This window comes from Hypanus sabinus, chromosome 23 (assembly GCF_030144855.1).
Source record: "Hypanus sabinus isolate sHypSab1 chromosome 23, sHypSab1.hap1, whole genome shotgun sequence".
NCBI classification, from domain to species: domain Eukaryota; kingdom Metazoa; phylum Chordata; class Chondrichthyes; order Myliobatiformes; family Dasyatidae; genus Hypanus; species Hypanus sabinus.
In genome coordinates this window covers 5,214,204-5,445,207 of record NC_082728.1, presented here as the reverse complement: position 1 = coordinate 5,445,207, position 231,004 = coordinate 5,214,204, and the positions used below count along the sequence as shown (strand labels likewise).

The 231,004-nt window shown below is 43.5% G+C and overlaps 2 protein-coding genes across 8 annotated transcripts; one reads left to right on the top strand and one right to left on the bottom strand.

The window, feature by feature from the left end:
• The first annotated feature begins 10,912 nt into the window (after positions 1-10,912).
• exoc7 (exocyst complex component 7) lies at positions 10,913-66,736 on the top strand. 7 transcript variants are annotated; one of them, XM_059948211.1, is made up of 21 exons: positions 10,913-11,063; positions 16,587-16,652; positions 17,496-17,680; positions 24,942-25,047; positions 25,564-25,786; positions 36,445-36,612; positions 36,854-36,865; positions 38,703-38,795; positions 40,657-40,725; positions 50,360-50,505; positions 54,472-54,624; positions 55,636-55,734; positions 56,767-56,829; positions 58,901-58,967; positions 62,202-62,267; positions 62,546-62,666; positions 63,127-63,222; positions 63,966-64,029; positions 64,404-64,445; positions 65,834-65,967; positions 66,550-66,736. In XM_059948211.1, the coding sequence occupies exons 1-21, from the start codon at positions 11,004-11,006 to the stop codon at positions 66,650-66,652; spliced, it is 2,136 nt and encodes a 711-aa protein (XP_059804194.1). In that variant the 5' UTR covers positions 10,913-11,003; the 3' UTR covers positions 66,653-66,736. The 7 variants fall into 7 exon arrangements, with proteins under 7 accessions (XP_059804194.1, XP_059804193.1, XP_059804190.1 ...); XM_059948210.1 differs by lacking the exon at positions 36,854-36,865; XM_059948207.1 differs by lacking the exon at positions 38,703-38,795.
• Positions 66,737-67,830: 1,094 nt separating this feature from the next.
• wu:fj29h11 (uncharacterized) lies at positions 67,831-225,225 on the bottom strand. Its single transcript, XM_059949087.1, has 53 exons — positions 225,194-225,225; positions 221,222-221,488; positions 220,895-221,164; positions 220,651-220,837; positions 215,871-216,168; positions 205,971-206,336; positions 205,244-205,609; positions 187,924-188,157; positions 170,889-171,233; positions 168,075-168,697; positions 167,031-167,159; positions 166,313-166,510; positions 163,931-164,071; positions 162,054-162,314; positions 160,359-160,533; positions 157,412-157,578; positions 154,328-154,456; positions 151,669-151,850; positions 150,165-150,373; positions 148,955-149,188; positions 144,467-144,573; positions 142,596-142,796; positions 139,348-139,474; positions 135,864-136,077; positions 134,435-134,582; positions 130,676-130,856; positions 129,656-129,833; positions 126,163-126,289; positions 118,927-119,046; positions 116,892-117,042; positions 115,947-116,059; positions 114,570-114,723; positions 113,337-113,585; positions 111,293-111,502; positions 107,686-107,864; positions 106,581-106,770; positions 104,935-105,077; positions 102,382-102,563; positions 100,616-100,890; positions 98,779-98,995; positions 94,188-94,359; positions 93,142-93,268; positions 90,395-90,469; positions 87,325-87,504; positions 85,373-85,614; positions 83,593-83,738; positions 81,236-81,323; positions 78,968-79,085; positions 77,625-77,768; positions 75,777-75,911; positions 75,127-75,225; positions 70,695-70,821; positions 67,831-68,823 (listed from the first exon to the last, which is right to left on the bottom strand). Exons 1-53 carry the CDS (start codon positions 225,223-225,225, stop codon positions 68,232-68,234), a joined length of 10,524 nt encoding a protein of 3,507 aa, XP_059805070.1. The 3' UTR covers positions 67,831-68,231.
• Between the last annotated feature and the right edge of the window lie 5,779 nt (positions 225,226-231,004).

Genomic DNA, 231,004 nt, shown 5'->3' with positions numbered 1-231,004 from the left:
TACAACCTGAAATTCTTACTCTTCACAGACATCTACAAAACAAATATAACCCCAAATAATTAACGGCAGAAAACATTAGAAACCCAAAGTCCAGTCCCCTTTGATGGAGAAAGAGAGATATTGCTCCTGCAACAACGAGAGGGGAGGCCAACTTGAGGGCCAATAGGCTCTCACTTACCATCGAGAGAGAGAGAGAGAGAGAGAAATTGCTCGTGCAGGAGCCTTCTTTCGGAATCCGCATACGTCACCTGCTGTCTCAATGCTTCAATCTACCACAACACTTCAGTCAGCGATATCAGCGAGGAACCAGGACGCACCTGGAGATATTGAAACACCAGCCGCACATTGAGTCTGAAAATCAGAACTCACCGCCTGTGAGGAACCGTAGTTTGAGCTGCCGCTGTAAATCAGAGACTCCAACAGGACCCCAGCCAACTTGAGAAATAAACTATTTGGACTCCTTTTGTGTGTGCCTGTATTTTACATGTGCCTTGTGCTGTGTGTGACTGTTGGTACTGAGCTTTGTAGCTTGGCCCCAGAGTAACATTGTTTTGTTCAGCTGCATTCATGAATATTCATGTATGGTGGAATGATAATTAAACTTGAATTTGAACTTGAAATATAATGGTGTGGGGGAAGCAAACTGTTCTTAAAACTTAAGTCTTCTGTACCTCCTCCCTGATGGTAGTAATGAGAAGTCAAGTCAAGTCACTTTTATTGTCATTTCGACCGTAACTGCTGGTACAATACATAGTAAAAATGAGACAATGGTTTTCAGGACTATGGTGTTACATGACACAGTTCAAAAACTAGACTGAACTACACAGAGAAAGCTAAACTAGACTACAGACCTACACAGGACTACATAAAGTGCACAAAAACAGTGCAGGTATTACAATAAATAATAAACAGGACAATAGGGCAGTAAGGTGTCAGTCCAGGCTTCAGGTATTGAGGAGTCTGATAGCTTAGGGGAAGAAACTGTTACATAGTCTGGCCGTGAGAGCCTGAATGCTTCAGAGCCTTTTCCCAGATGGCAGGAGGGAGAAGAGATTGTACGAGGGGAAAATGAGGTCCTTCATAATGCTGTTTCCTTTGCGGATGCAGTGTGTAGTGTAAATGTCCATGATGGCAGGAAGAGAGACCCTGATGATCTTCTCAGCTGAACTCACTATCCGCTGCAGAGGGTATATCAGGAATGCTGAGCATCTTTAATGATGGAATCTGCCTTCCTCCTGAGCACAGGTTTTCTCCAGCCACTCTGGTTTCCTTCCCTAGTCCAAAGACATACCAGTTAGTGGGTTAATTGGTCATTGTAAATTCTCCCATGATCAGGCTAGGGTTAAATCAGGGGATTGCTGTGTGATGTGGCTTGTAGGGCCAGAAGAGTCTGTTCTGTGCTGTATCTCAATAAATAAAAATATCAATAAAATATGAGCAACACACACAAAATGCTAGAGGATCTCAGCAGGCCAGGCAGCATCTATGACGATCCACAGATGCTGCCTGACCTGCTGAGTTCCTCCAGCATTTTGTTGGTGTTGCTCGGATTTCCAGCGTCTGCAGATTTTCTCTTGTTTGTCAATAAAATACGTCCTCAGTGATGTAGAGGGTTGCACCTGTGGTGGAACTGACTGTGCCGCTTGTGACCCTGTGCTTTGGAACCTCCATACCAGACAGTGATGTGACCTGTCAGAATGCTCTCCACTTTACATCTATAGAAATTTACTAGTCTTCGGTAACATGCCAAATCTCCTCAAACACCTAGTGAAGTACAGAAGCTGGCGTGCCTTCTTCATGCCTCTATCAATTTGTTGGGTCCAGGATGGATTTTCTAAGATAATATTACAAATAACGACTTGTATGTATAAGAATACAGGCTATATTTTATAATATCATCTCAGAAGGCATGGTGGGGTGGAGATACATCTCCTTCCTTTTGCTAGCCTGCAGGACCCCCTTGGGCTTAAGGTCACGGGAAGCCATGGGAGCAGGTGGTGGATGGTCGTATGAGCATATCATACCTTATCACAAGAACTGGTTATGTGACCACTGACACCAGGCAGACAATCTCTGAAGAGTATTGATAATGGCTGGGGTCAACCCATCTTGTAAAGACACTGCCCAGAAGAAGGCAATGGCAAACTATTTCTGTGGAAGAATTTGTCAAGGACAAGCATGGCAGTGGAAAGACCACGATCGCCCGTATCATATATGTTTGACCAGTTTGACCAGTCAAGATTTTTAGCCCTGAGTTGAACACCTGGAGGATTGGTGGACCACTCTTAGTCAGGCAAGAGCCAGAACACAAGGCCTTGACTCCAGCCAACATAGCTCTCCAGGTCATTGAGGCACCGCAAGCCTTCAAACCCTACGGCAAGATTGTGGTCTTCTTGGAGATATTAAAACATTTTTTTAAAATTGCACTCCAGATTATTAATTTGATTTAATTTCCATTGCGATGCTTGAATGGAGGTCTCTTGCATTCCTTGGCTACAAGACCAACAACTTGACCACACTGTCACACGGCAAGCTTCTGCATGTATCAATGGTAGTTAATTTCTTTTATAAATATTGATTGGGAGACAAATATCAAACATGAACTCAGTGACAATCTTATACACTTCACAATAGCCTTATGTTCAAATAGCTTGATTTATCACATGTACATTGAAACATACAGTGAAAGGCATCATTTGTGTTAAGACCAACAGAATGCAAGGATGTGCTGGGGGCAGCCCACAAGTGCCTCCGTGCTTCCAGCAGCCATACAGCATGCCCACAACCTGTTCATTTTGGAATGTGGGAGGAATCTGGGCCTTCAGGAACCCCATGTGATCTTGGGGAAAATGTACAAACTGCTTGCAGGCAGGTGGGTGGAATGGAATCTCTAACCAATGTCACTAACACGCCTCCTTAGACATAAAGAGCTGCCCTTTTTTTAAGTCATTCATCCAGATAATTATTTTAAGTAACTTTCTGGACCTTCTCAGAGCGACGCAGTAGCATTGTATCTAGTGCAATTGCTCTGCAGCCCCAGTGATTACCAATCCTGGTTCAATTCCTGCAAAAGACACATTTCGCTGTGTTTTCCCATGTACATGTGAAAGCTGATCTTTAATTGTTAAAAAGCATTGCCATTGGCTCAAAATTGATTAGAATTGAGGTGAGATTGTGAAAGGTATTGTGAAAATGCCTATCCATTAATTTGCTTATCTTTGCATTAATTTTCCATTTTGCAAATCCATTCTGTTTGCAAGTTGCAACCTCTTGAAAATTAACTGCTCTTGAACAGATATGAATCACTTACATGTTCCCATGGTCTGTAATGTTCTTTCTTTATTCATGGAATTGTGTGAGCATAATTTTACAAATATCACAACTCGTTCTTTGCACAACTTATTTGCACAGTTTGTTTCATTTGCACGTTGGTTGTTTGTCAGTCTTTCTCCATGTATAGTTTTTTATATTTCAGGCTCTTGAACCAAAGGGGATAACTTCACTCAACTTCACTTGCCCCATCATTGAAATGCTCCCATAAACTATGGATTCACTTTCAACAACTCTTCATCTCATGTTCTTGATATCTATTGCTTATCTATCTATCTATCTGTCTATCTATATATCTATCTATTTATTTATTATTTCTTTTCACAGTTTGTTTCTTTTGGACTGGTTGAATGCTTAAGATGGTGTGGTCTTTCATTGGTTATTATTCTGAAATGGATTTATTGAGTGTGCCTGCAAGAAAATGAATTTCAGGTGTGTATATGGTGACATATATGTACTTTGATTTAAAAAAAGACTTTGAACTTCTATAGATTTTAATTTTTTTATTCCGAGATACAGCACAGTAACAGGCCCTTCTAGCCCAATGAGCAACTAACCTACTAACCTGTGCACCTTTGGGATGTGGGAGGAAACTGGAACACCCATGGGGAAACCTAAGAAATCACGGGGAGAACATAAAGACATCTGAACGGATAGTGGCAGGAACTGAACCTGGGTCACAGTAGAGCGTTGCACTAAACATTATGGTCTTAACTCTGAGTAGAGTCATCTAGACACCCTCATGATAGTGTTTTTTTTTTGCAGGCTTTCTTGTTTTTATGCTCTATGCTCAATGCTCAAACCAGCATGAATGAAAAGTGTGCAAGGGAGCCAGCTGGATTCGAACTCAGGAGCCTTCACTCCAAAGTCGCTGATACCACTATGCCACCAGCCAGCCCATGTAACTCTCTATTTTCAGGTAAATATCTGCAAGAAAATGAACTTCAAGCAAAGTATATGGCGACATATATAGTACAGTATGTACTTTAGTAATAAATTTACTTTGATGTATTAGAACTTATTATAAGTTCTAGCAGTAGTTCTGTACTTGGATACATTCTGTGTTGTGAAACTAGGCCAGATGGGACAAGGAAGGAAGTGGTTAATAATATTTACATTTGTATAGTGCCATTAACAGATGGAGTTTTGACACAGAAGAGACTGAGCAGAGTAGTCCTATATCCTCTAGAGCACAGACAAATGAGAGTTGACCTGATTGAAACATACCAAATTCTTGGAGGGTTCAGCAGTTTAGATATGGGGAGGATACATATTCCCAACCAAGGAATCTGGAACTACTATAGTCTCAAAATAACTGGACTGAAATGAGGAAAATTTTCATCTCTCAGAGGATAGAGTATCTTCAGAATTTTTAGTGCCGGAGAACTGCGAAGATCCTGTAATTGAACAAAGACTTATGGATATTCAGTAAATTGAGTGACGAGTGACATAGACAGATGACAGGAAAGCAAGAGTGTCCACTTGATGTGACTTTAAGTATATGCTCTGCCTCTCTGCTGGAAGTCAATGAACTCATGGTTTCAGTTCAAAGAAAGCAAAGGAGTCTCCTGCAAACTATCTTTACTCATTCAGTTTTACAAAAACATATTCACTTGTTGTTATTGTATACTGTATGTGCTATTTCTAATAGACCCTCTGTGAAAAGATCCTTAACTTTCATGAAGGAGTCTTGTCTTCACTCATTGTACTAATCTTAATTTGGGCCTCAATTGAATAGCAAAGAATTAATTCTCCTCAGTAGCAGGAGAATTAATTGGCACAAATGAGAAATCATATGGGTTCTTCCCTCTAACTTTTGTTATACCACAATTTCCAATGGAGATGCCAATCATAAGACCTTAAGATACAGGAGCAGAATTAGGCCATTTGGCCCATCGAGGGTGTTCGGCATTTCATCATGACTCATCCGTTTCCCTCTCAGCCCCAATCACTTGCCTTCTCCCTGTGACCCTTTATGCTTTGACTAATTGAGAAACTATCAACCTCTCCCTTAAAGATACCCAATGGCCTGGCTGCCACAAACATTCTAAATGGAAGTCACTCAATTCTGGGGCTGTGTCCTCTGGTCCTAGACTTCCCCTCAATAGGAAACATCCTTTCCACATCCCTCTATTGAGGCTTTTCAACGTTCAATAGATTTCAATGAGATCCCTCCTCTTTCTTCTGAGTTCCAGTGAGTACAGGCCCAGAGCCACCTGCGTTTCAAATGATAACCCTTTCATTACCGGAATCATTTTTGTGAACCTCCTTTGAACCCTGTCCAATTTCAGCACAGCCTTTTGTAGATAAGGGCCAAAAACTGCTCACAATTCTCCAAGTGAGGCCTCACCAGTGTTTTATAAAGCCTCAACATTACATCCTTGTTTTCGGATGCTTGCTTTCCTAACACATTGATGCAGAATCAGTAGCAGGTTTATTATCACTGACATACATCATTTTGTTTTACATCAGTAGTACAGTCCAATACATAAGCAATTACTATGTTACTATAAGAAATATATATAAAATAAATAAATAGTTCAAACAGAGTGCAAAATAGTGAGGTAGTGTTCAAGGTTTCATGGACCATTCAGAAATCTGATGGCAGAAGGGAAGAAACTGTTCCTAAAATGTTGAGTGAGGGTCTTCAGGGTCCTGTGCCTCCTCCCTGTGGGTAGCAATGAGAAGAGGATATGTCCTGGATAGTGCGGGCCCTGAATGATGCATACCATCTTCCTGAGGCATCACCTCTTGAAGATGTCCTCAATGGTGAGGAGGGGTGTCTCCGTGATGGAACTGGCCAAATCTATAAGTCTCTGCAACTTATTGCAATCAATCCCTATGCAATGGTGCCTCCATACCTGACAGATGCATCCTGACAGAATGCTTATCCTTTCTACTACTGACGAATCAGGAGGAAGGCATGCCTGGAGCTGGACTTCATTAAGGATTTGAGATATTCTGGAAAATTTCTACAATGAGAATAGGGCACGTTCTGGATGGTGGAATCCTTCATGATGGATGCTGCCTTGATGAGCCATTGCCTGTTGAAGATGAAGATATCCTCAGTGGTGGGGAGGGTTGTCCCCACAATGAAAATGGCTGAGTCTACAACCCTCTACAGCTTCTTGTGATCCTGTGCATTGGAGCAGCCAGTCGGAATGCTCTCCACAGTATGTCTATAGAAACTTGTAGACTAGATAGATAAGTTACCTCAGACAGCCTAACAGGAGGGGGTCATCGCTTCCCCCCTGGCTATAGGTGGACTCATTATAGAGCCTAATGGCCGAGGGTAAAAATGACCTCACATGGCATTCCTAGGAGCAGCGTAGTTGTCTTAGTCTATTACTAAAAGTGCTCCTCTGTTCAGCCAAGGTGGCATGCAGAAGATGGGAAACATTGTCCAGAATTGCCAGGATTTTCTGTAGGGTCCTTTGTTCTACCACAGTCTCCAGCGTGTCCCATTTGACTCCTATATCAGAGCCAGCCTTTCTAATCAGTTTATTGAACCTGTTGGCATCACCTGTGTTGATGCCATTGCCTCAGCACACCACTGCATAGAAGATTGTTCTGGTGATAACAGACTGGTAGAACATGAGAAGGAGAGGCCTGCATACTCCAAAGGACTCAATCTCCTCAGAAAGTAGAGGTGACTCTGGCCCTTCTTGTCCACAGCCTCTGTATTGGTGCTCCACTCAAGTCTGTCATCCAGGTGCACCCCCAGGTACTTGAAGGTCCTCACCACATCTATGTTCTCACCATCTATAGAATCAAAGAGCAGTGCAGGCTTAGTCTTCCTAAAGACTGTTACCATCTCCTTTTATTTCTGATGTTGGGCTGCAGATGATTCTGCTTGCACCATTTGACAAATGTAAATATACCTCAATCTCCTAATGAGGAATAGCCAGTGGTATGACTTCTTCATGATTCGTCAGAAGTGGGAGGGTCAGCAGCTTCAAGTTCCTGGGCATCAACATCTCAAAGCATTTATCCTAAGCCCAACATATCGATGCATTTGTGAAGGAAGTACACTAACAACTCTGCTTCGTTAGGAGTTCGAGGAGATTTGAGGAACTTGAAGCTCATTAGAGGGAACACGTGTTACATTTTCAATTTTGCTGATGGCACAAAACTAAGTGGGAACTTGAGAAACTTCAAGGGAATATAAGAAGGCAAAGAGGGTGAGCAACAAGATGATGATGGAGCACAACATGGATAAAATGTCAGGTTATCCATTATGGTAGATAAAAAAGCAGAAACAGCGAGTAGTTTTCAAATGGGTAGACATCAAGTAAGTTGATCTTCAGAGGGAGCTGGGTGTCCCTCTGAGTAATATACAGACAATTGGGAAGGAAAACTGTGCGTCGGTTGAATTGCAAGAGCACTTCAGTACAAGGAGAGATGTTTTCACACTGCAATGATATGGGCCCTGGTGAGATTATAGCTCTGACATGGTGTACAATTGTCATAAGGAAGGATATAGGAACTTTTTATATAGGAATATATGAAGAAGCTGTTCCTGAATCATTGAGTGTATGTCTCCAGGCTCCTCTGCCTCCTTCATGATGGTAGCACCGAGGAGAGGGCTTGGTCTGGGTGATGGGGGTCCTCAATAATGAATACTACAACTTTGAGGCATCTCTTTATGAAGGTGTCCTGGATGCTGGGGAGGCTAATGCCCCATGATGGCTGAGTTTACAACTTTCTGCTGACTTGTGTATGTCCCCTCAACTTCCCCTTCCTGAAGTCCACAATCAATTCCTTCATGCAGAGTGTAATACCACTGACACAGCCGATCTGTCTTATGTGCCTTTATTGAAGCAACACACACAACACCGGAGGAACTCAGCAGGCCACGGCAGCATCTTTGGAAAGTATAAATGGTCGACATTTCAGACTGAGACCCTTTCCTGGGACTGAAAAGGAAGGGGGGAAGAATAAAAAGGTGGGTGGGGGAAGGAGGATAGCTGGAAGGTGATAGGTGAAGCCAGATGGGTAGGAAAGGTAAAGGGCTGAAGAGGAACAAATCTGATAGGAGAGGAGAGTGGACCATAGGAGAAAGGGAAGGAGGAGGGGACCTGGGGGGGGGGCGTGATAGGCAGGTGAGAAGAGGCCAGAGTGGGGGATAGAAGAGGGGAGGGGGAGGGAATTTTTTTTCACTGGAAGGAGAAATCAATATCCATGCCGTCTGGTTGGAGGCTACTCAGATGGAGTATGAGGTGTTGCTCCTCCACCCTGTGGGTAGCTTCATCTTGGCACAAGAGGAGACCATTGTCCAACATTTCATAACAGGAATAGGAACCAGAACCAAAATGTCTGGCAACCAGGAAGATCTGCTTTTGGTGGATGGAGATATCTTTTTACACTGGTGAGACTATAGCTGTGATATTGTGTATGATTTTCATAACCATATAACAATTACAGCATGGAAACAGGCCATCTTGGCCCTCTAGTCCATGCCAAATGCTTACTCTCACCTAGTCCCACCGACCTGCACTCAGCCCATAACCCTCTATTCCTTTCCTGTCCATATACTTATCCAATTTTACTTTAAATGACAATATCGAACCTGCCTCTACCACTTCCACTGGAAGCTCATTCCACACAGCTACCACTCTCTGAGTAAAGAATTTCCCCCTCGTGTTACCCCTAAACTTTTGCCCCTTAACTCTCAACTCATGTCCTCTTGTTTGAATCTCCCCTACTCTCAATGGAAAAAGCCTATCCATGTCAACTCTATCTATCCCCCTTATAATTTTAAATACCTCTATCAAGTTCCCCCTCAACCTTCTATGCTCCAAAGAATAAAGACTTAACTTGTTCAACCTTCCTCTGTAACTTAGGTGCTGAAACCCAGGTAATATTCTAGTAAATCTCCTCTGTACTCTCTCTATTTTGTTGACATCTTTCCTATAATTCAGTGACCAGTACTGTACACAATACTCCAAATTTGACGTCACCAATGCCTTGTACAATTTTGGCATTACATCCCAACTCCTATACTCAATGCTCTGATTTATAAAGGCCAGCATACCGAAAGCTTTCTTCACCACCCTATCACATGAGATTTCACCTTCAGGGAACTATGCACCATTATTCCTAGATCACCCTGTTCTACTGCATTCCTCAATGCCCTACCATTTACCATGTATGTCCTATTTTGATTAGTCCTACCAAAATGTAGCATCTCACACTTATCAGCATTAGACTCCATCTGTCATCGCTTAGCCCATTCTTCTAACTGGCCTAAATCTCTCTGCAAGCTTTGAAAACCTACTTCATCATCCACAACGCCAGCTATCTTAGTATCATAAGGAAGGATATACTTTCTTACTCTGTATGGGAAGACTGCATGTCCTTCCTTAGGTGTTGTGCGGTAACATGACGGTTAGCGCATCGCTTTACAGTGCCAGCAATCATTGGTTGGGGTTCAATTTCCACTGCTGCCTGTAAGGAGTCTCTGTATGATCTCCCCGAGACCGTGGGGTTTCTTCCACGTGCTCCAGTATCCTCCCATGTTCCAAAGACGAATAGGTCATGGCTAGTAAGTTGTGGACACGCTATATTGGTGCTGGAAGAGCGGCAAAAGTTGCAGCCTGCCCCTAGAACATCCTCAGACTGTGTTGGTTGTTTACACAAACACCACATTTCACAGAATGTTTTGATGATCCAATGTACTTTGACAAATAAGGGTCATCTTAATCTACCTTCGCCCAGCAGAGATCTTCAGAGACGTTGACACTTAGGAACTTGAAAATGCTCACCCTTTCCGCAGCTGATCCCGCAATGAAGAATCAGATTTAGTATCACTGAAATATATCATGAAATTTGTTGTTTTGCAGAAGTGGTACATTGCAGTACGTAAGCATGTAAACTATAAATTACAATAGTATATAAAAATTAAATTGAATAGTAATGCAAAAAGAGAGGGAAAAGTACTGAGGCAGAGTTCATGGGTTCATTGTCCATTCAGCAATTTGATGGTGGAGGGGAAGATGTTGTTCCTGAAATGTTAAGTATGTGACTTCAGGCGTCTGTACCTTCTTAGTGGCAATGAGAAGGGAGCATGTCCTGGGTAATGGGGGTCCTTAATGATGGATACCACCTTTTTGAGGCATCACTCCATGCATGAAAATGTCCTGGATGCTGTGGAGGCAATTGCCCATGATGGAGCTGACTGAGTTCATACTTTCTGCACCTTTATTAGGGTACAGGCATGCAGGAAAGGTTCTACACAGATGCAGATTATTAGCTAGTGACATGGGTAGTTATTAGGCAGCTATTGAATCCACAACCAGTCAAAAAGTGACTAGCACTTGAGATAAAGCTGAGTTACCAGGGTAAGAGGGAAGTGGGGAAGGGATTATGCTGTTATTTCCAAATAGGTCATAATTTCTCTCCTTAAAGTCGATGGCTGGCAGTTTAATTTCCTCAGATATATGTTCCCCGTGTCAAAAAATGAACGTGCAAAATAAACCCTGAATGTATAAACACTAGGAAATAAAAGCGAAACTCCACAGCGCAGGGTGCTCCGTTGCCTTGGAAACAGGCCCGGCCTCTCGTGAACCGTGACGTAGCGGATGTGACCGGGCGGAAGTGGATGACAACAAGGGGACCCGGGCAGGGTGTCCGGCGGGGCTAGTACTGCGAGAGGGGGAGGAAGGGCCGCCACCATGATCCCCACCGAGGACTCGTCGGCCCGGAAACGGGATATCGAGGAGAAGCTGCGGCAGGTGGGGCGGAGGCCGGGTCGGGAGGGGGAGTTTGGGCGGAGGGGGAAGGGGCCCTTGGGTTGGGGTCTAATGCCTAAGGAAGGTTGCTATACGCTCTCCTTAGGGGGTAGTGTCTTACATGGTGCAGGTTGGGTTTGGGTGTTGGTGCTGCTGCTTGTGTCCCTTGTCCACCCTTCGCGTGCTCTATTCCACACCCCCACTCCACCGTCCGTACATTTAACTCACTGAGGTAAGATGTTACTTGATAACCACTCAGGCTGAGATATATAATTTTTACACATATTTTGTAATTTCACTGCACTCTCTCTGTTACTCGTCCCCACCCCCCTTCCTCCCTGTGGCTTCTCAAGTTTTTGTGATTTAACTATACTGTATACCATCAACTGAAACGACGTTTCTCTGAACCAGGATGTAAAGCCCAGCAGTAACACGTAACACACAGTAATTCAGGAAATTAAGGATAAAATCTACAGATGAATTGTGCATAAATGACCAGCTAAAGTGCATAAATTAAATATTGTCAGGTACAGAAAGTGGCACTTCAAATGCGATGTGGCAGGGAGTTCAGAAGCCTGTTGGCCTGAGGGAAGAAACTGCTTCCCAACCTGACTGTTCTTGTCTTCGTGTATCGGAGCCTCTGGCCTTATGGTAGACTGTCAAAGAGGATGCCCCAATCCCTCCCCATCCTTTGTTGCCTGTTCCTTTCTCCTCCCTTGGTCCAATTGACACGCTGAGGTAGGGTTTTCTTAATAGTCATGTAGCTGAGATGCACCATTTTGTTGCACTATTTATTTTGTAATTTATAGAAATTTTTCTACTTTACATTGTACTGCTGCTGCAAAAAAGAAATTTCATGTCACCTATGTAATAATAAACCTGATCCTGATAGTGCAATTAACACAACACCAGCCTCACAATTAGCTTCTATCCCACTGTTATTGAACTCTGAAATAGATGCCTTATACTGTTTATCTCCCAATCTACCCTGTGTCCCATGTAATTTAGTTGTCTGTCTGCAATGCGCTTACTCTGTATCTCCTCCCCATCCCTTGTTCCCCTGTCCACCTCTCCCCAACCCTAGTCCCGTTCATCTTCTCCTTACCTGGGAATAAACTAATTTTTGTGTTGTTCATATACAGTGTGCTAGGAAGTTTGTGAACTCTGTGGAATTTTCTCTATTTCTGCATAAAAATGACCTAAAATGTGATCAAATCGTCATGTCTTAAAACTAGATAAAGAGGACCCAATTAAATAAATAACACAAAAAACAATTATACTTTATTTATTGAGAAAAATGATCCAATGTTACTCATATTTGTTGGAAAAAATGTGAACCTTTGCTTTCGGTAACTGGTGTGACCCCCTTGTACAGCTTTAACTTCAACCAACCATTTCCGGTAACTGTTGATCAGACTTGCACATTAGCAAAGAGAAATTTTAGACCATTCCTCCATACAAAACAGTTTCAGTTAATCAATATTTCTAGGATACCTGTCATGAACAGCCCTCTTCAGGTCATGCTACAGCATCTCAGTTGGGTTAAGATCTGGACTCTGACTTAGCCATTTCAAAACATGAATTTTCTTCTTTTTAAATCATTCTGTTGTTGATTTACTGTTGTGTATCAGATCATAGTCTTGTTGCATCATCCAACTTCTATTAAGCTTCTACTGCTACCCTGATATTCTCCAGTAAAATGTCTTGGTACAATTTTGAATTCTTTTTTCCATCAATGATAATAATTGCAAGCTGTCCAGGCCCTGAGGCAGCAAAGCAGCCCCAAACCATGATGCCCTTCCATCACACTTCACAGTTGGGATGAGGTTTTGGTGTTGGTGTGCAGTGCCCCTTTTCCTCCAAACATCGCAATGTGCATTTCTGTCAAAAAGTTTGACTTTTGTCTCACCTGCCCATAGAATATTGTCTCAGGAACATTGTGGAATATTCAGGTAGTCTTTGCAAACTTGAGATGTGCAGCAATGTGTTTATTTTTTGGAGAGCAATGGTTTCCTCTGTGGTGTCCTTCCGTGAACACCATTTTTGTTCACTGCTTTTCTTATAGAGGACACATGAACAGAGACTTTAGCAAGTTCCAGAGATTTCTGCAGGTCTCTTGCTGTTACCCTTGGGCTCTTTTTCACCTCCTTCAGCATTGTACGTGTGCTTTTGGTGTGATTTTTACAGGACTCGCACTCCTAGGGAGAGTAGCAACAGTACTGAGTTTCCTCCATTTGGAGATTCTTTTACAGTGGACTGATGAACACTTGGGACTTTAGAAATGCTTTTGTAGCCTTTTCCAGCTTCAGTGCATCTCTGCAAATCTTCTAAGGTCCTCTGAAATTTATTTTGATTGAGGCATGGTGCACATAAAGAGATCTTTCTTGAGAAGAGCAGGGTCTGTCAGCAACCTGACTTTGTGTGTCTTTTCCAAAGAGCAGGACGCCTCTACAACCCTCACCTCCAGTCTCATCTCATTGACTGGAACACATGACTCCAAATAGCTTTTGTAGAAGGCATTACCCCAGAGGTTCACATACTTCTTTGAATTTAGACTGTGATTGTTTAAATGGTGCACTCAGTAATGACAAGAAGTACAATTGTTTGTGTTATTAGTTTAGACAGATTGTGTTTATTATTCTGACTTGGGTGAAGATCAGACCACATTAATGCAGAAAACTAGGTAATTTCAAAGGGTTCACAAACATTTTCTTTTAATTTATAGTACATTTGCATTTCACTGCAACCATGAAAAACCTCACGTCAACTTGATTCTGATACTGCAATTAACGCGTTACCGAGCTAGAGGACTACTTCTGTCTCACTGATAGCAGACTCATGAATGGCTGTAATACGATAACAATGAATTCTTGTTCTCCCAGGCTAGCTCCTGTTGGCCCCAGCACTTTAGCTGTCCACTTTCTCTGTAACTGCAACACTACAGACTGTGTTTTGTTTTCCTCGATGTGCTTGTGTATGGAAAATCTCCATTGAATGCCATGTTCAGGTTCAGTTTATTGTCATTCAAACGTAGAAATGCGTAGCGGTTAGCGCAATATTATTACTGCTCAGGCCTTTCTGGAGTTCAGAGTTCAAATCCGGTACCATTCTGTAAGGATGCTCTGTACGTCCTCCCTGTGGAGTGCATGGGTTTTCCCTGGTGCTCTGGCTCCTCCCACTGGGTAGGTTCATTGTTCATTGTAAATTAACCTTTAGGGTTATTCAGTGTGTTGGGGATTGACGGGTGACTTAGTTCAAAGGGCTGAAAAGGCCTATTCTGTGTGGTATTGCTTAAAAAACATAAATGTATACCACCAAATGAAACGTTCCTCCAGACCAAGGTGCATAACATAGTACATGCAACTCACACATATAACTTACTAGTGGTAATAAGGTGCATTTATGACAAGTTTGAAAATTAAGCAGTATAGTGCTGTTGGCGTGTCATAGCACGTTCAGTAGTCTTCTGGGCTGGGGCAAGAAGCTGTTTCCTATTCTGTCGATTCTTGTCCTAATGCTACGGTAGCTGATGGTAGGGAGGGGTCAAAGAGATTATTGGAAGGGTGGGAGGAATCGTTGACAATGCTAAGGCACTGCATACGCAGTGCTCCTGATAATTACCTCATGGACGGAAGAGAGATCCCGATAATCCACTCTATCTTGGGCAACACAGATGACGCAGGACCTTGGTGGGTTAGGCAGCATCTCCGGAAGGAAATGGACATGCAATATTTTTGGTTGAGGCCTTTACTTGTGGCAATAATAAATCAGAATCGGGTTTAACATTACCGACACACATCATGAAATGTGTTGTTTTTGCAGCAGTAATACAATGCAGTGCATAGTAATGAAGAATACAACCTGTGAATTAGTTTTTATATGTAGATAGTAAATAGTTAAATTGCTAAAATAAAAATTAAAAAAGTAGTGAAGTAGTGTTCCTGGGTTCAATGTCCATTCAGAAATCGATGGCAGAGAGGAAGAAGCTGTTCCTGAATTGTTGAGTGTGTGTCTTCAGGTTTCTGTATCTCCTTCCTGTCCTGTGCTGTCCTATCCATACTGCACCAACCCCCGCCACTGGGCTATAAACGTGCAGGAGCAGTGTGTGGTTAAGTGCCTTGCTCAAGGCTAGGAGGTACAGGAACCATCAGGTCCCACACCACCAGGTTCAAGAATAGTTATCACCCCTCAACCGTCAGGTCCCACACCACCAGGTTCAGGAACAGTTATCACCCCTCGACCATCAGGTCCCACACCACCAGGTTCAGGAATAGTTATCACCCCTCAACCATCAGGCTCCGGAACCAGTGTGGATAACTTCAGTCACCTCAACACTGAACCCATTCCACTATCAGTGGATTTGCTTTCAACTTGTGTATTATTGTTATTTGTTGTTTTTGTATGTATTTGCAAAGTTCATTTTCTTGTGTAAATTGGTTGTTTGTCCGTCTATATAGTTTTTCAATGATTCTATGGCATTTCTTTGTATCTACTGTGAATGCCTGCAAGAAAATGTATCTCAGAGTAGTATATGGTAACATACAGTACGGTGCAATAATCTTAGGCACATATATTGTTAGGGTGCCTAAGACTTTTGCACAGTACTCTATATGTATTTTAGTAATAAGTATACATAGAATTTTGATTTGGGCCAATTTTATCCAGTTCTTTCTCGCAGGTTAATAACAGTCAATCATTGAGTGGGGTATTGAAGCTGATTGATTGCCCGGAACTTCCCCATGAACACTACCTTGCCTGATCGAAGGGTTTTGGACCAAAATGTTGACTGTTTATTCCTCTCCATAGTTGCTGCCTGATCTGCTAAGTTCTTCCCACCATTTTGTGTGTGTGTTGCTCCACCATGTTCTGTAGTCTTTTCTATTTGTTTCCAATAGATTTCAAGTGAGAGGAAAGAGTTTGAAAAGGGATTTGATAGGAAAGTTTTTTTTAAAAACACTAGTTGATTTCTGAAACTCTCTGCCATAGGAGCAAATTCAGCCAGCACAGAACGATACTGACTTAATGCAGGCAAATGGGATTAGTGTAGATGGCCAATACATTTAAAGATTAAAAGCTTAGCTTTATTTGTCACATGTACATTGAAACATACGGTGAAATGTGGTATTTGGGTCAGATCAGTGAGGATTGTGCTGGCAGCTGTCAAGTGTCGCCACACTTCTGGCACCTCACAACTCACTAACCCAAATCTGTCCTGCTTTGAACGTGGGAGGAAGCTGGAGAACCCAGAGCAGCGAGAACGTACAATCTCCTTCCAGACAGCAGCGGGAATTGAACCCCAATCATTGGTCACTGGTGCTGTAAAGCAATGTGCTAACCACTACACTGCCACACCGCCACAGTTCAGTGAAGCTGTGTTTAGTTAGGCTGAAATGTGGTTCTGTGTTATCTCCTAAATCAGGGACTCACTGTTGTTACTGAAAACTGGTGGCATTGCAGTTTTTTTCTGAACACCAAGCATTGAAGTGTCTTGGTCATTAAACCCATGTTTCCAACTTTGTTTATTAGGAACAAGAAACTTTGTCATTTATAAGAGAGAGCTTGGAAAAAAGTGACCAACTGACAAAAAACATGGTAAGGAACGTATTTGACTTGGGTTTGCAGTGAATATTTTGACCATTTAGGTTGGGCATTGTGGATGTTTGAGCACCAAGCCATGGAGAGAAAGGATGTGAAAACTGAAGTGGACACGACTGCGTCATTGCATGAAGGGCGCTGAGTTCAAAAGAGTTGTGGATCTTGATTGAAACGTTACAATATCCTGAGGGGTTTTGACAGGGTGAATGTGGAGCAGATGTCCCTCCATTATTGGGGATTATAGAACATGGAGAAGTGTTTAAAAATAATACCTGATTTAAAATAAAGTGGAACTTTTTTGTCCTTGATGATCATGAGTCTTTGGAACTTTCTTCTCCAGGGGTGAGGAAGGTGGGGGGGAGGGGTTGTGTGTGTGTGTGTGTGTGTGTGTGTGTGTGTGTGTGTGTGTGTGTGTTTTGTTGTTTTTGTTGCTGTTTTTGCTTGTTGTGTTACACAGAACGTTATGAACATGCTGTGTTGGTGCAGGAACGTGTGGGAACACTTGTGGGTTGCTCCAGCGCATCTTTGGGTTGTGTTGGTTGTTAACGTAAATGGTGCATTTCTCTGTGTGTTTTAATATATGTGATAAATAGATCACAATCTGAGACTTCAGAGAGACCTTAGTGTCAGAGGAGGTTAGTGTTTACCATCGACCCGTGACGAGAAAACACGCCTCGGAATCTGTCTGTCCTCTGTCCTCTGACTGCCACTCTGCTCAAAGGGAGGGTTACTAAATCTGGAAATTGTAGTAAACATCATGGAGTGGTTGTGGGCTTTCAGACAGGAACGGGAGAACCACGGCATTACATCAACACCTGATTGCTGAATCTATTGTCCTAGGTAGCCATCCTTTCATCCTTTGAAAGTCGACTGATGCAACTGGAGAATTCCATCATTCCGGTCCACAAGCAGACGGAAAATCTGCAGCGCCTGCAGGATAATGTGGACAAAACGCTGTCTTGCCTGGATCATGTGATTAGCTATTATCATGTAGCGAAGGATACTGAAAAGATCATCAAAGAAGGGTGAGAGAGTGTTCATTCTGTGCTAGTAGAAAGTGGAGGCTGTTCATCATGGTATGCTGTGTCAGTGGAGGTGTAGGCGCTCTTTCCTTCCGCTTGCAGGTCACACTTGGGCAAGGAGTAGCAGCTGCTTAGCCCCCTGATCAGGTCGCGTGAAGCCATGGGAGCAGCTGGTGGATGGTCGTATGAGCAGCCGGTGCATATCACAAGCCCAGGCTGTGACCACTGACACCAGGCAGAAAAGCTCTGAAGAGTATCAATAATGGCTGGGGTCACCCATTTTGTAAAGACACTGTCCAGAAGAAGGCAATGGCAAACCACTTCTGTAGCAAAATTTGCCAAGAACAATCCATTAATAGGCATCCGTTAGTCTCGCGAGACCATGAATTTGCACCTTGGAAAGTTTCCAGGGTGCAGGCCTGGGCAGGGTTGTATCGGAGACCGGCAGTTGCCCAAGCTGCAAGTCTCCCCTCTCCACGCCACCCATGTTGTCCAAGGGAAGGGCTTGGCACCGGTGTCATCGCAGAGCAGTGTGTGGTTAAGTGCCTTGCTCAAGGACACAACTCTGTGCCTCAGCTGAGGCTCGAACTCGCGACCTTCAGATCGCCAAACTAATGCCTTAATCACTTGGCCATGCGTCAACACCTTTAATTTAACCAAGTATATCAAGACACATCACAGATGTGCATTTCATTCTGAACTAAAGGAGGAACAGTTAAGATAGTCAGATAAAAGCTTGGCCAACAAGGTAAATTTTGAGAATTGTGAGAAATTTTGAGAATTGAGAAGCAGAAAGGCAAGGATGCTTGGGAAGGAAACGTACAGGAGAGAGCGCATAGAAAATTAAAGATATGAACTTGAGATCTGCAGAAGCTGGCTTGCCCTTCATTTTATTATTTTTGAAATCTGTGTCCCATGCCCAATGACAATATGAGCACTTAGAGTTGACTTCAATTATTTCATGTTTATTCCTCCCAGTCTGCTCCACCATTTGTGGCAATGAATTCCACTGACACTCTGTGGCTAAAGAAATTCCTCTTTATCTAAAGGGATGTCCATGAGGCTGCCCAGAGCCATCAAGCATCTCTTACACATAAATCCCTTCATTCCTGGGATTCCTCTGGATCCTCTGCAATGCCAGCACTTTCTTTCTGAGCTAAGTGTTCCCAAAATGGGTCACCATATTCCACGTGCAGCATGACCAATACCTTTTAAACCCTCTGCATTGCATCCTTGCTTTTATATTCTAATCCTCTTGAAAGGGATGCTAACATTGCGTTTGCCTTCCTTACTACTAACTCAATTTGCAGTGTTATCCTTGACAGAATCCTGCACGAGAACTCACTCCCAAGTCCCTTTGCACCTCTGATTTACGAATATTTTCTACCATTTGGAAAATAGTCTAAGCATCTGTTCCTTCTATCAAAGACCATACACTTCCCTACACTATTTGATCTGCCACTTTTTTGTCCATTCTCCTGATCTGATGGAATATCGTGTTGGGAGGTGTATGGTCATGCATTTATTTGGTCAAAGGTATAAAGGTATAGAGTATTTTCTAAATGGAGAAAATTCAAAAAATCAGGGATGTGAAGGTTAACTTGCGGGTTCAGTCAGTGGTAAGGAAGGCAAAACAATGTTGGCATTCATTTTGAGAGGAATGAAAGGGTTAATGTACATGTTTCAGTAGGTACATTTAATGTCAGAGAAATGTATACAATATACATTCTGAAATGCTGTTTCTTCACCACCATCCACAAAAACGGGAGTACCCACAAAGACTGAATGACGGTAAAATGTTAGAATCCCAAACTCCACCCCAACTCTCCCCCCCCATGCATAAGCAGCAGCAAAGCAATGATTCCCTCTTCCCCACCAGCAAAAAAAGCATCAGTGCCCCCCACCAAGCACTCAAAAATGTTAGAACCCCAAAATCTACCCCAGCTCCCCCTCCCATGCATAAGCAGCAGCACAGCAACAACCTTCTCTCCCCCACCAGCATAAAAAAGCATCTGCACCCTCCACCGAGCACTCAAGCATGCAGCAAAGCATTGGCAAAGACGCAGACTTGCAGTGCCCCAAAGACTACTCGTTCACCCTGTAGTAGACGTACCATAGGCTCCCTAATAAGGGAGAAAGGTATGTCTCTGTTTCCCAGCGAGAGGGGAGACATAAAAAAACAACTCGCTGATTTATGATGTTAAAAGTCCATTGCAGCACTTTTTCGGAGCTCTGTGCCCAAAGATCTCGGGTCTCTGGGCAGACAGCCAGAGAGCTTGTGTCTCCCACGACACACCGATTTCCTGCTGGAACACTGACCTTCGGTCAGCCAGTCTCCAGATCTGCAAGAGCTTGGAACTCCAAAGGAGAGCTAATCTCTTTGACCCAGCCAGTTGTGAAACCCCGAGAGTGGGTCCCATTCTCACAAAGAACTGAAGTCAGCGTGTAACTCCGGGTCAGGGTCTTCAAAGGAACCCTGAAGGAGAAAAATGGAGATACTGTGGCGACCCATTTCCTGGCACATCCGAACCGGCTCACAATTAGATAGCCTACGGGGGTTTGCGAACATAGAGCTTTGGAGCCTCTGCGCCACGGGGGGCAGGTCGAGAGAGGCTTAAAAGTGAGGCTGAGGATTTCGAATAAAGTTTTTTCTTCGACTGCAGTTTCCGACTCCGTGTCGTAATTTTAGGGCTGCGTGTAGCACACCGCTACAATTGGTGACCCCGACGGTCCAAACGATTTTTGGACCAGAAATGACCGCCGCCGCCTCTGTTCCTGCGGTTTCGTTGAAACTGCTGGGTTTCTGGACACAGCGCCCAAACCTATGGTTCCAGCAAGCCGAAGCCCAATTCCACGTTCGCCAGATCACCTCAGAAGACACCCGCTACTACTACGTGGTGAGCTCCCTCGACCAGGACACAGCAGCCCAGGTCGCGGAGTTCGTACAGTCGCCCCCGGCAGACGGCAAGTACATGGAATTCAAAGCCCCGCTCCTCAGGACTTTCGGACTCTCACGGCGCGAGCGGGCTGCCCGTTTACTGCACCTGGATGGCTTGGGCGACAGACCTCCATCAGCTTTAATGAATGAGATGTTGTCTCTCGCCGACGGACACACACCCTGCCTCATGTTTGAGCAGGCATTCCTGGAGCAGCTGCCCGAGGACATACGCCTGCTGCTGTCCGACGTGGATTTCAGTGACCCCCGGAAGGTGGCAGCCCGGGCGGACTTGCTGTGGAACGCCAAAAAGGTGAGTGGGGCGTCCATCGCACAGATCTCCCAGCCACGCTCCCAGCAGCAAACCAGTCCAGGCCCGGCCGCAGAGCCCGCCAACCCCCGGCCCAATGAACACTGGTGCTTCTACCACCAGCGGTGGGGCGCGGAAGCCACCTGTTGTCGCCTGCCCTGCAAGTTCCCGGGAAACGCCAGGGCCAGCCACCGCTGATGGCTATGGCGGCTGGCCATCGGGATAGCCTCCTGTATGTGTGGGATAGAAGGTCGGGACGCCGGTTTTTGGTTGATACTGGGGCTGAGATCAGCGTTTTACCTCCGACGAGTTACGACACCCGCAGTAGGGCACCGGGTCCCCCCCTGAGGGCCGTGAATGGCAGCACAGTAAGGACCTATGGCACCCGTCAGGTGCAGCTACAGTTCGGCTCCAGCCAGTTCACGTGGGATTTCACACTGGCCGCCGTAGCCCAATCGCTTCTGGGTGCGGATTTTTTGCGGGCTCACAGCCTACTGGTCGACCTGCCCAGGAAGAGACTGGTACACGCCGAGACCTTTCAGACGTTCTCCCTGGGTGCAGCCCAGTTGCCAGCCCCTCACCTCGGCTCCATCACGCTGTACGACAACGGCTTCACCAGGGTCCTGGCGGATTTCCCATCGGTTCTGGCACCGCAGTTCACAGCGGCCATGCCCAGGCACGGCGTACAGCACCACATCCCGACCCAGGGATCTCCCCTCCACGCCTGCGCTCGGCGGTTTCCCCCGGACAAGCTCCGACTGGCGAAGGAGGAGTTCCAGAGGCTGGAGGAATTGGGGATCATCCGGCGGTCCGACAGCCCATGGGCCTCCCCCCTGCACATGGTGCCCAAAGCGACGGGAGGCTGGAGACCGTGCGGCGACTACAGCAGGCTGAACGAGGCTACCACACCGGACCGCTACCCTGTGCCGCACATTCAGGACTTTGCAGCAAACCTGCACGGCGCACGGATCTTCTCCAAGGTAGACCTCGTCCGAGGGTACCATCAAATCCCGATGCATCCTGACGACGTCCCCAAAATGGCTCTCATCACCCCGTTTGGCCTCTTCGAGTTCCTCCGCATGCCGTTCGGCCTGAAGAATGCCGCACAGACGTTCCAGCGGTTAATGGGCGCGGTGGGACGGGACCTGGACTTCGCGTTCATCTATTTGGATGACATCCTCATAGCCAGCAGCAGTCGTCAGGAGCATCTGTCCCACCTCCGTCAACTCTGCGCCCGACTGAGTGAGTACGGTCTTACAATCAACCCCGCCAAATGTCAGTTCGGACTCGATACCATTGACTTCCTGGGCCACAGGATTACTAAAGACGGGGCAACCCCTCTGCCCGCTAAGGTAGATGCGTTCCGCCACTTTCCCCGACCCACCACGATCAAAGGCCTTCAGGAATTCGTAGGTATGGTCAATTTCTACCGCCGCTTCCTCCCTTCAGCTCCCCGGATCATGCGCCCCCTGTTTGCCCTGATGTCGGATCCGAGCAAGGACATTACCTGGGATGAGGAGTCCGCCGCCGCTTTCGTTCAAACGAAGGAAGCTTTGGCGAACGCTGCGATGCTAGTACATCCCAGAATGGACGCCCCTACCGCCCTCACAGTGGACGCATCTAACACGGCAGTCGGTGGGGTGCTGGAGCAACTCATCACAGGTCACTGGCAACCCCTGGCGTTTTTCAGCAAACACCTGCGGCCACCTGAGCTCAAGTACAGTGCTTTCGACCGGGAACTGTTGGCGCTCTACCTGGCAATCCGGCATTTCAGGTACTTCCTAGAAGGTCGGCCCTTCACCGCGTTCACGGACCACAAACCGCTTACCTTTGCGTTTACGAAAGCGTCCGACCCCTGGTCGTCCCGCCAGCAACGCCACCTGTCCTACATCTCTGAATACACGACGGATGTCTGGCACGTCTCGGGTAAGGACAATGTCATGGCGGATGCACTCTCTCGCCCTACCGTTCATGCCCTTTCCCAAGGAGTAGACTTTGAGGCACTGGCAGAGGGGCAGCAGGCGGATGAGGAGATTCCGAGTTACAGAACCGCAGTCTCCGGTTTGCAGCTCCAGGACCTCCCCGTGGGCCCCGGTGAGAGGACCCTACTCTGTGATGTCGCCACCGGCCAGCCCCATCCCGTCGTCCCGGCAGCCTGGCGGCGCCGTGTTTTCGACTCCATTCGTAACTTGGCGCATCCCTCCATCCGGACAACTGTCCGGATGGTTTCCAGCAGGTTCGTTTGGCACGGACTCTGCAAACAGGTCAGTGAATGGGCCAAAACGTGCATGCACTGCCAGACGGCCAAGGTTCAGCGGCACACCAAAGCCCCACCGCAGCAGTTCCATCCCGCCCACCGGCGTTTCGACCACATTCATGTGGATATTGTGGGCCCCCTGCCAGTGTCGCGCGGAGCGCGGCACCTCCTGACTATCGTGGACCGGTTCACGAGATGGCCGGAGGCGGTCCCGCTCACCGACACCACCTCCGAATCTTGCGCCCGAGCCCTGATCACCACCTGGATATCTCACTTCGGTGTACTGGCCCACATTACCTCCGACAGATGCGCCCAGTTCACCTTCAGCCTGTGGTCAGCTATGGCCAGCCTTTTGGGGACTCAGCTGCACCACACCACTGCCTACCACCCACAGTTGAACGGGCTAGTGGAGCGTTTCCACCGTCACCTGAAGTCGGCCCTCATGGCCCACCTGCGAGGAGCCAACTGGGCGGACGAGCTTCCCTGGGTCCTACTCGGCATCCGCACAGCGCCCAAGGATGACCTGCATGCCTCGTCGGCCGAGTTGGTATACGGCGCGCCCCTGGTCGTCCCCGGGGAGTTCCTACCAGCCCCACGGGGGCAAGAGGAAGATCCCGCAGCAGTCTTGGGCAGACTACGCGAGAAGCTCGGTAACCTGGCCCCCATACCCACTTCACAGCACGGGCGGCACCCGACCTGCGTACCCAAAGACCTACAGAACTGTAAGTTTGTGTTTGTACGAAGGGGCGGGCATCGGCCACCGCTGCAGCGGCCATACGAGGGGCCGTTTATGGTGCTCTGGAACAACGGGTCCACGTTCGTGCTGGACGTTGGGGGGAAAGAGGAGGTTTTCACGGTGGACCGCCTCAAACCGGCCTATGTGGACCTGGCGCAACCGGCTGAGTTTCCGGCACCTCGGCGTAGAGGCCGACCTCCTAAGCAGGTTCTGGCCCAGACTGTGGACATTGGGGGGTGTATCGCCGGTTCTGGGGGGGGGTTATGTGGCGACCCATTTCCTGGCACATCCGAACCGGCTCACAATTAGATAGCCTAAGGGGGTTTGCGCCACGGGGGGGGGGGGCTTAAAAGTGAGGCTGAGGATTTCGAATAAAGTTTTTCCTTCGACTGCAGTTACCGACTCCGTGTCGTAATTTTAGTGCTGCGTGTAGCACACCGCTACAATACTAAGGATAGAAGTAGAGCTGTTCCCGAAGTTGCAAGCAAAGGAGTCACTGTTAGGCGCCCTCATTCCTCCTAAGTGTTTAATGTATGTAAGTATTTGATGGCTCTGGGCCTGTACTTGCTGGGGTTCAGAAGAATGGTGAGAGGGTGATGGAGTCTTATTGAAACCTATTGAATATTTAAAGGCCTAGATGGAGTGGATGTGGAGAGGATGTTTCCTAGGCCCAGAGGAAACCTCAGAATAAAGGGATGTCCCGTTATAACAGAGATGAAGAGGAATTTCTTTAGCCACAGAGTAATGAATCTGTGGAATTCATTGCTACATACAGCTGTTGAGGCCAAGTCATTGAGTATATTTAAAGCGGAGGTTGATGAGCCAGGGCATCAAAGGTTACGAGAAGAAGGCAGGAGAATGGAATTGAGGGGGATAATGAATCAGCCACGATGGAATGGCGGAATGAGCTGATGGGCTGAATGGCCTAATTCTGCTCCTATGTGTTATGGCCTTGTGATCTTCTGAAGCGGGCAATTTCTGTGTTCGAGTTATTGATGTGTGGTATCCTCTCCTGCTGTCTGACAGTCCTGCTGGAAGGCTGGAAGAGTACCTGAATTGCATGGCGAAGATTCAAAAAGCCGTGGAGTTCTTCCAGGACAACAACCCAGACAGCCCGGAGCTCAATCGGGTGGTAAGTGTAAGAAGCCATCAGCTGCAAAACCTGATTTATTTTTCTGACTTCTTGTGATCAGAGGGCCAGAGATCTGCCAGTTCAACCTTTCATTCACCAATGACCTTTGCATTTACCCTATCTATACTCATAATATTATATCCAATCCCCCCTCATTCTCCTATGCACCAGGGAGTAAGGTTCTAGCCTATTCAACCTTCCCCTATAACTCAAGTCCTTGTAAATTTTCTCTGTACTCTTTCAATCTTATTTATGTCTTTCCTGTAGGTAGGTGACCAGAATTTCACATGTTACTCCTAATTCGGCTTCAGCAACTTCGACGTAACATCCCAACTCCTGTGTGCAATTAAGTAACGGGAGTCAGTGGGAATGGGATAGAGCATGCAGAGAGCTAGTAGGGATCTGATGGATCCAATAGTCTCAATCCCTCGGAAATATTCCCTTTGGCCCATGAGCTCTGTGCCAAAACTGCTTTGTTTCTTCAAAGAATAATAACTCTGGATTGTTTTGTCACAGAAATTCCTCTTTGAAAAAGGCAAGGAGTCTTTGGAATCGGAGTTCAGAAACCTCCTAACTCGCAACAGCAAGCCAGTGCCACCCGTTGTCATCCTGGACCTGATCGCTGCCGATGAAGAAATTGAGACAACAGATGAAGTGCCCCTGGAGCATCTCCCCGAGAACATTTTGCAGGATTTGATCTGTGTTTCAGTGTGGTTGGTGGATTGTGGGAGGAGCCTGGGTAAGCTTGTCCTCTGGTACAGTCCTTTAAAATGATTCGCTTGATTTGTCACACGTACAGCAGAACATACAGTGAAATGTGTTGTTTGTGTCAAAGAGCAACACGGTTTGAGAATGTTCCGGGGGCAGCCCACAACTGTCGCCGTGCTTTCAGCGACAACATAGTAAGGCACAATTAGTAGCAACTTACTAACCTGAACCTGTACCTCTTTGGAATGCAGGAGAAAGAATAGGGAAACTCCTTACAGAAAGCAGTGGGAATTGAACCTGGATTATTTTTTTTTCATTTACTGGCACTTTAAAGCATTATATTAACTGCTACACTGCCATGCAATTGAGTGAACATCAGCACTGCCTAATTGTTTGCTTTGCTTTTACTTTTAACTTGGTTATTGTCAAACATTCAAATGGTGTGAAATTCTTGTGATTAAAATTCTATTTGGAATCCAGAGACCTGAACTAATGATCTGCAGATACAAATTCATATCTCAAAAAATTTAATTCAACTATATTCTGAATAAAAAGTTTAGTGGTGGAAACCCAATGACAAGAGAGAGTGCGGATGCTGAAAATCTGGAAAAACACATAAAATGGTGTAGGAACACAGCGGGTCATACAGCATCTACTGACGCAAATGAACAGTCAACATTTTTGGGTGTGTAAGTTGTGGCAAGGCAAGGGTTAAGGTAATGTCCAGCCAGGGATAGTTTACAGACAGTGTGCAGTTAACCCAGATGCACAGCAGTGGACCAGAGCCATTTGGCATACAGAGTCAAGATAAGGATGCAATTGAAGCATTCTATGGTGATACTAACTACTGGACAATTACTTTTAACCCTTGATGTATCATAGGCTCTTAGCTTGTATAATCTTTTGCCTATTAATGCCTCTGTAAGGAGTTTGTACATCCTCCCTGTGTGTGGAATGTGTGGGTTTTCTCCCACAGTCCGTAAACCTATGGGTTAGTAGGTTATTGGTCATTGTAAATTGGCCCATGGTTAGCCTAGGGTTAAATCGGGTTGCTGGGAGGTGTGGCTCAAAGGTCTGGAAGGGCCTGTTCTGTACTGTATCCCCTTTCTAAAAAAAACTTCTGGAACACCAGTGTTTTATAGTTGACGATGTACAGTACTTTTGCATGCTGAAGTTTGATGCTGTAGTGTCCTTGCAGAGCCATGGGTACAAATATTCTTTTGTACTTGTTGAAATACTTGTTTTCACATGTCAGATTCCTGCTCTGTTGGGGAATCTTTCTCATTAGTGCTTTTCCTGCTATGCCGTTTTTTTCTCTCTCTTTACCATTTCCCTTCCTATTCCCTCTCCCTCAAAGCAAGTCCATTGGTTGTGTGGATATTCGAGGCAGAGCTTCTTTTAATTATATCGGTGATGTAGATAGCAACACAATAGCCCGGCGGTAAGATTGGGGCTTGATTCCCATTGCCGTCCGTAAGGTTTGTATGTTCTCCCCCGACTGCATTGGTTTCCACTGGGTGCTGTGGTGTCCTCCCACATTCAAAAGGTATACAGTCAGGTTGGTGAGTTGTGGGCTGCCCAGCTTAATCCTCATTGATTTGATTTGACACAAATGCTGTATTTCATTATGTATTTCGATGTATGTGTTAGAAATAAAGCTAATAGTTCTTTCTATGATAGCTATATAAAATGATGAGGTATAGATAACCATATAACAATCACAGCATGGAAACAGGCCATCTCGGCCCTCCTAGTCCGTGCCGAACTCTTAATCTCACCTAGTCCCACCTACCCGCACTCAGCCCATAACCCTCCACTCCTTTCCTGTCCATATACCTATCCAATTTTACCTTAAATGACACAACTGAACTGGCCTCTACTACTTCTACAGGAAGCTCATTCCACTCTCTGAGTAAAGAAATACCCCCTCGTGTTTCTCTTAAACTTCTGCCCCCTAACTCTCAAATCATGTCCTCTCGTTTGAATCTCCCCTACTCTCAGTGGAAACAGCCTATTCACGTCAACTCTATCTATCCCTCTCAAAATTTTAAATACCTCGATCAAATCCCCCCTCAACCTTCTACGCTCCAATGAATAGAGACCTAACTTGTTCAACCTTTCTCTGTAACTTAAGTGCTGAAACCCAGGTAACATCCTAGTAAATCATCTCTGCACTCTCTCTAATTTATTGATATCTTTCCTATAATTCGGTGACCAGAACTGCACACAATATTCCAAATTTGGCCTTACCAAAGCCTTGTACAATTTTAACATTACATCCTAACTTCTGTACTCAATGTTTTGATTTATAAAGGCCAGCGTTCCAAAAGCCTTCTTCACCACCCTATCTACATGAGACTCCATCTTCAGGGAACTATGCACTGTTATTCCTAGATCTCTCTGTTCCTCTGCATTCCTTAATGCCCTACCATTTACCCTGTATGTTCTATTTGGATTATTCCTGCCACTCTTCTCTTCTCAGCATTAAACTCCATCTGCCAACGTTCAGCCCATTCTTCTAACCGGCATAAATCTCCCTGGAAGCTTTGAAAACCCACCTCATTATCCACAAAACCTCCTACCTTAGTATCATCGGCATACTTACTAATCCAATTTACCACCCCATCATCCAGATCATTTATGTATATTACAAACAACATTGGGCCCAAAACAGATCCCTGAGGCACCCCGCTAGTCACCGGCCTCGATAAACAATTATCCACCACTATTCTCTGGCATTTCCCATCTAGCCACTGTTGAATCCATTTTATTACTCCAGCATTAATATCTAACGACTGAACCTTCTTAACTAACCTTCCATGTGGAACTTTGTCAAAGACTTTGCTGAAGTCCATATAGACTACATCCACTGCCTTACCCTCGTCAACATTCCTCGTAACTTCCTCAAAAAATTCAATAAGGTTTGTCAAACATGACCTTCCACGCACAAATCCATGCTGGCTACTCCTAATCAGATCCTGTCTATCCAGATAATTATTAATACTATCTCTAAGAATACTTTCCATTAATTTACCCACCACTAATGTCAAACTGACAGGCCTATAATTGCTAGGCTTACTTCTAGAACCCTTTTTAAACAATGGAACCACATGAGCAATACGCCAATCCTCCGGCACAATCCCCGTTTCTAATGACATCTTAAAGATCTCCGTCAGAGCTCCTGCTATTTCTACACAAACTTCCCTCAAGGTCCTGGGGAATATCCCGTCAGGACCCGGAGATTTATCCACTTTTAAATTTCTTAAAAGCGCCAGTACTTCCACCTCTTTAATTGTCATAGGTTCCATAACTTCCTTACTTGTTTCCCACACCTTACTCAATTCAATATCCTTCTCCTTAGTGAATACCGAAGAGAAGAAATTGTTCAAAATCTCTCCCATCTCCCTTGGCTCCACACATAGCTGACCACTCTGATTCTCTAAGGGACCAATTTTATCCCTCACTATCCTCTTGCTTTTAATATAACTGTAGAAACCTTTCGGATTTACTTTCACCTTATTTGCCAAACCAACCTCGTATCTTCTTTTAGCTTTTCTAATCTCTTTCTTAAGATTCCTTTTACATTCTTTATATTCCTCGAGCAATTCCTTTACTCCATGCTGCCTATATCTATTGTAGACATCCCTCTTTTTCCGAACCAAATTTCTAATATCCCTTTTTCTTTTCTTTCTAAATCTTTTTATTAATATTAGTAATATGGACAGAATACAAATGATATATTGATAAAGAAATTACCAACATATAAATTCCATTACATATAAAAAAACATACATAATAGTTACAATATAAATGAGTTTACCAAGACATAAGCCATAAAATATATGTATGAACATAGTAAGTCTAAGTATTTCATAATATATGATATAAAGAAAACAGAAAAAAGAAAGAAAAAAAAACAAAAAATATATATATAATGCAAAACTAGCTAATCTAATCTAATAACTAATATAGAAGAAAAAAGAAGCAAAAAAAAGAGAAAAAATAAAGGGGGCTGTTTATAATATCTCACAAAAATAAGTATTCATCAATGCCGTCACTTCCGGTCCTCTCAAAATACATAAGCTAAAAGCTGGGAAATCAAATGTACTTGGCAAAGGGTCATATTACATCATATGAAAATGTTGAATAAATGGTCTCCATAACTTTTCAAATTTAATAGAAGTCTCAAAAGTACCACTTCTAATTTTTTCTAAATTTAAACATAACATAGTTTGAGAGAACCAATTAAATACAGTGGGAGGATTAATTTCTTTCCAATTCAACAATATAGATCTTCTAGCCATCAGAGTTAGAAATGCAATCATTCGACGGGCAGAAGAAGATAAATGCAGTGAGTCTAACATTGGTAAACCAAAAATTGCGGTAATAGGATGAGGTTGTAAATCAATATTCAAAACCGCAGAAATAATATCAAAAATATCTTTCCAATATTTCTCCAAAAATGAACAAGACCAAAACATATGAGTTAAAGACACAATTTCAGATTGACATCTATCACAAATAGGACTAATATGAGAGTAAAAATGAGCTAATTTATCCTTGGACATATGGGCCCTATGTACGACCTTAAATTGTATTAATGAATGTTTGGCATATAACGATGATGTATTAACTAATTGAAGAATTCTATCCCAATTCTCACTAGAAATATTAAGACTAAGCTCTCTTTCCCAATCCTTTTTAGTCTTATAAAGAGGCTCTGAACGTATCTTCATAATTATATTATTTTTGAAAAGGGTCTAATTCAAATAAACTCTCCAAAATATCTGAAGGCAAAAGATTTGGAAACGTACAGAGTACAGAACTTAAAAAATGTCTAATCTGTAAATATCTAAAAAAATGAAATCTAAGCAAGTTATATTTGTTGGATAATTGCTCAAAAGACATGAAACAATTGTCTAAAAATAAATCAGAAAATCTTAGTAATCCCTTAGTTTTCCAAGCCGAATAAGCTTGATCTATAATGGAAGGGTGAAAAAAACAATTAGATACAATAGGACTATTTAAAACGAATTGAGTCAACCCAAAAAATCTCTGAAATTGAAACCATATACGCAAAGTATGTTTAACTATCGGGTTGTCAATTCGTTTCGGCAATTTAGAAAGAGCAAAAGGGAGAGAAGTCCCTAAAATAGAACCCAGAGCATAAGCTGATACTGATTTAGTTTCTAAACTCACCCAACAAGGGCCAAAAGATCCACCCCCATCTTTCAACCAACATAACAAATATCTAATATTAACTGCCCAATAGTAAAATCTGAAATTAGGTAATGCTAACCCGCCTTCCTTTTTTGTCTTCTGTAAATATGTTTTACCTAACCTGGGATTTTTATTCTGCCATATATATGAAGTCAGCTGGAGACGCTCATGGAGTGATTACTGTTTTGGATTCGCTCCATAACCTTTACTTTTTTTAACCTTTGATCACCCTTATTCAGCTTATTTTTACCTATACCGAAAGTTTCTTTGTTAATTTTTTTTGGATTTACTGCCAAGAGTTTGTTGTGAACTTTTGAAGATATGCAAACAGAAATGTCTCTCAGGTCTAAGGGACGGGATCCCGGGCGCAATCCGAACGGTAACGGAAAAAAGCGGGCTCCGCCACAACAAACTCAATTAACTTTTGAATTGTTTATGGAGGTTTTGGATAAAAAATTTGCTGAACTACAACAATTTTTTAAAGAAGGTATAAAGGCTTTTCAAGAGTACATGGTTAAGACGGATTCAGTAATTAAACAGCAACAAGCTCTTATTGCGTCTCTGCAAGAAGATGCTCGGAAGCGAGATTTGACTATTGAAAAACTGCAACAGGATTTAATTTCGACCATTAAGCTGATGGAAGCCCTTAAAGCCAAGAGTGACGATTTTGAGAATCGGTCCAGAAGACAGAACTTACGTATACTTGGTCTTCCAGAAGGCATAGAAAAAGATGACCCTTCGAAATATTTTGCTCAACTTTTAAAAGAAGCATTTCCGACGATTTTCCCGAATAACCCCCCTTTATTGGATCTGGCACATAGAATTCGGCGTCAATCACCGAGTGCTACAGACAAACCTTCGGTGGTAATTGTCCGGTTCCATTATGTACATGACAAAGAACAACTTATACGAGCAGCTCGTCGGGCAGGAATGATTAAATTCAAAGAATTTTGCTTCCGCCTGGTCGAAGACTTTAGTCCTGACCTTTTAAAAAGAAGGCTTCTTTTTAAACCGTTGATGGCTGAATATTATGAGAAAAATCTGAAACCTGCGCTTCTATACCCTGCGAAGCTTTGAATATCTCCGTCGAATGCTCCACGACAGGTTTTCATTTCAACTTCAGAAGCGTGAAAATATCTGGAGGAGAACTTCCCTACTGCTACAGACACCAGTCTCTAATAAATGAACGATTCTGATCGTGTAAGATGGTTCTCGATCTCTTAAACCAGAATTAAAATCTGGTTATCGGTGTAGGTTCATCCTATAATTTAAAGTGTGTTTTCGTCATATTAATTGTTTTGCCTTATACACTTTAATCATTTAACTACATACTTGTCCATTAACTTTGTTCCTTCGAAGGTATATTTTTAATTCTTTGAAGATGAATTTTTCTTTGATTAAGATGGTGGTTTTTTGAAAAAGATTTTTGGTTTTGCTTAAGATGGCGTTATATTTTTATTTTTTTTGCTTTTTTCCTACAATGCATCGCTTATCTTAGCTTAAATATTTTTTGTTTTGTCTGGGCTAGAGCCCGATTTATAATTTTTTTTAGTGATTATATTTTTATTCTTTTTACAACTAACTATACTTAGAAATATGGTTTTTATTATAGCGATTTTATTTTTAAAGTCGGGGTGATTTTATATATATCCTTTATATGTGGAGTGTTCTTCAGCTGACATGGGGGTAGGATTAGTCTTACTTTTTCCCTTTTTAAGTCATATTTTGGCTTTTTCTCTTTTTCTTGGGGGGTGGGGGGGATGGTCTGTTTTCTAATTCTATTTTTTTTGTACCAGTTTGTGTTAGTTTTTTTATTTGGGCTGTTTTTGAACTTCAAATATGTCTGTGTTGTCGTCACTTCCGGGTCTTCTCATTACTTTTGTTCCTCTTCCGGGTGCATGAGTTTATAAGTTGGTTAACCCTTTCTATACCAAAGGGTTGATTTTAGAATTATGGCTCAGACCATTAATCTTGTGTCTTGGAATACTAATGGTTTAAATCATCCAATTAAACGAAAGAAGATTTTCAAAGTATTTCAAAGACTTAATGCTCATATTATTTTTGTACAAGAAACTCATGTGAGGAAGGAGGACAAATTTCGTTTTTTTAGATTTTGGCGGGGTCAACAGTATCACGCAAATTCGAATGCTAAAGTAAAAGGAGTTTCAATTTTTATTGACTCCTCTATTTCATTTGTTCAACATGATATTTTTTCGGATCCGAATGGCAGATTTCTGTTAATAATGGGTTTACTTTGTAATAAAAAGGTTGCTTTGGTTCAAATGGTTCATGCTCCAAATGTGGATTGTCCTGACTTTTTTAAGTCTTTATTTACCTCTTAACCCAATCTAAACGAATATGTTAATAATGGGTGGTGACTTTAATTGTTGTTTAAACCCTCTGATGGATAAATCTTTATCTCTTCAGACTTTACCTAATAAGTCGGCCACTTGTATTAACTCTTTTTTGACTGACAATGGAGTTTTTGATATTTGGAGATTCCGGCATCCTAATGACAAAGAGTTTTCTTTTTTCTCACATGTTTATCACTCTTACTCGAGAATTGATTATTTTTTTGTAGACTCTTGTTTTATTCCACTAGTAATCGGTTGTAACTATGATATTATAGCTATCTCTGATCATGCTCCATTATTATTTTCTATGAAATTTACGGATACAGCTTTTAATGCTAGACAATGGCGATTTGACTCTACCTTGTTGCAAGACTCTGACTTTATAAAATTTATGGAGGAGCAGATTGACTTCTTCTTTTCAACTAATTCTACAGATGATATTTCCTGCGGAACACTTTGGGACACTTTTAAAGCGTATATACGTGGACAGATTATTTCTTATTCTGTTGGTTTGAGGAAACGTACTAAGATGGAAACTCTTTTATTGGTTGATAAAATTAAAGAGATTGATAAGAAATATTCCATTCCTCCTAGTAAGGAGCTTTACAAACAAAGGGTTGAACTTCAAATGGAACATAATTTATTACTTACATCCTCGATTGAAAATCAATTAATGAAAACTAAATCTGATTTTTATATACATAGTGATAAATCTGGTAAACTGTTAGCTAGTCAATTGAAGAATGCTTTGGTTAAACGTCAAATCACTAAGATTGGTCAGCAGAATGGGAATCTGACAGTTAATCATGATGAGATAAATAAGGCATTTCAAGACTTCTATACCTCCCTGTATCAATCTGAATTTCCTCAAGATCATAATACCATGTCTGATTTTCTTGGGAAATTAAATTTTCCAAGATTATCATCTGATGATCTTTTGATATTGGATACTCCTATTACGGATGTAGAAATTAAAGGGGCTATTTCCTCAATGAATTCTGGGAACGCACCGGGTCCAGATGGTTAAACAGTTGAATTTTTAAAATTTTTTTCCGCTACTCTTTCCCCTTGGTTAGGTAAGGTTTTTGAAGAAGCCATTAGATTGGGGAATTTGCCACATTCTTTTTATAGAGCTTCCATTTCTCTAATATTGAAGAAAGATAAAGACCCTACTAACTGTGCTTCCTATAGACCTATATCTTTATTGAATGTAGACTCCAAGATTTTTTCCAAGTTACTGGCATCTAGATTGGAGAAGGTATTACCCAAAATTATTTCAGATGATCAAACTGGTTTTATTAAAAATCGATATTCTTTTTTTAACATTAGGAGATTGTTGAATATTGTTTATACTCCCTCACATGACACTTCAGAATGCGTGATTTCATTAGATGCAGAGAAAGCATTTGATAGAGTTGAATGGCCTTACTTATTTAATGTGTTGGAGAAGTTTAATTTTAGTCCGATATTTATATCATGGATTAAATTGATTTATCATACTCCAGTAGCCTCAGTGTTTACCAATAATCAAAGATCTCCCTTTTTTCGCCTATTTCGGGGCACTAGACAAGGATATCCTCTTAGTCCATTACTATTTAACATTGCCTTAGAACCTTTGGCAATTGCCCTCAGACAATCACAGGATATTTTGGGTGTTAATCGTGGGACAGATATTCATAAGTTATCTTTGTATGCAGATGATTTATTACTATTCATTTCTAACCCGGAGAAATCCATTCCAGCAGTTTTATCATTATTGGCTCAATTTAGTGAGTTTTCTGGGTATAAGTTAAATCTTAATAAAAGTGAATTGTTTCCTTTGAATAAACGGGTCCCAATTTATGGAAATTTACCTTTTAAATTAGTTAATGACTCTTTTACTTATTTAGGGATCAAAATCACAAAAAACCATAAAGATTTATTTAGATTTAATTTTTTACCCTTAATTGATCAGATTAAAGGTTTGTTTACTGAGTGGTCACCTTTATCTTTATCCCTAATAGGTAGGATTAATGCTATTAAGATGGTTATTTTACCTAAGTTTTTATATATTTTTCAAGCGATACCAATTTTTATCCCGAAATCTTTTTTTACTAATGTTGACTCTAAAATATCCCTTGAAAACCATGGTGCTTTCAAACCTTTAACCTTTCCTTTCAACCTAACAGGAACATAAAGATTCTGTACCCTCAGAGTACAATCAGAGTCATTCATGGGAAAATGACAATCAGAGTCATTTTCCCATGGTGGAAATGGCTGAAACAAGAGGACATAATTTTAAGGCAATTAAATTGGAGGAGAGTATAGAGGGGAGTCAGAGCTAGGTTTTCATACAGAAAGCGTAAGAACAGTGGGTGCATGGAATGGCCTGCCAGGGTTGGTGTTACAGGCAGATATTCTGGTGCTGCAGTTCCCTTGCACAGTCCAAAGACCTACCAGTTGGTAGTTTAATTGGTAAATTATTCGTGAATAGGCTAGATTAAATTGGAGGATTGCTGGACAGCAGAGCCCGAAGTGTTGGAAGGGCTATTTTGTGCTGTATCTCAGTAAATAAATATCCCTAATGCATTTTATTTAAGAAATTCCTAGATTTCCACATGGATGACAGAAAAATGGAGGGATATGTGGGAGGGAAAGGTTAAATTGATTTTGGGGGTTAAAGGGTTGGCATGCCAAAGGGTCTGTATTGTGCTGTACATGAACACTTCAGGAAGGGATGCACACGCAATCTCCCTTGTATTGTTCTATGTTCTAATTTTTGTAAACCCTTGGGAGGATGCCGCAGTCTGCTGTGGAAATGAGAGAAGAGTCTGGTGTTAATTAGATGCCATCTGAGGCAGTGTTGGGTGCCTCACTTTATGAGAATCAGACAGTGATCTAATATAGTAGAAATCTAAAGTTCAGTTTTAAATAATTTGTTGTGCATTTGTAATTCTAACGAGGAAGGTAATCGTCAGTTGCATATGAATTTTATTTTTCAGAAACAGGTTTTCCTGTTTCAATATAAATTGATGCAGGAGATCCTAACTGCAATTCTCAGCTTTTCCTTCAGGAAAAGGAAACAAATAATGACCTGTGGATTTCAGTTTGCTGACTTGTACCCTCTTCCTTGCAGATTTTATGAATGTATATTACCAAATCCGTTCCAACCAGCTGGATCGTTCGATCAAAGGCCTGAAGGAACATTTCCGCAAGAACAGCTCATCCTCTGGTATCCTGTACTCTCCTGCCATGCAGAACAAAAGGAAGGATACCCCTAGTAAAAAGGCCATCAAGAGACCAGGTTTGTACCTTGCTGTTGTTTTAATTATTCCTGGTTTTCTGTTTCCATTACCCGTCACCTTCCTTTCACTTCAGCCAAGTCAGCTTTGGGACGCTTTTAAGCAATTCTTTCCAAAGGTCAAAAACATTAATTACTGAGGATTTTTTTGGGAGGGCATGCTTTGGAGGATATTAAAAAATATTCTTTTTGATCACTACTAACTTTATTTTTTCTCAATTTTCTTCATGTTGATGAATTGCAGTCTTCATCCCAGGTAAACCACGCTTGTATGTGCCCTTTAAGCCTTGCCAGTCTTTGCCTGTGGCACATGTTAAACTCTACTGCAGGAGAAAAGTATTTCTGTTTGTCTCACTGGAAGCTTTTGCCTAATGCAAAGTTTTGCTGCATAATCTCTAGTGTTTGTGCTGACTAATCTTGGGTGATTTGGTGTCAATAAAACTAAAGATGTCTGAAAACTTTGGAGAAATTAAAAATTTTTGCAGTTTGGGATTATTTTGGCCACGTTTTACCACAGATAGGTGGGCGAGATTGCAGTGGGCAGTTTGTGATATTAATAGGTTGCTTTAGAGATGGTTTAAAAAAAATTGCTTTGTCTCATTTTTGTATGTTAGATCCTCATCCAAGTCCAAGGGAGAGGCATACAAGTGGCCAGATGGCCCTGGGATCTGAGTGACATACACCTCACGCATCATTTTAACCCTGGTCAATCACTGTGGGGACTTTCATATTTTAACTTGATTTATCGCCACTTGTCAGTGGAGTTTTACAGATTTGGAATTTCCTGTCATCTGAAGGATTGTTAATATCTGGTGGTGGTGTCGAAGGTGGTGGAAGTGCCCGCACTAGATACTTTATTGATCCCTAGAGAAATTACGGTATCAGAGTAGCATTACAAGTGCACAGATATACTATATTAGAAGAGAAGTAAAACAAATAAATAGAAACTATGTTATCTTAAACAGTCTAACAAGAGAGGTCATCATTTCTTCCGCTATAGGTTGACTCATTATAGAGCCTAATAGCCGAGGGTAAGAATGACCTCGTATCGCGCTCTTTGGAGCAACGCAGTTATCTTAGTCTAATACTAGAAGTGCTCCTCTATTCAGCCAAGGTGGCATGCAGAGGGTGAGAAACATTGTCCAGACTTGCCAATGGACCATAGGGTCCATTGTTCTATCACAGCCTTCAGTGTGTCCAGTTTGTCTCCTATAACAGAGCCAGCCTTCCTAATCTGTTTATTGGGCCTGTTGGCATCACCTATGTTAATACCATTTTCCAGTACACCACCGCAGAGATGACAACAGACTGGTAGGACATGAAAGATAACAGGAATAGACGACCTACTCCATCCTGCTGAGTGTAATGAATAATGCAAACAGTCAGGCTGGTGGCGGCAGTGTGAAAGTTAAATTTTTAACTCTCCAAACTGGACAGATGTGGCACTGACTAGAGCTATTTAGACAGATCAGCTCTCCATCCAAAGTCAGTCTTCATCTGCAGATGCTGATTGGATTCTGTTAGTACCTTGTCTTAATTCTCCGACTAATAATTTAAATTAGTGCTGTATTAAATTTGAGTGTACAGTTTTAGAATATAGAACATTTTTTTGTGACGTTAAAGGGAACTTCTGGCATTTGTAAAGACAAGTTTGTAAGTCATGCTGCTGGATGTTGAAGATCTGGAAGATGTATGCAATGTTTTTGATGTTTCTCCAAAGTTTTCTTGTAATTGGACAAAAAGTCTGCGTGAGGAGGAATTGGCGGGTTCCGAACATGCAGCCAACAAGTGATTAGAAATACTATTTAGTTGTAGTCAAAGGTTTATGAATTGTATTGGTAGAAATCTATTTTAAATGGAATGTTACATTTTAAGATTGTTAAACACTGATCTAATTTTTTAATGATTTACTCTGTTCTTAAGTTTTCGTAATGTCTGTTTTAAGTAGCTTTTTTTGTTTTGCTTTAACATCTGTCTTGGTGTCAGAGTTTACTAGCAATTGCTCTGGTCGTAGTGTGGTGTTGGTGGCAGGGATCTGGTCTTTCTCACTGATTTGCCAAGGTCTTGTCTTTTCTGCATCACCGTGGTAACAGGCACAATTCGTAAGGCTCAGAACCTTCTGAAACAATATTCTCAGCATGGGCTGGATGGCAAAAAGGGTGTTTCTAATCTCACTCCCAGTGAAGGTAATCATTTCCTTGACCCTGGACATGCTTCTTTCTGCCTTGCTCTTCATTAACAAAACTGCTGCTTCCTAGCGATTCTAACTTGAGCACTTTCCACACACTGTATCCAATCTCTGCCTCTGGAACTTTGGATCGGAGTTTCAATCTTGCAAGCATCTACTGAGAATAATTTCGGACAGTTCCTGGCTTGGTCTAAGCCCAGTGGTTGCTTGTAGAGTTGGTGTGGACTGAGAAAGGAAGGAGGTGGAAGCAGCAGAGGAGATCTACCAGGATGCTACCTGGATTGGAGAACATGTCTGATGAGGTCAGGTTGAGTGAGTTAGGGCTTTTCTCTTTGGAGTGAAGGAGGATGAGAGGTGACTTGATCGAGGTGTACAAAATGATAAAAGGCATAAAGTGGACAGATAGAGATTTTTTCCCCCAGGGTGGAAATGGCTAATATGAAGGGACATAATTTTCTGGGAAGTATTAGTGATGAGTGAGGCAGCTTTTTTTTCATGGGGAGTGGTACGTGCGTGGAACGTCCTGCCATGAGTGGTTGTAGAGGCAGATACATTGGGACATCTAAGAAACTCTTCGATAGGCACATAGATGAAAGAAAAATGGAGGGCTATGAGAGACGGAGGGTTAGATTAGTGTTCGAGTAAGTTAGAATGCCAGTGTCACATCATGGGTTGAAGAACCTGTACTGTTCTGTACTGTTTCATGTTCTAAAGAGGAGAGGGTATGAGATGATTAGTTAACAAGCTTGTTGTGAATGAGAAAGAATATATCAAATGGAAAGGATTCTTGACCACAGTTAGCAGATGGGATTCAAAGCCTGGGCCAGATATGTCAGTGGCAGTGATGAGAGTGTGTTCTAGAATGATAGAGTAGGTTCCAGGGCAGAACTGGTAAATTGTATGTAACTAGTAACAGAATTCTAGATCCACGGGAGGATTTGTAACACATGGCACAGAGGATTGTACAGCTAATTATTTCTGAATGCATTTATTTTTGTAATAATAATAACTACTTTATTTATAGAACACTTTTCATACAGATGATGTAGCTCAAAGTGCTTTACTTTGGGATAAAAGTGTAAATATGAAAAATAAAATAAAAAAAACATGCAAATAAAAGAGAAAGATGTTAGTTAAAAGCAAGGTTACGTAAGTGGTTTTTGAGCTGGTGTTTAAAATTGTCGACTGAGCTTGCATCCTTTATAGTTTGAGGTATTGAATTTCACAGTTTAGGAGCATAGTTCTAAGAAGCTGACCTGCCAATTATCTTTTGAATATGTTAGACTAAAATATCTAGTACACTTCTAGCAACTTTGTAAGTTTGCATTTGTAGGGGTTTGATATATTAACAAATCTTGCATCTCTTCAAATGGACGCCTTGTATCCATGGTAGGCAGCTGTTCTCAGTGAGATGAGTTTATGTGGTGAATTTCCAATGATCATTCATAATGGGAATTTGTTAAAGTGGCTGATAAGTTGTGTCTCTTGGTCCACTTACTGTTGCTCCCTGATCCACATCACCTTGGTAACTTGGGGTAATGAGGAAGATGTAAGTTATAAAAGGGTTGCAAAAAGATTTGGATATCTTTCAGCTGCCTGCCTGATCTGAATTTGGGATCTCGGACCAAGCCTTGTACAAATTACATTCTGAATTTTCCTTAAAAAGAAAGTCCAAAATAAAATGCTACATAAAATTTGAATTAAAAGATTAATCAGTATCTTGTTGGATTGCACTCCTTCCTAAAGCCTGACGACTGATGGGAGGGTTTTCTTCGAGAATTTCCATATGTGCCCATAGTCCGTCCTTTCAGCAGCTCTGGATCAACTCCTTCTATTTCTGCTAATTAACGTCTGAGCAGGTCATGATCACGAGTTGCGAGTTAAACACCTCTCAGAGCCGCTGAATGAGAAGCATGGCACTCCCATGGGTAAGTTGCCTATTACTTTCAGAACAAAAAAAGCAAAGCTCCTTCGACTTTTTTTGTTTAACAATGTTTTAGATTTAGCATGAAAATAACGTTCAAGTTTTGAATTGCTGAATAATTTACCTGGCATCCTCTTTTCTCTCATGACAAGCCTTTGACCTCTTTTCATCTCCATATCATTTCCTGGCTGATCATCGCCTCCATTTCCTGTTCCCTCTCCTCCAGCTCTCACTGAGTGGTGATTGAAGGGGTAGTAGAGTCTGCAGCGGCTCACAGGGTCCATTTCTTCCAGGGAAGGATGGTGAGGCTGCTATTCTGTTGTTCATTGGCTCATCATTGCTGAACCTTTACGATGCGTGTTGGGCACCACTTCCATCTGAAAACGGATGAATAGTGTCTACTATATAGGTGCTAGGTAATAGTTCCCAAACTGTACAGCGGTTCTTTAACAACATTGTCTCCTGTCTTTTGTTTTTGGCTTGTCACAGGAGTTGAGATGCAGGTCAGAAGCAGGTTTTTTATCACTAACATGTGTCATGAAATTTGTTTTGTGCAGTGTAATACATAAAAGTAAGTCATTCAAAAAGAGTGGTAGTGACCTTGGGTTCACGGTCTGTTCAGAAATCTGATGTATGGTGTTAGCTTTAAACTGTTTCCTTGCATTGAAGTTTACAAGTAAGATGATCACTTGGATTTAACGAAAGCTAGATCCTGTTCAATGTCATTTAACAGAAAGTAATGGTGGCAAAGCACTATTCATGTTGTACGACAACTTTCCAGGTACAGTCTGCAGTGTACTGATTTCTATAATGCTGTGTGGGAACCAGCTTCTCGTTGCAGGGCAGGAGACTGGCAGCTGCACTTCATGCTGCTAGTGTTCATTGAGCGTGGGGAGCACCATCACTTGCACAGTTGTAACATGGGTGTTCTGGTATTCTGCCACTTCATCAGCTGCAGCTCCATGGCATCCTTGTACTAGTCTGGAAATCGGGCTTGTCCTGCTCCAGGTGTGTGCTGACACAGTGCTGTAGTACTAAGGGAGTTTTGGAAGTGTAATGTTAAGGCAAAGGCCCATGTTAAAGACCCAATTAAAAAAAGCATTTCTCTGGTCATTATCTCTTTTTGAGTGGGGAATAGCTATGCAAGTATTTGCTGCTGCATTTCATACTCTTTCATGTAAAATGTGACCATGTTTCATATTTGCTCTTGTGTTACTCTTTCAGCTATCATGAGTTAGTGAAGTTCAATTACTTGGGGAGCACAACAACATGTGATGGTAGGGCTGACGTTGAAATTAGGAAGATTGGAATTGCTAACAGCATGTTCGAGCATTTTTGAACAAGATACTAAAGAATAATTTAATTTCTGTGGATAAGAAACTCGGTCTTGTTCATTCCACACTGACAAATGGAAACACGTATTGGACAATGTCAAAGCTAAGTGAGGGAAGACTTGAAACTGCAGATCAGTAGGTTTTGAGAATGATGAAGATGTCGTGGAAGGACAGATGAGGAAGTATTGTGAAAAGCTGGAATAGGAAGAGATCTGATATCATCAATCAGAAACGGCAGCTGGAATTTCTGGGACATACTGAGGAAAGAAAAGCTCAAAAATCTTACAGTGATGGGAAAAATTGATGGAAGAAAAAATCACTGTCATTGGCACATGACATTCATGAGTTACATCAAACATAGAAACATAGAAAATAGGTGCAGGAGTAGGCCCTTCGGCCCTTTGAGCCTGCACCGTCATTCAGTATGATCATGGCTGATCATCCAATTCAGAACCCTGTACCTGCTTTCTCTCCATACCCCCTGATCCCTTTAGCCACAAGTGCCATATCTAATTTCCTCTTAAATATAGCCAATGAACCGGCCTCAACTGTTTCCTGTGGCAGAGAATTCCACAGATTCACCACTCTCTGTGTGAAGAAGTTTTTCCTCATCTCGGTCCTAAAAGGCTTCCCCTTTATCCTTAAACTGTGACCCCTCGTTCTGGACTTCCCCAACATCGGAAACAATCTTCCTGCATCTATCCTGTCCAATCCCTTTAGAATTTTATACGTTTCAATAAGGTCCCCCCCCTCAATCTTCTAAATTCCAGTGAGTATAAGCCTAGTCGATCCAGTCTTTCTTCATATGAAAGTCCTGCCATCCCAGGAATCAATCTGGTGAACCTTTTCTGTACTCCCTCTATGGCAAGAATGTCTTTCCTCAGATTAGGGGACCAAAACTGCACACAATACTCTAGGTGCGGTCTCACCAAGGCCTTGTACAACTGCAGTAGAACCTCCCTGCTCCTGTACTCAAATCCTTTTGCTATGAATATCAACATATCATTTGCCTTTTTCACCGCCTGCTGTACCTGCATGCCCACCTTCAATGACTGGTGTACAATGACACCCAGGTCTTGTTGCATCTCCCCTTTTCCTGATCGACCACCATTCAGATAATAATCTGTTTCCCTGTTCTTGCAACCAAAATAGGTAACCTCACATTTATCCACATTAAATTGCATCTGCCATGAATTTGCCCACTCACCTAACCTATCCAAGTCACCCTTCATCCTCTTAGCATCCTCCTCACAGCTAACACCACCGCCCAGCTTTGTGTCACCTGCAAACTTGGAGATGCTGCATTTAATTCCTTCGTCTAAATCATTAATATATATCATAAACAACTGGCGTCCCAGCACTGAGCCTTGTGGTACCTCACTAGTCACTGCTTGCCATTCTGAATAGGTCCCATTTACTCCCACTCTTTGCTTCCCGTCTGCCAACCAATTCTCTATCCACATCAATACCGTACCCCCAATACCATGTGCTTTAAGTTTGCACACTAATCTCCTGTGTGGGACCCTGTCAAAAGCCTTTTGAAAATCTAAATATACCACATCCACTGGCTCTCCTCTATCCACTCTACTAGTTACATCTTCAAAAAATTCTATAAGATTCGTCAGACATGATTTTCCTTTCACAAATCCATGCCGACTTTGTCCGATGATTTCACCTCTTTCCAAATGTGCTGTTATCACATCTTTGTTAACCGACTCTAGCATTTTCCCCACCACTGATGTCAGACTAACCGGTCTATAATTCCCCAGATTCTCTCTCCCTCCTTTTTTAAAAAGTGGGGTTACATTAGCCACCCTCCAATCCTCAGGAACTAATCCAGAATCTAAGGAGTTTTAAAAAATTATCACTAGTGCATCCACTATTTCTTGGGCTACTTCCTTAAGCACTCTGGGATGCAGACCATCTGGCCCTGGGGATTTATCTGCCTTTAATCCCTTCAATTTACCTAACACCACTTCCCTACTAACATGTATTTCCCTCAGTTCCTCCATCTCACTAGACCCTCGGTCCCTTACTATTTCTTGAAGATTATTTATGTCCTCCTTAGTGAAGACAGAACCAAAGTAGTTATTCAATTGGTCTGCCATGTCTTTGTTCCCTATGATCAATTCACCTGTTTCTGACTGTAAAGGACCTACATTTGTCTTGACCAATCTTTTTCTTTTCATGTATCTATAAAAGCTTTTATAGTCAGTTTTTATGTTCCCTGCCAGCTTTCTCTCATAATCTTTTTTCCGTTTCCTAATTAAGCCCTTTGTCCTCCTCTGCTGGTCTCTGAATTTCTCCCAGTCCTCAGGTGTGCCGCTTTTTTTTTTGCAAATTTATATGTTTCTTCTTTGGACTTGATACTATCCCTAATTTCCCTTGTCAGCCACGGGTGCACTACCTTCCCTGGTTTATTCTTTTGCCAAACTGGGATGAACAATTGTTGTAGTTCATCCATGTGATCTTTAAATGCTTGCCATTGCATATCCACTGTCAACCCTTTAAGTATCATTTGCCAGTCTATCTTAGCTAATTCACATCTTATACCTTCAAAGTTACCCTTCTTTAAGTTCAGAATCTTTGTTTCTGAATTAACTATGTCACTCTCCATCTTAATGAAGAATTCCACCATATTAAGGTCACTCTTACCCAAGTTAGCATGACAAGATTGCTAACTGACCCTTCCTCAATGCTCAATACCCAATCTAGAATGGCCTGCCCTCTGGTTGGTTCCTCGACATGTTGGTTCAGAAAACCATCCCGCATACATTTCAAGAAATCCTCTTCCTCAGCACCCTTACCAATTTGGTTCACCCAATCTATATGTAGATTGAAGTCACCCATTATAACTACTGTTCTTTTATTGCACCCATTTCTAATTTCCTGTTTAATGCCATCCCCAACCTCACTACTACTGTTAGGTGGCCTGTACACAACTCCCACCAGCGTTTTCTGCCCTTTAGTGTTATGCAGCTCTACCCATATCGATTCCACATCCTCCAGGCTAATGTCCTTCCTTTCTATTGCGTTAATCTCCTCTCTAACCAGCAATGCTACCCCACCTCCTTTTCTTTCCTGTCTATCCCTCCTGAATATTGAATATCCCTGGATGTTGAGCTCCCATCCTTGGTCACCCTGGAGCCATGTCTCTGTGATCCCAACTACATCATATTCATTAATAACTATCTGCACATGCAATTCATCCGCCTTGTTACAAATGCTCCTCGCATTGACACACAAAGCCTTCAGGCTTGTTTTTACAACACTCTTAGCCCTTATACAATTATGTTGAAAAGTGGCTGTTTTTGCTTTTTGCCCTGGATTTGCCTGCCTGCCACTTTTACTTTTCACCTTACTACTTTTTGCTTCTACCCTCATTTTACACCCCTCTGTCTCTCTGCACTTGTTCCCATCCCCCTGCCACATTAGTTTAAAGCCTCCTGAACAGCAATAGCAAACGCTCCCCCTAGAACATTGGTTCCAGTCCAGCCCAGGTGCAGACCGTCCTGTTTGTACTGGTCCCACCTCCCCCAGAACTGGTTCCAATGCCCCAGAAATTTTAATCCCTCCCCCTTGCACCATTTTTCAAGCCACGTATTCATCTGAAATATCCTCCTATTTCTACTCTGACTAGCAAGTGGCACTGGTAGTAATCCAGAGATTATTACCTTTGTGGTCCTACTTTTTAGTTTATCTCCTAACTCCCTAAGTTCACCTTGTAGGACCTCATCCCATTTTTTACCTATATCGCTGGTACCTATGTGCACCACGACCACTGGCTGTTCACCCTCCCATTCCAGAATGTCCTGCAGCCGCTCAGAGACATCCTTGACCCTTGCACCAGGGAGGCAACATACCATCCTGGAGTCTCGTTCGCGGCCGCAGAAATGCCTATCTATTCCCCTTACAATCGAATCCCCTATCACTATAGCTCTCCCACTCCTTTTCCTTCCCTCCTGTGCCGCAGAGCCACCCATGGTGCCATGAACTCAGCTGCTGCTGCCTTCCCCTGATGAGACATCTCCCCCGAACAGTATCCAAAACAGTATATCTGTTTAGGAGGGAGATGATCTTAGGGGACTCCTGCACTACCTGCCTACCGCTATGCTGTCTAGTGGCCACCCCTTCCCTTTCTGCCTGTGTAGCCTTTACCTGCGGTGTGGCCAACTCACTGAATGTGCTATTGACGACTTTCTCAGCATCGCGGATGCTCCAGTATGAATCCAATCGCAGCTCCAGACGCTCAATGCAGTCTGCCAGAAGCTGCAGTTGGACACACCTCCTGCACACATAGTCGTCAGGGACACTGGAAGTATCCCTGATTTCCCACATGCTGCAGGATGAACAAACCACGGGGCCGATCTCAGCTGCCATGACCTACCCAATACTTGCCTCAACTTTTGAAACTTTCTCTTTTGAAAGGAACTTACCCAGCCTTACCTCACTTGGAGTGAAGCTCGTCCTCAGCCTCTTCTCGTCGAAGCCTCTCGAGTCAAAGCCTCAAATCTCCACTCCTTCACTGGTCCACTTACTCACTGTCCATCAAGTGATGGACAGGTAAAAATTTTGAAGAGTTTGTGAGAACTTCTCAGATTAAAGACTGATGGAAGACCACGATCGCCCACGTCATACGATACGGCACACGATGATGATCGTGACAGTGGGTGCATGGCCAGGGGTGGTGGTAGAGGCAGATACATTAGGAATCTCTTGAATGGGCACATGGATGATAGAAAAATAGAGGGCTACATAGGAGGGAAGGGTTAGATTGAACTTTGAGTAGGTTAAAGGTTTAGCACAACATCATGGGCTGAAAGGCCTGTACTGTGCTCTAGTGTTCTATTTTCTATGAGTATTGTTACGAACCCTGTAACTGGGTCACTTACCAGCAAAGATAGAGAGGTCTGTTGAAGTCTGATGGTACTATTTTTAACAGTATTTATTGATAAAAATACACAAAATAATATCAATGCAAACATACAGATAGTATACGTCGTCAATACTAAATCTAAAAGAACAGGTATAATAATAATCAATAAGAAATAGCTCTATCGTTGTCTAGGGGTTAATGTATTGTCCGATGGAAATATAAAAGTCACTTTTAGTTCGTTCAAGCTGCAGCGTTTTGGTTTGAGAGAAAGATGGGTTAAAACTTGCCCAGTCCTTTTATGATGTCAATCCTTTGAGAGTCATTGGGAGTTGGTTTCCCTGTTGTTAGCTAAAAGCCGTTTTTCCGTGGTAAAAGCCACCGGTTCCGGGGCAAATGGAACTGAATGCACGTGGCCTCCCCACCGGCTTCCGCTATTACGGGATCGCTAGCGTTTCTTCTGGTGCGTCTGAGGGGCTGTTCCCACAGACCCTCTTTTATCCTGACTCACAGGGTCTCAGATGTCAATCAGGTTGGGGTGATGCAATCCCTCCCTCAACCAGCCCACTTTGTCTGAGGGCTGAGGGCTTCCACGTAGCACAGTATTGTAATACACAAGTCCGTCTCCGAGAGACAATGGCCGTTTCCCGTAGCTTTATATCGCCTGGGGGGGGGGGGGGGTCAAGACATTCCGAATGTCTCTCATTTCCTGGGTCTCCTGACCCAAATCAATAGCGATCCTGCGGTTCTCAAAAAGGAGGGGGCTGCAGGCGTAACAGTATTAACCAAACCCTAACAACCAGTACACAGAAAATGAAAACAGTTCAGCGTGTTTTGCTGTTGGATACACAAGATTGTTAATTTCATTACAATTATATTTGTAATTTGGAAAGCGCCTACTCCCCAATCTCCGTCTAAATCTGATGTGAAAGGGGAGTAATGAGTGAGAAGCTGTGCCTTGTGGTTGTACCACCTCATCATGATGTTAATGGACAATTACCACTTCCCCCTCTCTTGGTAAAGTGTTTGTAGCGCGCAGGCCGCACAAGTGAATTCAGAAGTCAGAGAGGCGTCACCAAAAAGTAGATCTGTTGGATATCATCTCCTTCACCAGTGACTGGTTACGTGAGGAAATCTGGGGTGATGTAATTTTGTTGATGAGATGAGGTGAACTGCGTAGGGAGTGAGTGAGCTAGTTTCACACATCCTGAATTATGTACTGTGACAGAAACGTGCAAGCAGATGCCTCGGGCACATGTGTGTAGAAGCTGGGTCAGAATTGGCTTTATTATCACTGACATTCATAAAGTCTGTTGTTTTACAGTGGCAGGACACTGCAATACATAAACATTACAATCAGCAGATGCATAAATAAAGTGCAAAAAGAGAGCAAAATGGTGAGGTAGTGTGCTTGGGTTCATAGGTCGTTCAGAAGTCTGATGGTGGAGCAGAAGAAGCTGTTCCTAAAATGTTGAGTGTATGTCTTCAGGCTCCTGTACCTCCTCCCTGATGGTAATAATGAGAAGAGGGGATGTCCTGATTGGTGAGTCCTTCATGATGGATGCTGCCTTTTTGAGTCCCCTTTATTTTCGGATGTCCCTGATGCTGGCGAGGCTAGTGTCCATGGTGGCATCTCCATACCAGATGATGATGCAACCAGTCCGAATGTTCTCCACAGTATCGCTGTAGAAATTTGTTAGTCTTTGGTTACGTACCAAGTCTCCTCAAATTCCTAATGAGGTATATCCACTGGCGTTCTATTACTCTCACCTCTTTTTTTTTAATCTGCATCTTTTTATTCAAATAACTCAACCACAATTAATCTGCTTTCACTACAACTTGTTCTTTCAGTCTGCCTTGGTCTCCTGGTCTCCTGCCTAGTGTGGGCATTCCAATTTGCTTTCTTCACCCTCTTTAGCTTAAATCTTGTTTTTGCTCTTTCCTAGTGAAAGGTCTCCAGCAAGAAGTACTGTTTTGATGTAGGGTCTCCATTGATTCCTTTTCTTCCACAGATGCTGTTTGACCCCTGCGTTTCTTACTGTTTTTTATTCATGGACCGTGATCGCTCTTGGAAACGCACATGCGGCATGCTTGGCATCCATGGAGGGGAATAAACAGTCGACATTTCATCATGAAGGGTCTCCGCCTGAGACATCAACTGTTTATTCCCCTCTGTAGATGCTGTCTGACCTGCTGAATTCCTGCTATAGCTAGGGTGCCCAAGACTATTCCACAGTACTGTACTTGTCAATGAGGAGCAGAGAGCAAGTTGGTAAATCTGGCGGAAGCAAAGGATTTGGGGATGGCAAGCGTAGAGTGCCATGGGAGGGGTGTGGAACAAGTAGCAGAAAAGGAGTGCTGGGGCTGTGGTGGCACATGTGCAGACTCACCCAGCCCTGAGACTCCAGGCAAGGTCAATTGATTTATTGATGATTACAGAATGTCTCTCTGGTGCTTCCTGCTCCCTGCCCGCTCCCTGCCCCCTTCTCACTCTCAGTCCACAGAGGAGACCCATATCAGAATCGGGTTTACCATCATCCACTTAAGTCATAAAATTTGTATTTCCCTGTGGTAGCAGTACAGTACAATGCATGAAATTACTGCAGCACTGTGCAAAAGTCTTGGGCACCCTCGCAATATATATGAGCCTATATTGTGTTAAATGGCATTTCTAAAATTAATATGAACTTGGAGATCATTTCATCTTTTTGCATGGGCAAAAAGTTGCTCAGTTAAAGTCAATGGATTCTCTGTGTTTTAACAGCCTGGATCAGACACAGTGATTAAGCCTTCAGAATGTTTCCTGCCCTTGTTCTGTACTCTCTCCTTCCCTCCCCTGCCCTCTGATTCAGATTTATTTATTTATCACAAAAGCTTTAGAACATGCAGTGAAATGTGTTGTTTGCATTAAGAATCAGAGTACCTGAAGGATATTCTGGGAACAGCCCACGAATGTCACCGACGTTACCTGCCCAGAGTCAGGGGTAGCCTCCTGGCTACCCATTCCCAACACCATCACAGTCCCCCTCCCGAGTATCGGTAGGTGTTGTCTGTTGGCATCCACCAGCCAGTGGGGATAATGTGATGTGTCACTGAAAGCTCGGGCGGGATGAGTCAGAATCACTGACGTGTTGTGAAGTTTGTTTTGCAGCAGTGATGTGGTGTAACACATGAAAGAATGTTGCAATAAGAAATATAAAAAATAAGTTGTGCAAAAAGAGCAGGATAGTGAGGTAGTGTACATGGACCATTCAGAAGTCCTCCGGCAGAGGGGAAGAAGCTGTTCCTAAAATGTTGAGTGTATATTTTCAGGCTCCTGTAGCTCCCCCGGATGATAGCAATGAGAAGACCGTGTGAATGCTAAACTTGTGTTGGGAATGTCTCTGCTTTTTGTTTTCCCTGGATTCTTTATATTTTCCGGTTTATCTCAGGGAAGGACGACATAATGGACAGTGAAATTGACTCTTACATTCACTGTATCAGCGCGTTTGTAAAGCTGGCCCAGAGTGAGTACCAGTTACTGACGGAGATTATCCCCGAGCACCACCAGAAGAGATCTTTCGACTCCTTGATACAGGTGGGATCTCACTGCTCCTCACTTTACTGCTTTCTCCATTAAATTGAAGTTACTGTGCAAGTTGATAGTGTGGCTAAGATGATGTATAGCATGTTGCCCTTCATGTGTCAGGGGATTGAGTTTAAGAAACATCAGGTAATGTTGCAGCTCTGTAAAGCTCCGGTTAGAGCACACCGAGAATATCGTTCAGTTTTTGTTGCCTTTTTGTAGGAAGGATGTGAAGACTTTAGAGAGGGTACGGAGGAGATTTGCCAGGATGATGCCTGGATTAGAGAGAGAAGGATAAAGATTAGCTTCATTTGCCACATGTACACTGAACATACAGTGAATTGTTTGTGTCAAATCTGCAAGTTTTGTGCTGAGTAGTCTGTGAGTGTCACTATGCTTCTGTTGACAACAAAGCACTCCGACAACTCACTAACCCTAACTGTACATCCTTGCAATGCACGAGGGACCAGAGCACCCAGAGGAAAGTCTCGTGGTCACGGGAAGAACAGACAGCAATAGGAATTGAGCCCTGTTAGTGATAACTGGTGCTGTAAAGTGATTACGCTAACCACTATGCTGCCGTTTTACGCAGAGGTTGGACTGGATAGGACTTTATTTCTTAAGAGTGTAGGGCATTGAGAGGTGATTTTACAGAGGTTTATAAAATCACTCGGGGCATAGAGAGAGTGAATTTGCTTAGTTTCTTTCCCAGGGCTGGTGAATCAAGAACTAGATGTCACGGGTTTAGGGTGAGAGGGGAGAGATTTAATAGGGATTTGAGTGGTAACTTTTTTTTACACAAAGGGTGGTGTCTACGCCAGAGGATGGTGCATCTTTGGAATTCATTGCCACAGACAGCCGTTGAATCCAATTCATTGGAGAGATTTAAACCGGAGTTTCACATGTTCGGATTAGTAAGGATGTTGAAGGTTACAGGGAGAAGGTTGAGTGGGATAATAAATTGGCCGTGATTGAATTTGGAGTAGACCGAACATCCTCAATACCCACACCACCGGGTTCAGGAACAGTTAATACCTCACAGTCTGAATACCCACACCACCGGGTTCAGGAACAGTTAATACCCCACAGTCTGAATACCCACACCACCGGGTTCAGGAACAGTTAATACCCTGCAGTCTGAATACCCACACCACCGGGTTCAGGAACAGTTACCACCCCGCAGTCTGAATACCCACACCACTGGGTTCAGGAACAGTTAATACCCCATAGTCTGAATACCCACACCATCCAGTTCAGGAACAGCTAATACCCCACAGTCTGAATACCCACACCACTGGGTTCAGGAACAGTTAATACCTCGCAGTCTGAATACCCACACCACTGGGTTCAGGAACAGTTAATACCTCACAGTCTGAATACCCACACCACCGGGTTCAGGAACAGTTAATACCCTGCAGTCTGAATACCCACACCACTGGGTTCAGGAACAGTTAATATCCTGCAGTCTGAATACCCACACCACTGGGTTCAGGAACAGTTAATACCTCACAGTCTGAATACCCACACCACCGGGTTCAGGAACAGTTAATACCCCGCAGTCTGAATACCCACACCACTGGGTTCAGGAACAGTTAATACCCCGCAGTCTGAATACCCACACCACTGGGTTCAGGAACAGTTAATACCTCACAGTCTGAATAACCACACCACCGGGTTCAGGAACAGTTAATACCTCACAGTCTGAATACCCACACCACTGGGTTCAGGAACAGTTAATACCCCGCAGTCTGAATACCCACACCACCGGGTTCAGGAACAGTTAATACCCCGCAGTCTGAATACCCACACCACCGGGTTCAGAAACAGTTAATACCTCGCAGTCTGAATACCCACACCACTGGGTTCAGGAACAGTTAATACCCCACAGTCTGAATACCCACACCACTGGGTTCAGGAACAGTTACTACCCCGCAGTCTGAATACCCACACCACTGGGTTCAGGAACAGTTAGTACCCCGCAGTCTGAATACCCACACCACCGTGTTCAGGAACAGTCAATACCCCGCAGTCTGAGTACCCACACCACTGGGTTCAGGAACAGTTAATACCCCACAGCCTGAATACCCACACCACTGGGTTCAGGAACAGTTACTACCCCGCAGTCTGAATACCCACACCACTGGGTTCAGGAACAGTTAATACCCCACAGCCTGAATACCCACACCATCCGGTTCAGGAACAGTTAATACCCCACAGTCTGAATACCCACACCACTGGGTTCAGGAACAGTTAATACCCCACAGCCTGAATACCCACACCATCCGGTTCAGGAACAGTTAATACCCCAGTCTGAATACCCACACCACTGGGTTCAGAAACAGGTAATACCTCGCAGTCTGAATACCCACACCACCGGGTTCAGGAACAGTTAATACCCCGCAGTCTGAATACCCACACCACTGGGTTCAGGAACAGTTAATACCCCACAGCCTGAATACCCACACCATCCGGTTCAGGAACAGTTAATACCCCAGTCTGAATACCCACACCACTGGGTTCAGGAACAGTTAATACCCCACAGTCTGAATACCCACACCACCAGGTTCAGGAACAGTTAGTACCCCGCAGTCTGAATACCCACACCACCAGGTTCAGGAACAGTTAGTACCCCGCAGTCTGAATACCCACACCACCGGGTTCAGAAACAGTTAGTACCCCGCAGTCTGAATACCCACACCACCGGGTTCAGAAACAGTTAATACCTCGCAGCCTGAATACCCACACCACCGGGTTCAGGAACAGTTAATACCCCGCAGTCTGAATACCCACACCACCGGGTTCAGGAACAGTTAATACCCCGCAGTCTGAATACCCACACCACTGGGTTCAGGAACAGTTAATACCCCGCAGTCTGAATACCCACACCACTGGGTTCAGGAACAGTTAATACCTCACAGTCTGAATACCCACACCACTGGGTTCAGGAACAGTTAATACCCCGCAGTCTGAATACCCACACCACTGGGTTCAGGAACAGTTACTACCCCACAACTATCAGGCCTTGAACCAGTGGGGATAATTTCAATTACCTTCACTTACTGCATCACTGAACAGCTCACTCAACCTATGCACTCACCTTCATCTCGTGTTTTCGATGTTTATTGTTTTATTTTTTTGTATCTTTCTCGTTTGTATTTGCACAGCTTGTTGTCTTGTGCTCACTGGTTGTTTGACTGACATCTTGGGTGCCTTCTTTCACTGATTCTGTTACGGCTGTTGGATTTACAATGTATTCCTGCAAGAAAATTAATTGTGGGGTTGTATATAGTAATGTGTGTATGTATATAGATGTGTGTGTGTGTGTATAACGCCCTTCCCTTGGACAACATCGGTGGCATGGAGAGGGGAGACTTGCAGCTTGGCAGCTGCCGGTCTTCCATTTAAAAAAAAACCCTTCCCAGGCTTGCGCCCTGGGAACTTCCCAAGGCGCAAGTCCTTGGTCTCGAGACTAATGGAGGCTTATACTACACTACGTGTGTGTGTGTAAAATAAAAAAAATGTGCGTGTGTATTTGTGATTTAATTCCCCCCCCCCCACCTTTTAAATCTACTCCTCAGCCTTTTTTTTCAGTCCTGCTGAAGGCTTTTGGCCCAAAACGGCGACTGTACTTTTTTGATAGATGCTGCCTGACCTGTTGGGTTCCTCTAGCTTTTTGTGTGTATTGCTCAGATTTACAGCATCTGCAGGTTGTCTCTTGTTTTTGGAAAGGTTTAGAGAGTTCTGGGCCAAACACTGGCCAATGGACTGATTTGGATGGGCATCTTGGTTGCTAGGGAGCAGTTGGGCCAAAGAGCCTGTCTCTGTGTTATGTAACTCTGACTCTAGGTGATGGTGTATGAAATTGTTAACAGTGCTGGCTGTCGTCTTGTCAATAGAATTCGGGTGAACCTGTTGGTGTTTAAGGGAAGGGTGGAGATCTTCCTGCCTTTGACTGAATTGAGTTCATTCCTATTACAGGAGGCTCTGGACTCCCTTATGGTAGAAGGAGACAACATCGTGTCCACGGCACGCCGAGCTATCATGCGGCATGATTACTCTGCGGTCCTAAACATATTCCCCATCCTTAAGCACCTCAAGCTGATGAAACAGGAGTTTGATCAGGTTCTTCAGGTGAGTGCAGCAATGGCATCTAACATTCTGCTTGTGGTGGGGTAGAGCCTGGAAGCACTATCTCCCTGTACATGTACGATGCAATTGAGAGGCCAAGTGGCCACCTTGCCCTGGCTGAGGGTTAGTGCACAGCAGGAAGAGGTGTGTGTAACCAGCAACAGACAACTGTGCACCTAAGCAAAGTGAGAAGAGGGCATGTCCTGGATGGTAAGGTCTTACATGATGGATGGCACCTTCTTGAAGCATTCCCTATTGAAGATGTCCTCTATGGTGAGGAGGTTAGTGTCCATGATGGAGCTGGCTGTCTTTACAGCTTTTTCCGATCCTGTACTGTGGCCCCTCTACACCAGACGGTATTGCAACCAGTCAGAATGTTCTCCACAGTACATCTGTAGAAATTTGTAAAATTAGTCATCTTTGACATGAGTACTAACTGCTGTAGTATCCAAGACATCTTCAAGAAGCGGTTCCTTCAGAAGGCAGCGTCCATATTTAAGAATCACCACCACCCAGGACATGACTTGTTCTCACTGTTACCCTCAGACAGGAGGTACAGAGCCTGAAGGCACACACTCAGTGATTCAGAAACAGCTTCTTCCCCTCTGCCATTCGATTTATAAATGGACATTGAAACCAATGAATATTACCTCAGCTTTTTTAATTTCTATTTTATTGCACTATTAATTTTAACTTAACTATTAATAGATGCTTGCTATAATTCATTTTTTTTCTCTATATTTATCATGTATTTTATGCTGTAAAGTTAACAATTTCATGACATGCCGGTGATACTAAAACCTGATTCTGATTTGCACGAGTCTTTGGTGACCTACCACATCTCCTTAAAGTCCTAATGAAGTAGGCCAGCTGCTTGTTCCTCCTTTGTAACTGCATCAATATGTCGGGCTAGGATTGATCTTCAGAGATACTGACAGTTTCTCCAGTGCCGATCCCTCGATGAGGAATGGTGTGTGTTCTGCTAATCATCTCTGTCATGCTTGCCTTGTGTAGGGCACAGCTGCCAGCACAAAGAATAAATTGCCAGTGCTGATCACTTCCATGGAGACCACAGGTGCCAAAGCGCTGGAAGAGTTTGCAGACAGCATTAAGGTAATGTATGGGTCTGTAACAACTTACTGAATACTGAAAGGCCTAACTACTGGATGTGGAGAGCATATTTCTTATAGTGGGGGAGTATAAGGCCAGTGGGCACGGCCTCAGAGTAGAAGGATATCCCTTTAGAACAGAGATGAAGAGGAATTTCTTTAGCCAGACAGTGATGAATCTGTAGAATTCATTGCCACAGATGGCTGTGGAGGCCAAGTCGTTGGGTATATTTAAAGTGGAGTTTAATAGATTCTTGATTATTAAGGGTGTCAAAGGATCCTGGAAGAAGACAGGGGAATGAGTTTGAGAGGGATAATAAATCTGCCATGATGGAATGGTGGAGCAGACTTGAGGGCCCAAATGGCCCAATTCTGCTCCTATGTCTTATGGTCTTTCCCTTGAGTTTGAAGTAGTCTATTTTTAGCTGTATGTAGTAAACAGTATCCCTTAAAACAATATCCCTGAGCTAAAGATTATATAGTTCAGCTTTGAAGTGCCCATGGCCTTGTGCTGATCTTTTAACCTATGCCAAAATCATTCTAACTTTTCCCTCCCACACACAGCCTTCTATTTTTCTGTCATCCATGTGCCTGTGTGAAAGTCCCTTAATATCCCTACTGTATCTGCCTCTAACACCACCCGTGTGTTTTTTAAAAAAAAATAACCACCTCTGATATTTTCTCTCCTCCATTCACCTTAAAGTTATGCCCCCATGTTTTAGCTGTTTCCACTCTGAGGAAATGTTTGAGGCTGCCCCCTCGATTTATGTCTCTTATCGTGATACCTCTATCAAGTCTCCACTCATCCAAGAGAAAAGCCCGAGCTCACTCAACCTATCCTCGTAAGACCAGCAACATCCCGGTAAATCCTTTCTGCACCCTCTCTTAAAACTACCACATTGTTCCAATAATGAGACAAGCAGCATTGAACATAATACTCAAGGCTGACTTCTAAATAATAGATCTCTGTCCTTTGAGGGAATGTTTCTGTTGCAAGTGGACGTTTGTTTTGATTATTGTTTCTTTTTTTCCGCAGAATGACCCAGACAAGGAGTACAACATGCCCAAAGATGGAACTGTCCATGAACTGACCAGTAATGTACGTTGGTATGGCGCCAGCACCCTTATTTAGTCCTGTAGCATTTTGTGTGTTTTGAGTTAATCTCTACTGCATAGTAAACAACTTGGCTCTGAGTAGGGAGTAGTGAAAGGAATATCGTGTACAGGTGCCTTCCTTGCCCAACTGAGAAATACATTGTATAATGGCGATACACCTTTACCACAGGCACTCCTTCCCTCCGCTAGCCTGCAGGAAGGTGTAGCTCCTGCTTATCCCCCCAATCGGGGTCACGTGAAGCCATGGGAGCGGGTGGTGGTCATTTGAGCAGCCGGTACATATCACAAGTCCTGGTTATGCACCACCAATGCCAGGCAGACAGTCTCTGAAGAGTATTGATAATGGCTGGGCCTACCTGTCTTTCCATGACCGTGATTGTTCTTGGCAAATTTTACAGAAGTGGTTTGCCATTGTCTTCTGCTGGGCAGTGACTTTACACGTCCTACGACATGGCACATGGTGAAGATGATGGGCCAGTCTTAGGCCGGCTTCATGGCGGCATTGGGAACACTACCAATGTATCCTGGGGATGAAGGGGAGGGAAACATCTGATCTTACCAACAACCAGTGCCTGCCACACAGCGTCCGTCGATTGACTTTAGAGCACCACACTGCTCAGGCCCTTCAGCCCACGATGTTGTACCTGTATCAGTGCCCAAATATCCTTTTCCTGTTTATCATCTGTAATCCTTCGTTCTCTCATTCATGTGTCTATCTGAAAAGCCTCTTAAGCTCCACAGAACTGCCTGGTTCCAACACTGCCCTTGGTAAGCCATCCCTCTGCATAGACAAACAATTACTTACCTCCCTTTTTTCCATTCCCCATTCTGGCTCCCTTCTCTTATCAACTATCAGATTGGCTCTTTATCCCTTCCACCTAAGGCCACCCAGTTTCTTACTTCATCCCCCCTCCGCTCCCTCATCTATCACCTGCCATCTTGTAGTCCTTCCCCCATTTCGTGCAGTCCTGATGTAGGGTCTCAGCCTGAACCATTCAGTTTATTCCCTTCCGTAGCTGCTGCCTGACTGACCAAATTCCTCCACCATTTTGTGTGTGATGTGCTCGTCACAGCGTCTTTAAACCTGAGCCCCTCCCTAACCTTAAAGGCTTTGTCCTCTGGTATTGATATTTCTATCCTGATAACTTGCTCATCCTCAGACGTGTGTGGAGAGGGGTCATTGGCTGATGACCTGTAGCTAAACCTGGACCTTTGGTTGGGTTATTGTGTGGGGAACGGTTAAGGCAGGGGTCGGCAACGTTTACCACTGAAAGAGCCAATATGGACCCATTTCCCACAGAAAAGAAAACACTGGGAGCCACAAAATGAAATAACACTGCATACAACGGGTTTTTTTTTGCCTTTATGCTATGTATAAACAAACTATAATGTGTTGCATTTATGAAATTGATGAACTCCTGCAGAGAAAACGAAATTACATTTCTGCATGCAACAAAAACATTTTGAACTCCAAAAAAAAGACGTTGGGTTGAAGGTTACTCCGTAGGTAGCCTACCTTGGATCGAAGAATTAAAAGAATGCGCGCACTGGTGGGTGTCAGGCATTGGCAGTTGTGATGTATATTAATAGCGATAAAAAACAAGTTGTAGCGGTGTACACGCAGCGCTAAAATAAAGACTGCAGTCAAAGGTAACTTTATTCGAACTAAACAGCCTTGCTTTAAAGCCTCCCTCAACCCGTCCCCGTGGGCGCGGATGCTCCAAAAGACACGTACTCACAAACCCCCGTAGGCTATCTCCCTTAGTCGGAACGGTGGCTAATTGTGAGCCGGTTTGGATGTGCCAGGAAACGGTGTCTCCGCAAAGTTTTCATATTGTACAAGATCACCATAATCTTCAAATTTCGAATTACATTTCAAAAGCTAACAAACCACGGGGAGCCGCATCACAGAGATCAAAGAGCCGCATGTGGCTCTGGAGCCGCAGGTTGCCGACCTCTGGGTTAAGGGAAATCACTGGGATGGAAGGGAGTTTTAAAAAAAATGTTTGCTACATGAAACTGCAAAATTACTGAATTTTTTTTTAAATCTTCAGGCCATATTGTTCCTTCAGCAACTGTTGTACTTCCAGGAGACCGCCAGCGCCATGTTAGCATCTCAGGGTAAATATGCTTACAGGCATACAGAGGCAAGCCTATCCAGGGGTTGGAGGACAGTGGGAGGGAGGGAGTGTATGTTTCGCTGTTGTTGCTTCGTTGTGTTCTGTGTTAATCTGCCGAGCTTTGTGGAGGTGCTGTGTTGACATCAGAATGTGTGGTGATCCCTGTGGGCTGCCCCTAGTATATACTTGGACTGTGTTGGTTGTTCATGCAATTTCACGTGTGTTTTGATGTATACATAGTAAATAAATCACAATCTGGATTTAGTTATGCCCTGTGCTTGATGTGAATTGTTTAACACTTCCGTCAAAACATGCTCCAATGTGACTACTGGAGTTCACTGGCAACCCAATGTGATTGAGGCTAGTTAACCACACCGTTTCAAAGTTGACTTTATTGTCATGTATTTAAGATTATGAGAGGCACAGATAGAGTAGACAGCCGGTATCTTTTTCCTCCGGATTGAAGTCTAATACCAGGGGGCATGCATTTAACATAGAGAGTAGGTAACCTCAAACGAGATGTGAGGGGTAAGTTTCCTCTGCAGTGCTGAGCGCCTGGGGTGATAGAAGCAGAAACATTAGATAGGCTGATGAACGTGAGGACGATGCAAGGATATGGACGTTATGTTGGCAGGTGAGATTAATTTAGTTAGCCATTTGAATACTGATTTAATTGGTTTGGTATGATGTTGTGGACCGAGAGGTCTGATCCTGTGCTGGACTGTTCTGTGTTCTCAGTATGTGTGTACGCAGGTGCAATGAGAAGCATCACAGGCACGGCATTCCCAAGAAGAATGTAAATTAAACATTATCACAAGTTTTGTAAGAGGGAATATTATTAGAACAGAAACTAGTCCATGTGATCATTGTTACTAATAGATAGTGATCAGGGTTATGCTGGTTAGTTCAGGAACCAAGTGGTTGAAGGGAAGCAGAGCTAGATAAAGATTGAGCTTTATTTGTCATCTGTACATCAAAACATACAGTGAAATGCATCGTTCGTGTCAATGACCAGCATAATCCATGGATGTGTTGGGGCATCACGCAAATGTTAGCACGTCTCAGGCACACAACTAACCCTGACCCATACGTCTTTGGGTTGTGGGAGGGAACCCACACAGCCACAGGGAGAATGTACAAACTCCTTCCAGACAGTGGTAAGAATTGAACCCCAAATCACTGGTGCTGTAAAGTGTTACAATAACCGCTGCACTAGCATGCTATTGTTGAACCTGGTGGTGTGGGACTTCAGGCTTCTGTACCTCCTGCCAGATGGTAGCTGAGAGAAGATGGCAAAGCCTGAATGATGGGTGTCATTGATGTTAGACATTGCCTTCTGGAGGCAGTGTGGCCATGGGATTGCTAAAGGAGGTCAATAATTCTCCTATACTTGAAAATTTACCTGTCTATTAATAGAGAGATTTCTGTCAATGTACTTGTGTAAAAATATGTAGTGTGGAGATCATTTAAAAATGAAGGCCTTTCAAAACAGCTCATACAGAGCCAAAGAATTCAACTGTTATTAATTCCTGTCTTGATGGAGTCTTTATTATAGAAACATTTTGTCACATTGCCTTTCATGAATGTTTTATCTTTCTGTGATGTTGCATCTGTTCCCTGATGCTCCTGACCCTCTGTGTCCATCGCATTAACCACCCACTGCCTTGTGCCCCGACAGCCCCCACCCCCCAGCTGTTACCTGTCTAGTGTGGTGCTTTTAACTCTTGTCTCTGTTGACGTATTCCATGCTAAGCTCCTCCTCTGTTGCTACCAAACCCCTTTGTCCACTCCTTGACTCCCCCCCCCCCCCCCCCCCATTTCTGTCCGCCTGGTGTTGCAGCCACTGCCTAAGCTGATTCTCTGGTGTCGTCGTTCTCATCGTCCAGTTTTTATTTAACTATTCCACATTAATGATCTGCTAACTCTCACTTTTGCACTTTTTTGCTCTGCTCTTACCGATAGTTCTGGGGGACACTTACCATATCCCTTTAGACCCCAGAGGTGAGTCGATGTATCTGTAAGTCCCATCATCTCTGGCATCTGTCTGTCGGTTGATGTTATATCCTTGGAACCCATGTATCCATTAGTCCGTGTTGCCAACAGTTCATTTGTTCAAGTGAATTCCCTGTAGGGCTTGGAGATCAGTTGGAGGAAAACTACAAGCTACCGACTAGGATGTTATATTGGACCACTATTGTTCTGTAAATAGGCTAAATTATTTCAGTGTGTGTTCTGAAGGGCAGGTTGCTAGCTACCTCTGTGTAGAGTGCCAAAAAGCAAATTGCTAGCCATTCTCCACCAACCAAAGGTGATCCAAGTTCCAGACACGAGATTCTGCAGGAAATCCAGAGCAACGCACACTCAAAATGCCGCTGGAGAGACTCAGCAGGTCAGGCAGCATCTATGGAGGGGAATAAACAGGATCATCTGGGTCTTGACTTGAAATGTCAACTGCTTATTCCTCTCCGTAGATGCTGCCTGGCCTACTGAGTTCAGCCAAGTTCCAGATACTGATTTTGTCACCTACCCCTTCTCTGAGCTATTGTGCAACAGCTTATAATTTGCTTGGAATCCAAAAATCTGTCTAAACGAACATCTGCACCCATTCAGAGTGAAGACATTTCTCTTTACCTGTCTCTATGTAGCTGGTCCTGGCTGTTATAAACTGAGGCATAGATAGTACCAATTTTAAGGTAATTGGAGGAAAGTATAGAGGAATGTCAGAGGCAAGTTATTTTAACTAGAGTGATGGGTGTATGGAACGCATTGCCAGGGCTGTGGAAGAGGCAGATATATTAGGGGCATTGAAAAGATTCTTGCACAGGCACATAGATGATAGTTAAATGGGGAGTTATGTGGGAGGGAAGGGTTAGTTTGATCTTGAAGTAGGTTAAAAGGCTGGCACAACACTGGGCCAAAGGGCCTGTACTATGCTGTACTGTTGAAAGTTCTAAGTTTCCTTGATCCTTGTTCAGTGGATGGCCCAAACAGACAAGTTGTTATACTGGAACAAATGTCAGCCCTGTCCCCTTGTACCCTTCTCCCTTCCCTGCAGTACAGCTCGCTGGTATCCCAGTGGGGCTGAACTTTGGGGTGAGGCGGTGTGGAGGAAACACTGTGGATCTGTTATTTAAAATGTTGTGCATCTTATCCCAATATCCCACTCCCTGAAGCTAAGTTTATTGAATGGCTGCATTTGGTTTTCTGACTGAGACGGGAAATTGTTGACTTGCAGAGGTTGGAACTTCATCCAGCTCCTTCAACTCTGAGTTCAACCGGCGGCTTCTCAGCAACTACATCTGTGAGTATTGAGACGGGGAGAGGGATCTGGTCTACCACAGCATTTCAATGATCAGCGCACTGTACTGTTCAAAGCACACGTGTCACCACCTACAACCCTGAGATTCATTTTCTTGTGGCATTCACAGTAAATACAAAAAATTACAATAGAATCAATGAAAACTGCACATAAGCAAAGATGGACAAACAACCAATATGCAAAAGACAACAAATTAACCAAATGCAAAAAAATGTAAAAGAGTGTTTTACACTTTAAAGCAATTTCCTTTCTTACTGTAGGCAAAATACTTGGCAATCTACAACTGAACTTGCATAGCAAGGCCAAGGTGTATGAGGATGCAGCCCTGGGTGCTGTCTTCCTTCTCAATAACTTCAACTACATCCTCAAATCTCTGGAGAAGTAAGTTTGTGATAATCAAGCTCTTATGTTCTCAGGATGACAAATGTAAAAATTGTTCTAATAAAATCAAAGAATAGATTCAAGTTTTGTCCTTTTGCTGTTCTCCCGGCTGAGAATTAATCCTTCTCTCTCCTGATTTAAGTTTATAGTTACTTATGGTTCTGGGTCTGGGCTTTCTCGGTCCCTCGAGCTGCCGTGTGCCCCACAGATGTCACAGTTTGGACAGGGGAGATGGGATGAACTGAGAAGCTGGGAGGTGATAGGTGGAAGAGCTAAAGGGACTAAAGGAGGAATCTGATCGGAGAGGAGAGGTGACCATGAGAGAAAGGGGAACAGAGGGAAGTGATGGGGGTGGGCTGCTCTTTATCTTCTACAATTACAGTTAAAGTTCTGTGGCCAGGGACAGTTACTTATTCGGAAGCTGAATTAGTTTCCTAATCGTCATTCTGCTGTTCTGTAGGTCAGAACTAATCCAGCTTGTGGCCGTATCTCAGAAGCACCCAGACAAGACGTATAAGGGGCACATTGAAGAGCAACTTCAGATTTACCAGCGCAGGTAACTCTTACCATCTGGTCAGGCATCTGTGGTGACAGTCTTTGGCCTCTGCCATTTCTGTTTGTCTTAAGCTGCTGATTTCCTAGGATTTTCACGCACAACAGTCTCTGGAGTTCAGAGAATGGTGCGAGAAACAGAAGTCATCCCGTGATAATCAGTTCTGTTGTTGAAAATGTCTTATTGGTGAGAAGTGAGAGGAGAAAGGCCAGACCAATTTAAGCTGACAAGAGGGCAACAGTAACTCATATATCCACGTGTTACAACAGTGGTGTGCAGAAGAGCATCTCTGAACACACAGCTCATGGGTGGGCTACAGCAGCAGAAGACAACAAATGCATTCAATGGCCATTTTATTAGGTATAGGAGGCCACTGAGTTTGTTTTTAAGTGAACAGCACCTTCCCTGTTTCTCATCTTTTTATGACATGCTGCCAAGACTTTTTTCCACATTTCCTACTTCTTTCTTGGGAGTCTATACTGTCTCGGATCATTCACATTCACACATGTAACTCGCTAAAGATATGATTTAAGTGTAAACTGTTGATTCTCCTTTCCGGGGCTTTGGCCGCCAACTGTTCAGGCTTGCTCTTGGCACACCAGTTGGGGAAGGAGATAACCCTGGCTGTTGAGACTGCCGGTATTGGTAGTGTCGTTATTGCTGGAGTTAGTGGGAGGAAGGGGCCACAGTCTTCTATGTCAAAGTATTTTTCAGCAGCATTTCTTATTTAACTTGTGTCTTCACAGCTGGCTGAAGGTCACAACACCCCTTACTGAGGGTAATCTACCTGCCTTCCAGCCCGGGACCAAAGTAAGTAGCACAGAATCCCTTTCCATTCACAGTGTGTACAGTGTCTCATCAATACCACACTGAACCACTTCAGTCCACCCTCAGCAACATGGCAGGACAGGAGTCATTGATTCCTTCCCTGCAGGGATGGTAATTATCCAGCTGGGTACTTAACAGTCTCACAGCAACTTTGACATAAGACCCAGGAGCAGAATTCAGCCCATTGAGTCAGATTTATTACCCCCTCAGCCCTATTCTCCTGCCTTCCCCCTGTAACCTTTGACGTGTTGACTACAATCACCCGTGCCTGGATCGAATTCTGACTGGTGTTTGACTGCAGACCATACACTTTTACCAGCAATCTGTACTGATCGTTTCCATTTTATACTTTGCAGTTAAAAGATAAGGAAAGGCAAGCAATCAAAGATCGTTTTAAGGTAAGATGGAAGCATTATAAAAATGGTTGTGTTGTGCTGAACCAGCTAGAAGGCAAATCAAACACTAATCCCTCCTACCCACAAAGTCTCCACAGCCCTCCAGCTTTCTTACATTTTTTACCAATCCAAACATCTCATTAAAGTGTCGAATGTTTTTGCCTCTACCACAATACCAGGCAGCACATTTAAGGCATGCACCAACTTTTTTTAAAAGTTTAAAAAAAAACTTCCCCTCACATCCCCCTTGAACCTTACCCCCTCTCACCTTCAGTGTGCCCTCTGGTATAGACTAATTTTCTCTCTAGCTCCTTCCATCTTTCTGTACCTACAATCTTGCAACCTAACTGTCCCTTTCTGGAGGTACTATGATTGTTTCATGATGTCTAAGATTTGGATTATTGTATGCATTTCTGATCACCTAACTGAAACGTTATCACATTCCAAAGATGTTTAAATTTCAACATTACATCCTTGCTCTTGCTAACTTTGTATTTGCCTTCCTCACCACAGACTCAACCTGCAAATTAACCTTTAGGGAATCCTGCTCGAGGACTCCCAAGTCCCTTTTGTGCCTCAGATTTTTATATTTTCTCTCCATTTATAAAAATAGTCAACCCTTTCATTTCTTCTACCAAAGTGCATGTCCATACACTTCCCAACACTGTATTGCATGTCACTTTGCCCATTCTCCTAATATTAAGTTCTTCTACAGCCTCTCTACTTCCTCAAAACTACCTGCCCCTCCACCTATCTTCAAATAATTTGCAAACTTTACAACAAAGCCATCAATTCCATCATCCAAACCATTAACATATAATGTAAAAAGAATCAGTCCCAACACTGACCTCTGTGCAACTGGCAGCCAACCAGAAAAGGCTCCCTTTATTCCCAATCTTCACCTTCTGCTAGTCGGCCACTGCTTTATCCATGGTAGAATCTTCCCTTTAATAGCTTGGGCTCGTGGCTGAAGGGCCTGTACTGAACTATGCCCTATTGTGGACATGCTACATTGGCGCCAGAATTGTGGCCACACTTGTGGGTTGCCCCCCCCCCCCCCCCACACACACATCCTTGGGTGTGTTGTTAAAGCAAACGACATTTCACTGTATATTTTGTTGTGATAAATAAATCTGAAGAGTTTCCACCTGCTGAAGGACAGAGGCTCGGTCACTTTAGCTTCCAAGGCCAGCTGCAGACTGTCAAAGAGCAACGCAAGAACCTGAATACCGACGGGTTGGTGTGCCCAATCACACTCACCCTATAGTCAAAGCCAACAGGCCAGTAATGATTTGGATTGGGAGATGCACCAGCTGGTTTCAGAGTTTGCACTAGAGGTGTCTTCCCTTGTGTGGATGAGTTCCTTTAGTGCAGCATGTTCTGTTTCACAGGCGTTCAACGATGGACTGGAAGAACTCTGCAAAATCCAGAAATCTTGGGCGATCCCTGATAAGGAACAGAGGGATAAGATCAGGCGGGCACAGAAAGAGAATGTGACTGGAGCTTATCAGGTCTTCTGGCAGAGGTAAGAAGCAGGAGTGAATGTATCCGTCCTCGTGTCTGGTTGTCTGGGCCAGGGCGTGGAGTGTATCTGACCTGCTTTGTTCAACTTGATGGCCTAAGCTCCAGGAACAATACATCTTGCACCTGGGCCTTTGATACTGATTTTAGCAAGTTTGGATGACCAGTTCTATTTTTCTGTCCCCTTCACAAATGTGGCCGAACCTTTGTTTCAATTAGTTTTTCTCTTTCATTTCTAAGATGCCCTGGCTCCTTTCTCTTCCCACCACCCAGCATCTTCATCTTCCCCTTCCTGCAACTTAAAATTCCTGAAGAAGGATCTCACCCAGAAACATCGACTGTTCATTCATTTCCATTGATGCTGCCTGACCTGCTGAGTTCCTCCAGCACTTTGTGAGTGTTGCTCTGGATTTCCAGCATCTGCAGAATCTTGTTAATTCTAAACAAGTTTTCTCACTTTTCCCTTTTCTAATGAAGAGATGCCAACGTACTGGTCCTTTCAGTATCTTCAGATTTCCAGCAGCCTTTCACTTTGGCTTTCGTACCTTCCAGTACTTACTTGTTAATTCTTCTTTAATTGCTGCAGGTATTCAAATGTTCCCTTTACCAAGAATGTTGAAAAATACATAAAATACAGAGTGGAGCAGGTTGAAGAAATGATTGAGAAGCTCTTTGATACTTCAGCATGACGATCCAGTATTACTGTGCCAGAAACAACTGCCAATCATTTATTGAAATATTGTGTAAATAAACTATTACTTGAATGAAACTTACTGGTTATAGTTGTTTTCAGTTGTGTTCCTTTGAGCTGTAACAGTACTCAGAAAAATCCCAATGATACCAATACCCACTTCACTCAATTTCAAGCTGGTTGACAACAGAGAAATAGGTTGATTAAAAGACCTTAAGTGCAGAAGCAGGCCATCGAGTCTGTCCTGCCATTCCATCATGGCTGATTCATTTCCCTCTCAACACTGTTCTCCTGCCTTCTCCCTGTAACTTTTCATGCCCTGACTAATTAAGAATCTATCAACCTCTGCCTTAACTGCACCCAATGACCACAGTCAATTCCACAGATTCATCACCCTCTGGCCAAACAAATCCCTTATCTCTGTTCTAAATGGACGTCCCTCTATTTCTGAGGCTGTGCCCTCTGCCTCTAGACTTTAACTTCTCCCCTCCCCCCACCACCACTATAGGAAATACCCTCTCCACATTCACTCTATTAAGGCCTTTCAACGTTCGGTAACATTCTTTCTTGCACAAAGGATCCAAAACTGCTCACAATACTCCAAGTGAGGCCTCACCAGTGCCTTTTAAAAAGTCCCTTTGCATCTCATAATTTTGAACTTTGTTTAGAAAATAGTCTCCACTTTTATTCCTCCTTCCCAAGTGCATGATCATACACTCTTCCTAACACTGCATTATCTGCCAATTATTTGTCCGTTCTCTTAATCTGTCTAAGTCATTCTGCTGACTCCCTCTCTACCCACCTTCGTTATCATCCAAGCGAATGACATACAACATAAAAAGAATCAGTCCCAACACAGACCCCTGTGGAACTCCACTACTCTCTGACAGCCAGTCAGAAAAGGCTGATTTATTCCCAATCGGCAATGCTCTATCCCTGCTTGTACCTTTTCTGTAAAAGCACAGGCTCCTGCTAAGCAGCCTCATCTGTGGCACCTTGTCATTAACTGAACGGAGAATGTAGACCATTGATGCCATTTGACCTCTCAAGGGAGCGCAAGGTGGTCTATTAACACAGACATTGCCAATACTACCCAGAGAGGGAATAAACTGGAACACTGACTTGGGCTCTTGTCTGAAAGGGATTTGTCCCTACGACCGTGTGCGTTTCCTTGCACATTCCAAAGATGTACGAGTTGTTGGCACACTATGTTGGCATCGGAAGCCTGGCAACACTTGTGGGCTGCTTCCAGCACATCCTCGGACTGTGCTGGTCAGCATACACGTGACAAAGATAATCAGTGAAATTTATGATAATTTATTCCAAACATTACTTACTTTATCACAGCTGCATGATATAATAAAAGGTTTGAAAAGCTAAAATTGTACAGTAATTCTCCACAAACATTTTAAAACATCTTTTCTCCTCTGGAAATAAAAGCTCAAAAAATATACTAACAATCTCATTTCAGTGATATTTTTCTTAATCCTCTGTCACTATCTGCTTACTTACTTAAAAAAATAATTAAAAGCATTTTGAGTGGGACAAACATTTCCCTGGAATCAGTGCAAGGTAACTTAGATGTAGAGGAACAATTCAAGCTGCTTTGTATGCAGGCACTGTGCCAGGTTTTTAATATGGCACAGCTTTACGTTCAGAGAGTCTCCTGCATTATAAACACGGTACAGGTGGTAATGATCTTTGAATTTTAGGGCCAGATCTACTTCTTGGGCTGAGAGCTGTATGTAGTTCTTGTCGGCTTTGCTGGTGGACTTAACTTCTATGAAGGTGTCCACCTGTCCCTGGCTCGCGGACGTAAACACCACCCTGAAATCATAGGGCATCCCACTCTCGCCATTCTCATTCACCCAATTCACAGCAATCGGCTTCAGCTCGCTGTCGCTCTCCTTCCAGTCCATCAAGAATCTGTGAACCAGGCGCTCCCCCCATTCTCCGATGGCTCGTTTATCTATCTTGTCCTCGCTGAAGATGGCCGACTGCGGCCGTTCCACCGTACTGTGTATCACCAGCTCCTCCAGCGCCTCCTCATGGGGCTGCTCCTTCTGCCACACCGGAGCATCGAGGGGAATGGCCATCCGGAAAGCATTGGCAGCAGCTCCATTGAATTGGCTCCGGCTGGTTCCTGGTTTGGACACTGATGTTTGCTGGCTGCATGGCACAGACATGAAATAATGGTGTGAAACATCAAGATTAACCAGCCCAGCCTCCCACCCTGCACACAATTCTAACACAGCTGTTTTCTGATCGCAGAGGAATACTCTGGTAGAGAAAAGATGCACAATGCCATAATTCCTCCCAGCAAATCACAGAACACAGAATACAGGCCCTTTAGCCCATGATACTGAGCTAACCCTTTAACCTACTCCAAGTTCAACCTAGCCCTTCCCTCCCGCATAGCCCTCCATTTTTCTTTCATCTACGTGATCATTCTTGTAAACCTTGCCAACATATTCTTTCATAGAAATGGGGCCCAAGACTGCTCATGGGGACCTGGAATGAGATCAGTTGCCTGCCTTGGTCAAGGTGGCAGAGACAACTGGTGAGGAGAGTTCTGAAGCTACTCCTAACTCGGGATGTGGTAAGCCAGGTGCTCAGATCTATAATGGTGGACCAAAGGGCAGGAGAGGGGAGAACCTTGGAGAATCAGGCTGTGATTTGTAACAGACTGATTGCTAAAAGGTGGAAGGAGGAAATTTCAAAGACAAAATCAAGGTAAATTTATTATCAAAGCTTGTATACGTTACCATATACTACCTTGAGATGTATTTCTTTGTAAGCTATCCTGACAGGAAAATAACAAAATACAATAGAATTTATGAAAACTATAGATAAAGAGTGATAAATGCAAGGATGTAATGTTGAGGCTTTATAAGCACTGGTGAGGCCTCAGGTGGAATACAGTGAGCAGTTTTGGGCCCCTCTATCTAAGAAAGGAGGGTTATGAAAATGATTCCAGTATTGAACTGCTTGTCATATGAAGAGCGTTTGATGGCTCTGAGTCACTAGAATTCAGAAGAATGAGGGGTGATCTAATTGAAATCTATCAGATGTTGAAAGTCTTCGATAGAGTAGATGTGGAGAGGACGTTCCGGCGGTGGGGACTACCTCTAGGACTGGAGGACTCAGCCTCAGAATAGAGGGACATCCATTTAGAATGGAGATGAGGAAGAATTTCTTTACAGGATGGTGAATCTGTGGAGGCCAACTCATTGGGTATTAATAAATTTTTGATTAGTCACGGCATGAAGGGATACGGGGGTGGGGGGGAATGAGGAAGGAGACTGGCGCTGAGAGGAAAATGGATCAGCCATGATGAACTGGCAGAGGAGACTCGATGAGCCAGAATGGCCCAATTCTGCTCCCAAGTCTTGTGGTCTTATTAGCACCCAACGTGCAAAAGAAAACAAATTAAAAAATAAATAATACTGAGAAATTGAGTTATATAGTCCATAGAAGTGAAAGGAATTTAATGAATACTGAGAGTAAGTTTCAACAGGACTGAGAGGAAAGAGTGGAAAATTCACTACAACCTCCCAGGTCACTTAATGCTGGCTGCGACATTGAGGGTGTAAAACTGACCTTCATAAGAGTATGATTAGTGGAAGTGCTTCCTGCTGGGACACGGGACACTCTGATCTGAAAAATTCACTCTTGGTTTGATTTTGCTGCACTGTGGAACACGCTCAACACGAAGATCAGACCTTCCCTGAAAGGCCAGACGATGGCACAAATCAGGCCTGCCTGTGCTTGTGGGTGGGTGGGAGGAAGGATGGGAAAGGGGCTTATGTTGTCATTTTCTGGTTTTGTCCTGTCACTTCTGCTTGTGTGGTTCTGTTGAATGTTGTGGACGTGCTATGTTGGCATTGGAATGTGTGGCAACAATGGAGCTGCCCCTAGAACATGCTGGTAGTTAAAGCAAACAAGGCATTTCACTGTACGTGATAAATAAATCAGAATTTGAGATCAGACTCTCCCACAGCGTGGCATGCATAATGACTGAACCAGTTGCCATGTCCTACCCGGAGTGTTTGTCATCATCGGCAGGCAGACCATCTCTCATCTTGTTGTCTGTGGGCTGCAGGTGAGCTGGTTTGGTCTGGACGGAATCCACCTTTGGTTCCGGGGTTGCTGGTGGATCAGCATGGGCTGTAGAAAGTAAACGAAGCCTGTGAATATATTTCCAAACACCTGAACAAAGATACAGCTCTACAGACAAACAGGAGAGACAGCTGATGAATGGCCTTTCCTCTGTTGACATAAACTGGGCCACAAGTAACTCATGGTCACTGACCAAGCCAGCACCATCCATTCCAGTCTCCCCAAGAAGGTGGTGGTGAGTAGGATCAGTGTTATGGTTAAGGCACTTTTACAATGGTGTGGGGAGAGCTGTGTATTTGGATGCAGTGTTAGAACATAGAACAGTACAGGGTCTTCAGCCCATGATGTTGTGCTGACCTTTAAACATACTCTAAAGATCAATTTAACCCTTCACTCCCACATATTTGTCTTTCATCCATGCGCCCGTCTAAGAGATTCTTAAATGTTCCCAACACATCTGTCTCTACCATCACCCCTGACTGTGCATTCCACTCACCCACACTCCCTCTGACATCCACCTCTACGCTTTCCTCCAATCGTCTTAAAATGCCACTCCACTCTTTAAGAAGAGAGGAGGCTGAAGAAAGGAAACTATAGGCCAGTTAGCCTGACCTCAGTGGTTGGGAAGTTGTTGGAGTCAATTGTTAAGGATGTGGTTTTCAGGTACTTGGAAAAGGTCAGAGTTAGCATGATTTTCTAAAGGGGACGTCTTGCCTGACACATCTGTTGTAAACCTTTGAGGAAATAAGAGGCAGGGCAGACAAAGGAGAGTCAGTGGATGTTGTTTATTTGGACGTTCAGAAGGCCTTTGACAAGGTGCTACACAAGAGGCTTTTTAACAAGTACAAGAAATATACTAGCATGGATAGAAGATTGGCTGACTGGAAGGAGGGAAAGAGTGATAATAAAGGGGGTCTTTCCTGACTAGTGGAGTTCCACTGGGGTCTGTGTTGGAACTACTACTTCTTATGCTATATGTCAATGATTTGGATGGAAGAATTGATGGCTTTCTGGCCAAGTTTGCCAACAATATGAAGATAGGTGGGGGGCAGGCAGTGCTGAGGAAGCAGGGAGTCTGCAGAAGGACAGAGACAGATTGGGAGAATGGGAAAAGAAGCGGCAGATGGAGTATAGTGCAGAGAAGCATATCGTCATGGACTTCGGCAGAAGGAAAAATAGTGTGGACTATTTTTTAAATGGGGAGGAAATTCAAAAATCAGAGGTACAAAGGGCCTTGGGAGTTGTTGTGCAGGATTCCCTAATGGTTAACTAATAGGTTGAATTGGTGGTGAGGAAGGCAAATGCAATGTTGGCATTCATTTTGTGAGGACTCGAATATAAAGGCAAATATGTAATGTTGAGGCTTTATAAGGCATTGGTCAGACTTCACTTGGAGTAATGTGAGCAGTTTTGGGCGCCTTATCTAAGAACAGATGTGCAGGCATTGGAGAGGATTCAGAGGGTTAGGGTTAATGGGAATGATCCCAAGAATGAAAGGGTTAACATATTGACTCAGGGTCTGTCGGTGCTGGAGTTTAGGGGGGAATCTCATTGAAACCTATCAGATATTGAAAGACCTGGTGCAGAAAATGTTTTCTATAGTGGAAGAGTCTGGGACCAGAGGGCACAGCCTCAAAGCTGAGGGATGTCCATGGGTAGCAATCCGTGGAATTTGTTGCCACAGAGGCTGAGCAAGCCAAGTTATTGGGCGTATTTAAAGCAAATGTTGATGGGTCCTTGATTTTTCAGGGAGTCAAAAGTTATGGGGAGAAGCCAGGAGAATGGGGCTGAGAAGAATAATAAATTAGTCGTGGTGAAATGGTGGACCAGACTTGACAGTCCACATGGACTAATTCTGCTCCTATGACTTACGGTCTAAAGAAAGGCAAGTGAAACCAGTGATCATGTCAGGCAGTGTCTGTGGAGGAAAGGACAGCATTGATGGTCCATAACTATCAGCAGAAATGAAAACTGTTTTATAGTTACGGGGATGGGGGGAACAAAACAGCGAATACAAAGGGCACTTCTGTAATGGGCTGGAGGTCAAGAGAGGCTGTAGTTCCAGTGGGGGTGCTGACACTGGGAAAAACAAGCTGGGCACATCATTGTGGGCCAAATAGCCTGTTTCTATGCTGTGCTTTACTATATTCTAAAACAGAGCAATACAGCAGAGAGAAACCCAACTGTTCCATGCTGACACAGCATCCTCCCTGCTAGTCTCATTTATCTGTACTTGGCCCATAAACCCCCAAGCATCACCTTTCCAAATGCTGCCATTACACCTTTCTCAACCACTTCTTCTGGCAGCTCACTTCAGGTGCTCACTTCTCTCTGTGCAATGACATTACCTCTTCGGTCTCTTTTAAAATCCTCTCTTTTAAAATTACCTCTTCGGTCTCTTTTAAAATCCTCATCTTATATCTACACCCTCCACTTCTGGACCCCCGACCCTGAGGAAAAGACTGTGACGTTCCACCTCATCCATACCCCTCATAACGTTCAGATACATCCCAAAGTTCAATGTTCAAAATGCATATATGTCACCATATACAACCCTGAGATTCATTTTCTTGTGGGCATTCACAGTAAATCCATAACACAATAATAACCATTATAGAATCAATCAGCTTGGCCAATCATCCAAAGTGCAGAAGACAACAAACTGTGTAAATACAAAAATTAAGAAATAATAATACACAAATAAGCAATAAATATTGATAACATGAGGTGAAGGTTCCTTGAAAGTGAGTCCATAGATTGTGGGAACATTTCAGTGAAAGGGTAAGTGAAGTTATACCCTTTGGTTCAAGAGCCTGATGAAATTGTTCCTGAACCTGGTGGTGTGGGTCCTGATGGCAGCATGACCCGGGTGGTGGGAGTCCGAGATGATGGATGATGCTTTCCAACAACACTCTGTATAGATGTGCTCAATCCTCAGGTAGGCCTTACTCATGATGGACTGGGCTGTATCTACTACATTCTGTAGAATTTTCCGTTCAAGGGCATTAGTGTTTCCATACCAGGCCGGTGATGCAGCCAGTCAATATACTCTCCACTACACATCTGTAGAAGTTTGTCGAAGTTTTAGATGTCATGCCGAACCTTTGCAAACTCCTGAGGAAGTTGAGGTGCTGCCGTGCTTTCTTTGTAATTGTACTTGCATGCTGAGCCCAGGACAGGTCCTCTGAAATGATAACACTGAGGAATTTAAAGTTGCTGACCCTCTCCACCTCTGGTCCCCAATGAGGACTGGTGTGAAACTCTGGTTTCCTTCTCCTGAAGTCAGTAAGTAGCTCACATGATTTATTTATCACATGTACATAGAAACACACGGTGAAATACAGCATTTGCATTAACAACCAACGAGATGCAGGGGACACAGCCCTGAGGTGACCCCTCATTCTCCTGCGGTCCAGGGACCAAAGATCCAGCCTGGCCAAACTTTCCCTCCAGCTCCCCAAGACAGCATATTTCTTTTTGGATGAAGGATCTCGGCTCGAAACGTTGACTCTTAATTTATTTCCATAGATGGTGCCTGACCACCAGCATTTTGTGTGTGGTGCTCAAGATTTCAAGCATCTGCAGAATCTCTTGTGTTTATTCTAAACAAGTTTTCCCATTTTTTCAGTGAAGGGTCTTCATCGCAACGTACAGATTGTTTCTCCCTTTGGGTGTACAAGTCCTCTCAGATCTTCAGATTTCCAGCAGCTTTTCACTTTGGATGTCTGATTTCGGGCTTTCATAACCTACCAGTACTTACTATGTTAATTAATTCTTCATTAATTCCTGCAGGAATTCAAATGTTCCCTTTACCAAGAGTGTTGAAAAAAGTTCAAAACACAGAGTGGAGCAGGTTGAAGAAATGATTGAGAATCTGGAATGCAAACAAGAGCTCCCCCCGCCCCGTCACACCCACCACCTGCCATTTTATACACCTCCCATTCCCCCCGACCTTCATATTTGGGCTTCTTCCCCCTTCCTTTCCTGAACAAGGGTCTCGGCCCCAAACAGCAACTGTTCATTCCCCTCCACAGATGCTGCCCGACCTGATGAGTTCTTCTAGCGTTTGGTGAGTGTTGCTTTGGATTTCCAGCATCTGCTCAATCTCGTGTTTATGTTTGAATTCTGAATTCTCCAGTTCTGATGAAGTTTATTGCCCAAAAAAAAATCATGAGTATTTTCCTCTCCCTGTATGCAGCCCAAATTGCTGAGAAGTTTTTATTTCAGATCCTGGCATTTACAGTTTTTTGATGGAAATGCAAGACTTTCTCTCTTCACTACTTGAAGAAAGGAATACAGTACCTCTGACTCCCAAAGGGGAGTGTCGCAGGACAGCGGAGAGCGACGGTTTACCTGTGTGTGAGGGCTGGTTCTGGCTGTTCTGTAGCTCCAGTGGCTGGGTTTGATCTGCACTGGGCTTCGGGCTTGTGGCTCCAACGTTACTTTGGCCAGCTGGATGAGAAAGAAACATTCGTTACTGACCAGAACCTTCAGCTCTTGGACAGTAACTCACAAGTCAGACCTCAGCCCTCAGACCATAACTTGGACAGAACCATCAACAGGGAGGAGGGAAGAGTGAGTGAGAGAGAGAGAGAGACAGACAGACACAGATGGAGCGCATGTAGGTGCATACGTGCATGTGCGTATGCAAAGGAGGAAAGAAGTTTGGGCAGGAAATTCCAGAGCTGGAGCCCTGCTGACTGACAGCGAGAGGTCAGAGGTGTAAGGGGCCAGGACCGACGGAACATGATATTGAGTTATCACAGAGGTAGCAGAGATCATTTGTTGAAGGGAGTGAGGCCTTCAAAGAGGTGCTGCCTGGCTGAGGACCACAAAAGGTCAGTTGCACAGGAGTGGGAACAGAAGTTAAGGTGTCCCGCCTGAGAGGGACGGAACTTGTAAACCAAACAATAAAAAATTGCGAAGGAAGGTGAAGCTCGTGCACAGATTATTTCTGGATGTCTGTAGCAGTGGGTATGATCTTTCCTGTGTTATCGACTCACCTGTGCGTGGAGGAGGCGGCTGGTGACCAGGAGGGTGCTGGTGGCTACCAGAAGGCACCTTATCAGCTTTATCGACAGAATCAGATGGGGGTGCAGGAGGTGGCCACATCCTCATCACGGCGTCGACTGCTTTGTCTGAAGACGACAAATAGAGGTCTAATAACTACCCTGCAGCACGCAAGCTCAGCCCAAAGTAACAGTCCGTAACTCGCTTTACTGAGCAGCACTCAGTGTGACTAGGCTGAGTAACAGCTTGGCATGGGACAGTTATTACCTCTCAACCATCAGGTTCTTCAACCAAAGGAAATAACTTCACTTTCACCCATCACTGAAATGTTCCTCCCACAACCTATAGACCCACTTTCAAGGACTCTTCATCCCATGGTTTTGATATTTATTTATTTATTGCTTATTTATTTCTTCTTATTATTTCTTTCTTTTATTTCACAGTTGGTTGTCTTTTGCACACTGGTTGAACAGCCAGTTGGTGGGGTCTTTCATTGATTTTGTTACAATTGTTATTCAATTATGGAATTATTGAGTATGCCCACAAGAAAATGAATCTCAGGGTTGTATATGGTGACCTACTTGTACCTTTATAATAAATTTACTTTGACTAGACGGGCCAGAGGGCCTGTATCTGTGCTGGAGTGCTCTTTGACCTTATACCAAGGCACAGATGAAGGAACTGAAGGAAACTTTATAACAGAGGGACCAGATATACAAATTCCCCAGTGGCTTTTTGTTCAGAGACCTGCCAGTCTCACTGGTAGAGGGATTGTTTTATCCAGCGTTGGAGAATAGGGTTAAGGTTAGAGGAACGGTTTAATAGGAACCTGAGAAGAAGTTTTTTTAATTACACACAGTGGGTGATTGCTATATGAAACCAGCTGCCTTAGTTAGCTATGTTTAAGATGAACTATGTGGATAAGATGCGTTTAGAGGGATATTGGCCAAGTGCAATCGATTGACTGGAATATTTCCACCTGCTCTCTCTTGACTCTGAATACAGCTACAGAGAAGCCTCACCAGAAGCAGATGTACCTGAGAGGCTGAAACACAGACCACACTGACAGAAATATTCACAGTATTTTGTTCATTAGACAGAATTAGTCATTACCACAATGGTGAAATACTAGACATCCCCACTATAAGAAGTATCCTCTCCACATCGACTCCAAGCCTTTCAATATTCAGCAGGTTTCAATTAGATTACTCTTAGATCTTCTGAAATCCAGCGAGTACCGGCTTAGCACACTCTAACGCCAGGAAGGCAAACGTAACGTTGGCATTCATTTCAAGTGGACTAGCATATAAAATCAAGGATATAACCTGAGGCAGTGTTCAGGCTGTTGTGAGCTGTGCTGGCATCGGAGAGGGTCCAGTCACAAGACTGATCCCAGGAATGAAAGGGTTAATGTACGAAGAGCGTTTGATGGCTCTCAGCGTATACGTGCCAGAGTTTAAAAGAATGAGGGAGATTTCACTGACACCTATCGAATACTGAAAGCCCTAGAGAGAGTGGATGTGGAAAGAATGTTTCCTATAGTGGGGTGTCTAGGACCAGGGGGCAGCCTCAGTCAGAACTGAGGCACATACAAATTCCTTACAGACAGTGCTGTAATCACATTCTGCTAACTACTGTACTACCAAGCTGCCCCTTCTGCATTTAAAAAAAGTCTCACCCCCAGTGTTGAGTTAAGCGATCACCCGATTTCAATCTTACCACTCAACTAACAAGAGCTGTATAATGATATCACAACTCATTAGCATCACTTGTAAAAAGGAAGGTGAATACAGGTCCTGATCTCTCCTCCCCGTAACTGTTCGAGTAGAAATCTCTCTTACTTGGTACTGCGTCAGGGTAAGCGTGAAGGGATGACTTGGGAGGCCAGCTGGCCAGCGTCTGCTCTCCACCAGCACTGTTGTCTTTGTTCTTGTGGTTTTCGGTACCGACTGGAGTCTGCACTTGCATGTGAGTGGCTGTTTTCTCTGATAAAGGAAATTGAGAACATTACTTGCAGCTTTCCCATGTCGGACCCCGCACCTACCTAAACCGACTAGCCATTCATTCATTCATTCCCCTTCACCGTGCACAGACTTGCACCAAGTACAATGGGACATCACTTGGAGGAAAGTACAGCAGTGATGTCAGCGGTAGCTTGTTTCTTTTTAAACATAAGAGTGGTGGGAGGGAGAGGCAGATGCATTAGGGACACATGGGAGGGAAGGGTTAGACTGACACAGAGAAAATGCCGGAGGAGCTCAGCAGGTCAGGCTGCATCTATGCAAATGAATAGACAGTTGGCATTTTGGGCTGAGGCTCTTCTTCAGGACTGGAAAGGAAGGGGGAAGACGTCAGAATAGGTGGTGGGGGTGGGGCAAGAGAGAGGGGAAGGCGGATAGCTAGAAGGTGATAGGTGAAGTCAAGTGGGTGGGAAAGGTAAAGGGCTGGAGGAGAAAGAACCTGATAGGAGAAGAGTAAACCATGGGAGAAAGGGAAGGAGGAGGGGACCGAGGTGAGTGGGAAAGGTGAAGGGCTGGAGAGGAAGGAATCTGATAGGAGAGGAGAGCAGTCCATATTGAAAAAGAAACCCAACACTTGCCAAACCACATCCAGCTGGCCTTGCCTATAGAAAATGAACTGGGTTTTCTGTCATTCAGAAAACTTCAGTCGCAATTAAAATCAAACAAGGTTAAAAAAAATCACTTAAAATTTGAAGCAAACAAAACATAAAACTATAATAAATGATTTGTACATGCTCGTAGCTGACCATTAAACTCAACAGAAAAGGTGTCACTGTTCAACAGGACCTGATGCAGGTTGTAGGTTAAAGGTTAAGGGTGAAAGGTGAAAGATTTAAGGGCAACCGAAGGAGGAACAACTTCACTCAGAGGGGGTTGAGAGTGTGGAACGAGCTGCCAGCGGAAGTGGTGGATGTGGGTTTGATTTCAACATTTATGGGAAGTTTGGATAAGTACGTGGATGGGAGGGGTATGCAGGTGGATGGGGGTAGGCAGAATTAACAGTTTGGCACTGAAGGACCTGCTGCTGTGCTGTAATGCTCTGTGTCCCTGATAGAAAAACAATTAGGAAGTCCTCTGATCCAGAGATACTGCATTGTGACATAGACACAGACACCACGGATGATTAGCAAGTTGGAAGATTTCTGATCTGCTCCCTCCCTCACCTGTATATCGTGGCTCTGCTTTTATCTCGGCTGCCAGAGGTATTTCCCACTCCTCTTCGCCTTTGGGCAACTCAGCAACATCTTCCTTCTTCAACAGCTTCTGCAGTGCTTTTGAATCCTGGGTGTGAAAGAGATTACAAACTAAATCCAAGCAAAATGATCCAACAAGCAACCAGGTCCTCAGATTGCTGTGTAACCTTAGCACCCGAGAAATTCTGGCACAAAGGCCTCCGTTTAGTCTTTACAACATTTTATTTAGAGATACACGGTAACAGGCCCTTCCAGCTTAACAAGCATTCGCCACCCATGTGACCAATTAACTTACCAATCCGTACACCTTTGGAATGTGGGAGGAAACCAGAGCACCAGGAGGAAACCACTCAGTCATGGGAAGAACGCACAAACTCCTTACAGACAGCTTGCAGTGTAATAACATTACACTAACCACTACAATGTATCATCTAAATCTCATCTACTGTATTGCTCCTGACATCTGACCTGGACCGAGTTGTTCCACATGGGCCCCAGATTGCCACACAACTACCTCCCATTCCTGAGCACACAGTAACCAGCCTCCCCTCCACACTCTGTTCAATTTCTCCCTGCCTCAGTAAAAGCAGCCAGCATAATCAAAGACCCCACCCACCCCAGACATTCTCTCCTCTCCCCTCTCGCATCGGCCAAAGATACAAAAGCCTGAAAGGGTGTACCAGCAGGCTGAAGGACACCTTCAATCTTACTCAGACACAGACACTGCTGGAGAAACTCAGCAGGCCAGCCAGCATCTGTGGGAAAAGAGTAAACAGTTGACACTGTGGGCCAAGACCCTTCATCAGAAATGTCCGATGAAGGGTCTCAACCCAAAACTTCCACAATTATGCTGCCTGGCCTGTTGAGTTCCTCCAGTATTTTGCGTCGCTATTCCTGCTGAATATTTCTGACAAAACCTATCCACCTGAAATATCAACGGCGTCTCTCTCCACACATCACGTGCTCTGTTGTACTGTATCACAGTGCAGCAAGAGTTCCTCTGGGCCGGCTCAGTCGCTTGTGCCAGAAATCACCGATCTGGGTTCACTTCCCACCGCTGAATGTAGGGAATTTGCATCTTCTCCCCGTGTCCACCTGAGGCTTCTCCGGGTGCTCCAGTGACGTACGGGTTAGGGTGAGGGGGCTGTGCGCATGCTGTGTTGGTGCCAAAAGCTTGGTGACACATTTCACTGTACAGTATGTCTCGATGTACATGTGAGAAATAAAACTAATCTCTTTCCTTTAATCTCATTTGATCCAGTTCTATGATTCCTAGAAATGGAAAGGAAAGGTACTTCTCTTAAAACACATTGGGTAAATACCCAGGCTTTCCGGAGCACCGAATTAAAACAAGCCATCTCTAAGGTTTCCAACCATGATTCCCTCTCCCTGCTCCTTCCCACTCTCAGTCCAGAATAGAGACCCATACCATCACTCAAATATGTCATGAAATTTGTTTTTTTTTTGCAGAAACAAATTTCATGACATATGTGAGTGATGATAAACCTGATTCTGATCTGGGTCTCTAATGTGGACTGAGTGTGGGAAGGGGGACAGGGAGAGGGGAATCATGGTTGGGAAAAGGGGAAGGGAGAGAGCAGGGAGTGAGAAGCACCAGAGAGACAATCTGTAATGAAGAATAAACCAATTGTTTGGTTTCAAATGAAACTTGCCTGGTGCCTCAGGGCTGGGTGTGTCTGCACCCGTGACCCCCTATCCCCTGACATTCCTTCTCTGCCACCCGTCCCCCATCCCTCCAGCGGCACTCCACCCTCACCATTCCCAACATCCTTTACTCCCATCGGTTTTGTTAAACTCAATCTCTGCTCCATGTTGACAAACATTCTACTATGCAGAAGTAGCTATACCCTAGCTATATATACGTGCTTAGGGCTACAAGGTGGCATAGTGGTTGGCACAACATTTCTCACTACAGGCAATCTGGGTTCACTTTCCGTCACTGCCTGCAAGGAGTTTATATGTTCTCCTGGGTTTCCACCGGGTGCTCTGGTTTCCTCCCACAGTTCAAAGATGTACCGGTTGGTAGATTAATTGGTCATTGTAAATTGCTCCCTGATTAGGTGAGGATTAAATCAGGGGATTGCCGGGCGGTGTGGCTCGTAGGGCCAGAAGGGCCTATTCCTCACTGTATCTCAATAAATAAGACATTTGCACAGTAAATAAGTCGTAATTTTCATTGAAGCCTGTCCTCTTTTCACATGAACATAGAAAAATTACCTCAAAGCAAGAGATGAGACTTTGTAGGAAGCGTTCCAGATCCTTTTCAACTTCCTTATTGTCAAGACTAAACAATGTTACAATCTCTCTAGAAAAATAATGGAATAACAATTACATTAAAGGTAAGAGCAAAGCTTCAAACCCCACTTCACAGTTGCTTATTTTTATTTTATGAATTTTCCAGGAGGTGGGATTTTTTTTTAAACATTTAGTCTCACCCTATCTTCTCTCTGGGGAGGAGCTACCATAAGCAGCCTCAAGATCCACACAACAGTTTAGGAACAACTTCTTCACCATCAGTTTTAAGAATAGTCCACAAATCCATGTATACTACTTCCTCATTCCATTTTTGTTGCCTTAGTTCATTGAATTGGACACCAAGTCATAGGGCACATTTAAAGTGGACGTTGTTGGGTTGGAAATCAACTTTTTTTTATATAAGATTTGTACTTTTTAACAAACTAATGTATTTTTCACAGTATGTGGTGGATCATCCCCACTCACTGGCAGAAATTGGTATAACAGCTAAACAAACGGTTTATCACTTTTCATTGGCTAATTATTAGTATATTACCCACATGATGTATTTGTTTTAATATGTAGTCTATTAGCAAACACAAGGAAATCTGCAGATGCTGGAAATTCAAACAACAACACACAAAATGCTGGTGGAACACAGCAGGCCAGGCAGCATCTATAGGGAGAAGCACTGTCGACGTTTCAGGCCGAGACCCTTCGTCAGGACTAACTGAAAGGAAAGATACCAAGAGATTTGAAAGTAGTGGGGGAGGGGGAAATGCAAAATGATAGGAGAAGACCGGAGGGGGTGGGGTGAAGCGAAGCCAAGAGCTGGAAAGGTGATTGGCGAAAGTGATACAGAGCTGGAGAAGGGAAAGGATCATGGGACGGGAGGCCTCGGGAGAAAGAAAGGGGGAGGGTGCACCAGAGAGAGATGGAGAACAGGCAAACAACTAAATATGTCAGGGATGGGGTAAGAAGGGGAGGAGGGGCATTAACGGAAGTTAGAGAAGTCAATGTTCATGTCATCAGGTTAGAGGCTACCCAGCTGGTATATAAGGTGTTGTTCCTCCAACCTGAGTTTGGATTCATTTTGACAATAGAGGAGGCCATGCCATCAGGTTGGAGGCTACCCAGCTGGTATATAAGGTGTCAAAATGAATCCAAGGAATTTCTTAACTTATCTATAGAAGGGATTTTTCACAACCATCTCGGCATCTTGACTTCTTTATTCCTTTGTCCTTGCATCGATCCTCAGCTTTTTACTTTGTTTGCTTAATATTTGTATGTTTGTTTGTACTCCAAAATAAACTGAAATCTTGGAATTAAGACTGCTTGCTGTTCCTGACTCCTTGAAGAACACCAAGGATCAGAAAATAAACAGAGATCCAACAAGGTTGATATGTTTTTGATTAGTTAGGGTGTCAAGGCTTATGGTGAGATATGGCCCAATCTGCTCCTATGTCTTAAGGTCTAATTATTTTGTAATTCATAGTAATGCTTAATATTTTTGCACTGTACTGATTTCATGTCATCTAAGAGTTGTAGACAAGCTCAGTACATCACAGAAACAAGCCTCCCTTCCATGGGTCCTGCTGTGCCAGTTGATAGGGTGCTGAAGGAGGAGTATGGTGTGTAGGCCTTCGTTGGTTAGGAAATGGGAGCTCAAGAGCTGCAAGGTATTGTTGCACCTCTCTAAAACTCTGGATAGACCTCACTGTGTTCAGCTCTGTTTTTCTCATTACAGGAGGGATATGGAAGCTTTAGAAAGAGTGCAGAGACTTACCAGGATGTAGTCTTAAGAGGAAAGGCTGAGTGAGCAAGGGCTTTTTTCTTTGGAGTGACAGAGGATGTGAGGCGACTTGCTTGAGATTATAGCAATGGCAGATACCAAAGGGCATCCATTTGAAGTGAGTGGAAGAAAGTTCAGGGGAGATGTCAGAGGTAGTTTTTTTTTTTACCACAGAGAATGGTGAGTATGTGGATTGCAATGTTGGGGTTGGGGGTAGAGGCAGATACATTGAGGAAATTTAAAAGACCCTAGATATGCACATGGATGTAAGAAAAATGGAGGATTCTGGGCTGAGTAAGAGAAAAAGGATTGATCATTGCTCTATGGAAATGAACAAGGCTGCTCGGCACACTGTGTTCCCAAGTTGGAGTGACTTCAGCTATACTTCACTGAGCTGTGAGGTCTTTCGTGATAAGCCATTGCTGTGATTGGAACCACAACAAGATGCTTTTTCTTTTAAACCACATTTCATGAAGGAATAGTTATATATGTCAGAGTATTACTTTCATCTGAAATTCTTTTTATTTTAATAGAGAAGATTGTTTACCTGCAGATATCGATATGTGAATTGATGTGATCTTTCTGAATAAAAAAGGTCTTCTTATTCTTCAGGTGACAAAAAATATCATCTTTCTCAAACACGGGCTCAGCATCAGGCAAGGACAGTTGATAATAGAGATACAGCTTACCAACCTGAAGTAGTAACCAGATACAAATATCAGCATTAATATGCAACCCATCTCCACATTTCACAAATACACAGTCATGGGTGATAGACCTCCTCACGTCCGTTAGATCAGGGGCTCTGAACCTGGGGTCCTCATATTAGCAATTTACACCCTGGAAAAGTATCTGGCTGCCCCCTCAATCTATGACCCTTATCGCCTCTGTCAAGTCACCTCTCATCCTCCTTCGAGCCAGAGAGAAAAGCCCGAGCTCACTCAACCTGTCCTCATAAGACGTGCTTTCTAATTCAGGCACCATCTTGGTAAATCTCGTGAGCACCTCTCGGAAGTTTCCACACCCTTCCTATATTGAGGTGTCCAGAACTGAACACAATACTCCAAGTGTGGTCTGACTAGAGTGTTTGTGACTCTTGAACTCAATCCTGAATCAGTTATCCATATTGGGCCTGGTGGACAACTCCAATCAAGTACAACTGGAAACTGAGATGACAAATAGAATCTCAATTTCTAGCAGAACCAGAACCAGTACTCCAAGTGTGGTCGAACTGGAGCTTCACAGAGCTGCAATGTTACCCCGTAACTCTTGAACTCTTAAACAACCCAAGTTTGTCCAACACCTCAGTCATAATGAGAACTAGGCCTCAAACCACGGTGTCACCTGTTTGCAGCCCGCCCAGGAGAAAGGCATCAGAGCCACTCTCCAGTACTCACTCAGCAGAAGACAAGCTGTATTATGTTTAGACTGCAGACTGCTGCAACGTTCATGGACTCAGGGACTTGGACTATATATTTTTCTGTATTTTACTGCTGTCTTATTGTGCTTTGTGCTGTGTGTGACTGTTGGTACTGTGTTTTGTACCTTGGCCCTGGAGTAACGCTGTTCCATTTGGCTGTATTCATATATGGCTGAACGACAATTAAACTTGAACTTCCCCTTATAGTTCAAACCCTCGAATCTAGGCAGTGATCAGGTAAACCTTTTCCTTCATTCTTTCCAAAGCCTTCACATCTTCCTGTAAAGGGGCAACCAGATCTGCACACAAAACACTCTATGCCAAAATCCTTTCTGCTTTTCCAGGCTGATGAATAGAATTTTATTGCACATTTCAAAGAATAGCCAATACTTGTAGTAAGCTGCTAGGACATCAGTTTCCAGTATACAACATACAAACAGCTGAAAAGCACGTACCACCAGGCTCAAGGGCAGCTTCTGCCCCACTGTTAAGACTATTGAACAGCTTCTAGAAGGATTCTTGATGTCACAATCTCCCTCATTATGGATCTGCATCTTATTGTTTATCTACACTGCACTTTCTCTGTAGCTGTCACACTTCACTGAATTATGTTATTGTTTTACCTCACAATCTCCACCTTGTCATAGTTTTGGAGGCTTGCACGCCTCAATGACCTGGAGAGCGATGTCGGCTGGAGTCAGGGCTTGAGGCTTTGGCTCTGGCTCTTGATAGGGTCACTCATGCCAAACAGGTCAAAGGGTAGAGGCCAGAATAAGAATGGCCCACCTGTTCTCCATGTTTGGGGGTTCAGCTCAGGGCTAACAACCCTGACTGGGAAATCCCTCACCAATTTAAAGGGACCCCAGGTACAAGTACTTCATTGATGCCGTTGTAACGGAATATTTACCTGGTAGAAGGCCATAGATTTGAGAGTTGTAACAATATTATTGCCTTGTAGTTCTTCATACAAGTCGGTGCGGTGACAGAACCACCTCTGGATGAACGGAGTTATAGAACGGACAAAGTTCTGGACACGAGGACAAGGTCTGAAATCCTCAGTCTGAGCTTCTACCGTGACGCAATTGGAAAGTCGCTGCACACCGCAGATTTCAAAAAACAAGTTGCGATTTTCCTCATTAAATCGGACCTCTGGTAAAAGGAAATGGTTACCAATTATGTGCAGAAGATCCAAAAAAATTTCTTGCAACTCTCTCTGAAGTAGACTTGGGCTTCAACTGCCTTCAGTTATCCTGACCAAGTGTCTATTACTTACATGACCCAGACAACAAGTACAAGCCGATTACTAATTGAGGATTTTTACACAGATAATGAACATAGTGAATGGAAAATAGCTTCCTTCAATTCCCCCATTCCAGTCCATCAGGAATGAGAGCCAATATACTCCCTTAAATGGTCAGTGCTGTACAGATTGGGGGCATGGCTCAAGCCTTTTTATCCTGTATAACTTGGCATTACATCTGATGACAATGATCCCTCGCATCTGTCCCACCCCACCATCATGCAGTAAGTACCATGGCATTAGGACAAGAACTGTTCTTCCCCTAGGCCATGAGACGACTGAACTCCCTGCACCACCCAAGTCTCATCACATACGAAATGCCAGTAGTGTTATACCGTTTACTTTGTAACTTGGTATTGCAAATGCACCTTATGCTAAGCTTCAATCTTCTGGAATGCATTTTTATTATTTGTTTGCGGTAACATTGCTATATGTGTTTGAGTTATATGTATTGCTTCGTGCACCTTAGTCCGAGAAACGTTTCGTTTGGTGGCATACATGCGTAAGATTTAATGACAAGCAGCATCCATCATCAGGCACCCCCACCACTCAGGCCACGCTCTCTTCTCACTGCTGTCATCATGTAGGCGGTACAGGAGTCTTAGGACTCATACCACCAGGTTCATAAACAGTTATTACCCCTCAACCATCAGGCTCCTGAACCAAGGGGATAACTTCACTCACCCCATCACTGAAATGTTCCCACAACCTATGGACTCACTTTCAAGGAACCTTCATCTCATGTTCTTAACATTTATTACTTATTTATGTATTGTTATCATTCCTTTCTTTTTGTTTTTACACAATTTGTTATCTTTTGCACACTAGTTGAATGCCCAAGTTGGTATAGTCTTTCATTGATTCTATTATGATTATTATTCTATTCAGGATTTATTGAGTATGCACACAGGAAAATGAATCTCAGGGTTTTATATGATGACATATATATCTACTTTGATAATAAATTTACTTTGAACATACTGCCAGTCTCCTTTGCACTCTTTCCAACACAAACATGTTCTTCCTATTGTGTGGAGCCCGTAAGTGTAAACAGTACTCCAGTTGAAGGCTACACTGATGAAAAGGAATCATTTAGGACCGTGGGAGTGCCTTTGGCAGGCTGTACTGTGGAGCTGACAGCAGCAGCATGGTTACAGAGTGGTTGGTGCCCTATTACAGCGGCAGTTGTAGGACTTTGGGTTTGGTTCCCGCTGCTCTCTGCAAGGATATTGTACGTTCTCCCTGTGACCACGAGGGTTTCCTCTCACATTCCAAAGACGTACAGATTAGGGTTAGTGAGTTGTGGGCACCAGAAACATGACAACACTTGCAGGCTGCCCAGCACATTCCTCACCAATTTGGTTTGTCACAAACGACCCATTTTACTCTACGTTTCGATGTCCACCTGACAAATAGAGCCAACATCCATTTATTCATTTGTTTAGCTATGTTTATTTAGCTTTATTTCCTCTGGTCTGTGAGGACTTACAAAACCTCTCTGATCCCACCCGCCTCGTCTTGCGCGTGCAGGGTTTCAACACAGAAAGCTGAAGCGTTACCTTGCTTGCCGCTCCTGATGAGTTGACGATTCCTCTCCGCAGCGGGCACAGTCAGCAGACACAGAGAACATGCTTTAAATATCCGCTCCAAGTGTTTATCATCTGGTATGAGAGGGCAGCTGGCGAGGGAGACCCAACGATTATCCTTAGCAGGAAATATCCTCTCATCTTTAATCATCCCTAAGCACACAGACAAGATGAGGTTAATAGAAAGGATAATATGATTAGCTCGAGTACACGACAGTAAAGCAAAATAATGATTGTTAATATCAGAAAATCCTACAGAGGGTAGTGGGTTCAGTCCAGCATATCACGGGTAGAACCTTCCTAACCATTGACCACATCTACATGAAATGCCATCTTAGGAAGACAGCATCCACCATCAGAGATCCCCACTAGCCAGGCCATGCTATTTTCTTGCTGCTGCCATCAGGTAGAAGGTACAGGAGCCTCAGAACTTGCAGCACCAGGTTCAGGAACCGTTACTACCCCTCAACCATCAGGCTCTTAAGCAAAAAGGAGTAACTACACTCATCCACTGAGATGTTCCCACAACCAATGATCTGAATTTAAGGATTTTTAAAGTTGTTATTTCATGTTCTCGTTATTATTTATATTTGCATTTGCTGACTAAGATGCATATTCCAACTAACCTCATTGCCCAGTACTTGGCCCATATCCTGCTAAACTCTTGTCCTCCGTGTACACATCCACATACTTCTTAAAATGTACCTGCCTCAACCATATCCACCGGTATCCCACTCCACAATATCTGCCACCCTCTGTGAGAAACAACTGTCCCTCATGATTATATTAAACCTTTCACCTCAAACCGCAAATCTATCTCCTCTTGTACTGTGGTGAAAGGGTGCCAAATAATGTTAATTATGGGTGCAGAGGAGATCTACCAGGATGCTACCTGGATTAGTGAGGGTGCAGAGGAGATTCACCAGGACGCTGTCTGGATTAGAGAGGGTGCAGAGGAGATTCACCAGGACGCTGCCTGGATTAGAGAGGGTGCAGAGGAGATTCACCAGGACGCTGTCTGGATTAGAGGGTGCAGAGGAGATTCACCAGGATGCTGCCTGGATTAGAGAGGGTGCAGAGGAGATTCACCAGGATGCTGTGTGGATTAGAGAGGGTGCAGAGGAGATTCACCAGGATGCTGCCTGGATTAGAGAGGGTGCAGAGGAGATTCACCAGGATGCTGTGTGGATTAGAGAGGGTGCAGAGGAGATCTGCCAGGATGCTGCGTGGATTGGAGAGGGTGCAGAGGAGATTCACCAGGATGCTGTGTGGATTAGAGAGGGTGCAGAGGAGATTCACCAGGATGCTGCCTGGATTAGAGAGGGTGCAGAGGAGATTCACCAGGATGCTGTGTGGATTAGAGAGGGTGCAGAGGAGATTCACCAGGATGCTGTCTGGATTAGAGAGGGTGCAGAGGAGATTCACCAGGATGCTGCGTGGATTGGAGAACATGTCTGATGAGGTCAGGTTGAGTGAGCCAGGGCTTTTCTCTTTGGAGTGAAGGAGGATGAGAGGTGACTTCATCGAGGTGTACAAGAGGCACAGATAGAGTGGACAGGGCAGAAATGTCTAATACAAGAAGGTATAATTTTAAGACCACAAACATCAGAAAATCTGCAGATGCTGGAAATCCAAAGCAAGACACACAAAATGCTGGAGGAACTCAGCAGGTCAGACAGTGTCTATGGTCAGAGTAACACACACAAAATGCTGGGGGAACTCAGCAGGTCAGACAGTGTCTATGGTCAGAGTAACACACACACAAAATGCTGGGGGAACTCAGCAGGTCAGACAGTGTCTATGGTCAGAGTAACAAACACAAAATGCTGGAGGAACTCAGCAGGCCAGACAGTGTCTACGGTCAGAGTAACAAACACAAAATGCTGGGGGAACTCAGCAGGTCAGACAGTGTCTATGGTCAGAGTAACACACACAAAATGCTGGAGGAACTCAGCAGGTCAGACAGTGTCTATGGAGAGGAATAAGCAAGTGACATTTCAGGCTGAGACCCTTCATCAGGACAGGAAAAAAGACGAATAGTCAGAGTAAAAAGGTGGGGAGGGGTGAGGAAGAAGAACAAGGTGGCAGGTGATGGGTGAAACAGAGAGGAGGGGAGGGGTGAAGTAAAGAGCTGGGAAGTTGATTGCTGAAAGAGATAAAGGGTGGGAGTAGATAGAAGACCATGAAAGAAAGGGAAGGGGGAGGAGCACCAGAGGGAGGTGATGGGCAGGTAAGGAGGCAAGGTGAGAGGGGGAAATGGGAATGGGCAGTGGTGAAGGGGAATTGGGTGTGTGCCATTACTGGAAGCTCGAGAAATCGACATTCATGCCATCATGTTGGAGACTTCCCAGATAGAATATAAGGTGTTGCTCTTCCAAACTGAGCGTGGCAGTAGTGGTGGCCTTGGACTGACATGTCAGAATGGGAATGGGAAGTAGCCATCCGGAGATTCCACTTCCTCTGGCGGATGCAGTGTGGGTGCTCGGCGAAGCAGTCTCCTAATCTATGTCGGGTCTCACTGATATACAGGAGGCCACACCAGGAGTGGACCGGATACAGTAGATGACCCCAACAGACTCACAGGTGAAGTGTTACCTCACCTGGAAGGACTGTTTGGGGCCCTGAATGATAGTGAGGGAGGTTGTTTGGCACTTGTTCCGTTTGCAACGAGAAGTGCCAGTAGTGAGAACAGTGGGGAGGGACGAATGCACAAGGGAGTTTTAAGTTTAAGATGATTGGAGAGGGGGTGTCAGGTGTGTTTTTTGTTTACAGAGTTTAATGGGTGTGTGCAACACCCTGCTAGGGATGGTGATAGAAACAGATACACTAGGGATATTTAATAGATTCTTGGATAGTCACAACGATAATAGACAAATGGAGGCCTACGTGAGAGTAGATTGACCTTAAGAGTAGGTTAAAGGGCTAGTACAACATTGTGGTCTGAAGGGACTACACTGTACGTTGCTGTAATGTTCTACTACATATATTCTTTCCTCCCTGTAGAATGATCCACTTCACAAACACATCAAGATGCAATACTTGCCTTTGAGTGTCTGGCAGTAGCGTGGTATAAGTTCGACTGAGTCACCATAGTCGTTATACTTGCAGCACTTCTCAGCTGTAGGCAGACAATGGACAGAAATGACAATGAAATGGTCAGTTGGGCTGCTCACGCACAAGAGAATAGCTTCTTATTTGGGGAGACAAAAGAACCCCTACGTAACCGAGGTAATCTTTATGTAAATTACATGATGCCTAGGCCAGTTTAATATTGAATAAAAATGAAATTTAAAAAAATTATTAGCTTTATTTGTCATATGTATATCAAAAGATGCAGTGGGGAAATGTGGTTCCTTAAGGTTGTTACAGCCAGAGGGGGGAGGAAGTGCGGATGATCTCCACTACCAATTAAATGCTCCCGATGGCGTGCATCTCCAGTAGCCTCTGACAACTAAATCCAACTCCTGGCCTCATGTGTGGCTTAGCTATTAAGCCCAGCAAAACCGTTTCTACAGAGGGGCAAAGGTGGGTTACTGGCACCTTAAAACAAGTCGCTTCGGACAGGTGGGGCTTGTCAGCCATGGTTGGAAGCTCACCTAGGAGAAGTAAAACTCTAATCTCAAACCTCCACTGCCTTATCTCATGGGGAAGACTTCAGCAGTAAATCCCCAGGGAAAATCCAGAGCTGGAGTCCCTAAGGCAGTCCTGCGCTGACTGGCAACTCCTTCGACATAACTGATGCCAAACTGTATCAGTCTCTCCCAGGCCTTTGGATTCACCAGCTGCATGGAGAGGGGGGAGCCTGCTTGTGTATTATGTAGAGAGCTGGGATGCAACATCCACACTCGACCCCAACCGACAGAGGGCCTCATTCAGTGAAAAGGCATCAAATCAAAACAGTAAGAAATGTGCTGGGCTCCACGGGTCTGGTGCCAACACTGAACGCCCACAATTTACTAACCCTAACCCATACATCATTGGAACGTGGGATGCAACTCACCCAGTCATGGGGAGAGTATGTACAATTCCCAGTGACAGGAATTGAACCTGGGTGTCTGGTGCTGTAATAGTGGTAAGCTGACAGCTATGCTAAGAGTTGCCCGACCTAGTAAAATAATCAAGATTTAAAATTGTTTAAAGTCATTTCAAGTGTAAAGGAAAACAAAATTATAGAAAAGAGATGCTGGCATGGGAGAGGATTCAGAGGAGGTTCACAAGGATGATTCTGGGAATGAAAGGGTTATCGTACGAGAAATGTTTGATGACTCTGGGTCTGTACTTGCAGGAATTAAGAATGAGGGGGAATCTCATTGAAACCTTTCAAAAGTTGAAAGGCCTAGACAGAGTAGATGTGGAAAGGATGTTTCCCATGGTGGGGGAGTCTAGGACAAGAGGGCACAGCCTCAGGAGAGAGGGACATCCATCTAAAACAGAGATGTAGAGAGCTTTCACGTCACATGCCGGTGATAATAAACCTGATTCTGAATTTCTTTAGCCACAGGGTGGTGAATTTATGGAATTTGTTACCACAAGCAGCTGTGGAGTCCAGGTCATTTGGGTGTATTTAAGCCGGAGATTGCTAGGTTCTTGACTGGCCCCAGCATCAAAGGTTAAGGGGAGAAGGCTGAGGAGGGAGAAAAAGATTGAGCCATGATTGAATGGTGGAGCAAACCCGATGGGCTGAATGGCCTAATTCCGCTCCTAAGTCTTATGATCTTATAATTCTTACATCAGAACCAACAGAGTACAAAAACAAGCATAATAAGATAAAGAACATGATAATAAAAACTTAAGATAACTTGGATACATACATTGATCGTAAATCCATAAAGTGGTGCTAGGCACAGGAGTGTCTGTATGTAAGGTGGTTCTGACAGGAAATGATAAAGTAGTGCTGGTGTGTGTGGGGGGCATTGATCAGTCTTAGAAACAGTTACTTTCCCCGAGCACTGAGTCTGTTGGTCCTGGCATAGATACTACATAGCCTCCTCCCTGATGAGAGTGGGACAAACTGTCCATGAGCAGGGTGGGTGGGATTCTTCATGATGTTACTGGCCTTTTTCTGGCATCTTTCTGGATAGATGCCCTTGGTGGTGGGTAGTCTGGTGTCAGTGATGTGTTGGGCATTTTTGACTACCCATTCTGAAGCCTGCCTGTCAGCTGCAGTGTGGTTTCCATACCATGCAGTGAGGCAGCATGTTAGAATGCTCTCTACTGCAGATCTGTAGAAGGATGCAAGTATAGAAGAGCGTAGCCCAGCTCTCTTAAGTCTCCGCAGAGAACAGAGGCTTTGGTGAGCTTTCTTGATCCAAACTTCTAAATATACATCTTCTGAATTACTCTCACTGAAATCTGCAGCCTGTAATTTCCTTTTAAGCAAAGAACTTTTGAACTACCTTAACATTTTCTTTCAGCTGAGAGTTAACCATTTAAGGAGTGAAAGCTGTACCCCCAGGCTCAAGGGCCACTGCTAACAGACTCTCGGACAGGCTTCTTGTACAATAAGCTCTTCATTGTGTCTCGGTATGTGACAAAAATACACTTATTCCAATTGAAGTATTTCGCTAAAGCCCAGCTGATGTTTTCCAGGGCGTAACCTCTGCAATGCAATATTTAGTGCCGACAAGCCTGAATTATGGGGAGATACTCAGGATGACAAAGGTTAAATTTGTTACAATATCTAACTCAAAGTGGTAGGTCAGAAGAGAAAATCAACTAACTTAAGTCTGTCAGTTTTTCTCTAATGGGGAGAAAAGTAAAACAAACTTTAGATTTTGCAAAATCACTTACCTAGAATTGCATAAATCACAGACACATCCTGCAGGACAGTATTTTCAGGCAAAGACATCGTACCACATATCAATACGAGCAGATCTACATAGTGTCGCATAGATGGTACTTTCTCTACATTCAGACTCTATAATTGAAGCAAATTAATCACAATGAATACAGACACTGACAGGAAACATGAGAACAGAATATTCAGGATATTTCCAGAGGCAAAAGTTACAGAAGTCATTGACACAGAAAATCGTCTTCCTCCAAATTAGAATATGGTTGGTTCAATACTCAGTTAAGTGCTAAAGCTGACAATGACATTTCATGCAGCACTGATGGGGTATGATACTTCCTGACGTGCCACAGTTTGCAAGATATCGAGCTCCCTTGTGCAGGCCCACACCTCACTATCCCTAACCTGTCCGCCTTTGGGCTGTGGCAGGAATGCAGAACGCCCAGAGGAAACCCACATGGTCACAGGGAGAACGTACAAACTCGTCATAGGCAGTGGCGGGGAGTGAACTAGATATACACCAGGAAGTCCGATTCTGGTTCAGCTAGAACCATCAGTGTCCTCTTCCTCACTGTTTCACTCAGCCTCACACCCAAACGACAAGGCAAAGATCACCAAGATTGCAGCCATTTAAGAGACTTGGCATTTTGCTGGAAACTTCCCGGAGCATGAACCACCCATGCGGTTGTTTTTAGATATCCAGCATGGTAACAGGCTTCTTTGGCCCTCGCTGCCTAATTAGATGACCATTTAACCTACCAACCTGTCCGTCTATGGAATGTGGGGGGCGAGGGGTAACCAGAGCACCCGGAGGAAACCCACACAGTCACAAGGAGAACATACAATCTCCTTACAGACAGCGGCAAGAATCAAACCCCGATCTTACAGCTGGTGCTGTAACATGATGCGCTAATCGCCTCGTTACCGTCCCACCATTCAGAAGCAAGGATCGCTCCCCGTAAAGAGGGCCCCCAAACTTTCTAGGCCATTGAATTTGCAGTAGGGGCAGAGGTGGCCACAAACAGATATCTGGTGCAAAGAATACCTTTTGAAACAGGTCCTTCAGGTCTTCCCTCTGACCGTAAAATGGAGCAAGTAGACGTGGTTCCTGGAATGACTCTCCTGCTTCGCGGATTTTGCCTTCGTAGCGCAGGAACATTTTAGTTGGATCATTCCAACATACCTCTTTCAGGTGGTAGAATTTTCCACTTTCACTGCTTCAAAACAGAGTCAAATTTTAAATGACACCACAATTTTACACAGGCACATAAATCCTTCACTAAGGACCACACTTGGGACTATTGTGTTCAGTTCTGGTCACTTCATTTATAGGAAGGATGTGGAAGCTTTAGAGAGGGTGCTGAGGAGATTTACGAGGATTAGAGAGCACGCCTTTCCGGGACCAGTAGAGTGAGCTAGGGCTTTTCTCCTTGCAGCGAAAGAGAAACAAGATGATAAGAGGTACTGATGGACTGGACAGACAGAGACTTTTTCCCAGGATGGAAATGGCTAATATGAGAGGGCTTAATTTTAAGGTAATTGGAGGAAAGTTATAGGAGAGGATATCAGAGGTAGACTTTTAATTTTACCCAGAGCGTGGTGGGTACAGGGGTGTTGGTAGAGGCAACCATTGGGGGACATTGAAGAAACTGTTAGATAGGCACGTGGATGAGAGAGGAACGGAGGGCTATGTTAGGAGGGAAGGGTTAGATAGATCTTAGAGTAGGTTAGAATAGGTTCTCTGCAACTGAGTCTGCCTCTGTGACTCAGGAGGGAAGGGAGAAGAGGCGTGGTGATAGGGGAATGGACAGGAGGTTCTGTGGGTGAGAACAAGATTCCCAGATTGTATACTGCCTCTCAGGTGCCAGGGTTTGGGATATCTTAGATCGAGTCCTCAGCATTAAGTGGGAAGGTGAACAACCGGAGGTCGTGGTCCATGTAGGTACCAATGACATGGGTAGGATGAGTGTTGAGGCTCTGCATGGGGAGTTAGGTGCCAAGTTAAAGGGCAGGACCTCCAGGGTTGTGATCTCAGGATTGCTGCCATGAGCTAGTGAGGCCAGAAGAGGAAGATTAGAGTTTAGTATGTGGCTAAGGAGTTGGTGTAGGAGGGAGGGCATAATATTTTTGGATCATTGGGCTCTCTTCAGGGAAGGTGGGACCTGTACAGAAGGGTTGGTTTGCACCTGAACTGGAGGGAGACGAATATCCAAACGGGAAGGTTTGTTAATGCTGCACGGTGGGGTTTAAACTACAGTTGTGGGGGGATGGGAACCAGAGTGCCAGAACAGTTAGTAGAGAGGTTGTGGAGGCAGATGTTGGTAAGACCTCAGACAAAGTCAGGAATCAGACGATTGAGCATGGTGCGACAAAATTGAAAAGGGTGAATACAGGACTACGGAATAAGGTGGATGAACTTGCAGCGAAGTTGTAGATTGGCATGCATAATGTTGCAGGCGTCACTGCATCATGCCTGAAAGATTATAGCTGGGAGCTTAATGTCCAAGAATATACACTGTATCAAAAGGACAGGCAGGAAGGCAGATGGGGCAGTGTTGCTCTGTTGGTAAAAAATGAAATCAAATCATTAGAGAGAGGTGACAAAGGGTCAGAAGGTGTTGAATCATTGTGGATAGAGCTAAGGAACTGCAAGGGTAAAAGGACCCTGTTGGGAGTTGTACACAGACACCAAGCAGTAGTAAGGATGTGGCAGATAGAAAATGCATACCAAAAGTGCAATGTTACAATAGTCATGGGGGATTTCAATATGCGGTAGTTTGGGAAAATCAGGAGGGGGAATTTCTAGAGTGCCTATGACTTCTTAGATCAACTTGTGTTGAGCCCACTAGAGGATCAGCTATTCTGGATTGGGTGTTCTGAATGAACCAGAATTGATTAGAGAGCTTATGGTAAAAGAACCCTTAGGGGCAAGTGATCATAATATGATCAAACAAACCCTGAAATTTGAGAAGGAGAAGCTAAAATCAGAGGTATCAGTATTACAGTGCAATAAAGGGAGTTACAGAGGCATGAGAGAGGAGTTGGCCAGAATTTATAGAAACTTAGAAAACCTACAGCATAACACAGGCCCTTCAGCCCACAATGCTGTGCTGAGCATGTACTTACTTTAGAAATTACCTAGGGTTACCCATATCCTTTTGTTTTTCTAAACTCTATGTACCTATCCAGGAGTCTCTTAAAAAACCCTATCGTATCCACCTCCACCACCGTCGCTGGCAGCCCATTCCATGCACTCACCACTCTCTGTGTAAAAAACTTACCCCTGACATCTCTTCTGTGCCTACTGGAGCAAGCTAACTGTCAATCTTATAGTTTCATCACTATCATTCTCACTTGTGTCACTGGGGGCAACTATACAGTCTGTGTCATGTCCATCCTGTAATTAACTTAGCACTGCTGGTATTTTTCATCTGGACTTTTTCTCATTATATTAGAATGAAATATTTTATTCAGGTACGAGTTCTTAGTAAATTCATTGGAAAAGAACACCGGCAGGGATGATGGCAGAGAAGCAATGGCTGGAATTTCTGGAAGCAATTCAGAAGGCACAGTATATAAACTTCCCAAAGAGGAAGAAGTATTCTAAAGAAAAGATGACACAACCATCGCTAACAAGAGGAATCAAAACCAACATAAAAGCCAAAGGGAGGGCTTATAATAGAGCAAAGATTAGTGGGAAATTGGAGATAGGAAACATTTTAAAAACCAACAGAAGGCAACCAACAAGGTCATTAAGAAGATAAAGGTGAAATATGGAAGTAAGCTAGCCAATAACATTAAAGAGGATAACAAAAGTTTCTTCAGATACATAGCGTAAAAGAGAGGTAAGAGTGGATATTGGACCACTGGAAAATGACGCTGGAGAGGTAGTAACGGGGGGACAATGAAATAGCGGATGAATTGAATTAGTGTTTTGCATCAATTTTCACTGTGGAAGACACTAACAGTATGGTGGAAGTTCTAGGTGTCAGGGGTCATGAAGTGTGTGAAGTTACCATAACTAGACAGGTTTCTTAGGAAATTGAAATGTCTGACGGTAGGTAAGTGACTTGGAAGAGGAGGCTGAAGGGATCGTGGAGGCATCAGTAATGATCTTTCAAGAATCACTAGATTCCAGAATGGTTCCGGAAGACTGACAAATTGTAAACGTCACTCCACTCTTCAAGAAGGCAGCGAGGCAGAAGAAAGGAAACTATAGGCCAGTTAGTCTGGCCTCAGTGGTTGGGAAGATGTTGGTGTTGATTATCAAGGATGAGATCTGTGTACATGGAGGCACATGATAAAATAGGCCGTAGTCAGCATGGTTTCCTCAAGGGAAATCTTGCCTGACAAATCTGTTGGAATTCTTTGAAGTAACAACAAGCAGGATAGACAAAAGAGAATCGGTTGATGTTGTGCATTTGGATTTTCAGAAGGCCTTCGATAAGGAACCACACGTGAGGCTGCTTAACCAGCTATGACCCCATGGTATTAGAGTAAGGATTCTAGCATGAACAGAGCAGTGGCAGATTGGCAGGAGGCAAAGAATGAGACTAAAGGGAGCCTTTTCTGATTGGCTGCCAGTGACTAGTGTGTTCCGTAGTGGTCTATGTTGTGACCAATTCTTTTTACATTGTATGTCAATGATTTGGATGATGGAATTGATGGCTTCGTTGCAAAGTTTGCACACTATATGAAGACAGGTGGAGAGGCAGATAGTTTTGAGGAAGTAACGAGGCTACAGAAGGACGGGTAGATTAGGAGAATAGGCAATGAAGTGGCAGATGGAATACAATGTCAGGGAGTGTATGAATAAGTGAAACAGTTGGCTATTTTCTAAATGGAGAGAAAATACAAAGCATTGAGGTGCAAAGGGACTTGAGAGTCCTTGTGCAGGATTTCCTAAAGGTTAATTTGCAGGTTGAATCTGAGGTGAGGAAGGCAAATGCAATGTTAGTATTCATTACAAGAGGTCTAGAATATAAAAACAAGGATGTAATGTCGAAACTTCATAAAGCACTGGTGAGGCCTCACTTGGAGTATTATGATCAGGTTTGGGCCTCTTATCTTAGAAAGGATGTGCTGAAACTGGACAAGGTTCAAAGAATGTTCACAGAAATGATTCCAGGATTGACTGGCTTGTCATATAAGTAGCTTTTGATGATTTAGGGTTTGTATTCACTAGAATTCAGAAGAATGAAGGGTGACCTCATTGAAACCTACTGAATGCTGAAAGGTCTTGACTGAGTGGATGTGTTTCCTATGGTGGAAGAATCTAAGACCAGAGGACACAGCCTCAGAATAGAGGGGCGACCTTTTAGAACGGAGATGTAGCCAGAGAATAGTGGATCTGTGGAGCTCAAATCTTTATGTATATTTAAGGCAGAGGTTGACAGATTCTTGATTAGTCAGAGCATGAAATGATATGGGAAGTAAGCAGGAGATTGGGACTGAGGGGAAAACTGGATCAGCCATGATGAAATGGTGGAGTTGACTCAATGGGCCAAATGGCCTAATTCTGTTTCTATATCTAATAGTCTTATTGTCTTAAAAGCTTCTAACAGCATTCTAAACATACCCTCCAGACCTCAGGGGTTTTAACAAGCCTTGTGGTAAACAGGAGGGGGTGTAGATACCTGTTTGGCACAAACACAGCTGGGTAGCGTTCAAACATCTCTTTCAGCTGATTATGACTGCAGTTTCTTCCCAAGTAGGCATACACCCTGTAGATATGGTCCGCTGTTGTGCGGAATTCTGCACCCACCAGTTCACCAGATTCACTTGGAGGACTTTTCACACACCACAACTTAAAGTGGTTCAACATCATCTCCACAGTTATGGAGGTTTTAATACCTAAAAAATATTATTGTTCGTGATCCAAAGGAAAGACAACATAATTTTAGGTCAGTACAGAATTCTAAAACATAAATAAATCTTAAATCTGCTCCATTTACATTTATAAATGAGGAAAACATTTTAATGGATTTGTTGTCCAGTTCTGTGACACTTATCAGTAATGGGATCTCTACCAAGTGACATCATCATGTGCCATTTTGTATGACGTGGGCGATCATTGTCTTTGACAATGATTGTTCTTGGCAAATTTTTCTACAGAAATGGTTTGCCATTGCTGTCTTCTGGGCACAGTGTCTTTACAAGATGGGTGACCCTAGCCATTATCAGAGATTGTCTACCTGGCATCAGTGGTTGCATAACCAGGACTTGTGATATGAACCAGCTGCTCATATGACCATCCATCTCCTGCTCCCATGGCTTCACGTGACCCTGATCACGGGGAGCGAAAAAGGTGCTACACCTTGCCCAAGGGTGACCTGCTGGCTAGCGGACGGAAGGAGTGCCTTACACCTCCTTTGGTAGAAGCATATCTCCACCCCACTGTCCACATCAATTGACAGAGGACTCCTCTGTGGCAGAAGGTCATGGATTCAAGTCCAATTACAGCAAATTATCTACACTGTTACTGCAGTGTGGTACTGAAGACACACTGCATTGTTAAAGATAGATTTAAAGTTAGATATAAATTTACTCCTTTATTCTACACAGGTATCTGAACAGAGGGTGAAAAGTTTCACAGTGTTAGCAATCACTGATCAGAGAGCAGGATCAATTCCCACACCAGTCTGTAAGGAGCTTGTACGTTATCCCCATGAGCGCATGGGTTTCCTCCGGGTGCTCAGGTTTCCTCCCACACTCCAAAGACATACAGTACAGCAAGTTGTGGGCATGCTTTGCTGGCACTGGGAGGGTGGCGACACTTGTGGGCTGCCCCCAGCACAATCTTCAGACTAAGAATTGTGCTTCCTTACAGACAGCGGCAGGAACTGAACCCAGTTTAAATTTTGATTCCAGGTTTACTTATCAAATTAACTAACTTTGAATTCCTTGGCTGCCCTGGTGTGATTTGAACTTAGGCCTCCAGGTTTTCTAACGATTAGCTTTACTTTGTCACAAGTAAATTGTAACATGTGGTGATGAGTAGCAACCAACAGCTGGATGATGTGCTGGGTGCAGACTGCAAGTTTTACCATGCTACCAGCATTAACGTAAGATGTCTACTACCAACCCTAACCCACACGTTGTTGTGAAGTGACAGCAAACCCGTGTGTTCAGTAAAAAGCCAACTAAAAACTCCCAAACACTAATCCCTCCTAGCTACACCACGTCCATATCCCTCCATCTTCCCTGCATACACGTGCCTTTCCAAACAACTCTGAAAAGCCTCTAATGTATTTGCCTCTGGCAGCACATTCCAGGCATACACCACCATTCGTGTTTTACTCAGTTCCCAGTGAAATGAATCATTATTTTAAACTGCTGTAAGATAGGAATGACAAACAGTAGCATTTAGTCTGCATATAGGTTAGTCACTCACTAATGAATCAGAAGAACCTGACCACAACCCCTTTGGAAGGATGCCAAGCCACCGACAAACTGTTTTACCGTGGTACTTACCGATGAAAGTGGCAAAGGTACTCTGCTCAAGTAGATCGCAGTATACGTAGCTCACGCTGTTAGCCAAGAGCTCCAGTAAACTCTGAGAGCTCAGGAATACCTCAATAGGGCGCAGGTAGGCATTGCAGAATTCAGAGCTGCCCACGGTAGGACTTTTGGAGGGTAACCATGGTAACGTTTTCAGGTAAATTGCAAATGAAGAATCTAAATCATTTCTCAGCACTTTGTCCTGGCTATTAAAGACTCTAGCTGAACGGTACTGAGATAACCTAGACCTGCAAGGAAGATTTAAACATTAAAAATGTTTCATCATTCGATTTAGGCACGCATTCCCCCAACCAATACTTTCTTCATCTTTTACTTAATTAAACTATCTTTTTAAAACGCTACCTCCTTGAGATCTCTAGATAAGGGCAAAGAGCACGGCAGAATAGAAACTGGCCCTTCAGCCCATCTAGTCCATGCTGAAATATTATTCTGCCTAGAACCCATCAATCTGCACCTGGATCACACACAGCCCTCCATCACCTCTCATCCATGTAGTTACCCAAATCTGTCATAAATGTTGAAATGAAAGCTGCATCCATCACTCCTGCTGACATCTCATTCCACACTCTCACCCCCCTGAGTGAAGATGATCTCCCTCAGGTTCCCCTTAAATATTTCCACTTTCACCTTTAACCCTTAACTTCTACTTGTCGTTTCACCCAAACTCAGTGCAAAAAAACCTGCTTGTGTTTACCTTATCGATGGCCCCCATAGTATTGCCCACATCTATCCAATCTCCCCTCATTCCCCTATCTTCCAAAAAAAACTTGTTCCTTAACTGAAAAGTAAACTGCTTTTAAACACACCAAGTACTGCCCACCAGTGTCTCTTGTCGACTCTCTTAACCATTAGAATTAGTTATATTGTCAGAATATCAGTGCACATGATGTCTAAGACTCTTAAATGTCCCCAATGTATCTGCCGCTCCTCCTCCCTCCCACCCCGGTAAATGTCCCCAATATATCTGCCGCTCCTCCTCCCCCCCCCACCCCGGTAAATGTCCCCAGTGTATCCGCCGCTCTTCACCCCCCCCTCCGGTAAATATCCCCAATGTATCTGCTGCCCTTCCTTCCCCCCCCTCCCCCCGGTAAATGTCCCCAATGTATCTGCCGCTCTTCCTCCCCCCCCCCCCCGGGTAAATGTCCCCAATGTATCTGCCCCCACCACCCCTGGTAAATGCCCCTAATTGAGGGGGATAGATAGAGCTGACGTGGATAGGCTTTTTCCATTGAGAGTAGGGGAGATTCCAACAAACTCAGAGAATGGTAGCTGTGTGGAATGAGCTCCCAGTAGAAGTGGTAGAGGCAGGTTCGATATTGTCATTTAAAAAAAACTGGATTGGTATATGGACTGTAATGGAATGGAGGGTTATGGGTTGAGTGCAGGTCAGTGGGACTAGGAGAGCTTAAGCGTTCGGCACAGACTAGAAGGGCTGAGATGGCCTGTTACAGTGCTGTAATTGTCATATGGTTAATGTATCTGTCTCTTCCCCCAACCCTGGTAAATGCCCCTAATGTAACTGCCCCCACCAACCCTGGTAAATGTACCCAATGTATCTGCCTCCCCCCCTCCAAGGTAAATGCCTCTAATGTAACTGCCCCCACCAACTCTAGTAAATGTACCCAATCTATCTGCCTCTCCTCTCCCCCAAGGTAAATGCCCCTAATGTAACTGCCTCGACCACCACCCCTGGCAGTGATTACATGCAATTAACTTACCCGGCATCCCAGTTTCTGTCAAGGAGTCCGAGTAGGTTTACTCTCTGTCTCCATTTTAAATTTTCTGACAAATCCACTGTTAAGAGCCTGTGAAGCTCCTCACAGACATAATCGTCCACAACATACACATCATCCACCGTACTGGGCCAACATTCATAGACCGGTGCCCAGGGCCCAGAGGCCTGAAGATAAAAAAAATAATTTCCTTCACATTTATGTTTGAGAATAAAACAAAGTATTAGCAACATCACAACACAGTACAGGCCCTTCAGCCCACAATATTGTTCCAACCACTTAACCTACTCCAAGATCAATCTAACACTTCCCTATAAGCAGCGCCCTCTATTTTTCCTTCCTCTTCAGCTATGTGCCTATCTAAGAGTTTCTTGAATATCTCTAAAATGTATCTTCCTCTACTACCACACCCATCCTCTGTGTAAAAAAACTTACCTCTGAAATCCCCCTATACTCCCCCTCCAATCACTTTGAAATTATGCCCTTTGGTATGAGCAATTCTCAACCTGCGGAAAAGTCTCCGGCTGTCCACTTGATCTATGGCTCTTATCACTCGAACAGAATCAGCATCAGGTTTAACATCATTGGCATATGTTATCTTTGCGGCAGCATTACGTAATAATATTAGACGTGAATTACAGTAAGTGTGTATGTATATACATGCACATAGTGCCTATAAAAATGTATTCCCCCCCCCCCCAAGTTTTTCATGTTTTATCATTTTACAACAGTGGATTTAATTTGGCTTTTTTGACACTGATCAACAGAAAAAACTCTTTCATGTCAAGGTGAAAACAAATTTGTTTGTTTTGTCTCGATCAAATATAACCTTGTGTCTGAGGACAGGTCTGTCTCTATTAAATATAGCCTTGAGTCTGTGAGGACAGGTCTGCCTCAATCAAATATAACCTTGTGTCTGTGAGGACAGGTCTGTCTCTATCAAATATAACCTTGTGTCTGTGAGGACAGGTCTGTCTCCATCAAATATAACCTTGTGTCTGTGAGGACAGGTCTGTCTCTATCAAATATAACCTTGTGTCTGTGAGGACAGGTCTGTCTCCATCAAATATAACCTTGTGTCTGTGAGGACAGGTCTGTCTCCATCAAATATAACCTTGTGTCTGTGAGGACAGGTCTGTCTCTATCAAATATAACCTTGTGTCTGTGAGGACAGGTCTGTCTCCATCAAATATAACCTTGTGTCTGTGAGGACAGGTCTGTCTCCATCAAACATAACCTTATGTCTGTGAGGACAGGTCTGTCTCTATCAAATATAACCTTGTGTCTGAGGACAGGTCTGTCTCCATCAAATATAGCCTTGAGTCTGTGAGGACAGGTCTGTCCCCATCAAATATAACCTTGAGTCTGTGAGGACAGGTCTGCCTCCATCAAATATAACCTTGTGTCAGTGAGGACAGGTCTGTCTCCATCAAATATAACCTCGTGTCTGTGAGGACAGGTCTGTCTCTATCAAATATAACCTTGTGTCAGTGAGGACAGGTCTGTCTCCATCAAATACAACCTCGTGTCTGTGAGGACAGGTCTGTCTCCATCAAATATAACCTTGTGTCAGTGAGGACAGGTCTGTCTCCATCAAATATAACCTCGTGTCTGTGAGGACAGGTCTGTCTCTATCAAATATAGCCTTGAGTCTGTGAGGACAAGTCTGTCTCCATCAGCTTTGCACTGATCCATGGTGTAAACAATAAAACATGAAAACTTCTGGGGGGGGGGGGCAGGGGCAAATACTTTTTATAGGCACTGTTATAGGCACTGTTTTCAAAAAGTAGAATGTTAAATAGATAAATTAAATAATTAGTGCAGTTAAATAATCACTACCCACAGCAGAGGAGGGAATCGATGTTTAAGTGGTTCAGGGAGGCAGGTTACTTAGTCCTGGGTGGTGTTGTTGTACTCATTCAGAGAAGTGGAGAGCTTTTCTGTCACACTCCTAACTTGTGCTCTGCAGGTGATGAGTGTCACTCAGACACCCAGCCGCTCCTCTAGCCTCACGGTTACCTGGCCGTTTCTGTTAACTATCTGATCAATGACAAACTCTTGACTGTTGATTCAGATGTAGATTAATTGATTTATCACATGTACATTAAAATATACAGTGATATGCGTGATCTGTATTAAGAACCAACACAGCCCGTAACGTTTCACGCCCTGATTAACCAAAAACCATCAGCCTCTGCTTTAAATACATCCAATGACTAGGTTTCCACAGCCGACTGTGGCATTGAATTCCATAGGTCCACCACCCACTGGCTAAAGAAATTCCTCATCTCCTTGTATTCTGAGGCTGTGCCCTCTGGTGCTAGACTCTCCCATTATTGGAAACATTCTCCACATCCACTCTATCCAGACCTTTCAATATTCAATAGGTTTCAATGAGATCTCCTCTCATATTTCTAAATTCCAGCAAGTACAGGTCCAGAGTATCCTACTGCATTGTCCTGCAATAGGTATATAACATCCTATAAATTCACTATCTTCACACTAATTAAACCAAGCCAAAAGACCCGTTTAACTAACCAGTTGTTGTTTTGTGAAGGTACATCTTTTCTTTTGAAAGATAAAAGAGTCCTGCACGCCAAGTGAACTGAAAAACAGCCTCCATCCTTCGGAATCGTTGTCTGTCCTGAGGTAACAGGAGTCTAACAGCACCCAGTCCACACCTGGTTATCAAACGATAGCAATGCAGTTTAGCATGGAGAGGTGATGCAAAAAGCACGGACAGTTTTCAAACACTTGATAACTCAGCAGCTAGCCTCAACACAAATGTTCATCATAAAATGGCGAACTGGATTTCCACTGTACCCAGAATGTTAGGTGGTACTTAGAGACACAGCATATCCCAACGAGCCCGTGCCACCCAATCACACCCATGTGACCAACGCTGCGCGACTTTGGAACGTGGGAGGAGACTGGAGCATCCGGAAGAAACCCACGTGATCATGGGGAGAATATATAAAGTCCTTACGGGCAGTGGCAGGAAGTGAATGTGGGTTACTGGTGTTGTAGCAGCAGTGCATCAACTGCCACTCTACCACGACAGCCCTACTGCACCAGCAAATCCTTCACAGAGTCAGGTCACCGATCATAAGGAGGCATCAAGTGCTTTTCCATGCAGACTGGACAGGAGTGTCCCACTACTCAGATGTTACTGATCAGACTGACACTACGTTACCGACCTGTCACTCCCACCCCCTCCACTCCCCCGTAAACATCCTGGGGTGCACGGTTAGCAAAATGCTATTACAGTGCCTGCGACCCGGGGTTCAAGTCCCACTGCTGCCTGTCAGGAGTTTGTACGTTTTCACCACGAAAGCATGGATTTCCTACGGGTGCTCCGGTTTCCTCCCACGTACAGGTTAGTAGGTTGACTTGTCACATGGGTGGAACAGGAATGGTATGGGCTCATTGGGCCAGAAAAGCTGGTTACCGTGCTGTATCTCTAAATGAATAAAAATAGGTCATAACGCAGTACAGAGCATGTACAGTGTGACCTCTCATTCACAGTGCTTCATGTTAGCTGGCTGCACTAACCGTTCAGATTTATCACAAGTTCAGTGAAATGTGTCGTTTGCTCTGACAACCAACACGATCCAAGGACATGCTGGGGACATCCCACATTTCTGGTCACCACACATTCTGGTGCCAACGTAGCAGGCCCACGGTGTTCAGCAGAAAAACACAAGCAACAGCAGCAAAGCAAGCCTCTTTCCAACTCTAAACACAATGAGATTCTGCAGATGCTGCAAATCCAGAGCAAAACGCACAAAATGCTGGAGGAACTCGGCTTGAAACGTCGACTATTTATTCTCCTCCATAGATGCTGCCTGACTTGCTGAGACCCTTCATCAGGACTGAAACCACTTGCCCACCCACCTATCCCCCTCCTTCCCCTCCCCCACCTTCTGTCTCCTTCCTTTCCAGTCCCGATTAAGAGTCTCCATATTCCCCTCCATAGACGCTGCCTGACTTGTTGAGTTCCTCCAGTATTTTGTGTGTGTTGTCCTTTCCCACTCTCCCCACCCCCACACAAAAATACCTCCATCCCCAGGACAGGCCACCACCAGGCCCCCCGTCCTTGGACCCCTGGACACAGAATGAAGTTAGCATTTACCACATTGCAGAGTAAACGCTAGTCTATTTGTCCACATAACCAATTTGTTTACCTGGAAGATCCACGGGTAAATCAATAGCATTCTTGTAGTCACGCGTAAAGTTGACGTTAACTTGCAATGGGCAGAAGAAGCCCTTGTTGGTGAGGACGGGAAGGTACGGTCTGAACTGCTGGAGTTCATTTTCCTGGCAGTACATCTTGAGGAAGACACCGTAACTGATCACAATCCCTTGAGGCTTGCTCTGAAGATGTGGGACAGAGATGAAAAGAATGCACAGGGTCACTCTCAAATGCTGCAATGGTGCTTTACACTTTTGTAGACACAGGCACTGAATACATAAGCAAGATGATGTCTTTCTAGAAATTGCTTGCTGTGATTTCTACTGGAGTAACTATGTGGAGTGCTATTATAAGTGAAGTGTTTCTGGTTTTCAGTTGCTCCTTTTTTTCTTGCTATTTTGGGCAATTTTGATTGGGGTGGCCTTCAGATAATGAATGACGCAGTGTTAGATTGGAATTAACTCAATACGACTGGACTCTTTCTATTCTCTGAGCTCTCTGCTCCTTTTTCATTTCTTTTTTGCCATTTGCACAATTTATTTATTTTTGCGCTGGGGGCAGGGGTTGAGGTTTTTCTTTGAATGGGCTCCATGGTTTTCCTTGTTTTGTGGCTGTCTGTGGGAAGGTGAATCTCAGAGTTGTATACTGCATACAGACTGAATCTTTGAAGTGGCCATTGATGTGAGCATGCTTAAAAGAGAACTGAAGAAATGCAATATTAGCATTCATTCCTAGGACACTGAAATATCAAAACAAGGATGCACAGCTGTGGCTTTATAAGGAGTTGATCAGATCACATCAGGAAAGTTGTGAGCAATTTGGGGCCCCATACCCAAGGAAGGATGTGTTGGCCCTGGAGAGGGTCCAGAGGAGTTTTCAAAAATGATCTCAGGAAGGAAGGAAGGCATAGACAGATGAGTTGTTACCAATTTTAGTTAAAAAAAAACTCCATGAAATTCCCAAACTTGGGAACAGGGGGTGAATGAAATAGGATAGAGCACTGCAACATGGGGGAAAAAGAACAGTCACGACCGATAATTGCAATTAACAAGTCAGTAGAGCAGACTTAATGGACAGATTTAAACTTAGAAGGTTACCTTCCATTTTTGTTCCTTTAAGATGGGCAGGATGTGCTCATACATGACTTTGTCCGGTTTAAGGTAATGAACATCTATTTTTTCAAGAAGTTTTCGAACTTGAGAGTTACCCAGATTGTCAAGACAGGTAAGCACACTGGGATGAACAGTCTTTAGATCCAGATAGAGGTCCCGCATACCTGTGCAGAAAAGCCTACAGCTAGGACAGTGTTCAAGGTTAAATTACACAACGTCAAGTATGATCAACAAAAAGCACGAAGGAGGAGCTACATTAATGGTAAAGAGTTCATTTTGATTGTTTAACTTACAGGTAGCGCCAACTTTTTCCACCTCTCTGCCCAAATCTTTCAAACGTTTAAATGTGCATTTGATTGTTTGTTATGTGCCGTGTCATATTGATGTGGGCGATCATGGTCTTTCCATGACTGTGATTGTTCTTGGCAAATATTTCTACAAAAGTGGTTTTACCATTGCCTTCTTCTGGGCAGTGTCTTTACAAGACAGGTGACCCCAGCCAGTATCAATACTCTTCAGAGATAGTCTGTCTGTCGTCAGTGGTTGCATAACCAGGACTTGTGATCTGCACTGGCTGCTCTTACGACCATCTATCACCAGCTCCCATGGCTTCACATGACCCTGATCGGGTGGCTAAGCAAGTGCTACACCTTGCCCAAGGGTGACCTACAGGTTAATGGAGGGAAGGAGCACCTTACACATCCACCCTATCACCCTAAAATGTACATTAACCTATGGAAAATAGCTTTAAAATGCCAAGTTGATAATTCAGAGAACACCTGAAAAATGGCTTTGTAGCACAGAGTGGAACACCAGTCAGCATATAGACATCCATTTGGATTTTGGGAAAGGTTTGCCTAAAAACAGGCCGATAGCCAGTGAGCGGGTCACCTATGTTAAACTATCTGGACAGTACGGCAGCGTAATGGTTTGACAGAGGTACACAAAATTATGAGGGGTATAGATAGGGCAAATGCAGTGAGACCTTGTCCACTGAGGTTGGGTGGGACTACAACCAGAAGTCATGGGTTAAAAGTTAAAAGTGAAAAGTTTAAGGGGAACATGAGGGGAAACTTCTTCACTCAGAGGGTTGTGAGAGTGTGGAATGAGCTGCCAGCACAAGTGGTGCATGCGAATTCGATTTCAAGGTTTGAGAGAAGTTTGGATAAGTGCATGGATGGCAGGGGTCTGGTCCTGGTGCAGGCAGTTTCTGCATGGACTAGCTGGGCTAAAGGGCTCCAGTCTGCGCTGTACTTCTCCATGACTACAACACCAGCGACATGGGTTCAATTTCCCCATTGCCTGTAAGGAGTTTGTACGTTCTCCACACGAGTGTGATTTCCTCCAGGTGCTCTGGTTTCCTCCCACAGTCCAAAGACGGGCAGGTTAGTAGCCTAATTGGTCACGTGGGTGTAATTGGATGGTGCGGGTTTGTTGAACTGGAAGAACCTGTTACCCTGGTGTATCTTTAAATACCAACTCAACTAGTGAATACCAGACGCAAGTCATGGTTGTTTTCAACTTTTATTGACTGAGCTATTCATCTCAAGTTTAAGCCTATGCCTAATTAATGCAGACAAAAGCTCCCAGCTAATGGGTGCCGTTTGAATAAAATTAAAGCTCCTCCTCACCTGGTCTCACCTATCACCTGCCAGTTTGTATACCCCCCCCCTTCTCACAACCTTATTCTAGCTCTGCCCCCTTCTTTTCCAGTCCTGATGAAGGGCCTTGGCCTGAAATGTCAACTGTTTATTCCTCTCCATAGATGCTGCCTATCCTGCTGAGTTCCTCTGGCATTGAGTGTTTGCTGAGCTGGTTTTTAACCCCTGTTCTCTCAAGCCTGCTGCCCCAATCCATCTGAACGTGTATCACAGTGACAAATGAAACTAATCTTTCAAAAAATATATTTTTTTTGCGTTTGAAGGCAGGGAGAAAAACACCGACGGCCTGATGTCAATCAACACCATTGGAACAGCAGGCTGCAGGCAAGCTGCCAATTCAGACTGAAGCTCTTCATATAAATGAAGCCCATTTGTATCTGTGGATGTGGAGAGATAGTGAGGACTGCTGGCTGGGTGATGCGGTTTCCTCCCATGGTCCAGATGTACTGGGTGGTGGGTTAACTGGTCATCATGATGAGGCTAGGGTTAAATGGGGGGGTTGCAGCCTGAAGAACTGGAAGGGCCTGTCCTGCACTGTATCTCAATGAGTACATAAAAAACACAAATATAAAATCAATCCTACAAACCACACTGTACAGGGAGCCATTGGGTGTGGCCGCACATACATCAGATTAGGTTATATACATAGATTGATTGTATGTACATAAAGTGATGTTCGCTGCAGCAGCAGATGACAAAGTGACCCCTGGCAAGGGCAACCCTCCCAGGAGGCAGCCGGACAGATGGGAACACAGTGGGCAGTGGCTGTGTCAGTGTAGGTATGAGGTACGGAGGGTTTGCGCAAACTGGCAGTGCACGGGGCGACGAAGGTTGAGGAGGTTGTGGAGAGCAGTGGCTCAAGTGGGGGAGGGGTGTGTTAGCTCCCCAGAACAATATATGTTAACTATTTTACATTAGAATTTGTAACCAGAAATAACCACAAGACTGCTATCTGCTCCCTGTTTTCTTATTCATCTCTACTTAACAGAGTTAAAACATTAAGGACTTGTCACATGCACACCGAAACCTACAGTGAAATGTGTTGTTTGTGTGAAATCAAAGCAGTGAGGATGTGCTGGGGGCAGCCCGTAAGTGTCGCCGTGCTTCTGGCGCCATATAACATGCCCATGAGTCACTAACGCTTACGGTCGTTGGACTGTGGGAGGAATCCCTGAGCAGTCACGCGGGAGGTTGCAGATGGTGGTGAGAATCCAAATCCAATCTTATAACTAGCACTACAAAGCGTGGGCTAACTGCTATGCTACCTCACTACCAAAAGGGCAAGAGAAAGGCGATACTTGCCATCTACCAGTCAATGTGCCCAGATTTCAACCTCCCCTCACCCCTACACGGCTCTGTCGGCCAATTATGTCCCTCCTCCTCATGTTATACCGCTGATGCTCAGGGAAACAATGACATCCATCTGCCCTCCGCCCTGACCAATGGTTCAGACATTCCAGAAAGCAATTCTGGTCCTGGACTTGGTGATGTTCAGGGCTTTCTTCAACATGTCAGTTGCTTCCTCTCTGTTTTCCCTATTGTCGGTCCCGTAAGCCCCAGGTGGAGACTCGGGAATACTGTCACACTGAGATGTAGAAGGACTTTTCATTGCTGCTTCTGTAACAGTTTTGTTTGACCAGTCAGGGTTGTTAGCCCTGAGGCTGGAGACCAGTCAGACTTCTCAGTCCGACCTGCTTGGCATGGCTGATCCAAAGAATAAAGCCCTGGCTCCCACCAACATGGCTCTCCGGGTCATTGAGGCACTCAAGCCTCCTCACCTGGTTCTGCCTATCACCTGCCAGCTTCTGCCTACACTGGCCACCTCCCCAGATGCACGGTCTCAATCCCATCTATCTGCTGGTCCCTGTAGAGGCTGCCTGACCCAGAGTTCCTCCGGCAGCTTTCTGTTTAGAACTAGAAGTAATCCTTACCTGAAGTTGGCTTTGCAAACTGCTCATTCTCTTTATCATAAAGGGGGAAAAATATCGCTTGATCTTTCTGTGAAGCCATGCTGCCATCAGCAAGAGGAATGAGTGGCACCGATCTTAAATCCTCGAGGAACTGATCCACATTCCCATACTCTTGTTCAAGGCTTCGGTAAATGCAGACCAGTAGCTTTGCAATTTTCTTCATCTTCTCATCTAAATTGGGAAAATTTAATCAATTCAGAGTCATTAATTCTCTTTCAACTCTTGTACATAACTTATTCTGTCAGAGACCAGAACTGCAGAACTGCTTCAATCCCATCTCCTAAAATATTCCGGTATCTTTGGATCTGTGTTCTCGGATTTACCGAAGGCCTTTGACAAGATGCTGCATATGAGGCTGCTGAACTATTTAAGAGCCCATGGTATTACGGGAAAGATACCAACATAGACAAAGCTGTAGATATAGATGATTGACAGGAGGCAGAGAGTGGAAATAAAGGGAGACTTTTCTGATCGGCTGCTGATGACTAGTGGGGTTCCACAGGGGTCCGTGTTGAGACCGATTCTTTTCACATTATATGTCAATGATGGAATTGATGGCTTTGTGGCCAAGTTTGCAGACAATACAAAGTGGAGGGTAGGTAGCTTTGAGAAAGTACTCAGACATTAGGAGAAAGGGCAAAGAAGTGGCAGATGGAATAGAGTGTCGGGAAGTGTATGGTCATGCACTTCGGTAGAAGAAATGAAAGGGTTGACGATTTTCTAAATGGAGAGAAAATACAAAAAACTGAGATGCAAAGGGACTTGGGGGTCTTTGTGTAGGATTTCCTAAAGGTTAATTTTCAGGTAGAGTCTGTGGTGAGGAAGGCAAATGTGAGGTCAGCATTCATTTCAAGAGGACTAGAATATAAAAGCATGGATGTAATATTGCTGCTTCATGAAGCAATGGTGAGGCCTCACTTGGAGTATTGTGAGCAGTTTTGGGTCCTTTATCACAGAAATATTGTACTGACATTGGAGGGGGTTTAAATTTTCACTAAAATTATTCTGGGAATGAAAGGCCCATTATATGAGGAGCTTTTGATGGCTCTTGGCCTGTACTCACTGGAATGCAGAAGAATAGGTGGGGGGGGGGGGTGGAATGCCTTGACAGAGTGTATGTGGAAACATGTTTCCTAGAGCGGTGGAGTCTAAGGCCAGAGGAGACAGCCTCAGAATAGAGGGACATCCATTTAGAACAAATGAGGAGGAATTTCTTTAGCTAGAGTGGTGAATCTGTGGAATTTGTTGCCACAGGCAGGTATGGAGGCCAAGTCATTGGGTATACTTATGGAAGAGGTTGATAGATTCTTGATTGGTCAGGGCATGAAGGGATACAGGGGGGGGGGAAGGCAGGAGATTGGAGCTGAGAGAAAATTGGATCAGCCATGATGAAACGGAGCAGACTCGATGGGCCAAATGGTTTTGCTCCTATATCTTATGGTCTTATGATTTCACTGTCTTTGCCAACTGCACCTTGCAAATTTCAAAGTCAAAGTAAGTTTATTATCAAGCCACGTGTATGCTCAGTGGCTGCTGGAGTGGGATCCAGTGTGGTCTTCCGTGGCTGTAGCCCATCCACTTCGAGGCTCGACAGGTTGTTCAGAGATGCTCTTCTGCACCCCACTGTTGTAACGTGTGGTTATTTGAGATGCTGTCAGCTTGTACCAGTCTGGCCATTCTCCTCTGACCTCTCCCATTAACAAGGTGTTTTCACCCACAGAAATGCTTTTTCCTTTTCGCACCATTCCCTGTGAACTCTAGACTGTCACCCCATAACGGCATCAACAATCATTCCACTAAGTCACTCAGATCATATTCCTTCCCCACTCTGATGTTTGCTCTCAACAACTGAACCCCTCTTGACCGTGTAATCTAATATAGAGCCCAATGAGTGTATGTACATCAGTGACAATAAATCTGATTCTGATTCTGTCGTGTCCGATAATTATTACCAATGTGCTTGGAGTCAGAAACATCTATTCAAAACAAAAGTCAAGCTTCGTACCAGTGAATATCAACGTTGCCTCTGCAACCTCCTTGGCAATGGCTTTGGTGACGGCAATGATATCAGCACTGCTGAGTTTGTGAATGCCAAGTGCCGAAACCAGGGCAGGAGTGAGAGCGGACTGAAGAGCAGGGTTTAGGTAAGCCAAGTTCAGGTGCTTCTCCAGCAGCTCCGGGGTAATCACCTCTTGTATCAATATATCATGTGTCACTGCAATCTGGGAGGGTAATCTGTATTTAATCTTGCCATCTGCAACAACAAAAATTAAGACAAGATTTATTTACAAACAGCAGACCTACTACAGCTACTGTTTTCAAATTTCTTAAACTAGGTAGTGATTGCAGTTTTGAGGGGGGGACGAGAGGGGGGAAGAGAGGGGGGAAGAGAGGGGGGAAGAGAGGGGGGAAGAGAGGGGGGAAGAGGGGGGAAGAGAGGGGGGAAGAGAGGGGGAAGAGAGGGGGAAGAGAGAGGGGAAGAGAGAGGGGAAGAGAGAGGGGAAGAGAGAGGGGAAGAGAGAGGGGAAGAGAGAGGGGAAGAGAGAGGGGAAGAGAGAGGGGAAGAGAGAGGGGAAGAGAGAGGGGAAGAGAGAGGGGAAGAGAGAGGGGAAGAGAGAGGGGAAGAGAGAGGGGAAGAGAGAGGGGAAGAGAGAGGGGAAGAGAGAGGGGAAGAGAGAGGGGAAGAGAGAGGGGAAGAGAGAGGGGAAGAGAGAGGGGAAGAGAGGGGGAAGAGAGAGGGGAAGAGAGAGGGGAAGAGAGCAAGAGAGAGAATGAAAAAACAAACAAGGGGCAAAGAGAGGCAGATGAGGGGAGAGAATGAAAAAACAAACAAGGGGCAAAGAGAGGCAGATGAGGGGAGAGGGTGAATGGGAAACTAACTAGACGGTTATTCTGACTGTCTCTTTCCCAGGACAATGTAATTATTAAGCTTTATAAAATCCACAATCAGTCATAAGTTAAAAAGACTATCCAAGAACATAACATTGCATTTTGTTATTTGATACTGGTAGGGTCTTTCTGCCGAACAAATTATTCTGCAAACTGGATTCCTCAATACGTGGTGCTTTTAACCCAACTCACTCAGCTGTTGATGATCTCTTATCAAATTAATCAAAAACATCAAATCACAGATGCTTCATGTTGAGTTTCCTTTTCATTTTAAACAAAGGTACAGCACAAGAGAAGTGAATCCCAAGGTGTTAAAAAACTAAGTATTTACACAGAGAATCTTTCCTACCTTTATCTTCTGCTGTCGGCAAACAGGATTTTGCTTTAAGCATCTGAATAATTTGCCCAGCAACGGGTCGGAAGAAATCCAAAATCTCATCTGGTAATGGAATGAATGGCAAGAAATGGCAGAGGCCTTCCAAACCTTCAAAATTGGGATGGCTCTGTTAAGACAATAAAATAAACATTTTTTTCCTACACTGTTTTCTACAAGGATAATTCAAACATTGTGAAAGTTCTTTTCTTCTAATCAAGTTCAGTTTACTGTCATTCAGCAGTACACAAATATAGCACCAAAAGAAACAAAGTTCCTCCAGACCAAGGTGCACAACACAGTGCATATAAAAGACACGAAACAATATTACCACAAATAAATTAACGAACAACGAAGTGCATTTATAATACAAGTTAAAAAGTAAACAGTACACCGCTACTGGTGCTTTTTCTGTGATGAGACTTGGGTGGTGGTGGGTTATGGCCTGGGAGAAGAAGCCGGTTCCTATCCTGACAGTTCTTGTCCTAGTGCTATGGTACCTCCTGACTGATGGCAAGGAGTCAAAGAGATTGCTGGACGATTGGGAGGGGTCCTTGATTGTACCTTGCATACACAGCACTCCTGATAAATACATCTGACAGATGGAAGAGAGACCCCAATGATCCTCTCAGCAATCCTTTGTGGGGACCTGTGGTCAGACATCTACTGCAAATCTACCACAACTGATTATAGTATATACAGTACTTGGCTAACCACAAACCAAAGTTTAAAGTAAAAATTATTTTCAAGTGGGTAAGAACTTACAAGCACCCTTGTTTCTGCAACTTCATAGTTCTGATCGATTGCTGTTCCTAACAACAACCCTGGTCTCACCTCAAGAGACATTTCCTTCCCCCTGTCCTATCCATCACCAGCAACTTAAATCAACTTGCTTTTTTCTCCCCAGTTTTGTCAAAGTTAACAGTTCTGCCCTGAAATATTAACAAGTACTTTTTCCACATGTTTCCTGACCCACTGAGAAGCCTCACTTTTCTATCTCCAACAGCTTCAGTTCTTTAGCAGTACAGACTCCCTCCTCCCACCTTCTCATTCTGGCTTCTGCCCCCTTCCTTTCCAGTCCAGTAGGGCCTCAGTCTGAAATGTCGACTGCTAATTCTCCTCCATAAACTGGTACTGAAAGGTGTTCGCTTTTTGTGGCAAGTTTAGATGAAGAGGAACGAGTTGAGTTGTTACTGCACAAGTCTGATGTTGCCTTTATGGATTGTAACATCCTTCAGCAGTTCGGGATGGATTCATTCACTGGAGTGCCTGATACCAGTATATTAATTTCAGCAAACACCAAAGTGAAACTATTCCTGTCTTTGAAGAGCAAAATTAAAACTCAGTCATTACGTTGAAAGTTTCCATGGCTTTCAGGAACAGGTGCGGCAGTTCAGAACGAAGCCATTGGTTCCACGGGCTGTCACGATCGATATCTTCACGGGAAGATGGGATATCAAAGTCACCTGTTTAAAGACAGAATGAAAATTGGAATAAAAAAAAATCAAGTCTCAGGTTATTCTTCATCAATCACAAGTGACTTTAAAAGGGAAAGAAGTATTGATTTGAAATGACTGAACACTTTAATCTTTTCAACAAGAGTCATCCAGTGAACTGGATAAGTACAATGCACTTGTGAACATGCTAGAGTTAAGAAACAATTCCAAAGACTACCAGTTAGTAGGTTCAGATGGGTGTAATTGAGTGGCACGGGCTTGCAGGGCCAGAAGGGCTTGTTACCAATGAACTGAATAACTGAGTTGCAAATACTTGTGTAATTCACCAACCCTACCCTCTTGACAAGGAGTCACATCTAATCAGAACAAAGCTCAGCATGTGGAGAGGACGTTTCTGCACACAGCCTCAGAACAGAAGGAAGTCTCTTTCCCTATAACTCAGGTATTCAAATGTATGAGACGAGGAAGAATTTCTTTAGCCAGAGTGTGGTGAATCTGTGGAATTCATTGCCACAGGTGGCTGTGGAGGCCAAGCCATTGGGTGTATTTAAGATAGGTTCTTGATGAGAAGGTAATGCAGAGAGGGAGGAGAATAGGGTTGAGAGGGTAATAAATCAGCCATAATCGAATGATGGACAAGACTCAATGGGCCAAATGGCCTAGTTCGGCTCCAATGTCATATAGTCAGAAAGTGGGCTGTAAAACTATAGAAGGTTTTTTGACTCAGACTGTAAACAGCAGTTTTCTAAAACTTCTTTCCTACTGTGATGTGTACTTTATGAGACCAAAAGGGAAGCTGCATAAATAAACCTTTATTTATTCAAGTTAAACAATAAAAAACCTTGTATTATGAAGCGGAAGCCAAAGCTCCTCAAAGGCAAAAAGGCAAACACAGGCTGCTTCTCTGGTTTACTCCTTTGTCCCTGGTTCCTCTTGTCACTATCAAGTTTAAAGGCAAGAGCCAGTTCGGTGCATTCCACGTTGTCTTTAATCTGCAAACACAGGAACAATTGAAGCTTAAATCAGTTTTTAATTTTCACAAACAGAGGTACAGTAAAAAACCTTTGCTTTGCATGCCGTCCAATCATATCATTTCATCGCGACAGTACAGAGATAGTTCAGGGTGAAACAACAGCAGAATGCAGAAGATCGGGTACGTTGTGCGGTGCAGGCAGACAATAAGGTGCAGGGCCACGACGAGGTAGATTGCGAGGTCTTGACGTACTAGAGACGGCTCGAACAGGGAGGTAATAGCTGTCCTTGGGTCGTGCTTTCAGGCTTCTGTATCTTCTGCCGGACGGGAGGGGCGAGAAGAGAGAATGTTCGGGGTGGGAGAGGACTTTCCTGAGTCATTGTGAAGTGTAGACAGAGTTCATAGAGGGGTGGGCTGGTGTCCGTGATGTGCTGAGCTGTGTCCACAACCACAACTCTGTTCGGTCTTGTACAGACTAGGGCAGAGCCACTATCCAGTGCAGCATTACATAACTCACTGCAACTTGCCTGCTCAGGGTTCTACTTTAAAGGTGTAAATAGGACGACGGCTAGCAAAGCTATACCACAGAACAGGCCTTTCAGCCCATCAGATCTGTACTAACCACAATGCCAATCCAGCTAATCTCACCTACTCCCACATGGTCCATATTGTTCTATTCTCTGCCTGTTCACCTACCTACCGTATTTAAATAGCTCCTAAATGTTACTATCATATGTTTCTCCTGCCTTCCCTGGCAGCATGACCCAGGCACTCAGCACCCCACCCCCCCAGAGTAAAAATCTGCACAGTAAATGCAATCTCAAACTCCACCCCCGCATAAACATTCACTACATACGATAATGAAAAGCTGAATCGTATTGTTGTGAGTTGAATGAATCGTAACAATGGGAGTCAGCGCCAAGAATAGCAACTATCCAGAAGCAGCTCCCGATGCAGAGGCAGATGAGAGTTCCGTCTGTTAGGGTGTAAAGTGAAGCACTTTGGAATGGTGAAGTCTTTGTGGACACTATTTGCTTGTGTTTATTGTTTGCACAATGTGTTTTTTCCCCTCTGTACATTGGCTGTCACAGGTTTTCTTTGTTTCGTGGCTGCCTGTTTGGGGACAAAGCTCGAGGTCATATAATGTATGATAATAAGTGTACTTTGAACTTGGGAATCCAGGCTTAATGACAGGACTCAAAGCAGTGTTGAGGAACAGAGGGAACTTGGGATCTGCATCCATGGATCTCCAAAAGTTGGTGCACAAGTTGATAGGGTGGTTAAGGCGGCTTACAATGTATTGGCCATCATTAGTCAGGGATTGAGTTCAAGAGCCAGGAGGTAATGTTGCAGCTCTATAAAACCCGAGAAAAACCGCACTTGGAGTTTATGCTCAGTCTGCTCACCTATAGGAATTACAGGAAGGACGTGGAAGCTTTAGAGCAATTGTAGAGATTTACCAGGAAGCTGCCTGGATTGGCCAGAACGGCCTACCAGGATAGGTTGAGTGAGCTAGAGCTTTTCTTTTTGGAGCGATGAAGGATGATAAGAGGCACAGATCGAGTGCACAGCCAGTGCCTGCTTCTCAGGGCTGAAATGGCTAATCCAAGAGGACATCATTTTACGGTAATTGGAGGAATGTCAAAGGTAGTTTTTTATATACAGATAGCAGTGAGAGTGTGGAAAGCCCTGCCAACGGTAGTGGTAAAGGCAGATACATTAAAGACATTTAAAATATTCCTAGACAGATATATGGATGAAAGAAAAATGAAGAGATCTGCAGGAGGGAAGTCTTAGATTGATCTTGAGGTGGGTTAAAAAGTTAACACAACACTGTGGGCAAAAGGACCTGTACTCTGCTGTACTGTTCAATGTCCAAGTAGCAGAACGAAGAATAACTCACCTGTCTTGCATCAAGAGTACTCTTGACTACCAGCCAGTGATCAACTCCAGTCTTGTGTTTCACTTCTAATATGTTGTCACCAAGATCCGTCCGAGTTACTAAGAAATCTTGGCCCTTTACCTGTTTAAGGTAACATTTTGCTTTAGAAAATGTTTAATTTACCGAATAGAGATGTCACTTGGCTTATGTAACAGTACATCCAGATCAGCATCAGCTTTGGACACAACTGATGTCTTGTTGATTTGCAAGGCAACTTATAGTGCAACGTTTGCTTCACGAACAACTGTTATCTCCCTCTTTTGATTACGATCATAGGAAGCAATTGTCATTTCTCAACTCAAACACTAGATGGAGCACCATAACAAATTGGGGAATTCACGAATGAACTTCAGATTCGAAATCAGGTTTAACATCACATATGGCAGCAGTACAATGCGATATATAATAGGGGGAAAAAGAAAAACCGAATTATAATAAATATATATACATATACACACATACATATTATATATACTAAACAAAATAGTTAAATAATTAGTGCAAAAATAAAAATAAAAAAAATAGGGAGGTAGTGTTCACGGGTTCAATGCCCATTCAGAAATTGAATAGCAGAGGGGAAGAAGCTATTCCTAAATCGTTGAGTGTGTGTCTTCAGGCTTCAGTACCTCCTTCCTGATGGTAGCAATGAAAAGAGGGCACGTCCTGGGCGATGGGGGTCCTTAATGATGGATGCCACCTTTTTGAGGCATCGCTCCTTGAAGATGTCCCAGATAATACAGGGCCTAGTACCCATGATGGAGCTGACTAATTTCACAATGCTCTGCAGCTTACTTTGATCCTGTGCAGTAGCCCACCCCACCCCCATACCAGATGGTGATGCGGCCAGGTAGAATGTTCTCTACGGTACACCTTTAGAATGCTCTCCAAGGTACACCTTTAGAACGTTCTCCACCGTACACCTTTAGAACACTCTCCACTGTACACCTTTAGAACGCTCTCCACGGTACACCTTTAGAACGTTCTCCACGGTACACCTTTAGAACGTTCTCCACGGTACACCTTTAGAACGTTCTCCACGGTACACCTTTAGAACGTTCTCCACCGTACACCTTTAGAACGTTCTCCACGGTACACCTTTAGAACGTTCTCCACCGTACACCTTTAGAACGTTCTCCACGGTACACCTTTAGAACGTTCTCCACCGTACACCTTTAGAACGTTCCCCACCGTACACCTTTAGAACGTTCTCCACCGTACACCTTTAGAACGTTCTCCACCGTACACCTTTAGAACGCTCTCCACCGTACACCTTTAGAACGTTCTTCACGGTACTCCTTTAGAACGTTCTCCACGGTACACCTTTAGAACGCTCTCCACCGTACACCTTTAGAACGCATCCTAATGAAATATAGCCACAGTTGTGCTGCATCAATATGTTGAGTCCAGGTTAGATCCTTAGAGATAATGACACTCAGAAATTTGAAATTGCTCACTCTCTCCTCCTCTGGTCCCTCTATGTGTCCACAATCAATTCTTTGGTCTTACTGACATTGAGTGCAAGGTTGTGGCTGTGGCACTACTCAAGTAGCTGGTAGATCTGCTCCTGTGCGCACTTTAGTCACTATCTGAGATTCTGCCAACATTGGTTGCATCATCAGCAAATTTATAGATGGCATTTGAGCTGTGCCTAGCCACACAGATGTGGTGTAGAGAGAGTAGAGCAGTGGGCTAAGCACACACCCCTGTGGTGAGCATGTGTTGATTGTCAACAAGGAGGAGATGTTATTTCCAATCCGCACAGATTGTGGTCTTCCAGTTAGGAAGTCAAGGATGCAGTCGCAGACAGAGATGCAGAAGCCCAGGTTCTGTAGCTTTTCAATTAGGACTGTAGGAAAGATGTTAAATGCTGAGCTATAGTCAATAAACAGCATCCTGACATAGGTATTTGCATTGTCCAGGTGGTCCAAGGCTACACGGAGAGCCATTGAGATCAATCTACTGTAGACTTCTTGTGGCAATAGGCAAATTGCAGTCCTTCCTGAGACAGGAGTTAATTCTAGCCTTGACCAACCTCTCAAAGCATTCATCCTTTCCTTATAACTTGGGCATCCAAATGTGTGTTGGCTGTGGCAGCTTGCCATCTGTCTTTGGTTCAAAGACTCCCTGGAAGCTGCATGCTTCTTGTCCTTGGGGTTAGAATGGTTTGTGATGTTAAAGCACAGGACACGAGGGGAGGGGGTATATAGTGTGGAATCATCTTGTGTTTGAAAAGCATGGTATGTGGTGGAAAGACGCACAGGCTGCAGAGAAACTTCCAGAAAAAAATACAGAATCGACTATTCTACAATTACTGAAAACTCACACATACAGGTGATTATATTAAAAAATCTAAGCAAGCATAGGAAAGTTAATCTGCAAGTAAAGTAACAATTCTGCACCCTAATCCAACAGAGATAAAACCTCATTCTATTTAAACTGAGCTTTGGTTGCCAGGGTAAATCATGTGAATAATCAGCTGCTGTTATACATGTCCCCTGATCCATTGATTGCCTAAATGTTAAAAATAGCTGTGACTGAGAATTCTCATACAATTTAGTGCTAGTGAACACAGAGTAGAACAAACAAAGACTGTCTTGTTGACATTGAGGAAGAGGTTACCGTAAGACTGTCAGAAATGGGAGCAGAATTAGGCCATTCAGCCCATTGAGTCTGCTCCATCATTCCATCAAAGCTGATTAACATCCCTTTCAACCCCACTCCCCTGCCCTCTCCCTATAACCTTTCACAGCCTTACTAATCAAAAAACTATCAACCTTTTCCTTAAATATACCCAGTGACATGGCCTCCACATCCATCTGTTACAATGAAATCCACAGATTCACTACCCTCTGGCTAAAGGAATTCCTCCTCCTCTCCGTTCTATATGGGCATGTCTCTATTCAGAGGCTGTGCCCTTCCCCAGAATAGGAAACATCCTCCCCAATCCACTCTGTCTCGGGCTGTCAATATTCGATAGGTTTCCATGAGCTCCCCCCTCAGCAAGTACCAGCCCAGAGCCATCAAATGCTCCTCATATGTTAATTCTCTCATTCTTGTGAATCTCCTCTCCACTGCCAGCAAGTCCTTTCTTGGATAAAGGACCCAAAACTCCTCACAATGCTCCAAGTCCAGCTGACCAGTGGCTTGTAAAGCCTCAATGTTACATCCTTGCTTTTATACTCTAGTCCTTTCAAAATGAATGCTAACAAAAAAACCATGTATGATTTGCGGAGGGCTATTTCCAAGAGTGAAGAGACAACTTTGAGCAAGGCTAGAGGTGACATTGGACGCACGTCAACTCTGGCAGGGTTTGCATCGCGTTAATTCCCACAAAGCAAAACCCAACAACATGAATGGCTGCGATGCTTCACTACCAGGCGAGCTTAACACCTTTTATACTCGTCTTGAAAGGGAGAATAAAACTACAGCTAATGAGGGTCCCAACTGCATCCAGTGATGCTGTGATCTCTGTCTCAGAGGCTGACATCAGACTGTGTTTCTAGTGGGTGAACTCTCGCAAGGTGACAGGCTCCAATGTAGTACCTGCTAACTCTAAAGACCTGTGCCAGCCAACTGGCGGGGAGTTCAAATACATACTGAATTGCTCACTGGTATATTCATAAGTTCCCATCTGCTTCAAAAGGGCAATGATTATACCAGTACCCAAGAAGAACAGCGGGAGCTGCCTTAATGACTATTATCCAGTAGAACTTCCATCTATGGCGATGAAATGCTTTGAGAGGTTGATTATAGCTAGAATCAACTCCTGCCTTAGCAAAGACCTGGACTCAAAGCAACTTGCCCATTGATGCAATAGGTCTAGAGCAGATGCAATCTCTCTGGCTCTCCACTCGACCTTGGATCTCCTGGACAATGTAAATAGCTATGTCAGGATGCAGACTATTGACTACAGATCTGCATTTAACACTATCATTCCTACAGTCCTGATCAGAAAGCTGCATAACCTAGGCCTCTGTACCTGGCTCTGCAAGTGGACCCTCGACTGCTTAACTGGAAGGCCACAATCTTTGCGGATTGGAAATAACATCTCCAACTTTCTGACAATGAACACGTGCTCACCACAGGGGTGTGTGCTTAGCCCACCGCTCTACTCTCTCTGCACCACATCTGTGTGGCCAGGCACAACTCAAATGCCATAGTTGGCAGAATCTCAGATGGCGATGAAAGTGCGCACAGGAGCCACAGCTAGCACCTCCTAGTACCAGTGGAGCGAACGTGCTCTGAAAGACTTTCCGTTGGCAAGTCTCAGGTGACCAGTCCCATAGATGCAACTGAGTCACAGAACTAATGCACCTGATAAACACAGGGGAGACTGCAGATGCTGGAAATCCAGAGCAACACGCATAAAATGCTGGAGGAACTCAGCAGGTCAGGCAGCGTTTATGGAGGGGAATAAACACTCAAAAAAGGTCTCAGCCTAAATTGGCGACTGTTTATTCTCCTCCATAGATGTTGACTGCCTTGCTGAGTTTCTCCAGTATTTTTCTGTCTAAAGGACATGAATTATTTTAGCTTATGTTTGCACTTAATTAACAACTGTTTATTTGGCACAGGGGTGGGGGGGAGATGTGATTACTTTTAGAAAAAAGGACTGTGGGTTGGCAAAGATAGAGCCTGTATGCATTAATAATTTAAATAAAATTCTCTTTCCTTTCATGCCAGTTCACAGCTCCCTGATTCTTTGATCCAGGCACCATTCAAGCATGTCATAGAGCAGTATAGCACAAAACCAGGCCCATTAGTCCATCTAGTCTATGTCAAGCTGTTATTCAGTCTAGTCCCATTGACCCACACCTGGACCATAGCCCTCCATTCCCTTCCCAACCACGTACTCATCCAAACTTCTCCCAAATGTTGAAATCAAACCCACATCCACCAAGTACTTTCTCTGACAGCTCGTTCAACGCTCTGAGTGAAGGAGTTCTCCCTCACTTTGCCTCCAATTAAACATTTCATTTTTTACAATTCATTTCTTATCTCAAGTTCTAGTCTTGCCCAACCTCAGAGGAAAAAGCCTGTCTGCATTTACCATATCTGTTCTCAATTTTGTATACTCTATCAAATCCCCCTCCTTCTCCTGTGCTTTTGGAGGAAACCTGGAGGAGACGTACACAACCACAGGAAGAACATACAGACAGCGGTAGGAATTGAATCCGATTTTACAGCTGCTGTTATGAAAGCATTACTCTAGCTGCTACCGTGTTGCCCTCAATTTGGTATTAGTCTTGGTTTATTATTGTCACATGTACCCTGGCTCCTTAAGGTTGTTAAAGTCGTGGGCGGTAATGGGGACATATCCCTCTACCTATTAAATGTTCCCACCTCAGATAGCCTCTGACAACCAAGTCCAGCTCCTGGCCTTCACGTGTGGTTTAGCTACTAAGACTGGTGGAACAGGGCTTAGAAGGGGCAAAAGCGGGTTACTGGCACCTTAAAACCAATCGCTTTGCCTTAAATGAGTCTTGTCAGCCATGGCTGACAGTTCACCTAGGAGAAGGAGAACTCTGATCTCAAACCTACACTGCCCTGTGTCTGTATCTACCCACGGGGAAGGCTTCGGGTGTAAACCCTGAAAGAAAGATCTGTAGCTGGAGTCCCCAGGGCAGTCCTACATTGAGTTCAACACTGACTGCCAACTGCTATGACACTGCTGTGTCAGTCTTTGCTGTTCCTTTGGGTTCAGACGTGTGGAGAGGGTGAACTTGCTGCACAGGCAACAGCTTACTCTCCATATCGTACTGACCAGACTTACTTTAGACAGCTAGGTGACCCTGACCGACGGAAGCCTCACTCACTAACATAGTGAAAAGACAGCTTGTCTTGCATACTGTTCATACAGATCAAATCACTACACAGTGCATTGATCTAGAACAAGGTAAAAACAGTAATGATGCAGAATAAAGTGTAAAAGCTACTGAAAAGAGCAATGTGCAGGTAAATGGTAAAGTGTATGATCATAACGAGTTAGACTGTGAGGACAACAGTCCATCTTATCATTCATCTGTTCAAGAGTTTGATATTTTTAACAATCCATACAGGCTTCTTCCTGACAACTGGCACTTTCCTGCTCCCAACTCACCACCTGCTACAAAATTCTCTGGATGCTGTTATTAATTTGTTATTAAGTAGTGTTATTAAAACATTTTGAATTTAGGAAGGGTTAAGGGATGCAGCATGAAGTTGGTGAATTGATTAAAGGCCGACAGATTTCTTCATTCTTAAATTTCCCACAGCTGTGTGTTAAGCTCCGATCGTGTAAACACAACAAGACAGTGATGGACGCTGGCAAGTCAGTGAAGACTACTCATGTCAGAGCAAAAGCTCCAGCGGTGGGGTTGAGCAGAGTTCCCCCAGAAGGTGATGATGAAGTTGATCTTTTATGATCAGCACAATAGAGTGGAGTTTGGTAAAAAGGATTGTAATATCAAACACCGGAGAGTTTCGGGTCATGTGGGCTACAGCTGGTGTACATTATTTTCTATATGAAACAGCACACAATTCCAATTATGTGTGTTGGTAAATAATGAATCATATTAAAAGAATGGAATGCTAACATTACATTTGACTTACTCACCACCAGCTCCACCTGCAAGTTAATCTTTAGGGAATCCTGTACAAGAACTCCGAAGTCCCTTTGCACCTCTGATTTGTGAATTTGCTCCCCATTCACAAAATATCCTGTACTTTTATCCCTTCCGCCAAAGTGCATGACTATCCACTTCCCTGCACTGTATTCCATCTGTCACATCTTTGTCCAATCTCCAAATCTGTCCAATTCCTTCTGCACACTCCCTGCTTCCTCAACACTACCTGCCCCTCCACGGATCCTTGCACTGTCCGCAAAACCAGCCACAAAACTTGATAATCATCTGGCATCCACTCTATCCAGCCTCAGAGCTGAAGAAATCCAAGTGTAAGAGACAGACATCCTGAAACCATCACAAAGTGATGTAACACTGACATTCCAGGTTGGCACAGGACTGTGTAAGCCAACTCCCATAAAAGTAAGACTCTCAGACTACTGAACAGATTGACCAATACAATGAGGCCAAACACAGATACAGTAAATATGGGTAAGAAGCTCTTTTTCAAAGCTTTTCTTCAAGAACACTACTCAATAAAATAACTTTTATAACAGCTTCAATTCCAAACTGCAAAAACATTTTTAAAAGTCACCTTGTTAATGATGGTAATAGAGCGAAGTCTATGGAGGAACAACAGCAATGACGGATCAATGTCATGGAACAGGTTTTGCATTTGCTGGTTCTGTGGTTTGAGTGGAAGAACAATCTTTGTTGTCCATCTGAGAAATTAGAATTGAACACAGAACAGAATCAGGTTTAATATCACCAGCATGAATGAAATTTGTTGTCTTTGCAGCAGCGGTACAATGCAAGCACTGTAACAGAATGAAAAAAAAACACTGAATTACAGTATGTATATAGTGCCTATAAAAAGAATTTATCCCCTTGGAAGTTTCATGTTTTATTGTTTTACGACAATGAATCACAGTCAATTTAATTGGCTTTTTTTTAAAAACACAGAACAACATAAAAAGGCTCGTGTCAAACTGAAAACAGATCTCCACAAATTAATTACAAATATAAAACACAAAATAATTGACTGCACAAGTATTCACCCCCTTTTAATATGACACACCAAATCATCGCTGGTAGAGCCAAATCGTTTTGGAAGTGACATAATTAGTTAAATGAAGATCACCATGTGTAGTCAAGATGTTTCAATTGATTGTAGTAAAAATACACCTGTATCTGGAAGGTCCAACTGCTAGTGAGTCAGTATCCTGGCAAAAACTACACCATGAAGACAAAAGAACACTCCAAGCAACTTGTGAAAAAGTTATTGAAAAGTTGCAAGTCAGGTGATGGATACAAGAAAATTCCCAAGTCAATCATCAAGAAATGGAAAGAATATGCCACAGCTGTATATCTGCCTAGAGCAGGCTGTCCTCAAAAACTGAGTGACTGAGCAAGAAGGGAATTAGTGAGGGAGACCAGCAAGAAACCTAAGACAACTCTGGAGGAGTCACAAACTTCAGTGGCTGAGTTAAGAGAGACTGTGCATGCAACAACTGTTGCCCGGGTGATTCACCAGCCGCACCTTATGGGAAAGTGGCAAAGAGAAAGCCAATGTTGAATAAACTCACATGAGATCTTGGCTAGAGTTTGCCAGAAGACATGTGGGAGACTCTGAAGTCAGCGGGAAGAAGGTTCTATGGCCTGATGAAACCAAAATAGAGGTTTTTGGCCATCAAAACTAAATGCTATGTTTGGTGTAAGCCAAACACTGCACATCATCAAAAACACACTGTGAAGCGAAGGTAGAGGGTAAAATGAATGCAGCAAAATACAGGGAAATCCTGGTGGAAAACCTGATGCAGTCTGCAAGAGAACTGTAACTTTGGAGAAGATCTGTTTTCCAGCAAGACAAAGCATAAATGCACAGGAATGGCTTAAAAACAAATTTAATGTCCTAGAGTGGCCAAGACAGAGTCCAGACTTCAATCCAATTGAGAATTCACGGCTGGATTTGAAAAGGGGTGTTCACTCAAGATTCACATGCATTCTGACAGAGCTTGAGCAGATTTGTAAAGAAGAATGGAGAAAAATTGCAGTGTTCAGATGTGCAATGCTGATAGAGACCTATCCACACAGACTCCAGGCTATAATTGCTGCCAAAGGTGTGTCTATTAAATACTGACTTGAAGGGGTTGAGTAACTATGCAATCAATTATTTTGTGTTTTATATTTGTAATCAACTTAGATCACCTTGTAGAGATCGGTTTTCACTTTGACACCAAGAGTCTTTTTCTGTTGATTAATGTCAAAAAATGTCAAATTAAATCCACTGTAATTCAATATTGTAAAACAATAAAATATGAAAACCTTCAAGGAGGTGAATACTTTTTATTAGCACTGTATATTAAATAGTTAAATTTAATAAGTATTGCAAAAAATGGAAATTAAATGAAGTAGTGAGAGAGTGTTCTTGGGTTGTTGTCTGTTCAGAAATCAGATGGCAGAGGAAAAGAAGTTGTTCCTGCATTGTTGAGTGTGTGTCTTTAGACTCCTGTACCTTCTTCCTGATGGTAGCAAGGAGAATAGGGCATGACCTGGGTCACGGGGGTCCTTAATGATGAACACCACCTTTTAGAAACATTACTTCGTGAAGATGCCTTGGATACTAGGGAGGCCGGTGCCCATGATAGAGCTGACCAAGTTTATAACTCTCTACTTTGATCTTGTGCAGTAGTCCCCACCCCCAACTAGACGGTGTGCAGCCAGTTAGAATGCTCTCCAAGGAACAGCTGTAGAAATTTGTGAGTGTTTTTTGTAACAAAGCAAATCTCCTCAAACTCCTCATGTAATATAGCCACTGCCTTGCCTTCTTTATAGCTGCATCAATATGTTAGGTCCTCAGAGATACTGACACCCATGAACTTGAAGCTGCTCACTCTCCCCTCTTCTGATCCCTCTATGAGGACAGGTGTGTGTTCCCTTGTCTTATGCTTTCTAAAGTCTACAGTCAGCTCTCTGGTCTTACTGTCGTTGAGTGCTAGATTGTTGCTGTGACACCACTCAACTAGCTGGTATATCTTGCTCCTGTATGCCCTCTCATCACCAGCTGAGATACGGTACTGCACAGTACAGGCCTTTTAGCCCAAAAGTTTGTGCCAACCCTTTAACCTACTCCAAGATTAATCTAACCTTTCCCTCTAAAATAGCCTCCATTTTTCTATCATCCAAATATATCATTACCTCCCACCCCCACTCTGCTTTCTGCAGGGATTACCCCATGATTCCCTCGTTCATTCGCCCCTCCCTCCTGGCACTTGTCCCTACTAGCGGCAAAGTGCTACACCTGCCCATTCGCCTCCATTCAGGGCCCCATGCAGTCCTTCCAGGTGAGGCAACACTTCACCTGTGAATCTGCTGGGGTTGTCCATTCTGTCCAGTGCTCCCGATGCAGGCTCCTCTGCATTGGTCAGACCCGTTGCAAACTGGGGTACTGCTTTGTAGAGCACTTCCATTCCACTGCCGAAAGCACAACTTGCTTGTGGCCAAACCCATTCTCATTCTGACATGGTTTCTCTTGTGCCAAGATGAGGGCACCTTCAGGGTGGAAGAGCAACACTTTACTTTCTGTCTGGGTAGCCTCCAACCTGATAGCACGAATATTGATTTCTCCTTCCGGTAAACCCCCCCTTTCTATTCCCCAGTCTGGCTACTTACCACTTCTCATCTGCCTATCACCTCCCCCGAGTCCCCTCCTTACTCCCTTTCTCCTATGGTCCACTCTCCTCTCTTATCAGATTCCTTCCTCTCCAGCCCTTTACCTTCCCCACCCACCTGGCTTCACTTACCACCTTCTATCTATCCTCTTTACCCTTCCCCCACTTTTTTACTCGGGCATCTTCCACTTTCCTTTCCAGTCCTGAAGAAGGGTCTCAGCCTGAAATGTCAACTGCTTATTAGTGTCCATAGATGCTGCCTGACCTGCTGAGTTTCTCCAGCACTTTGCGTGCTCCTCCTGTTTAATTTGGTCTTTTGACTCTGTTCAGTAGTTAACAGACTCTATATAATTGTAATATAATAACTTTGCCAGGTCAACTCTCCAAATCAATGGATGTCACGTTGTTGTATATTACCTTGCCTTCTCTGCATCCGACCCCATCAAGTCTACAGGTCTTTCATCGTCAATCCAATGGGGAAGGATGTATCCCATTGGGCCACTGAGCTTGTCGAAGCAGATATGGAAACCATTAGAGTGAATTTCTGGGGTGTCCGTAACTTTGAAGACCGACTTAAATCCGATGCCTTTCTGGCCTGCCAAGAAATCAAAATATTAATCTGTTTGTAGCTTATTTCAACTTGCAGTCATTTAGTGAAAGGTGGGTTACCGGCACCTTAAAGCTAATTGCTCCGGGCGGATGGGGTTCATCACCTGCGGTTGGCTGCTCAGCTAGGAGAAGGAAAATTCTGATCTCAGACCTCTGCTGCCTTGTGGCTGTACTCACTCATGAGGAAGGCTTCCGGAGTAACCCCGAGGAAGAATCCGGAACTGAAGCCCCTAAGGCAGTCCTATGTTAAATTCAACTCTGACTGGCAACTCCCTGTGAAGCTGCTGGTACCAAACTGTATCGGTCTCTACTGTTCCTACTGAGTCTTTACCAGTCCTGATGAAGGGTCCCAGCCCAAAACATCATCTGTACTCTTTTCCATAGATGCTGCCTGGCCTGCTGAGTTCCTCCAGCATTTTGTGTGTGTTGCTCAGATTTCCAGCCTCTGCGGACTTCCTCGTGTTTCGAAAAAATCCATCCAGGCCATGCACCCTTCATCAGTCAGGAGGTACAGGAGCCTTGGGCTTCACACCACTAGGCTTCAATTACCTTTGACCATCCAGCTCCTGAAACAGCGTGGATAACTTCACTCACCTCAACACTGAATCGATCACAGAATACAACCTACAGACTCACTTTCAGTATCTCTAAACTCCTGTTCTCAGTACTATTTATTTACTTTTTACTTGTGGCTACTGTTGTGTTCTGATTGACAGAACTTCATTAGAGTGGCATGGTTTCATTCCACATTAAATGGTGTTTGGTATTAAATTATCTATTCAATATTTTCCAGACACCTGCCTTGCAAACCATTCCACGCCTTCCTACCTATGTAGCCGTATTTGTGCTTCCCCTTGGTGCTGTAGCCAACGTCACAGATTGCTCGGATATTCTTCTCCTCGAAACCACATTCATTATTGAGGAGAAGGATGCAGTCTCTTTCCACCACGAACAGCAGGCTGGGAGTTGTACCGTCATTGAACGGTGGGTAACTGTTGTCATCAGCATTCTAGGATGAAGTAAGAGGCACAATCAGAACATAAAAGCAGAAAATTTATGACCCAGCTCGAAATATTTCACCCCAAAACTTAATCCTTCATATCCCTTTTGCCTTTTGTTTTACAGATCTTCTCCAAGGGGAGAAGTTTCTCACCATCCATCTGAGCCCTTTATTTTATATACCTCAATCAGATCACCCATCGGTCCTCTCCACCCCAGAGAAAACAAAAGCAGCCTATCTCCACAGCTGAAATCTTCCTTCCTGGGCAACAGCCTCTCCTTTATTGACACCCGTTATCATCAGTGGGCAGAGTCCACTGGAGACCTGAAGGCTGGAGGCCTGTGTGTCTGTCTGTCTCTGTATCTGACTATCCGTGTGTGGATGGATGGGAGAAAAGGGGCTTATTTTGCTGTTGTTGTTGCCTATGTTGTTCTGTTGAACTCTATGGACCTGCTACATTGTCGCCGGAACGTGGGTGACACTGGGAGCTGCTAACACAAACAACATAGTTGACTGGATGTTTCAATGTACATGTGATAAATAAATGTGAATCTGAACACAACAGTCCAGCTAATGGGCTGTATTTTGTATGATTGATGTTTCAATCATTGATGTTTCCGTATTAGGAGGCAATACAACCAGTTCAGCTCATCTCCATCACGCACCTGCAGATGTTTGCCTGGAATTCTTGGACAGGTACACTGGGATCTCTGTTCTCCACTACTTCCTAGGACCATAGCTTAGCATATCATACCATGGCAAAAAGCAGTACAGGGATCTACTGGGATCTCCCCTGGCCCCTCCTATTTGTGACATTTACTGGGATATTTGTAGACAAAAGGCCTGAAGCATTGTTGAGGACCCAGCCATTCATCACACAATCTCTTTGACCCACAGGAGGCTCAGAACTAACACTGTCAGGCTGGGTAACAGCTTCTTCCCCCAGGCTGTGAGACTAACAAAAACATAGAACATAGAAAACCTACAGCACAATACAGGCCCTGTGCCGAACATGTACCTACTTTAGAAATTACCTAGGGTTACTCATAGCCCTCTATTTTTCTAAGCTCCATGTACCTGTCCAAGAGTCTCCTAAAAGACCCTATCGTATCTCAGTGGTGGAATGCCCTGCCACCACTGAGATCTCATCACAAGGACAGCCAGCTGTTTACCATTTTGTTTATTTATGCTGCAGGAATTTTGAATTATACTCTATTAACTTATTTGTGGTAATATTTTGCTTTAAGTTTTGTGCGTGATATATGTACTGCGGGTGCACCATGCTCTGGAGAAACATTGTTTTGTTTGGTTGTAAAACGTACAGTCAGGTGGCAATAAACTTGAACTCGAACCATAGGGACTTGGGCAGAATTACTTCCCTAAAATGTAACATCTCACACTTTTCAGGATTATATTTCACCTGCTGTTACTGCACACCTCTTACCAATCATTCGGTATCATCCACAACACCTTGAATTTTCGTCTCATCTGTGAATTGGTTCATCACAATTCCCACAATCACATCACAGGTCACAACACACATAAAATGCTGGTAGAACACTGCAGGCCAGGCAGCACTGTGTGTGTTGTTGTTTGAATTTCCAGCATCTGCAGATTTCTCTTACTATCTTTCCTTTCGGTTAGTCCTGACGAAGGGTCTCAGCCCGAAACGTCGACAGTGCTTCTCCCTCTCGATGCTGCCTGGCCTGCTGTGTTCCACCAGCATTTTGTGTGTGTTGTTTGAATTTCCAGCATCTGCAGATTTCCTCGTGTTTGCACATCACAGGTCACTGGCTTTCCATCACAAAGGCAATTCACCCTCTGCTTACCTTTACCTGCCAGTTTCTGAATCCAATTTGCCCTACATCCCACAGGCATTTATCTTTTGGACCATTCCCCCACACAGGAATTGTCCAAGGCTTTACTCAAGCTCACATGGATATTAACCACATCACACACCTCCATAAGCTTACACCTTCATAAAAAATTAAATTAAAACATTCAGGAACATCCCTTACAAAGCCAAGCTGATCAGCACAATCAATCTCTGTCTGAGTTCATAAGACCGTAAGAAATAGGAGCAGGAGTCGGCCATCTGGCCCGTTGAGCCTACTCCGCCATTCAATAAGATCATGGCTGATCCAATCATGAATAATATGAGGAGCGTTTGATGGCTCTGGGCCTGTACTCACTGGAATTCAGAAGAATGAGGGGTGACCTCATTGAAACCTATTGAATGTTGAAAGGCCTTGATAGAGTGGATGTTGAGAGGACGTTTCCTATGGTGGGGGAGTCTAGGACTAGAGGACGCAGCCTCAGAATAGAGGGATGGCTTTTAAATGGAGATGAGGAAGAATTGCTTTAGCCAGGGAGTGGTGAATCTGTGGAATTTGTTGCAACAGGTGGCGGTGGAGGCCAAGTCATTGAGTATATTTAAAGCAGAGGTTGATATATTCTTGATTAGTCAGGGCACGAAGGGATTTGGAAGAGGGTAGGAGATTGGGGCTGAGAGGGAAAAAGGATTTGCTATGAATAAACTGTGGAGCTGACTTCATTCTGCTCCTATATCTTATCCAACATCCCCATTGAGAAGGATTACCTCATATTCCGTCTGGATAGCCTCCAACCTGATGGCATGCACATTGATTGCTAGTAATTTCTCCTTCTCTTTCTCCATTTTGCATTCTGGCTCCCCTCTCACCCCTTCACTTCACCTCACATGATCATCACCTCCCTCTGGTTCCCCTCCTCCTGCCCATTCTCCCATAGTCCACCCTCCCCTCCTATCAGATTCCTTCTTCTTCAGCCCTTTAACCTTTTCCACCTATCACCTCCTAGCTTCTTACTTCATCCCCCTCACCCGGTCTCACCTATCACCTCCCAGTTTATACTCATCCCCCTCCCCCCACCACTCACACGCTGATGAAGGGAAACATCAATTGTTATTCCTCTCCACAGATGCTGCCTGACCTGCTCAGTTGCTCGAGCATTTTGTGTGTTTTGCTCGATATAGATGAGCATGGTTTGACAGGTAACCAATAAGCATTACGGAGGCTGAAAGGCCTAGATCAGGGGTTCCCAACCTTTTTTATGCCATGGACCAATACTGTTAAGCAAGGGGTTGGTGGACCCCAAGCGGAGAACCCCTGGCATAGACAGAATGAACGTGGAGAGAATGTTTCCAATAGTCTAGGACCAGAGGGCACAGCCTCAAAACAGACAGACGTTCCTTTAGAACAGAGATGAGGAGGAATTTCCTCAGCCAGAGGGTGTTGAATCTGTAGAATTCATTGCCATAGTCAGTTATGGAGGCTAAGTCATTGGATATATTTGAAGTGAAGGTTGATAGGTTCTTGATTACTAAGGGTGTCAAAGATTACGGGCTGAAGACAGAAGAGTGGGTTGAGAGGGATGATAAGTCAAACACGATTAATAGCAGGGCATACTCAATGGGCCAAATGGCCTAATTCTGTTCCCATGGACTGACAGAAAAGTAGAAAGGTGGCCATTTTGAAGATACATGTATTATTACATATGCTTATAACGTTTTTCTGGATTTATTGGCTATGCAAACTGACTGAGCTTACCTGTATCAGTTCCAGGACAAAATGCGTGTCTTTACTGTACAGCTCTGTAGATAAGCGTGCAAGGCTTCGTCCTAATCGATTCTGATGAACTTGCATTAGCTTCTTCCCCTCATCGTTCAGTTCAATCCCAATGCCAAATTCATTTTTTCTAAACCAAAAGAATGTATGTAAATATTTATATCAATTCAATAACTGACAGTTTTCTAGCATCACAAACCGTAGTGCCTCTTCTTATTCTGCCCAAACCTCCCAATGCTAATCTGCATACTTCAAATTCACAGCCAGGCGTATGATTCTCAGAATTAGAATCAGTTTTATTATCACTGACATATGTGAGAAATCATAGCACTGTGGCAGCAGAACAGTTTAATACATAAAAAAGTATTATAGATTATAATAATATAAAAATAATGCAAAAAGAGAACAAAACTAGTATGGTAATGTTCATGGATTCGTGGACCGTTTGGAAATCTGACGGCGGAGGGGAAGAAGTTGTTCCTAAAGAGATAAGTGTGGGTCTTTGGGCTCATTTACCTCCTCCCTGATGGTTGAGAAGAGGGCATGTCCTGGACAGTGAGTCTACAATCCTCTGCAGCATTTTCTGAAACTGGCATTGGTACCTCCATGCGAGACAGTGATGCAACTTAGACCCGAAGGCTGAAGCCCCTGGATCGGGTCATCTGGAGGTCAGACGCCTGATGTCTGTGAGTCCAGGGGCAAGGACTGTAGGACCAGAGGCAGCCTGTCCTGGGGTTGGAGGCCTGCCTGTGTGTTTGAGTGCATGGATGGGTGGGAAAGGGGTTTGTTTAGCTGTCGCTCGTCTTGTTTTGTTCTGTTGTTGTTGCCGGCTGTGTTGTTCTACGGAACACTGTGGCACCAGAAAGTGTGGGTCACTTGCAGGCTGCCCCCCAACACATCCTTAGATATTTATTTACTTATTTAGAGATGCAGCATGGAGGAGCCCCTCCTGGCCCTTTGAGCTGCACTGACAGCAACCCCCATTAACCCTGATTTAACCACTAACCTAATCATGGGACAATTTACAATGGCTGACTAACCTACCCGGTACGCCTTTGGACCACGGGAGAAAACTGGAGTAGCTCCTTTCAAAAGGAGGACGTACAGAGACTCCTCACAGACTGAACCCTGAATTCCAAAGCCCCAAGCTGCAGTGGGATTGTGCTAGTTGCTCGGCCACTGAGGTGCCCATTGTTTTAGTTGTTAATGCAAACGACGCATTTCACTGCAACGCACACTCACAAAATGGTCTTGGCCCAAACCATCAACTGCTTATTCTTTTCCATAGATGCTGCTGAGTTCCTGCAGCATTTTGTGCGTGTTGCTTTGGATTTCCAGCGTCTCGCGTTTGTGGCGCATTTCACCGTATGCACGTGATGAAATAAATCTGAAATCTGATACTGATACTGACCTGATGTCATCAATGATTGACTTGTGCAGTTTGTCCTCCTCATTAGCTCCATCGAGCGAGCACTCTTCAAGCCTTGCTAGCTCAGCCAGATCAGACGGAACAACATTTAAAAGAGCCGTGTCATCCCCAGACTCGGGAGGCTTCTCATCGGGCACTGGCAAGTCATTGGCTTCATCAGCAAGCACAAACTTGTCACCATCATCATCTTCAGCCACTGAAATAAGAATATTCATATTCAGTTGTTGGATCTGATGGTTTAATTTTACAATCAATTATCTGCTTGTATTTTAAGAGGTGTTTATACACATAATATTTCAATATGCCTGTCTCACCATGGCTTTTTTATGGCATGGATTCATGCCACTGAGTAAGGAGTCTGTGGACCCCAGGTTGAAAACTCCTGCTTTAGCGGTTATACAAAGTATAATTCAGGAAACCTCTTCAAGTTTCTTTGTTCTTTCCTAGTATCTTCTCATTGGTTAATTTTACGGCATTACTTATAAGTATTTTCCAATTGAATTATTGTTATGTATGAAATTTTCTCATCTTTGTGTATAAATGTAGCTGTTTTATTCTGGGTGCCATCTTTAGGTCCTCTTTTCTTCGAGTAGTAAGGTGCCGCCCCACCCCACTCCCCGTCCCTGTTCTATCAATTCTTCATAAAGTTATAGTATTGTGAAGCAACAAGTTTTATGCCTCACTCTTGACTTCTAAAACAACTTTGGATTTAAACACCAGAATCCACCACAGTTTACAACTCATCTTTGTGACCCTCCACCATTTCCTTGTCACCAAGTGAAGTAATTGGAGGCAAGATTCTGCAGGTGACTTACCTCGTCCACGAGGCTACTAGAACCCTGACTCCTGACACAAACAGAATCAGGTTTGATATCACCGCCATATGTAATTAAATTTGTTGTCTTTGCAGCAGCTGTGCAATGCAGTACATAATAATAGTAAGAAATTGTGAATTACAGGAACTTGAAATTGCTCAGGATCCTTGGATGTTAATGGTATTAGTATCTTATTGGCCTATGTACTGAGAGGCAGTGAAAAGACTCTGTTTTGCATACACCCTGACACAGCACACCATGCATAAGGCCGTAAGACACAGCAGTAGTGTTAGGTCTTTCGGCCTATCGAGTCTACTCCACCATTCTATCATGGCTGATTTATTATCCCTCTTAATCCCATTCTCCTGCCTTCTTCATGTATCTTTAGACACCTGACTAATCAAGAACCCAATCTCCACTTTAAGTATACCCACTTAGCCTCCACAGCCGTCTGTGGCAACAAATTCCACAGATTCAGCACTCTCTGGCTAAAGAAATTCCTCCTCATCTCTGCTCTAAAGGGACATCTTTCTATTTGGAGGGTGTGCCCTCTGGTCCTAGACTCACCCGCTATTGGAAATATCTTCTCCACACCCAGCCTATCCAGGCCTTTCATTACTTGTCAGGTTTCAGCATCAGTAAGGAGATCAAAAGGAAAACAGAATGTAGGACAACTTGCACAAAATGCTGGAGGAACTCAGCAGGCCAGGCAGCATCTCGGACCGAGACCCTTCAGCAGCAGAGATGCCTGAACTTAAAAGTGGGGGGGGGGGGGGGGGGGAACAGAGGCTAGCTTAGAGGGAGGTGAAGCCAGGTGGGTGGGAAAAGTCAAGAACTGAGGAAGAAATAATCTGATACAAGAGGAGGGTGGACTTTAGGAGAAAAGGAAGGGTGGTGGGGGGGAACCGGTGGAAATAATAGGCAAGTGAGAAGAAGTGGAAGGCCAGAGTGGGGAATGGGAAGGTGCCTTGTCCCCTGGAAGGAGAAATCGACACCCATACCATAATGTAGAACAATGCGATACTGAGAGTTCAGGTAGACAAATAAAAGCCAAGGGCTATGAAGCGGTAGATTGGAAGATCAAGACTTCATCTTTAGCATATGATCAGTCCATTCAAGAGTCTGATAACAGCAAGATAGCAGCTGTCACTGAGCCTTCCCAGATGTCATGGTGACTCCTGCCAGACACTTGTGGGCATTCAGTTGGGAAGAGTATGGCTCGGTTGTGCCCAATTGCTTCCTGGGTGAGGTGCAAGAGGGCTGCGGGAAGCCTGAAATGTTCCCCAGAACTAAAGCAATTCTTTCAGAGGATGGAAATAGTTTTAAAATTGACAAAGCCACTCTCAAGTTGGACGAGCAACACCTCATATTCTGTCTGGGTAGCCACATGGATATTACTTTCTCTAACCACCTGTAATTTTTCCCCTGTTCCCTCTTTTCCAATTCCTAATTCTAGCTCCACTCTTACCCCTGCTCTTCCCTTCGCCAGCCCACATCACCTCCCTCTGGTGCCTCTCCTCCTTCCCTTTCCCCCATGGCCCACTCTCCTTTCCTAGCAAATTCCTTCTTCTCCAGCCCTTTAACTTTTCCACCTGTCACATCCCAGCTTCTCACTTCATCCAACTCCCCCACCAATCCACCTTTCCCTCACTTGGTCTCATCTTCTCACTTTGTACTCCTTCTCTTCCTGCACCACCTTATTCTGGCTTCAGTGCCCTTTCCTTTCCAGTCCTGATGAAGGGTCTCAGCCCAAAACGTCACCTCTTTATTCCTCTGCACAGATGCTGCCTGATCGGCTGAGTTCCTCTAGCATTTTGTGGATGTTACTCTGGATTTCCAGTGTTATGCCTGCAGCCCCCTCCTTTGTGAGAATCGCAAGATCACTATTGGGTTGAGTCATGAGACCCAGGAAATGAGAGAGAATGTCTCGTTCCTCCGGCAATATAAAGCTAAGGGACATGGCCAATGTCTCTTGAAGACGAATTTGTGGATTGAGGTACTATGCTATGTGAACGCCCTCAGGCAAAGTGGGCTGGTTGAGGGAGGGATTGCATCACCCCCAACCTGATTGACATATGCGACCCTGCGAGTCAGGATAAAAGAGGATCTGTGGGAACAGCCCCTCAGGCACACCAGAAGAAACGCTAGCGCTCCTGTAATCGGGGAAGCCATTTTGAAGGAGGCCATGTGCGTTCAGTTCCGTTGCCTGGGACTGGTGGCTTGTAACACGGAAAACGGCTTTTAGCTAACAACGGGGAAACCAATTCCCCCGACTCAAAGGATTGGCATCATAAAAGACCTGGGCAAGTTTAAACTGTCTCTCTTAAAACCAAAACACTGCAGCTCGAACAAACTAACAGTGACTTTTATATTTCCATCGGACAATACATTATCCCCTAGACAACGATAGAGCTATTTCTTATTGGTTATTATGATACCCGCGCTTTTAGATTTAGTATTGACGACGTATATTATCTGTATGTTTGCATTAATCTTATTTTTGTGCCCCTTTATCAATAAATACTTTTAAAAATAGTACCATCAGACTTCAACGGACCTCTCTATCTTTGCTGGTAAGTGACCCAGTTACGGGATTCGTAACACCAGCACATGCAAAATCTTGTGTTGAGTAGTTTTAAAAAGTTCCTTACCTGAACTGGCAGATGTGCTTTCAGATGCAATGTCGACTTCTGATTCAGGGACAGTAATATTACCACCTTCATCATCACTCAAGCTCATGAATGAAGATCTACTACTCTGCGACACAGAATCGGTTGTCTGTAACATAATTTACAATGTCAAGTCAAGTCACTTTTTATTGTCATTACGACCATAACTGCTGGTACAGTACACAGTAAAAATGAGACAATGTTTTTCAGGACCATGGTGTTACATGAAACAGTACAAAAACTAGACTGAACTACATAAAAACACAGAAAAACAGACCTACCCAGGACTGCATAAAGTGCACAAAACAATGCAGGCATTACAATAAGTAATTAACAAGACAATAAGCACAGTGGAGGGCAGTAAGTTGGTGTCAGTCCAGGCTTCCGGTACTGAGGATTCTGATGGCTTGGGGGAAGAAACTGTTATAGTCTGGTCATGAGAGCCCGAATGCTTCGGTGCCTTTTCCCAGATGGCAGGAGGGAGAAGAGTTTGTATGAGGGGTGCGTGTGGTCCTTCATTATGCTGTTTGCTTTGCTGGTGCAGCGTGTAGTGTAAATGTCTGTGATGGCAGGAAGAGAGACCTTGATGATCTTCTCAGCTGACCTCACTATCCGCTGCAGGGTCTTGCGATCCGAGATGGTGCAATTTCCGAACCAGGCAGTATGCAGCTGCTCAGGATGCTCTCAATACAACCCCTGTAGACTGTGATGAGGATGAGGGGGTGGGAGATGGACTTTCCTCAGCCTTGATAGAAAGTAGAGACGCTGCTGGGCTTTCTTTGCTATAGAGCTGGTGTTGAGGGACAAGGTGAGATTCTCTGCCAGGTGAACACCAAGAAATTTGGTGCCCTTAACAATCTCTATGATCACTGACATTTAGAAATAAGATTTGCTCTTCACCTAAAACTACTACTTCCTACATAAGATCAATTTCCAGCTTCCCTTTTTAAAACAAAATAAAAATAATGGAAAGTAATATTTTAATCTTTATATCTGGGAGAATCAAGTATGGGCATAAATTCAGAATATGAGTGTGCAATTAAAAGAATCATTTCATACATCTTATTAAGTATCACATAGGTAAATTAGTCACTAGCCAAAATATGGGTCAGGACTCAACTCTGTTCAGAGTTCTTGCGCATTAAAGGATCCTGAGATAAAATTTATATCTGACAAGTTAGAAGATACAGCACAGTACAGGCCAATTGCCCAACAATATTTTGTCAAACTTATAATCTACTCTATGGCAATCTAACCCTTCCCTCCCACATAGCCCTTCATTTTTCTTTCACCCATGTGTCTAAGAGTCTCATAATTGTCCCTAATGTATCTGCCTCTACCACCACCCCTGGCAGTGCGACCCCAAAAATTATCATTGTGTAAAAAAAAATCAGACATCTCCCCCTATGCTTTTCTCTGATTACACTAAAATGATGCCCCCTCATACTAGCCATCTCCTCCCTGGGCAAATGTCCACTCGATCTAAGCCTCTTATCATCTTGTGCAACTCTATCAAGTCACTTCTCATCTTCCTTCACTTCGAAGAGAAAAATCTTAGCTCCTTCAACATTTCTTCGTCAGACATGCTCTCTAATCTTGATAAATTTCCTCTGCACCCTCTCTAAAACTTTCACATCCTTCCTATAACATGGAGACCAGAACAGTGCCCTAAGCACGGTCTAACCAGAGTTTTATAGAGCTGCAACATTACCTTGCGGCCATTGAACTACAGACTAATGCTGCCGCGTTCAGGATTATTCAGCCACATTACCACAGACTCCAGAAAATGCACTAGTCAGGATGATTGCTGCAGACTCAAAGCCAGTGGTAGATCTCAATGAAGCATTTCAGAAGTGATGGGGGGTGGGGGGTGAGTAAACAACACACGAAAAAGTCTTCAATGACTGTTAGATAAAAAGAATCAAACACAAAATGCTAGAGGAACCCAGCAAGTCAGACGGAGAGAAATAAGCAGTCAGCGCTGCAGGACTGGAAAGGAACAGGAAAGAAGCCAGAATAAAGTGGTGGGGAGAGGAGCAGTACAAGCTAACTGGTGGTAGGCAAGATAAGGTGAGGGGGGTGGTGAGAAGCTGCCAGGAGATAGGTGGAAGAGGTAAAAGGCTGAGGAAGGAACCTGATAGGACAGATGAAGAGTGGACCATGGGAGAAAGGAAGAGCACCAGGGGAGGTAATGGATAAGTGAGAAGAAGAGGTAAGAGGCTAGAGTAAGGAGCACAAGGAGGAGGAAAGGAATAGACAATAGACAATAGGTGCAGAAGTAGACCAGTCGGCCCCTCGAGTCTGCACCGCCATTCTGAGATCATGGCTGATCATTCACTATCAATACCCAGTCCCTGCCTTGTCCCCATATCCCTTGATTCCCCTATCCATCAGATATCTATCTAGCTCCTTCTTGAAAGCATCCAGAGAATTGGCCTCCATCGTCTTCCGAGGCAGTGCATTCCACACCTCCACAACTCTCTGGGAGAAGAAGTTCCTCCTCAACTCTGTTTAAAATAACTGACCTCTTATTCTCAATCCATGCCCTCTGGTACAGGACTCTCCCAACATCTGGAACATATTTCCTGCCTCAATCCTATCAAATGTGGAATAGGAAATAGAAAAAAGGTTAAAAAACTACTGGAAGGAGAAATGGATGTTCATGCCATCAGATTAGAGTATGAGGTGTTGTTCGTCCAACCTGGGAGTGGCCTCGTTGTGGCGAAGCAGAAAGCCTTAGACTGACATGTCAGAATGGGAATAGGGTAGGAATTAAAATGGCTGGCCACCTGGAAATCCTGCTTTTGGCAGACAGAGCAGAGTTTAAAAACACGAGGAGAACCAGAGGGATATGCAGGCAGGTGAGAAGGCGGCGTGAGAAGGTGCCAAAATGGGGAATGGAAAAAGAGAGTAGGGGAAGAAATTACCAGAAGTTAGAGAAATCAATAACATTACTCATCAAGTTGGAGGATACCTAGAGGCATTGCTCTGCCAACCTGACTGTGGCCTCATCGTGGCAGGGGAGAATCATGATTGGTGGTACACAAAATTCAAATTTAAAAGTAAAAAAAATGGGAATGCAGAGTAGGAGGAAATGAACATCTAAAGTATAAAGCAATTTTTAGACAACAAGGACTGAGATCCTGTGTCAAAACAGATTTCCCCTTGTGTGCTCACCAACCTGTAAAGTGTCTATAAACAATTTCAACCCCTTTGACATTAGGACTCACCTTTAAGGTTTGTGATGCAATGGAAACAAGGTCGGCAGAATCCAGTTTGGAATGATAATGTCTCCTCCATTCTGTGATTCCCAGAAGAATTCCCAGTTCATGCAGTCGGTTTAGGTTCCGGAAAGAACCTTCTGCTGTTTGCAGAAGGATTTCCTTAGATTCAGACTGCCCAACGACTCTGGAAAATGGTTCTAGGAAGACCTGTAATTTACAAATGTTTCCAATATTTTAATTATTTTGTTAATTCTACTTTGCCACACTAAAGATACAAACACTACTGCAGCAAATTGCTTATTCACAGATCAGCAATATTATTTTGTAAACTCTTTCTGTGACATCCCCACCAAATTTAGTCTCATGACTGATTGATGTGGAAAAGGAGAATGACAAGTTAGCAAATTAATTATTTTGAGGAGTGAACTGGATTATTATTGTCACCTGTAGTGAGACAGAGTGAAAACTTTGTCCTGCAGATTGTCCGTACAGATCAAATCTTTACACCATGCATTGAAGTAGAACAAGATAAATCAATAACAGAATGCAGAATAAAGTGGAACAGCTACGAAAAAAATGCAGGGCAAATAAAGACAAGTGCAACATTTTAACCAGGTAGACTGTGGGTCGAGAGTACAGGGAATTATCTAATAGAGTTATAACAGCAGGGTAGAAGCTGTCCTTGAGCTTGGTGTGCTTTCAGGCTTTTGTACCTTCTGTCTGAGGGAAGTGGGGAGAAGAGTGAATGTCCGGTGTGGGCGGAGTCTTTGCAGCTGGTTTACCAAGGCATTGAGAAGTATAGTCAGACAGAGTCCACAGAAGGGAGTCTGGTTTTGTGTGATCACGTGCAGAGCAGTTGCCATACCTATCTGTTATGTATCCAGAGAGGGCTCTGCCTTTGGTGCATTGATAAAAATTGGAAGGAGTTGATGGGACATGCCAAATTTCTTTAGCCTCCCGAGGAAACAGTGGTGTTGGCGAGCCTTCTTGGCCGTGGCGTCTACGTGGTTAGACCACGGAAGGCTACTGGTAATACCCTTCACAGGAACTTGTAGTTCTCAACCTCAGCAATGCTGCGTAGACAGAAGCACAGGTACTGACCCCCGCCTTCCTGAGTTCAACGACTAGCTCTTTTGCTTTGCTGACATTGAGGGGAAGGTTGTTGTCATGACACCACATCACTAAGCTCAAAGAAGAATTCACTAAGAATTTGCTGCCTTTATGAGCATTGTGCAGATCAACAGACTGCCTGTTCTTTGCTGACCCCAGTCTCCAAGTGGTTATTGTGCTGGAAAGTTATCCCTTGGAGACAGTGATCACAGCTGCTGAAAAGTACAGAGCAGCAGGAACTTTGAAAGTACCTTGTACAGTCAAACAGACTACATCATTCAGTGCTTGGCATCACAAATGGACAGATCTGGCTTTGCAAAGAGAATATTCTTATTCTGACAGCAAGTGCAGATATACCCAAAAATGAACACTAATTAGTAATCGACTGAACTGTTGACAAAATTTTAGAATTCAGCCATTTGGATCTTCATGTCTGCTCTGCCAATCCATCATTGCTGAATTATTATCTCTCTCAACCTCATTCTCCTGCCTTCTCCCTGTAATCTTTGACACACTGACTAATCAAGAACCTATCGACCTCCGCTTTAAATATACCCGATGACTTGGCTTCCACAACTGTCTGTGGCAATGAATTCACCACTCTCTGGCTAAAGAAATTCCTCTTCATCTCCGTTCTAAATTGACACCCCTCTATTCTGAAAGTGTATCCTCTGGTCTTAGACTCCCCCACCATAGTTGGTTACAGTGGCATGTTAAAACTAGCCCATCAGATACGCAAGTCGCATGGTATCCATATAATACTGTACCTTCTGTAAAAGTGATTTGCAAAGTCTTATTGGAATCCTGACAAGACAATCAATAATAAATTTGGCAGCTCGATGTGGCGATCGGTTCTCAGTCTCCAAGTACGTTTCTGTGCAAGGAAATACAAATAAAAGGTGTCAAACGTTGGCAGAAATCAATGTAATAACCACAATCTGAGAATAAATGAAGGGTCTCAGCCTGAAACGTCAACACAGTGGCTTTAACCTATCACTCTAACCAAGTATAACATTTCTTTTACAGTTCAATAAATTACTAACTAGTGTTAATCTTTGGGCATATCTGCACTTGCTGTCAAACCTGTTTATTCCTCTCCATAGATGCTGAGTTCCTCCAGTGTTTAGTGTGTGTTACTCTGGATTTCCAGCCTCTTGTGTTTACACTGAGAATAAGTTGCTAATTTCCTGTTCATTCCACAGTGGGAAGAAAGCCTCAATTTGGCTTCTAATTTAGTTTTAAGCAACAGCACTGAAATTTTCATTATTCATTTCAGATAGATGCACAGACATTACACGAACACTCACAGTCAACACAAGTCATCCTTAAACACAAGTTCCATTTTAAAAATGTTTAAATGTCAAACTGCCAGAAGACGTCAGTGGGCCAAGCAGCATCTCTGGAAATGAAGGGTTAGTCAGCATTTAATGTCACTGGTTTGCTATCGCCACATGTAGAGAAAAGTGTTGTTTTGCAAGGCATCCATACATAATAACAGTCCATTGAGGTAGTACAACAAAAAAAAACAAGGTGGACAACCTCCAACGATGGCATGAACATCGATTTCTCGAACTTCTTGGTAATACAAGCCCCCCCCCCCCACTTCATCATTGCCCATCCCCATTTCCCTCTCACACCCCATCTCCTTCCTCTGGTGCTCTTCCCTCTTTCCTTTCTTCCATGGCCTTCTGTCCTCTCCTATTGGATTCCCCCTTCTCCAGCCCTGTATCTCTTTCGCCAATCAACTTCCCAGCTCTTCATTTCACCCCTTTCGGTTTCACCTCTCACCTTGTGTTTCTTCCTTCCCTCCCACCACCATCTAACACTGACACCTCAGCTTTTTATCTCCAGTCCTGCTGAAGGGTCTTGGCCTGAAACATCATCTATATTCTTTCCCATAGATGCAACTTGGCCTGCTGAGTTTCTCCAGCATTTTATGCGTATTGCTTGGATTTCCAACATCTGCAGATTTTCTCTCGTTTGTGATCAGAATCAAAATCAGGTTTAATATCACTGGCATGTATCATGAAATTTATAACTTTGTGGGTACAGTACAATGCAATGCATGATAACAGACACTGGTGCACCTCGGGGATGTGTACTTAGCCCATTGCTCAACTCTTTCTACAGCCACGACTGTGTGGCTAGGCACAACTCAAATGCCATCTATAAATTTGCTGTCCATACAATCATCGCCAGCAGAATTTCAGATGGTGACAAGAAGGCGTACAGGAGCAAGATAGATCAGCTAGTTGAGAGGTGTTGCAGCAACAACCTTGCATTCAACATCAGTAAGACCAAAGAACTGATTGTGGATTTCAGAAAAGACAAGGGAACACACACCAGTCGTCACCGAGGGATCAGCTGTGGAGAGAGTGAGTAACTTCATGTTCCTGGGTGTCAATAACACTGAGGATCTAACCTGGACCCGACATATCAATGCAACTAAAGAGAAGGGATGGCAGCGGCTATTTTTCATTAGGTGTTTGAGGAGATTTGGTATGTCACCAACTATAAGGGGGTGCAGAATAAATTGTTACAGAGAAACTACAGTGCACAGGCAGTCAATAAGGTGCAAGGCCATATTGAGATAGATTGAGAGGTCAAGAGTCAATCTTTTTGCTCTAGGGAACTGTTCAATAGCATAATAACAATGGGATAGAAGCTGTCCTTGTGCCTGGTGGTACGTGCTTTCAAACCCATTCATTACTAGTAGTACTTAACCTTGTTCACAACTCAAGGCAGTTCTGATCTCCTACCTACAAGAAAGCTAACCATAAGACTGAAAGAGCACAGAGAGCACCAACAAGGATGTTGCCAAGACTTAAGGACTTGAGTTATAGGGAAAGGTTGAATAGGTTACGTATTTATTCCCTGCCAAACCCAACTGGACCCAATGGGCTGTGTGCCGAGCCCACTTCTGTACACTGTTCACACCATGTCTACACAGCCAAATACCCCAGCAATCACATCGGCAAATACATTGATCACCAATAAGAAGACGGCTTACACAGAGGAGGTGGAAGAGCTTGAGGACTGGTGCAGGCACGTAACCTCTTTCTTAATGTCAACAAGTCAAAGGAGCTGATTATTGACTTCAGGAGAACTCACACCCCACCCGCCCCCTGCCCCATTTACACTGGCAACACAGCGGTGGAAACTGTGAGCAGTTTCAAATTCTTGGGAGTACACATCACACACCTCCTACACAGTCATAATCAGTCACATTATGCTGAGTCTAATGACACTTTATGGACATACAATCAATCCATGTATATCTAAATTATGTATTTATACTTATTGCATGTTTTTTGTATTATTATTATTATTATTATTATTATTATTATTATTATTATTATTACTGTGTTCTTTATCTTATATGCGTTTCTTTTTTTTATCCGGAGCAACAATTATTTTGTACTCCTTACACCTGTGTACAGGAAATGATGTTAAACAATCGTGAAAAGGTTCATTGAGTGTGAGTGGTGAAATGGATTTCTTTGGACCAATGTATTGAACAGCCTAATTGTAATGTGGGTTCTTAAAGCCTGCAGAGAGGTAGAAGTACTTCCCAACAACTGAACATTAATTAAATTGCTTAGATTCAGCCTAGTACATATGACCTATTCACTTCTGTAGCTAATTTTGGGTTTGCTTGGAAATAAATCCAAGTTGTACACTTCTCTAAATTCTGCAGTTTTGGTTTGTGTTAGGGTGTATTTTGGAGATGCAAGATAGCAAATATTAATTCGACATCAACCAAGCTTCACATTAGGGTAACCTGCAGATCTGAATATGGATTGTAGATTAAATTTAAAATGCAGCTCTGGTGGGGAATGCAGCTCAGAACAGGAAGCATCCAATCGGCTTGAGATTTCTGCATATGCATCAACATAATCAACACCACATTGCATGAATACAACTCAGAGACCACAGTAATTAATTTGAGTGCATTGGTGGAAAGATCCAGTAATTGGAAAACTACATGCAACTCAAAAGAAACTTTATGAGGGTATTGCAACTACATAAATTACCCTATTACCTTTGGGCTTTTACATATAAAAATGTGCTGTAATGTTGGGTTGGGGAACCTTTGTCTCTGCCTCTCTCATGACTTCAAAGGCTGCCTGTTTGTGTGTGTCCTAAATAAAGACTTTCATCTCCCAGCTGTGTCTCCCCAGTGACTTTGTTCACTGTTACAACAGCTTATTTTCATTTCTCAGCTAAATGAATCAAGATATACCCTCACACAGGAGTTTCTGCAGTTGCTGTAAATTCAGAGTACTCAGCAGGTCAGGCAGCATCTACAAGAGGGAATAAACAGTCAATAACAAACAAGAGAAAATCTGCAGATGCTGGAAATCCAAGCAACACACACAAATTACTGAAGGATCTCAGCAGGCCAGGCAGTATCTATGGAAAAGACTACAGTCAACATTTCGGGCCGAGACCCTTCAACAGTTAATGTTTAGGGCTAAGATCTTTCATCAAAACAAAATACATACTGCATCTTTATTTGGAGCATGTGATAAGGCCATATAGAGGAAGCTGAAGAGGAGAATGCACTCATTAACAGTACATCACTCTGAAAATGAGGTAAAGACTTACTTCACAGAACAATGCACAGTTTCTGACTTGACATCTTCTCAAACGGTTTGCTACCACTCATGAGAAACAAAGCAATCTATTTGTTCCAGCTGTACTTTGATCTTCTGAACCACATCTGGTAGCCTCCAACATGAAGGCATGAACATCAATTTCTCAAACAAATTGCCCCTTCCTCCTTTCCTTCATCATTCCCCATTTGTTTCCCTCTCTCACCTTTTCTCCTCACCTGTCCATCATCTCCCTCTGGTACACCTTCCCACTTCTCTTCCTTCTGTCCTCTCCATTCCAATTCCCCCTTCTCTTTCACCAATCAACTTCCCAGCTCTTTAATTCACCCCTCCCTGTTTCACCTATCACCTACCACCTTCTTCTTCTTCCTCCTCTCCCTCACCTTCTTATTCTGACTTCTCCCCTTCCTTTCCAGACCCACTGAAGGGTCTTGGTCTTGGTCTAAAACATCGACCATTTACTCATTTCCATTGATGCTGCCTGGCCTGCTAAGCTCCTCCAGCATTTTGTGTGCGTTGCATCAGCAAGGCAAGAGAGATGGAGCCCTTGCAGTAAAATGGATTGAAGAATTTTTCAAAGAACTGCAATCTTTAAAATGAAATTTAAAACCTTAAATCTGCTGAACAAAAAAATATTACCTTCTAAACTTCCCAAAATTGCCAAAGCAGATTCCACATGATTGGCTAGTAAAGATAAGGGAGCATTCCTTAATCCATCTGCAGTTACTATGGAAACCAAGTGGCCGGCTGTCTTTATGGGGTCATGTGACCTAACAGCCTGAGCAAAGAGGTCCGGGTTGGTTTGAGTGGTGAGCCTCAGAAGCACGCCTGGCTTCACTTCCATGGCGATCAAGTCATTCAGCACAGCTGAACCTACAGGGGAGAGAAAACAATTACTGTACGTGTTTGTAGGGTGCATTCAATGCTTCATGACTCAGGGCACTTCACAGACATCCCTTTCATTACAATTACAGTTCAAAGTTCAAAGCAACTTACTGTCGAAGTACATACACGTCACCACATACAACCCCGAGATTCTTTGTTTGTGGGCATACTCAGTAACTCCAAGAACCATAACAGAATCAATGAAAGACCAAACAACCAATGTGCAAAAGAGAGGAAAAATATAATAAAAAAATAAACAAACAAACAAACAATAAATATTGAGAACATGAGGTGAAAAATCCTTGAAAGTGGGTCCATAGGTTAGATCATAAGGTGGTGGGAACATTTCAGTGATAGGGCAAGCGAAGTCAAGTGAAGTTATCCCCGCTGGTTCAAGAGCCTGATGATTGAGGGACCATAACCCAAACTCTAACTCAGCACAGGGTCATGATGTTCCCAGCACTCCCCCCATCCCTGGGACCTCCACATCCCATGGGTCCACCTGAGACCTCATGCATTAGGATTAGGCTGAATACCACAAATGCTACCAGTCCCACACAATGTACTAAGCCAAGAATTTTGACCAAGGCACACAGCAATATGTTGAATTCTGATCTTTGGAAAGTGAGAAGGATCTTTAACACTCAGGGGTATTTAAGAATGGTTTAGATAGGCACATGGAAGATAGAAAAATGGAGTTATGTAGGAGGAAAGGGTTAGATTGATCTTAAGAGTAGATTAAAGGGTCAGAACATTGATGGCCAAAGGGCCAGTACTGTGCTGTACCGGTCTGTGTTAATGTCTTCACTTCTCTGTCATTGCTCTCTCCACCTGACTATAGATAAAGACTGCTGGTGATATGCAGTGGTGCAGTTAACAACAAGGCATTTAAATATGCATCCTAGCACATGATCCACATTCAAACCATAAATTAGCATTAAGATACAATGCATCAAATTTTTACCTCCTATACCAAGCTGAGTCGCTTTTTCGCTACAGTTTCTTTCGATGAAGTCTTTCAGTGAACCATGCTGTGGCTGAAACACCAGCTCCCACTGTGACCATTCGGCGAGATCTTCCAGTAGAGGAGTATTCAACAGACATATCAAAGCCTGTTGCTTACTCAGGTCCCCAAGCAGACCCACTGAATTATTTGCTTCGGTGTTGCAGTAACTTAAAAGACAGAATTATTTTGATTAATTGCAGCCACATAACATCCTTAAACAGCTTTTAAAAACATAGGAACTGTCAATTGAATCTGCAAAGCTTTAGATACAAATCATTGAAATATTGTAAAAGTTATTAATTAGTTAATAAAAGTTTGGGGGTTAATTAGAAAGGGTTAGACATTCTTTGCATAAAAACATGAACTACACAATACAAACACAAAAGGTTCTGCAGATGCTGAAAATCCAGAGCAACACACACAAAATACTGGAGGAACTCAGCAGGTCAGACAGCATCAGTGGAGGGGGAATGAACAGTGACTGTTTCAGGACTAGAAGGGAAGGGGGAAAAAGCCAGGTACATGGCTAGGCACAATTCAAATACCACTCACACACGTCTTCATTGAGGGATCAGCAGTGCAAAGGGTGAGCAGTTTCAAGTTCCCATGTGTCAACTTAACTGAAGATCTATCCTGGGCCCAACAAACTGGTGCCGTTACAAATTTCATTAGCAGTTTGAGGAGATTTGGTATGTCAGCAAAGACTTTTGCAAATGTTTCATAACCAGCTGTTGTGGAGTGGCTACTGCACAAGATCAGAAAAAGCTGCAAAGCTCCATCATGGGTACTGGCCACCCCCAGCATCAAGGATATCTTATAAAGATGATGCCTCAATAAGTCAGTAACCATCATCAAGGACCAATACCACCCACGTCATGCCTTCTTTCCACTACTACCATCAGGAAGGAGCTACAGGAGCCTGAAGACCCACACTCAGTGTTTCAGGAACAGCTTCTTCCCCTCAGTCACTGAAATGCTGAATGGACATTGAACATATGAACATTGTGTGTGAGTGAGTGTGAGTGTGTGAGTGTGAGTGTGAGTGTGAGTGTGAGTGTGAGTGTGAGTGTGAGTGTGAGTGTGAGTGTGAGTGTGTGTGTGTGTGTGTGTGTGTATGTGTGAGTTTTTAATTTATATATTTCTGAATATAGTTGTATTTTAAAATTGTAATTTATAGGGTTTTTTTTATGCATTGCAATGTACTGCTGCTGCAAAACGACAAATCTGATGGCATCTGCCAGCAATATTAAACCTGATTCTGGTGAAGTAGATGTGGTGCAAGTACACAGTTTAATAAAAACAACCAACAGATGCAGTCAGGGACAAAATCATATGAAGAGCCGATATGACAATATTCCTTTAACTTAAAGCTGCAGCAGATTTTAAGTAAAGCTCTGATAACCACCATTTCTTTCTCCAGGTAAATTCCCCGGATGTAGTAGGTTTAATTTCTGAGCCTCACCTGGGTTCGTTAACAAAGAGTGTGGCTTCATACAACACCAAACTTTGGAAACTATTATAGTCACTATGGGACTTGACTTGACGTTGCACCATTTTCACCAGATTGGATAATGCTCCAAGTCCAAATTCCTTGATGTCCTTCACCATGAACTGACTTCTTAAAGCGGCTTCAATTGCTGGAAACTGGAATCATAAAAGTTATATTCAGGAAAAGCAATATCCAGATCTTTTGGCTCAGAAGATGAACAAGAGGTGTACATAGCACAAAACATTCAATAAATTTCCCAAGAACAAACGTCAGCTAGTAATGTCTCAGAATGTTGACCATTTTGAGAACAATTCTAGGACAATTCTTCAATTTACCAGAAAATATACAGATAAAGAAGGTGAGCAAACAAACTCAGACCATCATAAGTCATAAAATCATAGATCACAGCACAAACAGGCCCTTCAGCCCATCTACTCCATGCTGAACTGTTACTCTGCCTTGGCCCATCAACCTGCACTGGGACCATAGCCCTTCATACCCCTCCCATCCATGTACCTACCCGAACTTCTCTTCAATCTTGATATCGAAACCACATCTACCATTTCCACTGGCAGCTCGTTCCACACTCTCACCACTCTGAGTGAAGTTCCTCCTCATGTCCCCCTTAAACATTTCACCTTTCACCCTTAATCAATACCTCCAGTTCTAGTCTCACCCAACCTCAGTGTAAAAAGCCTGCTTGTAATTACAGTCTGCTACAAGATGAAACAATGCCAGGAGATCGATGATAATAAAAGCCAAAGGGAGATATAACAACTCAAAGTCAGGAGGTGGCTTCTGGCTGAGAAAAAGACTGCCTTTTAAATTAATTATTCATGTCATATTTGGCACAAATTCACCTTATCATGATATTGGTTATGTAATCCATTCTCGGACTTCATATCTGGAAGGTATAGTTCCTCTGGAATTTATCTGATCCTACACCACAACAAACACAAGGGATGGGTGGCTCTTATCAGAAAGAAACAACCAAGCAGGGAGTGCCTTTCTGTTTTGGCCCTTGGAGGAGGAGGAAGGAGGCAGTGACACCTCTCATCAAGGACTCCCACAATCCGGACTATGCTCTCTTCTCGCTACTATCATTGGAACGGAAGTACAGGAGCCATAAGTCTCACACCACCAGGTTCAGGAACAGTTATTACCTTTCAACCATCAGGAGCCAGCGTAGATAACATCAGTCATCACAACTCTGAACTGATTCCACAATCCAAAGGACTCATTTTCAAGGACTCTACAACTGTGTGTTGTGCGTGTGACTGTATGTACTTGGCCCCGGACGATCACTGTTCTCTTTAGCTGTATGCATGTGCATGGTTGAATGACAATTAGACTTGAACATGAATTAAACTCAAGTTCTCGGTATTATTTATTTTTTATTTGCACTACTTGCCTTCTTTTGCACCTTGTTTGTCAGTATCCTGCCACTGCCTGTAAGGCAGTGCAAAGACATAAAATTAGTGTAAATTTAATGTATATGCTTCTACAGCGCCAGTTACCCAGGTTCAATTCCACCATCCCCTGAAAAGAGTTTGTACGCTCTCCCTGTGACTGCTTGGGTTTCCTCTGCACACTCCTGTTTTCTCCCACATTCCAAAGACGTGTTAGGTGGTAGTTAACTGGCCATTAACTTATCTGCTTAATTGAATTTTACAGGAGCACCATTGACAGCATCTGACAAGTGGCATTTCCATCTGGTATGGGAGCAGCCGAGCATTGGGCCGGAAGTCTCTACAAAAGACTGTGAGAATGGCCAAGAGGATCAAAGGAGTCCCCCTACCGTCCATCGGGAACATTTATCAGGAGCACTGCGTACGAGGGGCTCTTAGTATTATTAAGGATCCACGTCATGCACCCAGCATCCTCTGATTTTCTACCATCAGGCAGGAGACTACCATGTATAAAAACAGTCAAGATGGGAAACTGCTTCCTCCCTCAGGCCACAATATTTAATTTATGTACTTTAAGTTTGTTCATTTATCTGTAATCCATATGTAGATTTTGTCCTTACTTCCCTAAGTGATTGTGTTATGTGTACTACTTTGCATTACATCCCTGTCTGGAGAAATGCCTCGTTTGACAGTATACATGTACATAATTAAATGACAATAAAGCTGACCTGATTGTCCTGTGATTAAGCGAGGGTTAAATCGGGGGTGGGGGGTGGTTGTTGGGTAGGGTGTCTCAAAGGACGGGAAGAGCCTGTTCTGCACTGCACCCCAATAAATAAATAAAGTTGTGTAAAGTGTTTCAAATTCTATTGTATTTTGCTATTTTCCTGTAAATACCCTCAATAAAATCAAGCTTAAGGTAGAATATAAAACACAGCTCGGTCCAGGCCCTTCAGTCCATAACGTTGTGTTAATCTTTTAACCCACTCTAGTATCAATCTAACTCTCCCTCTATGTAACCACCTATTTTTCTATCATCCATGTACCTGTCTAAAAGTTTCTTAAATGCCCCTATGTAACATATACATACATATGGCACCTTATATTGTGTATGGTAACAGGTACACACTTCGATAATAAATTTACTTTGACTAGTTTCTATATGCATTTCATCCCGATTTTTTTTTTTAACTCACTCCCTTTCTGTGCAACACCGTACTTACCATGCACTCCTCAAGGGACCCGCACTGCCTGATGAACTCATACACGTCCTGGTGGCTGGGTCGGAAGCCACAGTTTCTGACACTTTGTGGCTGCAGGAACAGGATGCCCCCCGCAGCTTCTTCCAGCAGCTGTATGACAAAGCATTAACATTCTTGATCAGAAACCCTTCCCGTTTCGGGTGCCCCCCCCCCCCCCCGTCACCGCGTGTTTTATCCTGACGTCTAGAAACAGGTTCAGTTAGCAATATGTACACAAGGTGATGCACACTGGTCACTGGTACAGTAACGGAATACAGAATGGAAAAGCAGCCGCTATAAAACTATCAGTTCTTTCAGGTTGTTAAAGCCAGGGAGGAGGTGGGGATAAGCTTCCACTATCTATGAAATGCTCCCAATTACATGCGTCTCAAATAGCCTCTGCAACGTGTGGTTTTGCTACTAAGCCCCGTGAAACTGTTTCTACTGACAAGAGAAGGGACAAAGATGAATTACTGGTGCCTTAAAACCAGCCACTTCGCGCAGATGGGGCTTGCCACGGTTGGCAGCTCATCTAGGAGAGGGAAAACTCTGATTTCAAACCTCCACTGCCTTGTGGCTATACCTACTCATGGGGGAGGCTTTGGTAGTAAACCCCAATGTAAAAATACGGTGCTGGAGTCCCAAAGGCAGTCCTACATTGAGTTCAACATTCCTGCAAACGCTGCTGGTGCCAAACTGTATCGATCTCTAACATTCCTCTGGCTTCATCAGCTGTGTGGGGAGGGGTCCTGCCACATGGGCAACAGCTTTATGCTCTGGCGTGCGTATCTAGACAGCTAGGACATAACATCCATGATTGACCCTGACTGACAGAGGGTTCATTAAACTATCGGTCAACTCTCGTTTACTGAGGACAACAGAGCGCAGTGACTCCAGAGTTGAGGCAAAAGCATGGAAACTCATTAAAATGGAACAAAGCAACACACACAAAATGCTGGAGGAGCCCAACAGGTCAGGCAGCATCTCCGGAAAAGTAGAAACAGTTGATGTTTCGGGCTCAGGCCCTTCTTCAGGGCTGAAAAGGGGGAAGATGCCAGAACAAAAGGGGTGGGGGAGGAAGAGGGAGAAGGAGAGCTAGAAGATGATAGATGAAGACAGGGGGTGGGAGAATGATGTGTTGGATGCAGAGGCTTTTAGGGTGGTAGGTGAGGACAAGAACCATATTTTCTTGTGGCTGACCTTGTCGCTAAATGCTTTCATCCTGATATAGGGGAACAAATGTATTGCATTTGATGTAAGGAATGAAATTTAAGGCGTAAATTTTGTTACACAGACAATGGTTACGCTAATCTTTATCTTCATCAGTGATGATACTCATGCGTTTATGCAGTTTATTCCACCACCATATTTCTAACTTTATTTTAAAATATTTTTTATTTTTTTATAATTGTTGAATCTTGACTTTTGTTGCATGCATTGCCAACACACCACAGTAAATTCCTAACACAAGTTACTGTTTACGTTGAATAAAGTTGATTCTTGGTCCTGCTGTATCTCAGTTCCATGGTGCGGTGGAGTCAGACATAATATTTAAGAGACTTAATGCAGGTGTAGAAGAATGCAGAACTGATGCTGGCAAATGGGATATTTGTAGTTGGGCATGTTGGCAACTATTGTGTTTTTTAATAAAATTATTTTTATAAGGTTTGTACTTTTTAACAAACTTGTGTATTTTTCACACTCACTGGCAGAAAGTGGTACAGCAATTATTACTTTTCTCATTTTTCATCAGCATATTGTTTTATTCTGTAGTCTGTAGAACTGATAGTTTTATAGCGGCTGCTTTTCCATTCTGTATTCCGTTACTGTACCAGTGACCAGTGTGCATCACCTTGTGTACATATTGCTAACTGAACCTGTTTCTAGACGTCTGTAGTTCTGTAGTCTGTAGATAAGCAATTTTCCTTATCTTATTACAAAAGTGGTAGATTTTTCAGAAGCAGCATCTTGGCTTCTTTACTCCTTTATCTATACACCTCTTACAGCATCATTTCTCAGTTCTTCATTTAGGTTGCATAGTATTTGTACGTTCTCTTGTACTCTTGAGAATGTGAAGAGGGTAAGGGGTACATGTAGAAGGGGTGGGTGAGGGGTAAGTGTAGCAAAATATGTAGATAGAACCAGGGAGAGGATATGTTATTGGGGAAGTAGCTAAGGTCCCGGACAGCATGTGGCAACCACAAAGAAAGGGGAACCTGCGACCACAAGACAATGTGTTTGGCAAAGTATTTTGAGCTATATAACTATTTTGAGTGTTTTGCTTGCGTCCATACCCATTACGCTTGCGTCTATGCTTATTCCGAGTATTTTGTGTGCTTAGCTATACAATAGCCAATCAATTGATGAATTTGAATCGGTAACCATATTTATGAATGTATTACCCTGCTTTTGGGTATAAGTATGACCTTCGTAAACTGACAAATTGGGAGTTGGCTACCTTACACCCGAAGTGCGTGGGGCTGTGAACTCCTCTCTGAATAAAAACCGTTTCAGAGGTAACTTCGTGTCTCTGGTGTTTTTCCTCAACTGAGCAGGTTAATAATTTCAGGTTGACAGTCTAAAATAAACTGACATCTTGAAATTAAGACTGTTTGTCATTCCTGACTCCTGGAAGAACCTCAAGGATCAGAAACAGACAAAGTGTGCTACATAACTATTAGCCCCAATTCTCTGCCGTGCTTGACTGACTGGGTACTTTTAATGCCCCAGATTCCCAGCACTTAGATTTTCTACATCTGGAAAGTTGTCCGTTCCTCTGATTGAAGTAACAATAACAAAAGTTTAGAGTCTTCAATGCACCATGGAGGATCCAACAACTATATAATCTCAAAATAGAATTTGATCTTTTGAGAGCTGGAAGGCAATTTTTTTTGTATTCAATCATACTTATTAATCTATAATTTCTATTACCTTCTCAAGAGGACAGCAAGAAATGCACATTGTAAATAAATTTATGACACAAGAGCAAAATAGCTCAGAGCAAGTCAAGCTAAAAATTTCTTAACTTCTATCTTCATGGGAGCAGACAGAGCTCCAAAGACCCACCTGAGAGTGCTTCACTAGATACTCCAGGAACGTGCCGTGTCCCAGTGCAACAAAGCCCTTCAACTTGAATTCTTCAACCAACCTTTTCTCAAGCCGTGATAAATAGGCTAGATTCAAAGACAAAGTGACAGAGGAGAGGTTCTTCTGCAAATATTCTCTTACGGATCCTGAAAACCAAGGAGGGAGACACATAAATAATCTTAACACCACCCAGATTTCCACCAGCAATGACATTCATGCAACTATTGGGCCAGCTAGTGCAGTAAAGTATCTCAAAACACATCAGCACAGGACAGCTGATAGAACTGCACAGTGCAAGGGCAGTTTTGCACAATGTTTATGCAAGGGCTAGATCGCTATCCGAGTCCTTTTGGAAGGCCAGTCCGTAAATGCAGTAAATCAGAACTTCTTGAGAGGTACTAGATTCTGTAGTCATTGTGACAGGAGAAGGCAGGACAATACAACACAGTACAGTAACAGGTCATGCAAGTCCAATCTGTCCTTGCTGGCATAGATGCTCCAAGCTTTCAAGTTTGTCACCTGACTGCACATACAAATAGCTAGGGTGCCTAAGATTTTTGCATAGTACTGTAGTAACTTTGTGTTGGCGCGTGGCCAAGTGGTTAAGGTGTTCGTCTAGGATCTGAAGGTCTCTAGTCTGAGCTTTAGCTGAGGCTGCATGTGTGTCCTTGAGCAAGGCACTTAACCACACATTGCTCTGCGACGACACCAGTGCCAAGTTGCATAGGTCCTAATGCCCTTCCCTTGGACAACATCGGTGGCATGGAGAGGGGAGACTTGCAGCTTGGGCAACTGCCGGTCTTCCATAAAAAAAACCTTGCCCAGGCTTGTGCCCTGGAAACTTTCCAAGGCGCAAATCCATGGTCTATCGAGACTAACGGAGGCCTACATACAGTAATTTTATGCATTGCACAGTACTGCTGCCGCAAAAACAAAAACAAATTTCATGACATGTGAGTAATGATAAACCTGATTCTGATATGGGTCCCTGTTGTGGACTGAGAGTGGGAAGGGGGCAGGGAGAGGGGAATCATGATGGGGAAAAGGGGAAGGAAGAGGGGAGGGAGCGGGAAGCACCGGAGAGACATTCTGTAATGATCAATAAACCACCCTTGCCTGGTGTCTCAGAGCATGGTATGTCTGCCCCCTCACCACCCTCTGCCTGGCACTCTTCCCCTGCCACCCCTCCCGTGGTACTCCAGTCTCACCATTTTCAATATCTTTTGCCCTCACCAGATTTACAAACTTGTTCTCCGCTCCGCATTGACAAGTATAGAACTATGCAAAAGTCTTGGGCAGTCGAGCTATGTGCATGTACCTGAGACTTTCAGACAGTATTGTACGTACAACTAAATGAAACAACGTTCCTCTTGAGCATGGTGTACTCACAATATGGAGCTCCCAGGACTGGACACCATCTATACCAGCAGACTCAGGAGGAAAACAATCAGCATAACCAGAGACACCACACACCCCGGCCACTCCCTGTCCGACCCACTGCTGTCCAGCAAAAGGTTCAGGACACTAAAAGCCAGAACAAATAGACTGAGGAACAGCTTCTACCCCAGTGCTGTGGCCTCCATCACACCACTCCCATAGTACAATGACTGAAACTGTCAGCACCCACAAGGACTCAAATACTTGCACTAACGGCACTTCGTGCATTACTGTGATAATCTGGTACTGCTGCAACTTATTTTCTGCTACTTATTTAATACTGTTTTTTTAAAATTACTATCTTGTTTTTACCTGCTGCTTTATTTAATTGCCTAAGGGGAAGCTAAACAGAGTTTCATTGTACCTATGTATAATGACAATAAAGATCATTCAGTTCAGTTCAGTTCATAACACACAGCACATAAACCAAAGTGTTAGCACAAGTAAGTTACCAGAGTATCATTCAAAATGCATGTGTAGTTTGCAGCACAGGTAAGCAGCTCGCTATCCTAGTGACGAGACCTCAGTGGTGGCAAGGGTATTCATCAGTCTCCCAGCCAGAGGGGAGAAAGCTGCTACCCAGTCTGGCTATCAGAATCAGGTTTAATATCACTGGCATATATCATAAATTCTGTTGTTTTGTAGCAGGAGCACTTTGCAATTCAAATAATATTTTAAAACATAAACTACAATAAATATATACAAAATATATTAAATAAATAGTGCAAAAAAGAGAGAAAAATAGTGAGGCTGGGAAGAAGCTGTTTGTGAAATATTGACGGTGTGTCTACTGGCTCCTTGATGATAGCAATGAGGAAGGGGCATGTCCTGGCGGTGGGGTCCCCAGAGGTGGGAATGCTCTCTCGCACTCTCTATCTCTGTACTAACACCATCAAAGTCTACGCAAGCATCCGAGGAGGGGCACAAGGATCGATACAGTTGAAGAGTGATGGTAGTTAACCTGGTGGAGCATAAGCACAATCTTGGGGTGAGTGGTGGGTGGGAGTTTGGTGGGGGGGGGGGGGGGGGAACTGATGCTTTTGCTGAGGTAGATGGTAGGGGAGGGTTGATGCTTTGCCGCTTGCTTGCGCGTGGGACGGGGGGCTTTGGGGTTCTAAAGTTTTTCTGTCGTTCATTCTTTGGGGTTTTATTCTGTTTCGAGGATGTCTGTGAAGAGTAAGAATTTCAGGTTGTGTGCTGTCTACATTCTCTGATATCCAACGGGACCACTGATCCACTGTTACTGTCGCCATAGTGAAAGAAAAACTTGCCTTTCAAGCACTAGTCTGCAAATTAAAGCACCATGCTGTGGACAGGGGTTGAGTTAGCAGTGTAGCAGATCACAACTTGAACCCAATGTATCGATTACTTAAGTTTCAGTCAAAACTTTAAAAATACAAAAAATACAGTATAATACTCCCTTCTGTTGATATCTTTTACTCCGGATTGAATAAAAAGGAATTCTCATGCTGGGAAGAACACAACTTACCTTCACTTGGAAGCGGAGCTTCTCTGTCCCCTGATGCATTCACTGTTGGCTTATTTGGCTTCTCTTTAGCCACCAAGTCTCGAGGAGCTTCCAGAGAACCACAGCAAATGGCAAGTTGGAAGAGTGATCGGGCCAAACGATTATCACCCACCTTCACCAGAAAGTCCTGGATATACTGAGCATTAATACAAATACTAAATTATTATTGTTTCATTATTATTGTGGTAATAAATTATTACTGGTTCCTTGAGGTTGTCACTGCCAGAGGGGGGGGGGGGGGTGATATTCTCCCATTATGTATTAAAAGCTCCCAATGGTGAGCCTCTCAAATAGCCTCTGACAACCAAGTCCAGTTCCTGGCCTTCATGTTTGGCTTAGCTACTAAGCCTGGTGGAACCACTTTTACTGACAAAAGAGGCAAAGGTGGGTTACTGTCACCTTAAAACCTGCCATTTTGGGCAAAAAGGACTTGGCAACTGTGGTTGGTAGCTTATCTGGGAGAAGGAAAACTCTGATCTCAAACCTCCACTGCTTTGCAGCAATACCCACTGATGGGGAAGGCTTTGGGAGTATACCCTGAAGAAAAATCCAGAGCTGGAGTCCCTAGTGATGCCGCTGGTGTCAAACTGTATCGGCTTCTGCCGTTCCTTTGGATTCATCAGATGCATGGAGCGGAGAGTCTGCTACATGGGCAACATCCTGCTCTACATAATGTACTGCCCTGGCTTGTGTATTATATAGACAGCTGGGACGCAACATCCATGGTTGACTTATATTATTACTGTTAGTTTTAGCAAAGAGATTAGTGGGGTCCTGGAATACACTGCCAGGGGTGGTGGCAGAGGCAGACAGCACAGGAGCATTTTGATAGGTCTATGAATATGCACAGAAGGAAGGGCTATGGTCCATGCATGGGGAAGGGGGATTAATTAATTATGACTCATTGGTTAAATTAATTCAGCACCACATTGTGGGCTGAAGGGCCTGTTCCAAGCTGTACTGTTCTATGTTCTGAGTGTTGATTCGCTGTTTACTTTCTGATCTTGCAGGAGTCTGGAATCATGAGTAGTGTTAACTCTTAATATTTTAGTTTATTTTAAAGTGAAAACATTCAGATACTAAGCAAACTAAATAAAGAGCTGAGAAATGATGCCAAGAGGTGAATGGATGTGAAGACAAAAGGAATAAAGATCATGCCTCTGAAAAATCCTTCACTTTTACACTTAAGAAATTCCTTAGATAGGAGTAGGCTACATAATTAAAACAATTACATCGCGTAGGTAGTGTGCTAATACCTGGCAATGAAAAATGAGAAAAGTGATAAACCGTTAGTTTAGCTGCTGCACCGCTTTCTGCCAGTGAGTGGGGATGAACCACCACATACTGTGAGTTTGTTAAGAAGTACAGATCTTATAAAAAGTATTATTCAAAAAACAGTGGGTTCCAACACAAGGAAGCATGAAGAATAGCCAGGTCCAGACAAGGGTGACAGGCATCTTACTGGTGCACAGAAGCGAAATAACTGAAGATTTTCAGTCACATTACACCTAATACTCACTAAATCTACTTCCCTCACTTGCTCCTCTTAAAGCTTGCTCCCATAGTTAATCATCTTCATCATCTATTCACAAATAGCTTTGAGCTTCATCCATGTAAAAGGAAGAACATAGCATGCAGAAAAAATTTTATCAGTACCTTAGCCATTTTGTCACTGAAAACCTCCTTTGCATTCGTGAAAACACAAAAAACTGCCTCCGCTGCTGAGTTTGAGGTGTACTGTTTGCGGAGATCCAGGCACCCACTGGTAGAATACAGCTGTGGTCCACTAGCGGGGTCAAGCAGATTCCTCTTAACTTTGTTCATCCGACTCTGTACCTCCTCTTCTATTTCTCTCTGAATACGATTTTTTGCCGCTTCCAAAGCACTGCGCTCACTGTTTGCAGATTTCGTCAATGACTGTATAACAGAAATTTTAACGTATCAGAGAGACGGTTAGGAATTTGTTTTCTTACCTTCAGGGACATTTTTCCTTCCTTGTCAGCAGGATTTGTTAGCAATTTAATATCAACTGCAAAAACAAAAAGTCATCATGAGAGGATATGATTAGGAAACACACACTAAACGCTCAGCAGGTCAGGGAGCATCTATTGGAGAGGAATAAACAGTCGATGTTTCAGAATGAGACACAGGTTTTGATTTTTCTGAGATGGGGGACGAGTAAGATATGGGGCGGATAGATATAGTATTTTGTAGGAGGTATTTCCCCTGGTCAGAGGTGGTGCAGACGACAGGGCACGGGGAAGAGATTCAGAAGCAATATGAAAAGGATGGTGGTGAGTACCTAGAGTGCACAGCCTGAGAGAGGAATTGAAGTTGGGTTACTGGCAGCATTTCAGAAGTGTCTTCAGCATAGACACAATGGACCTAATGCTCAGCAGTGGGTTAACGTGGAGTCCTAAGAGACTGCAGATACTGGAGTCTGCAGCAACAAAACAAACTGCTGGAACGGATTATTATTGCCACAGGCACCAAGATAGAGTGAAAAGCTTTAGCTTGTTTGCCAACCAGACAGATCATTCCATACACAAGTGTACTGTCACAGTAAAAAAAAAAGGAAACAGAATACAGCGCTGCAGTTGGTGGAACGCATGTAGACAAAAGTGCAAGGGTCAAGATGAGGTAGATGGGGAGATCAGGAGTCCAGCTTTTATTGAACGATACCTTCAAAGATGAGCTTTATTTGTTACATTGAAACACTGGAGTGAAATGCGTCATTTGCGTCAATGGCCAACACAGCGCAAGACGTGCTGGGGGACAGCCCGTAAGTATCACCATGCTTTCAGCACCAAGGTAGCGTGCCCACAAGCTACTAATTCTAAGCTGTACAAGTTTGGGAGGAAAAGGGGAGCAGCCAGGCAAACCCACACGGTCACAGGGAGACTGCGGTGGGAATTGAACCCCGGTGGCTGACATTGTAAAGCATTACACCAGCCACTACGCTACCATCCCAAACAAGAGGCCTGTTGAAGTCCTGAGGAACTCAGTGGATCAAGCAGCATCAGTGTCGACCTGAAGCCACTAACCATCCACTTGTCTCCACAGATGCCCCGTGACCCGCTGGGTTCCTCAGGTAACTTGTTATTTTACTTAATAAGGGAAGGTGCCCACTGGATGAGATGGCTGAAGGGCCAGTTTCCGTGGTATACGATTCATCGATTTGTGATATCTCACTGAACACCTTCAGTAGGCTAGGTGACAACCTGGATGGGAGAGGAAATACATTAACATCCAAAGCACAACAACATTCTATTTATTTATTTACCTAGAGATATAGCCTAGTAACAGGCCTTTACAGTTCAACGAGCTCTCACGACCCAATTACACCCACGTGACCAACTAACTTACTAACCTGTATGCGTTTGGGAGGTGGACGGTGACCTACATGTCATGGGGAGAAACTCTTACAGACAGCGACAGAATTGAACCCAGGTCACGAGGGCTGTAATAGCCTTACGTTGATCACTACGCCCAAACACTGGACTTTACACTGGAACATAACAAAAGGAACTTACCGATAATGAAAGACCAATGCTGGTAATTCTGATGCCAAGATCGTACGGCGAATCACAGTGAAACCGATCAGCCAGGTGTTTTATAAATTCAGCCAAATCTATTTTAGCTGCTCTGACAGATCTTCTGTATGTGTTGAGGCTCTAGAGGATGGCAGAATGGGGTGGGGGACAGAAAGCAAATCATGAGTGTCTGTAAGCATAATGAAGCAGAACAAGAGCAGAATCAGAATCAGGTTTATCATCACTGGCATGTGATGTGAAATTTGCTAACTTAGCAGAAGCAGTTCAATGCACTACATAATCTAGCAGAGAGAAAAAAATAATAAATACTACAGTATATTAAAAAAGTGAGGTAGTGTCCAAGGGTTCAATATCCATTTAGGAATCAGATGGCAGAAGGGAAGAAGCTGTTCCTGAATCGCTGAGTGTGTGCCTTCAGGCTTCTGTATCTCCTACTTGATGCTAACAGTGAGAAAAGGGCATGCCCTGGTTGCTGGTGGTCCTTAATAATGGACACCTTCTGAGACACTACTCCTTAAAGATGTCCTGGGTACTTTGTAAGCTAGTGCCCGAGATGGAGCTGACTAGATTTACGACCCTCTGCAGTTTTTTTTGGCCCTGTGCAGTAGCAACCCCCCCCCCCACCCCCATACCAGACAGTGATGCAGCCTGTCAGAATGTTCTCCATGGTACAACTGTAGAAGTTTTTGAGTATATTTGTTGACATACCAAATCTCTTCAAACTCCCTAATAAAGTATAGCAGCTGTCTTACCTTCTTATAACTACATGGATATGTTAGAGATACGCTATGGTAACAGGCCCTTATACTCAACAAGCCCGCGCCACCCAGTTACACCCTTGTGACCCATTAACTTACAAACCTGCGGATTTTTGCGAGCTGGGCGTAAACCAGAACCCCTGGGCGAAACCCATGTGGTCACGGGGAGACCATACAGACTACTTACAAACAGAATCAGAACAGAACCCAAAACATTGGAGCTGTAAAATCATTGTGCAAGCTGTAGCCCCAACTTGACCTTATACAACTCTACTCTTCATGATGGGAAGAACATTTTTTTGGAAAGCAGATATCCACAAATCCGCAATTTAAATATGCACACGACTTGTTCCTGACTGTGAACAAGACTATTATAATTGGCATCATACTCTGCCCTGTTGCAGTAATGAAAAGTTATCTTGGCACTGAGCTAACAGAACTCTTCAAAATTTGACATTCTGCTTGGAAGGGAAAGCGCAACTTGAGACCAATATTAGATAGCCAAGAATTAAACAGAGAATTAACAAACTTCTCTACTTATAGTGCCCAGAATGAGTAATTCACTCCCCAGAGGCCAGACGTGGCAAGTGGAAGTGAGACAAGGATTTGAGGGACAACATAAAATACCACAACACAGCACGGCACCTTCAGCCCAATGTTGTTCCGACCTTTTAACCTGCTCTACAATCCTTCATTTTCTATCATTCATGTGCCTAAGAGTCTCTTAAATGCCCCTAATGTATCTGCCTCTACCACCACCCCTGGCAGCATGTTCCACACACCCACCACTCTCTCTGTGTGTAAAAATCTACCTCTGACATCCCCTCTAAACTTTCCTCCAATCACCTTAAAATTATGTCCTCTCATATTAGCCTTTTTCACCCTGGAAATAAGTCTCCGGCTGGCCACTCGATCTAAGCCTCTTATCGTCTTGTACACCTCTATCAAGTCACCTCTCGTTATCCTTCCCTCCAAATGTAATTCTATTTCATTAAGAAATATTTCAAGCTATATTTCATTCAGTCATTTGTATGCCCCCCAAAGACGCTTAGCGAATTTCTGCAGGTGCGCTGTGGAGAGCATTCTGACTGGTTGCATCACTGTCTAGTACGAAGGCGCCAATTCAGAGGATCAGGTAAAGTTCCAGAGGGTTGTAGATTCAGCCAGCTCCATCATGAACACTAGCCACCTCAGCATCATACCCTCTTCTCATTGCTACCATCAGGGAGGAAGTAGTAATGAAGACACACATTCAATGTTTTAGGATCAGCTTCTTCCCCTACACCATCAGATTTCTGAATAATCCATGAACACTACCTCACTACTTTGCTCTTTTTTGCACAGGTTTATTTTTTGTATTGTGTATTGTAACTTAAAGTACAACAAATTCCGCTGATAATTCCGGAGTAACAATCATTTCATTCTCCTTTACTTCTGTGTACTGAAGAATGACAATAAGCTATCTTGAATAAAGAAAACAAAACTTTTGAACTTATTTTGAAGTTATGCTAAAATATTATTTTATTGGTTTATTATTTTGAATCAGATGTGAAACCAACTTAAATAAATGTTGATTTCACTCCAAAGATGTCCTGTAAAGTACCTGTAAAATATCCACCGCCTCAATTTCAAATATATCTTCATCCTTCATTGTCGAAGGCACTTTGAACATCCTGTGCACGAGGGGCTGTTTGCATAAAGGCCCAAGGTTCAGTTCTTCAAAGCTTTGCTTGTTCTTCAGTGCTGCCAAGCACTGGTTCAACTCATGGAGAGTGGAAACACACCTACTGCTCTCAAAAGCCTTGAAGTAGAAAATATCAACGTTCTTCGTTAAAAAAAGCATATTGCCATACACAAGGGCTAGAACACATGCATCGAGTCACTTCTAAAGAGAAGACAATACTCCACTAGAGTATAACCCAAATAATGAGCACTTACCTGCTCATAGACTACCTGCCCCACTCCCATCAGGGAGGAGGCCACATCAGGACCATCAAGCTCAAAAACAGTTACTTTCCCCCAGCAGTAAGGCTGATTAACCCACTCATTAACCCACACTTTCTGATCCTAACCATCACTACTTCATCATTTCTTGTCAGTCCACCTTATGTACAGACATTCCTGTGCCTAGCATTACTTTATAGACACACAATGAATGTATATAAACTGTCTTATGTATTTATATATATTGTGGCATTTTATTATTGTGTTCTTTATCATATTGCTTTTTTTCTGTGCTGCATCAGATCCACAGTAAAAATTATTTTGTTCTCCTTTGCACTTGTGTGCTGGACATGGCATCAAACAATCCTGACTGTTACCTCAATGTAAGTGGTGACTTCTCGCAGTGTCTGTCGAAGTTCTTGAATTGCAGGAAGTTTATTAGGAGGCCAGATGCCAAGGTTTCTTAAATTCTCCACTCTGAAGGATCTGCAAACTCTAGTCAATACCTGCATCCAAAAAAATGTATTACAAACAAGCAGACACTGGAAATTTAAAGTTAAAGAAATGGTGCACCCACTTGGGCACATCAGGCAGAACCTACAAAAGGGTAATGTTTCAGATCTAACGTTTTGGACCAGAAGTGTTATCCCTGCTTCCTCTTCAACAGATGCTGTCTGATCCGTTGAGTCTTTAAGATTAGGTTTATTTGTTATATCATCCAAGAGGATCACAACTTTGTGTTGGGTTTGGAGGATTGTTTACCTCAATGACCCAGAGAGCCGTGTTGGCTGAAGTCAGGTCTTTATACTTGAGCCCTTGGTAGGGTCACCCATGCCCAACAGGTCAAAGGGTAGAGGCAAGACCAAGAGTGGTTCACCAGTCCTCCAGCTATGGGGGTTCAGCTCAGGGCTAGCATCCCAGACTGGTATTTGTTACAGAACAGCATTGAAGAATCCTTCTACATCTGAGTACGGTATTCCTGAGTTCCACTCTGAACTTGTGTGACTGGCAGTAGTGAAAACTGAGAGGAAGCTACTGACGCAGTGAAGGAAGCCCTGAACACGGCCAGAGATGGAGACCTTTCACTGCTGCCCTAAGCACCAGCAGCGTAACAGGCAGTTAGGAAGTTATTTATTACATGCATGTCAAAACATACAGTGAAATACATTGCTTTGCATCAACGACCAACACAGGAGGGGAGTAAACAGTTGACATAAAGATCTCAGCCTAAATGTTGACTCTTTATTCCCCTCCATAAATGCTGTCTGACTTGCTGAGTTCCTCCAGCATCTTGGGTACATGTCCATGAATATAGTTGTATGACAGCCTGTGGGAGTCAGAATTTCTATTTATATAAACCTGTGTTTTTCACCTTGTCAGAAGCAAGTAAAGTGCTGCTTCCTGAAGTTGTTTTTTTTTACCTTTTTTTCAGTAACTTGTTCCCTTTCAGCAGCCAGAGCACGAATAAACTCTTCAGCTCGTTGGTTCACTTCTTCCAAAGCGACACACCTGCTTCTTTGGCAAACTAGATTATCAGAGGCCAATGTCTCGACTTCCTGCATGACAGAGTTTAGCTCGTCCCTTACTTGCCTATAATAACTTTGGGGATATCGATGCATTGACCTTTTCTTCTTCAGTTCCTCTTCCTTGAGCTTCCTCAGGTTTAGTTTTGTCAATGCAGGGAAGTCTTCTGAAGACACTGATGAGAGTGGAGAAGCTGAACGTTGTCCTCCTGCTGCTGACCCATTGATACTTAGATTAAATATGGACGACTCAAGTTGCTGCACTTCAGGACTTGCTTTGCTGCTTGGTGCAGGCTGGCCAAAATTTGCTGAGGGTAAGGGGTTTTTGTAGACAGCTTCCCCCTCCATAACATTTTTTGGTCTTGTACTTAGATCAAAGCAGTTCTCTGAAGATCTTGTTGACTGAGATGATAACAATCCTTGGCCTGTTGGTCCAGAAGCCAATGGCAAAGCTCTTATTGGGAGGGCAGAGCCAAGGTTACTCACTGGAAACACCTGCATCCCCATTACCTTGGTGGGAGCTGTGGGAGAAATATGGGGAGAGAGAGAGAGAAAAAATATTATCTTTTGTTTGATCCACTTCAGTCCAATGGCAATAATTGCTACTGAGTCCAACATTCACTCAAAGATATTGATTAACATTTCCTTCCAGGACAAAGCAATGTTGTTAGTAGCCAATGCTGAATGACAGTCATTGATGTAGGAGATCTGCATTCAACAAATTCCAACAAAGAACAGTAACAAGATGGTTGAGGGGTAAATTTGAACAGCTTTCAAACCACATTCATGAATTGATGAGAGATATTAAAGAGGATTTTAGATGGGTACATGGATGATAGAAGAATGGAGGGGGTTTGTTGGATTGATCATAGAGAAGGTTAAAAGGTCAGCAAAGAATTGTGGGCCGAAAGACCGATACTGTGCTATAGTGTTCTACCTTCTATGTTCTTAATGGTTTGAAGGGCCTTTCTCTGAACTGGGTTTCTATGATAATGTAGATCTATAGATAGATTCGGGATAGTTTAAAAACTCTTAAACAGGCAGATGGATGATAGAAAAATGGAAGGCTATGCAGGAGGAAAGGGCAAGATAGATCTTAGAGTAGGTTAGAAGGTCAGGAAAAAAGGGGGCCTTAGAGCCTGTATGTCCTGTAGTGTTCTGTGATCATCCTCTTGTCTCTGTTGACGAGTCAGAGGTAGTTGTTTTTTTTTGGATCGGTGCTGTGCTGCCAGGGATAGCTGTAGAGGCAGAAACATTAGGGACATTTAATAAATTCTTAGATAGTTACATGGATGAAACTGAGTGGGAGGGAAGGGTTAGACTAATCTTGGGAGTTGGTTAAAAGATCGGCACAACATCCTGGGCCAAAGGGCCCGTACTGCGCGAGACTGTTTTATGTTCTGTGAAATCTGCATTCCCCAGTCAGCAGTGCGTTGATCCAGAAAGTTAGACAACACTTCTCCCCAGAAAACGTAGAGGCTGCAGCCTGGCTGACGGTCTTTCGGATTCTCAATAAAATGGCACACTACAATGGCCAGTCACAGTTTGACAGCTGTGCTCTCATTGTGCTAGTTGTGGAAAGAGAGCTTGTCACTGATACCCAAGTGCTGGCTTGTGGACTGTAGTTTTTGATGGGTCAAGGACTGTTTGGGGTGGGGGGGGGGACTAATGTTGTTGCTTGCATGGGGGGGCAGTGAGGACGGTGCTTCTGTTGGCGCAGGTGGAGGGGAGGGTGGGAGGGGTCAATGTTTTTACTGCTGCTTATGTGGAGAGAGGGGAATGGGGCTTTGGGGCTTCAACATTTCTATCATTCTATCTATGGGGTTTCTTATTTTGCAGATGTCTAAGAGGATGAATTTCAGGTTGTATACTGTATATTCACTGAAACTTAACGAACCTTTGAACCTTCGGTAACTTAGCCAGGCCAGTCCTCAGACTCCAGTGCAGAAGTTGCTGCACTGACCACATCTATAGTTACTTCATCAATGACCATGGCTCCATCACAAGATCAGAGGTGAGGATATTTGCTGGAAACTGCACCATGTTCAGTTCCATTCACAATCCCAAGAAAATGAAACAGGCCGCGTCTGCACACAGCAGCACTCATAACAGTTGGTGTGGGCTGAGACAGGACGTGCTGGCATTGGAGAGAGTTCAGAGGAGGTTAACAAGAATGATCCCAGAAATGAGGAGCTCTGGGTAAAGAATGGGGGCTGAGGTGTTCTTATTGAAAACTACCAAATATTTAAAGCCCTAGATGGAGTAGACATGGAGAAGATTTTTCCAATAGTGGGAGAGGGCACAACCTCAGAAAACAAGGATATCCTTTTAGAATGGAGATGAGGAGGAAATTCTTTAGCCAGCGAGTTGTGAATCTTTGCAATGCACTGCCTGAGTCAGTGGTGGAGGCAGATACACTAATGAAACTTAAGAGACTACTAGACAGGTTTTGAATTTAAGGTGGAGGGTTATATGGGGGAGGGGGCAGGGTTTAAGGGTCAGCACAACATTGTTGACTGAATGGCCTGTACTGTGCTGTATGGTTCTTTGTCTTGGCTCGAGATGCTGTCTGTTTATTTCCACAGATGCTGCATGACCTTCTAAATTCCTCCAGCAGTTTGTGTGTCTCTCTTTCTAATATTGACTGTCTTCTCATAATTTCTATCCCACAAGGGAGAGTTTTAATATCAACAATTTAAAATATTTAGGTACCTAAGGGAAGCAGCGGAGTTGCTGGGAAGCATCTGATGGGCGTCTCCACACTCCTTGCAGCAGCACCTGGCACCGAAGCTGACAATCCTACGTTAACGTTGTTCTGCCTCTCTTGTTTGGACCTCACTTTGACCACGTTGCCCAATGCTGGCACATTGACTACTTCCAGCACATCGCCCAAAGAACTGATCAGCTCCTTCACGCTGCTGAATCCATAATTGCTCAGTTTTAAATTCTGCCGATATTTCTTGCAGTAATATTCACATAGCTTTGTCTCAGGAATACCACCAGGCTCAGACTTGAACAGTTCCAAGATCTGACTTCGCAGTCGCTCCATGAGTTGATCTGTAAACAAAAGTAGAATGTTGAATTAGACAATGGATAAAGGTCCTGTGTGTAATAATCAGGTGTATAGGAAACTCCATATGATACACATTTTCCAAAGGATGAGGGGGGAAATAAATCTGCCATGATGGAATGGCACAGCAGATTTGATGGGCCGAATGGCCTAATTCTGCTCCCATTCTTATGGTCTTATAGTTCCAAAACATTGTTCCAGAGGGAACCATACAAGTACATGTAACATTTTACATGTACCACACCAGTAATCCACTAAATCCTCAGAATAACTTGAGTGCAGACAAGTCCTGATGAATATTCTCCATCCTAAGTGCTGACTGTTTATTCCTCTCCATAGATGCTGCCCGACCTGCCGGGTTCCTCCGGCATTTTGTGCGTGTTGCTCTGAGATTACTATTTCCTTTATTGAAACATAAACCAGTACAATACAGGCACAGACCATTTGGCCCACAATCAGCTAAAAAGCAAATCAAAACACCCAAACATTAATCCCTCCTACCTACAGTACATCCATATCCCCCCCCATCGCCCTTACATCCATGTGCCTTTCCAAACATCTCTTAAAAGCCTCTCATCTATTTGCCTCTACCACCACACCAGGCAGCGCATTCCAGGCATCCATCACTCGCTGAGTTGAAACTTACCTCTTTCATTCCTCTTGAAAGTACCCCCTTTCGCTCGTCTTGCCTTCAATACATGCCCTCTGGTATTAGACATTTCAACCCCGGGAATCAGATACTCCCTGTCCACTCTATCTATGCCTCTCATAATCTTGGAAACTCTATCAGATCTCCCCTCAGCCTCCACCGCTCCAGAGAAAACAACCCACATTTATCCGGCCTCTCCTGACAGCACCTTCCCTCTAAACCAGGCAGCATCCTGGTAAACCTCTTCTACACCCTCCTCAAAGCCTCAACATCCTTCTGACAGTGGGGAGGGGGCAACCAGATCTATACGCAATACAGTGGCCTAACCAGAGTTTTATAAAGCGGCAACATTAATTATAATTTAGAAGGCAAAGGAATACAGTACGGTAGTGTAGCGATTAGCAAAACATTTTACAACATCAACAAACCAGATTGTATGTTATCCCTGTGACCACAGAGGCTATTCTCCAGGTGCTCCGGTTTCCTTCCACATTCCAAATGTGCCTGGGTTAGTAGGTTAACTGGTCACGTGTGTGTAAATGGGCGGTGCAGGCCCATTGGGCCAGAAGGATCTGTAACCATGCTATATCTCTAAATAAATTAATTAAATAACACTTTATCATACAATCCTCCAAGAGGAACACGACCTTGTCATGGTTTGGAGGCTTAAGTGCCTCAGTGACTCGGACAGCGATGCTGGCTGGAGCCAGGGCTTTATGCTTTGGCTCTTGGTAGGGTCACCCGTGCCAAACAGGTCAAAGGGTGGAGGCCAGACTAAGAGTGGTCCACTGGGCCTCCAGGTTTGGGGGTTCAGCTCAAGGCTAACAGCCCTGACTGGTAAAAGAAAACTGTCACAGAAACAGCAATGGAGAATCCTTCTTTATCTGTGTGCCATGGTATAGAAAGAGAGAGATGAAGGATCTTCATTGCTGCCCTAAACACCTGTGGCGTAACAAGCAGAATAACATCATCACAATGCAGAACTTAAGACATGGCAGCTTGACCCCATTAGCTGAAGCGGAATGAAGGAACATGCCATCACTGGTGGCAAAGATAACAGTTCTCCTAAACACAAAATACTCTGCAGATGCTAGGGTCAAAGCAACACACACAACAAGCTGGAGGAACTCAGCAGGTCGAGCAGCATCTGTGGAAACAAACAGTCAATGTTTCGGGCCAAGACCCTTCATTGGGACTGAAGAGGGAGGGGGCAGAGGCCTATAAAGAAGGTGGGGGGAGGGTGGGAAGGAGAAGGCTGGTAGGTGCCAGGTGAAAAACCAGTAAGGGGAAAGATCAAAGGGTAGGGGAGGGGAAGCAGGGAGGGGATAGGCAGGAAAGGTGAAGGAATGTAAGGGGAAAGCACTATGGGTAGTAGAAGAAGGCAGAACCATGCGGGAGGTGATAGGCAGCTGGAGGAGGAGGCAGAGGGAAACTGGGATGGGGGAAGGGAGGGGGAGGGAATTACCAGAAGTTAGAGAATTCGATGATTATACCAAGGGGCTGGAGACTACCCAGACGGTATATGAGGTGTTGCTCCTCCAACCTAAGTTTGACCTCACCATGACAGTAGAGGAGGCCATGTACGGACATATCCAAATGGGAATGTGAAGCAGAGTTGAAGTGGGTGGCAACCAGGAGAAGCACCCACCCATTTCAACTCTGCTTCACATTCCCATTCGGATCCCCATCCCCCAGCAGCCTTCACTTCCTCAGGCTTTTGTCTTTGCTGATTCCTGTTGTCTACCACACCCATGCCATGCTCTCATTCAGGCTGATAAGCAAATAACACTGACGTAAATCTCCAAGCAAAATAACCTCCTCGTCCAATCAGAGGTTAACCAACGTCACATTCAAGTTTGCTGAGGACTCCACTGTTAAAGGTCAAATCAAATGTGGTAACACATCAGCATACAGGAAGGAGGCTGGAAATCTGGCTGAGTGCTGTCTCAACAACAACCTCTTACTCAATGTTAGAAACATAGAAAATAGGTGCAGGAGCAGGCCATTCGGCCCTTTGAGCCTGCACCACCATTCAGTATGATCATGACTGAACATCCAACTCAAAACCCTGTACCTGCTTTCTCTCCATACCCCCGATCCCTTTAGCCACAAGGGCCATATCTAACTTCCTCTTAAATATAGCCAATGAACCGACCTCAACTGTTTCCTGTGGCAGAGAATTCCACAGATTCACCACTCTCTGTGTGAAGAAGTTTTTCCTCATCTTGGTCCTAAAAGGTTTCCCCTTTATCCTTAAACTGTGACCCCTTGTTCTGGACTTCCCCAACATCGGAAACAATCTTCCTGCATCTAGCCTGTCCAATCCCTTTAGAATTTTATATGTTTCAATAAGATCCCCCCTCAATCTTCTAAATTCCAGTGATCATAAGCCCAGTCGATCCAGTCTTTCTTCATATGAAAGTCCTGCCATCCCAGGAATCAATCTGGTGAACCTCCTCTATACTCCCTCTATGGCAAGAATGTCTTTCCTCAGATTAGGGGACCAATACTGCACACAGTATTCTAGGTGCAGTCTCACCAAGGCCTTGTACAACTGCAGTAAAACCTCCCTGCTCCTGTATTCAAATCTTTTTGCTATGAATGCCAACATACCATTTGCCTTCTTCACCACCTGTGGTACCTGCATGCTCACCTTCAATGACTGGTGTACAATGATATCCAGGTCTCGTTGCACCTCCCCTTTTCCTAATCGGCCACCATTCAGGTAATAATCTGTTTCCCTGTTCTTGCAACCAAAGTAGATAACCTCACATTAATCCACATTAAACTGCATCTGCCATGAATTTGCCCACTCACCTAACCTATCCAAGTCACCCTGCATCCTCTTACCATCCTCCTCACAGCTAACACCGCCGCCCAGCTTCGTGTTATCCGCAAACTTGGAGATGCTGCATTTAATTCCCTCAATTAAATCATTAATATATATTGTAAACAACTGGGGTCCCAGCACTGAGCCTTGCAGTACCCCTCTAGTCACTGCCTGCCATTCTGAAAAGGTCCCGTTTACTCCCACTCTTTGCTTCCTGTCTGCCAACCAATTCTCTATCCACATCAATACCATACCCCCAATACTGTGTGCTTTAAGTTTGCACACTAATCTCCTGTGTGGGACCTTGTCAAAAGCCTTTTGAAAATCTAAATATACCACATCTACTGGCTCTCCCCTATCCACTCTGCTAGTTACATCTTCAAAAAATTCTATAAGATTCGTCAGACATGATTTTCCTTTCACAAATCCATGCTGACTTTGTCCGATGATTTCACCTCTTTCCAAATGTGCTGTTATCACATCTTTGATAACCGACTCTAGCATTTTCCCCACCACCAATGTCAGACTAACCGGTCTATAATTCCCCAGATTCTCTCTCCCTCCTTTTTTAAAAAGTGGGGTTACATTAGCCACCCTCCAATCCTCAGGAACTAATCCAGAATCTAAGGAATTTTGAAAAATTATCACTAGTGCATCCACTATTTCTTGGGCTACTTCCTTAAGCACTCTGGGATGCAGACCATCTGGCCCTGGGGATTTATCTGCCTTTAATCCCTTCAATTTACCTAATACCACTTCCCTAATAACATGTATTTCCCTCAGTTCCTCCATCTCACTAGACCCTCGGTCCCTTACTACTTCCGGAAGATTATTTATGTCCTCCTTAGTGAAGACAGAACCAAAGTAGTTATTCAATTGATCTGCCATGTTCTTGTTCCCTATGATCAATTCACCTGTTTCTGACTGTAAAGGACCTACATTTGTCTTGACCAATCTTTTTCTTTTCACATATCTATAAAAGCTTTTACAGTCAGTTTTTATGTTCCCTGCCAGCTTTCTCTCAATCTTTTTTCCCCTTTCCTAATTAAGCCCTTTGTTCGCCTCTGCTGGACTCTGAATTTCTCCCAGTCCTCAGGTGTGCCGCTTTTTTTTTTGCTAATTTATATGTTTCTTCTTTGGACTTGATACTATCCCTAATTTCCCTTGTCAGCCATGGGTGCACTACCTTCCCTGGTTTATTCTTTTGCCAAACTGGGATGAACAATTGTTGTAGTTCATCCATGCGATCTTTAAATGCTTGCCATTGCATATCCACCGTCAACCCTTTAAGTATCATTTGCCAGTCTATCTTAGCTAATTCACATCTCATACCTTCAAAGTTACCCTTCTTTAAGTTCAGAACCTTTGTTTCTGAATTAACTATGTCACTCTCCATCTTAATGAAGAATTCCACCATATTATGGTCACTCTTACCCAAGTTAGCATGACAAGATTGCTAACTGACCCTTCCTCATTGCTCAATACCCAATCTAGAATGGCCTGCTCTCTAGTTAGTTCCTCCACATGTTGGTTCAGAAAACCATCCCGCATACATTCCAAATAATCCTCTTCCTCAGCACCCTTACCAATTTGGTTCACCCAATCTATATGTAGGTTGAAGTCACCCATTATAACTACTATTCCTTTATTGCACGTATTTCTAATTTCCTGTTTAATGTCATCCCCAACCTCAAAACTACTGTTAGGTGGCCTGTACACAACTCCCACCAGCGTTTTCTGCCCCTTAGTGTTATGCAGCTCTATCCATATCGATTCCACATCCTCCAGGCTAATGTCCTTCCTTTATATTGCGTTAATCTCCTCTCTAACCAGCAATGCTACCCCACCTCCTTTTCTTTCCTATCCCTCCTGAATATTGAATATCCCTGGATGTTGAGCTCCCATCCTTGGTCACCATGGATCCATGTCTCTGTGATCCCAACTATATCATATTCATTAATAACTATCTGCACATTCAATTCATCCACCTTGTTAGCAAAACCAAGGAGCTGATTATAGACTTCCGGGCAGGGTCCATGTTTCAGTCCTCATCGGAGGATCAGAGGTGGAAAGGTTTAAATTCCTATATGTTATTATTTCAGAGGACCTATCCTGGGCAATTACAAAGAAAGCACAACACAGCCTCAACTTCCTCAGGAGTTTGCAAAGATTTGGCATGACATCCAAAACTTTGACAGACTTCTATAGATGTATAGTGGAGGGTATATCGGCTGGCTGCATCACAGCCTGGTGAGGAAACCCCAATGCCCTTGAATGGAAAATCCTACATAAAAGTCATGTATATAGCCCAATCCGTCATGGGTAGAGTCCTCCCACCATTAAATACATCTATGTGAAAAGCAGCATCTATCATCAGGGAACCTCACCACCCAGGTCATACTCTCTTCTCACTGCTGCCATCAGGAAGGTGGTACAGGAGCCTCAAGTCTCACACCAGCAGGTTCTGGAACAGTTCTTACCCCTTGACCATCAGGCTCTTACACCAGAGGGGATAACTTCACTTGTCCCATCACTGAACTGTTCCCACAACCAATCGGCTCTCACTATCAAGGACTCTTCATCTCATGTTCCTGATATTTATTTATTATTTTCTTTCTTTCTTTTTGTATTTCCACAGTTTGTTGCCTTCAGCATTCTGGTTGAACACCTTTCATTGATCCTGTTCTGGTCATTATTCTATGGACCGAGTACAGTATGCCCACAGGGAAATGAATCTCAGGGGTGTATATGGTGACATATATGCACTTTGAACATACCCTCACTTTTACCATTTTGTCCCTATTTGTGTTGTCATACACCAGATCATCACAAAGCAGGCACACACTGCAACAAGATCAGCAGGGCAGATACTGGGAATCTCATGCTGAGCAATTCTTTCCCTGACACACTAAAACATCTGCACAAGTTAAAAGTCAGCAGCGTCATGAAGTGCAGCTCGAATAACTTTTGGTAAGGTCACCTCCATCTAGAACAAAGTATGTGACTCCATCGTCCAAGTTCCACACCCATTCTCTCCATCACTGGTACACATACAAGTCACACTCCACCACGATCTGTGGCATTGAGGAGGACGTGGGCATCGGGGCCCTTAGGAACATCATCTGCAAGCCAGGCAGCATGCAGACGTCGAAGAATGGTGCTATCTCTTCATGAGCACTGGGCTCTGATCCTGAAACCTTCTGTTATGCAACAATTTCTGCAGCAGGAATGCAGCTGTTCACCACATTCTCAAAAGAAATTAGGAAGTGAAATGTACCGCCTACGTACCACAAATGAATACAAGAAACAGTTAAATTTCTGGGACTAGGCAGAATAACAGGTCAGCAGAGACTAGATGGAGCTGCTCCTGGACTCTATAATTCCTCAATTTCACATTCAGTTGTTTTTAAAATTTGTTATCACTGCAAAGATATAACGAAACCCCCTCAGGTGCAATGTAAGAAAATGTACCAGATCATACTTACTGTAGCAGCGTTTCAAAACGCATCTATCGTTACTTAAGAGTTCACACTGTGAACTTCAATTTGTAAACTTTAACATGCACCAAACTGCAGGAAGTGCAAGCTAAAAGGCAGAAAGCAGACACCCGAACCCGGAGTTAATCAGCATCTGTATCCAGCTTCAGTCTTGCAGACACAATGAATGAAAGGGACTATGTGACAAAGTACACATAGGAACTTACAAATTAGAAACCGGAGTAGGCCAGGCAGCTCTTTCAGCCTGCTCTGTCATTCATTAAAATCACGGCACATCTGACTGCTGTCTCCAAATCCGCATTCCAGTCACATTTAATCCTCTGCTTAATAACAATCCATTTACCTCTGTCTTACTATTCCATTAGCTTTATTTGTCACACGTACATTGACACCTACAGTGAAATGTGTCAATAACCAACACAGTCCAAGGACATGCCTGGGGGGCAGCCCGCAAATGACGCCACAATTCCAATGCCAACATAGCATACCCACAACTTACTAACCCTAGCCCAGACGTCTTTGGAATGTGGGAGGAAACCAGGGCACCCGGAGGAAACTCATGCCGTCACAGAGAGAACATACAAAGTCCTTACAGACAGCGGTGCAAAGTGAACGTGGATCACTGTCACTGTAAAACTTTACATGAGTTATGTGAACTACTACACAACCTTGTCGTCCTTTCAAAAACTCTGCTTCCACTGTCTTTTAAGGAAGTGTTCCAAAATACAAAGGTGGGGGGGACAGGGGTGGGGGGACCCTTTATTTTGTTTAAACAACAACTCCTAGTTCCAGATCCCCCTGCAAGAGCATTCAGGAAATAAGAGTGGGTGAAGTCAATGTCAAGTAAGGCAAAACAGCTAAATACTTTACAAGTAACACTTTTTCCTGTGGAAAATTGTACTAAGTTAACACCGCAAGCAATGAAGAGGTCAGCAAAGGTGAGGCTGACGAGGGTCGAGGCGTGCAGGTGCAATGCAAAGTCAGAGCAAGGTCGAGGCATGTTTGAGACGGAGTTGAGTCGGAGCATGCAGTCCGGAGTGAAGTGGGAGTGGAGGAGTTTCGGACCCCATCCATCTATACTGAGAGCAAGGCTGGATCAATCCAAGTGCCAGGCCGTTTTGGAAAGACTGTATGCGGGCCAGAGCACGGCGGCAGGGTCCAGGTGCAGAACATATCGATGTGGCGGAGCCCAGGTCCTAGTGCAGAGGATGACCAGGTGCTTGAACAATTTCAACACTGGGCCAGACAGGCTGAAAAGGCAGGGTGCATAACCAGAGATGAGGGTCGGGCCGGTTCTGCTTGCAACTCCGCGACGTTTCCTCTGCTCTCTGTCGGCACAGCGCTGAGGCTGAGGTTGTTTTCCTGTTACGGGCTTCGTGTCTGCAAACTCTATGAGGATTTGCCCGCTGTGTGATGAATCAGGCTGAGGATACGAGCCTGCACCAGCTGCTCCAGGCTACGGTCTCACTTTCGCTCTGAACACTGTCACCTGCTTTTACTATCTGTACGATTTTCTCTCTTTTCCCCTCTTTCTCTGTGCAATGGATGTTGGTCTTTTTTACTAAAATTGGGTTCTTTTGGGTTTCTTGTTTATGGCTTCCTGCAAGCAGACGGACCTCAGGGTTGTTTAACTCATACAAACTTTGATAATAAATGTACTTAAAACTTTAACCAGTAAAAGGAAATATTTAATTTTTAAACCTGATTATAATTAACACCAGAAGGCTCTCCAAGTTTCGACTGCAAGAGAGATTGCTTTGTATGAACTAGTAGTAGTGTAATCTTTGAGTGCAGTATGATACTCTCCCTGGGGGGGAGAACATCTGTGTGTGATTTGTTTAACATGGGGGGCTGATGCACGGGTGACCACTACACAGTTCTTGACAGATTGGGATCAGGGTCCAGTAGCATGGCGACCATAATGACTGAAGACCCTTCACTGCTGTCAAGCATCTGCCCATCGTCCACCAAAAGTGGGACTTCCCGGTGGCCAAACATTTTAATTCCAATCCACATTCCTGTTCCGTGTCAATCCATGGCCTCCTCTTGTGCCAAGATGGGGCCACTCTCAGAGTGATGGAGCCACAACTTAAATTCAGTCCGAATAGCCTCCATCCTGGTGGCATAAATATCTAGGTCCCCTCCTCCTTCCCTTTTCCCTTTTGTCCACTCTCCTCTCCCATCAGATTCCTTCCTCTCCAGCCCTTGACCTTTCCCACCCGACTGGCTTCATCTATCACCTTCCAGCTCCTCCTTCCCCTCCCCCACCCCACCATTTTATTCTGGCATCTTGTCCCTTCCTGCTCAGTCCTGAAGGAGGGTCTCAGCCTGAAACATCGACTGTTTGCTCTTTTCCATAGATACTGAGATCCCTCAGCATTGTGCCTACGCTGCTTTGGCTGTCTGGCATCAGCAGGTTTTCTTTCATTTGTGTAGCCTTCCTCCGCCTTCACTGCCGTAGTGATGTGTGAACATCTTCTGCCAGCTCCGCTGTTCAGGTCTTAGTTGGATCGTTCTTTGTCTGGAACCTCCTCCTTAATCTCACCGCCACAGGTGACTTTACAAGGAGGCAAGCTCCAAACAGCATCGCTCGCAGGAACTCAGGAACTCACAAGCCTCTCCAGCACCAGAAGCTAATGATCCTCGGCAAAGTTAGCATTAACTAACATGCATGTCATTTAACATATATTTGCACTTTACAGAATAATTATCCCACTATGGTATGTTTCAATATTACCTAATAAATAAATACAGCAAGCCTTAGTCATGCATTGCTTCGCCACAGTATACCAGATAATCGGATAATAGTTTTGACAAATTAACTAGTCCTCCAATCAGGAACAGCGTACATATAATTCATGAGTTTTACACTGGCATTCTTCCCAACAGCTGATTCTGAAGAACAACCATCCGGCAGCCCATGTATGCAGTGGGCTAGGACATGAATTACACCGGGGGAGAATATAAAGGAAACCCTTTAGTTTTCCACAGACAGGTACAAAAGTTACAAAAATAAATTGTGATTTAAGATAAAGAAAATACTTAAGATTTCAAAACAGCTGAAAAAACCTCCAGCAGTGTTGCCTTCTGTTTTCTAAATGCCACAGAAAATATGAAATTCTCTTTGTCTACTGAAGTGCAGTCACAACAACCTTGAAGATTAACATTAGCTGAAACCAACATGAGACAATATTTATACAGCATCTGGTTTGGACTTACCATACAAATGGAGTACAAATTCAGACAGAAAGATCAGCCCTTGAGCCAAACATTAGCAGACTACACAGACTACAGCTCTCCTCAAAGCGTTCTCTTTAAAACACTGAGTCTCTTTCCTTGTTATGAGTCAGCTACAGACTGCTCATCCAATGAGAAGCCAGAGGGCGAGATGATGAAACAAAACTGAAACTGAACAGATACCAGGCTACAGAATGGGTACTGCTTTAGAGCAACCACGATACCGATACCACATCATCCTTACTGGGAAAATATTAAGCTTGTTTAAACTATAAAATCAAAATCAGGTTTAATATCACTGGCATATGTTATGAGATCTGTTAGCTTTGCGGCAGTAGTACAATGACATAATAAAAGAGAAAACATTGAATTTTTTGAATAAAATAGTTAAATAAATGGTGAAAAATAGGAAATTATAAAAAGTGAGATGGAGTTCATGGGTTCAATGTCCATTCAGAAATCTGATGGCAGAGGGGAAGAAGCTGCTCCTGAATGTTGAGTGTGTGCCTGCAGACTCCTGTACTTCCTTCCTGTTGGTAGCAATGAGAAGAGGGCATGCCTAGGGTGATAGGGGTCCTTAATGATGGACGACGCCTTTTTGAGGCATCATTCCTTGAAGATGCCCTGGATATTATGGAGGCTAGTGCCAATGATGGAGCTGACTAAGTTTACAACTGTCTGCAGCTGACTTCAATCCTGCGCAGTAGCCCCCTCCCCACCCCACCCAACACCAGACGATGATGCAGCCATTTAGAATGCTCTCCACAGTCCATAGCTCATGTCATGATTCTGGCAGGAAAGCAAGAACCAGAAACAGATTTATTATCAGACGCGTGTTGTGTTATCTTGTGATAGCAGTACGTTGCATGAAGTCATAGAAATAGACAGATGGACAGAGCAAAAGAGGAAGAGCAATGTATGTTCACGGGCGATTCAGAAATCAGACAGTGCCGGGCAAGAAGAGTGAATTTAGATATGATCATCAGGTCACCCCTCACTCGTTAATGCAAATATGAGCGCTGAAATTTTATTCAGTGCACAGTGAGGACTGCCGAGCGCATCATTGGAGCCTCCCTGCCCTCTATTGTGGACCTGTACTCTTCCAGGTTGAAGAAGAGGGCAGGGAACATCATAAAGGACTCCTCTCATCCTGCACACGGACTGTTTGAACTGCTTCCGTCTGGTAGGCACTTCAGATTGCTCCAGACTAAGACTAAGAGGCACTGGAGAAGTTTTTTCCCTACTGCTGTCACTTTGCTGAACAGTTAACTGCTGGTTAACTGTCGGCTAACTATTACTTGGATTGCACTACTTGTATGTATAATCTATATTTTCATTTATATTTATCATTATTATTGTTATGAGCAGAGAGACAGCATCTGCCGGAAGTAAATTCCTTGTATGTGCACAGGTACTTGGCGATTAAAGTCTGATTCTGATATCTACTTGGCCAATCATGTGACAGCAACTGGATGCATAAAAGCATGCAGACATGGTCAAGAGTTCCAGTTGCTGTTCAGACCAAACATTAGAACAGGGAAGAAATGTGATCTAAGTGACTTTGGCCGTGGGTGGATTGTTGGTGCCAGTCAGGGTGGTTTGACTATCTCAGAAACTGCTGATTACTGGGGTTTACACGCACAACAATCTCTGAAATTTATAGATAATGGGGGCGGGGGGGTAAGGGAAGGGGTGGAGTTGATGAATGGTCTTTCTGTATTTCGTGGCTGTCTGGAAAAGATAGATAACAGAGTTGCATTGTACACGCATACTTTGACAATAACATGAACCTTAGAACCTTTGAAAAAAATCTAGTGAGTGGCAGTTCTGTGGGCAAAAATGCATTATTAATGAGAGAGGTCAGAGGAGAATGGCCAAACTGGTTCAAGCTGACAGGGAGGCAACAGTAGCTCAAATGACCATAATTACAACAGTGGTATGCAGAACAGCATCTCTGAAAACACAGCTCGTTGAGTCTTGACATGGATGGGCTACAGCAGAAAAAGACCACAAACACTCAGTGGTCACTTCAGTAAGTACAGGAGGTACATAGTAAAGTGGGCACTGAGTGCATGAAGGAGCAGAATTGTCCTATTGAGTTTGCTTCACCATTTCATCATGGCTGATCCAATTCCCTCGCAGCCGCAGTCTCCTGCCTTCATGCTCTGACTAATCAAGATTCTATCAACCTCTACTTTTAAAAATACCCAATGAATTTGTCTCCACAGCCGCCTGTGGCAACAAATTCCACAGATTTGCTACTCTCTGGCTAAAGAAATTCCTCCTCGTCTCTGTTCTAAATGGGCATCTGTCTATTCTGAGGCAGTGTCCTCTGGTTCTAGACTCCCCCACCATAGGAAAGGTCCTCGCCACATCCACTCTATCGAAGCTTTTCAACATTCAATAGGTTTCAATGAGATCCCCCCATTCTACCGAATTCCAGTGAATACAGACCCAGAGCAATCAAATGTTCCTCATATGGTAACCCTTTCTTGATTAACTTGATAATTAATTCACAGATCTGTTGTTCTGGAAGTAAAATGTTTCCAATACTGAAATACAGAATCCGTTTTCAAGAAAAACTGAGGATGAGGCTTGCTGTTCAAAACCTGGCAGATGACCTCACTTTCAGTTTCAATTCATTTGTTCAGTCATGCATTCTTCAAAGAATATATCCAGTTACTCAACTGCAAGCTGCCCTTTCACGTTCCAAAATCTAGTTAACTGTGCAAGGAGTTCGAAGTCAGGAGGTTAATATTACAACCTTAGAAAACCCTAGTTATGTCATATCTGGAGTATTGCGTACAGTTCTGGTCGCCCCACTATAGGAAGGATGTTGAGGATTTGGAGAGGGTGCCTGGTTTAGAGGGTATGTGCTATAACAAGAGGCTGGATATAATGCGAGTTGTTTACTCTGGAGCGTCAGAGGCTGAGGGGAGATCTGATAGGAGGGTTCCAAGATTATGAGAGGGATAGATAGAGTGGACAGGGAGTATCTGATTCCCAGAGTTGAAATGTCTAATATCACAGGGCATGCATTGAAGGTGAGAGGGGGTAGTTTCAAGGGGATGTGAGAAGTAAGTTTTATTTACTCAGAGTCATGGATGCCTGGAATGTGCTGCCTGGTGTGGTGGTGGAGGTAAATACAATAGAGGCTGCTAACAGACATTTGGATAGGCACATGGATGTAGGGAAGATGGAGGGATATGGACATGGTGTAGGTATGAGGGATTAGTGTTTTTTGGATGTTTTTGATTTGCTTTTTAGCTGACTGTGGGCTGAATGGCCTGTTCATGTACTGTACTGGTCTATGTTTTATGTTCTATGGACATCTCAACTTTACTTCAGCCCCCACTCTACCTGTTCAACTGACTGCCAAGTACCAAGTACAAGGTCGTACAGTGTGTAGCAGGCACTTCTAGCCACGTTGCCCCACCAACCCAATTTAATCCCAACCTAATCAGGGAAATTTACTATGACCCAATTTAGTTACAAGGTAAAAGGTTCCACTTTGGCCCCTTAAGATACTGTCCTTAACATTTCACATCACCTTTAATGTCTTTCCACTGGGAAATTGGTTTATTGTCACATGTTCTGAGGTTAAAGATTAACTTTATGTCACATGTACAGTACATCAAAACCAATTACTAAGCCACTCCACACAATATACTGCCAGAGGGAACAGCAAATCAGACAGCTTTTCCAGTCTCCTTTTCCCTCTCCCTCTAGAGGTCCTCATCTCAATCTCTGACTCTTAATTCGTTGCAAACCAGCCTAAGAGAAGATTTTCCCTTTTACACAGACTTCTTACAGACAGTGTGGGAATTGAACTCTGAACTCCAGAAAGCCCCGAGCTGTAAAAACGTCGTGCTAACCCCTACACTACCCTGGCAAAAGACAAAAATATTGTTCGTTGGTCCTAACCACTGGCCCCTCCCAGAGCCTCGTGGTTCTATCTGATTCACACACACTGTAGATCACTGACCCACATCATTACTGAAAGCACCTAATTCACTTTGCACCCGGTGTTGCCTTATGGTGCCAGGGTAGCGACACTATTAAGCTTGGAGTTCAGATCTGGTGTTGTCTGTACGTCCTCCTTGTGGAACGCATGGGTTTTCTCCGGGTGCTTTCCGGATTTCTGCCCACAGTTCAAAGTAGGTTGATTGGGCATTGTTAATTATCCTGTGACTAGGTTAGGGTAAATTGGGGTTGTAGGGTTGCTGTGCCTCAAAAGCCCAGAATGGCTTACTCCGTACTGCATCTCTGAATAAAGTAAGCCAATTTGCTATAGAAAGGGGAGGCACAGTAGTCTAGTGATTAGTGTAACACTTAACAGTGCCAACAATCAGGAGATCTGGGTTCAGTTCCCACCATTGTCTATAAGGAGCTTGTACATTCTCTCCATGACTGCATGACTTCCTCTGGGTGCCCTGGTTTCCTCCCACATTCCAAAGACACAAGGTTAGTGGGCACCAGAAGGAGGGTCTCTTGCAGGCTAACCCCAGCACATCTTCGGGCTGCAATGGCTGTTGATACAAACGATGCATTTCCCTCTATGTGTTGGTGTACATGTGACAAATAAAACTAGTCTTTTAGCCTTTATTCCAATCTTTTTCTTACCTGAATATGAGACCATTCCAATACACAATTGCCGTCAGTGCACTTTCATCAACCTGACGATCTCCTCACCTGCCCAATGGCCAACACTAACTCCTATTCAACACCTCAATGTGCAACTCTCATTTTGGTTTTTGGTTTCGTATTAACCATCTCTACCTCTAATCTTCTCTGCTGCAGCTGTATTTTACCAATTTAAGCTTCATCACTGTGGTTGCCAATTTCCTAAGCTCTGGAATTCTCTGAAACTTTACTTCTCCCATTCTTCTTTAAAAGGAATCCCATAAAATCAATGCCTTCAGTCATCTGTCCCAGTATTACAATGGTTTGATATCAAATATGCCTTGTTAAATAACACTGAGAGGTGTCTTGGGACATGTATTTATGTACATAATTAACAAGTTTTTGTGACATTCTAAGCAATTTTCTGGTCTGACTCAGAGTCATCAAAATCACAATCACAGGATTTCCAATAATAAATATAGTCTAATAAATCGACAGTTACATCAGAATTAAAAGATTAACAATCACATTTCATTACTAAGGCAGTTGGGCGATGCTGCTCTCTCAATACCAATTTTTTTTAAATCATAATTTAAATTTTAAAGTAAATTTATTGTCTAAGTTCAGATATGTCACCATATATGACCCTGAAATTCATTTTCTTGTTGGCATTCACAGAAATTCAAGTAAAACAATCGGATGAATAAACAACAAATCTGCAAAAGACAACACACTGTGCAAATACAAAAAAATTAGTAACAATAAACAAGCCCTAAATATCACAAATATGAAATGAAGAATCCCTTGATAGTGAGTCCACAAGTTGTGGGAACAGTTCAGTGATGGGGTGTGTAAAGTTATCACCTCTGGTCCAAGAGCCCGATGGTTGAGGGGTGGATGTGTGGTGGCGAGTATATTGACTGGCTATATCACAGCCTGGTATGGGAACACCAATGCCTTTGAATGAAAAATCCTACAAAAGGTAGCGGATTCTGCCCAGTACATCACGGGTAAAGCCCTCCCAACCACTGGACACATCAACGTGAAATGCTGTCGAAGAAAAGCAGCATCCATCAGAGATCCCTGCCACCAGGTCATGCTCCTTTCTCACTATCAGGTAGAAGGTACAAGAGTCCAGCAGTTTCAAGAACAGGTACTATCTCTCAATTATCAGGCCCTTGAACAAACAGAGATAAACACTCACTTGTCCCATCCATTGAGATGTGACACATCCAGTAACCTCAGATTAAGGACTCTTTATTTCATTATTTCATGTTCTCATTATTCATTGCTATTCATCTATATTTGCATTTGCACAGTTTGTTGTCTTCTTCACTCGTTGATCTTTCATTGATCCTGTTATAGTTAATATTCTATAGACTTGCTGAGTATGCCCACAGGAAAATGAATCTCAGGCTTGTATGTAGTGACATATATGTATTTTGATAACAAAGTTTACTTTAAACTGTTCCTGAGCCTGGTGGTGTGGGTCCTGAAGCTCCTGTACCTTATTCCTGATGGCAGCAGTGAGAAGAGGGCATGTCCTTAATGATGGGGGTCCTTAATAATGAATGCTGCCTTTTTGAACATTGCCTTTTGAAGGATCCATACAGTTCTTTTCATAGTAGCACAAGGAAAATACAGTGAAGGATACAGTGTTAAAGTTACAAAGAAAGTGCAGCAGTCAGACACTAAGACTTAAGGTGCTTTGTGAGGTTGAGAGTTCATCTTATTGTACTACAGAACTGTTCAATTATCTTGTGGGAGGGGTAAAGGAGTAATTTCACCCAAATCATTTAAATTTTAAGAGTAACCGTTCCTTCTGCTTACTGAAATCTTACCTGCCTTAAGCTTGCTCTCAAAAGCACGGCGATTCCCTCCTGTCGGTTGAACATACACTCTTTTCTTCAGAAGCTGAAGCAGCTCGTGAATAGATTTCAATCCATACGTGTTCAGCTGGATGGGGCGTTCATAAAATGACTTGTATGCCTTCGCTAGTTTACACACTGGAATGCCATCTGCGTTGTTTTTAAGCATGGTCAAAACTTCTTCGCAAACCTGTGATAACTTGTCACCTGGCACAAGATGTATAATGTTAAAGCTCAAATTGCAGGTACATTGAATCACAGGATTATATACTTACAGGCCTAGAATCAGAGTCAGGTTTAATATCACCACACATGTCATGAAATTTGTTGTCTTTGTGGCAGCAGTACAACGCAATACATAACACTAGAAAAATAACTGAATTATAGTAAATATACACGTGCATATATACACACACACACACACACACAACCCTATATATACATACACACACGAAGGCCTTGGATATATATATATATAATCTTTATATAATGTTCATGGGTTCAATGCCCATTCAGAAATTGAATGGCAGAGGGGAAGAAACTGTTCCTGAATTACTGAGTGCGTGCCTTCAGACTCCTGTACCTCCTTCCTGATGGTAACAGCAAGAAGAAGGCATCTCCAGGGTGGTGGAGGGCTTTAATGATAGACACTGCCTTTTTAAGGTAGCACTTCTTGAAGATGTCCTGGTTATCAGGGACAGTGCCCATGATGGAGCTAAGTGAAATTGTGTAAAATTTACCTCTGCTCTTTTCTGACTTATTTTAAAGCATCATTCTCAACACATATGAAATGCATCCTAAAAAAATAAAATGCACAATAAAGCAGAATCCAATAAATTGTACAGCATTCCAGCAACCACTGGTATCTCAGCCTTCACTGCAAGAGAATTTCACTTAAAGTTCGAAGTAAATTTATTCTCAGAGTACGTATGTGAGATTAATTTTCTTACAGGTATTCAATGATAAACTACACACATTGCAGCATGGTAGCGTAGTGGTTGCCACAACACTTTACAGTTCCAGCGACCCCGGTTTGACTCCCGCCGCTGCCTGTAAGGAGTTTGTACGTTCTCCCCATGATGGCGTGGGTTTCCTATGGGTGCTCTGGTTCCTCCCGCAGTCCAAAGTCGTACCGGTTGGTGGGTGAATTGGGCATTGTAAATATGACTAAATTTGGGTACTTGCTGGTGACACAGCTCAAAGGCCAGGAAGGGCCAATTCTGCGCTGTGTTGCCAGAACAAATAAATAAAATAAAGACTAATAAGCAACCAAGTGTGCAAAAGACAAACACAGCACTGCCTTCCAGTGTTCACTCAGTGGAAGATAAACTGGGTTACATTCACCTGCAGACTGCTGCAGGCTTGTTACTGCCAACAGCATCCACCGACTCAGGGACCTGGGCTATATTAGATTTTTGTGCGACAATGTTTTCTACTTGTCTTATACACGCTTGTGCTGTGTGTGACTGTTGGTACTGTGTTTTGGCCCTTGACCCCCAAGGAATGCTGTTTCATTTGGCTTATTCATGGGTATTCACGTGTGGTTAAATGACAATTAAACTTGAACTGTGCAAAATACGTGTGGACGGATGGACAGATGAATAATACTGAGAGCATGAGCTGTAGAGATATTGAATGTGAGTCTGTGGGTTGTGTTCAGTGTTGGGGTGAGTGAAGTTATCCACACTGGTTCAGGAGACTGATGGTTGAGGGGTGATAACTGTTCCTGAACCTGGTGGTGTGGGACCTGATGGTTGAGGGGTGATAACTGTTCCTGAACCTGGTGGTGTGGGACCTGATGGTTGAGGGGTGATAACTATTCCTGAACCTGGTGGTGTGGGACCTGATGGTTGAGGGGTGATAACTGTTCCTGAACCTGGTGGTGTGGGACCTGATGGTTGAGGGGTGATAACTGTTCCTGAACCTGGTGGTGTGGGACCTGATGGTTGAGGGGTGATAACTGTTTCTGAACCTGGTAGTGTGGGACCTGATGGTTGAGGGGTGATAACTGTTCCTGAACCTGGTGGTGTGGGACCTGGTGGTTGAGGGGTGATAACTGTTCCTGAACTTGGTGGTGTGGGACCTAAAGCTCCTGTGCCTCCTCCCTAATGCTAGAGGTAAGAAGAGAGCATGGCCTGGACGGTGGGGGTCCCTGATAACAGATGCAATCCTTGTAGATGTGTTCAATGGTGAAGATGGCTTCTCCTGTGATCCAGCACTTTTTCAAAGTTCAAAGTAAAATTCATTATCAGAGTACATACATGTTATCACATACAACCCTGAGATTCTTTTTCCTGCAGGCATACACAGCACATCCATAGAATAGTAACTGTAAACAGGATCAATGAAAGTGCAAGAGCATGGAAGACAACAAACTCTGCAAATGCAAATATAAATAGCAATAAGTAACTAGAGCATGGAACAAGATAGAGTCCTTAAAATGAGATCGATGAGTGCAGTTATCCTCATTTAATCAAGAACCTGAAGGTTGAGGGATAGTAACTGTTCTTGAACAGTTGGTGTGAGTCCTGAGGCTCTTGCACCTCTACCTGATGGCAGCAACGAGAACAGAGCATGGCCTGGGTGGTGAGGATAGTTGACAATGGATCCTTTTTGTAGGTTTTTCTGTTCTTGTGTTCTGGTATATCCATACTAGGCTGTGATGTGACCTGTCAGGATATTCTTCACTGTGCATCTGTAGAAGTTTGTCAAAAGTTTAGATTACATGCCAAATCTGTGCAAACTTCTAAGAAAGGATCTGTCACGTTTTCCTTGAAATGGAGCTTAAGTGCTGGTTGCAGGACAGATATGATAACACCCGTGAATTTAAAGTTATCAACGCTCTCCATCTCCGATCCCTCAATGAGCAATAGCTCATAGACTTCTAGTTTCTTCCTCCTGTAGTGTATAATCAGCTTGGCGACACCCTGTTTGAAACTATGTGTAGAATTTTGATTTCATTGTCTTAAGGTGCACATCCTTACCATGGACGGAGTGAAACCAAATTTCAGGAGACTGGTTCCTGAAAATGTCACGATTAAACAAGAGAGTTTGGGTTGGTTATATTCACTGGAGAATAAAGAATTTGAAAAAGACTGAACACTACATGGGAATGTTTCTAGTCACTTAGGATAAGGGCACAGGCCTCTAGGATGGGAACAAGATTAAATACCTCACTAATGTTCCTGTCTGAGAAGCACTGAGTCAAGAAATGAATCAGGTATGGAAGAAACTTGGTTCCTAACCATGCTCTCGTGAGTCTATTGAAAACATGTTGATCAACATCAATTTTATTTTGAAAACAGGACAAAGGCAGTGAAAGTCAGTTGACAGAAGACAGTGGAGGCCAAGTCATAAATATATTCAAAAGAGGGATAGATATATTTCTGAATATTGGATACAAGGAAAACACTACAACACACACAAAATGCTGGAGGAACTCAGAAGGTCAGGCAATGTCTAAGCAAAGGAATGAAGAGTCGAAGTTTTGGGCCAAGATCCTTCATTGGGACTCATGATCATGGATACAACTAGATTATACTAGTATGTACGCAAGCTCAGGTTGAATTATCTCTAGGTCCATAATCCATGCTTCACCTGATTCATTCTTCATGTCGAAGACTCTGGGAGATTAAATTATGTGAACTATATACAGTATTAACTATGGCACAATGCCAGCCAGTGGCAATTAATCAAATCAGTGGCTAAAGATTTTGCCAATAAGTGGTAACTCTTAGCTCCAATGGGAATAGTCAAATATTCCTGTTGAGGACTACTACAGCTGAACTCCACAGTCAAAGCCATGGGTACTTCAGTAAGCAGCATTGTTCTTAAGAGTTTTTTTAAAAATCTATCAATCTTCAAAATTGGTGGACTCTGGACTACAGACTGACCTTGAATGCAGTTCCCCTTTAAGAAAAAGGAAGCGTGGAAGGCATCCTGGTCAATGGGTATGATTGAAATGCAGATGCCTTAGGACCCCCCCCCCCCCCACTCGCCTCCTGGCAAACACACAGTCTCTGGAAAATAAAGCTGAAGACCTCAAAGCAGCATTGCTGTACCAGAGGGACATTAGAGACTGCTTTGTACTTTGCTTCATGAAAACATGGCTCACCCCCGCCATTTTGAATCCAGCACTGCAACCTGAAGGCTTCACCATTCACCATAAAGACAGATCGATTGAGTTGTTTAAAAGGTGGGGAGGTGGAGTATGCTTCAAGAATAACTCATCATACTGGACAGGACTGGCCATTCTGTCTCAGGTCAGCTCACCCTACCTGGAACATCTAGTGGTCAAATGTCATCCATTTTATCTGCTGAAGGAGTTTTCTACCACCTACTGCGGATACAATCTCACTGGCTCATCACTCAGCCTTGGGTCACCTGGACAATAGAAATGCCTACGTCAGGCTGCTGATTATTGATTACAGCTCAGTGTACAACACAGTCATACCCTCAGTTCTAATCAAGAAGCTCCAAAACCTGGGCCTCTGTACCTCCCTCTGTAACTGGAACCTTGACTTCCTTATTGGGAGTCCACAGTCTGTATAGATCGGAAAGAATATCTCCTCCTCACTACTGCACCTAAAAGACGTGTGCTTAGCCCACTGCTCTACTCTATCTACATCTATGACTTTGTAGCTAGGCACAGCTCAAACACCATCCATAAATTTACCAATGAAACAACAATTGTTGGCAGAATTTCAGATGGTGAGAAGGAGATGTACAAAAGTGAGATAGATCTGCTGGTTGAGTCACAGCAACGACTCTATACTCAACATCGTTAAGACCAAAGAACTGATTGTGAACTTCAGAAAGGATAAGATGAGGGAACACACACCAGTTTTCATAGAGGGATCAGAAGTGGAGACAGTGAGCAATTTCAAGTTCCTAGGTGTCAACATCTCTGAAGATTTATCATGCAAATTGATGCAATTACAAAGAGGGCACATCTCAGGATCGGAACAAGCTGCAGAAAGTTGCAAACTCAGTTGGCTCCATCATGGGCATGAGCCTCCCAAGCGTTGAGGGCATTTTCAAAGGTGATGCCTCAGAAAGGCAGCATCCATCATTAAGGACCCCCATCACCCAGGATATACTCTCTCTTATTGCCACCATCAGTAAGGAGGTACAGGAGCCTGAAGACAAACACTCAATGTTTCAGGAACAGCTTCTTCCCCTCTACTATGATTTTTAAATCAACAATGAAAAAACGAGCACTACCTCACTATTTTTTTGCTTTTTGCAAATACTTAATTTTCTTATATAGTATATATTTCGTTATAATTTATTGCAGTGTATTCTGCCGCAAAACAAATTTCACAACATATGCCAGTGATATTAAACCTGACTCTGATGAATCCAGAGTAAACGAATACATTTCAGTTGAATATTTAAAATGACTGATGATCAAAGATGCTTGAACTTCATCTATTGCCACTGCTAGCATCTGTTGGGAGTATAACCACATGAGGATCATCACCTTGTTGCGATGGAGAGGCTAGCGAGTTCCTGTGATCCCAAGAGTGATGCCATCTAGAGTTTAGTTCCTGGCAGGGTAACCCATGGCAGTAAGATCAAGAGGGAGATTCCAGACAAAGAGCGATCCAACCAAGGACTCGCGGTGGAGATGACAGAAGGTGACACATCACAATGGCAGTGAAGGTGAGTAAGGCTGCATCTCTGATCCATCAAACACTGTGCAGTGGCTGCTGATTCATCAGTCTCCCCACAGTAAACAATGTCTCGCACAGGCATTCTCCATTAAGAGAATAAACTACTGGGAGAAAACCATACTCGACTGGAGTGATCGCACAAGACAAGAATTCCACGAGGATCTATTGTCAACGTGCCTGTCAGTGCTTGACAATGAACACTGGATAAAAAGTCCTTAAAGTGAGATCATCGGTTGTGGGAGCACCATGAGTGTAGGTATCCCCTTTTGTTCAAGAGCTTGATGGTTGAGGGGCAGTAACTATTCTTGAATCTACTGGTGTGAGTCCTGAGGCTCTATATTTTTTACCTTATAGCAGCAGAGAGAAACAGCATGGCCTGGGTGGTGAGGGTCTTTGATGATTGATGCTGTTTTTCTATGGCAACACAATGTAGATGTGCTCAATGGTTGGGAGGGCAAAAGTTGACAGGTTCTTGGTTAGTCAGGGCATAGAAGAAGAAGGGGAGAAAGCAGACTGAGGTTGCAGCAAGGAAAATGGATCAGATCAATAGCAGAACACACATGATGGGCCAAATGGCCTAATTCTGCTGCTGTATTACCTACCTATTTGTGACGCACCAACTGACCTGTCCCTCTTAATCAACAGAGCTATCAAGAGGTATTGTAGAAGGTGAAATAATTGTTAATGTTGAAACAAAGTATTTTGAAAATGTTATTATTCCTGAAGATGGGACTATACACCTCTATCAAGTCACCTCTGATCCTCCTTCACTCCAGAGAGAAAAGCCCTTGCTCACTCAACCTACCCTCATAAGGCATGCTCTCCATCCAGACCCTGTAAATCTCCTCTGCACCCTCTGTAGTAGGGATCTTCCACCTCCCTACTGTAATGAAGCAACCAGAACTGAACACAATACTCCACGTGGTCTAACCACAGTTTTATAGAACAGCAACATTACCTCGTGGCTCTTGAACTCCTTACTTCAAATACATGTGATTTCTAGGAATTTTTAACTTTCGTTTTGTACCTGCTGTAGCTAAAATGGCTGAAACCCAGAACTCTTCAGTCTGGGAAAAAGTAGATGATAACTAATGGGTTCAGGAATGGCAGAAAGAAATGACTGACCTGGGGATTGCTGTGTAAGCAAACACACTGGAGATGGATGTGAGTAGCACCCACTGTATCCAGCAGGGGAAATGAGACATCAAGTCTGTTAGCATGTGGAGCAACTCGTGCCAGTCCCCACCAATGACTCTAGTCACACACAGGCCTGAGATTTAGAATCTCAATGCCAAGCAAACGCACAAGGTAATATTACTTTCTGTGCTGTGTGTGAGTTATATGTACTGTGTCATGCACCTTGCTCCAGAAGAATGTTGTTCCATTTGGCAGTGTACATGTAAGTCAATAAACTTGAACTTCATTCCAAACTTCACAAGCAACCATCCCAAACTCCAGGCCATTCATGACTGGGGAAGTAAAGATTCAAGCCAAGTTCCTGGAATCCAGGTACCCAGAACAAAGAGTGGATAATAGACAATAGGTGCAGAAGTAGGCCATTCAGCCCTTCTAGCCAGCACCACCATTCACTGTGATCAAGGTTGATCATACACAATCAGTACCCCGTTCCTGCCCTCTCCCCATATCCCTTGACCCCGCTATCTATAAGAGCTCTATCTAACTCTCTCTTGAATGCATCCAGAGACTTGGCCTCCACTGCCTGCTGGGGCAGAACATTCCACATATCCATCACTCTCTGGGTGAAAAAGTTTTTCTGCATCTCTGTTCTAAATGGCCTACCCCTTATTCTTAAATTGTGGCCTCTAGTTCTGGACTCACCCATCAGCGGGACCATGCTTCCTGCCTCCAGCATGTCCAATCCTTTAATAATCTTATATGTCTCAATCAGATACCCTCTCATCCTTCTAAATTCCAGTGTATACAAGCCCAGTCACTCCAATCTTTCAACATATGACAGTCCTGCCATTCCGGGAATTAACCTTGTGAACCTACGCTGCACTCCCTCAATAGCAAGAATGTCCTTCCTCAAATTTGGAGACCAAAACTGCACACAATACTCCAGGTGGGGTCTCACCAGGGCCCTGTACAGTTGCAGAAGGACCTCTTTACTCCTATACTCAATTCCTCTTGTTATAAAGGCCAGCATGCCATTAGCTTTCTTCACTGTCTGCTGTACCTGCATGCTTGCTTTCATTGACTGATGTACAAGAACACCTAGATCTCGTTGTACTTCCCCTTTTCCTAACTTGACTCCATTTAGATAGTAATCTGCCTTCCTGTTCTTGCCACCAAAGTGGATAACCTCACATTTATCCACATTAAACTGCATCTGCCATACATTTGCCCACTCACCCAACCTGTCCAAGTCACCCTGCATTCTCATAACATCCTCCTGACATTTCACACTGCCACCCAGCTTTGTGTCATCAGCAGATTTGCTAATGTTACTTTTAATCCCTTCATCTAAATCATTAATGTAAATTGTAAACAGCTGCAATCCCAGCACCGAACCTTGCGGTACCCCACTGGTCACAGCCTGCCATTCCGAAAGGGACCCGTTAATCGCTACTCTTAGTTTCCTGTCAGCCAGCCAATTTTCAATCCATGTCAGTACTCTGCCCCCAATACCATGTGCCCTAATTTTGCCCGCTAATCTCCAATGTGGGACTTTATCAAAAGCTTTCTGGAAGTCCAGGTACACTACATCCACTGGCTCTCCCTTGTCCATTTTCATAGTTACATCCTCAAAAAACTCCAGAAGATTAGCCAAGCATGATTTTCCCTTCATAAATCCATGCTGACTCGGACTGATCCTTCTACTGCTATCCAAATGTGTCGTAATGTTCTTTAAAAAAAAATTGGTTTATTACTGCCACATGCCTGGACTTTGTTTCGCATGTCGATCATAAAGATTTCATCCCATCAGTACAGTGAGGTGGGTCAAGATAAAAGCAATAACGAACTTCCAGATACAGTTACAGTTACAGAGAAAGTTATGGGGTTAGTAACCCCATCCAGTAAAAATCCAGCATTCATGAAACTCCAAAAGTCTCACTCCTGGGAAAGGTAGGATGCACAAACGCGGCGGCGGGACTACACCTGGAATCAACATGAAAGACTGGCTGAGCACAGAGAACAAAGAACGGTGAGTGACTTGAGGGGGATTTCCAAGTGGTGGTGTTCTCAGGTATCTGCTGTTGTCCTTCTAGATGGTCATGGGTCGGGAAGGTGATGCCTTAGGAACTTCGATGAGTTGTTGCAGTTCATCTTGTAGATAGTACACACTGCTGCAACTGTTCAATGGTGGAGAGATTGGATGCTTGTGGAAGGGGTACCAATCAAATGGGCTGCCTTGTACTGGATGGTGTCAAGCTTCTTGAGTTTTGATGGAGCTGCACTCATCCAGGTGAATGGCGAGTATTCCATTACACTCCTGGCCTGAGCCTTGCAGATGGTGGACAGGTTTTGCAAAGTCAGGAGGTGAGTTACACACCACAGTATTCCTAGCCCATGACTTTCTCTGGTAGCCACGGTGTTTATATTGCTAGACCAGTTTAGTTTCCTGACAATGGTAACCCTGAGGATGTTGACAGTAGGGGATTCAGTGATGCCACTTTCTTAAATACTGCCTCAAGAATGTTCTTAAAAAATATTTCCTCCTTGCCACAAAACAGCTTTGGGAATATTTTTCCAGTGCTTTGAGATGTCACTTGCAAGCTGTCCAGGTCTATTGGGCCAGAACAATATTGCTCAGTGAGCTTGAAGCCTGGTTCAAACACATTTTTGCCAAGTTTTTTTTCGTTCCCCACCACTCCCCCCATAATACACCAAAGGCTTTGCTGGCAAACAAGAGAAAGTAAATTTTGTCATTGATGCTTTGCAGAGATGTGGCACAAGGGATACAGAATGTCATCTCCTTGTTCCCATGGGATTTCCCCATAAAATTCCAATGGTTCAGAGATTGCTGTATCAGGCTGAGAGGGGATGGGGGAATGGTGGAGAACCATCTTTAGGATATTTTGCTTCTGCTATTTATTATCTTTCAATTCTGTGAAGTTCAACAGTGACGTGGAGATTCATCTCCAAGGGAGTATAACTACACATTTAGTTTGTGCACTATAATTCTATGACCGGAGGATGGGCTGACTTTGATTTGGGAGCTTAAACAATTAAGGTTGAATAATTTCTTCACTTGAAGCACCTTGGTAACACTAGACCAAAGAAATGATTGTGGACTTCAGGAAGGGTAAGACAAGGGAACACACACCAATCCTAATTGAGGAATCAGAAGTGGAGAGAGTGAGCAATTTCAAGCTCTTGGGTGTCACCATCTCTGATGATCTAACCTGGACCCAACATACTGATGCAACTGCACAAAGCAGGCATGACAGCAGCTATACTTCATTAGGAGTTATCCATTTATTTATTTATTTATTTATTTATTAAATTTCAGAAATTACAAAGAATAAATGTAATAGTAAAATAGTAAGAAAGATAATATTAACCCTCCCCGCCTTAACCCTTATCTAAAGAGAAAAAAAAAGAAAGAGAAAGATTGCCTGGATATCAGAGGATCCCCACATGTTCCATGGAGTTCAAAATAATTTTGATATTTATTTTTTACTTTCCCCAGTTACTATAATTTTATCTTCAAAGGACCTATGTATTTAATCCTATCTTTTGTAAGTATGGGAGCCAAATTTTCAAAAATATATCATTTTCATTTCTTAAATTATACGTAATTTTTTTCAAATGGAATACAACTATGTATTTCATTATTCCAACGATCCATAGTTAAATATAAATCAGATTTCCAACTAACTGTGATAACTTTTTTGGCTACTGCCAATGCAATTTTTATAAATTTTTTCTGATACTTGTTCAATTTAAGTTTCGGTATTGTCCCTTCAATGTCTCCTAATAAAAATAATAGTGGACTATGTGGGAATTGTACTCCAGTAATTTGTTCCAATAAAAGTCTTAAATTTATCCAAAATGGTTGAATTTTAAAACAAGACCAAATAGAATGTAAAAAGGTACCAATTTCTTGATTACATCGAAAACATTGGTCAGACATATTTGAATTTAATCTATTTATTTTCTGTGGTGTTATATATAATTGATGTAAAAAATTATATTGTATTAATCTAAGTTGAACATTTATTGTATTTCTCATACTATCAAAACATAATCTTGACCAGTTTTTCCCATCAATTTTAACATTCAAATCAGATTCCCATTTTTGTCTTGATTTATGAATTCCTAATTTAATTATTTGCTTTTGAATCAAATTATACATACAAGATGTAAATTTTTTAATTCTTCCTTTCTGAATCAATATTTCTATTTCACTAGGCTTTGGCATCAACATTGTTTGTCCCAGCTTTTCTCGTAAATAGGCTCTTAATTGAAAATAACAGAAAAGAGTGTTATTTGATATTTTATATTTATTTTTTAATTGATCAAACGACATCAATATACCTCCTTCAAAACAATTACCTATATATTTAATCCCCTTTTGGAAACAATTATGTAAAAGTTTATTGTCCATTGTAAAAGGAATAAGCCTATTTTGAATTAAAGTTCTTTTTGCTAATAAAGATTTCTTTATCTCATCATCTATATTTACCTTATTCCATAAATCAATCAAGCGTCTTAATATAGGAGATTCTTTTTTTTCCCATATCCATTTGGATTCCCTTTTATATATAAAATCTTCTGGTATATTTTCTATCTTATCCAATTCCATTTTAATCCATGCCGATTTTTCTTCATCAAAAAAAGACGCAATAAAACTAAGTTGATTTGCTTTATAATAATCCTTAAAATTTGGAAGTTGTAACCCTCCTAGATCAAATTTACATGTCAATTTTTCCAGTGATATTCTTGACATCTTACCCTTCCAAAGAAATTTCCTTACATATTTATTCAGTTCTTGAAAAAACTTCTGAGGTAATTGTATTGGTAAATCTTGAAATAAAATATTGCAATCTAGGAAATATATTCATATCTACAGCATTAACTCTACCTATTAATGTTATTGGTAACATCATCCATTTATCAAGATCCTCTTTTTTTTAATAATGGCAAATAATTTTGTTTATATAAATTTTTTACATCATTATCAACTCTAATACCTAAATATTTTATCCCATTCATTGACCATCTAAATTGAGTTGCTCATCGACATTGATTGTAATTTCCTTTGGTGAGGGGTAAAATTTCACTTTTATCCCAATTTACTTTATAGCCTGATACTTTCCCATATTCTTCCAATCTAAAAGATAATCTTTGCAACGATTGCAATGGGTTTGTTAAATAAATCAAAACATCATCAGCAAATAAATTAATCTTATATTCTTCTTGATTAACTCTAAAGCCCCCAATATCTGAATCTGTTCTAATTAATTCAGCTAATGGTTCTATTGCCAATACAAATAAAGCAGGTGATAATGGGCAGCCTTGTCTAGTTGACCTCGTTAAGCAAAATGGTGTTGAAATCTGACCATTTGTAACTACTTTAGCTTGAGGATTAGTATTTAAAGTTTTAATCCATTGTATAAAAGATTTTCCTAACTCATATTTTTCCAATACCTTAAATAAAAAAATCCCATTCCAATCTATCAAATGCTTTTTCTGCATCTAAAGCAACTGCCACACTCATTTCCTCTCTTTTTTGTGCCAGATGAATAATACTAAGTAACCGAGTTATATTATCCATTGATTGTCTATTTTTAATAAAACCTGTTTGATCCATATGTATTAATTTTGGTAAATATTTAGATATTCTATTAGATGAAATTTTTGCTAGTATTTTATAATCTGTATTCAACAAAGAAATAGGCCTGTATGATGTTGGTTTTAAAGGGTCTCTATCTTTTTTTGGCAATACAGTTACGATCGCTGTTAAAAAAGATTGCGGAAGTTTATGCATTCTTTCCACTTGGTATATTAATTCCATAAAAGGAGGAATTAATAAATCTTTAAATTTTTTATAAAACTCAGGAGGAAAACCATCTTCTCCTGAGGATTTATTACTCTGAAGTGATCCTAAAGCTTCTTCAACCTCTTTTAATGTAAAGGGCATATCTAATCCTTTCTGTTCTTCCAAATTTAATTTTGGAAGGGTTATTTGTGATAAAAATTTATCTATCTCAGCAGTCTTATTTTGTGATTCTGATTGATATAGTTCAGTATAAAAATTTTTGAAAGTTTCATTAATTTCTAAAGGCTTATAAATAACCTTATTTACACTTTTTCTAATTGCATTTATTGTTTTAGAAACCTGTTCTGTTTTCAGCTGCCAAGCAAGAATTTTATGCGATCTTTCACCTAATTCATAATATTTCTGTTTAGTTCTCATAATTACTTTTTCTGTACTATATGTCTGGGGTGTATTATATTGTAGTTTTTTATTAACAAGTTGTCTTCGTTTTTCTTCTGTCATATATCTTTGAGATTCTTTTTCTAAATTTATATCTTTTTCCAACTGATCTATTTCTGCTGCATATTCCTTTAATTTTAGATGTATAACTTATAATCTGACCCCTTAAATATGCTTTCATCGCTTCCCATAATACAATTTTATTCTCAACTGAATGTAGATTTGTATCCAAAAAAATTTGAATTTGTTTTTTCATAAAATCACAAAAATCTTGATGTTTTAATAGTTGAATTAAATCTCCATCTATAAATCAATTCCTCCTTATCCATCGTTATCATTGTCATTATCAAGGGGGAATGATCTGACAATATTCTTGCTTTATATTCCACACTTTTCACTCTATCTTGAATATTTTTTGATAATAAAAAAATCAATCCTTGAGTAAGTTTTATGTCTGTTTGAATAAAATGAGTAATCTCTTTCTCTTGGATTAATTTTTCTCCATATATCAATCAGATTTAAATCTTTCATTAATGATAAAGTTAGTTTTGTTACTTTTGATTTTATAGCACGTTTAGTTGATCTATCCAGAACTGGATCTAAACAAAAATTAAAATCTCCACCTATTAATATTTTATCATGTGCATCAGCCAAGTTCAAAAAAACTTCTTGTATAAATTTTGCATCATTTTCATTTGGTGCATAAATGTTCATAAAAGTCCATAATTCTGAAAAATTTTGACAATGTATAATCACACATCTCCCCCCAGAATCAATTATTACATTTTATATTTTAATTGGTAAAGATTTATTAACCAGAATTGCAACTCCTCTCGATTTTGAATTAAATGAAGCTGCAATGACATTTCCAACCCAGTCTCTCTTTAATTTCTTATGTTCTGTTTCTGTTAAATATGTTTCTTGTAAAAAAAACTATATCTCCTTTCATTTTCTTAATATATGTTAAAACTCTTTTTCTTTTCACAGGTCCATTAATTCCATTAAAACTTAAAAAATTAAGTAAATTAATCATTCATAGCACCTTGGGAATTCTTTAAAATTCTCCATGTTGCTATGAGTCTCTCCCCAAACATTCAGGCAAAAAAGAAGAAAAATAGAAAAAAGATAACTAATATATAAGAAAAAAAACACAAAATACCCCCCCACTAATGCGAATAAAAAGAACACAACATTACCCCCCCCCCCATTTTATGGGTCATGGTAATCGCCATGATTGTACACGTGAAACTTGCAGCTATCGATCAGGAGCTGCTCCAGCTCCCCCGCAAAAAAAAAAGAAAAATATATTAATAAAGAAAAGGAAAAAAATAATTAATGTCTCTACTCTCAATTAATACCCCTCGACCGTTTTTTTTTCTTATAAATGTCCATCAGGTCCAACCTTGTTTCAGTCTTCATCATTAGTGCATTTCATTTCTATAATTCTTTAGTCCTCTTCATGGACATCAGGTAACTCTTGTACAAATTCCTCCGCTTTCCGGTAGTCAACGAAGAATCCTCTTTCTCCATTATCCAGGAAAATTATCAATTTTGCTGGGTGGCTCAATAAAAATTTATAGCCCTTTTCCCATAAAGATTTTTTCACTGGATTAAATTCCTTCTGCCTCTTCAACAGATCGTAGCTTATGTCTGGATAAAAAAAAACTCTTTTCCCTTCTACTATCAATGCCCCATTTCTCTTTTTAGCACCTTGAGTAGCTGCCTTCAAGATCATTTCTTTATCTTGGTACCTTAAACATTTTATCAAAATTGATCTGAGATTTTGATCTTGTTGAGGTCGTGGTCTTAAAGCTCTGTGTGCTCTTTCAATTTCAATTACTTGACTTCCTTCTTTCATTTCCAAAATTTCCAGAATCCATTCTTGAAAGAATTTTATTGGATTTTCTCCCTCTGTACCTTCCATAAGACCAACAATTTTAATATTATTTCGTCTACTAGAGTTCTCAAGCGCATCCATTTTTTCCATCATCCGTTTTCTTTCTGTTGTCCAGGCAAGCTTATCGTATTCTATTTTATCTATTCTTTACGTGATTTCTTCTATTTTTCTTCCATCTCTTTAACTTTATTATCCATCTTCTTTTGTTCTTCCACCACATTATCAAGTGTATTCTGTATGCTTCTTATATCTGTTCTTATAGCTTTAAATTCATTCGCCATATCTGTTCTTATAACTTTTAATTCATTCATTATATATATATCAGGATATCTTTTATGTCTCCTTTAATCTCTTCCTTCTTTTCTTCTTCTTTTTCTTCTGGATTTCCCAAAGAGTCTGTTTCAACTTCCGACTCACTTTCAATTTCACTTCCAACCGTAGTTGAAGCTTGTAGTTTTGTTAACATCTGTTCATGCATACTTTCACGCATGCATTGTTCTTGCCGTTTCTTCTTAGAGACCGCCGACATTGCTGCAACTTCCTTTCCCGCATCATCAGAAATGCCATGCACTTCGTCGGGAGAAGATCCAACTTGAGTCCGAGGCTTCGCCAAGACGGTTAGGCCTTTTTCCCCGCCGATTTGCGCAGTCTTCGAAGTAGTAACTTTCTTCTGTTTCAATTCAGGAGCCATATCAAAAGATAATCCTGAGTTGCTTATAAATAGTTTCTAATAGATATTTGTTAACTCTTCTTCATTTAAACCCTATTTCATTACTTTTTGCAAGGGAGCTGGAATCCCAACGTCTCAACCCTACGTCATCATGTGACGTCCCCCCTTTCATTAGGAGTTTGAGGAGATTTGGTATGTCACCAAAAACACTCAAAAGTTTCTACAGATATACCATGGAGTGCATTCTAGGTGGCTGCCTCTCCGTTTGGTAGGGGTGGTGGGGGCTACTGCACAGGATCAAAGTAAGCTGCAGCTGCGTCCACTGTCGAAGATCCCAATCACCCAGGTCATGCCTTGTTCTCATTGCTACAATGAAGGAGATACCGCAGCCTGAAAGCACACACTTAATTATTTAGGAACAGCTTCTTCCCCACTGCCTTCTGATTTCTGAATGAATGTTGAAACCATGAACACAAATTCACTGGCACACGAGTGAATCTGCAGATGCTGGAAATAAATAAAAACACAAAATGCTGGCAGAACTCAGCAGGCCAGACAGCATCTATGGGAGGAGATACCACGTCGTCACTACCTCCTCCCATAGATGCTGTCTGGCCTGCTGAGTTCTGCCAGCATTTTGTGTTTTTAACACAAATTCACTACTTTTTTTATTTTTGCACTCCTTACTTAACTATTTTATTGCACTGCTGCCCCAAAGAAAAACAAATTTGATGGCATATGCTAAGAAGTGTGGTGGAGCAAGGATGTGGCTTTGCTTGATCACAGTCTACATTCGGATTGGCTCTGCAGTGGACCCAATGGTTGGAAGCATGACTTCCATATCACAATTCAGTAAACGTATAATGCTAACAAGCTGCTAACAACACCTAAATTTTGGAAGCAATCTCCACAATATCCTTGGATTTACGAGGTGATGGAGACCATGTGGACGGTGGGGCAGAGACACGTCTCTACCAAGAGGTGCAATGTGCTCCTTCCCTCCGCTAGCCTGCAGGTCACCCTTGGACACGGTGTAGCAGCTGATTAGCCCGATCAGGGTCACATGAAGCCACAGGACCAGGTGGTGGATGGTCGTATGAGCAGCTGGCGCATATCACAAGTCCTGGTTATGCGACCTCTGATGCCAGGCAGACCATCTCTGAAAAGTATTGATATTAGCTGGGGTCACCCATCTTGTAAAGACATTGCCCAGAAGAAAGCAATTGCAAATCACCTCTGTAGAAAAAATCTGCCAGGACAATCATGGTCGAGGAAAAACCATGATCACCCACATCATATGACACAGCACATCAAGATGATAATGATGGAATCATGTCCATTGTACCAAAACACAGGGGTTACAGAAACTGTCACAAACAACAGTAAGATAACAATCAGATAATCTGTGTTGTTGGAATACTGGTTGAAGAACAAACAATGGGCATGGCAACATGGAAAGGAAGAAATTCACCCTGCACTTTGCTGGCTACATTTTACACTAAAACCAAGAGCACAGACAGGACCCCTGCTTAACATATCACCCGAATATACTGTCAATCTCTTAGTAGAGATTGGCATAAACGCTGGGCTCAGTACAGACACAGAATATCTGATATATCTGTAAATGTGAAACTTGACTGCATTACCTGATGAAGAGTTTGGATCTGAGGGTATTGTCAGAGAGGGTGGAAGTTCCGAACTGAAATCATCCAGAGACGGAGTTTCAGACAAATCCAAAGAGGCAACTGGAATCTGTGATCTTGCTTTGACCTCGTCTGTCTTTGCAATCTTCTTGGCTTTAACGTTTAAGCCTTTTGAACTACGTGTCACGTGCAGAACATCAGGCATTGATTTTACCATTTCTTCAACTGACTGAAATCCATAGTCCAATATTTTCAATTCCTTCCAGTATTTATTCTTATATCTTTCGGCGATCTTCTTTGAACTGAGGCCTATAGGGAAAGTCCTGATGAGATTTCTCAGCTCATTCTTCAAACACGCTTTCCCATCATCTGTGAAAAACAAAGCTCCTTCATCATAAACTTGAAATGAACACCCAATTTTAAACATAAGATCATAAGATACAGGAGTATAATTAGGCCATTCAGCCCATCGGGTCTACTCAACCATTTCATCACGGCCGACCAATTTCCCTCGCAACCCCATTCTCCTGCCTTCCCCCCATAACTTTTCACACCCAGACTAATCAAGAACCTATCAACCTCCCCCTTAAATGCACCCAATGACCTGGCCTCCACGGCTGCCCTTGGCGTTTACTCCCAAAGCCTTCCCCATGAGTGGGTACAGCTACAAGGCAGCAAAGGTTTGAGATCAGAGCTAATAATGAGTAAACGTGAAACCTGACTGCATTACCTAATGAAGGTTTTGGATCCGGATGTGGCGTCAGAGAGGGTAGGAGTTCCAAACTGAAACCCTCCGAAGATCGAGTTTCAGATAACCCAAAAGAGGTGACTGGAATCTGCGAACTTGCATTTGCTATATTTGTCACTGTATTCTGTTTGGCGATAACATTGAAGCCAGTTGTACCAGGTATCAGAGACAGAACATCACACATCGATTTCACCATCTGTTCTATGGACTCAAATCCATAGTCTAATATCTTCAGCTCCTTCTGGTATCTATTTCTGTATTTCCTGGCTAGTTTCGTTACATTGATGCCTTCAGGGTAAAATGCAACCAACTTTTGAAGCTCATTTTTCAAAAGCACCTTCTGATCATCTGCAAAAAAGAAAAAAAAACTGTTGTCACGAACGGCAAGATGAAAATCTGCTTTTAAACAAGAATATTAAAGAAGAAAGATCTTGGCTCAAAATGTTGACTGTCTATTCATTTCCATAGATGCTGCCTAATCTGCTGAGTTCCTCCAGCGTTTCGTATGTGTTGCCTTGGATTTCCAGAATCTGCACTTTCTCATGTTTGGAATTCTGCAAACGCTGGGAACACACAAGAAGTGCTGGAGGAACTCGGTAGGTCAGGCAGCATCTATGGAAATGAAAAAACAGTTGATGCTTTGGGCCAAGGCCCTTCATCAGGACTAGAAAGGAAGAAGTCAGAATAAGAAGGTAGGGAAGAGGTGGAAGGACTACAAGCTGGCAGATGGGTAGGTGAAGCCAGGTGACTGGAGGAGAGAGGGAACGAAGTATGGAGCCAGGAGGTGATAGGTGAAAAGTTAAAGACTAGAGAAAAAAGAACCTGATAGGGGAGAAGTGTGGGCCATGGAAGAAAGGGAAGGAGGGACAACAGGGGTAGATGATAGGCAGGTGAGGAGAAGAGATAAGAGGGGGGGCCAGAGTGTGGAATAGAAGAGGAAGGAAGGAGGAGGAGGAAAAAGCACCAGAAGTTGGAGGCTACCAAGATGGAATGTAAGGTGTTACCAGCCCACCCTGAGAGTGGCTTCACTATGGCAGCAGAGGACACCATGGACTAACATGTCAGAATGGGAATGTGCAGGTTTTCTGCATATTTCATATAAAAACCATTCATACACACCCCCAGCTGAAACATTCCTTCGCACTTCAGAAGCACTTGTCCAACTGTTCTACGCCTTAATGCAACGTTCTAATTTTAGTATACTTACAATGAACATGCTTTAATACAAAATCATGTTATTTTATTTCCCCTTTCCTGCACTGTTCATTTCATTTTACTTCCATCCAAAACAATTAAGATTAATTCCCTACAACTTCGAGTCCTTCCCTATTCAATGTGACTGAACCTTATAGGGGAATTTCAGGAGACTATTTCAGTTCAGCAGTCTAATGTAGTTGAAGACAGTGACAGGCTCAAGTGGATGAAGATATAATCTGCTGGAGGAACCCAGCAGGTTGAAAAACATCGTCATCATGATCAATTAGCAAATGACATTTCCTTCTTCTACAGATGCTGCTCAACCCAGAGTTCCTCCAGCAGACTTCTGGTTGATAAAGAATCCAATATCTGCAATCTCATCTCCAGAAACGGAAGAAATCCAGAACTACAAAACATAGTCTCAAGAGAAAAGGACGCCCATTTCTAAGAGTAAAATGAGGACGAACCTCTTCTCGCATAAGGTTTTGGATAGCTCTAACCTAGACCTACCATTAGGTATACTGATACCTAATGATTGGTCCATTGAAGAATCAAAGGCTATTGGGGCCAGCCAATAAAAAGGAATTAAAATAACAATCTGATCAACCCTGATTTCACTAACCAATGGATCAGATTCAAGGAGCTGCACTCTGTTCTATGATGTAAGGATATTAGACAGAAGGCACGACAGCAGCTGTATTTCATTGGGATTTTGAGGAGGCTTGGTAGGTCACCAAAGACTCTTACAAATTTCTACACATGTACAACTGAGAGGATTCTAAATGGTTAGATCACCGTCTGGTATGGGATGGAAGGGGAGCTCTATACAGTATCAGAAAAAGCTGCCAGAAGTTACTAACTCTGCCAGCTCCATCATCCCTCACTCAGGACATGCTTTCTTCTCATTGTTACCATCGAGGAGGTGGTGCAGGAGTCTGAAGACACACACTCAATGTTTTAGGCACAGTTTCTTCACTTCCACAATCAGATCTCTAAACAATGAACCCATGTAAACTAACTCACGCAACACACACACAAAATGCTGGTGGAACGCAGCAGGCAAGGCAGCATCTATAGGAAGAAATACAGTCGACATTTTGGGCCAAGACCCTTCATCAGGAACTCACTAACTCACTATGTTTTTACTCTCTTTTTGCACTACTTATTTAATATAATTTCATATATATTTCCTACTGTAATTTATAGTTTTTATTACTATATATTGCATTGCACCACTCATGCAAAACAACATATTTCGCGACATATGTCAGTGATATTAAACCTGATTCTGGTTATTCATAGTCCCTGATGTATTTTAGTTTTGACTGATTAAAGCCAAAATATAACATTTGAAATTCTATTTGGAAAAGTCATTTGTTGTTCTTTTCTTTTTAAAGGTCAACAAGCTGGTAACCAAGTCATTAAGAGAGTGGTCTTCCCAGTGACCCTCCTCCTACATTGCACAGACATCTAAGGCAGCAGGACAACTTGGAGGAATTACGGAATGGACATGACATGGACTCTACAGCATACAGCAACCTCTAGTGACTCAAGGGAGGATGACAATGATGAAATAGGATTGGCAGACATGTCATGACTTGCCCCAATAAAGACCAAGGAAGTGAAGACGCGCAGGGCTAGAGATGGAACCCACAGGAAGCAGACGGTTTTTCATTAAACCACCTGAACCAGAAAAGGTTGATAAATGGTCAAGAAGGTTTCACATCCCAACAAAAAGTCTAAAGAGTTGGGTTAAACTTCAACATATTAAGAACATATACAACTTGCATCTACATGATAGCATCCATATCTTGGCTACTACACTGTCTTCTCAGCAAATCAGTTGACTCAGAGTTGACGACAGCATGGGAATGACAAACAAAGTCTACAAGGTGGTTGGAATGCTATTGAGAGGTGGATGGAAGAACAGACTGATTGGAGGATAGCAGTTGAATGCAAGTAAAAGGTTTCCAAGGAAGTTTCTGAACAGGCAGTCCCCAGGTTTTGAACCAGATCTGTTTGTAAGTCTGTCTTTAAGTCAAATTTGTAGGTAAGTCGGAACAGGTACATACAGTTCTTATTAAGCATCAGTTAGTCAAATGTTTGTCTTAGTATATATTTTACCTTTCTATGCATATAAAACACTTAAGAAACACTTTCAAATACATTAAAACATCTTAAACATAATAATACAGTACATAACAACAACCCCTACTTGCAACAAATTCTTCATCACAATCACCTTCACTTGCTGCACATGCAGCTTTTAAATCACTGAAAAGGCTTCCAGCCTTTTCTTGCAATGAAGCAAGGCTAATAGGCATATTACACTGATTTTGATCGTCTAACCAAATTATCAATAGCCTTTCCATTTCAATAATTAAACCACTGCGTTGCTTGGTAATAATTGTAGCTTTCATCGGGGCAGGGCCTTTCACATGCTCCATTATTCTCACTTTATCCTTTAAAATTGTTCCGATCGTTGACCGACTGTAGCCTAACGCCTTTCTAATGACCAATGGATGGCATTTCACCTCTTTCCGATCGCTTTATTATTTCCACTTCATTTTCAATCGTGATCGTTTTCCTTTTCTTTGTTTCATCATCAGCACTTGCATCGGATTTACGCTTTGGAGGCATGGTCACAAGGGTAAATAAGAGAAAAATCGCCAAATACAAAGTTACACACTCAACACAGTGTTAACGGCAACATGATCTAACTTAAAATGGCAGATGGTGTTCTCTTTCCTCGAGCCGATGTATTTTTAATATTATAGGCTTTATGAGAGTCCGTTTGTAAGTACGAGTTGTCCATAAGTCAGACGTTCTTAACCCGGGGACTTGCTGTACGAGGAATGCTATGGACAGCAACTCAAAGAGTTTCCAGCAGTAAATGAAGAAAACATGGAGGAATCCACATAGGGTCACTTGACGTCACCCTGACACCAGATACCACCAAAATGGTGAAGCTGCAAAAATCGAGTTGAAGTGAAACTGGTGCTCCATATAGTGAGCTAGTGCAAGCGACCGAGCAAGTAGAACTAGATACTGAAGTGGAAGTAAGATCGTTATAGTTGGGGCTGCTACCAGTTGATCATCATCCACTGACTATGAGTCAACAGGCACACCTGCTGCAGGTGAGTAAACAACCAACACCCATGATCCAACAGAAACAGATGGACTAGAATCCACCAGGTGAATGAATCACAGCAACCCCCAAGAGCAATATGTCAATATTGTGGTAAAAAGGGCATCTTTTGAACTAAGCTAAAAATTGTTGGCATCAAAAACAGGATAGACAAGTTCAGTCCTCTGCCCCACAAATTTTGGGCAACCCTGACCCAACAACACAACTTCAATAATTTCAAATATTATTAAGTACCTCAAACATTGCACGCTGTCTTTTGCCTCTTTTGGGCAGGTGCACAGTCTTGCTCAGGTGGAGGGATGCTGCCCTGCCCACCCATGCTCAGTGGCTTAGGGACATCATGTCCAGTCTATACCTTGAGAAGTTCCATTATTCCATACCAGCATCTGCAGAACTTTATATTAGTTTATTAATTGGAAATGATTGTGCTGAATTCTTATTAGATACAGAATCAAGATTTATAAATGTACTTGAATCTTGAATGAGAAATCCATTTTTGGGTGGCAGACATCTCACAACCCCTTCTTGGAATTAATCTCGTTAACTTTAACCGGTACCCTTCGGTTTATGGAGGGGAATCACCTGGAAGCTCATGCAGTTGGCCAAATCAGATCTAACTAACTATCCCACATGGCCAACTGGAAATTGATTGTGTTAAGTTTACTGGGAAGGTATTTTACCGTCGGCCTGTTAAGAAAGTGAATGGCTCCTGGACACTGACAGTGGCTTATCAAGTTGCTAGGCAATGTATTGACAAGATAATCCCACTAGTGGCTGATCCATCAATTACACTGGACAGCAAAGATCTTGCTTCCTGAATACCTTTGGGTATACCTTAGGATTTGGGTTGCAGATCATGAAAATAACCATGAAATTTGCCTATCATGCACCATTTAAAAAATTGCCTGTATTTGTTATTTCAATTCATGATTAAAATCAGAATAACTGATGCCAAGATGAAGGAAGGCATTTTTGTTGATCCACAAATCAGGTTATCAATGACAGGCAATTCAAAGAACTTCTAGTGGGACTGGAGAAAACCACATGGAAGGCATTCAAGGATATTACTGAAAATTTTCTAGGCAACTGCAAAGCACCAAACTACATGCAGCTGGCAGACAACATGCTTCAAGCATACAAAACCATGAAGTGCAACATGTCAATAAAGATTCATTTTCTGCTTTCCCATTTAGACTTCTTCCCTGCAAATCTTGGTGCTGTCAGTGACGAGCACAGTGACAGGTTTCACTAGGACACTGTGGTCATGGAGAAACAGTATCAGGGCAACTGGAATCCATCAATGTTGGCTGATTATTGTTGGACACTTAAGTGAGAAGCCTCAGACACTGAGTACAAATGAAAATTATCATCAAAACATTTTTAGCTTAGTTGGACTATTGCAAAGCATCAGCACCATTATGCAATGAAGCACATTACATTCAATAAAAGTTAACTTCTTGTTTCTTCAGATTCCTAAGTGATACAAGTAATCTGAAATTATGTTTCTGTTTAGCTTCAACTGGTCTATCATAAACAAAACAAAAAAATATATCTCAGGAAGCAAATCTTTAAAAAAATCTGTATTCCTGTGTTATTCCGAATGCCCTGAAGCCATCACAGAAGTAGTTTACAGTTATTGATATGGCTACTGGATTCTGGTCCATACCAGTGGCGCCCAAACATCAACGATGATTGGCTTTTACAGCAACAACAATACCAAAGGATGAGTCTACCACAAGAGCTCCACCACAGTCCCACTGTCTACCACATGGCCCATAGGGAACATCTGAGGGATTTACCAACCACTGATTCAGTTATCATACAGGATGTGGTTGATGACTTGATTGCATCCAACACCACAGACCAGAAGAGATCTCCAAAGGTCACAGCTCAAAATTGGACAAGGGCCAATTGCAACAAGTAGTAATTCAAGACCACAAGGCACAAGAGCAGAACTGGGCCATTCAACCCATTGAGTCTGCTCCACCATTTCATCATGGCTGACCCATTTCCCTCTTAACCCCATTCTCCTACCTTCTCCCCATCACCTTTTGTGATCTGAAGAATCAAGAACCTCTGCCTTAAAATGCACCAAGTGACCTGGCTGCTAGTTGCCTGTGGCAAAGTTCCACAGATTTATCACCCTCTGTCTAAAGAAATTCCCCTTCATCTCAGTTCTAAATGATGTCTCTCTATTTTGAGGCTGCGGCCTCTGGACCCAGACTCCCCGTCAAAGGAAATATCCTCTTTACATCTATTTTATCAAGGGCTTTCAACATTCAATGGGTTTCAATGAGATTCCCCCCTCATTCTACAAAATTCCAGTCAGTACAGACTCAGAGCTTTCAATTGCTGCTCATATCACACGCTTTTCAATCCTGGAACCATCTGCCTCTGAACCCTCTCCAATGTCAGCACATCCTTTCTTAAATAAGGGGCCCAAAACTTCTCACAATACTCCAGATGAGGCCTCACCAGTGCCTTATAAAGTCTCAACATTACATCCTTGCTTCTATATTCTAGTTCTCTTGAAATGAATGCTAACATTGAATTTGCCCTCCTCACCACCAACTCAACCTGCAGATTAACCTTTAGGGAATCCTGCACAAGGACTCCCTTTTAATTTAAAATGTGTCTACAGAATAAAGCTCTTTTTACTTGGGACAGAAAATTTCCCAAGGTAAATGAGAAATCACTGAGGATTGTGGGGCGGTCATCCAATCAGCAAAACCACCTGCAACTCCGATTATTTCTGGGTTTGTGTAACTGACGGAGTATGAGTCGATTTGTGTGCTGAAACTGCACCAGCATTCAACAATCTGGTGAAGGGTAGTAAGCATTCAGAGGACCCTGTAACTCTTAATGAACTAGAAGCATTTCAAACTTCAAAGGCAACATTATGTTCTGTCCTTGCATTAGGAATTTCTGTACATCAACGAAAAAAGTGGTTACACGACAACAATCTTGACTCAGGAACATGGAGACCGACAACGTCCTGTTGGTTATTAATCAGTCAAATCGGATAACCTACTATTAGGATGGGGACCGTGTTTACGAGCAGTGCAGGCAACTTAACTGGTAGTCAAGTCTGTTGCTAGCATTGTGCTCAATCAAGTTTTAAATGCTCGATGTCCGTTCGTTAGGGTGTATTCTGAAGTTATGGAATATAGCAAATATTAATTTCAACAGCAACCAGTCTTCAGAGCTGGAACTGGGGTTAATTGAAAACCAAGAAACACCCATTCACCTGAGATGTCTGCTTATGCAGCTCAGAGGCAGTGGTGATTAACATTAAATCTAGAGTGAAGATTCAGGTATTTGAAAACTCTATGTTACTTAAATGAAGCATTGTCAACCCAAAGTATTAAAGTAAATGATGTCATTGTAACTGTAGTTACCATTGACCTTAAGGGTATAAAAATGTGACTTTAGAAGGCCTCTACTTCCAAGAGTGTTTTGATTATAATGCCCGCTTGTGTGCTGAATAAAGATTTCATTATCCACCAGCTTCAGTGTCTCTCCACTGACTTTGTTCACAGTCACAACACTACACTCAGTACACACCTCACTGACAATGAACAGGGCCTCTCGAGTAACAGCTGCTCAGTGGTCCAAATGGTGTACTGTTCACAAGGCACCTCATTTCATCCTCCTGTGAGCAAGTCCAGTGAATCCAGCTACAGTGGACACTGAAGTCTATCACGACCATGACCGTGCCCTGAAGATGCAAATCAGTACAAAGAGACTCTCTACTGAGCACAGATCTGATTCTGCACACTGATGGCTCCTCAGTGACTGAGGGTGAAGTTCAAATGGCTGGATGGACCATTGTTTCCAAAACTGAAGTACCGACACCAGGAAGCATGACTCCTGGTACCTCTCTGCAACAGGCAGAACAGAAAGCCCTGACCGGAGGCTGTAAGGTGGCAGAAAGAAGATCAGCTATCACATACATGATTCTTGATGCATTTTGGAGTTGCTTTGGAAACATAAAAGTGAAGAGGATTTCTTACAGCTGTAGGAACCCCAATCAAGATTGGCGAGCTCGCACAACTAATGAATGATATACAAATACTATCAGAAGAGGCTGCATTAATGTGTAAAAGCCAACATGAATACAATGTATTCATAGATGAAACTGTAAAACAAGCAGCACAAGGAGTAAAAAAAATAAAATAATTTAAAGTACCACGAACACATGACCACCGAAGTTATGGAAACAGACTTGAATTCCTTATCACAGACAAACATACATGAAACTCAAGAGATGCAAGCTCAGTGCTCTAAGGACGAGAAGTGGTTCTGTATGGAGAATGGTATGAAACTAAACTCTGATGGAGCAAGGAGATAGGGCACTAGTCACAGCAGGTCTGCTCCCTGGGACACACTGGAGTGGACAAGACAATCATATTCTTCCAGTGGTGGAGAAATCCAAAGTTTCGGACCGAAGCTTGGTGTCCTGCAACAGCAGAGAAGCCGCCATGACTAATTGCTCCTGCCCCAACTGGTCCATTACTGTGCCTACAAGTTGATTACATTAACTTTACCAAAGTGTCAGGAATACTCAGATGTGCTGGTAATAGTGGAAAAGTTTTCAGGATGAGTGTAAGCTATTCCAGCAAAGGAAGCCACTGGCATACACACAACAAAAACAATGATCAAGGACTATAGTTCGAGATGGGGACTGTCATGTCACATTGCCTCTGACCAAGGAACACATTTCACTGGGACTGTTTGTCAGGAATTGTGTTGACTGAAGGTCCACATCATACAGAGTCATCAGGACAATTCAAATGAATGAATGGAACCATTAAAGCAATGGCTATGTATCATGAGGAAGGCAGACCATAGCCTACAGCCCTTCCCATGGTGTCATGGTGCATCAGAGCAGCCCTAAATAAGTAAACTAAACTAAGTCCATTCAGGTTGGTAACAGGGTGACCCACATCACTACTGGGAGCTCTTCATCTGAGAGGCTGATATACACATTACGGTGGGCAGTTTAGTTAACAATTCTGTGAAATTAACCCAAAGTGCATATGGTCTGCTTCTCTCGACAGTTTTCTGCTGCTTGGAGAGCCCCACAGGAGACAGCTTGACTCCTAGTGAGTGTGTCCTGATTTAAAAAAAAACGCACAAGGAGCTACTGTGGAGCTCCATGGGAAGGTACTTATCAAGGGCTGCAGATTACCAACTCAGTGGTAAAACTAGAAAGGAAAATGTACTCAATAGCCACTGCAAGGCAGCTCAGGTGATAGCGGACGAAGACAACAAGCACTGAGGTTAATGTTCTAGTAACCTCTAACTCAGTGTTCACGTTGCTAGGCTAGAGGGCAAATCACCAAAATGATGCCGAACCAGCACATTGTGGGCTTCAAATGTTTGCCCTTCTCTTTGGGTGTGGTCTTCCATTGATTCTATTGAGTTTCTTGGACTTACTGAGTATGCCTGCAAGTAAACGAGTTTCAGGGTTGTACATGGTGACACATGTGTACTTTGTTAATAAATTTACTTTGTGCTTTGGCATTGTTTCTTACCCAGGTCGAGTTCTGGAGTCCGCATTTGGTTCACCAAGGACAAATGTCTCGTCGCACTGATGGGCGGGCAGCCATATTTTATTGGTTCTGTCCTATTGGCGGGATTAACGGTCAAATTTTGTGCTTTGTAATGTGAGCAGAGCACATCGTTCATCTGGTCCAGCATGCTTGACAGAGACTGAAGCCCACAATCAGCCTGTTGCAATGATCTCCCATGCACAGGTAGGTAAAGACTGGAGAGAGGGCTCAGTAGAGAGCCCTCAGGAAGAGCACTGCGCAACTCAGCTACTAGCAGGTCCTGTAAGGGAAGCAAAAGTTATTAGTATAATTTCCTCAGGTCAGGCATGGGATTCTACCTCCAGACAAATATGATTAACACATTGCCAACTGAAATCAGCTATTCAATCAAAAAGCCTTACAGCCTAAGTAAGGCTGGCCTAGATAGAGTCAACGTGGAAAGAATGTTTCCTATAGTAGGGGAGTCAAGGACCAGCTGGGTTTACTTCAAAGTTCAAAGTACTTATACCTGTGTCAGCCTGAGATTCATTTTCATGCAGGCCTACTCAGCAAATCCAAGAAATATAACAGAATCAATGAAAGACCACATCCAACAGAGCAAGCAACCAGTGTGCAAAAGAGAACAAACAACACAAATACAAATAATAGATAGATAGATATCAAGAACACCAGTGAAGTTGAGTGAGGTTATCCCCTCTGGTTCAAGAACCTGATGATTGAGGGAACTATTCTAGAACCTGGTGGTATGGGTCCTGAGGCTCCTCTACCTTTTTCCAGATGGCAACAACAAGAAGAGAGCATGTTCTGGGTGGTGGGGACCCTGACGACAGATGCTGCTTTCCTGATAGAATGGGCTGTATCCACTACTTTTGGGGGTAATTTTTTCCTCAAAGGCATTGGTGTTCCGTTAACAGGCCATGATGCAACCAATCAATATATTCTCTACCACACATCTATGTAAGTTTGTCTAAGTTTTAGGTGTCATGCCAAATCTTTGCAAACTCCTATGCTGCCGTGCTTTCTTTGCAATTACACTTACGCGCTGGGCCCAGGACAGGTCCTCTGACATAATAACACCGAGGAATTTAAAGTTGCTGACCCTGATTCCCCAGTGAGGAAACCTCTGGTTTCCCCCTCCTGAAATCAAAAATCAGCTCCGTGGTCTTGCTGACATTCAACTGAGGGGTTGAGGCACCACTCAGCCAGATTTTCAATTTCCCTCCTGTACGTTAATTCATCACCACCTTTGATTCAGCCAACAACAGTGGTGTCATCAGCAAACTTAAATATGGCCCTGGAGTTGTGCTTAGCCTAACAGACATAAGTATAAAGCGATTAGAGCAGGGGAGCTAAGCACACAGCCCTGTGGTGCACCTGTGCTGATGGAGATTGTTTGGAGATGGTGTTGCCAATTCGAACTGAATGGAACCTGCAAGTGAGGAAATCGAAGATCCAATTGCACAAGGAAGTATTGAGACCAAGGTCTTGGAGCTTATTAATTTTGAGGGCATGCTGGTATTGAATACTGAGCTGTACTCAATAAAGAGCATCCTGATGTATTCATCTTTGCTGCCCTGATGTTCCAGGGTTGAGTGAAGAGCCAATGAAATGGCATCTGCTTGGACCTGTTGTGCCAGTAGAGAAACTGAAGCAGATCCAATTTGCTTCTCAGTCAGTGCTTCATCACCAACCTCTCAAAGCACTTCATTACAGTGGATGTAACAGCTATTGGATGACAGTTATTGAGGCAGGTTACCACGTTTTACGCAGGCACTGGTATAATTGAAGCCTGCTTGAAGCAGGTGGATACCTCAGACTGCTGAAGTGAGAGATTTGAGATATTGCTGAACACTCCAGCCAGCTGATCAGCACAGGTCTTCAGTACTTGGCCAGGTACCCCATCTGGGCTGGATGCTTTCTGTGGGTTCAGCCCCCTGAAGGATGCTCTCACGTCAGCCTCAGAAACTGAAATCACAAGGTCATCGGAGGCTGTGGAAGCTCATGAAGGTTCCTCTATGCTTGGACAGTCAAAGTGAGCGTAGAAGGAATTTAGCTCCTCTGGGAGCCTACATTGCTTGGTTTCACTTTGCAAGAGGTAATAGCATTCAAGTCCTTAAGTGATTCAAATTTGGTCCGAAATTGCCACTTCACCCATGAGATAGCTTTCCAAAGATCGTACCTGGACCTCCACCACCTTACTTGGCCACCAGACCTGAATGGCTCTGATCTGACCCTCTGCAGGTCGTGGATCTCATGGTTCATCCAGGGCTTCTGGTTAGGAAGACTCTGAATACCTTGATGGGGACACACTCATCCACAACTGTTTTCATAAAGTCTGTGACAACCGTGGTGTATTTATTCAGATACTCTGATGAGACCTTGAACACAGCCCAATCCCATAGCCACTCCTCTGTCTCCCATGACCACCTCTTTGTTGGAGCTTTGCTCTTTAGCTTCTGCCTGTATGCAGGTAGGAGAAGGATAGCCAAGTGATCAGGTTTCCCTAAATGCGGTCTGGGCATGGGAAGGCAGGTATCCCTAATTGTAGCAGAGCAATGGTCTAGTGTGTTGGGACCTTTGGTCCTACAGGTTATATGCTGATGATAACGGGCTAGAGATTTCTTCAAGTAAGCCTGACTGTGATTTGAAATGCGTCAAGGAGGGATGTTTCTTGTTTGGTAATGGCAGCATTCAATACACCAAATGCCTGGATAATGACAGCTTTTGGCAGTATGTAAACTGTGGTCAGAATCATGGAGATCTCGCTTGGTAATAAAAGGTCAGCACTTACATATTCCGGGTCAGGGGAACAAGACTGCCACATCTGAGCACCACAAGGAGTCACCACAAGTTGTCTCTTATTTCTGATGAAACAGGAGACAACTCGAACAGAGAAATCACGCAGAGAAAGACAGGGTTACAACATAAAAAATCCAGAGAGCTTGGAGGGAACCTGAAACAGTCCTGTAAAGAAAGGGAGGAGAGGTGGAAGGTGGAACACACACAAAGAGCTGGAGGAACTCAGCAAGACTGGCAGCATCTATGCAGTGAAATGAACAGTCAATGCTTTGGATTGAGATCCTTCACCAGTTCTGACCGTTTATTCCCCTCCATAGATGCTACCTGACCTGCTGAGTTCCTCCAGCATTTTGTGTGTGTTACTCTGACCACAGACACTGTCTGACCTGCTGAGTTCCTCCAGCATTTTGTGTGTGTGGCTCAAGATTTCCAGCTTCTACAGAATCTCTTGCATCTCCCCCAAGACGGAAAGCTATTCTCCCCAGATGAAATTAACCCTTAACTAGTTCTATAAATAAAATTCTCTCAAAAATTATCTGACTGATATCTAAAAATAATTTTGTTTATAAAGAATCTTTAACATTTTAAGAAACTGGTATGGATGCTCCTTCTGTGCCCAAGATTCAATAAAAGGTAATGAGGCATCTACACCCTTCCAAGAGGACCACAACCTTGTCATAGTTTGGAGGCTGGCGTGCCTCAGTGACCCGGAGAGCTGCTTTGGCTGCAGTCGGGGGCTTTATGGTTTGGTTCTTGGCAGGGTCACCCATGCCAAACAGGTCAAGGGGTAGAGGACCAACCAAGAGTCCTCCAGGTTTGGCGGTTTAGCTCACGGCTAACAACACTGACTAGTAAACACAAAATTGTTACGGAAACAGCAATAAAGGATTATTCTACATCTGAGTGTGACAGTGTTCCTGAGTCTCCACTGACAGTAGTGAAAACAGAGAGGAAACTACTGACACAATGAACACCTGCAGAGATGAAGGAACTTCATTGCTGCCCTAAACACCAGCAGTGTAATGGGCAGTAAGTAAGGCATCTACACCAGCTTTCTCTAATTCACGATACAAAACTAGATTAGAAATGAAGAGAGGGCTCAAAGCAAACTGGATGTGAACCAGCATCATTAACAGAAAGCAGGAAAATTTCAGGTCAATGCACGTTCCATTCGTCATATTAGAATGTTGATGAGAGGGAGCATTGAGAGAGGGTGTCACCGAACTCCCGAGAAGATGATTTAACTTTTCCAGGGTACACACACTCGACTTCGCAGTCGAGCAGCAAATCAAAAATGGACGGATTCTGCAGATACTGGAAATCCAGAGCCACGCACACAAAGTCTCAGCCGGTCAGGCAGCATCTATGGAGGGGAATGAATGCTCCTGGTCCTGCTGCTCTCTGACTCTTGGAGCCTGCCTCACTCAGCACCCATCACCTGCCACAGCTCCTACTACTTCCCCACTCTCACCAACTTACTCTGGCTTCTGCACCTTCCTTTGCAGTCGCGAAGAAGGGTCTCAGCCTGACATGTTGACTGTTTATTCCCCTCCATAGATGCTGCCTGACCTGCTGAGTTCCTCCAGCAACTGCGTGCGTTGCTCAAGACTTCCAGCATTTGCAGAATCCTGAGGTTATAACTCTTTTCAAACACCCTTACCATGGGGGTGTTATGACAGGACCCAGTATGACAGTTTTCAGACACCTTTGCAAACAAATAACGGGGATATGATAGACGCTAAGACTCTTCAGTCGCCTTTACCACGTAATTCATACATACACATAGCGATATAATTCTCCAAATGAGTTGAAAAAATAGCCACTTTAACACAAGGCAAGGCTGAGTTTAACCAAAGTGGAAGAAATAACCCAAATTTTCTCCAAAAACCAGAAAAGTGAGGGGAAGCAGAAAGCCCGTGAAGAAACACAAAGCATTGGAGATATAAACGCCAGCCGGACTCACGTGGAGCGGGGCCGGAAACACGGCGGAGCGGAGCGGTGCGGTCCCCGCTGCTGCTGCTGCCCGCGCCCGGTCGGACTCTCCTTTCAGGCGGCCGCCGCCGCCGCCAGCTCCGGGAAGCAGCGCTCCCCGCCTCACTCGCTCGCTTCCCACGCGGGAGCCCGGAGCGGACCCTCTGCGCCCCCTGCCGCTGGGAGGACCGCGGGCCGCCGGCGCCAGCTCCGGGAAGCAGCGCTCCCCGCCTCACTCGCTCGCTTCCCACGCGGGAGCCCGGAGCGGACCCTCTGCGCCCCCTGCCGCTGGGAGGACCGCGGGCCGCCGGCGCCAGCTCCGGGAAGCAGCGCTCCCCGCCTCACTCGCTCGCTTCCCACGCGGGAGCCCGGAGCGGACCCTCTGCGCCCCCTGCCGCTGGGAGGACCGCGGGCCGCCGGCGCCAGCTCCGGGAAGCAGCGCTCCCCGCCTCACTCGCTCGCTTCCCACGCGGGAGCCCGGAGCGGACCCTCTGCGCCCCCTGCCGCTGGGAGGACCGCGGGCCGCCGGCGCCAGCTCCGGGAAGCAGCGCTCCCCGCCTCACTCGCTCGCTTCCCACGCGGGAGCCCGGAGCGGACCCTCTGCGCCCCCTGCCGCTGGGAGGACCGCGGGCCGCCGGCGCCAGCTCCGGGAAGCAGCGCTCCCCGCCTCACTCGCTCGCTTCCCACGCGGGAGCCCGGAGCGGACCCTCTGCGCCCCCTGCCGCTGGGAGGACCGCGGGCCGCCGGCGCCAGCTCCGGGAAGCAGCGCTCCCCGCCTCACTCGCTCGCTTCCCACGCGGGAGCCCGGAGCCCCGCTGAGGGTCAGGACACTGCCCCAAAGAGGGCAGAATCGGGTCCAATATCACCGGCACTTGTATTTCGTTGTCTTGTCAGGTTTCAAAGCAAAGAGCAAGATGTCAACTACCTCCATCATGGGGCAGATGACAACGCTCACTCTGAGGAGATTCTGCAGTGCATAATGGATGCCAGAGTATACAAGCTCCTGGGACTTGATCTAAACATCAAGAAAACACAGCTCCTACAAAATCCATAACATCCCTCTGAAGAATACTGATCATTCCCCATATCCCAGCAGCCTTCTTTCTTCAAGAGCCAACACTGACCTTGAAGATAAATCGCTGATTAGGCTGTGCCAGTGGAGCTTTTGTCAGGTTAAGAAAGAGGGTTTTTGAAGATTGGGACCAACACTAACCTTCTGTTCTATAAAGCTAAAGTCCTTTCCCCCCCCCCTTGCTAAATGGAGCAGAGTTATGGACAACACATAAAATCCCTAGAAACTTGCCATCAAAGATGCCTCCGAAGGATTCTGAGAGTTAGCTGGAAGAACAGGTGTATTAACTCTAGCACCTTGGAGGAAACTAACATTAACTCCATAGCCAGAATCGTGACACAGCACCAATAGCGATGGGTCAGTCCATATGCCTGACTCCCACCTCCTGAAACAACTCCTGTTCGGCCAACTCAAGGACACAAAGCGCGCTCCTGCAGGGCAGAAAAAGCGGTTCAAGGACAATATTCTCGACCTGCCTGAGGAGGTGCCACAACAACCTGAATGGATGGGAGAAATTAGCACAGGACAGGAAAAGCTGGAGGTCTGAGGTCAGAGGCCCATGATTGGCAAATCTGGAGATCAGAGCCCAGAAATCAGAGAGTGTGAAGATCAGCCCCGTAGGTAGGCTGTCCTGTGGCTGGATGCACATCTGATTATGTGAGTGGGGGGGGAGGCAGGGGTGGGTGAGAAAGGGATTTGTTTTCCTGTTATTGGTTGTAAGTTGGCTGCATGCTCTTCTGATGAACGTGGTGAGTGATGCCTCAGAAAGGCAGCATCCATCATTAAGGACCCCCATCTCCCAGGACATGCTCTCTTCTCATTGCTACCATCAGGGAGTAGGTACAGGAGCCTGAAGGCACATACTCAACGGTTCAGAAACAGCTTCTTCAACTCCACCTTCTGATTTCTGAATGGACAATGAACCCACTAACACTTCTCAACTATTTTTCCCTCTCTGTTCACACTACTTATTTGATTTTTATTTGTATATACACTTCTTCTTGTAATTTATAATTTTTATTGCTACGTAATGCAACGTACCACTGCCACAAAACAACAAATTTCACAACATACGCCAGTGATAGTAAACCTGATCCTGATTCTGTTGTTGGCACTAGAAGATGTGGCGATGCTTCATCATCAGATTGTATTGGTTGTTGCAAACAAGACATTTCACTGTATCTTTTGATGTACAAGTGATTAATAAATCTAAATCTATATCCTTTCATAGGAACACAGTCCTGCCATAGCTCTGAATAATAAGTCACTAGACAACTGAGATCTGCTGGTGCATTAGTATCTCCCCGTGTACATAGTTCATTCTAACACAAATATTTGAACTAATATTTGTTAATTCGTTCATTCATTATGTGCCATGTCATATGATGTGGGTGATCATGGTCTTTCTATGACCATTACTGTTCTTGGCAAATTTTTCTACAGAAGTGGTTTGCCATTGCCTTCTTCTGGACAGTGTCTTTCCAAGATGGATGACCCCAGTCATTATCAACACTCTTCAGAGACTGTCTACCTGGTGTCAGTGGTCGCATGACAAGGACTTGTGAGATGCACCAACTGCTCATAAGGCCATCCATCACTATCTCCCATGGCTTCACATGACCCTAATCAGGGGGCTAAGCAGGTGCTACACCTTGTCCAAGGGTGACCTGTAGGCTGGTGGAGGGAAGGAGCACCTTACGTCTCCTGTGGTAGAGATGTATCACCACTCCGCCACCCATCAACTAATATTGTATTTAATTAACTAAAGCATGGAATGATAACACCAAGAGACACTGTAGTCAAACAAAACTTGCTTCTTTTGTGCTTTTTCGTCATCATCAAGGACCCCCACTAACCAGGCCATGCTCTCTTCTCACCACTACCATCGGGAAGGAGGTAGAGGAGCTTTGGGGTCCTGCACCACCAGGTTCAGAAACAGTTATTACTCCACAACCATCAGGCTTCTGAACTAGTGTGAATAACTTCAATCACCTCAACTCTGAACTGATTCCACAACCTATGGATTCACTTTCAAGGACTCTACAACTCGTGCTTTCAGTGTTACCAGAACCAGAATCAGGTTCAATATCACTGGCATCTAGCACATTGTGAAAATTCTGATGAAGGGTCTCAGCCCTGTTACGAAATCCCGTAACTGGATCACTTACCAGCAAAGATAGAGAGGTCCGTTGAAGTCTGATGGTACTATTTTTTAAAGTATTTATTGATAACAGGGGCACAAAAATAAGATTAATGCAAACATACAGATAATATACATTGTGAATACTAAATCTAAGTCACAGGTATGATCATAACCAATAAAACGTAACTCTATCGTTGTCTCGGGGATAATGTATTGTCCGATGGAAATATAAAAGTCATTAGCTTGTTCAGGCTGCAGCGTTTTGGGTTTAAGAGAGGGAGGCATTTAAACTTGCCCAAGTCTTTTATGATGCCAATCTGTTGAGTCAGGGGAGCGGGTTTCCCCGTTGTTAGCTAAAAAGCCATTTTCCATGGTTTCAGCCACCAATTCCAGCCACAGAATTGAACGCACGTGGCTTGGTTTCCGATGACCATCTGCTGTTATGTGGTCGCTTAACGTTTCTTCTGGTGTGTCTGAGGGGTTGTTCCTACAGCCCCTCTTTTATTCTGACTCGCAGGGTCGTAGATGTCAATCAGGTTGGGGGTGATGCAATCTCTCCCTCAACCAGCCCACTTTGCCCGAGGGCATTCACGTAGCAGAGCATCTCAATCCACAAATCTGTCTCCAAGAGACAATGGCCATGTCCCGTAGCTTTACATCGCTATGGGGGGGGGGGGAGAAACGTGACAATCTGCACATCTCCCCCTCATGTCTTGGGCCCCCTTTTGACTCAACCCAACTGTGCTCTGGCGATTCTCACAAAGGAGGGGGCTACGGACGTAACAGCCCAAAACGTCGACTGTGCTTCTCCCTATAGATGCTGCTTGGCCTGCTGTGCTCCACCAGCATTTTGTGTGTGTTGTTTGAATTTCCAGCATCTGCAGATTTCCTCGTGTTTGCATTGTGAAAATTGTTGTAATGCGGCAGCAGTACATTGCAATACACAAAAATAATTTTTAGAACTATAAATTACAATAGATGTACATAAAAAACTCAATTCAATTCAATAAGTAGTGCAAAAAGAGAAGAAAAATAGACTGAGGCAGTGTTCATGGGTTCATTGCCCACTCAGAAATCTGATGGAGGACGAGATGAAGCTGCTTCTGAAACATTGAGTGTGAGAGTTCAGCCTCCTGACGGTAGAGGTGAGAAGAGGGGATGCCCTAGGAGATGAGGGTCCTTAATGATGGATGTCACCTTTTCGAGGCATCGTCTTTTGAAGGTGTCCTGCATGCTGGGGAGGCTCGTGCCCACGATGGATCTGGCAGAATTTACAACCCTTTGCTGCATTCCTCGATGCTGTATGGTGGGCCCTCATACCAGACGATGGTGCGGCCAGTCAGAATCCTCATGAGGACTGGTGTGTTTTCCCTCAACTTACCCTTTCTGAAGTCCACAATCAATTTCTTGGTCTTAGTGACATTGAGTGCAAGGTTGTTACTGTGACACCACTCACCCAGCTGATCTCTCTCACTCCTGTATGCCTCCTTATCACCACCTAAAATTCTTCCAGTAATAGTAGTGCCATTGGCAAATTTATAGATGGTGTTTGAACTGTGCCAAGTCACACAGTCCTGGGTGTAGAGACAGCAAAGCAGTGGGCTAAGCCTGCATCCTTGAGTTGCGCCAGTGTTGACCGTCAGTGAGGTGAAGATGTTATTTCTGATCCGCACAGACCGTCATCTCCCAATGAGGAAGTCGAGGATCCAGTTACAGAGCGAGGTACAGAGGCCCACGTTTTGCAGCTTGGTCATTAGAACTGAGGGTATGATTGTGTTTAATGCTGCGCTGTAGTCAATATTACACAGCAGGGATTGCTGTAGTCCAGGTAATCCAAGGCTGAGTGAAGAGCCATTGTGATTATATCCACTGTAGGCCTATCCTGGGGATAGGCAAATTGCAGTAGGTCAAGTTCCTTGCTGAGACAGGAGCTGTTTCTGGCCATGGTCAACCTTTCAAAGTACTTCGTCACCATAGATGTGAGTGTCACTGGGAGATAATCATTGGTGCTGCTCACCCTGCTTTTCTTGGCCACTGGTCTGATTGTCACCCTTTTGAAGCAGCTGGGAACCTCCGACTGCAGCAGTGGGGGATTGAAGATGTCCTTGAACACTCCGGCCAGTTGGTTGGCCCAGGGTTTCAGAGCCCTGCCAGCTGCACCATCAGGGCCTGAAGCCTTGCGAGAGTTCACCCGCTTGAAAGGTGTTCTGATTTCGGCCTCTGAGACAGAGATCACAGGGTCACAAGATGCTGTGCAGGAATAGTTATATTCTCCATGTGAATGCTGCAGGAAGATGAATCTCGAGGCGGTGTATGGTTTTAGTATGATCACGCACGCATCACCACCGGGTGGGCCCAGTGCTCGTTGGCATGTATTGGCTTCCAGTTTACGATGGCGTTACTGAGGTATGCAACAGCTTACTGGTAGTTCGAAAGGCAAGAAATTCGTCTAAAAACATCATTAATTACTCCTTTTATGAAGCAAATTATGGGAAACTCTTACCGCGAACAATGAAGCGGCGAGCGAAGGCGAAACGAATTTGAGGGATAAGGCATGCGTTGCAGAATCAACACAGATGGATTTGGAGTGAGCAACTCGAAAAGGAGGAGTCGAAGCAGAGGAGTTTTGCTGCTTGTCCATCTAAACCGGGAGTGAGATAGAATTGCTCTAGGTGCCAAGCCATTTGGGAGAGGTCGAGAACGGCTTCTGGCTGAGTGGCGAGATCTAGGCCCAGAGTGAATCGCTGGGCGGCATGGTCCAGGCCTGGAACGTTTCTCTGCGCGGTGCCTGGGTCCTAATACAACGCATTATACGCTGTTTGGACAATTTTTAAAAATTACTGCCTATACAAGCAATGTTGGTAGAATCTCAGGTGGTGACAAGAGGGCGTACAGGAGTGAGATATGCCAACTGGTGGAGTGGTGCTGCAGCAACAACCTGGCACTCAACGTCAGTAAGACGAAGAGCTGATTGTGGACTTCAGGAAGGGTAAGACAAAGGAACACATACTAATCCTAATAGATGGATCAGAAGTGGAGAGACTGAGCAATTTCAAGTTCCTGGGTGTCAAGATCTCTGAGGATCCAACCTGGTCCCAAGATATCGATGTAGTTATAAAGAAGGCAAGGCAGTGGCCATACTTTATTAGGAGTTTGAAGAGATTTGGCATGTCAACAAATACCCTCAAAAATTTCTATAGTTGTACCATGGAGAGCATTCTGACAGGCTGCATCACTGTCTGGTCTGGAGGGCGGGGGGCTACTGCACAGGACTGAAAGAAGCTGCAGCAGGTTGTAAATCTAGTCAGCTCCATCAGCTCACTTTGTACTAGCCTACAAAGTACCCAGGATATCTTCAAGGAGCAGTGTCTCAGAAAGGCAGCATCCATTATTAAGGATGTCCAGCATCCAGGACATGCCTTTTTCTCACTGTTACCATCAGGTAGGAGGTACAGAAGCCTGAAGGCACACACTCAGCGATTCAGAAACAGCTTCTTCCCCTCTGCCATCCGATTCCCAAATGGACATTGAATCTTTGGACAATAATATACAGTATTTCTGTTTTTGCACATTTTAAAAAACCTGTTCAATTTACATAATAGATTTACTTGTTTATTTATTATTATGTTTATTATTTTTTTCTCTCTGCTAGATTATGTATTGCATTGAACTGCTGCTGCTAAGTTAACAAATTTCACATCACATGCGGGTGATAATAAACCCTATTCTGATTGTACAGCACAAACTAAATATAAGACAGAAAAAAATACAATTCTATTAAAAACCACAGAAAAAACATGTAAAGAAAAAAGACTTAACTCTAGGAGTTACTAATGATGCCTTACAAGGAGTAAATAATGTTCAGACTTCAAAGAAGGGATGTTAATTTTTTTTTTCTTTTTTGTTTTCCTAATGCGAGAAGTTTGTCAGCTAATGGTCAGAGAAGTGTTGTTTATGTTTGTTAAGCAAATTAAATTGCTAAGGAAATTCCCAGGGATACATGAGCTATGCCTGGTTCGGAAATTGCACCATCTCCTTTTGCAAGACCCTGCAGCGGATAGTGAGGTCAGCTGAGAGGATCATTGGGGTCTCTCTTCCCGCCATCACAGAAATTTACACTACACGCTGCATCTGCAAAACAAACAGCATTATGAAGGACCCCATGCAGCCCTCATACAAACTCTTCTCCCTCCTGCCATCTGGGAAAAGGCACCGAAGCATTCGGGCTCTCACGACCAGACTATGTAACAGTTTCTTCCTCCAAGCTATCAGACTCCTCAGTACCCAGAGCCTGGACTGACACCTTACACTTTACTGCCCTATTGTCCTGTTTATTATTTATTGTAATGCCTGCACTGTTTTGTGCACCTTATGCTGTCCTGGGTAGGTCTGTAGTCTAGCGTAGTTGTTGTGTGTGTTTTTTTTTCTCTCTGTGTTGTTTTTTTACATAGTTCAGTCTAGTTTTTGTACTGTGTCATGTAACACCATGGTCCTGAAAAATGTCTCATAACCAGCAGTTATGGTTGAAATGACAATAAAAGTGACTTGACCTGACTTGAATGGTCTCCTTCCAGGAAGTAAGTTATCTGCGAAGGATCCCACCAGAAAGAGCAGAATCTCTCAGTGGCCACCCATTTTAATTCCACTTCCCATTCCCATTCTGAGATGTCCGTCCATGGCCTCCTCCACTGTCGTGATGACGTTGAAAGAACAACACCTTATATTCCATTTGGGTCGCCTCCTCCAACCTGATGATTTCTCAAACTTACAGTGATGCCCCCCACCACCTTCACCATTTCCCACCCCCTTTTCCCTTTCTCACCTCATCTCCTTGCCCGCCCGTCGCCTCCCTCTGATGCTCCTCCCCGCTTGTCTTTCTTCCATGGCTTTCTGTTTCTTTCACCAATCAACTTCCCAGCTCTTTACATCCTCCCCCACCTTCAGCTTGTGATTCAATCACCCCCCCCAACACCTTCCAGTGGATTTTGAACTCCAGATAATCCAGAGAGTACAGCTCCTTTTACGTGTATACAGATCGATTGCAAAAGCAAACCCCAAAGTCCATTAACCTTCTGACTTGGAGGAGAGACAAGCTATGTTTACAAGCAGTTCTTTTGTGATAAACTATACCCGCAGCCACAGCCAAAAATTAACAATTCAGTCCTGTGTCCAACTTTGTATTAACAGTTTGTCTCGTGTCCTTAAGTCTAATTCTTACAAGGTAAGCAACTGCGAGAATTTATTCTAAGACTCATCTCTGCTGAAAGCCAAGGCCATATCTATAACAAACTAAGATGATTGCATACTCAAAAAGCCGATATTAACAACCCTTTGTCTATCAAAATCCTTAACTCACAATATTTTCCTCCACAGTCCCCTCCGTTTTGATCGCAAGACCAACCATAAATATCAGAGTTAGCATATGGGTGGTAGGGGTCTCATTTGAAATGTTCCTCGTTATCATACTCCGGGTCATTGAGGGAACGGCAAGTACATCACTGGCATATGTCCTGAGGTACATTCCAAACATAATATTAGAAGTACAAATTACAATAAGATGTATATATAAAAATTAAATTAAAGCAGTAATGCAAAAAGACGGGAAATACTGAGCTTGTGTTCATGGGTTCATTATCCGTTCAGAAATCTGATAGGAGGGGTAGGAAGAAGCTTTTCCAGAAATGTTGAGTGTTTGACATAATGAATGAACGAATTAACAAATATTAGTTCAAATATTTGTGTTAGAATGAACTATGTACACAGGGAGTTACTAATGCACCAGCAGATCTCAGTTCCTTCTCCCTGATGGCAGCAATGAGAAGAGGGCATGTCCTGGGTGATGGGGGTCCTTAATGATGATACTGCATTTTTGATGCATCACCATTTGAAGATGTCCTTGATGCCAGGGAGGCTAGGAGCCCATGATGGAGCTGGCTGAGTTTACAACTTTCTGCAGTATTTTCCAATCCTGTGCAGTGGCCCGTCCATACCAGACGACGGTGCAGCCAGTTGGTATGCTCTGCATGTGATATGATTTGCCTCTAACAAGAACGCCTTAATCAATCCCCATTTGAACAGGTAACCAGTGATGCCATCCCCTTGCCCCTCAAGTTACTAATAAGTCTCTCCCCTTTCACCTTAAACCTGCGCCCTGTAGTCCTTGATTCCAACTTTGGTTAAAAACAGAACTCATTCACCCTATCAATTGTTCGTGATAGTAACGGATTCCTTAAAGGTTAACTTGCAAGTTGAGTCGGTGGTGAGGAGGGCAAATGCAATGTTAACATTCATTTCAAGAGAAACAGTAAATAAAAACAAGGATGTAATGTTGAGGCTTTATAAGGCACTGGTCAAACAGCACTTTGTTTCCTATAGTGGGAGAGTTTAGGACCAGAGGACACAGCCTCAGTATAGAAACACATCCCTTTAGAACAGAGCTGAGGAGGAATTTCTTTAGCCAGAAGCTGGTGAATCTGTGGAATTCATTGCCACAAACGGATGTGCAGGTCAAGTCATTGGGTATATTTTAAATGGAGGCTGATAGTCTCTTAATTAGTAAGAACATCAAAAGTTGCAGAGAGAAAGTAGGAGAATGGGGTTGAGAGAGATTGAAAAAAAATCAGACTTGATGGAATGGTGAATAGATTTAATGGGCCAAATGGCCTAATACTGCTCATATGTCTTATGGATGAAGTCACTGAAGTTTTGAAAAACTACGAATAGACATGGTAAGTCCAACCAATAATCTGATTATTCAGTGGACTCCCTTTGGGTCTCAGACCCTGTCTTCATCTACTGTGTTCCCCCTCTCCAGAAGCTCAGGGATTGTCAGCGGCTAGGCAGGCCCCTCATCTATACCGGTCTTGCCCTACTTGTTTTGTCTCCCCTGGAGATCTAGCGGTCCACGGTCAAGCATTCACCATGATGCTTTCTCGTGGGTTTCCCACAGTCCAAAGACGTACCGCTTTGTAGGTCATTGTAAGTTGTCCTATGATTACAGAATGGGTGATGGGGTGGAGGCACAGAACATCTCCACAGTTATTCCCTCTGCTAGTTGCAGGTTACTCCTGAGCAAGATGTAGCACCTGCTTAACCCCTCCCTCCAATCAGGCTCACGTGAAACCATGGGAG

What these genes read in the sequence shown, in the direction of transcription:
- exoc7 (XM_059948211.1), top strand. Translation starts at nt 11,004, where the DNA reads ATGATCCCCACCGAGGACTCGTCGGCCCGGAAACGGGATATCGAGGAG. An exon ending in GGATTGTGGGAGGAGCCTGG is followed by an intron (nt 25,787 to 36,444) that starts GTAAGCTTGTCC and finishes TCTTCCTTGCAG; the next exon opens with ATTTTATGAATGTATATTAC. An exon ending in TATCAGGTCTTCTGGCAGAG is followed by an intron (nt 65,968 to 66,549) that starts GTAAGAAGCAGG and finishes TAATTGCTGCAG; the next exon opens with GTATTCAAATGTTCCCTTTA.
- wu:fj29h11 (XM_059949087.1), bottom strand. Translation starts at nt 225,225, where the DNA reads ATGAGGATTCTGACTGGCCGCACCATCGTCTG. An exon ending in TCAGTGACAAAATGGCTAAG is followed by an intron (nt 160,534 to 162,053) that starts GTACTGATAAAA and finishes ATTAATGCTCAG; the next exon opens with TATATCCAGGACTTTCTGGT. An exon ending in AATCTATGGCCTTCTACCAG is followed by an intron (nt 83,739 to 85,372) that starts GTAAATATTCCG and finishes TTACTACTTCAG; the next exon opens with GTTGGTAAGCTGTATCTCTA.